The following is a 253,939-nucleotide window of genomic DNA, read 5'->3' on the forward strand; positions in this document are numbered from 1 at the left end:
TATAGATGAATACACTCTTACACCAAATAAATAACAAAAAGATAAAAACAGATGAATACTCTTACACCAAATAAATAAGTAATAGATACAAACGGAGAGATTACCTTTCCGGTGACGGAGGTTCATAATCAGAGTCATTACTGTCCCCTTCGTGCGTGACGAGATCACTATCTTCCGACGGAGAGTCCTGAAATACGATGTCCAATGCCTCCTCGACGGACAAAAAAGTCTTCTTTCTGGCTGCCATTGCTACAATGAAGACAAAGAAAACAAATCCTGCTGTTTCGCTGATCGATCTGCCGTTCTCTGCTCTCCTGTCGCCGCGGGACATGCTATGCTACGCTATAGCCTAGTATGCAGCGTACAAAGACTGGGTCGTGCGTAAATCAGCTCTATTGCCTTTATTTATACTTACGCAAACTCCTATCTCTGGAACCCATTGGTCGATTTGGGTGATTGACACCTTTTTTGAATCGTTAGAGCCAATGGAATCGAGTAGCAGTTTCAAATTACGTAAATACCTCATGCCTGCGGAGGGGGAGCTATGCGTAAAAAGCAGCTCCCGCAGCTGAATCCACGGACTGTTAATCGTTGGACCTACTCTTCTGCCGTGAATGAAAGGATTGATTCTCAGTAATCATTTTAAAGTGACAAGAGACATTGGATTAACCCTGAGCAGCGTTTTTATTCCTTTGAACACAACTTTTGATCACAAAACAGCCAAGGTAAGACCTAATTATTGTCAAGGATTTGAAAACTGATATTGTTTACTTGCTATGTTGTGGCTGCCAGCTCGGTTAATGTTGTGCCTGTAGTGATGGGGTGTACACCCATGGAATCTGTGGAATCTCAGCTTTCAGAAAATGTGTTGTCTGTGCGGAAAGGATGAATTATAAATGATCGTTTTTGTGAGTTATGAGCAGACATAGCAATTGCCCGTTTTTGACATGGGGTCATTTAGAGGCTTCTTGTGAGACTTATTTTTCGAAAAAAAAAATTGTTTTCGTATCGTCAGTAAGCCAAGTTTCCTCCGGTCAGATGGGTATGGAATATTAATAGTTTCATGAATGACACTTCAGATATAGCACTGTTGCTACATATATATCATTTTCGGACCCGAGCTCGGGTCCGTGGGGCTTAAGAGGTTAAAAACAAAAAACGGTTGTCTAAAAAACGGATCTATGAAGACGATACACATTTTCGAGACCTTGCGAGAAGGGCATTGGTTGACAAATATCATGATGATGATGATGAATACAATCGCAGCTTGAGGACATCCAGCAAGAATAAATATGCCAAAGACGACAAGCATAGACTTGCTGTGTGTGAAGCTAGCATTCTGAAATATGACGAAGACGAGAACCATAGAGCAGCTGTGTGTAAAGCTAGCAAGAAAAAGTATTTCACAAACACGAACCATAGAGTGTCATTGCGACTGGCTAATAAAAACAAATCCATTCAGGCAAAACGCAATAAGCGTTCCTTTGATTTTGTTTTGAAACTGTTTCATGACACCATAAAGAACGGTCCTGATTTTGTGTGTTCTTCCTGCATTAGGCTTTGTTTCAGAAAGCAAGTGGTAATTTGCAAGCGCAGTAGATACCAGAGAAACCAAGCCACAAGGACTGCAGCCGCACACTGTATCACAGAAGACTATTTGCACAAATGTGATAATTGTGCAATACCCTGCAAATTGCTAAAGTCCCCAATGGGCAAGTTATGGATCTGTCGTGATTGCCATGGCAAAATACTTGGAGGTAAAATGCCACAACTGTGCGCTGCTAATAACTTGCACTTGCATCCGATACCTTCAGAATTGAGTTGTCTGAATATTATAGAGATGCATTTGATTTCACTACACATCCCTTTTATGAAAATGCTGTGCTTACCTAGAGGTGCACAAAATGGTGTGCACGGACCAGTGACATGTGTTCCAGCAAACATTACTGACACAACGCATGTTTTGCCAAGGACCAATGAAGATGGGATTCTATTGAGTCAAACTGAAATGCAAATTGACACACACGGGACATTATTTATACCAATATGTCAGTATCGATCGAATAAGGAGAGCGTTGCCATGGTTAAAAAGGACAAACCCTTATTACGCTAATGTAGACTTCAATGACGATTGGTTAAATCAATATGAACAAGACCTCGACGAAAAGCATACTGTTGATGACGTACAGCCTGATGAGACATGTCTTGAAGAGGAAACTTTACATGATCGCCAGACACATGGCATGTTCATGGATACATGCCTTCAGCCAGTGGACCTAGGTCAGGACATTGTAGACCATTACGATACAACGCTTAACATTGCACCTGCTGAGGGTAACAATCCAGTTCTAGTTCTTTGTGATGAAACCAACAAGGCCAAAAGTTTCCCTGGCCTTTTCCCATTGGGAAGTCCGACATATCACGATTTCAGAAACAACAAGGTGACTTTGGCCAGTTACTTTAAGAACCGAATCATGCATGCGGATGGCAGGTTTGCACGTAATTCAGAGTATATATTCTATGCTCAGTACATGACTGAAGTACAGAAGGTGTCGTCGTGCATTTCCATCGCTTTACGGAAAGGACTTTCAGGGAGAAATACAGGTAAGATTTCAGCGAACATGGTAAACGACACTGATTCTCTGAAAATACTTCTTCAATCTAATGAAGGATACCGATTTCTGAAGCCAATTCGTGGCACACCGGCTTTTTGGGCTGGTGCCCAAAAGGATTTGTTCGCAATGGTCAGGCAGATTGGGTTGCCCACTTTCTTCTGTTCCTTTTCAGCTGCTGACATGAGGTGGAAGAATTTATTGACCAGCATGATGCTTCAAGAGGGTAGGTGTGACAATGTGGATGATTTGGACTGGAATGAGAAATGTGGTCTTTTGCGGCGCAATCCTGTAACGGCTGCACGCATGTTTCAACACAGATTGGAAACCTTTTTGAAAGATGTCATACGATCACCAAGTCAGCCAATTGGGAAAGTGGTAGATTACTTCTATCGGGTTGAGTTTCAACAGAGAGGGAGTCCTCATATACATGCAATTTTCTGGATTGAAGACAGCCCACAAATTGATCGAGACACTGATGAGGAGGTGGTGCGGTTTGTAGACAAGTACATTTCTTGTGAACTTCCAGAAGATGATGAGCTACTTGAGGAAATTGTGTCAACTGTGCAAACGCATAGTAAAAGACATTCAAAATCGTGTAGAAAGAAAAACACCGTGTGTCGTTTCAACTTCCCACGACCACCGAGTGAACGGTCCTTTGTTTCCAGAGTAGGGAAAATGGATAAGTCGTGTTCACAACAGGAAGGCGTTGGCAATTAAATGACGGAAGAACAGGCACATAAGATCATGTCCACGGTCAAAGAGGCAGTCACTGATGAGACGGCTACTTTCAAAACAGTGTCAGAGCTGTTTGGAAGTCTGGGTATTAACCAGGAGCAGTTTGAATCTGCATTTGAATGCACTGGTAAGAAAACCCAGGTTGTACTGAAGCGCCAACCTACAGACGTATGGGTGAATCCATACAATAAACGTTTACTTAGCGCTTGGAATGCTAACATGGACATTCAGTTTGTAGCAAATGCATATGCCTGCATTGTGTACATTATTTCATACATCGCAAAAGCTGAACGTGAAATGGAATTACTGCTCAGCAACGCTCAACGAGAAGCGACAAAGGAGGGAAACACGGATGACAAAAAGTCCTTGCGAAAGTTAGGCAGCGTTTATCTGCATAATCGTGATGTTTCCGCACAGGAGGCCGTTTACAGATTGACCCAGATGCATTTAAAAAAAAAAATCCCGATTGGTTCACTACATTCCCACAGGGGATAACGCAACGCGTATGACTCTGCCCCTAAAGGAACTAAAACGTAGGGCAGATTCAAACAATCTCACAGACAACAACATGTGGATGACCAGTTCTGTGGATAGGTATTTAGCTAGACCAAATGAAGACATATTTCATCGGATGTGTTGAGCTACATTTGTGTCGGAATACAGAGTTCTGTCGAAAAACGCGACTTCTGTTAATAGAGTGAAACTAGGCAAGGACCTAGGATTCGTCCTGAAAAGGACTAGGGGAAACGCTACAGTGGTGCGCTATGTGCAGTTTTCACATGACACGGATCCCGAGAAGTACTTCAGGAACATCTTGCAGCTTTTCCTGCCTTACCGTGTGACTGAAGACTTAAAACCTGAAGGGTTTCAGACTTTCGAACAGTTCTACCATAACGGTCAATGGTTGCTAGACACTGTGGTTCACAGTGTTAAAACTAATGTTGATGTAAACAGGCGAACATTTGCGAAATAATCTGAAGTGATGGAACATTCTGACAATGTTTCAGGACACACAGGTGCTCTTGAAGATGCCTGGTGTGAAATGTGTCCAGGGCAACAGTTGGAACGCTTGGAATGTGAGCAGGAAGTGAGGGAACGAGTGCCAGCTCCCGATGAACATACAGATTCCATTCCAGACTTGGCCGATGCTGGTGCAGGGGGAAATCGTTTTGATGCACATGGTAACATTATGTGTAGATCTGATGCACTTAATCTTCTCAGATCTCTGAATGTCAAACAGAGATTTTTTATCAAGTTAGACAATGGTGCATTGAAAAGGTAAATGGCAAGAACCCAAAACCCTTCAATGTGTTTGTTACAGGTGGTGCTGGGACTGGGAAATCGCACCTCATTAAAGCAATCCACTATGAAACATCTAGGTTGCTGTTGCAAGTTCACCTGATAAAGTGTCTGTGTTGTTAACTGCCCCTACTGGCATTGCTGCTTATAGTTTAGGAGCCAGCACAATACATAGCATATTTTCTATAGGGTTGAATGTCAAACCTCCCTACACGCCGTTAGGAGAGGCAAGGGTCAGTACCTTACGTGCTGAATTGAGCGATCTGCAGATCCTGGTGATTGATGAGATTTTAATGGTGAATCATAACTTGCTAGCCTATGTTCACGGTAGACTTAGGCAGATTAAGCGAATTAGTGATCACTCACCATTTGGAAAAGTCAGCGTCATAGCTGTCGGCGACTTTTTCCAACTCAAGCCAGTTCAAGGCAAATCCTTGTATTTGGAGGACATGCTATGTGATTTCTGGACTGAAAAATTCTCGATTGCTCATTTAAACACCATTGTACATCAACAGGACACTGTCTTTGCAGAACTGTTGAACAGGTTGCGTACACGAGCTAAGACCACGGCGCTCGTTGCCAGTGACATAGCTATCTTGAAAAAGTGTGAAACCGGGGAAAGCACTTCAGCGTTGCATATTTTTGCAACAAATGCACAAGTTAATGACCACAATATCAGACAGTTGTCAGCATCATGTCCAGAGAACCTTTGTGTGGAGGCACTGGATTATGAGAAGAATCAACAATCCGGCCGCATGGAATTGAAAAGAGGACACTTCAGAAATGTGTACAAATCCTATTTACCTGAAAGGTTACCGTTAGGAAAGGGTTTACGAGTGATGTTGATAAAAAATATTGATGTGTCTGATGGCTTGGTAAACGGAGTCTGTGGGAATGTCGTAGACATTGTCAACAATATCCACAACACATTTGTGAGCACTGTGTTTGTGAAATTCGATGACGAAAAAGTGGGTACTAAGAGAAGGAAGCGTTTACTTTCAACTAGTGAAAACCCTTTGGCTACTCCCATAAACAGGAATGATGAAAGGATACGCAAGGGAAAATTGCGTAAACAGTTTCCTTTGAAACTAGCATGGGCTTGCACAAGGTGCAAGGGTTGACTGTTGACAAAGCAGTAGTTTTGCTTAAAATAATCTTTGAGTCAGGCCAGGCATATGTTGCTTTAAGCAGTGTGAAAAGCTTAAATGGGTTGACAATTCAGGACTTTAAAGACAGCGCCATATATTGCAAAGAGAATATTCAGGATTCCCTTGATGGCATGCCACCATTTGTATCCTGTGCTACTACAAACTCCCAGGGAACACACTCATTCTCCATGTTCTCAATGAATTTACAAAGTTTAGACAGACATTTACCTGATCTAACGGTGGCAATTCAGCCATTTGATTACAGTTGTGTGGCTGTAACAGAAACATGGTTAACTGAAACTGTTGTAATAGACACTGCACGGATTGAAAACTATACGTTTCACAGTGTGCCACGTTGCAAGGCATACAACTCAACTGACGCTGTTTTGAAAACAATTAAAGACCAACAACAAGGGGGAGTTGGCATATATTGTCAAGACCAGTTAGAGCACGCATGGGCAAACTAAGGCCCGCGGGCCACATACAGCCCGTTGGACTTTTTAATCCGGCCCGCCGAATATTGGTACAAAATTGTCCAAATTATAGTAATGACCGCATTAATTTAGCCTTTTTCCTGCAACCCCATAATTTCAGTTTATTCCACTAGATGGCGCAATTGACCACTCGGCAACCCGGCAGGATCTAAAAACCGCATACGTCACCCTTACAATGGAGGAAATTGAGATTAACCTGAGCAATCATGGCGAGAACAGCGAATACAAGTTGTAACAAGTAGTAGCGCTGAGCAAAGCGACTAAAACGCGACCACACACTTATAAAAAAACACTTATATAAAGTCAGGCAACACTAACCAGCTTAGTGTGATTCTGTTTATTTTACCTTACTTTAATGACCATCCGTTCACCGTTATTGACAATTGTGAAGAGGCAGATGTTTTCCTGTTTTGTATTATTGCAGCTATCGGATGGAATCAATACATGGGCTACATGTGGCCATCACAAGTAAAATCATAACGAAAACTACGCCGGTAAAATGTGCCGATTTATGCCACAATATGATATCAACAAGTAGTCAATATAGTCTGATTAGCTTCGGTTGCTATGCTAACATCACCTGTAGAATGCCAGAGAAACAGCGTTGTGATGCCAAACAGCATCAATTCAGACTGACACACATTCACTGATGGGGATGGGGAATATTTCTCAGCTGCTTGTGTGACAGTCGGACAGTGAATACTTTCCAGCGGCCGCTGCTGTGAGTTAACGGGAGAATAATCTCCGGTGGACGAGCCGCACTCCAGCGGGCGGTAATGCCACTGAAACACATTAATAAACAATGCACCATGGCACTCTGGAGAAAGGTATAAGGCTGGAGAAGTAGTTATTTAATTTAATCTGGCTTTGTATGATTAAAAACTACCCGACGCAGTCCTCTATTGATGTTGTGAGCGGTGTTGCGGAGAAAATCAGCGACGTAAAACGCAGTTTGGGTCTTAAGAACTGTATGTCATCGAGAGGCTACCTTGGAGTAAACTTGCCAATGTCACCACAGATGGATCGCCAAACTTAACAGGAAAAAAAGTCGGGCTGCTGAAAAGAATCCAGGATAAGGTGAAAGAGGAAAATCCTGAGCTGGATGTCATTTTCCTGCACTGCATAATCCATCAGGAAGCCCTGTGTAAATCTGTATTGCAACTTGATCATGTTGTGGAGCCAGTCATAAAACTCGTTAACTGTATACGAGCGAGGGAACTTCAGCATCGTCAATTTATTAAGTTCCTTGAGGAAACAGATGCTGATCACCAGGACTTGCTTTATCATTCTCATGTCCGCTGGTTAAGTTTGGGGAAAGTATGTCGACGAGTGTGGGAGCTTAAAGGGGAGATTAGCTCATTTTTGGAGTTAATCGGGAAAGCTGACGATTTTCCAGAGCTAAAAAAAATCGAAAAGTCACTTCAGCTGGTTTCATGTCCCCTGTCACAAGACTGTGAAACAGCGCCGCAGGAGTTGCAATTGGAACTGATTGATCTTCAATGTGACTCCGTCTTAAAGGAGAAGTTCAACTATCTCAAACTGGAGGAGTTTTATGCTTCACTAAGCGAAGCCAAGTTTCCAAACATTAGGAGGATGGCACAGAGGATGCTGGTGTTGTTTGGCTCTACCTACGTGTGTGATCAGACGTTCAGCGTGATGAACATCAACAAATCACGTCACAGATCCCAGTTAACTGATGAACACCTCAGATATGTCCTGAGAATTGCCACAACCAAACTGACACCAAACTTTGATCCACTGGCAAAAAAGGGTGACCAACAATACTGTTCCCACTGAAATGAAATGTAAGTTTCTTAACTTTTTCAGGTAATGGCTTTTACTTGTAATTTGTATTTGTTCACACAAACACTCTCCATCCATCTGCTACTGGCCTGGCCCGCCTGTCAAATTTTAAAACTCATAGTGGTCCCCGAGCCTAAAAGTTTGCCCACCCCTGAGTTAGAGTATACCATTTTGGATATTCCAAATGTGAATTTAGAATGTATTGCCTCGCATTTCACCAGGGAGAATTTGATTGTTGTGGTTGTTTACCGCCCACAAACATATCCATTGCCTCTGTTCAAAGAAAACATGAAGCTGTTGACCAGTTTCTTAAATACTAGGTCAGACAACGTTGTCATTTTGGGAGACTTCAACCATGATCAGCTCAAGTCATTGTCAATGTCATCCTTCATGGAACAACTAGGTTACTTGCAGTTGGTATCCGAACCCACAACAGAAAAGGGAACATTGATCGATCATGTGAGAAAAACACAAGTCAGTATCTCACAGAAACAAAGGTTATCCCGATGTATTTCAGTACTCATGAGGCAGTTCAATGTTTATTAACAAAGAACACCTGAGCTTCAACTGTTTCATTGTGTAACTGACAAAGGACACGAGCGGTAGTTTTGGTTGTGTGTAGACAGCGGAAGCAGGGAGAGGCATTCACTTGCCTTGATCCCTGCCGAGTCGACGCACGACTGTTGTTTGGTGTCTGTGCCACAGCAACTATTTATGAGAAATGTTCTCAACTCCATTACTGACATTATATTCATCTTTATAAAAACACATTTAAGCTATTCTGCCCCAAAAAATATTGTGACAACTTGTCTGAGGTTATCCACACTAACCAACATAACCACATCTTCAATTAGATTAATCTGCAGTTGCATAACATTTATCAAAAGCGCAAACATTCTGTTTAATTGAAAGCATTTATTAACTCACATCAGTTTAACATTTCTTTGTCTCGTTTGTAAATAAAAGTTGTATTAATTCATGTTTTCTTCCCATAAGTTCCCTAACCCCCTTTGTCATACCAAAGAGTTGATGGACCCTTCTTTCATGCTGAGGACCAAACCCACTGCCATGACAACAGGAGGTTTTTACTTTGTTTGCATGCTGTTGAAGTGTATATCTGTTGTCTGTCCTGCAATACAGTAAGATAAATATTGAAAGATTACATTTTCAGGCATATATTTGTTTTTCCAAATGTATAACTTAATTTAGTGGCATTGACCACAAAACAAATGTATTGCAGGTTTTGCTTTTTGTTAAAGTTTAGGCAACAACAAAAAGCAAAAAACCACTGGTATGGACTCTCATTTGAGACGGGGTTCGACTCCCTGTGGTGGTTTGATCTATTGTTGTGGTGTAGACAGTTAATTAAAGATCCATAAAGATATAACTGCACAGTCCAATAATCCCTAATTGTTGACATGATGTGTTTAACGGCCCGTCTACACTACAGGCATCGAAAAATGCTTTCAACGCTTCGCCCATTCATTTGAATGGGGTGACGTAGAAGATTTTGAATCTTCGCCGAACTGCATTGTGGGGAGCGGAGCATGGCTTTGCAAGCATCGTGAGCATCAAAAGTTGAGCAATGTTCAACTTTTGATGCTCCCGATGCTTTCGAAGCCAATCAAATCCCGTTTATGCAAATCCCGCCAGTATAAGCGCTAGCCAATCAAACCGCGTGCAAGCTGGGAGAGCCAGACCGCAGTTCATTTCCTCATATTCCAAACGAGAAATTACGGTAGCAAATCACCCGGTTCTTTCCGACCAGAACTATTTACCGGGATACAAACCGGAGGAACCAGGCATGGAGGGAGGTGGCAGAGACAGTGGGTGAAACTGGTAGGTTTTCGCCTGTTTGGGGATTTTATATCCAGTTTACTTCGTTTTAACATTGCTATTGCTTTGTATGTCGGGGGCGGGAGATTCATGTCATTGGTTATTGGTCGCTTTGCTCGCAAAAAATCGCCAAGCTTCAGACACGCCCAGCTTCAAGATTTGTTGATGCCTGTAGTGTAGACGGGCCGTAAGTCCTCTAGGATCAACAAACGACATATCGCTACCTGGTTGATGCAGGAAAAATGGTACCAACACAACATGCGTACATGCCTAAGATTTCCTGGTCAGAAACAAAGGAACGCAAAGTCAGGTAAACAATTTAGAGTGATGACAAATGGCTCATTTCGGAGGACTGGGGGGGGGGGGACCAGCAACCCTCCCCGACAGGCGCACGGACGCGAGGGGCCCGCTCATCACTGCGCGCACATGTGCGACCGCAGTTTTAATTATTTTTAGTCGCCATCTTTCCTGTTTTTGAGGCCTTTAGGACGCTGACAAAGTTGTATAATTTTGCACAGATTCCAGAATCGGTGAAAATTACAATATTCTGGACTCAATTTGTTAAAATATTCCAACATGCTCGCTAGCGCCACCTATCTCAATTCCATTTCGGAAAAATTCACAAAGTCGCACCGTAACTCCGAATGACCTGAAATTTTGCAAACATATCCGGGTGGACTTGCTCTACAAATAATCCAATTGGAACCCTAAGCTCCGCCTACATTTTTTTTTTTTAATTGGCATAATTTACATACACAGTTAAATATTCATATATACATTACCTTAGGAGATGAGCATGTTCAAACAATAAATATTTCCGCCATGAATTAAAACGTACTCGCAAAAAGGCGGGGCTTAGAAAGAAATGCTCATAATTCATCAACAATGTATCCAAACATCACAGATTTTGGTGGAAACGTTCAGTCTGTCTTGGGGAATAGGCACACCAAAGCATTTTCATTTTGTACTATAGGGGGCGCCAAAAACACCACCAATTTATAACTCAAGAGCGGATGGACTAATCTTTTTTTTTTTTTTTACACATACTCTCGGGGCGACTACGAACTTAGATTCAAAGTGTCGAAACAAATGCAGAATGTGGGCGTGGCCTATACATTATTTTAAAATTGCGATAGCATAAAATGAGCTTCGGACGCAAAACTTTGGACACACGTCAGAGCCCAGGACCTTTTCGAGAATGTAAAAAAAAAACGTACATTTTCAAAAAAACTGCTCACTAGCGCCCCCTATTGTGTGGTAGTCACATATAGTTTCTCAGAACTTCACGAATTTTGGCACAGACATTTCTCATGGAATTGCGGATATATTTGTAAATACATTCCATTAGCCCCGCCCCCCAGAAAGTCGGCCATTTTGAAAAATGTGCGTTTTTCAGCCATTTTACGCACGTTCTTGCGAACTCCTCCTAGGGGAATGATCGGAAAAATTCCAATGCAGGAAATATTTAGCCCCTATCCAATATGATACTTAATTGAGGAGCACATTTTTGAAAAATCACTCGTGGAGGTCGTAAGCTAACAGCGAATACACCATTTTTGACGATTTACATGGCGCAAATTACTCCAAACTGCTCGCCTATAGTTTTTCCGATATTCACGAAACGCTGTATACACATTACTATTATGATTGCACACATATTTCAAATTGCCTTCCATTAGCCCCGCCCCCCAGGAAGTCGGCCATTTTGAAAAATGTGCGTTTTTCATGCATTTTAAGCACATTCTTGCAAACTCCTCCTAGGGGAATGATCGGAAAAATTCCAATCCAGGACAACTTCAGCGCATATCCAATGTCATGCTACATTGAGAAGGAATAGTTCTTCGCTCAAACGGGGAGCTCGTAGGCTAACGGAGAATGTACCATTTTTGACCAATTATATGTCAGATAAGCTACTGAGACCTGCCTGTCTGCCTGGCACATCAACTCTCTCTCTCTCTCACACACACACACACACACACACACACACACACACACACACACACACACACACACACACACACACACACACACACACACACACACACACACACACACACACACACACACACACACACACACTGTTAGTCCAACAACGCCCTTTGCTGGCGGCATATTCATTACAAAAGACACTCCCTAACCCTAACCCTACTGTTTATTTGTAGATATCTCCTAAAGCCTACAAATAAAGTGTGAAATGTAGGCCTGTTACATTTGTTATTGAGCGATATATATTATACACACTGTTCTGCTTTCTGCACTGACCTCAGCAGCTGTTCTCACTGTAAACATCGCGTCACAATGAAAGCAGTTGTGTTGAGAAAAAAAATAGCCTAACATCCAGGGGACATGTGATTAGTGAGTAAACAAACGGTAAAGGGTAGAAAGTCTGATGCACATTTGATCATCTCAAATAACTTATAATCACAACGGGAACAGTTTGCAGAGCTGTGCTTCGTTGACAGAAGTCCAGCCATGCGTCACACCTCTTTTAAACATCACTGTTGGCTGAAATCGTCTCTGGAGAATACTTCAGTGTACCCTCGGTTATAGCTAGTCTAGAGACACTCCTCTCTCCTCTAAATCAGTGTATCCTCGGTTACGCCTCCTCCAGACAGCCTCCTCGATAATCGATCCTCGACAAGCCTTTAGAGAAATTTGTTTTCCTTCGACATCAGTTTCCGGGTCGCTGCCGGAGGACCTGGGAGTCTGGGATGCGAAAATTATAGAAATGAGAAACGGCTCATTTCCCAGGACTCGCGCACGTCTGCTTGACGCCGGGACGACCGGCCGCTCTCCCCGACAGGCGCACGGACGCGAGGGCCCGCTCATCACTGCGCGCACAAGTGTGACTGCAGTTTTAATTATTATTACTATTTAGTTTTTTCTTTAGTTGTTTTTCCGTTACATTGGAGTATGACAGGTGAGGCTCTGCCTCCCCTGCCTCCCCTGACTGCACGTCGCTGGTAATATTACAGGAAACTACCAGGACCAACTCATGCAGGCTATTTAGCTTTCAGGCATAACACCAATGTACTTGTTTTAATGTATGCTTAGGTTTAGTGCACACTATGGTAAACCTGGGTGAAAGTAAATGTTTGGACATGGACATCCTTACTCTCAATATCAAACTCTTCCAAATTCTAGACAGGTGAAGTCTACGGAGCCCCCTAGGGGACATGGAGAAGAAAAAGAAAAAAAATTGGAAAAAAAAGTTTTGCGAGATATCGCAAAACCCCTTTGCGAGATCTCACAATACTTTTCATTTAGTACTTCCTGGTCAGTTCGGCTGCTACGGCAACACAGAAACCACAACAATGGAGTGGTTCATCGATTTTACTTTGAGCTTGGCCTTAAATATAAAGATATAACATCAGTGCTTGGCAATAGGCACGGGTTTCACACATAGACTGTATATATAAAAGGGTTTCACATAAGTGAAGACACCTCAAGAAAACACTCGAGGGGACATGCACGTGAGCTGAGTTTTTGACAGATTCGAATTTTGCGGATCAATAACTCATGAACATAACGTTATAAAAATACAAACAACATGACTTTACAATCATAGCAAGGTAGACAACGAGCTACAGAGTCGTTTTTATCAGAACAGTTCGATACGCGCCGTCATCCGAGCTAAACATCAAGAATTGGTCACAATCCGCAGCTGGAGGAGGGAGAGGAGTGCTTCGGGACCGTCTACAAACTGCAACGGGGTTTTGCGAGATCTCGCAAAAGTATTGCGAGATCTCGCAAAGGGGTTTTGCGATATCTCGCAAAGGTTTTGCGAAATCACGCAAAACATTTTATTTTAATTTTTTTTCAAATAATTTTTTTTTCTTCTCCATGTCCCCTAGGGGGCTCCGTAGAAGTCCTTCTTGAGCATTTCTGTAGAAATCGGGAAAAACCCACTCATTTACACAAATCTTAGAGGCGTGTTTCTAAACTTTAATGAATACAGGTTAACAAAAAAAACAAGTTTAGACTATTTTCAAATGATGCTTTCTACTGCGTTTTATAACAGATTAAGTTATCCCCGCAATAACACACGGTAGGCTAGCTGCCAAGTGTGCTTGTGTCTAATTTTAGGCTGTGTAAACTAATGGTCTAGCTTAAAGGTGGGGTAGGTAATTTTGGAGAAACCAGCTCGAGTGCGCTAGAATTTGAAAATACACAGCCGGAAAAAATCTGCCACTTCCTCACAGAGCCCCTCCTCCAACACACACGAACGTGCACATGACCAATGAGGGCACGAGATAAGTTTGTGCACAGATGGAAGGCTGACAGGCAGGTAGGCCATCCAGTTATTTTAGCCGGGCCGGCTAAAATGATTGGTCGTGCTTTTTACAGTACTACGGCTTCCACAGATGACATTTTATGGATTTTTTGTCAAAGCACTTAAAAGATATTCATTGCTATCGGGATGTTAAGAGCATTCCATGGAATATAACAAAAAGTGTATCTCGAGCCGGTTTCTCAAACTTACCTACCCCACCTTTAACATATAATGCATTATTGGAATTAGCAAACTATTAAGTCAAACGTTAGGTGAACACTTTTGCTATATCTAAAAAGGTAACATTTTATGCCAATAACTTTTTTTTTTCAAGGAGACGCGTCTTTATGCTAATGTTAACTAACATTGACTTAAACGTGTCTCACTTACCATTGTCGTCCTCAGTGCGCACTGGCACAGTGACGCTACAAACCAACAGGTGCTTTGCAATGGACATTTCGGCCGGAAGAATGTTTTCCGTTCGGCCCTGCCTCCACCCCCTTTCAGAAATACACTTCAGCTAGCTGGCAATTATCATGTCGGACTCATTTGACTTTATACGAGATAGACCGGATATAATAAATCAGAATCACTTTTCTGTCAGCTAAAACTGTCCATGTCATAGGGGGGTTAGCAGCTAACGACCAAACTACGTTCAATCAAACAGAACATGCGTGCTTCGGTATTGACCAATCAGATTGCTTGTAGGCGGGACTCCAGACCGTAAAGATGGAACGCAGGCGCACACACAATTATTCTACACTAATACAAAAAATACATGAATAAAACTTACATTGGTAAAAGCATTATGAATAATATAGATGGCATTTTAAACAGTTGTTTTAATACATGCATTTGTTATATATCCTGCTAGCTATCTATTTGTATAGTGGACTGTCAATTATGTTTATATTCATAGTGTAAATTATACTTCCAGTGTAAAGTATGTCTTCACGAGACAAATTGAGGTGTAGGTCATTGTAGAGGATAATCAGTAAAGATAGATTTTTTTTTTAGGATCTTATTTTGCCTTTATCTTATATTATAATCCCTTACATTCTGTGTAAAATCGTTTTCATTAAAATAAAAAAAGACAATTTGGGGAAAGATTGTATTGGTCAAACTGAAGTGTACTCAGAAATATGTCCTGGTGATTGGTGGTGTAATTAGGCTGATTAAATATGTTTTATTTATTTATTGGGTCTGTGCTATGGGGCTTACACAACTCACCTTTTGGGAACAATTTCAGGCAATCTTTTGAGCTCGCCTGCATAGGCTACTGCTCATAAATGGTTTGATGGAAGAGGGGTGTGATGTATTTTCATGGTGGTATTCATCAGGCGATTAACAATATATGTAAAATGTTCAGTCCAGACCTTGGGTTTTTTTTTCACAACACTGTGTCTCAGGGGATCTTAATATTTAAGAACCTATTAATGTGTTATACCAGATTAACGGAAATAATCTCAGTTAACTGACGATACAAACCATTTTTACCAAAACAAAACACAAGTCTCATAAGAAGAATCTAAATGACCCCTTAGCGAAAAATGCTAACGGACATTGGCACAGAACTCAAGATAAAAGTACCCTTATTACTTATCGTAGCTGCACATACAGATATCCGATTAAAGCTGAGGTTCCACAGATTATTTAGGTATAGAGTATCATCACTGAGTGATCCGAACTCGCGACAGGGGAAGCAAACACAGACATCACAACACGTACCTTTACGGAGTTTATAGGGAGATCGTCTCACCGTAGCTCTCAATCTGATCAAAAGACGTGTTCAATGGCATTAAAACGAGAAACGCGGCTAAATCTGTTAATCCATAGGTTTTTAACGTCTCTGTATAAAAAACTATTTCATTTATAATCCATAATTCCATTTTTATGTAAAAATCGCAGAGCAAAAGTTAGCTGCTAATGGTAGCCACCAGAGGCTGCTGCTGCTTCCGGTCTTGGATATGCGGCTGTCTAACACACACACATTACCAAATAAGGACTAGGTGGGAGTTTCCCTCGATTCCATTGGCTCTGATGGTTAGAAAGATATGTCACATGTCAAAATCCAGCAAGGGGGGCCAGTATGGAAAATCCACCCAAATGGCCCCAGAAGAGGGTTTTTTTTGTGCTAAATCTGTCTAAAAAGGTCACATATCACTTGTTTTGCATCAATCTTGATACAGGGTACTTATTATATGTTGTACTTTGGATTCCTAAGCTTTTAGTCTACTAACCTATCATCCAAGGTTAGTTTTTTTTTACTATAAGTACAACATATTTTTTGGACGGACACTATAATTTACAGTTTTTTACCATGTTCAATCTAAATTTTCTTTAAAATAAAAAACATCTATATTTATTCTGACTTTTATACATCCAACTCACAGGTTTATCATTACTTTGAGAAAAAAGATTATTAATTTAACCCTTTTAGAAGGGAAGATATGGTCATTCTGGGAATGTCATTTTCGAGCCTAAAACCTGAAAAACAGGCTCGGGGTTTAACAGGTTACTATCAAACTGAATATTACATACCTGTAATCCACAATATCAATAACGGAATGGAATAAAACTAATGCTTTGTCCCATGTAAAAAAAACACCCTGTATTAGTTTAATCTGATAAGAAGATGAGAAGCTTTTAACAAATCTTCAGCAATATGAAAGACCAATAGCCCCATCTAGTGGCCTGACCTCTCTGAAACCTTTGTGATTCTTTCCATGAGGACCCAGGAACCAGTATTCACTTTCGATCATCCTCTCAGCCCAAGGCAGTGTGCTGTAGCTGTCCTCACCAATACTTGTGTAGCACATAGGAACTTAAATAGGGTAAAGGGAGAGGAAGTCAATTGACAGCCCCTGTACTTTAATGGCTTAGGTGTAATGATGACTTTCTACCAACAGATGTCAGACATAGTGGACATTTGCTCAACTATTAATTAGCATAAACAGAGAAGAAAAAGTAAATCTAATATACAATTTATATAATATATCTCAGTTTTAAGTCGTGGAGACTGTATAATGATGTTTAAAAATATATAATACACACATGACATTGTTCAATTACACTGAACCATGAGTGTATTATTTTACTTTTAATCTACTTTTATTTAGAATAAAACCATTATATTAATTCAATATCTAAAGTTACTCGACAGCAAAGCTCATCCAATATTTGAAAAATTAAATTACCAATAGATTATCAAGAGGAAAATACTAATATTTCAAGAAAATAGCAATATCAAGACATCTGTTGTCTCAGCAGCTAGGTCGAAATGATTTTGTCCATACTACTTTTATTGGATTTATATCAGGTGTCTTTTTTTTCATTGGTAAAGTTTTGGTCTTAACTATTATTTATTTTAATGGTTTCAGGTATCATACAGTATGTCTTAATTTGATTTGTTTAAATATATATATTTACACATATCAATTTTTTTTTTGTGGCTGCATCGTACATAGCTCACACATTGTGCAGCACATTGGTCTCACACCTGGTATGAAATGTTATATTTTTTTTTTTAAGCTTTAATTTGCTTTGCTTCAATGTGTAAATGTGAACAGGTAGCCTGTTCAATTTCCTGTGTTTATGCAGCAGTACTGTCCACAGTGTAGCCCACTAAAATTAAATAATCAATTAATACAAAAATATAAAAATAATCAGCATCATAAATTAATATTCTTAAACGTTGTAGGGATTTCTTTAAAGATGAAATTATTGTTGTTGTTGTCACATTCCAGAGCAGTGGGTGGCGGTAGAGCTTTTCTTGCAGCACCTTCTTTGATAGAGTAGAAGAAGAAGCAGGCTAACAGCAGCTAGCGCGAGCGCCACCAGTTGCTGCTGTAATGTTCGCCTGTCCAGCCGGGGTGGACTCCTCTGCCAAGGCGCTGTCCTGCACTACTGTTGCCATTTGGATAAGGTAACTAGATGTGGGGAAGCTCAGTCTGAGATTAAAAAGTCTGTGACACTATATTTACTTTTTAAAAAAAAATAGTAACAGTATTTCTTCATGTGTCGTCATGAACATAAACTAACGTTTGCTCACTGTAACTGGAGCTGAAGTTAGGCAGTTCGCTGACTGTGCCATGGTGCCGAAATTCAGCTGAACACATGCTGGACTCCAGAAGTAACGGTAACACGGTTTAAAGTGATTTTTAGATTAAATTACGTCCTTCAGTTTGGCATTAGAGTGTTATAAGTCGGTTGAGAAATGATCGCCTAACTTTGTTAACTTAAGTGTATCTCGAGCCGGTTTCTCAAACGTACCTACCCCACCTTTGAATGTGTACAACAACGTTAATCAAAGTGCACCGTCCATTAAGATTTAAAGCATAATGAATATGTGTTAGGGTGCTGTCACTCTTTAGTTTTAAAGGAACTATTGTGCGTTTGCCTTTTTTCTGTGGTCGTGTAGGCAGGTGTGAAAGCTATAATTCAACCAGGGCGCCGAGAGGAAGGAGCTTTCGGCCCGCAAGTGAACTCTGGTGCGCCTTTTTACGGTGAAAAGCAGCCAGTCAATGTAGATATGTGGCATTAGTATGAATCCAAAAGTTGTTAAACTCATACTGCCACATAATGGTGTCATCTAGCTATGTGTAACGCTATCCAATCAGAAGTGTATATTTGATAGCTCCATGTGTTCCCCTGAAAAGTGAGCAAAACAAAGCAGGCACACACATTTGACAGCAACCATCATCTCTATTATGAGATAGAAAATGGATATAAAATACTTTAGAATAAGGTGGCACTTTTAAACTCAAACACAACTTTAAAATGAATCGATTATTTACATACAAGATATCTATATCAGGAGACAGGATGTCTCAGTTGGACCAGCCACTGACTGACTGATACAATGCAGATACAAATATCTGCTCAGGTGAGGTTTAGATTCTAGGAAAGCTTAAAGGTACAATGGGTCACAAAATAATATATAGGGTTTCTTACACAGATAGTAAGGATGTGTAAGACCCATGGAGCTAGATAAGCAGGGATAACAGCTGTACGACTAACAGGCCATGGCATTCAGATGACACTGCTGAAACAAGCCACTGTAGTTTAATCTAGAGCAGAAGTCAGATGTAGATACAAGGCCAGGCCACGTCGCAAAGCATCTGCTCTCAACTCGTGTGAGTCAATGATTCAAAGGCAGATTAAAGGTACTGTAGGTTAGTTCAGAGTTTGATAATGGTGTCTCTTGTCATGTTGTTCAGTAGAGTCATGACTGCACAGCCTGTAGGGCCTACAATGCAGTGCTGGGCTTCCATAGGAGTCTCCCCAGCAACATTTGACAACATTTATTTAACTGTATATTAATAAATGTAGTTTTGTATTTAACACATTATAAGTTGCTTGGCTCTTTTAGAATTCATTAACTACACATCCAATATATGAGGCTATGATAGTTTGCCAATGTCTAAGATTATTCTTATTAGTTTTTATACTGTACTAAAACTATGTTTTAATACTCCTTTATTCATCTTGATTGGTGATATGCTTAATTCTACTTAAGTTTCTTCAACAAGACACAAGAAATAAAGAAATGAAGGCTTTCTTTAAGAAAAACAACCCTGCTCAGCAAACAGAGCCAAAGCTATCTATCTAGTATGAATGAATTAAAGGTGGGGTAGGTAATTTTGGAGAAACCAGCTCGAGTGCGCTAGAATTTGAAAATACACAGCCGGAAAAAATCTGCCACTTCCTCACAGAGCCCCTCCTCCAACACACACGAACGCTCACATGACCAATGAGGGCACGAGATAAGTTTGTGCACAGATGGAAGGCTGACAGGCAGGTAGGCCATCCAGTTATTTTAGCCGAGCCGGCTAAAATGATTGGTCGTGCTTTTTACAGTACCACGGCTTCCACAGATGACATTTTTTTATGGATTTTTTTGTCAAAGCACTTAACATCCCGATAGCAATGAATATCTTAAGAGCATTCCATGGAATATAACAAAAAGTGTATCTCGAGCCGGTTTCTCAAACTTACCTACCCCACCTTTAACTGTAATTTCTATTTAGTTTGGATTTATAATTTAATATGTTTTTAATTGTACTCTTGCTTTAATGTTGGGACATCTTTACAGGCTTCACTATGCGGCGGGGGGATCACGCTTCCCGGGCTTTCCAGGCCCCGGTGGATGTCCATGCCAGTGTAGATGGGCAGATCTACATGTTCAACAGGAGGCACAATGAGTCTACTTCCTCCTCAGATGATGAGGAGCTCATCGTCATGGAGATGAGGCCGCGAATTTCACTGCAGGAGCCGGACAGTCTGAGGAACATCCAGCTGCTGGAGCGGGAGGTGCTGGACGGGGACAACCTCAACAAGCTCGCACTGCAATATGGCTGTAAGGTAAAGATATTGAATAATCAATGATTTTTATTTAAAACAAATCTGGTCCTTATCTCAAAATAATGTTTCCTTTTAACTTTATTGCTATTTATCAATCTAGTTTGTTTTGGGTTGAGTTCAGAGATATCAATTGAAGATATCTTTGCCTTCTTTTGAATATGATAACATTAGAAAGCACTCAGCTTTGGTGCTCAAAGACGCACAAAATGAATACTTTGAAAAACTCACCAAAAATGTCTGTCGACCCGGTTAATCAAGATAATCCACAGACCATGTTGTGAGCAGCTTCATGTAGGAATATGTATTTCCTCTTTGGTTGAGCTGTAAAGTAAGATAGCTCAGAAGAGGTATGTTCCATATGGCGTGGTTATACCCTTGGTCAGTGCACTTTGGTGTAAAAGAAACTAGCTCTTACATGCCAGGACATGATTTGTGGGAAGAAGACACATCTCTAAGTTTTTCTAAACCTTTTTTTGTTGGTAACATTTAGTCGCATTATATTTGAGAGAAGGCATACTACGACGATATCTCAATGATATAACGCTCAGCAACTACCACCAAAACAATCTAGATTGGTGAATACAAGTAAGATTCCTGATTCCTTAAAAATCCTGTGTTTCTGTCAACAGGTGACGGATATAAAGCGGGTGAACAACCTCATGCAGGAACAAGATTTATTTGCACTGAAAACCATCAAAATACCTGTTCAGAAACACAGCTTTTTAACCGAGTTGCACACAAGTCACCCTCAAGAAGAAATGCCACATTCATCCCCCACACCAGTGAAGCCTCAGGACCGATCCAGAGCCCAGCCACACCTGCAGGAAGTCACAGACTTCCTGATGGAGGTGGACCAGGATATCGAGAAACTGATTCAGAACACAAATGATCAAGATGAAACTTTTTTAGATAACTCAAAACAACAAAGGTTTGGTTTCAAAGGACAGCCTCTGAAGAGTCACGGCGCAGACTGGGGCATCCAGTGGTGGAACGCTGTGGTGGCCATGCTCCTGATCGGCATCGTCCTGCCATTATTTTATGTCATTTATTTCAAATCAAAAGATAGTGGAGTAGCTTCACCAACAGATGGTGGAGGTGCTTTATCTTCCATCCCCTATTCAACCACCTCAGGGACAGGAGCCGAACACTTCCAAGAACCAGGATAAAGCACACCGGAATCATTTTAAGACTGATGATATTTAAGGTGTCAATCAAGATAAAGCCAACTCTCTTAACATTTTCACGCAACACCCCCGTGTGTCAGTGACATTGTCTTTCTGTTTTGTACTATATCTGTGATGCTTGAGGCAGAAACTCCAATGACTGTGTTGAAGAGAAATGGATGAAAAAGTTCAAATCTTTGTGATATTTTAGAAAACTAACAGTTCTTTCTTTAAAGAGTTGATGTAGTAATATTTCTTACAATATTACTCTCGGCTATGTTACCTCAGGGGATTTACAATATTTGAGGCTGATAAGTAACTAAGTATTTTTGTGTGGGCTTCACTACAACTCGCCTTCCTATCATTGCCTTTTGCCAGTATCAACATATCAAGGGTCATCATATCATTGTCATGTATCAAGCATAATCATGACATCTGTTCCAATACAGTAATATATATATATATTTGCAATATGAAAAATGGGAGAAAAGTGTATGAGGTTAAACTATATTTGACATGGTTTTGAGCATTTATTGTGTGCCTTGACTGAATGAACTTATTTGTGGCTGTGTTATGGTCCACTCATTGCCATGAACATCGTGCCTCTGGGTCTGAATTCAGTGCCAAAAGTGTAACATGTGTTTACAGTAAGATTTTGGTACAATATACTTTATATTTTACATTACAAGGTGTTGCATTTAGAAAATTGCATTTATGTTTCCTGAATGAAGTGTGACGTAAAAAAGTGCCTTAAACCTTCATAGTTAGGTTTGTATGGTATTAAGTCCACCATGAGCAGGTGGCGAATTTGTGTGCCATGTCCAAAGCACTTTTTAAAGTCTAGTATTGAAGCTGGATTTGGTTTTAAAATGTTGAAGTACATTTGTAAACTAATTGGTGTGCAACATCATTTTTATTCAGCATGTACCTACCTGAATACAAACCTAATAGTGTGAATTTAATCTCACAAGTTGATGTGTCTTGTTTATTGTCTGGTGTTTTTCCTTGTCAATTCTTCCTTATTTTATAACACGTGTTTATTGAGATTATTCACAGACACACAATATACTAGGATAGACTACTGACACCCAATGTAATTAAACACTTACACAAAAAAATACAGTAAGCCTTAAGTGTAGTAGAATAGTGTGTATTTCAGTATATCTTTAATACAGATTTAGTTTTGAGAAGTTGCAGTACTCACAGTTACCAAAAGATGGCAGCATGCACATACAATCCTACTACTTGCAGTTGCTAAATGAAACTGCATTTACTATTGTTGTGTGATGTCAGAATAGTCATTTTGAATGATGATAAACTACCACTAAGTTCTGTTAATCTGTTAACACTCGCATGATATAGATCTTGTGAACAAAATATCATTAGCCAATAGTAGCACTGAATATATATATATATATACATATATACACACACATATAAAAATGTCTTTGTACTTACAGTAAAATCCAAAGAATACAAATGCGGTATGTGAGGAATAACTTCAATGTTACAGATATTTAGAAATAATGCTCAATAGTTGCAAACCCATTGATAACACTAACATAACATTTGAAAGTGTCTGGCCCCCGGATGCTCGCTATAATGGGGTCTGAACCTGGATATTGTGTTTAAAAGATAATACACCCAAACACTGCAAACTGTTTGTACTCTACATGTAAAGCCAAATCATTCTGAGACAACCTATATTAGTATTTATCAGATCATGTTCTCAAATGTATCTGCCGTACACAACAAAAACAAAAGCTCCTTTTCACATTAAGCATTCGAGTCAGGTACACTGAGGCCTTAGAAACCAAACTGATTTAGTGCTTTGACAGAAAAAATTCTTCAACATGTGGGACTCAAAATGTTCTTTGTAATGGCAAAAGCTGATATTCTTCAAATAAAATATGAGATAGCTCTGATCTGTAATATGACCAGCCAGCCAGAGACAACATTTAGAAAACTTGACTCAAGCGTTTGAGTTTGTCTGCCAGTTGGGAACAAAAGTTGAGTAGTTGAGCACTATTGCTGCGGAGGCTCTATGCCTTGTATTATTCTATGACCTGAGACCCTCCTCTCATAACTGCAGCTCACGAACCCTGCTCTGATCTAGCTCCAGGCCGCACTGCGCTGGCGTCCTGCCAGCTCCCAGGCTGAGTCTTATCCTACTGTTGACACATGCCCCCCCTTTTTCTCTTTTACCTCCAACCTGGACACTTCTACTCCCTGCCTTTCTTTATTTGATGGAATTTACATCAAGTCTGCTCCTGTAGAGGACATATTTACTAAATATAATGGAGCGCTTACCTTCAACAATCCTAATATGGTGTGTCTGATTCTTACCATGTCAATGGGAGGAAGCGTTTGGCTGACACATTAGTCCGAACATTTCATTCAGATGCAGAACACTTTATGGTCCATTACAATTACATACAATTGACATTTGAATCACCTGAGGGGGACTTTTATTTGTATATTTAAGTTGAAAATGAGTTACTCTACCTGAAGTATATGTACAGTTTGCACACTGTAAGGGGGTGTTCTGGTGTCACTGAAAAGCTGGTTTTGAATCCAACACATTTCTTGGGGCAGAGCGTGCTTTTTTGGAGGTGGTGGCTGAAGCAGAGGGGGCTTTCCCCCTGAACAAAGCACAACCCTCCATACAGTCTGGGTGGAGGGTAAATACAGTGAAAAGATTCACGAGCAACCCGAAGCGCTGCAGCTTTAAGAAGTTTGCACACTTGGGCAGCTGGCAGCGGGCCACTTGGCCAACATAAACAGCCCTAATCCTTTTTCCAAGGAGCTTTCAACACTCATCTCTCTGGCACAACGGCCACTGACTCACTCTCTCGCTCCCTGACATTCCTGCCTGTTTTCATTCTGCACTGCCGTCACCAGGAGGCGCTGTGGCCCTTACAATGTGAACGCTGTTGATCATTATTCACTGCTAAGGTATGTGCCTTCCTTTGATTTTCCCCTGAAGCGAAACAGGTCTCAGTTTTCAATCTTAGTGGGAATGGAGGCTTAGTTTCACAATGTCATGTTGACCTGAAGCCCACAGAAGTATGGGTTGCTCCTACAATTGGTGTTGACAAAAGGTAAACTGTGAACTTTCATATGGTTTATATTCTTCACCACCAGGCACTTTGATATAAATCAGCTTTTGGTGAAAGGTTGGCAGAATTTTTTTTTGTTGTTAAGCTTGTTAGAATCAGCTTTTTGCTGAAAGGTTACCAGAAGTTATTTTGCACTCATGCCAAAATAAATCGTATTTAAGAATTACAACTATAGAATTCAGACCGACTAAAATACCACAGTATATGCTCTATATTTGTATGTGTTTTAGAGTTATAAACATAAATACAGTGTGATTTATGTGTGAGTGAGACTGAGGTCTGTTTGAATGGGGGCAGGGAGATCCAGGGTTTTGATTTCCTCTGCTCCCGGGGGGATTTGTCAGACACAGGGTAATTTGTAGTGAAATTTCCAGCACAGTTTGTTTTGCAGGTGGCTGAGAACGAAGGCAGGGCGTGGTGGGGAATGAGAGAAGCAATTTGCTGTCTGTGGGCTGTGAATGTGTGTATTGTTGCACAGCAGTTTAGTGTTGTGCTGGTATGTGCTATGGTCCAATGGAAGGGAGGCAGCAGTACATTCTCATGGATAAACAAAAGGATTGTTGAAATATTAAATACATTTTTATTGGTGAATTCCTTTCCAGTAAATACACAATGTAACTATCTTTGTCTGGACAAGTCAGTTCATTCTGCAAAAAGAAGATACTCTTTTCATAGAGTAGAGTATAGAGAGTATTTCAGTTTGAAACACGAGTCACAAAACAGGGGGAAAAACGAATTCAATACGTGAAAAATATCACATAACAAAGCAACATGAGTGTATTCGAAGCTTCTCGCCAGAAGACATTTCAGTCTCACATGCTTCGGAGTGGATTCAATTAAAAACTCTTCTCTTTGAATCCCCGGCCAGAATTTCAATGTAGTAATCCATGCCAGATGTTACAGCGCCCCTTGAGGAACACACAAGGTGTTAAGGAAAGAGCTAAGACTGTTACATTTGTTTTTATCAGCAAATCTTCAGTCCAATGAGAAACATGAATTTCTGCTATGAAAACTAATCCTGCAGAGAAAGCTCAGAATATGCTATCAAGGAATATTTTGACTCTGGATTTGAATGAGAATGCATAATATATTGCAAGCATGCTGTATATCATCCCTTAAATCTGACTGTAAGTGAGGATCATCTGGAGGCACAGATGGCTGGAGAATGTGATGTTCTGTCACTCATGTTCCTGCAGGGGCGGCTGTTTTTCTTTCGCCCCCGCTGTTGAGGAACCAATTGTGCAGCACCTGTTTTACATTCCAGCTGAGGTTTGAGGGGTGTTCACCCCGAGGGACGCTTCTATAGTCAAACTAACACCGACACAGATATGTATGGAAAAAAGGTTTCTTTAGTCCATCTCTTGAATCTTTGCGACACTTCCAAGACATCAGTGTATGTGCTGTAGAAAACATATAAGTTCATCATTTTAATATAATTTTTTTCCCGATGTCCAAAATTGTAAGAGAATCATGTTCTCTGCTGTGCTCACATTCTCTTTTCATCTGCAATGCATTGACCGTACTGATTATACTGTTGTACTGAGAAAAAAACACAACAGTGCATACATTTAACACACGCACTCCCTTATCAGCGCTATTATTGTACTTACAAGTTTACTGCAACAATAATAAATATATAGAGTACTATTGTATGTTGCAATATAAACTTATACTGAAGCAAATGTGTAAACCTACTTGGTAATAAAACTGATTCTGATATTAATTATAATACATATTAAATAAATAAGCATATATTGAAGACAAAATACTATGTACATTCTATGTGTCTCTTTCAAAGACATGAACTAATACATTGTGAATACAGTTGTAGCTTTTTACTAGGAAAATACATCAAGCAACTGAAAGCTTGTATTTTTGCAGAAGAGGATCAAGAATTCATAAAAAAGTAAGGTTTCTGTTAATGTGTGTCACTAATTTAGAATACAGTTTAAAACGGTATCTTCAGAAGTGGTGGTACTGAGATCATATACTGTCTCATATAAACTCCATTGTGTCCTTGTTGGCTGCAAAGGACAATGTAAATCGTTGGCAGGGTGAGAGAATCCACTGAGACAGGCATGGATGAGGAGAGGATAATGGGTTGGACATGCTTCTCTAAATCACTGGATGCAACTCAACTGAGCACCTGCTTGGCTCAAGACACACAACTAGACGCTAACAGGAGGCTCAATATGGATCTCAGTCCTCTGACACTATATTACACCTGCCATACTGAGGAGGTTATCCCTTACCTGCAATCGCTATACTTGCAGAAACATTTTCAATAGAGGGAAAACACAGACTTTGAAATGGGAAGGAACCGTTAAATCAAAACGAGTTTCTCAAATATAGATAGAGATTATGATTAACAATGCACCAAGGACTCCTTAAATAAATCATAAGGTTATTACAAGAGGTAATCAGGTCTACATTGGTTGAAAAGAGTGAATTAAGATGTTCTATTTCTCCATCGAGGGAATTAATGATTTTTTCCTATTCTTTTCTCCCACTAGCTTGTTCATGCCAAATGAAACACTTTAAACTCATTGGTTTTTGAATAACTGGCCAAATAGACCGTTTTTCCTTTCTACATTTTGGCTTTGAGACATTTACAAGGCCTTGACACAAAGTCCGGCCTCTGGATCTGTGCTGCAGGAGTGTGTGTGAAACAGCTGTGTCAGACCAGGTGCAGTCTGTTCAGTGCTCCAGTCTCAGGCACAATTTATACCATAATTCCTGGCGGATCATTTGCAGCACTGCCAGATGAACTCTATTAAAACTGGCTTTTTTTTGTACTAGAACTGGAATGCCCCCTCACACAGAAAAAAATAAATGTTCCTGTTATTAAAATAAATTTACGTGCTGTGGTTTTATTCGACACAAAGGGGTTTTGATTAAATTAAAGGGAGGATAATGCAAGTATGTAGTGACTGTTAATGAAAAGAAAATCCTCCTGTCGCCTCACACCATGTGTATTATTAACAACAACTGGAACAATGTTATGGACATGTATATTGTGAGAACACAGCATAACAGTAATTACTGCAGGAGACAAACATCACCCCAGCAGTAAGCCCTTTGTTTGGGACATAACATGGGTAATGAGAACCACTTGCTGCTGGACTCCATAAATGATGTCAGGGGTTTAGAGGTTGCAAGGCTCAATACTCTGCTCATCCCTCTGAAGTACTTGAAAAACATCCATTGCACGTCACGCTGAGAGATGCTGAATTTCCTGCCATTCCCAGATGTTCCCGTGCAGATGTTCTCAGAGGAGGCTTTCAAAGGAAAAGCTATAGGCTTGCAAATGCTGTGCTAATGTTTGCTTTTGCTCACACGTCCAGGCAAAAGTTGGAGTCCTGTAGGAAAAACACCAAAGATTGAAGACTGAAATAACGTTTGAAATAGGATGGCAAAGCTAGTTTAATTTAAATTCAATTTTCCATTTTGTATAAATAAAAAGATACAAAAAAATGTGTGATTTTAAATAAGGGTAGAATATGATAAGTATATTCCAAAGAGAGAGATAATAAAAACATTTATGACAAGTCATGTATCCAAAATTAATGCAAATTTGTTTTACTGGATGTCTTAGTTTGTCTCCAATGTTGTCCTTAACAAGAATACCTCTTATCGTATCCTACAGCTGCATTTTACACCTTACTGACACAACAAAGTGGCGGATAGGCACTGTCAAGTGGAGCATGGGGAGGTCAAACAAAGTTGATCCAAACATGATAGAGGACTTGGTCAACAAAGAGAAGGGACATAGCGAACAAGCATCCATCTCTCGTCACTGTGCTCACAAAGCTGCCATACATGGGGAGAGTACATGTTAGCCGATTCCCTTTGGCGAGTGGCTCCTGATCCAAGGTCAGATAAAGACACAGCGACAGACCCAAGACTGAATTTGAACCTTGAAGATTATCTGGCTTTGAAAAGACAGACAAAAACTGGACTGATGTGAGACCTTTGCATTCAATATGAAGCTTACAAATAACTGACATGCTGTATTAATGCCAGAATATTTTTGACAAATCCATGTGTGTGTGTGTGTGTGTGTGTGTGTGTGTGTGTGTGTGTGTGTGTGTGTGTGTGTGTGTGTGTGTGTGTGTGTGTGTGTGTGTGCGTGTGCATGGTAAGGTTGATTGGTCATTAATTGGGCTTGAAGTTTAGCAGATCCTTGCAGCTGGTGTACAAAGTGAGGGCAATGGGTTCAGTGGTGTGTGTGTGTGTGTGTGCGTGTGTGTGTGTGTGTGTGTGTGTGTGTGTGTGTGTGTGTGTGTGTGTGTGTGTGTGTGTGTGTGTGTGTGTGTGTGTGTGTGTGTGTGTGTGTGTGTGTGTGTGTGTGTGTGTGTGTGTGTGTGTGTGTGTGTGTGTGTGTGTGTGTGTGTGTTCTCCTGCGTGTGTAAGAACAGCAAAATCAGGTATCTAGATTTCCGGCCAGTTTGCTAATCTCTTTTTTTGTCCAAATCTAAATCAGCCTTTCTTGTTGTCAGTGCTCTGTTGGTATTAGTCAAAGCAAATTATCTCTGTTTTATACATCTTTATGTAAGTCATGGAACTTAAAATACATCACACACAATCCTAAACATGAGGGCCATTCGAAAAAGATAAGCGATGTAACAGGAGAATCTAAGTGAGATACAGAAAGGTATTCATTGATGTGTGCTGCCTGTCAAATATATATGGCAAGTAATTATGGCATGATAATATAATTGTCCTTTTCTTACAATGGTTGGTACAAGGACACAAGATGGTCAATGCTTTCATCAGCTCTGATGAAGGGTATCATACTTCTGCATCAGTAAACTCAGCTATAACCCGATTTAATCAACACTTATGAACTGTGCGTTTAGATGCGCACCACATTAAAAGTACCAAGATATTAATCAGGACTAGTGGAATATGCCCCTTGAGAAATGTAAGCACACTCGTCTCCCTGTGCCCCGCCGCTCTGTAATCAACATACAAGCAGAGATCACAGACTGCTGAGCTTCAGATTTGTGCTGTGGTCTGTCCTAATACTGCTAAATATTCAAGCAGATTCCAGCAGGCACAGGCTTCTTTTTAAGTGCAAAGGAAAGATTAACAAACTTGAAAACATATTTTTCAGGGGAGTGTTTTCTTTAACCCAAATGGCTAAAACTGAAAGTCTAAATTGTCCCTGCAGGACATTTCTTTTTAAAGGCTGCTCATGCACATTTCTCAACTAAAAAAGCATTCAGAAACAACCAAAGATACTTACATACACAAATACACAAGCTTATAGATCTATACAGCTACGAACACAGAGATCAAAATAGACCTTTCATTTAGAGCTGTTGTGAAAAAAAATCTGATATAGGATATGAGAAATACATTGAGTGTAATGAAAACAGACTAAAACGAAAATAAATATTGGCTGGTTTAACTCGGCAGTTACACTACACTCTGGCACTGAAGTCTATTTATAATCATAATTTGATGGCTTCAGATTGAGTCCCAGCTCTTTGATTTGATAGTAATGTGATAGATCTCTTTGTGAATGCACGATAAAGTCACACTTAATAATTTTCTCATCGCTCTGGAATTGATATCGATTCTCCCCGTGTTGATATGTTATTCTGACCTGATTCCTGCTCCCATGGATACAGCTGCAGCGGAGGCAGAGGGGGGAATGGAAAACATGATTCCTTTATACGCTTGGAGGTACAGTGTTCAGTGTGTGTGTGTGTGATGACAATAAAGCCTTCGCATACTCTGCAACCCGATACAAAAGGTCAGATTTGGTTCTACACTTGAATATATGGTGTGTGCCACTCAAATTAGAGGGTAGGTGCGCTGTTGGCTGTTAGCTCCATGTACTCTAAGTACTACCCTGTAATACTTTTACTGCTGTGTCAGTTAGACAGTCTTTAAGCCCGTCAGTAAGTGAAACCGACTAGTAAGTAGCAATACAGAGAGTTTGAGGTTGCCCTGGTATAAACAGTAAACAAAGGTGAATAGCTGTAAATTTGCCAAGAATACGACAGGCTGGCTGTTCCATCTCAAACCAGCATCTCATTAATCAGAATGATCGTGTTGCAAGTGACATTTTTGTATCAGTATAAATTCATTTTTGCGGTGAACCATAGCTTAACTTCTTCCTGCTTGGTTTGTTTTGTGCTTGGTAACAGTCTGGTAAGACTAGAAACCTGAGACAGATTGACACAGATCCAGTTCTCAGACTCTATAAGGAAGTTCAACCAGATCATTTTATTTTAAAAGGCAGCTTTATTTCTTTTCAAAGGTATTTTTCTTGTTTCTTTACACCTGCGTTGTGGCAGTAAATATGGCTTTTGTACTTTATGTAGTTAGTAATAACCTATCATTTTCTCATCAAAGTGAGGTGCTCAAGTGTTTTAAGGGTAATGTATACATCACATTGTATGGGTCTTAGTAGCTAAATTGGACTGAATCCTATTTTATTCCTTTAGTTTTGTTTTATTCAGTCTTGCTTCAATTTACTTTTATTGGTATTAAGTGCTTTAATGATGAAGTTAGGGGTCACTGGGTGTGTTTTACTATGGATGGGGGTTTCTAAATTATTCTTAATATTTTCTTTGGATTTGTGAATTTGTGTTAGATTTTTTTTTTTTTTAAATATGCTTTATAAATAAAGTTTGATGTGAATGGATTTGACAATGCTACTAAGTTAATTACGCTTAGAGAATAAACAGAGCTTGTTTGAGTGTTTGACAGAGGAGGTGCTGAGCGGCCTCTTCATTGTCTCCTGTTGGTTGTCGTTGACTACAGAGAGGTTTCCGAGGTGTCTCAGTCTCATCAGGTCGGAGCATTAAAGCCCCTCTCAGTCAGCTCTGAGTGAGTGACAACAGCCGCCCAGAGATAAGAGCAGGGCGAGAGAAAGACCTCTGCATATCAGTGTGTGTGTGTGTGTGTGTGTGTGTGTGCGTGTGCGTGCGTGCGTGTGTGTGTGTGTGTGGCCATTGTGCATGCACATGTCCCTGTATCTGTGTGTGAAGGTGATGAGTGAGATTCAGGCCCAAAGGGGGATCACGTCACCACAGAGATAACCACCATCGCCAAGCAACCTCAGCCCTCAGGCCCACTGACGGAAGTGCAGAGTGAAAAGTGATCCTCTTTCAAAACAAGTGATAATAATGGATCTTTTCAAGCAGACCTGAAATAAACATTTATCTTTCTTTGATGTCCTTAAAGGACACATCTAATGATGTATGAGTTGAAAGAAAAAGACAAATGAATACAAGTATTTTCTTTGGAGACACAGACTGATGTAACCTAATCCTCCGTACCATATATCTCATTTGTGGTTCAAAACATGTTAACAACATATCAATGAGCCACATTGTTGCCAGGTAAACTGTCCTGCTGCGATAAATGACTTACTTGCACACCAAATATGTAGCTGAAAATCTTCCCTAGCAAATTAACTTTGGTTAAGAAATACTACTATAATATAAAATAAGAATATCTTTGGGATTAACAAAATAAACTAATTAGCTTTGTGCTCAATGCTATATATAGGCAGCGAACTTGTGCATTCTTGGTTTTAGCCTTTTTCATTTGTCGATAATCACCAAAGAATAGAGAATATTGTCAGCCTTATTCTTTAATAAACACTTAGCTCGGATCCCAGTGTAAAACAATCCTAATAGTAAATGTATATCATTGATGATCAATGTATGTAATTGTACTTAAAATCCATACCACATTAATCCCAGAGCTGTAAATTATGAAGAAATAAAAGCAGGTTGAAGCATTTCATGTGTATTTTGTGTGGTCGCTCTAAATGACGGCCCTAATGTGAAATGTCCTTTATAAAGGGAGCCTGTTACTGGCTGTCACTCTGCTCCCAGCCAACAGCGTCCAGACTGAGCTCATTTCAGTCGTGTTACTAGACAAATTATTGTCTTCCTGCTAGACACCCCTGACGAGGCACGTCAATACTGCAGGTGCAGTTGGGCCTGAAATTGCTTTGTTTAAACTTGTCAGGTTGGAATGGAGATTTTAAAAGAAGGATCTATCCTCATTTGCACGGCTAAGGCGCTGTGCAAACCTACAGAGATTATCACCTCAAACTGCAGTGTGTTTTAGAAGAAGAATCTCTTTTAGGATCTGAAACGTGATGAGTTGATATCTTGGCTTTTTAGATCTATCAATAAATGAAACGCTCATTTTCTTTGATATTGTTTCTGGGCTTTCACATTTTTGTGTGGGCTTTTCTTCCCTATGTTACATGTCAAAAAGGGAATGTGATATTCAAATTGAAATTAGAGTAAACCAAATTAATCTCTAAGAATTTTCAAAATAATTAACTCCATGCTTCTTATTTTATATACAGCAGGTGCTCATAATGTAGAAAAAGGTTACTTACTGTATACAATGCATAATGTTTTTGCCATGACAATTTTCCTGCCTTGGATAACACACTGTGACATTTCACCAGCGTACAGTGCACACACAGCGCTGACAATTCAATTGACATATCAATCTTCTTTTTCTACTGACATTTAAACTCATTTCAATGTTTACACTTTGACTGACACTTCAAATCCTTTAAGGTCTCAAGTCATCTTTTAAAAGCATAAAGAAATGGCTCTCAGCTCCTCTAACTGTCTCTGTTAATAAACGATTAACTTCTACTTGGCTGCAGTGCTTTAAATTCAGCTTACACTTTAACTGATATTGCTATTCGACATGTTATATACTTGAACTGACAGTAATTTATTTAGGACTTATATATTTGTATCAACATTTTTTAAATCTCCCTTCAGCCATTTGTATTCAAATTATAGTTTATCCAGTGCTTAAAGATAGGGACAGTTTAACAGCGAGTTTGGCACTTTAATTTTAACTGTAATTTCAGCTTGCTTTAGTTTTGTACTTCAACTGCCACTTCAACTTTAACTACTTCAGCAGCACCAACTTTTCAGTCTTATCCTAAGGTTGCCTACAATTTCGCTATGCATATTTTTACACTCATACCTACATTTAACAATGTAAAAATGTATATTTGTGTTTGCTCATTTTCACAGGTGTCAAGATTGGTATCAGTCAAAAGAATGTAAGGCATGGCCGCTGTGGTAAAACACTCCTAATTCACAGATTATTCCGGCTTGAATAGTCTTTCCCCCCAATTTGTTCGGAGGACAAAGGGCAATGATGCACATTCCTGAGAGCAGCAGTGGAGAAGCATTCCATCCACTGTTTGTAATTGTTCGCAGCTGTAGGCAGAGTCTGCTTCCTATTTGTCACATTCACGGGTCAAGCGTTACCATATCTTTCAAAATCTCTCGAAAAATAGAAGTAAAGCTCCAGAAGGAAGAGTGTTTATTTGCACTTACTGCAGTAGGTGAAGCAGTGCAGCTGCTAGCCTCCCTACACCTCTGCTATCTTTCATCCTCTGCGCTTTGTTATTGCGAGGATGTACTCGCCATTTATCTATCTGAGCTGAGGGCGGTGAATGCGTTTGGTCAAGATGTTCTGTAAGGTTTTCCCGCCATGTCACAGCACGAGGTGTCCATTGTGCGAAAGATGTCTCTTCTTCTAGTTTTAGCATAACAGTATTGGAGCATCTTGGGTTGGAATAACATTTCTGAATGCTGATTTGAAGCTTTGCTATAGCCTACAGGCAATACACACACCACACAGTGTCCTTATAAGCCACAGTGGGGTAATCTCACTTTTGTATCAAATAATTGAGGGATGGCAGCAGTATGACGGTATGTTAGAATCAATCTTTGTTACAGAAGATTTGGACAAATCTAAAATAGTGGGAGGAAAACTATCACAAACTGTCCTCTCCAATAACAGCGCTCTCTCTGTATGAGCTTCTCCAGAGCCACAATATTGAAAATAGGTGTGTGTGTGTGTGTGTGTGTATGTATGTGTGTGTGTGTGTGTGTGTGTGTGTGTGTGTGTGTGTGTGTGTGTGTGTGTGTGTGTGTGTGTGTGTGTGTGCACAAGAGGAGTGTATGTGTGTTTGTACAGGTGCCAAACAAATTCTGCTCTGAGCACAATCCGTGCTTGTGTTAAGAGCAAATGCAAGTGGTTCTCCACTTCAGAACAGAGGGGCACCACAGCAGCTTTATTGTTTAAAATCAGCACCTGTAACAAAGCATGTATCAGGCAGACAGCAGGAACACTGCTTTTATAGTTAGGAGTTGTATCCCGATTGACTGAGACCGACCTTTCCTTCCAAAATGGACCAAAAACACCAACATGATTTGATTTGTTAAACTCTTGTGGGTTTTTTTTTTAATGTCCATTGTTTCAAAGGGTGACAACATGCAATACAGATTCCTTCTGAGAAACTGACATCAGCTGGGTCATAAAACCTCAGTCATCATGTCCAAGTAAATCCCTTTGCCCAAACCACAAAATTACAGCTTCTAAGTCTGCGGGCAGGGGAATGTGAGTGAAGGTTTTTCTTGTGGACCTTGGGTATGTTTTCAGGAACCACAGACCTAAAGGATATCTGCTGCAGGTAGAGGGCGCTGTGGCTCCTAAAGTCTCCGTTTGGAAATGTTCTTGGTAGTTCTGCAAATAAATACTGTTATTTGTCACCAGCTTGAATATGAGAAACCGCAGTAATATCTGGACTCAGCAATTCAAACATTTGGATTCATTTTTTGCAGCACTACCTCCTCTTTCATGTGTTTTATGTTCAGTTATAGGTCACAATGAGAACATGAGACAAAAGACCTATTGAAACAATGTGATGGTATGTGAGATGCTTTGGTATTTTCTTGTGTGATAAACATCGCCCTCTCTGTTGAAACTCATCTTTTCTGAATTAGACCCCCTGGATTAAACACAGATAGACATTTTGTACTGTTTCTGCTTAGTTTTTCTTTTTTAAAAAAAAGCTGCACTTTTACCATTGTACTACTTTGAGCATGGTGTTTGCTTACATAAATAAGTGTGTGTGTATGGATGATGAGCTCTATGCTAATGCAGTGTTGTGGTCCGTAGTGTCGCACCCTCTTAGGAGCTGAAACAGCTGCCTGGGCTGCTTTGCCTCCAGCTGCTTCCAAATTGTCCTGCCATTAAGCTATTATATGTTTACAACCACAGCATCGAGCAAGCCCACTAGGTGCTAGACGCCCTGATGATCTTCCTCTGTTGTAATGAATCATTATCCCCGTTTCTTATTGCCCAGCTTTTGACACGCTGTAATTAGCTGTGATTCAATTAGACGCACTATCTTAACCGAGCTGTAAAGGTATCAGGCACCATCAAAATGGCCTGATATATATTAGATTGATAATATTATTCATGCATATATCCATGCTGTAGAGTTTCACATTACATTGAATGGACACATCTACTTATTCTAAATCTGGCATAATATGCAGTGGTGGAAGGAATTCTAAGATATTTTACTTAAGTGAAAGTTCCAAGTAAAAGTCATGCATTCAAAGTCAAATACATAAGCATTGACATCGAAATATACTTATACGTATTTACTGGCCCATTTCAGAATCATAAATATGACTTGATTATGAATTAATGTGTTTAACGCTTATTTGATTACTTTCTATATGGTTGCATACTTTATGTACTGTTGGAAATTCCAACCTGTAAGTATATGTTAAAGTTTTCCTAATGGTTGCTGAAATCTGAATCTATAAAGAAACCAAAGGTGTCAAATAAATGTAGTAGAGTAATACATTACAGTAAATACAGTCCACCGTGATAAATATGTTAGTATATTTGCATCTGAATTATGCCCCTTGCTAACTAGAATGTGTGATTTTGCATAAATAAGATTGTTGCTCCTCTTTAACATAAGCCACAAATGTGCCAACAGTTTTTTTTCATTCCTGCTCTCAGTCTGCTGAGCTGAACTGTGGGAGAGGAGAGGAGCATGAACACATTGATCTTATTTGGACGGGCTTTTGTCTGGGACACATCCAAACCCAAACAGCCAGGAGAAGGACCACAACAGGCTGTAAGTAATTCTCTTGCAATCCAGACACACTCTGCATAGGTTACAGACAGAGCAAAGCCCCTTGTGATATTCAAAGCACTGTTATCTTTGTATTCAGAGTGTAATGATTTATTTAACACTCTCCCATGGTTTCCTCTTCTCTTCAGTCGTGATACTGTTAGTCAACGACATGTAACTCCATATATGCCTCTTCAGACTGAGTTAGTCGTGTGCCAAAGAGGTGATTATTTAAAAAAAAATCAACCCAAACAATCCCATCTGGTGTATGCTATGACAATACTGCTCTAAGACGCAGCTTGTATACAACTGAACTAGTTAGCAGCTTTCAAGAATTGGACACGTTCACTGAATACATGTTTCTCATTAACTACGAATACAGAATAATACTGTACTTTAGTGTTTTCACATGCTCAAGATGTACCTATTTCACAATAACTGGAGTCTGTTTACTGAAGAGTCTAGAAAAACAACACTGAGTAACACAGACAACATGTACTGTATTGCTGCTCTTCCCAGTGTAGCGCACAATTGTCATGTCCATGCTTTTAATTTCTATGGTGATGTTGCATATGTTTTCTTCTTTACACAATAAATAGATGTTATTCTGGTATTCTGTGTTTACTGTATACTGAAAACTATCAATTTCTGCAGTTTTTAGTGAAAAAAATCCCTTAATGCTGCTGAACCAAGCAAGAGGATGGACTGCTGATCGACTAATGGAGGAAAACAGTATAATAAAAAGTACTGTTGGGTGAAAATGTGGTGAACTACTGGGTCGCTGTGTCTTATCTGCCATCTGTTTACAATAAGGCAGAAGAAAATACAAATAAGAATCGCAGAGCCAAGTTTACGCTCAACTGGCTGCGCAGTAATAACATCAGATATGCAGTCCTGCAACCTCATGGCTTATTGGCTGATTTGGTTTGGACTGGATGGCTCTGTTCAGCTGCATCCAATAAGCTCTTAACCAGATGCTTTAAAAATGATTAAAGGTAAAGTCATTAGTACTCCTGTGTTGTAGACATTTGTTTTCAGTGGAAAAGGTTTGCTCATAAGCAATAAAACACACACTTAATTACTTTCACTCAATGATAGACTGGCCTAATGTAAGCAAAATGTATTTGACACTATATTTTAGCATTTGCTTTTATCAAATAAATGTTACATTGCTCCTTCATTATGGTATAACCTTTTAAATAACAACTTCATCACTGGATTTATAGGAAGCCTCTATCTTTTCATACTAACCCTGAATCCAACTTACAGTACAGATCCATGGGTTATCCATCCACTCACTTGTGTTTATATTTGACTTATTCTTGACTCTTGTCTTATGTGGTTCTTAACAGATTTGCATTAGTTATACTTAATATCTTGACTGTTGATTGTAGGCTCAACTCATCTTTTCACATGCAGAAAATAATCACATTAGTGAGTTTACCCAACTCCTAAAATAGCTTGGAAATGGTTGCCTCATTTTTTTTAACATGTTAGCCAAGTAACATGTTTTTGAGTAGAGGCAAACTACAAAACTAAGTTTCACCAACTCAAAAAATTCAAAAGTTTACCAAACTCTTAAAAATGTTGCCGATTTTTTTTTGTATGTTCCCAAAGAAACAGTTTTTACAGTGCATGTATGTGTACTATAGCAGTTAGTGTGTTTTACTGTGATTTCAGTTTTTTTATTAGCAATATATTGGAAGATACCCAGTGAATAGTGTTTTTGTGTACTATTGATATTCTTGATCCAAAGATTTGAGTATGTTTTTGAGTATGTTTTTCAAAGTAAATTCAGTGACTCATTCAACTCGATGAACAATAAAGCAATGGCACCATGTCACCAGGTACCTAAAATGTGATCCAACCTGAGTGCATCACTTGTTTTATTAAATATTCCTGGTAATAAACTCATATAGTTGAATCATTGTGTATGAGTCACTCAATGTTTGCTGAAATCCTCTTTATTATTGCCTTCTTCTTTTCCCAGGTGTCTTATTGAAAGAGGATCAACATGCTCGGGGCGAATCACATTTAGTGCTCTGCTGTAGGATGTGATTGCTGATAGATCAGGCTGTATTAGGTAACAAAAGACTTGAATTAACTGGCTGTCAAATCAATAGCACTCTCCTCTCCCTCTATCTGTCTGTCTGTCGCACTCATTCTGCTTCTTATATAATTCTAAGTATATAAAATCGGTTTTAAACATCAAATTATTAGTGCACGCAAATATTTTTCGGGGGATGCAAGACGTTAAACCAGATAGAAACCCAAAAAAAACACTTATACTTCAATCACTATTATTATTAGTAGTAATAGTTTTACCTTCAGTGTGTCTCAGAAATACTCGATTCAATCAGAGTGAACATCTGTTGTGAAAGATATAGGGCTCTAAATAAAAATAAAAGTGCCAGGATTTTGGTAGTAGCCTTTTGAAAGGTGCAGAAGAATGAATGGAACAATGTCTACCTGTTACATCCCATTGTCTCAACAAGTAAGTAAACAAGGTAAATTAAACTTTCTTTATGCAGACCACAACTTTACCTTGAACATTTTCTTGCTAAATATGTGCTCGCTCCACACATTTGTGATTTTACAGGGCTCACTGTTGTTATTTGGATTATTTATGCTTCGTAAAACAGATCGATGGCTGTTTGAGATAACAGATCACAGAAATAACCTCCCTCGCTCTCTGGAGGATTGTTGTAAAGGCTTCAAATGAATGCATAAACATGTTCCTTTTCCTTACACAATAGCCATCATTCCTATTGCAATGCATGAAATCCATGCAGCAACATACATGCGTCTCTTGTTTCCTCTTTATCTGAATGCATGACGGATGATGTGAGAGTGTAGGTGTGTGTTCAGTTAGTGCGTTGAGTGTGTATCTGTGTGCATGCCTGTCATTGTGTATCGGTGTGCACTTTTTAAGGTCGGAACAGACTAAGCCTGCTTATTTCTGTCAGAGTCGACAGCCTGTTGGGTGAGAATAATCTGGAGCTGTCAGTGTCTCTGCATAGCTCCAAAATGTGTACGACCTTGCTACAAAGGAGACTCTTTAATAAGAAGGTCCCTCTCCTTTTTTTGGTGATGCAAAAAGTTGTCCTTAGTCATTTTCATTCATTTCTCAACTCACTCCCAGTGGGAAAATGTGGCATTAATGGCTCATTGAACATTTTATTAGGCAACATGTTGTGGATAGAAGACTTCGTAATTGAACGCGTCACTTTGCTTATCCTCTAAGACTTACAAAAGTGCTCAAGGACGTTCTGAAGGGATTTACAGCACACATCACTAAACATGAAACTATAGGTTACTTACGTAACCCCAGTTCTCAGAGTAACATGAAGTGAGATGTCTCACTATGGGATGCGCCTCATCGCGGAGCAAACAGAAGCATCAATCTCATTACGCCAATCCTGATTGGCTGGTGATCTTGACGTCAGCGTCAGGGAATTCACCCCCTATAAGTAGCTTGTGCCACGACGCATGCGTCATTCAAAATAAGCACCTCTTCTCGCTTCACCATAGCAAGAAGGGCCGTCTGGTGAGACATCTCACTTCATGTTACTCTGAGAACTGGGGTTACGTAAGTAACCTATAGTTTCATGACAGAGTCCAGGATGCAGCCAGACCCTGAGTCGAAAGAGCTCGCGGACCCGAGGGTGCCTGCGAACTCTGACTCGTATGAGCCCCAAAGCAATTGCTTCCACAAACCAGTGGGAGAGCCGTTGCTTAGTAACAGGCTTGCCCTTATAAGGGTTAGCCCAGGACACAAGGGGTTGGTCATTATGACGAAGCACCCTTGATCTGTCCCTGTACGTGCGTAAAGCACGGGCTGGACACGGCAAATCCGGCCGCTGTTCCCCGGAGGAATACAGTGGCGGGGAGGATGCCTCAATGTCAATTGTGGTACCTGAACCAACCGCCTTAAGATAAAGGCAGGGTTGGGCTTCAACCACACTCTGTTTGCCCTGGGGCGAACTGAGTGCATGAAGACTGTACAGATAGTGCATGAGTGCCACTGACTCGCTTGGCAGCTGCCAGGGTCAGCTTCATGTCACACTGTATTCAGATTGTACCACTCACGGGCCAGGCCCATAGAGCCAAGCGCTCTGGGTGTGGGTGAAAGATCACCCCCCCCGCTTGGGACAGTATGTCCCTGCGTAGTGGGAGCTGCCATGGCTGCCCGCACAGCAGCTGATATATCTCCGCTAGCCAGTACATAGCTGGCCAGTGCGGAGCTATCAGGATAAGTGTGTGGCGTTGCTCTCTCACTCTGGCCAGAGTTGGGGGTATCAGAGCCAGGGGTGGGAATGCGTACAGAAGGCCCGGGGGCCAATTGTGCGCGAGTGCATCTACCCCTAACGGTGCATTTAGATCGCTCATCGGAAAGAACAGCTGACACTGAGCGTTGTCTTTCGATGCGAACAGATCCACCGCGGCTCTGCCGTAACGCACCCACAGCTGGCTCACAATCCTTGGATGTAGAGTCCAGTCTGCATAAAGTGGTATACCTCTGGACAGTAGATCTGCCCCGAGGTTCATCACTCCCGGTACGTGCGTCGCTCTCAGAGAGAGGAGACGTCTACCGCTCCATAGGATCAGTTTGCGCGCCAGTGTGTGTAACTGGAGGGAACGCAAACCCCCTTGGCGGTTAATATACGATATTGTGGTCGTATTGTCTGTCCTCACAAGGACGTGATGTCCCCTGAGGAAAGGCAGAAAGCGTTTTAGGGTGAGAAACACCGCTAAAAGCTCCAGGTAATTTATGTGCGCCCGCTGGAGGTCTCTGCTCCAGAGACCCCTCACCGGGCGACCTTCATAAATACCTCCCCAACCTGTCAGACATGCGTCCGTGGTGACCACCTTCCGTGAAAAGACAGCACCCATAGGCACACCTCGTACACTTTAGTTTTAGGGCGGCCACCCAGCGCTGAAACTCCCTCATGTGTAAGCGTCCCAGTCGTACGACCAGGATAGCTGACGCCATGAGCCCCAGCAATCGCAGGCATGATCTGAAGAGAACATGTTTGCGCAGCTGGAAAAGAGCGAGACAAGCTCTGAAAGCTTTCACTCTTTCCGCTGACAAGCGAGCTGAAAAGGGCACCGAGTTCAGGCGTAAACCCAGGAAGAGTATAGTCTGCGCGGGGCACAAAATGCTCTTCTCTGTGTTTATTATGAAACCCAGGTTGAGCAGGTGCTTTACGAGGACATTTGTCTGCGTAACAGCCTCCTGCTCTGACTGTGCGAGAAGCAGCCAGTCGTCCAGGTAGGTCGCCATGCGAATACCCTGTTGTCTTAACGGGGCTATCACGGCTTCCGTACATCGTACAAACACCCTTGGACTGAGAGACAGACCGAAGGGGAGTACTCTGTATTCATAACAGATCCCCTGAAATGTGAATCTCAGATATTTCCTGTGTGGGTAATATACTGGGATGTGAAAATACGCATCTTTCAGGTCGACTGATGTAAACCAGTCGTCTTGTCGCACGAGCCGCAGCAGAGATGTGTGAGTGAGCATTCTGAACTTATATCTTTTTAGATATTTGTTCAGAGCCCTCAAATCAAGTATTGGCCGAATTCCGTTCCCTCCTCGTTTGGGAACGAGGAAGTACTTGGAATAGAAGCCGCCCTGACTCTGCTCGGCGGGTACAATAGATATAGCCCTCTTTTCTAGGAGAGAGAGAATCTCTCTCTCCAGAATATGGGCTGACTCTCCTCGGGCCTGTGAATGCAGAATGCCCGAGAAGCGAGGGGGGGTGACAGCGAATTGGAGTCTGTAGCCCCGTGTTACTGTCTTGAAAACCCAAGCAGATGATGTGAGCATCTTCCACTGCATGCTCCTTAGAGCCAGTGGAGATGTCACGTCTCTTCCTCTCTGAGTCTCTATTTGTTGTGTTATGGGGCCCTCTAGTGTCTGAACACAGTGGTGCCCCTTTTCGACAATCCCCACCGACACTGCGCATGCGCATGACGGTGGTGCCTTCACAACCCCAGCCGGCACTGCGCATGCGCGTGGCGGTGGTGCCTTTAAAGCCCCAGCCGGCACTGCGCATGCGGGTGGCGGTGGTGCCTTCACAGACCCGCCTGTAATCCGCCTTTTGAGAGATGCCGTAGCTGCTCTCAGAAGGGGAACAGTTGACGGGCTGTTTATTGGTTTTATTGTTTTTCTTATCATTTTTTTTTTTGAGCTGCGCCCTTGGCTCGAAGCCTGGATGCGTCAGCGGCAAATGTTTTATGACAGAAAAATCAACAAATGTGTGACATGTGTTTGTGCGGACTTGAGGATGGTGTTGAGGCATCTCTCGAGGCGGCGGGAACACATTTAGAGCTGTGGAACCGTCTTGGACTTCCAGCTCTGTCACAGAGGGGAGAAGGAGGGGCTGTCACGCCGCTCGCTTCTTCTTCCTCGACTGCTGGCCGAAATTCTGGGTTGGCTGCGCCTGAGCTGCAGCCGGAACCGGAGATTTTCTAGGCCAGCTCGCCCTCGTCTCCAGCCTGGGCTGGGGACTCGGGGCGGGCTGCGACCTCTGCGTTTTCGGTGTTTTAAACCGAGCAGGGTTCGAGGCAGCTTGGGCGAAGGACTGCTGCTGCGAAGGACTGCTGCTGCGAAGGCAGCGGCTGGACCCTTCGAGGGAGGCAGAGGTGGAGTGCCTCGTCCTCCTTCTTTTTCGACTCACACCTCCTTTGCATGGAAGCAAGAGCGGAGCCGAAAATTCCCTCGGGAACGATGGGCATATCCAGCACATCCTCCTTTTCCCGGTCTGGGAGGTTGGTGAGGTTGAGCCATCTCGCTCTTTCCTGCACCACCATGATCCCCATTGCCTTGCCCGTGGCCTGGACGGCGCAGCGTTGGACACGAAGACAAATGTCCGTGACCGCTGCCATCTCGTCCAGAGTGGCTGCCCCCGGGTTACCCGACAGGTCCTCGCAGAGCTCCGCTTGGTAAGCGGTTAGCAGCGAGGACACATTCAGGGCCCTGGCGGACAACGCTGCGGCTTTGTAGGACCGTTCAGTCATTGTCGACTGAAATCGGTCCGACTTTGCTGGCAGCATGGGGTTCCTGCTTGGTGACGGGCCCATCCTCGGTAGGAGGTGGGCCGCTACCAGCGGTTCCATGGGCGGAATGCGGAGCAGGCTGAGCTTCTCCATTCCGTCACAGTCTAGGGAGGAGGCACCCTGGATTGGGACCTTGTTGCTGAAGGGCCGATCTCTCCACGAGACCGACACCTCATCCAACATCTCCGGGAAGACCGGAAGGAGTTGCCTCTTTGTCCGCGCTGCTTGGGGAAAATGTTTTCCTTCGTAGCGGGACCTGGAGGTCTCCTTGGCCATTTCAGGCCACAGGATGTCGAGTCTGGCCGCGGCGCGTTTACACACGGCCTGCAGGTCCATGCTCAGACAGGGCGAAGCTGGTGTGCTATCGCCCGGGAGAGCAGCCCTCGCTCCAGGCTTTGCAGCCTGAGCCGATGACATGAAGATGTCCTCTTCATGTTCATCCGACTCGGACAGGAGGAACACCGAGGTGTCCTCTTCGTCCTCATCGTAGTCCAGCTCGAGGACATCCTCCGCGGGTGAGACCATGGTGAGGTCTAACCGGGAGCCCCAGCTCGGTGGGGTCCCGTTCCCGCGTGTCTTGCCGTCACCGGGTCCCGGCCTGCCAGGGCGCGGGATTCCGGTTCTGCAGCCATCGCAGATAATGAGCCCCAGACCGACACGGAGAGGGGTTCACTCTCTGCGGCGGACGCCCCCGCGTCTTGACTGCCGGCCGGCAGGTCAATGGACATGGGGGGGTCCTGCTCCGACAGGCTAGCTTGGCGTGCTAACCGTCGGCGGAGGCTCTTCACGGTGAAGCGGACACAATGTCCGCACGAGCCGGGGTTGTCGATAGCGCCTCGGGCGTGTTCCAGCCCGAGGCAGGACGAGCAGACCTGGTGTGTGTCTGTGCCCGAGATCTTCAACCCGCAGCCACAGAGTCGAGCCACCGAGTCCCTGACTCCTCTGGTGTGAGGTAGAGAGGCGTCCATCTTGTTCGCCTCGTGGCGTGGAGAGGACCCGCTCTCAACAGGTAGGTTGGGAGAAAAAGGTGTTACCACCCTGTCCTTAATCCGGAGAAAAGGACGGTGTGGGTCTTTTATTCCCGGAGAATACTGACTGGTGTGACAGTATGCTCCTTTAATCCTTTCCTCCTCCGTGGGGAAGAGAAAAGAAAAAACGTCCTCGCTACCGTGGTGTCGGTAGTGAGGGAGCGAGCTAACGCTAGCTTGAAAAAATCAGACCTACCTTACTTTCCGGGGAAAGAGAACGGCGAGGTCGATTTCAATACTAACTGGCGTTAGTATTACCGTCTTCCTGCGAAGCAGAAGGAGTAGCCGGCGAGCGCCCGTTGACCGAAATGGGTATTTGGGTTCAGTCTGTGGACCGTTAAGCTTGTCCGGCTCTGAAGCGAGAAGAGGTGTTTGAATGACACATGCGTCGTGGCGCAAGCTACTTATAGGGGGTGAATTCCCTGACGCTGACGTCAAGATCACCAGCCAATCAGGATTGGCGTAATGAGATTGATGCTTCTGTTTGCTCCGCGATGAGGCGCATCCCATAGTGAGACATCGAACGGAGTGTTATGAATGAGAACTGCATTTTACACGTTTTAAGAAAAACTCTTTAAAGGAACCAAACTAAATGTGCTGCTGGGTTAGTCAGCTATTGGCACTGACCAATATCCAACAATGTCCATAGTCATAATACATTATAATCTAACAGATATACTAATGCATTCAAATCGGATTATAAATGATTCCAAGTGGTCATTGGTGGCTTTAAGTAAAGTAATGAAGTTCCTGAGGTATACGCAGATATGGTCGATTCAAATCCAGTCATAAGTCACTATAAATGTTGTTTGTCCTTGTTTGTTTGTACTCCCCCCCCCACCCCAACTCTCCTTTATGTTGTAAAGCGAGTCAGAGAAAAGCACTATCGAAATACAATTTATTATTATTATTAGATAAGTGAAAACAAAAAAATATCATCGAATAGTTATTAGTAATAGTAATTATAATACTTGACCTCGTATATCATCATCAACATTACCTTTTTTTTATTTTGTTGATTTAGATTGAGGGAAATGTGTTGAATATATTCCTATAAGTGATCTTTAATTATTTAACATGGAAAATACAGCGGCTGTCAGAATACAGTGGCTGTCAGCGTAGAAATCAGCATACATTTTGGAAGTTAATGGGAAATTACAATCAGAAAATGATGAAAATCCAAATCAGTGTCAATTTAATTACTGTAGATTTCATGTTATTTTGTTTATTTTATTTTGTTTCATTGACCAAGACGTGTATCAGTATAAGCAGTTGCATTTTGCAACACCATCACTGAACTCACAGCACTGATGGATGAGAATCCAGGCCAGACATCTCTTCCTTTCACACAGCCTCATGATTTCACACAGCTGTTTATAAGGGGTATGTGTGAGTGTGTGTGTGTGTGTGTGTGTGTGTCTTGTTACACTGAACCCGCTCTCCTCCTCCTCTTCCTCACCCAAACCTGAGCCCTATCTGACACAGCCTGCATTTCACATCCTACTGTGTGAAGCTCCTGACGTGATTGGAAGATAACTAAAACATCTGTGGTCATTGCATCATTACTTGTGAGTGGCCTCAACAGCAGCAGAGAAGATTATGTCCATCAAACTAGATTTATAAACTGAGGCGTCAAGTTCTCATAAAAAGAGAGATGACATGTTCAACAAGCCATCTGAGAAACGTGCTAAAAAGGTTAATTTTAGCATTATGTATTTTACAACATGCTGCAGTGCTACAATACTATTGGAATAAGCTGCAGTTGAATGGTTCCCCTTAAGGTATATTCTTAATCATAAGGTCATTCATTTCACAGTGTAATGCATGTGATTAACTGTCTTGTACTAAGGTGCTTTGGCAGCAGTTCTCCTTGGAGGGCAGTAAGATATTTTACTCTAATTTGAATGTGACAGCCCTCCCATACAGCCAGTCCAACACATGAGGAGAATATTAAGTTGTTAAAGCGGCAAGTGCCTCATGATGGGATATATTCTTATACGGCAAACGCAGTGATTTGCACTAAGTGAAAAAGAAGGCAAAAATAAAAGATAGAAAACATATCAATATGTCATTCAGACTAATGTTTACCACAGCATCTGCAGCTCCACACAGGAGAAGTACTTGAGGAGATTAAAGCAGCGGCCAGCAGACAGACAGAGCACGGCATGTTTCCAAGGTAACAAGCTGTGCTATGGACAAGCACTTTTTGATGGCAGCAGAGTCAATATACAGAAGTCTTTCTCAAGCAGATGTCCACTTGATTATTCAGCTACACGGAGAATGAAAGCACAAAGACATTCACATCTCAGAACAGAAGCCCGGTGTGTTTGTACTGCAAACTAAAACACTGATTGAACACAACTAATTACAAGGACAGTATTGTAGGTATGGTTTTCTTGGTAAAAGTTATATTTCAAGGAGACCAAAACAATTAAATATAAGGTCAGGTCAGAGGGCTGCAAGCTTATTTTAGCCCCATAACCCGCTGTAAGACAACAAACTGTAGTTTTAAAACTTTAGTTTTTCTCCAAATTAAACAAATGAGCATGTCAATTAGTGGGCATTAGAGGTGAAGGTAGGGGATTTAATGAATCCCTTACCAACCGCTCCCAATTATTCCTGCAGTTTAAAATCCATTGATAAGCCAACTAACCGGCTGCTGGCTGTAGCCCCATATTTATCATACAGATACAAAAGGGGCATCAATCTTTTTATACATCTCTTGGCAATAAAGCGTATTTTCCATCTATTTAACCAATGCAAATAAATAATTCATGAAAAAATGTCATGTTTTTGAAACAGCAAAATACAAAGTGTGAGTATGTGTGTGTTGTTTGGCTGTCAGCAGCTGCAGTGATGCTGCCTGCCTCTCCGATGTGGTAGACACTATGAAGGTTCGACATGTCTGTGGTATTTTTGACTCCTTTCAGGCGAGACGGTCTACGTGGACTTGTACTATGTATTACTTAAAACTCTCCAAGAAGGTTGTTCAACTTCTTTTCTCTCTTTTTCCTGCTTGTGTTTAACTGGGTGCCAAAATGTGGCTGTGTGCAGAAGAGCTGGAATACATCTCATTTTGTGGGGAAAGGAGCGGGGGCTCTCGGTGTGTGGCAGAGGCCTACTCTTGGATTCATTTGTGTGACGTGAATTAATGGCTCACTGGAGTGTGGTTGACGCCCTTTAGTATCACCCACAAAGTACGGCGCAGCTCCAGATGAGATCCTCGCTGCATTAGATCACCCAGCAGCCTGAGCACAGATGATAGATGCAGAACCAGATGAAATGATGTTGTCACCTAAATCTGTTTTTGTCTCCCTGATGAAATCTTCTCTAGGGGAGTACTTCAGTTACAACTCGGTCTGGAAACCGTCTCATCTCTCATGATTAACTTGGGTTCAAAATGTGAAAAAGACCCAGAAGTACAAGCACCCATCATCACTACCCCTCTCATCCAGCCCAAAATGCTATTCTTAGAGTGTGCTATTTTTCTTTGTCACATACTGTACTCTACTTGCTTTTTCTCCCAGAGGAAAAAAATCATGTATTTTATGTGAAGCCTGTCATTGTACCTGGTGGAATAGAGACAGGGGAATGAAATGTTGTGTGTGTGTGTGTGTTTTCATTCCAGTAGTTTGTGTTTAATATATTCTATTGGTTCCAGGCTTGCGGTGAGATTACAGCCACACCTTTTCCTTGAACACAAATATGGGTTTCATTCAGAAAGCCACTTTGGTCAAGTCTTATTTTAAAGCGGTAAGCATTGTAGCCTGTATTCCTCTGTGGCAAGCGAGGAATCAACCATGCCTTTATTTCTGTAATTCAAGGTTTAGTCCACTTAAGGAACAACTCAGTGTGAGCACCAGAGAGAAATTGGCAGCGTGACCGTGCCATGCTATAGGTATTGATTTTGTAGCTTTGTAGGCTATGGTGTTTACAAACCTGCTCAGACTGAAGCCAAATCATTGTTGTTCTGCCTCCCGTGGGATAACAATGTAGTTCAGGCAATAGGATGCCTTAACAGTAGATCCTTAGAAGGGCTAGAGAGTGCAATGAGACTGGGGCACTAATGGCACATTTCCACTGCAGCAGGGTAGCCCCGTTTAAGCGTCCCTAGCGTCCTCGCTCAGGCCTCGGGCTGCCTCGCCGGCCGTCCGAGGCCGTGGCGCATTTCCATTACAGTTTAGGACCTGGGGTAGCAACGCAGTGTAGGCGGGGCGATCGGCTTCACATTTCGAGTTGTTCCGTCGAGCTCCCGCTGGATTTTATCATCCCCAATTAGATGTAGGAACGTCGTCACCTCCTCGGTCGACCACGGTGTGCTTTTTTTCGACGTTGCCATTTTTGTAGCTCCTCTGTGTATAAAAATGCTGCAAGCTTGCTTCTAAATATATATGCGACGCTAGGGATGATCTCGCGCGCGATCTTGTGACGATTCTCTTTGACCAATCAGCAGTCGAGAGTGTTGACGTCACTAGTTCAGCCCTGGCCTGATAGAACCACGATTTTATGGGGCCGGAAAAAGAGGGAAAAAGTACCCGCTAGCCGGCGCTACGCTATATGGAAAGGCAACCAAAAACTGGTTTGGCCGCTTGAGGACGATTACGGAGCGTCCACACAGCAGCGTGCGTTGACGCTTGGCGGTGGGCGTGTCTGAAGCTTGGGGATTTTTTGCGAGCAACGCGACCAACAACCAATCACATGAATCTCCCGCCCCCGACATACAAAGCAATAGCAATGTTAAAACGAAGTAAACTGGATATAAAATCCCCAAACAGGCGAAAACCTACCAGTTACACCCACTGTCTCTGCCACCTCCCTCCATGCCTCGCTCCTCCGGTTTGTATCCCGGTAGATGAACAGAGACTGATCATACGGCACCGGGTGATTCACTACCGCTATAATGAATTTTCCCTCCATTTTTTGGAATATGAGGAAATTACCTGCGTAGTCTCTCCCAGGCCAGCATACACGCAGTTTGATTGGCTAGCGCTTGTACTGTCAGATTTGCTTAAATGGGATTTCATTGGCTGACGCTTCTGCCGAGGCGCCAAAAGTTGAACATTGCTCAACTTTTGAAGCAAGCAACGCCAGCAACGCTCCACGTCGCTTCCCAAAATGCAGTTCTGCTAAAAGTGACGTCACCCCATTCAAAGTGAATGGGCAGAAGCGTTGGAAGCTTCAACGCACGCCGCTGTGTGGACGGGCCGTTAAACGGGCCGTTAAACGGGGCTACCCGCTGCAGTGGAAATGTGCCATTTATAAGCTTGACACAAGCAGAGCTGCAGAAACATCCATTACACTTTATCTGGTTTCAGGCTAACAGAAGTAAGAGGCTTTAATTCAGATGATGTGCTAATTACAGTGTAATCAACTGTTTAGTATCATAGCGTCAGTGCTTAAATATGCTACTTTTAGCATTTTAGCATCGATAAAACAATCACAGACAGGGCGAGCAGCCTCTATTTGGTGTTTTACTTTATGTGCCACCTGGAAGAGCGTTGGAGGAAATCTGATTGATGCTTTACAACATAACAGAAGGAGGATGCTGTTCCTCCAACTCTAATGAAGCATTCACATCTCCTCGCAACAGCAGATGGAGCAGGAGAAACGCTTGTGGAATAATAATGTTTATCCTTTTATCCTGATGCAAAACATAATCATTTAGACGCAGCGGATTTATGATTTAATGCGCAAATACTCGGGCCAACAATATCACAATTTGGCATTTTATGTTTTTTAATGATTTTAAAAAACAGACATGATAGACTACAGGCTACATGAAGCTCTAGTTTGTGCCTTTAATGTATCACTATACATTTGCACCACAGACATAACCATCTGGAGGAAAACGCTTTCAATCCGCAGCATGATTTAATGAATGTTTCTGTCAAGTTGCAAAAATATTAATAATGAACGTATCAGTAAAATATGTATTGACACATGTTTTTGTTAAACACCAGATAAACAACAACCTTGCAATGCAATATCTGCTTGTAGTGACTTCAGCATTATTCTACTTTTTATGGCTGAATTAAGTCTCTCACAGCACTTGGTTGAGGTTAGGAGAGATGATGGTCTTGGTTAACTACAGACAAAATCTGCAGCGACTTGAAACACAAATCATTACGTGCCTATTAACATTCAACCACAGCCACCATCTTTCACTAACCTTAACCAAAGTGTTTCTGCAGGATGCAAATCCTGGTCTCTGGACACAGTCCTGAGGTTTCTCCACCAACCACCCATCCTGGCCTCCAGCACTGTAAACAAATGAAGCACTTCATTTAGTATTGTAAAAAAATAGTAGCAATATACTGTAGTACTATAGGAAGGCAAATAGCAGCACTTTGAGTGTGCAACATGGCCCATCAGATATTGGTTCATTACTCAAGTTGTACTATAAATGTGGGCTGAGTGAACCGATCTTAATCTACAACTGGAGATGCAAATTGAGGACTTTTCTTTGCTTGACTCTTTTACTGCTATATCTGCCATCAAATGTTTTTAAGCAGCTTGATATAAATGAATATGGCCACCGTTTGAATAAGAACCAAAAACAAAAGATTCTCGAATGTTTTATACAACTAGCAACAAGCTATGAACTACATGTAAAAAATCATTTGTAACTTGTGAACCTTTATTGGGTCAAATCCACTTTTGTAAATCTTCCTGGCAGCAACAGTCATTTCACATTAAGCTACAAAGCAGTGACCTTGAAACAGGGTGGGGCTGTGTATTTCGAGCTCTGGACCATTTGTCTCTCCAATTTCTCTGCAATTCCTGCAGTCCATCACTGTCATAAGCTCATTATTGATCAGAGACTGATGCGTCTCATGTTCACAGTTAGTTGTCTCCTATTGTATCCTCATCACTCTTATATGAGCTTTGCACATTGATATGTGCCGCATCAGAACTGTAAAATAAAACAGGATCTTCAAGAGAGATTTCCAGTAACAATAAAAACATTATAGCTATGATCCCAAGCGCAAAACTAAAGTTCAAATATCTTTATTTATTGGTACCTGTGGGAAGACATGGATAAATGATTTTCATTTAACTCTAGTGGTCCGAAGAGAGAGAGAGAGCAATTTGAAAACTCCTACCCATCAAAAGGTCGACTACAAGGAGAAAATGACTGCTGCATGAAGACTGCAAGGAAATAGGAAATATGCTGCAAAGTTACTAAAAAGAGGCCAATTATAACTGAAATGGGATGCAAAGAAGACTGCAGAAAGATGCTTAGCCACAGAAAAAAGACACTAAATTACAACAAGGAAATGCAATCTTTACGCAAAACAACCATAAAGACACAAAGACACAAAGACAAAGACACAAAATGACTAAAGACAGATTAGAAAACTACATGAGGGATATTCGTTTGTATTTGTTTCAGTCTGGGTTCCTATGCAGGAGGGATGGGGCATTTACATGTCTGTGTCCTGGGACATGTCGTCTTATAATCTGTCCATTGCTGTTAGGGTTAGTTAAAAAAGCAGCTATTTATTGATAATATTTCAAATTAAAATGTTTTAAATTGTCGGTTTAGCATATATTAGGGAGTCTACACTGGCTGTAATTGTAAAATTCATTATTGTCAAGAACCAGAGCTTTATCACCCATTTTGACAAATGTAATGTCCTGCATTCAAAAACCATTTAATATTTAAGTGAGAGTTAAGGCAGTAACAGTACCTAGCTCCCTCTCAATAAGACGGATATAGCCTACTGTAAGCTTTCCAACACAACCTTCTGAAGCGCTTCGCTGTGCAAACAGCAGCAGGAAATGACTCCAAATTGTACCCAGAATGCGAGCATGTGAACAAAACACCCCAAAGAGCGTCTCAAACCATCGTGCAAATGTCTGAGGACTGCTATGTGGCATGAAAGGAACATCCATCTCATTTAAATAAGTCAACAACTCTGCAGTATTAGGGTTTGGGGCTCAGTAGTCACAGGGTGCCTCCACAGGAGCCGCCCCCCCGGCATGTTATCTTTGTGCTGATTGACTCAGCGGGCTCTCATTATCACGGGCAGAATGAGCTGTTAATGTTCTCACAGCCTCTCCTGCTCATTTTCAGGTTACAGCGTGGTTGGGGAATGTCACTTCAATGCCAGTTTTGTGTTCCTCTTAAATTGGTTGAGGCTATTACCACATTATTTATAGCACATGCTTTATTTAGTATTCCCACTAGAATAATCCAAAAAGCTCTTTATTGTTACAGTGATGGAAACTCTTTAAAGCTGTGGCTCTACTGCAGTTCTTTATCTGACGGACACCTCGCAGGATGTAAGAGTACCTTTTATAAATGGTTGCCTCAAGGCTACAATCTTGGGTGAGATACCATAACTCTCAATAATGTCCGAGCAGTGACTGGCTGAGAAGAGGTTTGTAGCTAAAGAAAAGCCATAGATGGTTACACCAATCACAGAGAAATATTTTCTCAGAATCAACACGATCTCTTAACTAACAGGTAGAACCGGACGCAGGTGATATTTTAAAAGTACTACATTTACCTCTGCTGAGGATTACCTCCTTACAAAGTTATGAGTCTGCGGTAATGAAGAAATAAGCGGTTTCACACTATGTATTCAAATATTTGAAGATTAATTGCTCAGCAGGTTCATTGAAGGATTACACAAAAACTACAAAGAGTTGTAATTTGTCACATAATACATGAATCCGTACAAATTGCAATCTTGTAATTCTTAAAGCTTTTCCTGGACCGTAGAAAGGAGACAACTTATTAAAGCATTGCACATTAAAAATCAAGGAAATGCTGAGGAAAATGAGGGTTGTTATGAATAGTACATTAAATATTTCTCACCTCTGATGCACAGGACATAAATGCTGCATTGGAGCTATCCATCTAATGTTTTGATAATCTATATTCTATATTAATTTCCTTCTTATTCCATTTCATGAATACATTTCATCTGACAGTTTCTTTGAGAAAAGTAGAGTTCAGACAGTTCAGATTTACCCTTGGCAAAAACATGTTTTCTTTTAAATCTTTGCCAAACACAAGGATAATACAAACAAGGAAGATATATAATTATCAACCTCTTGCATTGCAGTTTTGGCTTCCAGCTATTTATATTAATTAACAGGCCTTGCAGCTAAGCTTGCTTGTTGAATGACAATGTTTTCCTCATTTGCTTCAGAAGCTCTTATCAAAAGTGATAGACCTGGCAAGATCAAAGTGCAGCTAGTGGTTTCCCCTCCGGCACTTTCTGACTGGTAGAGCGAGATTTTAAAGGACTTGTGACAAGCACACTGCCTTTGAAGCGGATTAGTATTGTTACCTTCTCATGTTGCACTACTGTCCCCAGAAATCAGTGGTTTAAACTATCTGGCCGTCTGAACCCCACACAAATTTCCCAGTGGTGAAATATGTGTTCTCACCATTTCAAAGTGGCCCCTTGAGCCCTATAGTGCTGCACTATAATCATAATGAACCTCTATGGGGCACACAAAGCTGCTGCTGATAAAACTTATTAAGCTTATTTTTCATGTCCCCAAGGAAAGATTGATTGCACTTGAGAGCCTTTTAATATAAATATATTATCTCCCTCAGTGGTATGAAATCTCACTCTGAAAAATGCTGCTCCAACACTTTAGCAGTGGAAACGTGATCAGAGGCAATCCAAGACTGCAGCACACTTTAAATCCTGCAGCTACAGAGCTGTAAACCAGCTCAATATTTGTTGCCTTGATAGAACAAAAGACATATGATTGTTTACTTCACCTTGAACATTGTCATCACATTATCTTTCACTGCTCCTTGGATCCCTTTCAGTTTCAAACAAATGGAGGATTGAAAGGCAGCTCCTCCACTGCTAATCACTTCTATGTGTCAGCAGCAGACACTCTGTACGGCTACTGCAGGTGTTGTATTGTTCATCACCCGAAATTTTACAAACAAAAGGTAAACAGTATCAAACTGTACTGCCTGCTGCAATCTTCCAGACGATACTGCTGCATCAGAACCAAGACCACGAGACTAAGAGACAGTTTTATCCCACGGGCAATTAGACTGACAAACATCTGTTTACAGTCCACATATTTATATATTACCATAAGCATTATTACCTGTACTGTACAGTATTTAATTAACATTCTGTTTTATTTAACTATTTTTTAAATGTATATAGTTTACTTATTTCTTCTAGAAGACATTCCTGACATTGTGTCCCTTGCACCATTCTCAATTTCAATATTATTTCTATATCTTCTTGAATTTATTTTTGATGTACTGCTTCAAGTACTACATTTAGAAACAACCATAAATAGAAATAATATTTTTTTAAATTGTATATGCGCCATAAATATGAGACTGGAGCCAGATGATGATTAGCTTGGTTTAGCATAACGACTGGAAACCGAGGGAAACAGCTAATCTGGCTTCAAAGATAACAAATTCCAACTACTGGTACATCTTAACTTCATTAATTTAAAAAGTAGTATATTTTCTGTTATATTTGTACAAAGAAAAAGAAAACAACCTCCTGGAAAATAGTCCAGCCCATAACCCCCAGTGAAACCTGAACTTGTAGGCTACTTTTTACACAAGAAGAAATATATGACTTTTTAGTTAGTTACACAGTATTTAACAGACACACTAAGTGGTAAGTGGTATTGAACTTTCTATCTGACAGTTCTGGAGCTAATACTAAATAAATATTACACTTAAATCTGTTTCGAGTGTCAATATTTGAGTTCAGTTTACAGCTCCCTCCTCAAACAAAGAACATCTAACTGAATACACCTAACTGCTACTAGCATGTCGGTTATTCTGTGCCGTACCACAAAACGGATTTCAATTAAGTTGAAATAGATGGATAAAGAGTTGCTATATGTCTCGTTCCCTTTTTAAAGTTGTGTGAGTGAGGCAGAGTCTCGGATTAACAAGGACAGGTTGAATTACAGCTTTAGTTTGGGGGCAATTCAATAGGAAGTTAATCAATCTGAGGATTAATTGTTGCACCACATCCTGAGCAGCAGACACTCGATACAGCCAGAGGGAGACTGCTTTAATGGAAATGAAATACAGACAGCACACTGCTGCAGCAGCTTAACCCTTCACAGCTCCTACACATGATTAATGTCTTATTAAAGAGAATAGGCAAGGTGAGTATCATACATAGTCTCATTCATATAGTATGTTCCAGTTTAAAGAAGTGTGTTATAAGAATCTTTTCATTGGAATTTTTCCCAGGTTGGGGGTCATTTCGAGGCTCAAGGATCCATGACATAAGGTATATGAAGGACGGTTAAAATGGCGCTTTAGAAGCAAAAGCATTTTGAGGGTCAATGAGGTGTTATAAATGCCCCATTTTACAGCTGAGAGCCCCTACATGAAGATGTGGAGATCATAAAAAAATATCGAGCTGAAATTCCACTTTAGGCTTCATGATTTTGTTCATTTATTTTACCATATCTGCTGACTTTTATGACTAACAGCTGCCAAATGTGCATAATGCAAATACTACAGTATGGGCATAAGTTACCTTCTAAAGTAAGTGAGCTATGGTGTTGATTCACACCACATGTAATATCACTGTGATATTTGAGTCTAAAAGACTGCCATAAAAAGGCCTGTAGTATAATCAAATGAGGCACAAGGTTAGTAAGCTTAGTTTGCCTCAGACTATTTTAGAACACTCATTCTGTGTGGATTTCTTTGTCAGAATAAATAGAACCAATTAATAGAGAAGGTCACATTGAACAAAGTTCTCAGTAGAATGAAAAACATGAAAGGGCAATATGGTGTTTTTCTGTGCATACAGTATACCTACTGAAGTTTCATTGCTAGTTTATAAAAGGAGACTTGGTACCTGTGGCTATTTATTTTTATTTTAAAGAACAAGTTGTATTCTTGTACCAGTGTTAAGCATATAACAACATATTTAACCGTTTGCACCTAAAGCTTTTGTAGCTTTCGAACAGTTCACACAATCGCATTCAGGAGATGAGATTTGTCCGTTCTTGGACACATTTCTTTAAGACTAACCATTAAAGTTCATTCTCTACGTCTGTACAGCAATTACAATAACACTCATCTCCAGGTCCATTTAGTAGACTGCCCTGTGGCTTTCAATCTTATCACATGTTAGAGGAGACTTTTTGATTTTTAATTTCAGACATATTTCTATATTTAATTTGAAGCTTCCCGACAATGTGATCCTAAGAGTTTGCTTGGGTGTAAACTTGTTTTGGTGTTGAGTCAATTCCAATTAAATGGAGCCTTAGGGAAACATTAACTGAGAATATTGTGTGTCAACAAATGTAAGGCATTGAGCCAAAGCACAATAATAAAGATGTCCGATCTACCACTATTTGGTTTTTGAATAACAAATATATTTTCAGTAATATATCAGTAGACATGTTTTATTGAATGGCATAATCTGACTGACATCTGTTGCACATATTCAATTATTTTCCGTCAATGGTTGACTTTGTGTCAGACCATGTGTGTACACATATTCACATAAACAAATTGCAGATTTTTGTCGGGGCTGAGATTCATTGCAGGAAATTGATTCCTCTGGACATTACTCTTCCAAAGAGATGCTGCTATAGGATGTGAGGCAGGCACACACCGTCATTTGTCAGGTGTCTCTGCGAGCGCTCTCATGCTTTGACTTATTGCATCTGGGTTGGCTAGAGAGGAGATAGGCTCTTAAACAAATGGCTGCTGTCACACAGGGGGAGGCAGCCTTTAATGAGCCTGTCTCCACAATTGGCACGGTTCATGTCAAGCTCCAGGCCGGCTCTAAACCGGAGCTCTAGCGCTTCTGTAGGTGCAGATTTGTTTCTGCTCATTGTTATTTGTGTGTTACTGTAATAATGTATCAGCACCACAGCGAAATAATGGATGTACATGTTCAGAGTGCTGTGGCAATGAAGCTTCAGCAGACTTTTCCTGATCATCCTCAATGTCCAATTACATTTACAACATATTCAGTTTGTTATCATGTCTGAACAACTTAGTATCGACTGGCTTCTGATAAATAAATGAAGAGTAATACATTTTCTAATGATCAAAATGAATGTGTGCTATTTGTGACATGTTTGATTTTTCCCTGAAATGAAACACATGATAGTTGGGATTGTAAAGTTAAACCTGGCTTATTACAAAGACTGGAGGCAGAGAGAATGTGCCTTAGAAAAAGGTACAAAAAAGACTGTGCACAACTTCCATTTAGTGTTACATTTGTAACACACATTAAGAGGATTTTCGACACAAGATATTTTAAAAAAATCTACATTTACATTTATACAGTATATTTAAAAGCTTGACACAGTTGGACATGATGTAAAGCTGTAATGTTATGTGCCCATTGTTGACAGTTTACAGTCTCCTTATGCTTTAATCTCATACAAGTTTAATATGTTTTCACAGTAAAAGTAGATCCATGCATTGTCCACCCATAACAAAAGGTTTTCAGCACTGCTAAGTAATATAGCGGTCTTATCTAGAAGCCTTTCAGATTAAGATAAATGGGTCAATTTGAAAAGTAATTAGCTAACCTAAAGCTAATGTGTGTTTCTTGAATATCTGCCCTTCATCACATTGTGTGCCAAACCTGCGATCGGCTCTCCTTTCCTTTGTTCCCTGAAAAGTGAATCTGTTTAGAAAGAATGGAAATGATTGATTTGCGATAATGCTTCCTCTCTCTTCCTGACATTACTAAAATACCTGTCCAGGATCATTCCTGAATACAACAATGAGGGTAATGGATCGTAGAATCTCACTTACTTTTTCCGTGATCACGGAAACAATTAAAGATACTAAGTGGGTGTGACAGACAAAGCCTGTATGAAGGTTTTTAGGCTTCCTGCTGACAGAATATGTTCCACACATACTGTATTGTCTCTTTGAAGACTGGGGACAGATTTATTGCCCAGGAGTATCAAAGCAGAAATCCTCTCAGAGATAAATACCTCCATCTACCTTTTTCTCCCTCTCTGTGAGAGATAAGGACTCAAAGTGATGATCTTGCTGAGCTTTTCAGACAGCGTTGTTTTCTACCGTAGGATAGGCTTTGATTATTCCCACTCAAATGAAAATCACTGGGCATCAAACAGCAAAAAGTCTACTTGTTATGTGAGGCTGCACTTGGAGACAGTGGGCATTAAAGGTCCCCTATGATACAGTTTTTCATCAATATATTATAGGTCTCAGATATATACAAAACATGTCTCTGAAGTGTTTGGCTCCAAATACCAACCAGATCATGCATTACAGCATCCCATAATCCCCTCTGTTTCAGCCCTGTTTCAAAAGTGCTGATTCTCTGTCTGTTACTTTAGATGAAAATAATGAGCCACTCCCCACGCCCCTCTGAGAGATATTTGGTTAAAAAGAACACAATGGTGCTCTAGGAGGAGATTCAGGTGATAAGGTGGGCGGGTGTTACCTTGGTTGCTGATTGGCTAATGGTTACACAAGCCAACAAATCGTTATGACATCACAAAGTAGCCAAAATCTGATCAGCTCATTTTCAGACAGGTTTTTATATAAATGGATCAAGAAAAAAAGAGAGCAAATATTTGTTTCTTAAACCTTCAGAATCTCTTTACACAGAGGGGACACATGTTTATGTATAAAATACATGAAAAAGTGGATTTTGCATAATAGGTGACCTTTAAGATTAAGGCTAAAACGCTACAATAAAAAAGGTTTACAGTTTAAAGAGTAACCATTTATTCTAAACACAAGACAACAATATGGGATGGGTAAAATGGTCATTGAATTTTACAACACCCCCGTGACAGTGCAGAGAAATTATGCACTGCCATCACTGCTCACTGTGTGTGTACGACCATGATATATGGCTGATATGAAGACTTCTATTTCAAAATCGTAAAACACTGTGAGGTACATTTAATTGAATATCATTGTAGAGTACTAATATAAATAAAAGATGACACTATAGGTAGAGTTTCAATAAATACATGCAGTATATTAGAGTCAAAGTGGTATAGCATGTCTACAGTGTCTGTCTGTAGTCAGTAGTTCTCTGTTGACTCTGAATCCCCACTGTAAGAAATACAGATGAAAAAAACTATTTTCCAATACCCAATAAAGATTTTTTGGAGAATTGCTTTGAAAAGGGATCTGGGGATTCTTTCAGCATTGAGCCACAACAACAAATGTGTCAAACGTCCTCTTTAATCCTTAACACAATCCAGGGCAGACTGCACAAAACTGTTCTAACCTGCTTCTCTAAGGTTGGAAATAGTGTATTGTGCGGGAATTATATTGGTATATTATGGTATTTTATGCCCTCCAACATCAGGATTTTAATTCAGAATATTGTCATTGTTTTGCATTAATAGGTCAAGGGCAATGGCACATAGTCGTCTTTCCGCAGGGTGAAGAGAATAAAGCAGCAGCGGGATTTATTTTCTTCTGCTGTATGGAAATAAGGCAGTGTTTTTCTTCACACCATTAAACTCTCCAAGTGAAAAGAACAGCATTAAGAAGTCATTTACATTTTAAAGTGCCTATGAAGAATACACTTTGCCATTCTTGTACCAGAATAATAAATCCTCTGTTTAATTGAGGTTTTCTAGGAAAGTCACGAGCACAAAGAAATGCTTTGGGTTGAAAGTCATAATGTGAGCTATATACAGTATCATTCATAAGTTCACAATATACATCTTTCTGATCTCCATCATCATTATTGGCTTTTGGGTTTAAGTCAAGGCAGTAGATTTTTTCCATGGTGGAATAATGATCTACTTATTGTGGCTCTTTTTCTCTCTACATAGAAGGAAATAAATTGGTTCTCCATTCAAGTCCTGGTTCTGTGAACTGAAGACTTTACGGAGTTACCAAATAACCCTTGAAGCGAGCAATTGACTTTGCAATTTTGTACAAACTGATTGCAATTACCTGCGTCTGCACTCCAAAGGGCAGAAGTCCAAGGATGAATCTGATTGTATTTGTAATCCCCAGTGAGAGTGGAGATGAGGAGACCTAAGTCCAGGTAATAGTTATCATCATTATAAGGAGAAGCAGAAATACTATTTAGTCCTAAATAACCAACATACTTTACATGCGCATTGGCTTTTAGAAGTGATATTTTACATTCAATAAGTATCACTCAGACCAACACGAGTATCCCTCTGATGGTTGAAATTCACTTTAAAAGAACCTTTATTTTCTCTAATATAGCTCATTCATTACTAGAAATTCTGTGATTTGTGCATTGTTGGAAATATTCCAACAATCATGACTAAACACTTAATCTATTCTTGACACTGCAGCAGCTTTTCCTCCCACTTTCCCTGCCTGTCGCACTACACAATAAAAGTGTAAGGTTCTTTAGTGTAGTGAGAAACAATTATTTTCAAAAGCATATGTTCTCCTGCAGATGAAAGCCAGCGACTGTCGGTCTTCACCCTCTGCCTCGCTTCAAAGCGGATGGAAAACAAGCAATTTTCTGTCATTTTGTTGTGCACTTTGTCTCGTTTTGGTTGTACATTTCAAACGTCAGGAGCCACATACATTCAGACATATATTCGGTTTGTTTTTCCCTCTCGAGTGGCTGAATGTCACTCTGCCTGCTGGAGCAGAGCCGCACATAATAGTCAGCTCGACTGTCGGACAAAGCTCTTAAAGGTCAAGCACAAGCTGGAGTACTCTTCAAATAGATTAAAACAGCTCCTGTGTTGTTCATACGCATAGAAAACTGTTGATGTTCAATATCATCTGCATTCACACCCACTGAGGGATCGCTTTATGGCACACTGAGATCCATTTGATGCTTCACTGGATGTAATGGGAAAAAGGCAGAGGGTTTATGCAACATCCAGCACGTCGACACTCCATCACACTGTTCATACTTCCTCAGAAATGATATCTCAATCTCACTGAGGCAGTTTCCCCAACGCACATTTAATTCACTTTTCTTACAGATTCACGTTTTTAGCTGTACATTATTTGGTATTTAATTAAATCATATCATTTTAACACTTACTTTTTTGTGATTAAACATGCAGAATACCATATAACCGGATACCAATCTCCACGTCCTCCCACATTACAGTGTTTTCAAGTTCTGACAACCGCAATTCACCTAATAACAGGAGATCGTTGTTATTATTACTGTTAATGGGTAAAACTTACAGTAAAGCATACAGGCAAGTAGTTTATAAGACAACTTGAGGAATGCATTATATCTTATAATTGATTAATCACTAACTGAGGACTGTACAGCAGATAATGGCGAGTTATCAGACTGGGAGATTCAAAAATAATGAATCATTAGGTAAGGATTAGTTCATTAATTTCACTTTCTTTATGGCTCATTCATGATAAATCATGAATTGGCATGAGAGCAGTCCAAAACTAGTGATAACTCATAAGTTATTTATTATTTTAACTTTGTTTTTGGTTATCATTTTGTCTCTGGTGTCTTTACAATCAGGAATTAAACATTTTCTTTCTGGACATTGTAAGTAATAAATGAATTCATCAAAACAACATTTTTAACAAAACCATCTCAAACCACGATCCCTTTACAGTACCTGCTACTTCCAACTATATCAAATTGGTGTGCTCATCAGTGGATGGAGCTTATAAAAAGCGTATTTTAAAGTTTATAAATACAAAATATAATTAAAAGCTAGTTAGGCTGTGGGATGCGATGAAACCACATTTGCTGATTAAGACCATGTGATAAGGTTGGACCTACTGGGACATTGATTGTTTGATGTCCATTCATATATATTTTTGTAATATGATTGTATGGTAATGTAAATACAAGCATTAAATGCATATGTTTACCTTAATACACTGTACAAACTTTAATTCATAAAGGGATAAAAGATGAAGTGTAAGTATATGATTGCAATAAATGCTCACTTAGTAAACAACCTAAAAACTCAACATGAAACAAAAGACTTGTTGTACTTGTTGTACATCATATTTCAGATTACTAAAATAATGAAGCTTATATTTACGTTGCCATAAGTATAAAGTATCTACATACATGTAAGGTAAAATAATCCTTTATACCATGCAATTTTCAATGTGAAAGGTAGCAATGGCATGTATTCCTCAGCAGAGACTTCTCGTAAAACCACCTTGTTCCACCGGCTGTCAGCTGCAGCATCATGACAGCAGTCAGACTCAGCATGTGAATGACACTTGATGTTATTATCTGTTAGGCCCCGGCCACACGAGGACGAAAACGGCTAAACGCATAGGATTAACGCAAACGCAAAAAAGCTTCCGTCCACACGCAATATTCACCGGATAGTGTCTGTCCACACGAGACAGCTCCGTTTAGCCATGCGTTTAGCTCCAACCGCTGGAGAAGCTGCAGTACATAAGCAGGAGCCTGTACGTGGCGCTGTAACTTCCTCCACAAAAGCAGCGAAGAAGCATGGTTGTCATGGTTGCCCGAACCGGGCAGAGTTTTTCGCCAGTCAACTTGTATTAAAGTTTAAATCTTCCGGACAAAATTATAAAAGTGCCGGTCAAAGGTCTTCTTTGTTATTTATTGAGCTTTAAAACAAATGAATACCGAATCTATATAATATAATAATAAAATACATGGAGCCTCTCTTTTTCCTCCCTCTCTTCGGACAGCGTCAGTGTTTCATGCAGCAGCTGATCCAGTAATGAGTGACCCGGCCGACAGTAAAAATAAACATATTTATAACTAGTTTAGGTAGTTTGAGAGGTGTCTCCGTCCTGTCAGATTAGACTTCACTCGCGGTTATGTCCATATCGAGAGAAAGATAAATAATCTGAATTCAGTGTGCAGTTTACTTTGACGCGGGGGTGAGCAGCAGAGGTGGGGAGAGGCGGGGCTATTGCCTCATCATTATCAGAAAATGACGTATAGGGCGTACACACGGAGCCGTTGGACCCCCCAGAGCGTTGCGTATGCCGTTCTATCCACCTTGGGACCCGTTATCGTTTCCGCAGTCGTTTAGTGCCATATTCGGTCGTCCTCGTGTGGCCGAACGGTCTATATGACACTAAACAGTAACACAAACGACCGTTTTCGTCCTCGTGTGGCCAGGGCCTTAGTGTAGTTTCCGTTTCAGCTTTCACATTGTTCTTAAAGTACTGTATCATTACCCTGTCATGGTGAAGCTGTATCTCCCTGTTGATGCAGATACTGACTCCACTAAGCTGTAATCATTTTCTAAATTAAATCAAACTTACAGTGAGGCCACTGCCAGTTCGGAAAGGGAGGCAGAACTCATTAACATGGTTAACTGGCAACACTTCTCTCAAGGCACTGCTCTCGGATATTAATTAGGGCAAAGCTGACAAGCTCCCATGAAACTGAGTGAGTTTATTTCTCACTATAATGATGTGTGAGTGAGTTTATTTCTTTATTTCTAACTATAATGATGTGTAAGTTAGTTAATTTCTCACTATAATGATGTAAAGTCAGAGGGTTGATGGTTTGTGTGATATATTCTGCTCTTTGATTGGCTGTAGTGTAAATATGAGGGATCATTATCAGTGTGTGCTGCATTAAACCCCCACTTTTTAGTTTTAAATATCTACAGTTCAGTTATTGATATTCAATCTGACATTTTTGTGACTATTTGTAACCAGTTTGCTGTACAGTCAACTGTTGCCATGGAGATAGCTGTGGTTTGTCGATATAGCTGCAGGTTTTAATGGTGGTGTCAACATGCCAGACGTGATCATTTTCTAAAAGCAGGAACACTTTGAAGCACAGTGAGATTATTTTATTAACAAATCAAATTTCTTAAAATGTCTGCGCTCTTTGTCAATTAAACATGCCTCTTCCATCCGGACAAACAGGTTGTGGATGTGTGGGAATATGCACCCAAAGCCCATGAAGTATTCATGTGATCCGTTTCCCTCTGTCAAATGTCCCACCAGACACAGTATCGGCCTCATTGCCTTCCCTGGGCCCCATCAATAGAATGAAATTAATACCACCTTAAGTATCTTTAGGGCAATCCTTCTTTTTCAGAGCCAATGAGATTACATGTATCTCTATTGACTTGGTGTTATACAGTATGTAAGCGATCTATTTTAATAGGATTAGGGCATGTTGTATGAGTACCAGGTCTCTTAATGTGTGCGCAGCAGTGTGTCCGCTGAGTTTTAATGTCTGAACCTTTTGGTTGAGAGTCAATGCCGTCCACCCAAGAATCCCTGTGCCCCAATGGCCAATCGAATCATACAGCACTAATTCACTTTCAAGACTATGTAGAGTCATTACACATGCGGTTTCCCTTCATCATATCTCTTCTGCTTTGTTTCAGCAATCAGTCTCTGGAAGATTGAAAACTAAATTGAGTTTGTGCGTCATGAAGCTGAGCCGCCGGAAAATGCTAATTTTGCTGTCAGCGAGTAGAACAACACTGAGTGAACAACACACTACCTGTGCATGAGACTATGCAGCAGCACTGATATGAATATCCCTTTTCACTAATATATAATGCTCCAAAGCTGCTTTGATTTAAATAATCAGATCAGTGCTAAATTCATAATTTCCTACTTTTATACATTTTATGTCTAAAATCTGTACTTCTGATTTGCAACAGTAATTGTATCTCAAGGAAAATGTAAAACCGGCCCAATTCCTATTTTTATTGACATGATGAGATGCATTTTCCATGTATGTTTTATTTTCAAAAGTGGCAAAACATTTTCCCAACAAAGTACACCTTTACACGATGATCAACATGTCTATGGTTATGTTTAGGCATTCACAGGATTGTTGTTTTGGTTTAAAATGTAGGAACAGTATGTGTAGTTGTTCTTGCCCAAACCTCATGGCTAAAAGCACCTTTGTCAGCTTTATTTCCAAGCTTAAAGATAAAGACAAAAAGCTAAATAAACAACTGTGATGTGATGACTGTAAAAAAAAAATGGCAGCTGAGCTTCAACACATTATATACATCGCTTGTTTGGGTGTGGTTTTAACTGAGCTGAATGTTACATGAGGAACCAGCAACAACTGGATTAGAGACCAAAAGAACCGTGATGCGTTCACTTACTGAAGTACATTCTGAAATGCATTGAAACAATAATGTGGTTGCTTTGCTTAGAGTAAAGACGTTTCATCTTTTGAGTGAATGGAATAAATGATTCAAATCAGCTAGAGATGTGTACTTAAGATCTCTTGTTCAAGACGGTTGTAAAACATTGGCAATGAAAAACATTGACACATTTGTCACAATAAACTAAAAGAACATAAACATAATTTTTTGGACACAGAGTAACTGAAAGCCAGTGTGCATTCATATTCTGTCCTGCTGTAAAGACACAGAGCTGTGTGATGTCCTCCAGTAAAAGCTGGTTTTGTTCCTGTTAGAGCTGCAGGACGGTGTGACAGAGCATCCTGACCGCTGGTCAAGTAGCCGAGTCTGATGACTTAATTAAGGTCACAGGCTGAGAAGCCTCATTACCATAACTCTTTGTTCAATATGCTGATGTGAGGCAATGATTTACAGTTAATCGGCTTCACAGCGAACACCTCTGATTATGCCGAGGTATATTGAAAGAGGTTATTTATATTTAATTGGATGTTTTGTTTCGTGATGCCTTAAAGGTTTACAATGATTTATTTGCCAAAAACATCATCGATAACATTTCACGCTAACACAAACAGCTTGCACTCTCCATCGCTGGAGCTCATTTACCCTGCTCTGAGAGAAAGGTGATAGCTGACAGTGTGAAGTAATCTGCTCTATTGATCACGCTGTCAGGGAGTGACTTCAGTAACTGCAAAAGCAAACACAGCGAGCGTTAACCCTCTGAGGCACAGGAGACAGACAAACAAAGGTTACAGTCGATGATACCAGAGCATGAAAGTGTTTTTAACATTAAATATGCTTTCATAACATCACACTTTCCTCTCTCTTTGTGAATTTGGGTTGGTCCTGCAGCGTGCTTTTACCTGTAAGGAGAGGAGTGTGCTGCAGGGATCGTTTACTGACACTGGCGTCAACGGTTTTGGAGATCAGAGGGTGAATCCCGAGGGGGTGTTGATGCAGACTTGCGCTTTGGTTTGAGGATCTGTATTACGTTGCTCCGTCAAGCCCTTCTTCCATCAAGTTCAGGGAAACGGAGCCCGTTGTTACCCATAAGCCCATGTGTCATTGAATATTTATCATGTATCTGATTATGGCGGGGGGGGGGAGATTCCTAATAGATGTGGCAGCCCCCCCTGAGGCTTGCAACTCAACACCCTGTAATAGAAGCCCTAAAATGTGGCTGTCATTTTCTGCCTCTGGGACATGGTTAATTAATTACACGTTAGCCTCTACACTTAACTCTCGGAGAAAACCTTTGCCACATTATTTCACAAGTTTGTCCTAACTCTGCCAGTGTGCTAGGCTACAGTCTAGTACTGTATGATTTCATCTGAGAGAATATGAAATGTAAGGCAAGGCAAGGCAAGGCAAGTTTATTTATATAGCACTTTTCAACACAAGGCAATTCAAAGTGCTTTACAAAAAATGAAAGAGATTAAGAAAATGGCATTTAAAATCAGTCATTAAAAAGAAAAGCTAATAAAATAAACATTAAAAGAAAAAATACATGGATAAAAGTTACAGTGCTGTCAATTAAACATTAAAAGAAAAAAGTACATGGATAAAAGTTACAGTGCAGTCTAAGATATGAATAGTTCAATTAAAAGCAGCGACAAAAAGAAAAGTCTTCAGCCTGGATTTAAAAGTAGTCAGAGTTGCAGCGGACCTGCAGGTTTCTGGGAGTTTGTTCCAGATATTTGGAGCATAATAACTGAACGCTGCTTTACCATGTTTAGTTCTGACTCTGGGGACAGAACTATGAAAAATGTAGCCCCAATTCTGAGAAGTCACAGAGCAGCCTTTGACTGTCAGCCAACGTATAGTGACTATCTCCATGGCATTAATAATGTAAATAAACCAGACGATGGAGAATTAACAATGCAAACATTGAAGCCTCTGAAAATGTTTTTGTGACTGTGGAAATCATTCCAAATAGGGATAGTAAATATAAGTCTTTCTACAGGGCGTAAAGTAATGCAAACGATGTAGTTTAGTCATCTAGTTTAAGCTTGTTAGTCCTTGTTAAGATTGTTAAATTCAGGTTGAAACAACAAGACAAATAAAGGGAGAATAGTATTTAGAACAAGAGTATACAAACATGCTGGCAGATCTATGAAGCTGTATTTAGGCTAAGCTAATGTCATTATGCAAAACATGCTCGCAATGACAATAACGTGTAGGAGCAAATGGTTAAAGTTTACAGATTTATATATTTACATTTTATCACATTCACTATTTTAGTGTGTCAGCATGCTAACACTGGCTAACATACAGCTGAAGGCCAACATGTCATTATTTATTCAAACAAAATTCATAAACCATGATCATGAGACATTTTTGGCGAATCATAAAGTGTCAACCTCAGAAGTGACCATGAATGTAATCAGGAGTCATCTTCTGGGAAACATGAATATCTGTACATTACATTACATTACATTACATTTAGCTGACGCTTTTATCCAAAGCGACTTACAATAAGTACATTCGACCAGGAAGACACAACCTTGAAGAAAACAGAATCATATAAGTACATCAGGTTTCATAGAGCCAAACATTTCAAGTGCTACTCAACTGGCTTTAGATAAGCCAGTCCTTTATTAGTATATAAGTGCTTTGTTAGTAATTCTATCGCTCGAAGTGGAGTCGAAAGAGATGAGTTTTCAGTTTGCGCCGGAAGATGTGCAAGCTATCTGCTGTCCTGATGTCAATGGGGAGCTCATTCCACCATCTTGGTGCCAGGATAGCAAACCCACGTGTTTTTGCTGATGCGAACTTGGGTCCCCCTCGCAGCGAGGGTGCAGCGAGTCGTTTGGCTGATGCAGAGCGTAGTGCACGCGCTGGGGTGTACGGTTTAAACATGTCCTGGATGTAAGAAGGGCCAGATCCATTCACAGCATGGTACGCAAGTACCAGTGTCTTGAAGTGGATTCTAGCAGTTACCGGAAGCCAGTGAAGGGAGCGGAGGAACGGAGTGGTGTGGGAACATTTAGGATGGTTGAAGACCAGACGAGCCGCTGCATTCTGGGTGAGCTGCAGAGGTCGGATGGCACATGCAGGTAGACCAGCCAGGAGGGAGTTGCAGTAGTCTAGGCGTGAGATGACGAGAGCCTGGACCAGAACCTGCGTCGCTTTCTGTGTCAGCTGGGGACGTATCTTCCTGATGTTGTAAAGCGTGTATCTGCAGCAACGGGTTGTAGCAGCGATGTTTGCAGTGAAGGACAGGTTGTTATCTAGGGTCACACCCAGATTCCTTGCAGTCTGAGTCGGGGAAACAACTGAGGTGCCGATGTTGATTGTTAGGTCAAGAGTGGGACAATCTTTTCCCGGAAGGAAGAGCAGCTCAGTCTTGTCAAGGTTGAGCTTGAGGTGATGAGCAGACATCCACTGAGAGATGTCAGCTAGACAAGCAGAGATGCGTGCGACGACCTGGGTCTCTGAGCGGGGGAAAGGACAGAATTAATTGGGTGTCGTCAGCGTAGCAGTGGTATGAAAAACCATGCGGGCTAATGACTGATCCGAGCGAGTTTGTGTACAGGGAGAAGAGGAGGGGACCAAGAACAGAGCCCTGAGGGACCCCTGTAGTTAATTGACAAGGGTCAGACTCAGACCCTCTCCAAGTCACCCTGTAGGTACGGTCTTTGAGGTATGAGGTGAGGAGGGAAAGTGCAGAGCCTGAAACTCCAAGTTTTTGGAGAGTGCGAAGGAGGATCTGATGATTCACCGTGTCGAATGCAGCAGACAGGTCCAACAGGATGATGACAGAGGAGAGGGATGCAGTTTTGGCAGTGTGCAGTTCCTCAGTGACAGCAATGAGAGCAGTTTCTGTGGAGTGACCTGCCTTGAAACCAGACTGGTGCGGATCCAGAAGGTTGTTCTGATGGAGATAACAGGAGAGTTGTTTAAAGACAGCGCGTTCAAGTGATTTAGACAGGAACGGGAGTAGAGAGACAGGCCTGTAGTTTATAACATCAGACGGGTTGAGAGTGGGTTTCTTTAGGAGAGGGTTTACTCTTGCCTCCTTGAGACTGTTTGGAAAGTGACCAGAAGTTAGAGAAGTGTTGATGAAATGGGTGAGAAACGGTAGAATATCAGGAGCGATAGTCTGAAGGAGGTTTGAAGGGATGGGGTCCAGAGGACAGGTGGTAGGGCGGGCAGAGGTAATGAGGGTGAGAACCTCACTTGGAGAGAGAGGGGAAAAGGAGGTCAGTGTGTTGGTGGAAGGAGGGTCTGGTGACCCAGCGGTGAGTAAAGGTGAGTCAGAAAAAGAAGAGCGAATATCATCAACCTTTTTTTCAAAGTGGGTAACAAAGTCGCTTGACAGAAGTGCGGAGGGGGGATCTCTGAGAGATCGAAGCAGAGAAAGAGGAGAGGAGAGCCTGATAGGTTAGGAGGTCGTCACAGTGTTTGGATTTCCACCGTTTCCGCTCTGCTGCCCTAAGGACGGTTCTATTAGCACGCAGTGCATCATTTAGCCAGGGAGCAGGAGGGGACTGACGAGCCTGCTGAGATGTGAGAGGACAGAGAGAGTCCAGAGTGGATGAGAGAGTACAGAGTAGAGTTTATGCAGCAGAGTTTGGAGGTAGTAGTTGGAACGAGTCCGAGGAAGGGAGGGCTGAGAGCACCGACGAGGCAAAGGTAGAGGGGGAGAGGGAACGAAGGTTACGGCGGACAGGTGCAGGATGAGAAGAGATTAGTTTGTTATGTTTGGAAAGGGGTAGAGAGAATGAAATGAAGAAGTGATCGGAAGTGTGGAGCGGGTTTACATAGAGGTTAGAAGTAGCGCAGTTCCTTGAGAATATGAGATCAAGGACATTGCCAGCTTTATGAGTTGGTGGGGATGGAGACAGTGAGAAAGCAAAGGCGGTTAACAGAGATGTTACTTAGTCTATCTTCCCTGTCTGGAGGTTGAAGTCTCCGAGAAGTACAGCGGGAGGACCAGTTTCAGGGATGTGTGAGAGGAGATTATCTAATTCCTCCAAGAAGTCCCCCAAGGCGCCTGGTGGACGGTAGAGAACAACAATGGTTAATTGTATAGGATGGGTTACTGTGACGGCATGGAATTCAAAGGTGGAAGGAGTGAAGTTAGGTAGCTTGAAGAGGGAAAAGCTCCATTTGGGAGAGAGCAGGAGACCAGTGCCACCTCCTCTGCCAGTGGGTCTGGGTGTATGGGAGAAGGAATATGCTGTGGAGAGAGCTGCTGGGGTGGATGTGTTGAATGGAGTAATCCACGTCTCAGTGAGAGCAAGTACACACTAATATTCATCCATTATATTTTGAGATGTTTCAATGGATACGAGGGAGCTGTGCCTGCTTGAGTCACTAGATAAAAAGTAATGGGTCATTAAAGTAATCAGAATCCATCCAAGTTGTCAAGACATACTAGTCTGCGCCAAAGTAGTGCACTAACCAATCAACATCAATTGAGTTAGGCCAGTAGCATGTCGTATTAACAATATATCAAGTAAAACGGATTGTTTGTATGCATATATGCATGTGTGGTTCGTGACTGTGCATGCAGCCCAATACATGAACACAAGCACCATAGGTGGGTTTTCAAATAAGTCGATTGAAACTCAATTAAAGCTTAAATTGCAGATGTTGTTTAAGTCACAATTTAAATAGTGTGAAGCAAAGCACCACATGTCCCTAGTGTGTTGTTTGGTCAAACTGCAACACAAATGTACTGCCAAGTGTTGGACACTATAGTAAACTGATTGAAGTGCCATACTGCACCAACATACTATAGATTCTTTGTTCATCGTGTTGTTTTCTGTTTTTCACAGCATGACTACCCGACAGACACTAAATGACACAGTGTGTGTAGCATACTGATGTCATGCTGTGCAGCACACTGTTAGCACTGCATGTGTTTGATGTACTTTCACTCCTCCGCGTTTCAGTTAGAGCCGCTACGGTGTGGAGGAGATCGATTTTCTGCAACAGGAACATTAGTGATTCTCGAGCCAAGGGTATTAAACTCAAATCATTGTGTTCTATTGTTTGGCATGTCTTATTGATTATCTCCTGGGTTTCACTGGCGAGAGTGAAATATTGTAGCCTAAACAGTCTTGCACACAAATAATTGGATCCATTTGAAAACAAATAACTTGTACAAAGTGATACAAAATATCTGTTTGGATATAATCTTTGTGCAAGTGCTGGTAAATAGAACTGAACCAGCATGGGTTTATAGGTCACTATAGGTGACTCAGTAGTTTATAGGTGTGTAGACTGCATTAAATGGAAATGTATTCATCTCATGTGTTGCTGCCCTGCGGCTGCCCTGTGGTCGGTTTACAGTGGGAGGAATAAACTGACAGCAGCATCACTGCAACATGTTAATACAGGAACGTTTTGCAGTTAGACGACGACAGTAAATGAGAAAAAAACTGTTCAATTATTGATCCAGCGGCTCAATCCCTCATTATTTCATAGTACCTGTTAGGGGGGCGGTCCCTGAGGAGGGGTCGGCCGTCTCCACAGTAGACCGGCTCACAGAGACACGTCGCACATGATAACTATGATGAAACCTCGTTCAGCTGAAATCAATATTCTGATCCATGAATCACACTCGCCGTTTTCTCTCTCTTGAATTACACACAGCAGGTATGAAGAGAAAATGTCCTTTTCTGAGGGAAAATCAGACTCACTGAGAACAAAGACTTTTCCAAATATCGTGTCGTTGCATCATCATCGTCAACGTGATGAAACTGACCTTTCTTCAAAATGCAAATGTTAGGAGGCATACTATATTACTTTAAATTGTATAACTGTCCACCTTCCTAAAAAATAGTGTAATTTGTCTTGTTATCTACGGCACACCATCCAATTATGCTGATTTTATTGCAGGAAACAGCAGTCGTGTCTATTGCTGCTACATTCATCACAGATTCATTGTTTCTAAATGAATTTTAAATGTGAACCTGTCAATACTTGTCTGGGAGAAAAGATAAGTTCAAAAGCTTGACCCCTGTTGTAGCACAAACAAAGCAAAATCCATTATTTGACACAAAAGTCGAGACAATAAACTTCAAATTGCATTTACAGATGGGTGTTTTTTCTTAGCTCTATTCAACTAATATGTTTTGTTTTCCATCACTGTGAAGTTTACTGTAAAGGCGTCATTAATTGTGTCACATTGTTTCAGAGACTGATGGAGTCAAAACAAAGCATGAATTCATTTCCCTGTGTGCTTATATAACAGCACAAACAACTCGTATATCTGACAGTTTACACCAGATCGTCCCGTGTGATGTGAGCCAGGGGAGTGTGGCGCGGAAAATATGGTCATTTGCCCCCAATTGAAATGCATAACTAAGCCGTGTTTTGTCTATGCCTGTTGAATGCTGCATTAACTGAAACCTACCATTATCCTCCGTTCCCTCGCTGAGTTATTCATCTGGGTCTCCTGGCGTGTTTCCTAAATAAAAAGCCCGCAGTGCCTAGCCAACCTCCCTCTCCTCGAGCCCCGCAGGGTGTTTCTCAAAGCTAATGGTCACACCGGGGCCTGTCAGCGCTCTCCAAAGCCCATGCTTTGTACACTCTCTGCTCCAGCCTCACCCCTGCTGCCCTGCACCTCACTACAAATGTCAAAGAATATTGATCTGGCTCTGAGTGACAAAGTCTTCACTAAGATAGCTTCCTTTGTACTACCGCAATAAAGGAAAATACCTGACCTTCAAACACACTAGACACTCTTATGTTATTTGTACATTTTTTGCTGAAATGCAGTTTCTTTTTTATGAATGATTCCAGGGAACACATCATGCTGAAACTACATGGTGGTACAGTAATTGCATAAATGCTGCCTGTCAGTTTGCAAGCTCCTTGGGTGAATTTGCTGTCTCTTTTAGAAGCAAACCTTCTGAAGCAAAACAAATGTTCCTATGAGCCTTTTAGCTTCTTACGGTGGCTGATTCAAAACGCAAGGGAGCCATAAACATCGTCTACATTTCTGAATGATATCAGCTTTTATAGAGCATCAGAGGAGCCAGAGAAGACAGAACAAACAGAGCAGGAACAAAGAAAAGATAAAAGTATCAGGGGATGTTGGCATGTGAATAAGCCCATATGCTTCCGACTTATAATATTTCAGCATTAAACTGATATGGAGCTGTGATTAATAAACGGCGGCCATTACTTGAACACCTTAATGTGCTTCGTGTCAGGGATACAAAAATGCCACATAATGTCCGATAAGCTGTCCCATTATTTGTGTGCGCAACAAAAGAATGACATTTATCAGAAATGTACTGACTGTGAATTGTTGCACAGAATCAATGTGGCATGATGCCCAGTTTCTTACGTTGTGCATGGCTGATATCTAATTGTTTCTGCAGAAAACTCATTAGGAGTCAGTTGACTGGAAATTCTCGCAGGAGAATCACTGCAGTCATCTGATAACCTCCACGTTCCCTTTCAGAGTTTATTCGAAAATCCTCTTACAGAGAAAGCGAGAACAAAAAGCCTCTGATTTCCCCGAGGCGTAATGATATTAGTACACCTGATTATTGTGTAGGAAGTCACATACAAAATAGACTCTAGTACACTACAGTACTGCTTCATGTCATTGGGTTTGTTATACGAAGTCGAGGTGACTTTTCTCTGAACAGAGGTGCAAACAATCAACCTCAGATAAAAGTGGGTAATTAAATATCACTTTATTTTGGTTTCAATTTAGGAAATTCTAGCTATGATGTCTTTGTATCTCTCGTATGAACGTGAAGCAGTATTAAGATGCTTCATCTGTTTTTTCTGCAGTCATGTGTGTGAGTTCAGAGGCAGTTTGCCCTCTGCCTGTACTTGTACATGTCCTGCCCGCTCAGGGGAGCACTTCTCTGTAACGCTAGATGCATCCGTTGCATCTTCATCCCTCATTATTTTACCCCTCAAAGACCTTTGCTGGAAACAGGAGATGCTGAAATCTGAAAGAAAGGTTTAACTCTTTGTTGTGTCACACGGTGAGCTGTGTTGTCTAATTCTCCTTCTAGACACACTTTGATAAACTCTCCTAAAAAGGACATTTTTTGAATGGATAATAAAGATTTGGTTATAAAATTGAACAATGATAATAATAAAAAATATGACTTCTGCATAGCTGCCACTTAGCTAACCTGCCACTTATATGTTTAAAGGTAATTACACAGTGATCAGTAAAGTAGTTATAATATATTGAAGTATATTAATCTTTTTCGGATCATTGTTTTTGTTGTATCTGCAGCATTTTTGTTCTTTTTCACTCTCCAAAGGACAATCACTAGCTAGAACACTGTGCAGCATTTGGCTGCCAGTTGTTTGCCTCTGAAAATGGGAACCAATAAATAGAAATATAGGCAAATCCATATTGGACTTGCATGTGTCAGGTGGCCAGACACATAACTCAAAATGAATTATAATGTTGCTCTATATCTTATAGTTCGTTAAATAAGCAATTCTTTGACAACCCGGTTGAAGATATTACCCTACAGTATATGGCCCAAAAACATTCAATTTTCACATATTTAAAGAAATTATAATAATATATTGTGTATATTTAACATATGTATTGGTCTTACTGTGAATATTTCCTTTCATGTATTATTTTTCCAAATACAGTTAAAGAGTAAAACTCATTTAAAATATTTTCTATGGCTTACATAAATCAATGCAAATGCTGTAGGATTTGCTTTGCTTACACCTAATTAAATAAATCAGTCAGATTGCACCATGAACAGCTAAAACTGAATTGCCTGGCTGATGGCTTCTCTCTGTACTTTAGTGCCTGATCTGTTTCACTCCTCAAAGACTCGGCTCTGTCCCCAGAGGCTCTCACTCTGCCGCATGATGATTGATTGCCATTTCTATATTTCATTTAGGAGCCAGGCTATGGGACAGGTAAATGGATTGTGGGTGGGTGCATCTATTCTATGAGTGCGATGTTGAATATGGCAAATAAATTATCACAGTTTGACTGACGTTTAATACCCAGGGATTGTTTTAAACTGACAGACTACAATTATTAGTGGGTATCTCCGCACAGCTTGGCTCAGTTAGATCCTGTCACAGATGACAACCACCTGATAAAAAGAAAATGGAAATGGATAGGCAAATCTAGTAAGATAAATATTACTTTTTCATTTTTTTCAGTAGTTTTTCTATTTCAGGATTATTGAAGCCTAGTGTGGTTGAAGGATTGAAATTAAAGTATCAAGAACGGTCTCTTCACTGCCACTCAGGAACGATTTCCAGTGACAATCTATTAAAACACCAGAAACCATTTTATTTGCAGCATGAAGTTCGATCTGCATGATAGAATAAGAGAAACATAGAGGAGACACACAGTTGCAGTGGCGGTTCTAGACCAATTGTACTGGGGGGCCAGGCTGGGGCCAGTTATTTCATGAGAGGGGCACAATAAAAGCAGGCTAAAAAGACAAAGACAGTATAAAGTAATTGTGTAAAATAAACATAAAATACAGTAATTGGTATTTGTACATTTTTGTTACAGTCCTTTGTTTCAGTATTTCTTTTCATTTAGAGTATTTGTTTTAGTAACTTTAAGTGACAATGTCATTAAAAAAGAAACAATATTCGTATTTTATATAAGGTAATGAACAGTTTAATCTCCACTGTATCCGGGTCTCTGATTTGATTTAGTTCCAATAAATCGTAATATTCTAACCTTTTTTTTGAGGGGGGTCTATGGTCAGTGTTGACCCCCCCTAGAACCGCCCCTGCACAGTTGCCTTGTTGTAGGATTTCAGGTAATTCCAGGTGGAACACCAAAGAAATCCATCAAATGACCATGCTGTCAGGAAAAATCAACAGTGTGCTTAATAAATGATGTTGTTAAATCAAAGGCGCATTAAATAAATGGTGTTCAGTTTGATGTTGGAATTAGTTCTAATCTAATCTGACGTGGTGCTTCTGTTGCTGCTCTAAACCGATCCGATCCCTTTAATTGCACCTGAGAGGAATAAGAGTAATGTACATTTTCCTTAAAACATTCAATCAATCATGAGGCTTCCTGTGGAATTAAATACAAAATGAAGTGCTTGAACATGCTTATCAGAAAGGAACATTGACGATCAACTGACGCACTGCTGTAAAGAAAATGTCAAAGTATTAAACCTCAATCTTGTGGTAAAGAAATGTGCTTTGAAGTCACAGTTTGGAGTCCCTCTCTTGTGTGTAGAAAGGAACTATCCGTCGATGGGAGGAAGTCAGTGAGGAAATAAAAGCTGCAGTCATTACTGCTGGTCAGAGCTCATTCTGTTGAGTGATCAATCTATTGCTGAAGTTTGTAATGGAGTTGGCCAGACTAAATCTCTGCAGCCTGACTCACATATTGATGAGCAGCTTCTGCACAGACTAGAAACCTACCTCAGTGCACCCTTGCTTTATTTATTTTCTAGCAATGTAACTGTTTGCAGGTATGGGAACTATATATTTAAGTTTGCTTGGTACAGTAACTCTGTCTGTTCATGTTCCTTCTGTACATGTGTTCTTTCGGTTTAAGTGCATTGAGAAGCAGAGTCAAACTTCTTTATGTGTCACCATACTGATGGCAAACATCTTTATTAGATTCAGGATATGTTTTCGTATTACGATAACAGTGTACGGATAAATATATGTAGGTACAGGGGATGATGTGAAGATGTGAAGTGAGGGAATACGTGGGCATTCATCTGGGAACTCAAAACTAATTTATTCTGCAGGTATTGTGGTACCGTTCTTATATTTCAGGGTATATATCTGTCAGAATAAGCTGTGGATATTATATATTTTTCTTATTATCAACACATCCCAAAACCAACTGTGTTTCGGGCATCTGTCAATCATTTCTGAACCTCATATCCTGACTGACTCAACTACTACTTTTGACAAACATTCCTCAAACAGGAATTTAAACAACTGCCTTTATTTGGGACTGGTAAAGGATAAATAAGGAACATGTCCTCAATCTCACAGATGTGTGTTTAGCAAAGAATGTATATATAAATAGTAGGGCCGGGACTCGATTAAAAAAATTAATCTAATTAATTAGAGGCTTTGTAATTAATTAATCGAAATTAATCGCATTTTTAATCGCATATACATATTTGACCTAAGAACAGTGAGAAGCAATTTTTTTTCACATGGATTTTAGTATACCATTAGGCGCATTCACACCGCAGTACTTTTCCCACAAAGGTTCATGAGAATTTAGTTCATGAGAACTCTTTGAACCTGGGGGAGGATTAGGCAAATGAAGCCGCTGACGTCACTTCTTCTTCTTCTGCTTTGGGTTTACTGGCAGGCCGCAAACCACTTCACGGCGTATACTGCCGCCCAAAGTCCCCGGCCGGAAGTCCCCGGAGTTGGGGACTGGCTTCAGTAGAAGCTGCTGGGAGTCCCAGCAGCCTTCCAAGTAAATCGCCAGAACGCCGACACCTCCTCATCTCCACCGCTCCCATGTTTTATTTTGTGTTGCCATAAGTTAGTCTCTCTGCGTTTCTGCGCTGGGCTAATGCTAATAATGCTAATGCGAGGATAATAAAATGGCGGCTTCACAAAACGTTTTGGGAGTTTTACGGGGCGTGGTTTGCAATCCGCCCAGCCAATCAGAAATATAGCTATTTTCTCACAAGAGAGCCGCACGAAAGTCCCTGCTCTCTAGCAGCTCTCTGCTCTCTAGCAGGGACTTTCGTGGGGGTAAAAAGGTTCTCATGAACTAATTTTAGTACCGGCTCTTTTTGGTGTGAACGCGATAAAAGAGGCTAACGTCCACGCTAGCTGCTATATGTTTTGCATTGAGGTGATACTTGAGGCTTGATGTGCTGCGGTGATATGCGAATTCCTTTTTGCATAATTTGCACACAACCGTGCTCTTATCGACGCTTCCATCCGTCCGTTTTTTAAAACAACATTTCCCACTGTTGTTCACTGTGGTTTGTTGTTGTCTGAAGTCATGAACGTTAGTTGGTGCTCCAGTATAATCGGTACGCCTGAAACTCATCCAGTGAGAAACGTTCCGCGGTGCAAAAATAACTGCGATTAAAATGCGTTAATTTTTTTAACGCGTTAATTTTTGTGTAATTAATTAATCTTAATTAACGCGTTAAAGTCCCGGCCCTAATAAATAGACGTAGTGTCCGTGACATCATCCATAGGTTTCTACCATAGACTGTATGGTTTTTAGACCACGAAGGAGGTGTATGCTGCAGCAATAGCTTTGGCTGCTTGTTAGTGGAATCATTGAATTTGTTGAGTTTATTTATGTTTTGGGAGGTGGGGTTGTCTGTAGTAAGAAAATACAGAATATCACCAGCCTCATTTTTTTCAAACAATCATTTTTAGGCGATGGGCTTAGGCATTTGACTTGTGTCTCACAAATAAATTCCAGGGTCTCCAATTCTCCATTCTTTCAAAGGTCAGCGCCGTCAAGACAGTTTGCAATTGGCAAACAGCACAAAAAAGCAAGTCAAACCAAAGTTGAATTCTACACAAAAGCTCTTATACTAGCGAAACTCACTGTATTGATTACAATGTATTGGTTTTGTTGGAAATGTCTCTGTAAATGCATGAGTGTAATTTCCATCCATTTCACATCGAGAGGATCTCACATTATGCAGAGCCCTGATTAGCTCCATGTCCGGGGAATAAAGGAGCAGTAGCTGCAGGAAACAGGTGGTTCTCTCTCAGACGAAATGAGAATACTTTGGTCGTCTGCCTTGGACCGAGCTAAAGTTGGCGGTTTGGATCGCTCTGGTTGGCTTCTGGTATTAGTTCCACTAGAAGCAGGGTCACTGTACCAGAGTGCCATAATTACATTTGGCTCCCTCACCCACAACAGGATTAGGTGATTTCTGGCCAAGAGGCCTTTATAATTGCCCCTGATTACAACTTGCCACTGCAGTGAAGAGAAAGGTCAGTTGGTCTGCCATTCAGACACCCTTTTGGCCCATAATCCCTCAGCACCCCACGTCCGTCGCCCCCTTCCCCCTCCCAACCTCTTTCTGGATCATCACTTTTAGTATGTTATTGTCTGAATCCTAATTGTTACTATTTTCTCTGCACTGTTCAGTGGAGAGAAGAGAGAAAACAAAGAAATACTAAGAAATTATTACCTCATTTTGTTGAGGTCTGTGTTTATCTTTTCAGAGATGGTCCCTCATTATTCAAGCCTGAAAGTATGTGACCTTGTTTGGTACAACAAGAAAATAAGACCGCAATGATGCATTGTTTAAAAGCAATTGCTTTTGTTCCACTCTCATTTTCGCCTCCCGTTAAACTTCGTAAGGGCTTTGAAAAATTCCCTCTAGCCTCCTCGGTTTTTTTTCCCGCAATGGAGGGATTCCTCTAAATGTTTTCTTAAATCCAGCTTTTGTTTGCTACTGAAAAGGAGATGCTTGACCAGAAATGATAAGCTGCATTTGGTGTAGAGAAAAATGTATCTCCCTTCTGAGGTGAAAATCCTCCTACTCATCTTTTTCATGAAAGCCAATGGTATCTCTAGACTTTTTAGCATTGAAAGCTTCACTACAAAGAGGGAATTCAGTGAGAGTTGGAAGCAAACAGAGATGATTTGATATTATTACACCGGCTTTGTTGAAGATATGTTCCATGTGTGCATGTAAATTCAGCTGAGTAACATGGACATATTGTTGTAGTGATAGAGATTCTGGGAATACATAAATTAAACGGGCTACTTCCGGCTTTTTTCCCCCCCTCTCTGTCTGTTTGTCATTCTCCTTTTTCTGTCCGTTTTTTTATTAACTCCTATTTATATAAATAGCATTGCTGTCTCATCCTGTCCATCTGCCGTTTCCCTTCAGTGCAATGCATGATTGTATAAGTGTTTAGTAATTATGAATTGGTTGTACACCACTTTTCATGACAGTGTGAGATACCTTGAGTCCACTTTATAGAGTATACTAATTTACACCCTCACCACAAAATGGCAAACTAGTCTCATATATAGTGAGTTTTGTAGTGCTATCCATAGGTTGTAGTGAGAGTTTCCGCTTCACAGCTTTGTCTTATGAAACGAGACAAAGGGCTACTTGAGCTTGACAGATCTATGGGAATATGTTGGACAAAAAAAAGTATATTTTATACTTTGGTCTTAGAACCTTTTTTGCAACACAGCTATAGATAATAGAGTGCCCTGTATTTCAACTGAGGCTAATATTTTCAGTCTCAACACAAAGCCTTTTGACTTGTCTTTGCTGACTACTTTGTCTGCTGTAACGCCACTTTAGCTCCTTCTTGTTGGAGGAGTCTGAGAAGGGCTTCTAAAAGATTTGTGTGAGAAATGCAGTTTAAAAAATGTCAGCCGAGTATCACAACATGTGTGTTATTGGTCGGTGGGTGCAGCCAGCCCACCTCCTGGGGTCCTTGGCTTTTCAGATAAAGGATAATGTGAATGACCCAGTGTGACTGTTTGTTCTCCAATTTGTTCTGCAGTTTCTCTGGATCCTGAGAGGTGCCTTTGGCTTGAAGCAGCCTCTGAAGCTGACTGAATTGCTTAAGTGGGTGAGAAATTAAGATTTATCTGCACATCTGTGAGGCGCTCTTGCTTCTCAGTCACAGCATGAGTGAACTTCTCACTTCACACAATTGACAACACGCCAACTGAAGAGAAGTTACACATTTTAGGTTTTTGTTCAAGCACAAATTACTTTGGATAAAGATTATTTCATCCATCAATCAGCATAGCTTTAAGTGTTACACACTCTTGCCGTATAAAATAGTGACTTAACCCATTCTGAGCTTATTTTTACTATTTTATTTATTCAGGCTCAAGCCCCACATATCGCCCAAACTGCCACTCCACCTTCATTTCCTGCCAGGCCCCAGAGCTGGCTCTCCCTCATCTGACCTCTCACACAGTGAACCCCATGAATGGACAATAGTGCCCTTCAGTGGGGCCCCATGACCATAGCAAAGCCTGCAGCTGGAGCACATAGCAAGGCTGCCCTGGCTCGAGGGCACGCTAACAGCTGAGAAAGATCACTGAACTGCCAAGGGGATTTTTGGAAATGCTCGGGGAACCACAGATGTTAGGGCCTGCGAGCCATGTGAGGGGATCAAGAGTTGGAGCTGTTTATTAGATGCGGAGGAGAAGCGGTCTTTACAGTAACAGGTGCTCAGGGGCTGGATGGTGGATCTGGAGCTGGAGGATGAACCCCTGGAAAGCCCCGGGCTATTTTTTATCAAACAAAGGAAGCAGGGGATTAGGGCTGTTACAATGAAGGCCACTGGATTTCTTACTGGATGTCAAAAATAATAAAGAATATTAGAGTGTTTGGATGGAAGAATGAAAAACGAATTTGGTATTTTATCAGTCCCATGACAAGGGATGGAAAGCTATATTATACTTCTACTTCACAACAATTCAGATGGCAACAGTGTACGAATGCATGTAAGACAGACTTATAGACGGACTGTCATCCGATTGGTTCACAGAAATATGTGGTAACACCATAGAATGTATATTGGTAACACCCTTTTCCAACTTTTCACTGCCATCTTCAAACCAGTATAAAAAAAGAACAGCCAAAAAACAGAAGTACAGAGATTCTCTCATGTTAAATTGGTCATCATGGTAAGAAGTTGATTAAGAAGAAACATGTTTTGTGCCTTTATCAGAAGTCAAACACAGGCCTCATGTATAACAGATGAATTTCTGTTGTAAAAGTAGGTCGAATATGTTTGATTGTTTGACAGAATACTCTGGTTTACAGAGAGCGGGTAGTGGGTTTAATGGTGTTCACTGAGCTCATTGATTTTTGAATAGCTGGTTTAATAAATGATCAATGCCTCTTAGCAAACACGTGTCTTTAGCATGCTGTCAGTGCGGCGTGGCTTCTTCAGACATCTTTGTTTCAAAACCTAGTGGCATCAAAGCAGCGGCTGCTTGGTGATTTGGAGCTTGTTTTTTGTGCCTTGTTATTTTCCCAGCAGGGTTAATTAGATAAGAAAATGATGACGAAAATCACATCAAACATGTCTTATCTGAACTAGCCAGCAAGTTATTCTGATAGTTTGTGCCATTAGGCAATATCAAGCAAAAAGTATGTATGCTAACGAGAGGCGGGGAGAAATAAAAATCAGTGGGGAAATGAATCCATCAGTGTAGTCTTTGGACAAGATGAACTGCTTAAAATTCTACCATCATCATCATAATCATCCTGATAGTCCCAAGGTTTCCTCCTCCAGTCCTGTAATGATGTGCTGTCCAAGAAGCCATTTACTCCAGCCAGCCCGGCTGCAGTGGAGCCGTCCAAATACATGCCGGCGCCCCCGCTCTGCCTCTCCAAATGAGTCTCATTAACATAATGGTGTGTGCTGCTGCTTGGTGATTTCTTTTAATCAACCCCGGAGTCACTGGTAATTAGTAACAGACTACTAATGGATTCTGATGGACACTCTTGGCATGCCCTGACTTATCAGCGGCTGATTTGATGTAAGAAGAATATCAATGGCAGCTGCGACAGACAAATGTATTCATATCATGGGATCGTAGGCGAATTAAAAAAGGTTGACACCGATTTTAAAACAGCTGTCACATATTAATATTCACTCCCACCTTCACCATTTGTCAGAGCACAGGTTGTCTTCAGCTCATTTTAGCTCATTGGATCTCAGATATGACATTAACCTAATCTTACCCTGCAGGAAAAAAAAACCTGTCCTCTGAGCAGATAGGCAGAAATTGACATTCCCTCTGCTGTTTCCATCTTTGACTGTGTCTCGCAGCTTTGTTTCTCCACAGGACATGTGGTGATTGGAGTTCTGAGACGTAATGGGAAGAATAATATCCTGCAGTGCACAGACACAGAGTGAAAGACTCCGTGATTCTGCAGGGGCAGAAAAAAAGTTGTTAAAATTCATAGGACGAAAAAAGGAATCAACTGCAGAATATATTACGCAGCATCAACTGTTCCAAGGACAGGAAAGGTCACACTGCTTGTCTGGCTCGCTGTCTAGCAGTCAACGGAACTGCTGGGACCTCGTTGTACAAAGAAATGTGGATTAAAGCTGCAGAATGGGAAGCTCCAAATCCATACAAACAATCTGTGATAGCTTCCCTGCATCACTGTCCACATACAAGTACGCGTGTCCCCTGACAGCATGTGTGGGCTTGTATTTGTGGCACAAGCGAGCCCATCCGCAGTAGCCACTGACCCATTTCTATTTTCAAATGTACTAGCCAACACAACGCCCCGCTGCTCCTCTTCACTCGGCTGCTCTGACCTTTGATGGAGAAGACTTCAGAGATCATGTACCCTGTAGACAGAGAGCTTGTCTCCAAACTAATCTGTCCTGAGGCTGAGATTGATGCCGTCCAGGGCTTAGCGAAGTTCAATACCGATGTGTTCCTTCAACAGAAATTCACCAGGATGTGTTACAGCAGGATTGCAAATTTCCAACGTTGTTTAATCATGGATTGATGAGGACAATAGTTTCCTAGGAGACCAGACTACCACGCATTTAGCTCGCAGACATGCAACCTCCCAAACGTCACTCTTTGTCACTGTGTTTGCTTATGGCCCTACTGTTTCTTGAATATACACATCACTCACGCCTACACACATAGAATTCAAAAACGTGAGCTTTGCCCTTTTTTTCTCACCATTTCCCTCTCTATCGCCCTCTAACCCTCAACTCCGAAGGTACACTCTTTTATTCCTTCAAAGTTCCTTTTCAAAGTTATGTCAATGCAAGATTCAATTCACACAGAAACCCCACCCAGCGCCTCTCCCTCCTTCCCAGGGACTCAGTATTTCAACACAGGCCGGGAGGCAGTGTATATAAACGAGTGAGCCACACCCCGCAGCTGTGCACCTGGAACTGCTCTCATTCCAGCATAGCAGTGAACCCACACACCTGTTCACACCTGAGGCCTGCACCTCTGGACCGCCACCTCCTCGCCTGCCTTTGTTTCATCCATCAACTTATGAGACTGACACAGGCAGAGAGAAGAGGTGTTACAAAATAAAGTGTCAGGACAATTTGTGTCATGTCAGAGTAATGTGAGGTATGCACCAGTTGGAAATCCGTGGGTCTAACATTATGCAAAGCAGTCGATGTCTGCTTTGATTAAACATTTGTGCTATTTTTCACATCCATGTGTAATCTCACCCAGCCTGTAAAACCAGCGCCAACACGACACGTTAGCGTGATGAACTCCAGGCAAATGTCTGGCCCCTTTTCTTACATACGGGGATAGAAGACACGCTATCATTTTTGTCAATATCTTTCACAGTGGAACTGGTTTGGTGTCATCTTTTGTAACTGCACACCCTTTATCACATGACTGATTTGTGTATACCTGTGTGCTGTTGGTTAATTTTAAACGCTTTGCAATCTGTATGTTAGAAAAGGTTCACTGAGAAAGATCTGGAGTCAAAGACATGTTGCTGTGTGGGCTTAAGAGGAGAAACTACATTTGAGACTTTACATGATAACTTCATGTCCGTCTAATTGTCTTCTCGAAAAATCCAGAAATTATTTCTAAATTGGAAAGAAATAGTTTTAAGCAGCAGAGATTTTTTTAACCCCAACTTTCAGTTTCATTCATTTATACTTCCTTAAAATGCTTGAAAGATCTGAGTCGATATATTATCATCTCAAGCTCTGTGAAACGCAAAGTAAGTGGACCTTGAGTTAAGATAACTTAACATCAGATTTAGACCTTTTAAATATATGCAAGTGATATATTTATATTGTTGAACAAATAAAAACCCAAATCAGCTTCACCAGGACAATATGGGTGTGGTTTGAATAAAGTTGAGTGACAGGTTCATCTTTATGCCAACATAAACAAACAACCCATCAACTGTCATCAGTTGTCATTTTCCATTGTATAACCCTGCAACACTAAATATTAACTGCACCTGCAGGTCATAAATTATAGTTGACATTTTAAATGTACATGTTTTTTTAACATGAACATATCATTGTCATGTACACATGCATATAGCTTACATAATCACCTACTTCGTGTACATAAAGTCATTCATATAGAGTCCACAGTATTACATGCGTTTTTTTATTCATATTAAAGATTTTCCAGCTTCATTTGCACTGTGCAGTATTGTATTCTTGTAGTTTTAAAGATGACATTGTGTTGGTTACTGACACCTTCTAAATACATTACTTTTTATTTTGTGTAACTTAGTACTTAAAGTGCATCATTGACTGTTTGCCAGCATTCCAAAAACAAATTAATAAATATTCTGTTAATAATATAAATGAAAGTTAAATAAAAAGTTATTTGCTCTGATCAATGCTGGTTAATTAACAAGAGGATTTCCGTCTGTTTGTTTTGAATCATCCTGTTGACCACCTGTCAGAGTGACAGTGTCAAACACTCGCTGCTAATGACTCGACCGCTCCAAACAAATGTGGGAGGTCTGAGCTCAGTTGCTGCACAGCGGGGCTCCACGCTCCCCTCTCCCTGCTGACAGGTTAGAGCATCTGCTGGGCTCTATTGCTGGACTCTTACCTCAACACAGTGAATGGAATTAACATTGTCTGCATGTGTGCGGGTTGACCACCAGCACACAAAAACACAACAGAATAAACAAGGGATTCAAGAAAAGACAACTGTGTATCCTCCTGATAACATCAAACCAGGAATACTCAACATGTTGTTCTCTTCAACCTGTCGTTAGTTTCCTGTGATCCAGAACTACTTTCAACAATTTCCACAACAACAATTTGGATATTAAAAACTCTCTCCAAGGCACGAGAAGTGGTTGTATATTTTTCCTCTTTCGCTGTTGATCATAAACATTCTCATCAGAGCAGTTTCACACGTTTGATCTATATGTTTTCAAGATGGGAAATAAATATCCAATATTTCACTTTGCTCCAATTTGCAGTTCCGGTCTCTGGCTTTGAACTACAGTGTCTGACGGGAGCATAACTTGGTAAATAATCTAAACAGTTTCTCAAAATATCTGCAGTATTAACTTTATGAAGGAGGCTACTCTCACATATCAGATATCAATGCAAACTGCAACAACAAGTGATAAATCACATAAATTAATATAGATATTTTTGTCTGCCTTTTAAAAATGAACATGCTCAATCAGCATTATTATCAGTTATAATTTGTGCAAAGTCACCTTAATTAACCCAACTGATAATAACGTTTGGTATTATTAAATGGTAATTACGCATAAATAACGTAGTCATTTATACGGATTACGTTATGTTCAATGGAATTAGAAGATGATAGCTAATACTAGATAGGCTAAATATAATAACTTTGATATATGGAATCATTTCATTTCATCTCAAACCTTTATTTAACCAGATTGGTCTCATTGAGATCATAGATCTCTTTTTCAAGGGAGACCTGCAGCATATAGTAGGGCTGTGCGATTATGGCAAAAATCATAATCACGATTATTTGGTCAATAATTGATATCACGATTATTTTGACGATTATTCATTGACCATTTATTGAACTTTAAAACAAATAATATTTTACCAATAAACAAGATCAATAAATATGTTGAAGCGCTCTTCCAAAACCATACTAAACATATATTAATATGATAAATAAAAATAAATTAGACCAAAATAAATGAAATCAAATATGTTGCAGTGCACTGTCACAACCTACTGAACACTCCTTAACATATAGCCAACATTTTGGTAAAACATATTCAACATATTCCACTCAGTTAAACGTTGAAGGCTTGAGGAACTTGTGGCAGTGCTGCCACATATGACACAGGAAAAAAAGAAAAGACTCTGAAGAACCCTTCCTTTGCCATTATATAAAAATAGTGTTGCTACAAAAGTATAAATTAGGCTTACTAATAAGACAACTCAGATCTGAAGCTACACAGTAATCTGCTGCAACAGTGCAATAAAAAAGACAACATTAATAGAATCAAACCCATTTTTTGTTGCATTTTATTAGAGTATAAAAATAAATGCCTTTAAAATAGGATGCAAGCAACACTAGTTTCTGAACTGATAGACTATAATCAATTTAAACAGAACAGATCTTAATGTTTGCATTCTTATACCATTTTGTACAATAATTATCATGAATAAATTCAAACAAACTAAAACTTACAGCAGATTAATAACGGTATCTAAATTGAGTTTTTATTATATCAAAAACCTGTTGAAATGCTGCTGTTATTTTTTACTGTCCCACAAAAGCGCGTCGCAGCCTCCAGGAAAGCTTCTTCATAACTTCGCCGTCTTCGAAAGACTTCATGTGTTTCGCAAGAACGTGCCTGACACGATAAGATGCTCTGGTAGCAGCCTTGCTCTTGTTGTTGGGCCTGGTGAAAATGGACTGCTGTGCATTTAGCTGTGCTCTCAGGCCCCTCCCCTTTTGGAGCGTAGGACAGAATTAGGAGGGAATTCCGTCTCGTAGCGTTTGTGCACTGTTTTAAAATGCCGCTCCTAAATTACCCTTCTTCGATAAAGACACACTCGCATTGCAGATCAGACAGATGGACTTTGAATTGGAATAGATACAAAAATAATGATCCTCCCACTCGGAGTGAAAATTATATATTTTGGGCTTTTTTGCTTCTGCCATAATTGCGGTCTTGTGTGTGTGCGGACTGTCACTCCTGTTGACCATCCATGCTGTTGACACGGACAAAGTCAGCGAACTAGTGCACTACTCACCAGCCACGCCCGAACACATGGGGTGAGGCCGGCCAATCACAAAGATTTGATGCGTTCAAGTGCATTATTCTGGCACGGGAACATTATGTTACAGGACATTAACGATAAAACAGAATATTGTTGTTCTATTTTTAGACACATCTCGCGATCGACTGGGAATCTCCCCGCGACCCTTCTTTTTAACTAGTTGCTGCTCTTGTTCTGACATCTTCGCTTGCGCTGAACACTCACAACACATGTCACTCCCACGTGGCCGAGTGGGCTTTTAGGGAGGGGCGAAAGCGCACCCAGCAAAATAATCGTATTTTGTCAATTATGCTGTTTTCCTAATCGTCGCAAGCCATAATCGTAATCGCGATTAAAATACGATTAATTGCACAGCCCTAGCATATAGGTTCCACATGAAACAATAAAGGACATCATACATTATATTTACAGGATACATTTACATAGTTATAGACATTTACAAGTGGCCATAGTATCAACGAGCATTTCATTTAGCCTAGCTTTAAAAACATGCAGAGGAATGAGATTGCTCAGTTTCAATTCTTGCTGAAGACTGTTCCAAGCAAGTGGAGCTGCGCACATAAAAGCTGTCTTACCTAAGACAGTCCTTGCTCTTGGCACATCTAACAATACTACATCATGCGATCTTAGACAATAGCTGCTTGCAACTCTCTGTGTTATCAGAGAGCAGATATAATATGGGAGTTTACCCAACAAAGCTTTATAAATAAACGTGTACCAATGACTGAGCCTCTTTACAGTAAGTGATGGCAGACCTGCCTTGGCATACAGGGTACAGTGATGAGTAAGTGCTTTACAATTTGTGACAAATCTCAGTGCGCTGTGATAGGCGGCATCTAACTTGTTCAGGCAATAGGCAGGTGCATTCATATACAACAAATCACCATAGTCCAGCACAGGTAAAAAGGTCACAGTGACTAGCCTTTTCCTGGCTTCAAAAGAGAAACAGGACTTGTTTCTGAAAAATAAACCTAGTCTAACCCTCAGCTTTTTAAGCAGGTTATTGACATGAAGTTTAAAAGTAAGACAATCATCAAGCCAGATACCTAGGTATTTATAACTGGTAACCACTTCAAGTACTTGTCCTTGCATAGTAACAATATCCAAAACAGGCTCTGGTGTCTTTTTAGCTTTTGAAAATAGCATTTATTAACATTTAAAATAAGCTTAAGTTCAGCAAGCTGAGTCTGAATAATGTTAAAAACAGCCTGTAATTTAACACCAGCCTCCTTAATGGAGGGACCTGCACAATACATCACGGTATCATCAGCATAAAAATGTAAAGTAGCTTCATCCACATTTTCACCTAAACTGTTGATATATATGGAGAATAAAAGTGGACCTAAAACAGAACCTTGAGGAACACCATTAGCAATGTTTAACCACTCAGAAGACAGCCCATCAAAGTGAACACATTGGGACCTTTCAGAGAGGTAGTTCACAAACCAACCCACTGCATGGCTGGATATGCCGATACTGAGTAGCCTCTGCTTTAAGATGCGATGATCGACGGTATCAAACGCTTTGGAAAGGTCAATAAATAGAGCTGCACAACTCTGCTTATTGTCTAAAATACTCGTAATGTCATTCACCACTTTCATTGTGGCAGTGATGGTGCCATGTTGTTTTCTGAAGCCTGACTGATATTTAGACAGGATATAATTTTTACATAAAAACTCCTTTACCTGTTCACTCACTAAGCGTTCAAGAACCTTAGCCAGAACTGACAATTTAGGGATTGGCCTATAGTTATTTAAAATAGTTGCCTCCCCTCCTTTCAGTAAAGGCAAGACATAAGCTGACTTCCATACTTTTGGAATTGCATTTGTGCTGAGGGAGAGGTTAAAAAGAGTAGTAAGAGGAAGAGCAATAAAATCTGCAGCTATCTTTAAAAAGAAAGGTTCTACGTTGTCCGGGCCAGCCGGTTTCTTAGGATCTAGCTTAGATAAGGCTTCATGAACAACATTGACAGTAAAAGAAGTAAAACTGAAAGGGTTTTCCAGACCACATTGTTCAGAGTCACGGATTGGGGTGTTCACAGAAGCAGAGTTAGTCACAGAATCAAACAGAGAACCGCAGGACACAAAATGCTCATTAAAGCAATTTAACATAGTGGCCCTGTCCGATATAGTGCCAGATGCTGTGGTAAGGCACGGAGGTAGCTCATTACGGATATCACCGGTGGATATCGATTGTATTGCTTTCCAACATTTCCTAGGATTATTTAGGTTTTCTGTGGTAACTGACAAATAGTACTTCGACTTTGCACTTTTGACATTTGAAGTGAAGCTATTCCTTAGCTGCCTAAAACGCAGCCACTCTACCTCTGAGCCTGATTGCCTAGCCTTTGCCCAGGCCTTGTTTCTCTCATGAAGGAGACTAGACAGCTCAGCAGAAAACCAAGGATTGTCTCGTCCCTTTACTCTAAATTTACGCAGGGGTGCATGTCTATCAATGATCTCCATAAAACCAAGATAAAAATAAGACCATGCGGTTTCCACATCAGCACACAGATCAATTTTACCCCAATCAAAATCAAACAGATCATGCACAAAACCCTGCTCAACAAAATATTTTTTGTCTCTCTTAATGATAATGCGAGGTTTAACCTTTTGGACCTTAGTGTCCCTAATTGTGGCTACAACACAGTGATCGCTCAGATCATTTGCAAATACTCCCACAGATGAATATTTATGGGGAACATTAGTTAAAATGAGATCAATTAGGAAGGATTTATTAGGGGACTTAATATTTGGGCGAGTAGGACTGTCAACAATCTCAGTAACATTCAAAGAGATACAAAGGTTTTTTAAATCCTCTGACACTACAGTTAACCAGTCCCAGTTAAAATCTCCAAGTAGCACTATTTCCTTGTAGTCTAGTTGTGATAAAAGATTTGCTAGTGAAGACAAGGAGTCTTTGACAGCTGAGGGGGGGTCTGTAACAACTCACTACCATGACCTGTTGACCCTTTGCCACTTCTATATTTATGGCTAAAAATTAAAATTGCTTACTGATCGATTTGGAAACTAATTACACTGAACTTATTCTTAACATAAATGGCAACGCCTCCACCTTTAATAGGCTGGTCGGTACGATACACATTAAAACCATTTAAGGCAATGTCAGAGGCCAAAATAGATTTGTTTAGCCATGTTTCTGATAAGACAATGACGTCAGCGTCAGTCGATTTTGCCCAGATATGGACAAAATCTAGTTTACCTAACAGACTGCGCACATTCAAGTGGATGAAACCCAACCCAGACCTAGCTTTAAAATCAGCAGGAGTAGCGATATGACTACTACTACTGGGCGGACCAGGGTTAGGTTGTACATTTCCTGACGGTAATAACAACAAAAAAAACAGGCATCTTTTCCTCTTAAACGACACAAATACATTGTCATCTAATTTAGAAACACCGGAAAAGTCTGCGAGAGTGTGATTAGAGCTTAAGAAGCAGTCCTGAAGAACCATCATCGCAGGAAAATAAAAAAGACAAACATATTTTGTCGAGCAGATTGACTGTGACAAGGCAACCGGTAATTGTTTGAGCAACACATCCGAACCTTTGCAGGGGATGCCCACTGCGGGTGGCAGAACAGACCTGAATCCAGTAGTCTTCTCAGAATGACTAGAGATCTTCTCATAGTCCAAAACAGTTAACAGGCACAGCAGAATCCCGATATGGGCCATTTTCCCAGACCAGCACACAGTATCCGCGATGTTCCTGGAGCAAAATCAGCACAGCAGCAAAGGACAGGCAAAAACAGCAGCGTGGTATCCCCGGGATGAAAGCAGGCCTCTGCAACAGCAGAACCAGGACAGGTGGAAAGCAGGCCCCAGCGGTGGTAAAATCCTCCTCCGCACAGCAGCACACGCCCGGTGGAAGCAGGCCAAGCCCGAAGCGTGGATCCACTCCGTCTCTCCGCGACGACTCCGGGGTAAAAACCTCTCCAGTACAGCCGTATTCTACAGGTGGGAGCAGGCCTCCGTAGATCGCAGATCGCAGGCAGCAAACAGGTGGAGCCGCTCCGTTTCTTCGCGACGAGCAGGCCTCCGTAAATCGCAGATCGCATGCAGCAACAGGTGGAGCCGCTCCGTCTCTTCGCGACGTCTCTGGAGGAAAAACACCTCAGTACAGCCGCACTCGACAGGTGGGAGTAGGCCTCCACAGTTCGCAGACAACTAAAACTACTACTTGTATAAGCAGGGATGGCTAAAAGTTTGTAAGCAGGAGAGCTAGATGCTGCTAGATGCTAACAGATGCCAGATGCTAACAGGTAAGTGCGAGCCTGTAGAAATTGCGACTGCCTCCAATGACAGCGTAGGTATGGTTGGGAATAAAACCTGGGTGTGAAAGGTCAATGTGTATTCAGGATTATTGAATCTGTTTGTTTATCATGTCAAAGGCTGTGAGGCGGCCAAGCTGTTGAAAAGTTTGTGAGAAACCCTGAATTGTATGATAACAACAACATGTTTGAATATTGAGGTCAGAGTCCCACATAATGTTTTGTATGAAATAATTTGTTCTATTAAACTCTATTGTTGCTGCTAAGTCTTAGACAAAAACAAAAGTAATCTCCAAAGAACATCACTTATCCAAGAATAGGAGGTACATTGCCAATGTCTGTTTTTATTTATTGCTTAATCTTCCAAGAAGGACATATTGGTTACATTATCAACATGATCTGAGTTTATTAGAGAATGTTCCTGAGAAAACAACAACGGCAGCAGCACAGGAATACCTCAACAATGAGCGCTGTTGTCAGTTAGAATGTCAGCCATGCATCTCTGCTGGGAACGGATGTATCTTTCCAGTTTGGCACCAATCCTGTTGAGGTACCTCCAAAAAGAGGCCAGCTTTCATTCTCCTTTGCCACTAAGAATAATAAACTTTCCCTCTCCTCTCTATTTGTATGTGACCAGTGCTTAGTATTAGTCAAGGCTGTCACTGGTGAGAGCCCAATTAGAGGTCTGAGACCGCCCGGGGGCTTATGTTCTGCTCTGTGTTTTGGGGAGTCAGTTGCCAAGCACTGCCATGTGCCCTGAAATCATTAGCGACTCTCTGGCACATCACTCCAGGACTCTAAATACTTTAATTCTCTGTGGTAGTCTCTCAATTGATTAATTGGTCGTCAACAAATAACACAGGCTTTTCTATTTGAACAAGCATCCAGTGTGTTGATATCGAGCTGTTTTACTGTTCATGTTTCTGTCACATGAAAACCTCAAGGTTGATTGGCCAAAGCTTCTTTTTTTTTTATTAGTGCTTTTAGTTTGTATATGTCTTTTTACGCTTTACCTTCATTTGGTGCTGCTGCAGATGGGTTTGCAAGTTGGAAATGTTTGCATTCAAGAATTATGACTTTTTAAATCCACCCCAGGTTCAGCTGTAACAGCATTTTTTGTCAAAGCTGCTAGAGGGAGGAGACGTTTAAACTTTCTTTAAGCAAATATATTCTACATGCTTCCATGTCATCTGGCTCAAAATATATGCCAAAGTCTACTAACTCACATTGTATAATAAATCACGGCACATACAAAATATTAGCAATAGAATCAAAAATAAAAAGTCTAGGACTGCAGTCAAAAGTTACATCAGTATATCAGAAGACAGCTGGACTGTTCAAAACAAACCAAACACACTTGTGGTCTCCTGCAACAAGTGTTAGCGGTGCGAGACCACCCACATAGTCGACACACTTTAAAACAAAAATTCAGCATAAAATATTGGAAAACACCACCTGAAGGCTGTTATGCTTCAGCCGCCACAAAATATAGGAACATTTGCCACTCACGTTCAAACCATTTCCAAGCCTGAATTGCTTATTGATTGGAACATTTCTGAGTTTTTATGATGAATGTCGACAGTGTAATGTAATAGCTAAACCTTGGAACAACAATATCACTGCTCTTATATAACGTTAAAGTGGCAATAGACAGGTTTTTGGCTTTAACCTATGATTGTGGGTTAAATGTTGATTGCAGAATGTAATGGCTAAAGAATAAGGACTCCATCAGTGTTTAGATTGGTTCACTATATAGTCTCATTTTGTCTGACTCCAGATATACGGCACAAAGCTGTGGAAAACAAAATGCAGTGTTGCAGACTCCAATTAAAGCAGCTAGCCTAGCACTAGCTCTAAAAGTAATTGAAAGTTGTCAGAGGACATCATATGCATTGTGCTAGCTAAAACAAACCAAATTAATGTTGTTTCACTACTAAACATCAAACCTTTCCAATAAAAATATCTTAGCAAAATACAAATATTTGCGTAATGGAAAGTATTTTGTGTCATTTTCAGTGTCATTACCCATGCTGCATGGACCTTCAGCCTTGTAGCACTTGTGGCTTGGATTGTACAACATCGAGATTGACCAAAGAGTCTTCCAAGTAAATAAATGTATAAATAACTGTTCCATGTTGATGACTGGTCACAGTTCAGTGACTGACCTGAGGACTTCATCACTCACCTATCAGGGGTACAGTCGGGTGAAGCGGGTTAACGCCCTCCGCATTTTGTGAGACCAATGGGATCTGAAGCCAACTCTTATCCTGCCTGCAGAGTTTCAACGGCAACAACCTGAAAGACACAGAGGACATGGTGTTCATTTATGTGATGAATTATCTGTATTAAAGAGGTTTGGTTATCTGTTCAGCATCCAAGCAAATCATCATTGAGTATAAATCATTAGGAACTGTCAGTCAAAGTCACTCATTGTTATATGTACATCCTTATATCACTTTAATTTGCATTTAAAACCCAACTCTTTGGTCATGGTTTTATTGCATCATGCCGGCACAAAATGTAGCTGATAGTGACTCATTAGAGGAAGAAGATGGTCAAAAATAAATGATGAAGATGGTGAAGTGTATAAGTAATCAAGGCCTAAACGCCTCTGTTCATGGTTGAGGAGAAACATTGTTTAAGCTGTCTGTATTGATTTTCCTTCTAGATAAAAATTGATGTACGATACAATGCAAATGAATCCAGAATTGCATTAGGAAATACATGTTTGGGTGTATTAATAGCATTTAAAACGTTACCAAACGTGGAGGTCTTTTAAGTGCAAATGAACCATATGGCCTCAACAACAAAACCCCAGAGTGTGAGAGGGGAGGGGGAGGAAGAAAAGCCCTGACCTTTGACTGTGTACAAAGCATTCCCCAGACTGTGGACCCATTGAACAGAGGTCCTTCAAAGGTTTTATATAAAGAGCAACTCTAATGTGACCGCCATGCACAACTCGGTGCAAATACTAATATCACCCAGGAAACTCATTCTCTATGCAACTGCCAATGAGCTGTCATTACTCTCCAACTCCACCACAGGACGGGACTGATGCATCCACCGCCTTGTTGTGTAGGTGCTTTGTTCATATGTAAAACATGTACTCTGTATATTTTTTTTCACACACACACCCCATCACCGCCATTTCTAAATCCAGTTGGTATTCTTGGCTTCACTCTGCTGAGAATATCTGTCTTCAATTCAACATCTGTTTAACAGTCCTGTCAGCTGGAATGGTGGATCATCTCTAATTCCTCCAAATGTGGCACAAGTCGTGAATACTGGCTTCAATTTAGGGGAAATAAGAAAGTAAATGCACATCCAAGCAGCTCTGCCAAGGTATAGATTAACTGCAACTGATTCTTATGTATGCACTTGGTTGGTCCCATCGGAACGTTACAGTGTAGCTGTGAGTCCAAAATACAAAAAGCAAAGCTCGTATTAAGTTTAGTGGCTGAAATGTTGTTTTCAATTTAGACCATATTTAGGTTTTTTTGAGCCACTAGGCTGTCAGTTGCATCAGATATCGTGGAAATGGCTGTTAGAAATGCTCAACACGTTTAAAAAATCTTATCTGCTCATTGTGTTTGCTCAGCCTGTATACTCCATCTAACTTCAGAGATTTAGTCGGTGATTTTATTATGCTTATCAGATGTGACAGCCTGTTTTGTCGTGACGATCTTCATGCTTCATAATGTCTTTGGCATAATCTACCGCAGACCGTAAAAGAAAATGGAAGAAAGTGAAAATATCTGCAAAATAAGAGGGAACAGAATGAATTGTCACTCTCCTTGATTAAGATCTAGCAACAGCGGCATTTCCGCACTTCATCCAGGACTTATGTTGTTATTCCTTCGCTTCACTGGGAAGGCAGAAGAGGGCTTGGTGTAAACACCTCCAGAGGGCTTTCGCTCTCATACAGTGCAGGTGAGAGGCAGCGCTCGCCCCACAATGCACCTCTGCAGCACTAGCACCGCACACAGCAGCTATCTTTCCCCTGGGTTCGGGGGGTCACTATTTTCCCACCGGGGGAAACCCTTTTCTGCTCATATAGGGCTGATGCATTATGGCCTCTGAATGAGTATGGTGGCTTTCAATGTGCATTCCTCTGGGTTTCGGTTCTTACAGAGGGCCACTGAATAAGAAATCAGCATCTCTATAAAACGCTCTTTTTGGCACACAGTTCCCCCCTCCTAACTCCATCCACCCCTGACTCCCCTCCCCCACTGCCATTCTGTGAAGTTAGGAATCCATAGGAGGTTTATTTGAGATGCAAGCACAAGTGTGAGAACACTGGGCTTGGGAAAAAAAATCCTTTCCTTTGGCCTGAATGGGGGCATTTAAAAAAAGAAAACAGACGTTTTTTCAGGAACTCCTTCAGGCCTGGTCCACTGTCAGCTGAACAAAACACTGCAGCCATTCAGGAAAAATAAAGCTTGATTACTGGCTAATTTGATTGAGCGTCATTGTGATAAAAGATTTGCCTCATTTAAAGCATCCCCCCCCCTCTGTTGTTTCCGTTTTATCTTATTGGGACAATAATTGTAACAAGCCTATCTAGTAAATACGTTTGAGGCCTGAATGTTTGAGGGCACAGATCAGATGCTTTATCCACAGCTGAGGCTCTGCTTAGCTACTGGTGTTCAGAAATGAAAAGGAAAGTCAGTCACACAGCGATACCCAGCCGCTTCATTCAGCTCTGCTCCCATTTACACTTTCTCAAAACATCAAAGTCGGTTGGAGTCGAATCACAGAAAAAGGGGCGCAAAGGAGACACACAAATTCAGAATTCCCTTTAAACCCAGCATCAATTTGGCTTTTCATGAGGACGAGTTGAACTGTCACTTACATGATTAATGCATTGCATCCAGGGGTTGTTTGGTTAATTTGTGTCTCCAATTTTAAAACATAACTTATGGGACTTTTTAATATTCCTGTGGCACAGAACGTATTTTATAATAGAAAGATCTTGTGCAACCTTACATGCATCCTTTCTGCATCTGATTTGCACACATATTCATGAACAATTGAACAACTGTGTGCTTCCATTGAAGTCCATAGTTATCTTCCTTAAAAAGCTGCACACACGCTAGCTCACAAAAAAGGAAAAGGGGTATTTTCTGCTGACACACGATTTGTATTTTCCGTGAGGCATTAGCACTACGAAATGGATCAAAGGATGATATTTGCAGAGGCATTGCCGGTGCAGTATAATGAGGTGAATCCAATACAATGCTGTGAAAAACATCCATAATGTCGACTAATGCACAAACATGGCGACAGTGAGAAGCTGGCTTTGAATACAAACTCTATCTTGGCTCAGTTGTCGGCCGGATTCTTTGGCGTTTTCTTTATTTTTTTTGGCTTGCTGTCTTTCGCTTGATTTTGTTCTGCACTCAAACTTAACAACTTCTAATGACAACGTTGAGGCTTATTCAGAGATGGCAGGGAGGCTTTCAGTGAGCTTGTTGCATAACCCACTACTGCCATATGTTTCTGATGTCGAAAATTAGTAATACATTTGTTTTTATTATTATTTATTTATTGCAAAAGTAGTTTAATGTTCACTATTTAAGATTTTAATTTAGGAACCATTATTTTTCTGCTATTACGGACTGCTCCTGGTGAGATAATGACGAGAAGCATATGATTAGAAAATGATCTACTATACAAATGTTTAGTTCCAAATTAGCCTCTAGTGCCCGGATGAATTGGATCAATGTGCTGTAAGTGACGTTGTCTCATTGTGCTGAATATTACTGCTTTCTGGGAACTAAAGTCCCCAGAGATGAAGTTGACAGGAAGCCAATGTGCAGGGACGTTGCACATTTGTGTTTCATTCAGTCTGCTGTGGCTGATTTGTCTGTGCGACTGGAGCTTCAACATGTTGGAGTGATGTTAGCAGGCTTCCAAAGAAAAAATGTGGGAGAGGTCCCTTCTCCATACAAGAATATTGTCATAAAATAACAATTAAAATACAAAAATAAAAATAGGTTTCTTTTACAGAAATAAATCCTGTTTCTCTTTTCAGACAAGGAAACATTTGATATCTGCAACGTTTTTACCTGTATTAGATTATGGTGACCTGCTATACATGAATGCCTCTGACCAGTGCCTAAAGAGCTCGGATACTGTGTACCATTGTGCCTTACGATTTATTACTGGATGTGGATATCGAGTACACCATTGCACTTTATATGCTGCTGCTAATTGGCCATCTTTGTCTGCTCGCAGACTTTCCCATTGGTTAGGTTTTATTTATAAATCTCTGCTTGGGTTGGTTCCCTCCTACATTTGCATATATGTGTCAAAGAGAAAGTCTATATGGCCTGCGCTCCCAAGATTTTATTCAGATGCTGGTTCCTACAGTGACAAAACTGGGTAAAACAGCTTTTAAATATGCTGCCCTCACAGCTTGGAACAATGTACAGAAGGAGCTGAAACTCTCAGAATGAATCACTGGGGGAATTCAAGTCCATCTTAAAAGGACAGAGAACACGACACCATTGGTAGATGTGAGTGCTCGTATATCCTAAAATCGTTTTAAATGTTGCCAGTTTTGAATGATTTGTAATAGTTTGTTTTACTTCGCATATTGACAGGCTAATGTGCCATTTTATTTGTGTTTTACAGCTGTATTTGTCTGCCTGTCATGTCTGTGTTTTAACTGTTGTAACTTCGTACATGCTGCCCCTCTTGGCCAGGTCACTCTTGGAAAAGAGATTTTAATCTCAATGAGTCTTTTAACTGGTTAAATAAAGGATATATAGGTCATTTTTCAATGACTTCAACTAACAATTGTTTTCGTTTTTAATTAATGATATGATTAGTTGGTCAGAAAATAGTAAAAATAAATGTGTGAATGTCTTTGTATACCCGTGCAACCAAAGAATATTCACCTGACTATATATGATAATTAAATTATTACATCCGTACATTTAAAAACTGGAACTGGAATGTTTTGCCGTTTCTTACTGAAAAGCAAAAACAATGAGCACTGAGATCACCACATATGATGTTGAATTACAAATTAGAGCCCCATATACATCTACATGCATCAGACAATACTTCTTAATATTTGGTTTCCTCACACTTTTGTGAAAGCACCAAGCTGTTAAGTAAACTGCTTTTTGGGAGGTCTATCACTTTAATTAACAGTGAGGGTGAGGCTGACAGCTGTGATGGAAATAGGCGAGCCAATCACAGGTGCTGTGTGGGGCGCAGGAAGGAATGTGAGGGAGTGTTTGACAGAAGAGGCCATGTGCAGAAATAAGATGACAGGTGGTTGGCCTGATCCAACGCCAGGCTGCCAAAATGGGTTTGCCTTTGGGAGCTCCAGAAAAAACATGACGGTGTTAATGAAAATGGCAGCGTCTAAATGTGGTGCGCTTCAAAACAGCACATCCCAAGTTTAGGATATTAAAAAATAAAATATGACATGCTTGAAAATAAATTAATGAATGGTATAATGGAACTTATGGACTGCATTTAAATGATTGATGGCATTTGAATGTGTTAAAGATTTCACCTCCTAACTTAAGATCAGAATAAAGTTTTGTCTGTGATCTATTCCTGAATATGATGTTTAATGTTCAAAGATGTGTATTGAAAGAGATGTAACAGTATCTTTAGTTAGATCAGAAGTTCTACACGTCATAGACTCACTTTGGTCTAAATGAACCAAATCTAATTTTAAACAGAAGTTTTGCTTGGTGGATAAGAATAAAACATTAAAAAGAGGCTCCTATGAATTGGAAGCGCCGCACTCAGATTTTTGCTACAACCTGACATCGTTTTTGAGTCTCTGTGGGAGTTGCTCTGAATGCCCTCCAGGTGCAATACTAGATTGACACACTTGAGCACGGAAAAATGCAAATTTTTTTCAAATGAAAGACTTCACCCGAGTGTAGAACTATTTGTTTTGTTTACATAGAAACATCAGCCAACAAGAATACATCTAAAGTATTTGATTCAATAAGCAAAACGACATGTTATTTTTGCTAAATGTAGTTCTAAAAATGCAGGAAAAAAAGCCCATGTGACTGATTTAATATTACATTTTATTACACATTTAACAATTTAATCTGAAAAGTATTTAGAGTCTGATAATTGTATTGGGATGAATAGTACACAATTGATTTTATAAAAGCAGAAGTAAAAAGTAGTAGAACATTTGAAAAACAGTGAGTATGAAACACCTCAAAGTTGTACTGATCTACAGTACTTCACTATCATTTTCACCACTGCTGCCTCAGAATATATATTTGTACAACTTGCCAGTAAGACCAAACAAAATTGTTGTTTTATCAAAGTTAATTCAGTTTTTACCTCATAAATCCCTCACAATTTCATGCAGGAATAAACACATCCCCGAAAACAATTTATCGTAAATCACTCTTATTCTGTTGTTACCTGCAAGAACCGCTAAGCACGTACACTAAAACATTCACAGCGGTAAACAGATGGTATGTTTTTGTCGCGTGGGCGTATTTTTTTGTGTACGAATGGCTGGGTTATCATCCCTGACAGCATTATTCCACCATGTTTCTGTGGATGTTCTCAATGTCAGCTAAGTTTCCAGCGTGTTGCGGCTTTGTGAGGAGCCGTGCATGCCGAGGCCTGTTTCCTAAGCCTGCCATTCTGACACACACAAAGGTGCTGCTCATCTAGGCTTTGTGTCGAGGATTAGGAGAGCAGATACGCTGCAGCCCCAGAGAGACACATTCAAAAGTTGCTGCTTCCGTTTTCTCACATGCCCTCGCTTTTGAAACTGGCTGGTAAATTCCTGAGAATACGACACAGGATCGTCCCACGTGGAGCACTGAGAGTATCAGTGGCAGCCGATGATGTCAGGGTTTAAAAAGTGAAATCTAATTACAGTATATGGAAGTTGCCACGAGGGAAAATGGTTAAACCGTTAATCCGGAGTGTTATTAGCTAACAAAGTAGGCTGTCGGAATATCATTTAACTAGCCTGACAAGTTAAGGGTTTCATCACCCAGCTCTCAGCACAGCACAAAGGACTTCCAGTTGTTTCTAGCAGGTTTCCAACCAAAGCACAGCACGAGCCATCAAGTCCAATCAGTGTTGCACTCCCGTGTCACAACCCAGAGTTTCACAGAGCCGGACTGAGAGCAGCAGGCAAGGATTAATGGCCTCTAAAGCATGTTGAGTTAGAAATATACATGTGGAAATGGCTTAAATTGTTAGGCCAAACTTTCTTTATCCCAGGATCCAATCATTTTTTGGAACTGAATAGTGTTTGAGTCTCGGACTCAAAGCTTTTATTTGTTCACTAAATAAACTGTTCTCACAGTTTTATGGAACAGCCTTTATTCTCTGCTTAATCATACATCAATCTCTGATGTGCTAAAGAAGCTTGAGAAAAAAAGAGTTAAAACATGGCATGAAAGCACTGATTAAGCGTCTTTGGGTCCAGAAAAGCGCTATATAAAATTAATATATTATTATTATTATTACTGATTAAGCAAGAATAAAGCCTGATGTTGCCACTGCTTGCACGGCTGTCAATATAATGGATGATTTTGAATGTCTTCGCCAAATAAACCTTTCTCTCCGACATATTTGCTTTGCTTTCAGTTGTGTTGATAAAAGCAAGAATCCATCTGCATGGATGTCAACGCCGCTGTATATCGCCTGTCTATGCTCATCCCTAGATCCTCCAGCTATCCTTTCAAACACCCTTCATGCTTTCTGTAAGTCTAAATATTCCCTTCTTGGTTTTATTCGAGCTGTTGGGACTTCGGTTCTTGTTATAAGGCATTACATGGTATTCAGTGCAGTGTGTTTCATGATGAAAGTGCACTGTTACTTTTCAGTTGTGACAACCTGTGTTGTTCTGCCGAGGCTTATTCACCATGAGCATGTGCCAATGTGGTGGTTTCAGCAAACTGAATGAGGAAGCCAACGTTTTGCACTGCAGTTTTATAGTCAGATTTTATGTCTGTGCCTAAAAACCTTTCCCTCCAGTTGTGATGATAAAAGCAATAATCCAGCTGCATGGGTGTCACTGCGCTGCATATCGCTGTGAAGCCTGTCTGTGCTCATCCCTGCATCCTCCAGCTCTCCTTTCATACACCCTTCATGCTTTCTGTATCTGAGAGTCCTCCCTGCTTGGTCTTATTTGAGCTGTGTGATTCCAATTTGATGCCTTAGAAAGAGTTTTTTCTGTCCACCCTCCATTGTGTTAAAACTATACTGGCTGACAGTTGCCTGTGTGAAACCAGGACTTCAGTTGTTTGTCAGCCTGCTGCATTGTGACAACATTTTTCCAGGTGCAAAAACAAGGAATTGGTAAATGAAAAGAAAAGTATTGTAGGAAAGGTATGTGTCTAAATGCAAATGCTAAAGAATGACTGGATCTGACAGACACTGGGAGAATTAAGCAAGAGGAAGTAAAATGCCCAGCAACCCAGGGTATTTGAAAATAATACGAGTGAGCCCTTTGGGTATTGTAGTGGATGTTGGTTTGCCAAATAGGTATAGATTTTTAGAAAAGCATCAGGTGAGGGGAGAAAAACAGGATTTTGCATTCTACAATAGATCTCCCTCAAGTCAACAGTTCACTACAAATGCTTCGGATCTACATAGAAAAGCAGACGATTCCGTCAATCAATACTGTTAAAATGCTAGGACACGTTTGGGCATATTCTCTGGGTTTTGCAAGGCAGACTTCATTCTTGGCTCTGGGATCTGACAGAAATTGACGGTCTTATCAAAATGGGAGAGTGATTTTGGATTTCCTCTGCATCGAGTGCACTGACTGACTCAGAGCTCTTTCCAGTTCTATACATGCTGAAGTTAGCTACAATGTGTAAGAGACACACCCTAAAGAAGACTATTTTTAAAGAAACTAATCGTAAAAATTAAATCAGTGTCCGTGAATGTTTTATTCTCTTGTGTATGGATGGGGTGTGGTAGTGCTTTTCAAAAGACGCTGAGTGTTTGACTGCTGATACCCTGGAATTTGCTGCAAAGATACAGCTGGGATCACAAGCGAGGATCACCTTACTGTGAAAAAGAGACTGATAGCAGCTGGAAAGCAAATGAGCATGTGTCAGCCATCTGGAAAAGTCACCCAAAACACTATGCATCCTCTGTGCTGAGACAAAGGAGTCATTTTACTTTATGAAAAGACTTGTTCCCCCTTTTTAAACTGCAGATGTAGCTAACAAATGTAGCTCATTTTCAGTAAGTTACAACACAATCAATGCTACAAAGATGAGTTTAAGCACACCCAGAAGTCTCTAACAAATTGATTCGTACATTTAACAAGCCTATATGTAAGCTAGATTCTCTTAAAGATTCTACTGCACCACAATTAATCTGCACCTGCTGCTGTTTAGGTGAAACGCTGTTTGGCAGGTTATAAGAACTAGCTAGTAACGTTAAAGTGTGTTTGTCCAGCTCCTAACAGTTTCAAACTATTCCATGGATTGATTGCTTAGCCCTGAGCACAACCATGTTGCACTCGTAGAAGTTTTAAAAAAAACTGCTAACTCTTCTTACTTTCAAGCTCCTGGCCCATCACTGCATGAACTGGCATTGCTTGAAAGATTAACACGTTTTGAAAGTTACAGAAATTGTCTGCAATCTTCCTTACATTTCGATTTTATTTGTATGTAGGGGTACCAGACACTGAGTTGAAGCATGCTGACAAAATCACAGTTAACAGCTGCTAGCTAGCAAACAGCCTCACAACACCAACACTTGCTAGCGTATAAAAGCTATCTAGCGCTCCCCATGACCTCAAACACCATTCTTCTGAGATTGAAAGAGTATATTTCTGTGGCATTCAAGTGGGGAAAAAATGAACGCAAGACTGCAAGTTGTAATTCTGACTTCAACATCTCCCACTTTTGAAGAGAAACTAAAAGGTGGCAACGAATCTTGGCATCATCGAGGTGGAGTCTCCATCACTGACAGTTACATTTCATCACCAACACAATGAATTGAGCTAAATAAAAAAGAACGGAACAATCATACTTTCTTATTGGTTCTCTTTAAGTTCACACAGTTAATACAACAACAATATTATTGTCATTGGTGTCCCTGAACAGTGTAAGAAAAAGATGTAATCAATACATAAAGATGAAAGGTTTATCAAAAGCTCAGAAACTGCCGAGTTGGGGAAGCTAAATCGCAGCAGCAAGATTTTCCCTCTCAATTGAAATGCTGAAAGTAACGCACCAGGAGGTATTCCCCGGTATTCAGTGCAGTGTGTTGCACAATGACACCCTGTGTTTTTTTTTCTTCTTTTGCCTAAGGCTTCCTCAACATGAACCCCCGTTGTGCCAATTCAGTGGTCTCATTTAAACGAATAAGGAAGCCAGCGTTATGCACCACAGTGTTATTGTCAGAGTAAAAAGGGCCCTGAGGCTGTGGAAACCAGTTATACTTGGACAGGTCTCGTGCACCTCCAGGTGTGGTTTGATATTCAGAGGAAACAGGAAGGCCACGTACTTTTTGAGTCGCAGGAATGTAGTCTTATCTGTCACCAACCTCTCACTTCTCTGCTGCTTGTTTGTTCAGTTTATGGCAACTTGAACCCATCGCTACCTTTGAAAGCACAAAATGTAATTTCCTGCTCATTATAGAGTTTAACACAATGGCTTTGTAGATCCGTAAAATATGTACATTGAAAGGGAAGTCGTTTTATTTTCTTGTTCAGCCAGTGCACAAAAAGCACACAAAGCTATTTCCAGACTCACACCTGCAGTTGAAGTGGCAGCTCCTGCTTATATCAGGGTGCCGGACATATTAGCAAAGTGCTAAGTGGATAGCTGGATGCTCCAGCTGAGTAACCAGAGGCAAAGCTTAGGCTCTGCCTCAGGCAAATAACTGTCCACCGTGGCTTCAGGGGACATTTAGGAAACTGTGCAATTGATTTAAAAGAAATCCATTACATCGAAATTGTTTCCTGGTGATAAAAAAAAAGAATAATTTATTGAGGCGTGTACTGCTTTATTCAAGTAGTGTGCCTTTAACCCAGTGTTTATCAAAGTGGGGGGCGCAGAGGCATGACAGGGGGGAGGGGGGTTATTAAAAACAATTTTTTTTAAATAAATCATAATTAGAAAAATTATTGATTCGAAAATAATATGATACAGTACAGTACAATTATGTCTGGGTCTATGTGTTTAATTCAAGCTCGGCTGTGTGTGTGTGTGTGGAACGAGCCATTTTGTATGCGTGCGAGAGAGAGAGGACCGGTACCGGAGATCGTTGTTGTTAGCTTCTGGTGCTAGAGAGCTACGCTAACGGATATAAGGAGCTTTTTCAACAACAAGGTGGAGGAGAGTCCTCTCCTGTCAGACTGAGAGGCTCAGTGAACTAAAGGACTCTCTCAGTGTTTAGATAGTTAACTTTAGTCTATGTTATCTCAGTGGGTCTCAAACATTTTGGTCACGATTAATGTAAACAATTATTTCCGAGGCACACGTTTATATGATCATTATAGTTATAAAAAAACAAGAGAATAAATGAAAAACGGGTATGAAATACTATATGACAGTAAAAAAAGAATAAAGTTTAAAAGGGTGATTTGTAAAATATCCATAAAGAAAAAGTAAATCTGTTTACGGTTCTGTTTCAAATGGGTGTTGAGAGAGGTATCCATAGATCTCTTCATTTTGCTCTCAAAGTGCACCAGATTGATGCATTTAACTTCAATATTTAAATCTTCCTGGGGGAGCTTGCCCCCGGACCCCCCTATGTGAGGTCCACAGTCCACACACTACCTATAAAAATAGCACTTTACCCCTGCTTACACCTACAGTATATGCCGTGAGCTGATTATCGAGCCTTCATTGTAACAGTCGCGGGTACATTGTGTATTTGCGTGGGGATTGTTGCAGTAGAAAATTCCACTGTAGCGCCCGGTACATTAATGGGAAACCCTAAATGTTTGAGCACCCTCTATGAAACATCAAGCTACCCCACAGCTTCCCCAAAAGAAATCTCTGGGGCCGCCACTGAGCCTGCAACCCCGTTTTGAAGAAATGTGCAGTGCCAAACAGGCTCATTGCAGCCACTAATGCTGTGATAACACACGCTTTTTTTGCCAAATATATCAGCATTTTCTTTCTTTTCATGTTTTTGCACAGATTGGAAAGTGGCAAAGTATTATAACTTATTGTTCTAGCAAAGGGATTGCACAATTGTATTTCTTTTTTTGACCACACAGAATTATGGAGAATTGTTTTATTATCACTGTTCTAGCAAAGTGATTTTTTTATTTTTTTGAAAGGAATGCTCACGTTCATATTGATGTATTTTAATAAATGTTAACTTGGCCCATTACTTGACTATTTGTGTTGGGGGGGAACCACTGCTTTAACCGATGATGCTGGGTCTGTGATATCAGTTTCCTGACATGTATACACTCAGTTACTGTAGCTACATGCCTTTTTGGACGCTTCTTCTACCCTCGAAGCTAATTTGGCAGCTCAATGTTTCAGTGGTTGCATAGGTCAAGAACAGTGCATGCTAAGGCTGTTTTTTTTGTATCTGTTATGGTGTCGCTCTTACCCATCTGAAAAGCTGATTTAGAAACAGTACTAACATTCTTTTAACTGAGATACTTACTTTATTTCTTTCTTGTCAGCCAATGTTTTAGGTGATTTGCTTGCCCTGACAGTTACAGTACGTGTCTGTCAGAAGAACACAAGACAGCTTTTCATAAAGGCAACCTATTTTACTTAATGTGTCATTTGTCATCATTAGGTTTTCATCAACCAAAGGTATGTTTCTTTCCTAGTTTGCTTTGATTGCCCCAGATGAGAGGAAATGTAGACAATGCATGGGCAAGTAGAGACATACAGACTGATCGCAGTTTACCTAGAGAAATGAAAACCAACATCCACGTTTGCTCTTTTCCCTAAGTGTAACTTAACTGCCACATGACAAGGGGAGGTTGTAAATCATTTTCTCATAGTATTTCAGTTGTATTACCCAACGGTGGCACCTTATTTGAATATAGCTATAAACCATCAGATAGATCTACATCTCGACTTCAAACCCTGTGCAATTTGAATGAACGGATTATGCATTACAAATAATACAGTTGTAGAGACATATTAGGATGAGGTTAAATATGTGGCGACTCCTACTCTTACTTTAATTAAAGTTACTGGTGAGAGGACCGGCCTGCATGTTGAGACAGAAGAGATAAAGTCAATGTGGCCTGGAGGCAACTATGACTCACTGATGTTATTCTGGCTCTGGAATTGGGATTTTGTTTCCTGGGGGGCCTCGAGTCTCCTCCTGTTTCACAACTTTTCAGGAAATCCACTCTGTGTGAGGCGCTCGCCATGAAGGGCCGTCAGGAAAACATCAACAGCCTCCATCGCCATTCCACTGTTGGTCAAACACCTGACCAATCACCAGACACCATCACAACCACGGGGGCGGGGCCGCGCTGTGGAGCTTCACAACCATTCAACTCACGGTTAATTAACCCCATTGCATATTAAGCACAATCCTCGAGCTAAGGCATAACAAATCAAACCTTTATAGCTTGTTCAGCACCAAGATTTAATTTCCCCCCCCCCTATTAACGGGTCTGATCCAATTAACCTGCTTTTGTTGCAACAGCCAAGACGGGGAAATTACGGTATCATTTTACAAATTATGATCAATAAAGCATCATTGAGCCCTCGGGGGGCGGCTGAAGGCACACTGTCTCTGAGGGCTGGGGATATCTTTCTCCTGTAATTAGACGTCTGTGAGCTCTTCAATTAATCTGAACCCAAAGCGCTGACATTTCCACAGCTCATTAATGAACAACCGCACAATTTACAAAGATGGAGTGGACTACAAGACTGCACAGGGATATGAACATGGATGACATTTAGTAGTGCTGCGGCCCTGCTGTCTTCGGTACACAGAGGCATTCCCACATGTTTGGAAGCATCTAGCAGGAAATAGCTCCTCTTTGCCCTGCTGAGCAGATAGCATGCATCTTAATGAGTTTCAGATTCATCTGTTCTTTCAGCCACCACTGAGTTCCACATTCCAACTGTTTTAAGGAGACTATAAATATTTCAGCATGGAAATTATCTTTTTCTAGGGCCCAAGAATTGCAAATGTATTTGCTTCCGCTCGCTGAGGACACAATTACACTGCTGGAAGGATTGTTTTATAATTTGAATCGAGCAACTATAATTATAACCATAATTATGACTTAAAACTAAAAAAAATAAAAAAGGGAGAAGGGGTCGGATTAAATAAGTTCTTCCGACCCCTTTCGGACGTGTAATTAGCTAAAGCTTTGTTGTTTATTGATATCAGACAATCTACAGATACTACAGATGATTCAATTATTAATTAAATATTTCGTTTTGTTATTGCATTCATTTGTATAGTACTGTATCATGTCTGTATCACCTTTTGTTTCATTTGTATTTTCTTTGGTTTTACACTCTCTAAAAAAAACTAAAAACTAAACTAAGACTACCAATTTACAGTATATTGCAAATTAAATGTACATTAAAGCACAGACATAGGAAGAAACTAGGCCAAACGTTTTACATGAAATGATGGTCTAAAATGGCTTAAATTCAAAAGGAATTGTTGTATTAAAATGCGAGATAGAAAGAGTTGTGTGGTAAGTACAGTAGGAGCAGCAACCCTGCCTTGAGTACTTTAAAATCAATGTGTGTGGTCAAAGTAATAAAGAGACAGATCTAGAAGCAGCCGGGATTAGAAGTGAACAATAAAAAACTTGCAAGCCAACAGTCCCACAATACTGAAGATCTACTGACTAGACTGGCTAGGAATTCATTTCAGATGGTGTATTATTGGATTTCATCATTGTGATGTTTTTCTAAAAGAAAATGTAGGTTTATGCATGTGATAAACGTTCAGGCAAAAGAAAACGCAACATGCACCAGGTTCCCCGTGCAGCTTAAAAAGAACCGGTCTGATTCCTGTTTCTCACCATCAGCAGAGCATGAAAGCTGTAAACTGAATTTGGGGCAGCAGATAATTTGCTGGCACCTGCAAAAACTTGAGCTTTCCTCTACAGCTATTGTGACAAGATGGGACAAAGGGAAGGGCAGGACGTAGCCCCCGCAGCTGTGCATACAGGACAACACTGCACAACTCTAGTAAAAGTTCAACAACCTAGACATAAAAGAGCCGTGAAGAATTCAGGCTGGCTGACATTGGCAGCGTTCACAAAATGCACAAAATACAATTAGCAGGGCTGAGACTGTGAATCCGCTTGTTGTGATAAAGTCGGTGCTCGTACTTCTGTCAGTGTTATCGTTGCCCTGCATTTACACGGGTCAAGGATAACCAGAGTGTAGATGAAGGGGAAGCTACAAAGAATTTTCAGCTAGAAGCATGCTAAAATAAGTAATGCTAATACAGCGGCGACAGTGAAGAATACAATAGGTTTCTTAAAATAGGAGTGTGCTTTAACATGATTATATTATCCATGTAGTCTAAAAACTAAATGCGAGTCATACAATTCTGAATTGGACGACATATTTCTATTGCAGGGTTGCCAACTTTGGGTACCTGGCTGGAGTGAGATTTTGATATCATGGGTTTAATTACACATATGCGCACAAAATGACTGCTATTGTGTCAGCAGCGGGACCTTAGCATATAGGATATATATACAATATATACAAATACACAATATTGGACACAGACTATAAAGGGCACAAAGTTTCATTCACTAATGAAAGTCAAACACATGTTTGTTTCCACTGTTTTATTGTTTGCCTGTCGCGATAAGCAATTAATTGACTTATCGTACGCTAATTAAAAATGAACTCGATACATTGCCATTTACATGAGGATGTGACTAGCAGTTTGAAAGGATGTACTTGAATTATTATTATATATTATCATTATGTCAGTGGTCTGAAATGGTCATAAAACGGTGCCGACAATATTATCGTTTATCGCAATAATTTCCGGGAAAATGAATCCAACAAAATTAATTATCATGAGAGACTTACAGACTTACAGACTTACTCCAAACTGCCAAATATATTAACACACTCACTCTCATATACTCTTTGACTCTATTTTGGCCTAGTAGAACAATAAGCAGCAGACTTTTACTTTTTTATCATTTCTACTGGATCTTGGATCTTAGATCTGCGCATGCGCAATACGGGTCGGGGATTGACCAACCGGCTCCCACTGCTCTGCTGTCTGTTAACGTTGTTAAGAGTGGTGGGGGCGGGGAGGGAGCGGATCGACAGCTTGAGCAGCTGTCAACTCAACATTGTAAATAACCAACCAAAAACGATCGCCGGTTCATCTTGTTTTTGGCGTGAGAATAGTTTGGGCAGCGTGAGAGCGTGAGATTGAGAGTGAAAGCGTGTGTCACACGCCAGATGCGTGAGAGTTGGCAACCCTGTTCTATTGTCTGTGTAAAATACAAAACAAACATGCAATGATTGTTTTTTGTGACAGTAAAGGCAAATAAGGCATAATGCCAACATTGCTTATTATTTCTGAGACGGATTAGTTGTGATTAAGTATAAATAAAATTGCCAGAAAAGCATTTCACAGTGTGCGGTGAAAAGCATTATCTAATTTCATATTCATAAACTGGATATTTAGATGGTCCTTCAATTTCGGCACAGGATTCCAGAAGCAGGAAATTAAAAAAGGCAGGTGTTTTATTGAGATAAGCCTCAGTTTTCCTGCATTTATGGCATCTTGCATACTAATGGAGTCATGGCGGCTCACCACCAGCATGTGTGTTTTTATAAAACCCTGTCAAGTGCAAAATTGTGATGATCATCCAGGGTCTAAAGCAGATCTTCATTCATATGGTGCTCCCTAAAATGTGGCTTGGAGTGTTGCTTCTTTCACTCAGATCCGTCATGTTTGGCAGCGGAGCTAATTATTTGTCTTGCTGTCCGTACACACTCTGTCTAGTTCGGTCCATGTCTGGAATTAAACAGTGTGCATAATTCTCCCTGGATTGTAGACTGGCTTTAGACAAAGAGAATAAACTATTCTTCTCTGCTTAAATGAGAGAGGAGAATCTGTAATGAGGGTTTTCACATTCAAGCCCATTCCTCTGTGTGCACGAACAGGCCAATTTGCAAGCATTCATATTGTTACTACTGACTGAGGTAGTAATTCCACACAGTGTCTGAGCCCCACATATCACCTCCTAATAGATTTGTTTGAATTCATGCTCACACCTTATTACCAAAGAGGGTGCTGCTGGATGCACTACCCCCTCTTTTTGAATGGCAATCATGTACATGAAGCATTGATCTTTGTCCATTTGTATTTTCACTGAATGCCAAGGGACTCTCCCTGGTTAACTGTTTTTTCTAATTTAACAGCCATTAAAAGAGGAGAAACCTTTGGCAGTAACAGGTTAATTTAAAACACTAAAGTCTCTTCAATCATATATATGAGCGTTCTCCAAGATATGTCTTAGTTTGTAATACTAAGCCAGCAATAGAATAGTCCACACTGAGGGATATGCATTTAGTTTATGTGTAACATAAATGGAATGGATACTATTTCACACAGACATGGTTTTATGATGAGTAGAGAATACAATAAAATGCATGTGTCATTAAAAAGAGCAGACATATGTCGATTGTCATTTTCTGTATTGTGAGCATGCATGGCACGGACTGCTATAGAAGCCTCGCTGTAAGCTTTGCTCTATTTATGCAAATGTATACTCTATAAAATCTATTCTAATAAGTGGTGTTGGAAATTACCTAAATGAAAAAAAATGTGGGATAATTTTAACATTTGATTTTTGTTATCTGCTGTTAACCTAGCATTAGCCTTATACTCTATTCTGTAATATAATATCTAAAATCATGCAATCAGTGATAAATTCCAACTTCCCAAATTTAAAACAACTTTTAAAGGTGGGGTAGGTAATTTTGGAGAAACCAGCTCGAAGTTAGAATTTGAAAATACACAACCGGAAAAAATCTGCCACTTCCTCACAGAGCCCCTCCTCCAACACACACGAACGTGCACATGACCAATGAGGGCACGAGATAAGTTTGTGCACAGATGGAAGGCTGACAGGCAGGTAGGCCATCCAGTTACTTTAGCCGGGCCGGCTAAAATGATTGGTCGTGCTACGGCTTCCACAGATGACATTTTTTTATGTATTTATTGTCAAAGCATTTAATATATTCATTGCTATCGGGATGTTAAGAGCATTCCATGGAATATAACAAAAAGGTGTTTCTGAAATAAATTACATACCCCACCTTTAAGTGTCCTCTGGTAACAGTATCTGAGCCTTTTTTTAATAAATATAGAAACACGTGTCGTCAAATCTGTCTTGTGAAGTCGGCAAGGCGGTTTTCTCAATGCTGGGATTAGTGTTGTCAAATGTGTGATAATATTGTTCTCATTTATTTGTGTTGCCTGAATTTGCCTTGCATTGAGCTCTAGGGGCACCTTATAGAACTGTTCCTCTGATAAATTACACTCAAGTACATAAGCCACAGTAGGCCATGGAAAAGTTAATAAAGTGTATAAATGGTGAGAATGTATTGCATAATCTGAAATGTCCCTCTAGAGCTAAATGACTGATTTGGTTCTTTTAGGCTGTAATTATAAAGAAAACTAATTGAGAATCTGATTTTTAAAGCCCGATATGATATGATAAAGACAATTAGCCAATTCTCACTACCGAGTAGATTAAATCACTTAATGGTTAATTAACAAAATAATTGCTGTTATCAATGTAAGGACTTATCTTTTCATCTCTATCAAAGGTTACATGTTTGAAATTACCAACAACTCCACATGACAAGGGAAACTATGGTTTAAGTGTTGAAAAGTTAACAGATAAAACAACATATTTCTTCTGGTGACACAATGATCACAGGAGGATGTGTCTGCATAATCTCAACCGGTCCGTCTAAAACACAATGCAGTGTGACACCTCAGGAAAAAAAGGCTGAACGCACCATGACAAGCTAATTGTTATGCTGTGGGAGTTCAAACAGCAACGGGAAGGTCAGCAGGAGCACACAATGTTTACTAATCTATGTCTCACTCAGAAATACTGCCATCGCTGACTAGTTTCTCGCATGTCTAGTCATCCACCTCAAACATCTGGCCAGCGGTTGAGACACATTTCTTATACGCACAATCATTTGCTTAGCACGAAAACCTTAAATTATCTGGACCGAGACACAAAGCTTTGAGAAAAGAAAAAAAGATAGTTCAACTGAATGAGTTTTCAGTAGGCTGGATTTATGCTTAACTGGTGATCAGCATCTGAAATGATGGTTATTTTTGTACAAGAGACAGTTAAGGTTTAATCCTACAGTGGGAAAGTACAGAATGAGATGGTCTGGAAAAATCACCAAAGTGAAGCAAGATTTAAATACATTTGCTGAATTGACAGTTTGTGGTTTTATGATAAATCATATTGCAGGAATCTTGCAGCAACTTTATCCCATTCGCGTCAGGAAAGTTTGAGTAATATCTATCAGTAAGCTAGTCTTTTATAGACATATATTCTTTCTTTATCACAAGGTTTAAAAAACAAATGTCTCCACCAGGATCAAGAAGCTCTTTTTTTTTTTTTTTTATATATAAATTGGTCTCCCAGAAATGTTCTGCTGTCTAGCAGATTTGTCTTCTGTTTCTTCCTCAATTTTTACGTTTTATTTTCTGAGGCAGCCTTAGCTTAACATATTTTCATAATGGACTACATCACAGGCTACTAAAGAAAATCACAAAGAACCCCAAGGACAGGCATTACGGAATGCTTCTTTAATTTCAGTCTGTAATAGTTACATGGCTGACTAACTGATTTCTTCTGTAAAATGGTGCAGCAGACACTGAACCACAACACAAAATAACTGTTTTTCAAATCCAGTGATATGTAAGTGTAAAGCAGATCTGTTTGATAACTCGCCATAATACCTCAGTGAGGCAGCAAGTAGACCAGCTGTGTTTGAGATGGGGCCGGAATCCGGCACCTCCAAAACCATTCTTTTCACACCGGGGCGTCACTCTTTCATGTTCTTATGTTACATCAATGCAAAATATGCTGCCTCTCAGTGGCCATCTGGAGAGGGCAGGTCTGGGCTGTGATAGTAAACGAGCAGATTACAGGGGTCAGAATCTTGCTGGATGCACCAAGGCATGATATAATGTGACAGCTCAATCCGGTAGCTGCATGCTAAAAACGTGTACGACTCCAGTGTTGATAGAAGGTGAAATCACAGCGGTTTTAACCATCAGCTCTGCATTGCTGCATGATTCTGCATATCCAATACCCGCCTGACAGACAGTGAGAACACCGCATTGGTCATTGTGCTACTTCAGTCAGAAAATCTCTCCCCTCCCTGGTGTGATGGATTTTCCTGATCACAGAGAAACTGGAGCAGAGAGAACCAGTTATGTTGAACCATGGAGTGGAGGTTGGAAAAGCTGAAGAGGAAAGGAAAGAGGGGGTTGTGGTGGTATTTTCCTGCATGCCGTCTGATCCTAAAACACAGGTGCAGCCCCCATGCAGCCCTCTCTGCCTTTGAGCATACGAGCATACCCACCCACCCCCGCCCCCTCCTCCCTGCTGCAAAGCGTTTGTCCACCTGATCCTCCATTAAATCCTGATTATTATGGATTTGTCTTTTTCCAACCTGTAATTTAGAGAGTGTGCTAAAGGTTATCTGGTCATTTAGTTCTGACAATTGGTGCTATGTTAGAAATTCAAAAAGCTATCAATGTGTAAATGAAGTAGCAGTTTAAATGAGTTGTAAACGCTTGTGTGTGTGTTATAATAGGTCTAGAAACTTCTATCTTGATCTTGCAGAAGGATTCTGTAATAAGGCAGAAAATGGGGAACAAATCAAGAAAATGACATGGGAAGCTGACATGACATGGGTTTAGTTTCACTTGCTTGTGACAGAAAAATAAGACTTCACAACTCTCAAGTCAAATGTTTAGACCGTAATCTGTGGACTTCTATCTCCCAAAGAGAGAACAACTAGCTGGAAAACGGGGGGGGGGGGGGGTGGTGGTGTTTGCAGCTGAGATTTGGGGCTCCCAGTGGCGTCATGCAGAGCCGATCATTGTCTCTCTCACACTTTCTAACTAGCCGTTTCACAACATCCAGACAGCGAGCCGTACGCAGCAGCAGCAGCAGCAGCAGCTTTGCCCTCAGGGCTTCTCTCCCCGACGTCGACCATAACTAACAATTTGGATTCACCGCGCGGATGAGGGCAATTACTGGACTTAATCTATCATAATGTCTGCTTGCCGATCGATCGATAGTCAAATGAGTTTAGCAATGGCTGCAGAGATCTGAGTCCACCCCGGGTGCGAGAAGTGGCTTCTTAAATGAATCCCAACTCACAAGAAGAAAAGCACTTTCATTTCAGCGAGAGGCACATCGTTGGACATCATGCACAGACGGGATTTAACACTCAGAAAGCCACTGAGTGCGTTTGATTTCGGATTACATTGACACACAGTACGAGGTTTATTTTTTTTAAAGGGGGAGATTTTTTAGGAGTGTGCTCCCTCTCACTCCTGTTCGCTGTCCTCCGGATTCCTGCAGGACTCCAGAGTCGCGAAGAGCCCATGCAGTCGCCAAGGTTGGTTTGGAGACTTATTTTGAATTTTAACCAACATTATCTAAGTTCATGTTTACGCAGAAGTCTTGTCAGTTTTTCGTTCGCTTGCTTTGGTTTTAAACTGTATCTATGTCCTTAAATGTGTCTACTTTACTACACGATATTTGCAGTCAGGAGAGCTGCAATATTAAGAATTCGATCCATTTGCTGGTGTCAGTCAAATGTGCATAAACACTGTATTCACTTGTGCCGTCAGATATTAAAGAACGCAGCACTATTTAATTTACCATATTTCTAGGGTTTTTGAACAATCTACTCCAGATTCAGTTGTCCATCTGACATGTATAAAAGAGTATCTTCTGTAGAGCAGTGCAACAGGACAAATGCGCCTGCTGGCTGCAGATTTAAACTACACCTTTTAAATCCTAATTGCATGACAGCATGTAATTAGACCAATAACCGAGCTGTCCATAAAGCTCAAATGTAATGACAGGTTTGGTTGTCCTCATAATGCCATGTGCGTTTGTGTCATGATTTGAGGTTTCATATCAGAGCTCCTAACAAGCGCCATCTGTTGGAAAAGAGGCTCAGTCCTCAGTGACCGTCAACACAGATGCAATATAATAAATGTATGCTATTGTACACACAATTTAACATCAATACGAGATGAATATTACTTCATTACATCATGTTTAGTATGAAAATGTGAGAACTGTGTGAGGTTTGGCAAGTATTAGAGATTTAAAGCAGCACACCTTTAAACGTCATTGGATTACCTGCTGGATTAATGGAGATGTTGTATTGTTATAAATCACTTTTACCTACCACACACAGCATGTGGAGAACATGATGTGCTGGATGTCTATATAGATCCTCATTTATACAATTGTTGTCTTTCCACTACATGGAGATTTAAACCCATACAAGTAAACTAATTTGATTTAAAAGCAATCTATCTTATAATTGGTTGGTCATTAACTATTATCCAATGGACACAATACAGCTGATGGCATGATGGACACTTGATGAGCAAAGCCTATGGAAGAGAAGAGGTCTAACCTAATTGTTATGGTGGTGTAATGAGTCTAATTCAATTTGCCTTTGTAGTGAGAATTTGGTCTGCATCTTATTTCTCTATTAGGTAACTTTATCAAATGTAAGAACATTGTCAAAATGGCCGTCAGATTTCAGAGCTCAAGGTGATGTCTTCAAATGGCTTCCTTTGTACAACAAACCGCTCCTAATCTGTGGACATTTTATTTAAAGTAAATATGAGCTAATATATAAAACAAAGAAACACAGTGAATCCCTGCATTTGAGAGGCTGAACTGGAGACTGTTTGGCATTTATGCTAAATAAATTACTTTTCCGATTATATTGATTATCCATAGTGGCTAATAGTTTGTTGTTGATCGGAACAAAACAATGAACTAAATAACAGTTGAAATGATAAAAATAATCATATTTTTAAACAAGGAATAAATATCCTAACCAAAGAAATGGGTCATGGACTTCTAAATAAGTAATTTTCCATTGATGTAAAAATGTAACATTATTTGTTTCTCCAGTTTCATTTTCAATCTCAGAGAAAGGCCGTCATGCACACGTAACTCTTAATGCCCATTACTAAAGAGCTTACTTTAAACAGAAATGCATGCAAATTAACTTTTGATGATGAATGAGTGTTAATAAAAAAGACAATTCATAAACCACTAATTGGCTAAAGATGTCTTAGTCAACCAAGACATTAACACAGTCAATTAATTGACAAATAATATGAACGTGGTCATAAAAACCCATGATACTGAATAATATTCAGACATGTTGCACCTTCGTTTGCAAGCAGGTTTCACATTTTCAATCTGCAACAATATTTTCTAGATGTGATATATACACACAAGGATTTTGAGCTTTTTAGGCGACTAAATCAATCACAAGATATCTGCATCAAAAGCCCTTATAATGTCATTCCTGAGTTTGGTTCTTTATCCATTGTTGCTACTAAACACCAAAAATATTTAACAGTTCATCAAAACATATCACAGAGCAGCTTGTGCCTTACAGCTGCAGTCATTCATTTCAGATGGGAATGTTAGGTATAGAGTGGGGAATGAGTCTTTCCGGGGCCACCCTTGTTGAAAACATGTGTAGGCTCAGACCTCATTGTACATGAACGTATCCATCATCCACGAGAGAGAAAGCATTCACAAAGACATTCAACGCTCTATGGAAAAATACTGTACAGCCGTCAGCCGGCCATCTTTCTAATAGAATGTTCCTTTAAATCGTAGTCAAAGTCAGAAGTGATGTGTCATTTGTGCAACCTCAATGTAGATCATCTGCTCTTCGGCCCAGTAAAGGAAATGTCTCTAATCCTTTAAGCCAACATGCTAAAACTACGATCTTACAAGTCCAGCATTTTTATCACTACTCAAAAGACAAATCACTCCTAGAGCTGCCTTTTACATTGGCTTTGATAACTTAATTTACTGATGTGACGTTTTAAACTGCAGCAACACATTGTGGTATGGTTTGCAAGTTAAATAGTTACATGCTGCTGGGTTAATGGAAAGTATTGCCATCACTGAAAAGTAGAATATTTCCATCAAGCGCTATAGGTTTTATTGAGAACACACAGATGATGTTGAGTTTTATATTATATAATTACAGGCATAATATTTCACAGTGGCTTTTAAAATGTTCAAGCTAATGTTCTTTAAATGTTTTCCTTTGATATTTGGTTTGATATGATTGATTATGTGTTGAGGGTTCATTTACCTTACAACCCTTAAAATCCATTTATTGTTGGCTTGTAGTTTGTCTGATAGTCTGACACACTAAAACTATTGAGTGATCAATTTCTCAAGCAACAGAAAACCCCGTTGGCCACTCTTTTGAGAATTGGTTAAAAATAATTGGCTATGGTTCTACCTTGTCAAAACTAAAGTGAGGATGTTATGCTTTACTTTGTCATGTATAATAATAGTAAACTAAATATATAGGTGTTGTTGGCCTCTTGGCATGATTAAACAACCACATTGAAAATGTTAGTTTTGGCTTTGGTAAACTTTGATTGTCTCACATTTAATAGACAAAATAAGTAATAAATAAAACAATGAGCAGATGTATCGATAACTAACATAATAGCTAGTTGCAGGCAGCCCTTATAATAGAACAGCTTGTTCAAATGTCAGACATGATGTGTACACTTGGTGAAATATTCAAACTGGAGACTGCATGCGGGTAGTTTGTTCTTCAGCACCACTTTTGTGTACATTTTCAACATTCAGTATGACACATTTGGCATCTTTAGAAACATTGGGACCCCCACTAGAACATAAATAAACTTGTGTAGATTGTGGCTGCACTGGGTGAGTTTGATTGACCTACAGTGGTGGGTATGAGGGGTTGAAGAGGTTAGCTTGGCTTGTAGCCTCAATATTAAACATGAAGTAAGTTGAAACCTATTTTTAGGGTCCATTATTTATACAAGGCTGTGTGCTGATATGAACGGTAGAAGCACATTATTAACAGCTCTTTAGTAATAAACGTGGTGTTGTTTTATATTGTTGGTAGCTTACCTCCTGTTTACATGCTTAGTGGGGGGGATGCCACTGTTTTTCTCTCCAGGTTTTTCCTTCACAGAGAGGTTATTGTTGTGATCTCCGCAAATCAAGCCCCTTTTACACGGCGTTGTGCACCACTACTTTGTGGGCCGCGAAGACGGTCGTCGTCGAACAATTCTGCACATTGAGTTGTAATTTGAAACTTGGAGAGGGGGTTTAAGGGCAGAACAGGCGGATGTGATTGGCTCAGTGTGTCCGCTGGCCCGCAGAGGCTGCACCTTGTCGACACTCCCCTAAAAGGAAGACGGATTGCCTGGCTGCTCTCAGAGGTTTGTCCCGCACTGCGAGTTAGCTAGCGTCCCCGGCTGTAGCCGCACGGTGCACCGAACAACAACAACTTCTTAAAGATAGTAATGAGAAGACGGGGCACCTTTTATGGACTTTTCTGTGTGTTTTCACGGCGGTTCTAACTCTTCTCCTCTGTCCTTCCTTAATCGGGTTTGACCAGGGAGAGGAGTGAAGTGCGACCCCGAGCTGGATGGATGGTTATGGGGAAAAGGGGAAGACCATCGGCGCTTGACTTGTGCAGAGTCCTCGCGGTGTTTCTCTCACTCTTCCCAACCGGTAAGATGCCTCTTTTTTTACTTTTAAATGAAAACGTTTTTTTAAAAACCCACACGAACATGTTTTTACCATGCATAGACTGTATATAAATGTTTGAACTTAAAAGGTTTACCAAACAAAATGACAAGTTAAACGTTATTGTCGAAACGTATCGTTGTTGTTCTACTTTCTCAACGTAGGCTGCGAAGTTGCTTGGTAAGGTCACAATTTATGAGCCGATATATTTAATTGAACAATGGAAGAGTAGAGTTATACAGTGGAGGAAAAAGTTCAGATTCTTTACTTAAGTAAAAGTCAACTAATACCACACTGTAAAAATACAACATTTCAAGTAAAAGTACTGCATGGAGTATGGTACTTAAGTAAAAGTCGTAAAGTACGATTGGGAAATGTACTTAAAGTATTAGGATTAAAAGTAAAACTCAATTTTTTTAATATATATTTTAAGGCAAAAGCAGCCTACTTATCAAAATTGCTGCCAATTAATTCCCTGTTAACCCACTCAACTTACTTAAATATAATGTTTGATGGTTTAATCTAGATAGCCTACCAAATAAAACAAGTTATTCCTAAATATTGTGTGTCAAAATCTGAATTCATAAATAATAAATAAATATGTGAAATACATTTTTGACAAAATATGTTTCCAAAATGTAGTAGAGTACACAAAGAGTTATAAAATGAAGATACTTGGGTAAAGTACAAGTATCTCAAATGTGTACTTAAGCAAAGTATTTGAGTAGATGTACTTAGTTACTTTCCAACACTGTTACATAGTGCACCTAAAAGAGTGGTTTCTGCTGAAGCTTGCATTTAAAATAAAAACTGCAAAAAATGTACAATTCACCGCAGCAAATCAGTTGGTTGGTTACAAATTGCACATATTTAGGGCAAATTGCTTACGTGCAAAAGTCTGGAAAAGGTTGAAAGTTAGGAAAATATGACACCAGGCTTGAAAGTGAAGAAGAATGTCGTTACTGCACAACATTTGACTAGTTTAAGCAGCCTAGTTGTTGTCAGGGTTTTATTTCACAGGACGTTATTTTATTAATGGAAGACAAAACAAAGTGAGGGGTCTTTTGGGGGCTGTTGTAGCCCTCACCCCTTGTTTTGTTTGGGGGATGGTGCATGCCTCAGTATTTCACATAGCTCCTTGAAAGTATCTGTTTATTTTTTACTTTAACTTAGGTCATCTTTTTAAGGAAGGACTTTCATTTAAAGAAGTGTATTCACCAATGAAACTGAAAAAACCTCGAAAGAATTCCAAGAGAGTTGAATTACGCTTAAATGTGCATGCTTAACAGTTTCAAGTCCAGCATTAAAGCTATTTAAAAATGTTTTGGGGAAAAAGTAATGTGAACTGCTGCAATGGCAGTGTGATATGATATTAGACATCCCCATTTTTGTGTTTAAATTGACTTAATAAACTTGTCATTTAAGACTGGGATGATTGCAGTGGGTTGGTTACTTTCTGCACTGGGGAAACCTCATTCAGCTCACCTTGCATATGTGCCAACCCCTTATCAGTTTTCCTCTAAAGTCACTTACCGTCAAACAACAAGGTGCTAATGCACTGATAGCTGAGATCAAGATTAGTTTATTGCCATCTATCAAATGGGTGGTAAACGGAGAGGTGATACGGGGGTTGTAGAGAGCTGCGGTGAAGCTTTCAGGAGGGATATTGTTTAAAGTGTGACTTCAAAGTGTTGATATGGCTCCCCCCTTGAGACACTGGGAAAAACCTCTCACTGCCTGTTTAAATTAATGCTTTATTAGTCAAAGGTAATACTATTCAAACATGGTGTGGCAACAGGACATCCTGAAACATGTTTGAAGAACATTTGTGTTAATAAGTGGCCGGATGTGGAAATAAAGCAGGAGACAACAATCTAAGGTCAAGCAGCATATTATCACTAAAGGTGTAGATTAGGATCCCAAAAGGCCTTTTCTTACTTTACATGAACCAAAAGGGTGTGAAAGGTCAATGCACTTCTCTACAATACACGGCAAAGTTATCATATATCCTGGTTTACCCAAGGGAGGTTCAGACCTGTGTTTTGTGCTTTTCTGACAAAATGCCAACTAGTTAATCTACAAAACAAAGTATGTGGCAAAGTAATTACTGCTGTAATGTAAGAACACTTAATTTGACACTGCAGCCAACGATAGCTGTGTGAACATTCATGATTCATCTGATTTTTTGGTTTTAGATTTAGTATTATATATATCTGTGTTACTAAACTACCATCAATAACAGACTACTATTAATAGCTTTTCTGCGAAACTATCATGTGTTTGAATAACATTGTGTCCATCTGGTTTGCTTCTTGTGTTAAAACTGTGTCTTGTTCCTCCTTGACAGTGAGCCTGCAGTGTAAGATCCTGAAGTGTAATTCGGAATTTTGGGCCTCCACCTCGAACTCTGGACCGGAGGAGGAGTTCTGCACTGCGCTGCGAGCGTACAACAGCTGTGTGCGGCGGACTGCACGAACCTGCAGGGGGGACTTGGCGTACCACTCTGCCCAGCATGGCATAGAGGATCTAATGAGCCAACACAACTGCTCCAGGGAGGGGCCCACATCCCAACCACGTGCCCGCACCGCACTTCCTCCTCCACCCCCGCCCCTCACACCTGACAGCCAGGAGCGTTCAGATGGCCCGGAAATGTGCCACTATGAGCGCAGTCTCCCCCGCAACACGGCTCCACCCAACTACACCCACTGTGGCTTCTTCGGAGACCCACACCTCCGGACATTTGGCGACGACTTCCAGACGTGTAAGGTGGAAGGAGCCTGGCCGCTCATACACAACAAATACCTGTCAGTGCAGGTGACCAACACTCCTGTGGTGCCGGGGTCTATGGCCACCGCAACAAGCAAGGTGGGGGTCCTTTAATGATGTCCTAAATTGTGGTCCAATCAGGCGATAAACAACACTTCTATTGGTCAACTAGAGCTGCATCCATACAATATTTCAAACTTCCATGGTGACATAAGTCTTGTTTTGTTCGACCAGCAGTCTAAAACTTAAAAATATTCCAAATCATATAAAACGATAAAAATGAAACACATTTTGTCAAATCAAGCAAATTTCAGCTCCACAATCAACAGAAAATTGCTTTGCTAATACTGCAATAATTAGTTCTGGAAGTACATTTGGTTTGGTATTGACTGGAGGACTTTTGCTTGGGTAAATAATTAGCATTCTATAATATTTCCTGACATTTTCCAGGCTAAATAATTGTTTAAATAATCATATATAATTGAAGTGATTACTTGCACCTTGCTGCACTGATTTACCATGTTAGTTGTTGGTGACTTCTGGTCAGTGCTGCTGCATGGAAACCTGTAGCCGCTCGTGTTTTTGTTTGTGCGAGTCTCTTCTTTCATGTGGTCTGTTTGACAGAGAAGCTGCTCTCACAAACTGTGAACTCTGGTTAGTGTTTGGATGAGATCCATAATGACAGATAACGAAGCCAAACCCTGCTCAATTGCAAAGATCTTGATAAGCTTTATAAATGATATGTTAGTATTATAACAGCAGTTCTGCATCAAATGTTAACATGAGGCTCCATGTTCACTTTTCACTGTAGATGGCTCAGGCTGATGCTTGGCCTACTTACAGTGAAGTCTACACACAGAGCACATTACAGTTAGACATGTTGTGTCTGCAGGACTTTAGATATTTTCTCTACATTATGATATATTTTCCTTCATAGCTTTATCAGCAGTGCATTCTTCATTATTGTTGTTTTGTTTAATGGTACATTGGTTAGTTTGGATGGCTGTCCCTGAAATGCCTTTCTAGTAGAACTTGAGGTCAAAAACAAAGAAGTACAAGTATTTGTATTTGGCAAGTTCAGTTAGAGTTGTTCCAGATTTGGCAACGTTTTGACAGCAATGATTGTGGACCTCAGCCTCTTTGCAGAGTATCATAAGTTAACTTTTAAGACGGAGTATAAAAGGACTTTGTCCTTAATCACATTTGTAGAAAGTACAATTTTCTGCAATCAAGGCTTCTTAATGATACTCTATTAGGCATTTGTGGGGTTTTGAGCTTTTAAAGTAATGACATTTTTATATTGCTGTTCTTGGAAGCCAATTAGATTTCTTTTTTTAAGATCTTGATTCTGGACAAAGGGAAAACAAGGCAGCAGCCAATGCCACCTGTGCAAACAAGGCACCCTCTTCTAAAGGACTTGCATTAGTAGAGCTCTGTGCTGATTCGCTACAGCAAATACAACTGTCTGTTTTTTTTTTACCTTTTTCTGATGAAGGGATAATAGAGGCATTTTAGATTTGATTGTTTTCATTTAAAGCAGGCGGAAAAAACAGAAGTTAATATAGGTGGGAAATGTTGGCAGACGGTTGGTTCCAATTGAGACAGAACTGAATTGTAAAGCTAATGGAGTATTTGTAGACCCCCTACTCTGTCTGACAGTCCCTATGTTGTCCTGCTATCGCTGCTCTGACAATGGCTCATGGTGTCCTGATGAAACCGAGCTCTGCCCAGCCTCACTTAATTAGCTGCGGAGTGTATCGCTGCGTCCTGGCCCCGCTCCACTCCCTGCAGCATAGTTCTGGGGTTCACTGGCAGGTTTTCAGCGCTATGAATGGATCGCCTTTGTGTCTGCTGACTGAGACCTGATTTTACATGGCCGAGACTCGTGTTTTTGAGGGCGTTTACCTTGGCCTCCCGCATGTTGAGCCAGTGCTGAAATGTGACACTTAAGTGGAGTTGTGGTACATATTGAACAAACTTGTTCTTAATGCAAAAGTATAAGCACTTCCATTTTTTAAATCTGCTGCTAATATCTACTGCAGTTAACAAGGATTTTGTATCCAACCCTAACTACATGGCATACTTGCATTTGTGAGGTTCATAAAGGCAAACGCATACGATCATTTAAGCTGAATGTTAATGACTTTCTGTCCTCCTGCAGCTGACAATCATCTTTAAGAACTTCCAGGAATGTGTGGACCAGAAGATGTATCACGCAGAGACCGATGAGCTGCCGGCTGCTTTTGCAGATGGCTCCAAGAACGGAGGGGATCGCCATGGAGCCAACACTCTGCGCGTGGTGGAGAAGGTTCCCGGGCAGCACGTGGAGATTCAGGCCAGGTACATCGGCACAACCATCGTGGTGCGGCAGGTCGGACGCTACCTGACCTTTGCTGTGCGGATGCCGGAGGAAGTTGTGAATTCTGTGGAGGAAGGAGATGACCAGGACTTGTACCTCTGTCTTCACGGCTGCCCGGCCAACCAGCGCATTGACTTCAGAAACTTCAAGGCTCGGTCTGCGGAGGCCCAGAGCACAGGAAGGCCCCGCAGCACCGCGGCTCAGGGCTTCACCTACCAGTCTGCCAAGGCCAAGTGCAAAGAGCGGCTCCCAGTGGAGGACCTGTACTTTCAGTCCTGTGTGTTTGACCTCCTCTCCTCTGGAGACATTAACTTCACAATGGCAGCCTACTACGCCTTTGAGGATGTAAAAATGCTCCACTCCAACAGCAAAAGATACCACATCTATGAAAAGGATTCTTTTTTGAATAATGCGCCACAGAGGGGCAAAGATTTCCTTTCACTCCTTCTCCTCAACGTCCTTGCTGTCTTATTGTGGATTGAGTGTTGCACAGCTCATCTATAGTCCCTTCACAACAGGATCCTCATGGTGTATCTGTCAGTGAGTGTTAGAGTGCTCTGGTTCTGTGATGTCTCATTTTAGTAGTGTTGTCGTGTCTGGACTTCAGTCTGATGACCAGACGAGGTCACCGTGCTCCCCACCTTTCATCACATGTGTTTAGCTGCTTCATAGGACTGGTCTTTGATGAGAGCAGCGGTGAGAGAGCCCGGCTACTCCAGAGCTCAGGATATCCACCTGGGATTAAATCCCACATTCTCACCGGGCCTGCATGCCGATGGGAAGCCGGACAAGATGATCTTTTGCAGAAAGAAGAGTTTGCTGATCCTCCCTCTCCTGATCCACTCATTGGTGCCAAGCCAGTGAAGCTCTCCGTGGCTCATGTGGCGGAGCAAGGACCTGACAGGGGCTTTTGTTAACCTAAGGCCAGAAGCAGCTCTATGTTTGATTAGTTTCCAGCTTTGGAAAAGCCTGAGCCTTTTGGAGGAAGCACTCAGCCAAAAGGATGTCAGAGCAGCGTCTCCAGTTGTCTGCTGTGGAGATTAATGGGTCATATTGTTTGGTTGTGTTCGTGTGTATGTGTGTGTGTGTGTGTGTGTGTGTGTGTGGGAGAATTCAGAGTCTGTGGTTAATGTTGTGTGTTTGTGGGTGCAGGAGTCCCTAGAAATGACAGAACAAACCTCCAGTGGGAGGACTCTTTCCCATGTCTTGCTGTTGCACCCAAAATCTCCGAAATAGAAAAGACGAGGCTCCACAGTCCTGTTAAAAATAGCCTCTGTTAGCCTAGTAGCAAATCCCTTAAGGGAACTGATAATAATAACTTATCTTCTTCTTCGGTGTCATACGGCCTTTCACTCCATTGTTTCAGCCGACATGTTGATCAGACAGTGTTTTGTGTTTAACGTCTGTAATGTGAATGTAGCTAACATGAAAAGCAGAAGAACAACCTTAGTTAAGGGCACTCATAGCGTTTACAGAATGTAGATCAGCCAATCCAACTGAATCACCTCTTTGAAAGCATTTTGTGAATTGTTTCTCCAGTGGTGTGGATACTGTTAGCACTAGCTATAAAGACGTCACCTCCAGTCAGTTCAGCTTTTTATGGACTACCAGTGTGCTGCTGAGCTGTGCGTAAACGATAAGCATGCGTCTATAGACATGCTTTCATGGCTTAAGTCTTTGCCAAAGAACAAGCCCTTGTGCCAACATTTTCCTTGCATCTGAATTTCCATCGTTCAGTCTTAAACATTCACATTAGAGGGATTCATAACTGTATACAACTTGTGTTTGTGGGTGATTTGCAGTACAGTAACGCTGTTAAAGCAGCATTAGTTTCCCTTTGCTTTTCTTGTGTTTCATGATAACACTTTCCATTGAACTTTGGCTCTCACCTGCAGTATCTGCTAATGTGTAAGTCACCCTGTAGATACAGTTACTACTCGGGCACAGTTTCACAGTCATTTAACTTTTACACTGAAGTATTTGGCAGGCCTTACTACTGCTATTCGGAACATGTATTGGTGCAGTTTGACAACAAAAAAAAATCATAAAAAACAAATGATTGTAATGTTGAATCTTTGGTTAATAGCTGTAATTTGTGTTGTGAGTTTTACAGTATATGGTTCTACACGTGAAATGTGAGATTGTACATATGTTTTGTGAGTTTATATTTGTATATTACCAGTTGTGTTTTGAATTTATCTCAGATGTTTTGGTGAATGTGAACCTTTTTTATTTGAAAGGGATTTTTACAAAAACATGAACACCACAGAACAAAATACTTTTGATTGAATACAGTATACTCACTTACTGTAGTGGTTGTGGAGAAAGGGATAAAATGCCGGCTGTCATTACTTTACATAAAACATGCTAAATGCAGCCCACCTTATCTAGAAAAGGAATGTAGGAACAAATTCTGGGGTGTTCATGTTTTTGAATTTAAAGCACTTTATGTTTTCCTTTCCATTTAGCTCTTATTTCGTTTGTAATTCTGTGTCAGACTTGTAATGGTAGAAAAGAGTTTTAAAAACAGCTAAATGGGAAATGCCAGAAAGATCAAACTGTGTTTGTATGTAAAGAAAATGTGGTGCCACACGCCAGCTGTTCATACTGTAAATTATTTATTGAATAAAAGAAAATGTCTTGTTAATGATGTGTCCTCTAGTCTCAGTGGGAGTTGTATGTATTGGTAACAGTCTCCAGTGTTAGACTGCCCCCTGCTGTAGAGATGTAGTGACGCATGTGAGCAGATGCAACCGTTTTTGACTTAAGATAAAAACGAAGAAGTCTTTGGTAAGAAAATATACATCTCTAAATATTAAAATAAGCAAAATGTTTCATCCGCAACATTTAAGTGAAAGACAAATGTGACAAAGGTTGATCATGCCTAGCTCAGGCAGTGAATCAGCCAATAGGACTGCTTCATGCATACCTTGTCATTAAGTCATGCATATCTTAGATTTAATGTCAATACATCTTAACATACAACAGGAAAGCTTTATATACAAGATAATTAACCTGAAATGGTTTTGCCATAAGAAAATATATTTAATTGCAAACTCACAAACTCGTTATCTTTAGATATGATAACATATCCTGTAATTGAATTTCTTATTTTTTTTATCCCATTCACAAGTAAATTAAACTTTTATTTGTGCAAAATTGCAAATCGAGACAATGTTATAATACAATTAAATACACTACAAAGTAGTATCTTTTTGTAACACACAATATGATAATGCAATTTAGATAATGAAATCAGGTATATTGTCTTCGAGTCTGCCTTCAAAAAATCAAACAGGCACATTTTCATTGTGTAACAAAGTTTATTACATATGTCCAAACATATGTACAGATCATTTCTCATGAAGAGTGGTTTTGTCACAAATATAAATTATTTAGACTTTCCTAAAGAACATGATACAGAAACTGTAAGTTGCTTAACGTGGAGAGGATGTGCTGGCTGTTCACTGTAACAGGTCGGCTAAGAGCCCTGCACAGACACACACACACACACACATCATACCTATATCTATGTTTTTTCCCTCAAATGATCAGCTCTTTTGGAAACCACAGGATGCTTACCAGAATACATGGTCCCTTAACCAGTTCATTCAGAGCAATGTCCTTAAAATCAGACTGTAATACTACACCCCGCCTGTCGGGCCCCAGGACTGTTAATGAACAATATGATAATACACACATAAATAAGGCACAGATGGAGAAGCGTAAAAAAAAACATTGAGGGCCAGAGCAGGTTTGGCACGGATAAAGGTTGACCAGAGGTAATACACATAATCAAATGTTATCAGCAACTTCCTGGTAACCCTTGAACAATCTAACAACATAATTTCCAAACCATAGATAAAGAGAGAAGAGGTTTTATCAGAATATTATTTTCTGAATACTTACATACTGAGAGATGAATTAATGCAACTACACTGAAGTACCATTCTTAACTATCAGAATACTGAAAGGCAACAAATAAAGGATTGTTCTAAGTAATAGTGTTATGAGCCTTTGCACAAGTTGTGGCAATAAATACTGCTTCTATTTCACTGGGCCTACTAAGAGGGAAAGTGGTTAAAGTGAACAAAGCAAGAGGATTGCCTTGATTTATATAACTACACGGTTACAGAAATTATTATTATTATTATTTGTACACATGAGCAATGTGAATTTTCTAAAATGATTTTGTTGAGTGTTTTGTAGAGTAAACATACTGGCTTCATTGATCATTCAAATAACATAACAGGGCCATGCCATTGCACCACCTGTTTAAAGTGGGGATTCAGTTCAGCTACATGTTCAAGATAAACATAATGAAGGTGCAGATGAAAACACATTTGTTTGTATTGAAATATCCCAACGACATCATTTGCAAGTTTTAAAGCTTAACACAAAAATATATGTCCATCTCATGCCTCATCTGGGAATAATCCCATACACCATTCAGAAAGGCTGAAGCCTTCAGGCACTTTTAGGATTGAGATCAGTCAGCAGTTCATGTATCCTAAATTCTTCTTAGAAAATAGTCCATGGGACTAAGCATCCAAAAGCACTGGTTTGAGTCACTTCATTTAAACAAAGATGCTTGAGAACGTTTTTCTTCATCTTGGAGACGACAGAAGGAAAGCATACTTCCATCAGGGCATCATTCCCAGCCACAGTCATTTGGGGGAAAAGAGCAACAGAGTTTTGCTGGTAAAAAGGGAACATCCCTTTCCTACTGTGTCCAGACTTGTCCATCAGCAGCATGTTTGTGACCCTGGACAAAACACCCAGATCTGTCCTCGGTCTGCACTGGTGCACTTTTTATGTTTTCCTGTTGTTCCAGGTAGAGTCTGCCGCTTCATTGGGCTCTGCAGGCCGCTCCGGGGAAGAGCGCGGGTCCTGCGGAGACTTCTGCGTCTGTGGGGAGCGAGGGTCCAGTGAGGGTTTGTCAGAGTGTCTGCTGTAGTGCTCGGAGCCGGGGGGACCTGCAGGCCTCCTGAAGTCCTGGAGAGGACCCTCCCTGCCCTGGTGGTGGTTAGGACGGAATTCATCAGGACGTCTTCTTTTGGGATCTGAATGCCTGAAACATAAATTATATCATTTTAAAAAACCAGTGGTATGACATAAAAATACCCTGACATTAAAAGTCCCTCAGTACACATTTTAAAGTGAGTAAAAAAATACTCTGCTAAGGATAATATTTTTTCGGGAACAGCAAGTTGAACATTTCTGGACTTATCTAATTTGTGCAGGCTTCATTTGGTGTCACAAGAAAATGTAACAAAACATAAAATAACATAAAACATTCAAATGAATGAGTAACTCTCACCTGTCATAGTAGGGTCTCTGACCCCGGTGGTCCCGGTCGTTGCTGTACTGCTCATAAGGCCGTTTACGAGGGGAGCTGCTGTTGCGGTAACCCCCTGAGCTGCTGCGGTACGAGTCTCCATGAGGACGTCGGTCTCCATAGTGATCCTTGTAGCGGTCATACTGATGATGTCGATCTCCCTGCCACGACTGGTTGCTGTTACTCGGGTAATTGTATTTACGGTCCCTCTGCCAGTCCCCTCGATCTGTAATAAAAGTGATATTCAACAAAGAAAATTCTGTCATGTATTAAGTAACTTCTATTAAAGGAATAGTCCTAACAATTTGAGAAACTTTTCTTTTTTTTTTGCTGAGAGTTAAATGAGCAAGAGCCTGGACACGGTTAGCTTAGCACAAAGACTTGAAACAGCTAGCCTGCCTCTTTCCAATGTAAATAAGATCTCCCTGCCAGCCGCGCTCAAGCCCATTAATGCTCACTTGCTCAGGGTTTTCTGGGCCTAAAATATTTCAATCTGCACGTACCATCGTTGCCAAAGTGCCGTTTATTAGCAGAGTTGTACGGCTCTCTGTGGTGCCCGTGGGCTCCCGGCTGAGTGGAGTGAGATCCCGGTTTGGAGGACGACTGATTTCCTGTGGAGTCTCGACTGGAACCAGAGGGCTCGGGTCGGAAGTTTTTCCCCCTGCCTCCAGAATCCTCCTTTTTCTTCTGCTCCTTCTGGAAATGTCACAGGATATTTCAGTGCTGTCCAAAACATCATGCCTACTTCGTAACACTTGATTAACCAGGAGTGTAAGATCTAGAAATAGGAAGCACTTGCCTCTTCCACGTGTGAACGCTTCTTCAGTGCCATTTTGTAAAGCTTGTGAAGCTTCCTAGCACCAAACTCCGTAAACTTGGACACAAAGATCCAGAGGTTTCTGCAAAAAGGAACAAATAATCCTCAATGTTTAACAAGAAAGCATGTCATTCAATTCCAAAAGGGTAATATCTAACCCTCTTACCTCCGCCATATCTTGACATGTTCGGGGTCACTGTAGGCTTTAAGGCATTCTGTGATTCGGTCTCCAATCTTCATCAGGCATGTGCGAGTGTGCTGGAGCTGGTCCTGGTCAGACAGACCCTCATCTGGTTTATCCAGCTGCTTCAGGAACTTTTTCACCGGCCTCATGCGCTCCTTGCACTGTACATGTGCACGAATGGCAGGAATTAGTGTAATGTAATGTTCCCATGTTACTTATCAAAGTCTACGGGTTTAATATTGGCACAGGAATTAAAGAAGAAACTCACAACACTGAAAGTCTCCTGGTCCAGTTCATCATCGTCCTTTCCTTCGATGGGAACGGGGTCAGAACCAGCTGTAATGTGAACCGGACCTTGATTCTTCTTCCCTTTGGCTGCTTTAGCCTGAGTTACAACAAACACCAGACATGAAGACAACTAACCCACATCCACTCGAACTTTGAATCAATTACTTACAGGATGAGCTAAAGTGCGTATCCCTATGATTTGCTATGGTCTTTAAGCCCCTTGCTGCATATTAATGCTACAATGAGATTCTGTTTTCCATGAACCTTCTGTCCATGTTGATTAGAAACCGTTAGAGGAAAGCACACATGATAAGGTCATGAATACTTTGCTGAAATACCTTTTCTTTTTTGGGCTTAGCACCCTTTTTTTCTTTGTCCCCGTCCTTCTCCTTTTTAGGTGTTCCCTGTTTTTCTTTGTTCTCTTTGTTGTCCTTTTTCTTTTGTCTTTTCTTGGCGGGGGACTTCTCTGTTCCATCATCCTGCGCAAACACGAGGAAAGACAAAGCATGTTAAACAATATAACAACAGAATTCATACAATGAGAGAGGACAAGGATTTAAGGATCAAATGTACCATTGCGTTGTTTATCTCAAATTAAAGCTGAAAAACACGTCTTTGCCGAAGTAGCAAGTCGGTAACTATCTCCTTGTAACAATAGTGATTATTGAGCCTATGGCCCACTGATGTATGCATTACAATATGTATACATTCATATTGTGAATATTATAAAGTGTTTAGCAACCTTCCCTAAAAAATGCTGTATTTAGCTTTATTATCAGAAGGTTTGCCTTTGTATTGGCTTTGCTGGGTCACTACATTAAATGTGTTTATCCTTAGTAAAAGCAAAAAATGGTTTCCACTCTCGTTCTCGTTCTCTCAAAGCATAGCCACTTATTCAAGTAACATTGTTTAAGGAGGAGCAGAGCTACAAACACATGAATGGGAGGGAGTAGAAAAGCATTTCTAAGCCTGGACTCTACAGACGTGAAGGTGACACTGACCTTGACCTCGCCCTCCTCTGACGGGATGTCGGACAGGCGGGGGGAGGAGATGTCGTTGCCCTGCTCGTTCTTCAGAGTCTTGTTCTCCTTTTTCACCCGAGGCTTCCTCTTCTTCACTTTGACCTTTGGAGGAAGAGGCGGTTAGAGCTGTGTGGGAGGTAGTTCAAAGGCAAACTTCAGAGGGTATGTATGAGTAACTCTGTGATTAATGGCAGCGTACCTCCTCCCCTGTTTTAGACTCTGAATTGTCTTGTTCCTTTTTCAGCAGCTTCAGAAGATGCTCGGCTCTCGCCTGCAGCTGCTTGGCCTGAGGCTTCTTGCCTGGGTCGACTGGGAGAATCTGTGCCGAGGGAAGTGAAACGTTAGACTGAAGAAAGGAGGTGCAGGTTATGGTGATTAAGTGCAAATCAACATGAACAGAGAAGTATAACCAAATCCTTAGATTTTTAAACCAGATACTGATTTAACAACTTTTATGCATGCCAGATTTGGTTCAAATTCAAAAGATAAATGTATTCTTTTGGGCCTAAATGTGTTCTTATATTTTTACATTTAGATATTTTTCCTTTTTTAAGGGTTAGAAATTAGACATTTGCCTTATCAGCGAGTTTAAGGTCAGGGTCCGTCTTGATCAGATCCCAGTTTCCAAAGCCGTGCTCATAGATGCCGAGCAGGAGCTGCACGTCATCTGGCAGATCCCAGTCTACATCAAAGTGGGCCACCTTGACCCTGCATGTCAGATTGAACCTGTGGGAAGAAGAGACATGTCAAATGTAATCTGCAACACAAATGTATTTCTCTAAATGTTATCCAATGCGACCCCTGAGCTCCTCCTTGTGTCTTCAGTGGTCTCTTACTGGTTTCTCTCGGCAGGGTTTGAGGGCACCACTTTGTGCAGGGGCTCAAACTCTTCCTCATGCTGGATGATGGTCTTGGCGTTGACCTGCACTCCCGAGATCTTGATGTTGATTCCTCGCCGTTTCCCAGGACCTTTGGCTGGAAAAGGAACAACATGTTTGATTTTTGAGCCTGGAGCAGAGCTATGACCTAAAATAACTCGAAACAGGTAAACTGACATACCTTCCACTGGGTTTTCTTTAAGGTGTTCCTCATGCTCCTGCACTGCAGTCACACAACTAGTATGGATGAGTTCACCGAGCCTCTTCAGGTCTGCTATGGATTTGTCGACGAGCTCAGAGTCCCTTGCGATGGCCTCCAATCTGGATTCAGAAAGAGGCACTTCATTGTTTAAGTATGAGCAATCAGGCTGTTTCTCAAACCAAGCAATCAAATGATGTAGCCTTGCATTTATCAAAATCATTTAACAATGCTTACCTTTCAAGCGGTGATCCAAATTTCTTGTAAGCCTTAATGAACCTGTCAATAAAAGCACATTTTAATTCCGTGCATGTAACTCTGATACAAAGAAATAATAAATGCTTACTAAACTCTTTACCTGCGGATCTCTGCATCAGTGAAACCCTCCACGTTGTTTTTGCGGGCTCTGGGTCGGCCTCTCCTCTTTGGCTTCTTGTCGTCATCGCTATCGTCAGTCTCACTCTCGGAGCCTGAGGAGCGGTTCTTCAGCTTGGAGCCGACGTCACTGTCACTGTCATTGGCCTGAGCCTGAATGTGAAGAGAGAAACACATTATGACCCGATTCAACTAAGCTGCTGGAAGATAGAATCAAATCATTTAAAGAGGAACAATATTTGATTCCTTCTTCTTACCCTCTTGTTAGAGCTCCTGCTCCTGGGCAGCATGAAGATGTCATCCATCTCTCGCTGCTTCTCCTCTTCCTCAATTTTGCGTCGCTGCTCTTCAGGGATGATATCGTCCCATTCCCGCCCCGGCTTCTCCAGTGGCTCTGGAGCGGCCTCTTCCATGCTGGAGAAATTGGCAACCTGCAGAGACGGCAAAGGAACACATTAGAAGTTGAAAGAGAGGAACATTGGGACAGACCTGACATTGAAATGATTTCAGATTAGGATTTCTTTAAATGACTGTAACAGTTACCTTAAACTGAGATAGAAGTTCGTCCGTAGCACTGGAGCCTTGGTCACTTTCTCTCGTTTCTGCCAATCTCAGGATCTCATCAATATCCATTTCCTACAGAAAGAAATACATTCTTGATTAACTTTATCAATATGTAAAAAGTCCTCTGAATGCATTAATTAATTTGGTAACTTGAATACCTGTGGTTCAGACTCCTCTCCTTCGGCCTCTTTGAAAAGCTCCCCTGCACCAAACTTGAGGATGGCAGTCAGTTCTTCTTTGTTGAATGGATTTGAACTGTTAAAAACAAAAGGCAGCAACGTTAACACACAAAGAGCTGTAGAATCTAAATATTTAACAAGGTGATTTCTGACATCTTACTTTGTGGTCCCAGAGTTGCTGTCCAGAACAGTTCGACCAGTAGTGTCCATCCTCTGAATGACGAGATGGTCCAAAACCATCTTTTTCTTTGCCCTCTCGATGATGTCCTCCTCCACTGTGCCTTTTGTGACCAGTCGATAAATATTGACCTATGAAAAGCAAAGATTTTGTTTTATTACTTACTACACGTTTAAATTCTGTATCTACAGTGAAAGCGGACACTTTGAGTCATGCATTACCTGTTTCTTTTGTCCGATCCTGTGAGCCCTAGCTTGAGCCTGCAGGTCGTTCTGAGGGTTCCAGTCAGAGTCAAAGATCACTACGGTGTCTGCCGAGGCCAAGTTTATCCCCAAACCTCCAGCTCTGGTGGACAGCAGGAAACAGAAGTCCTGGAAAACAAATATAACTGTTAATATACTCCTAGAGCAATAATGCATTGTGAATAATAAGAGTAAAATGGGAAAAAGACTAATCCAATCTACTTCAACCTCAAACTTCTTTTTCCAGTACTCATGTATAAAACTTTTCTTTTTTTTTACACCATTTATACATTAAAAACGCAAGCAAAACAAAGTACTGTATGTTTGTTTAAAGCATAATCACAATAAGATAAGCCTGTTGTTGAGATATTATACATACATGCATACATACAAATACACATATAACTTTAATAATAACATTCTGTATCAACACATTATTATTACACATACCTCTGAGCCTTCTGCATTAAAGTGATCAAGTGCTTGCTTTCGGATTTCCCCCTTTATAGAACCATCCAGCCGCTGAAGAGGAAAGAAAATAAACATTTGCGATTGCCCGCACAGCTATCTGCTGTTACCTTGGTATCAGTAAGCTTAACAGGTAACATGCCATGACCCGGTCTATATGCTCAGACTGATCGCAGAACAGTTAACGCTGAAGACCAAGTCAGCAAAAACAACCCGAGTGGAGTGACTTGCAGGAGTTAGACTGATCTTCAGCAGAAAATAACTTGTTGATATAAATAACCACATGATCTCTCAGCTTGGCACAGCATGTGTGCATCAACACTGACATCTGATCCTTATTCAAGTCCAACCCTACAACACAAACACTGAAAAAGCCCCCTGCACTGTAAACACTGATAAACACAACAATCAAAAATGATCTTTCAGGCTAGACACAGCTCCTGGAGAAACTGGTGCTGCAGGTGTTTCAACTTTCTTGTAGAAAACCTTAATGGAACCTGATGGAAATATAAACTTAACACACTAAATGTAATAGTATAAATTGGCCTTTTTCTGCTAATTATAATGAAAGGGGTAATCAATGTTCCAACATGCACTTCATTTTACCAGAAAAAACAGCTGGGATTTGAATCAGTGAACACCTAACAAGCAGAGCGTTGTGCTCGTGTTGTCCTTCTACATGATACAGTAGCCCTTCCTCAGATGGAGTAAGAACAAACTCATATTAAGTGGAATTAGTCTTCCTATGTTGATAGCATCACTCAGAACGACTACAGTACCATACAATTAACATGGATTATTCCCAGCATCTTGCTCTATATACAAACTCCCTGATTAATGTTACCTGGAATGGGTAGCGATTCTTGGCGAGATATTCAGCCAGAATGTCCAACATCCTGACCATCTGAGAGAAGATCAGGACTCTGTTTCCTCTTTCTCTGAGTCGGGTCAGCAGCTTGTCCAGCAGCACCAACTTCCCGCTGCCCCTCACTACACTCTGTAGAGATACAAAGTGAGGCAGTCATTAATAATTAGGCAGCATTGAGCATTATTTTGGGACTATGTAGTTTTCATCTTGGTTACGTCACAACTCGTTTCTTTAATGGAGCAGAGATGTCCTGAGGTGTTTCTGGGAGCTAAAGAGGGTTCATAAGGACACTTACCAGCATGTGTTCCTTTTGTGTTTCATTTTCTACTTCCTCCGGCTGTTTTATGAGAAAACTATGGTTGCAGCACTTTTTAAGCTCCATAACTATGTTCAGGAAGCCGGAGGAGCTGCCTCGAGGGCCTTTGTAAAGGGCTCTGTAATTCCTCGTTAAAATCCACCTGGAAATATTGAGGAAAAAGTTAATGGGGAGAGACATGCAGCTTCTTGTACAAGATGTTTGCGAAGATGGATGTTGTAAAAGTTACAAAAGACAGAAATGAATTCATACTTGTAGTATTGTTTCTGCTGTGCAGTCATGTCCACACGGAGGATCTGTTCCACCTTGGCAGGGAGAGATTTTTCCACGTCTTTCTTAACACGTCGCAGAAGGAAGGGCTCGAGGACTTTGTGAAGACTCTGATAACCGTTATCAGTTCCTTTCCCGTGCGCATCGTCAAAATCCTCCCAGGAAGCAAACCTGTTGTGCACGACATAGATAACAAACGTCACTCATCCCCGGCTGGAACTCAAACCCGATGCCGTTCCCCTGCATTTCTCCAGTATCATGTTAAAGGTCTAAGCCAGGACGTACTTGTCAGGCATGAGAAAGTGCAACAGGGACCAGAGCTCTTTGAGGGAGTTCTGCAGCGGAGTGCCGGTGATGAGGAGCCTGTGGTTGGACCTGAACTCCATTAATGTTTTGTACAGCAGGGAGTCGTCATTCTTCAGCCTGTGTGCTTCATCCACACCCATGAACGCCCAGTTGATATTCCCCAGGACCCCCTAGAGGGAAAAGTCACCAAAGTGATGAATTCTTGTCCTTCACAAACATACTACACGACAAATATATCAACACAAAATGCAAATACTGATCCCTGCACCCACCTTGTCTTTAAGTACAATCTCATAAGTAGTTAATAGTGCATTGAACCGGATTCTCTTCGTTTGGTGGTTCACCCACTCGTAGTCACGAATCTACATTAAAAGGAGCAGAGACAATGTAAGATAATGTAACCAACTTTTAAGATTCCAGCAGATTGTGAGAGAATCAGAATTCAACACACCGATTTCCTGCTCATGACGTCCCCGAGGTAGACCACCACGTTCATGTCGGGGGCCCAGGTTTCAAACTCTCTCTGCCAGGAGGAGAGCGTGGACAGAGGCACCACCACGATGAAGGGTCCGTACAGCTGGTGCTGATGGAACAGGTACGACAGGAAGGAGATGGTCTGGATGGTCTTTCCAAGCCCCATCTCATCTGCCAGGATAACGCTGTTGCACCTGAGGACGCAGAATAAGAAAATAGGCATGGTTTTTAAGAAGATGCCAATTTTTCAAATAAGATTTAACTACGTGCCATTATTACACAAGTTATGATTCTCATGTACACAGTACCTGCACCAGGAATGAGCTAACCAGTTCAACCCATCCAGCTGATAATCTCTCAGCTGAAGGTTTTCATCTCCAATGTACGATGGTTGTTTCTTCAGAGCAGAAAACCTCGGTCTTTGCTTTAACACCTGAAGTGATAATAACAAACACAATTCTTTGATTAGGATGAGTGAATTGAATAATATCAGGAAAAGGGAAGTGTTCAAGACGAATGAAAATAAGACCATTTTGGGTGATTTGACTCTCACCTTGCAGTCTTTGGATGGGACGGTTTTACTGGAGTTTCGGCTCAGGAAGCTGTCGATGCAGTGCTGAAACTTCTTACCAACCAAAGCTCCATCTTCCCAGCTGCACTCTGAATAGGGCAAACCCATCCACTTACAGAGGTACTCTGGCTCATCGGAGGACGGATTCTTGTGACTATGAGCTGTTGAACAAAGCAGACAAATGATTAGAAAAAGACAACTGCAACAAATAAATAAAAAGATAGAATTGTATACCAGAGGGGAACATTTAAAAAAACGTAGCCAACTTAATGTAACGGTGAAGAAAAGTGAAGAATTAAAAAAGGAGACTTACAGGGGAAGTCAACAGATCCTGGTGTCTTTGCTGTTTTTGTTGCTGTTAATAGAACAAAATGTATTTTAGTAAGTGCAACAAATGGATTATCTGGAGCACTACCGGACAAAGGCAATTACATTTGATACTGAGTTCTTACCAATAATACGCTCCACAAACTGAAACTGCTTGTTCAGGTCGGATATGAGCTCCTGTTGGCAGTTATGAAACTCTATATCCTCAGGGGACGCCCTCCTCATCCTACAAACAAGAAAAGAGTTCAAAGTTCAAATTCTCGAAAGATGGTTCTGCAAACAAAAACAAACAAGTGTAACATAAAGGAGAAAGATCCTAACCATGAAGAGAGCTCGTCATGTTTCCTCTTGAAGTTGTCCAGTTTCTTAAGTCCCTTGACCTTTTGCTGTATCATAGTGTCCATGCTCTCCCATGTGTTGTGGATGTAGGACCAGCCCTTCCACTTGATCAGATAGTGAGTCTCCCCCTCATCCTTCTCGGGGTCAAAGCCTCCATTTGGGTCCCCGTTCTCCTCCACAGAATACATTGTAGTGGTGGCACCAGTGGCTAGAAAAAAGAAGAACAACTTTACTATAGTGTGCATTGGGCGAAGAGTAATTCAATCCCACACAACATGGTTTAAATAATAGTTTAAGAAGATTGAAAATGCATCACCTGCTTTTTTGCCTGTCCTGGTGTCCATCACTTTCTCAATGGTCTCACTGTCATCATCCAGCTGCTCCTCACAAGCGTCCCCTGTCATCTCGATCAGGTCATCAGAGTCTGTTTCAAAGTCATGTTGGTCCTCTTTATAACTGTAGTAAAACAGAACAGGGGGTAAGGACAAGTGGAAAATGTTATGCTGGAGTCCAGAAGATTAAACTTTATGTCCCTGTTGAACACATTCGTGCCCAAACACTACATTTTCTATAAATAGTCTTGAAATGGGCACCGATGTAAATTAGGTCAAAGTCAGATTGTTTGTGGGTTCATTTTATAATTTGTATCTTTTGATATAAATATGAATGACTTTATACTGCTTCTTTTAGTTTCTAAGAGTTATTATCATACGATATTTAGTCTTTGGGCATAAGGGGACTTGAAATGACTGATAAAAGACAGTATGTGCCAAAAGACTATACAGTATAAATGTAGACTATATATAATTAAGTATAATAGAAAAGCTCCTTTTTCAGCTAGAAAGTTAGAAACTGATATTAAAAAAGTATATTTTTTTAACTTCCATCCAAAGCATGACATGACATTCAAAATAAAAGTAGCTGGCACACATGAGCCAATCATTAAATGCAAGAGGACCCGATATCTAAATCTCTGAGAACATGCACCTCTTCACTTTGGTTGCAGTCCTTCCTCGAGTTTGTCTCTTTGGAGTGCCGTCCTCATCGTCTTCATCATCGTCGTCGTCATCGTCTTCATCATCGTCGTCTTCTTCAGCAGACGAGTCCTGTTTCCTGGACTTCTTGCCTTTTTGAGACAGCTGCTTTTTGGCCGTTGATGATTTGGTCTGAGGTCTGTAAAAACACAAAGCACCAAAGCCCTTAGAGATAAGCATCCAAACTCCTGGACCATTTGTCAGATCATTTAGTCTCTATTGGTTGACAACGTGCAGCCAACAGTAGGGGGGCACATTACTTTGAAATCAAAAGAATATTTCTTTCATGTCTTATGATATTATAACATTTACATTTTTTAGAACATCTGGCTACAGCTTTAAGGTTTGTACTTGAAACAAAGTAAAAAGGGGGAAATGAAAATGTCTCACACAATATGGAATGAATTGGAGATGAGCAGTGGGTAGCTGTCTGATGGCCAGGCCTCGCTAAGCTCTTACCTTCTAGCAGGAAGTCGTCTGGATCTAACTTTTTTCTCTTCCTGCTCACTGTCTGAACTGTCCGTAGCTTCCTCCTCCTCGTCTTCATCATTAGAGTCATCATCTTTCCAGATATTTCTTACAACAAAGAAATACCACAAGTTCACCCTCAAGGCCCATCACTTCTATTACCAAATTTGAATTTCATAATTTTGGCTACAGGGTGTTCACCCAAACCCAATTTGATCAGGGATAAGCTGAACATATGAACAATCAAATTTGATTTAAATGTAGAACCTCTGCCGTCTGTCTGAAACTAACTGAGCGCATGGAGAACACGCAGATACCCATTTACAGACAGGTTTGATAAGATGATAATAGGAAGCACAATGTGAGCACAGACTGACAACACAATGACAAACACAGGCATGAATTGTGAAAAATTGCTGATCAAGTGTTAAATAACAAAAATATTTTTAAATACTTTCAATAATTGAAAGCATATAGGGCTATACTAACAAATACATGTAAAATAAATATAATAATGATAAACCATAAAATTAAAGATGTTTGCAGTCTTTTAACTTACTCTTTTTTCTTGGTTCGGGGTGTTTTCCTCTTGGGACTCTCACTCTCTGAGCCACTGCTACCCTGTAAATACAGTCAGCAAGGCAGGTGTATATTTCAGTGAGAGCTGTTTCCAAATTAAATGTAACAGCACTTCTTTAAATGTCCACTAGGTGGCACAAGTGGCTTGATGTTGATGCCAATAGAAAATAATGTGTATATTATTGTTGTTGTTTCTTTGTTTCCTTTTTCATGCTTCTGCTTACCTCAGCTCCAATGTTTAAACGAGCCGGCTCCTGTCTACTGCGGTTTGACCTCCTGACCCCGTAGACATCTGGATGTTCTTCCCACATCTGTAGAGAGATCGACTGCTATCAGAATTGTGATTTTCTGTATCACTACACTAAGATATGGTGTCCATATTCCATTCTGCACTGCTATCTGGCTGCAAATCTACATTACTTTCACTGTGTGATTATTGTCTGAATTTAAATGTTGTTCAATAAATTATAATTGGTTAAAGACCGTGGCCCAGTCAACTAAGAACATTCAAAAATATACAGTTTTCAACTTATAAAACAGAGAACAGCTGTAAATATTCACAATTGAACATCTATACCTATAGGGATCTTCTTGGCATTTATTAAAAAATAACATGGAAGAGTTATCAATTGTCAAAATAAGTGCTGGCCATTTTTTCTGATAGTGTCCCTTATAGATTATTATGGACAAACAGTTCCAGATATTTGTGCTGCTGAGGATCAATCAATACTGCAGCATTGAAAGACCACATTTGTTTTCATTAACAATTAAGCTTGTTTTGGTTTTCCTAGACATTTGTTGCCACTTACCACTACTGCTCTTAACTAGCTGAGCAGTGCCTCAATTGGCTTTGCACTGCATTATCGTACATGTGTGTACATCAACGCACCACAAATGTTCTAGTATGCTTACTTACTATTTTGAGCATACTTTGTCAGTTTTACAATGTGAACTTAATCTGTTTAGATTAAGATGCAGTCTAGAACTGGGAGACCGCAGAACTCTACAATGGATACAAAAATGATAACGTATATCTCGAGCTACATCCTTTCTGCATTTTAGACCATCATAATCACATTAAGATTGAAGGCAGGATTACCCAAGGTGACCCAATTTGCAGTATAAATTGACAGTCCCCTTTGCTCGCTTTAGAAACAGTAAGAGGATTTAGGTACCTCTCTAAAGTTCAGTGACCTTTACCTTCTTTACGTCAGCCAGGCGCTCCTTCTTTTTAACTGGCTTATCTTTTGCTTCTTCTGTGGTTCGCTGTGATTTGGACCCTGCAGACTCGCTCCCTGACTCTGAGTGACTCTCAGACTCTGAGGAGCTGTTTGACTCAGAGTTGTGGGATTTCCTCCGCTCACTGCCATGCTCGCTCTCTGACCGACTCCCCGACTCGGACGCAGAGCGGTTGGATTCTCCGGAGGCTGAATTGCTACAGGAACAAGAACATGTTCATTCTTTCCATCTTGCACTGTTGACCTTCTTTTTTTTTTACATAATTCTGTACAACCAACAACAACAACATGTGACATATACAAGTAAAGTGGTGGCAGACACTTAAGTGTTTTAAAATTCAAACTCAAAGTGCACACACCATCACTAATACATGGAGAACCTGGAGGAAACAGAAACATAATTACATCACCCAGCATGTTCCTTAGTCAGCTAACAGTCTTATAATAACCTCATTCTCTCTAAAGCACACGAATCCTCTTACAGTCATTTTGTAAAGCTTTTGAGGTGCCATAATTGCTGAAAGAACAAACATAAACTAAGCTTAACTGTATATTAACAAGGCATCACTTATTTAAATGGGTAGTATTAAAATATGTCTTCTCTGCTAACATACCATTTTTTTAAATAATCAAGTGGAGTTTAAAAGAAAAGATCACACAAAAAACAGAGCCCAAGGCCCAGGACATTTCCTCAATATACTTTTAACATATGTTTGGAGGAATTAAGACTTTTTTGCAAATGGTTCATAAAAAGGTTAGCTTAAAGATCCTGAAAATGAAGCAGTGTCCTAAAATGTGACCCCTCATTACAGCTATGGTGATTTTTGTTATTCTCATATGTTTTCATTTAAATGATTCTAAGGGAAATAAGGTTTTTCACAATAAACAAATAAATAATAATATATATACTATGTACACAAAATACAATGAGTGATAATAAAGTGTATTGAAACAAGAAAAAACATTCTCCATAATGTTATCAACAATCACATCTATTTTGGGCTATAATACATTAATGTGGTGGTTAGGGTTAAGGCTTAATATCTGTATGGTGACTTCTGTCTGGGTTTCTCTGCATGAAGTACCTCGTCTGGGCACAAGGGGTCACAGCACTCATTAAAATAAATCTGTGTGAATCTCTGCCTTACATGGATTTCTTAAGAAATAAATGCGTGTGTCTTCCAAAGAATACAAATAATATACAGGATTATTTCTCGTTTCTTTCAAATATTATAGGAGCTTATTTCTTCTTTCATCTATTGGGCGTGTGTTTTCTCTCCAAGAACCAAACACGTTTTTATTTGTATTTCCTTACTGTGTAAATAAATCAACAGTCTGTATCCTGACATTTATAGAACTAGCTTAAAACTGTAGGACATTATGAATTCATTTGTTGGAACTAACCTACTTATATCTAAATATTAATAATAAGACTGCACCACGAGCAGCCTCATGACAAAACTCGGAAGTGCATGGCACCTTCCGCTTTAAGTGAGGTCAAACGTGGGCGGGACTTGGACATATTCTCGAATTCTCATTGGCTGTCGCGTTGCTAGGTACATTTTTAGCCTATCACAGTGCAGTGTGCAGACTTTCCAATGTCAGAACTCTTCCTGTTCCTCCTCCATGTAGTTCTGAGCTGAGTTTTAATACAGATAAGTGAGCAAGCTGGGCACACAAAGCAAGGGCCATTTTGTTACTCAGGAGAGAATTGATATGGTACTGTAAGGTGCATTGAGTCCCTAGATTTTTCTGTTGCTCTTTCTGATGCTGTGCATGCCCATAATGCTCATCTACCAGTATAAAAAAAGTTATGCTGTCATCAGAAACAGAGGTAATATTTCACACACAGCTGAAAATACTAAAATGGCTGCCACAAGATGACACAGAAGACTACAAGTGTGATGTAACCTGCTGCAGTGTAAAGTCAGTAAAATGCTATGAGGGTGATTACCTGCATTAAGCATCCAAATGTCTGTGTCTTTATCTAAAAACACAACAGTATATTGTTCACAGGCTGCATTGTTTTGTTGGTAAACATGGCAGCATTTTGTTGGGCAACAGCATTTATGCAATATTACAAAATTAAAATATAGGCTAGCCACTTGTGCTGTTTGTGCAACCCTGTATTGTTCTGACACCATGCAAATGCAGCTGATATTAGTTTTAAAAACATATTTATTGATGATATAGAGTCGTTTCCACTGGATTTGATATTTGAAGTTTCAGATACCTGAGAATGATATAAAAACACTTGCAAAAATATTGACCATCATACCAAAAAAAAAACAGCAATCAATACTGTGTATACATACATATATATATACATATATATATATATATATATATATATATATATATATTTCAGTGTCACGACTCCTGGCCTTTATACACAATTGAAAAGAACATTGTTTTTCATTAACATCACAAGCATCAAAACATGTTCAAGACATAATGTTTAACTAACACCATCAAGTTCCAAATTTCCAATATTAATACAAAAAACTTCATTGTATGTGAAAGGGGCTCATCTATGAATAAAATGTTTTGCTTGACAAATGAAAGCAAGCATTCAATTGTGTATTGTAATAAAAACAAACATTAGGATATGTGTTACTAGATTCCTGAAACTGAAACTCTCTAGGCCCCCAAAACAAAAGTAAAAATAACCTTTCCTGAAAACTATTTTAAAGTTGGGGCTGACATATTGTCATTATACAAGTATTTTAAAGTGTTGCTATTCTCAAAATAAAAATGATTAACAAGGCATTAAAATATGTGGGATGAAGGGCTTGAATGAGGAGAAATATGCATAATAATTTGGTAAAAACTGTAAATATAGTTCAAGATTAAAGATTCATATAAAAGTGTAAATTAAAGCCCATCTTGACCTGATTTAAAAGTCATAAGACAAATGGCAAAGTATGTTATTAATAACTCTTCTAAAACCAACAAAAGTAACATCAAAGCAATGCATTGTTTCTTCAATAAATAAGAAAACTAGCAACAACGTTGATTAAATGGTGCAATGCAGTACCAAGTAGTTAGACAAGGTCATTACAATAAAGCGACAGGGAAAACATATGTGACAAATCATTAGCAACATAATACAGAACAAATGCGTTTTCCTGTGGTCTAACACAAACATATCTTGTGGGCAGTTATGTCCAAACACAGGCCTGAAACCTCAGTATAGAGTGAAATAAATGCAAGGAAAATCAGGGTGTGGCAATTAAACAATAGAAAGGTCATTCATGACAGTGGTGCAGTTCATTAAAACCATGTCACAAATGTATACACAGGTGATCAACAAGGTAAACAATCACAAAATATATGAAAAGGGTAAAAAATAAAGTAAAAGGTCATACCTTGATGCATTGCTTTGAGTCGATCGCTCATCCTCTTGTTTTTTACTTTTAGTCTTCATCATGGTAGTATCCTGAAAGTCTTTGAAAGGTATTTTGTCCTGGTATTTACTGTCAAAAAGTTAGAGGAAGCATGAGCTATCATGCAAGTCCCACAAGATTGCCTTTGCTCGGGTGGCAGTTAAAACCCAGGCGACGCGACACGAGTTGAGAAAAAGGGCATTAAATCGAAAGGAAGCATCATTATATACATCGCTTCATTAAAATATATCCAAGGAAAATTGACAGGTGTTTCTAGAATATGATAAATATCCAACGTATTTCGTTCAGTAAAGTCCACGGAACAAGCCGCATGCAATTAATTGCAACTGCGTCATCACATGAAAGGATAGAAAAATAAGATTTAAGGATGAGAAAATCAGTCAATTATGCACTTCACAATGTAAACAGACCAATTCAATGTGAAGAAAGGTAGTAACCTATAAATTAACTATTAGGTCGACGTTCGCTCTATCACAAGCAATTATCCGATTCGAATACAAACTATACAAATAATAACTTAATAATAAATTGCAAAAAAGAGCATTGTTTTGAAAAGCTTTAAGGCCTTTAAAGTGTGCATCTGCTGTCAGAGCGACAGAGGCGAGCAGCTCACTAAAAATGGAGGAGCGCCATGGCTGCCAGAGCCGTGTGGAAAACAACGACAAGCACTCCCTCTGCACAAACGGCTCGTCCGACTCGAAAAAACAGCCCGAAAACCACTCAAAACGTCTTAATTCCCGTTAAAATACCGATCGTACTAACATTGCGCTTAATATAAACCAAAATCAGACAGTTTAGGTCGAAAAACTAGTAAGAGAAACGGTCTGACGAAAGCCCATGGCACCCTTCCCAAGGCTCAGCCGCCATCTAGAGCTCCTTCCTAGCTCTGAATGCTTTGCCTTTGATTGACGTTATTTCCATTTACCCCACACTCAGGTGATGTGAAGTCCCACCCCTTTTATTAGGTTTAAATGTTGTTTTATATAAACTTATATTTACTTTCAGCCCCAGACTTGAAGTTGAGACCTTTACTTTCACTTCATGAAATAGTAAGAATACTAAGAGGCTTTAAAAAGTATATAATTATTGTTGCACCAATTGCATCACTTCCTGCACAGACAGGAAGAAGAACAACCAGAAGCCATTTTAGAATGCCTTTGGAAACCATTTCTGCTCAGACCAAAACCTTTTTTAGTTGCATTGTACCTTACAAAAAGTATGTATTCTTCGATTGTTTTAATTGAGTTAAGATTATACAGTGGGGCTGGCTTAAATTTCTACCACTTTCAATTTATCTAACAAAGCAAGTGATAATTTGTTTGTAGAATAACACCTGAAAAATAAAGTAGATTCATCAACCCAGTACGAAGTTTAACCGTGAGTGTGTATGCTAACTTAAAAGTTAGCAAACGTGCTGAGCAGTGGCACAAAGTCAGTGCTAACCAAGTGTTTTTGTTGTACGGATTACTTGTAAATATGAACCAACAGCCGAGCTAATGTAATTCAACGTTATAAAAATGTAACGCCAAATTAGTTTGTAATTTTCCGGTTACTAAGCTAATGAAACAAAGCCAGGAAAATTACGAGGACATAAACTTTATTTCAAAACAACATTTGAAAAACAAATGTACAAAGGCTATTTTCCCCAAAACAACAATGTCATTCTTTAAGTCCGCTATACAGCCAGCAAGTCTTCCAGTGTCCATGTTGTCATAAAAAAAAAAATATCCAATCGAAAAATCCCAGTCAAAAAGGCTTCATCTTGGCAAAATGTGGCTAACTGTCAAATCAGTTTGCCATCTTCGCGTCAAACAACGCTGTCTCCACTTCACCACTATCCAGTTGAATGGCGTCTTGATAGGATAAAAAAAAGAAGGAAAAGTTGTAAGCCCACAGTGCAACTGAAATGAGTTATGTTCACTGTCCAGCAGTCCAGAGAAGTTATGCTAATAAAATACATGGCTAGCTTTAGTTGCATTAGCTAGCTTTAGTTGCATTAGCTAGCTTTAGTTGCATTAGCTAGCTTTAGTTGCGTTAGCTAGCATTGCACGAGTGAACGTATTATGCTGAAGTATTACTTTGTGTACACAGTATATCAAAAAAGGTATACACATTCCATTTTTTTTTATCAAAATTGCGATCAAAAGTCACATTGAAAGCAACATTAACTAAACATTTGGATGCATTTGTAATCCAGGGTTATCATTTTTCAATTTTGGATCAAGTGTTGATGGATTCAATTCCAATAAAACGCAAGTTTTTTTATTTAAAAAAATAAATACATAATAATGTAATAAATAAACATTTTGGCATTATTTCGTACATAGGGTTTCTAAGTACAAAATGATACGCTGAGACATGCAGCCTGCTATATCAATAATGTAAGATCTTTCAAATAGTTGTAAGGCTGCAAATTGATATATTGTTTGGTATATTCCAAGTTAAATGAAGTCCAAGTTAAGTTAATGCAACGACAATTTGCAAATAAATTCATCAACTGGCCACAAGAGGAATGATGTGTCAAGAGCTAGCCAAATTCACAAAATGTGTTAAGCGACACTGATGATCAAACAGACTGCGATCAAAACAAGAAAACAATGGCGTGTGAGTAAACAATGCTGTATGCAAAGTGAGATCCATTTTCTGAATTCACAGAATGTTTACCTAATTAATCAAAGCAAATACATTATCAAGCAATAGTTGGACAAAATAGTAGCATCCAAAACCTATTAAAACAACCCTTCAATCCATAGTAATATATATTTAATTTTATTAAAAAAAGGCAGTAAAACATAGTTGTCACATGGTATTGGCCATCATGTATCTTTTTTACCTTTTAAGGCCAAATAACCATCAGATTTTAGCAAAGATGGATCATATAGAACCTCTTAGGCGAAATGTGGCTTTGAGGTACCAACAACAGTAAACAGAGCAAATGTCCACATAAAAGCAGCATTAAAAAAAAAGAGCTTGTATCATCAAAAGTTGCCCCATGACCACTTGTTACAGCTGTATTACCATTAAGTAAGTTCGGAAAAAATCACCCTTAGTGTTTTAACTATACTTGCCAACATCTAGGTCTTTTAGTAGCCATACGTAAAGTCTGCTTGAAATGTGAGTGGCTATCCTCAACATATCCAAATAAGATGTAGGTAATACAGCATACAGTAATCCCTATAAAGTAAAAATGTTTTAATCATTGTATTTAAGGGATCATTCAGCATGTGGGTATGTCTACTTAGCAAACTTACCGAGCCGTCTTCTTTTTCATCATAATTTGAAAATCTTCCCGCCCATCTCATGCTTCCGCTGTGGAAAAGGTAAAAAACAATAAATTATACCTACGTCAACATAAATCACATTCATACAGATTTAATAAAAAAATATGTAACTGTTCATTAGTGGAATACGACCAATAATACAAAATGATTGTAAGATTGACAAAAATATTTAGTGTCTGATACAGTACTAATTACAGCTTATCCTTAAGTCTTTAAAAATAATTTGGTCAAATCAGACTGATTTGTATGGTTATTTTTATACAACAGAAAAAGCAATTGCTGCAGTACAAGATCAGTACAGCACTCGACATGTATAACTAATGCATATGCAGACGTCAACAACCATACTTCCCTCTGGGGGTTGACAGTTCTTGTGCTTGTGTGGTGCGCTTATGTTCTACAAGGAACATTTATTTTGTGTTAACATTATTTTAGTGGAATTTCCTGCCTTGGACTTTTTGTTGTAAGGACACCCGACACAATGCTATTAATTTTGATAGCTCCACTAATGTCGTTCGATTTTGCCTTGGTTTCTCTTTCTTTTTTCAGTTCAATTGCATAATTTCATGACAGAAAACGTGTTGCTTTGTGCAATAAAATAGAACACATCTGATTTTGAGCATTCATGTTGTTTCAACATTATCAAGAGCATAAACAAACCAGAGTTGGAAGAACATCTTCCAAACTCAAACAACACGTGGAACACAGTTTGCATGGCCAGTCTCTTTCACACCACAGAAATTAAAGCGCGATTGGAAGAGTATTTTTAGAATGGCAAACCCATGAAATGCACTGTTGTCTGGGACCCACAGTTAGTGCCATAAAATGGCAGTGTTTTTTAAATGAGTGATATTAATGTTTGATGATCATCAGTTTTTATTATATTGGACATATGAAAAAAAAAAAAAGATAGTAAGGGCCTCACGGATGCTAGCTCGTTAAAGTAACATGGTGAATATATAACGAATCCGAATGTCCGAATTTCAGGTAACTGAAAATGTATCCCAGAACAAGTTGTTATCGTATGCGCATTCTCGTCTACCGCGCTCGTGTGGATTTGCACACGGTTCATTGGAACTACAAATGAAGATCGCACATTTTGGGCTCCATTCTTCTAGTCCTCGCGGACATGGTGAATTACGTAATTAGCATCGTAGGGACCATAACCGACGCGGAAAGTATGAATTGGCCTTTTTATCACTTAAGCATATTTTTTGTTGGTATGTCTTCACCGCATTATACACTAGGTGGCAGAACCTGTCCTATGCATGGTATTCAGTGAAATGAATCGCTATAATGCACAGAACATAAAAGAAAGAGCATAAAGCGGTATTTCCAAATAATGACTTGCACACACAAAGACATTGATCACACCTATGTTAATCTGGTTATGTTTCAGTGATCAGTTAAACAGATTTCTACTTGACACTAGTTCAATGCACAGATAACATGCACATAATTTATTGTTCCTTAAAAATTATACTTACAAAAACTTCTTGCAGTTCAAATCGCCGGAACGCTTCAATTCTCGACTCCATGGTCTAAATGTCAACCCTTTGAAATAGAGAAATAAATGCTTAGAGGAAATGTGACAACAGCACACCCTACTGGCTACATGTATGTAGCAGTAAAACGAACGTAGCTAGCCTGAAAACAATTCAAAAAACATACCATTTAGCTTGGGTCAGATGATTTATTTTCTTCGTTGACGCAATTTGTGAAACCTCAAGAGAATTCCTGCAACAACAAAAAAAACATAGTTATGATCATTTTTGTAATCACAATTAACAAAATATCAACTAACATTGGCATAGAACATTGGAAGATAATAGGCTATTGGTGTAAAAATATTTGTAAGTACATTTTCTGAGCAGGTTTCAGTGCTCATTAACATATTAAGAAATCATAAATAACCAGTAGCATACTTAGTCCGAATATTTTTTAAATCTCTTTGTCTTGGTGGCTCAAAATGGAACTAAATGAGTCTTCTACAGTGCCATCCTATTGAGAATATCTTTGAAAATACATTTTATTATGAGCATGGCGGTACTAATCCCTTGGATTTAACAATAGAGTTTCAGATGCAAATATTTATCATAAAAGAGTGTACATATAATTGTATTATGTGTAGATATGGCCTTCATGTGTGGATAAATCCACAACCTTGTCCTTGAGACCGTGATATTGAGATGAATGTATTTATTTATTTAATCTTAATGCAGTCTTTTGATATTCCTCCAATTCAAATACTTATTGTTGAGAGGTTTTCTAAAATTATAGTCTGTATTTACATGGCTTGCAGGTGTAAAGTGAGTGGCAAACTAAATTAATGTACATATTTAAATGACTTCTCCTTCCAGTGCCTGAAAGGGTTAAAAGCCAACACCCTATTTTGTATTACTAAGTACATCTATGCTTTTATCAAATATAGAACCTTTATTTGGCAAACACATCAAATATCGTTGATGAATAGTGTCTACAATGGAAGAATTCTTAGAATGTCATATTTACAGTATTTAGACAACTTGTTACAATTTATTTTAACTATTATGAATAATTAAGTATCAAGCATCTATGATTAAGTTTAACTTAGTCAGACAATACATATTTGCACTGTAATGAGAAAATGTTTAAAACTATCAATTTTTTAACATTTGTATCATTACAATTCAGTGAAAAACTTCAAAAAGCTAGTAAACTGAAAATAAACAAAAATGTTCTTCAGCTTGTTGTGTTGATGTCCATCATTCACAATACAACATTCAAAAGACGAAACATTTGCTTATATTTCATGTTTTTGTCGAGTAAATTGAGACAAGGGCATTTGCCCCTTCAAGGACAAAGCCATTTTAAATGCGTAGGTTGAAATAACTGCTAATAAGTCGAGGATAAATGTTCTTATCGAAATATGAACTAAGTTTACTCGAAACAAAGCTAGCAAACATGCAAAATCCATCAACTGAAATACAATTTCATGCAGTTTAGAGCCTTTACAGCGTTTTCTGTGTTCTTAGCTGACACACCATGGCCATTTTTACAAGACTGCGTCTAACTGTCGTTCTATCCACCATATTGCCTGACACCAGATTCGTACTTTACAGCTATAAAATGTCTGATTACTCGTAAGTTCTTACCCATTTCCAAGTCCGGGTGTCGCCGTCGTCATCTACACCGGCCGGTGGCACATTTTGGGGCGATTTTCGCCGTTTTGGTGGGTGTTTCGGCCGCATCGTCCTGTCCGCTCTCGTCGCCTCTCTGCTCTGATGTGTGTCCTCCTCTCCGCCTCTGCCTGATATTCTTCAGCGGCTCAGCCCACTTTGCTCTCAACGTAAGCCAAACTCCACTTCCTCTCCAGCCCCAGCTAGCTCTACACTAGCAGCCTACTGAGTCTAAAAATCCGTCCAAACTCTTCTTGGATGAGCACAAAACAACTGCAATACATTTTTAAAGGTTTTAGTCGGAACAAAGCAAGTTGTCTTTACAAAACTATTACACGTTGTTGTTGTTGTTGTTTTCTCATTGCAATGTACGCAGCCAATCAAATCAAGCTAAATGTGACGTTAGTAAACAGCTAACCTGATATGAAATTAACCAATTTTAAACCTGTATTTTTAGATAGGCCTACACTGACACTTTTGTGTCATAGTAACTAATCTGGTACATATTGGACCCTACTGAAAATATGAATATAGGCTACGTGTTTGTTAAGGGCATGGGTAAAACACATTTTCTCTTGGCACTGGTCCAGTGTGCCTTCTTTCAGACTCTCATCATCCATATAGTAGGCCTAAACGTTTTCCTTAAAACACAGATAGAAACAGGGCTAAGTATATTTGCTGTGTTGTAGTAAACTCTGTGTATTGCTTTAAACATCTATAGCATTATATGACATTATTGTAACGAAAAACTGATGTAGGCTATGTGTAGAGCTGTGATAAACAAAGTAGGCTATGTTGATTCCCTGGTTTGTTGTTCATTGATATTCAAGATGCATGGCTTTTATTGTCATTCGTACATAGCTACAGTGTAGTGCCATAAGAGTCTATACAAGATACATAATTTGTAAGTTGCAAACAGGTGAATGTTATGGATAGTGATGTAGGCTAACTAATAGCCACCTTTCCACGAAATAACAAGTGATTGAGGCCATAAACTAAACTATTTTGGATAAGGTATGTATATTTATTGTGTATTCTTTGTTTGTAAGGCTTGGATATACATGGCCCTTCCTCGACAAACGCTTTTTCTGCCTGCCATGCCTGTGATAAAATCAAAGAGTTTGAACATGTTTATTTTTACTGAAAAAGTTTGAACCAAGTCTAATGGGGACGCCAAATAGCAAACTTAGGCTGTGCAGTCAGTGCAGCCTTTCTTGGAAAGTCTATGAGGCCTGTGGTATGCAACACTCCACCCCCATCACTGACCAATGAGATGTCTGACACCACAGCGCATGCTCTGTTCAGTGGAAGATTTCTTTAAAAAGATCCTCAGCCTAGCAACAGGAGTGCCCTGCAAGTGCAATAGAAATCCAGACGTTTCAAGTGAAGTGGACACAGCCTTATTTGACTGACTGGTTAGACTGGTTTGAATAGGGATGTGCTTACCAACCATATGTGTTGGGATCCTAAAATAGTCTAAGAAGTATCTTCATATTTACAAGTCACCTGGAATTTTGCAATTTAAGACTTTGCATAGATTATTCGACATGTTGTCTCTTGGCACTATCGTTGCAACAGAAATATTGGATATCCACCTCTTGCAAGCACCAATGTGGGTTTTGTTAAGGCAGGTTCTTACTATTAGTGGTCAGAGTTGTAAGAAGTGTTCATGTAATTTGCTGTATTAATGTGTATGTTGCATTTTAGTGCTGTATGTTTAAAGTTGTAATTATTATCTTGACGGTTTCTTGACTGGCTGATCTGATCCAGTAAGGTTTAAAAACAAAAACAGTTTAATTAGATTAAGACGTTGGTCAATTTAATCAATTAATACAAATCTGATTTATTAAATCTTCATTTTTTATTTTATGCAAAAATATTAATTATTAAAGTTACTTAATGAGCACAGAAGAATTATAAAGTGGCATAAAACTGAAATACACAAGTAAAGTGCATCTGTCTTGAGTTTTGTAAATGTTGCATGAAAGAAGAGAAGAAAGGTAGATAAACTAATTTTCAACTAAACTGGATAGTTGAGATCTGCTGTGTTCGATACGATATAAGTACTTTACTGTAGTCGCTCTAAACAAATTGATGTAACATATAGGTTGCCATTGTATATAATAGTACAGGCTGTAACTAGTAGTCAGCAAAAATAACATTTATATAGGCTACACTTTTACAATCAATGATACCAATTACTTTGACACATACACTTTGGTCATTTCTTTGTCAGATTTGGATGAGGTAATGACACCATTTGTGTTGTAAAAAGTATACAACACTGTTGCAGAGGGATGTGCCTTAACAGCACGAAAACAGGCAGCGTTGCATTCAAAGGTGTATATTAAAAAAATATAGGCTACACCCAACTTATAAATGATGTTACAATGTGACATTGCAAATAACCTTTTACACTAGCTGCAGGATCAGGGAGGCTATGTTCTTATGTTTGCTTTTTAATTAGCAAGACAAATAATACTGGTGTGGTCATGTCCTTTAACAAACAATAGAGATGGAAGGTAAAGCATGTCAATAGAGTTTGGAAAGACAAGAGTAACACGTTTTAAGATCAAAGTTCACAACTGTATTTTACAATTGTTTTTCTAAATGTGTTAAATATCATTTGAACTGAAAGGTGAAAATGCAAATTATGGTGTAAGCCTGTGCAAGCAATGTAACCTGATCCCCTGTTTCTCTGTGCAAAGTTCAGCCTGTCCTCTCAGATGGGAGAACAACAACCCCCCTTTAGCTTAAGATTTGTATCTTCTTAGGATACATAAGCAATACCTCTCCATGCAAAATCAACATATAGCTAATGCACACACACAATATGGTTGTGTGTGCATGTTTGTGTACAGTATGTTCCTGACTTATTTTCTGGCTCCAGATGCTAAGGCCTACTGCTCTAACCAGTCAGTACTGAGTTGAGACCTGTGCATTGAAGGAAAATGCAGGCTCCGATTGTTACTTTGTGCTGCCATCTGGTGGGCTTTGGTCAAATCAAAAAGCTCACATGCAGGAGCCCAGTAGAAGGCCAGTACTCAGGTGTACATAAATAGGACCATGCAGGCATCAATTAAAGCCAACAAAACCAAACAAGCTGTATTTTGTCTTCAGATAAAAGGAGCCCCAACTGATTTGTACACAGGAAGAAATGCTGTATATGTATTACTGAAGTTATATAAACTGCAAGTCCCCTACCAACTAGCCATCAAAGGGATTATTATAGTAAATCTAAGTGTTTGTCTAATTATCCATTAGGAATATGCAAATTGGAAACCCAAATGCATAAACATTTTAATTACGTTAAATTATAGGTTGTGTCTCTGTGTCTGATTAAGTCTGACAAAGATTGATTTATTAGTGTCATGCTTCTAGATTTGGTGAGGGATTACAGTCGTCAATGATCAATTGACAGTTTATCACTCTGTCTTGTCTGGTCAAGATTTACCCTGGAATGTGCGGTTGTGACCCTGGAGGCTGCTGCCCTTGGAAATGTGTGTTTTCCAAGGCCCACCCATGGGTAAACAGAGAAATGCTGCCTTCAAATGCTGTTGGAAAAGTGTAATTTGCGAGTCAATCCCAAATGAGCAGTGAAGAGGTAAGAGATGATCTGTGACACAGAAGTCTAGAAAACGGAATGTGCTGGGGCTCACTGTGTCTAAAAAGTAATGTAAATCTAGACTAAGTAGTGTGCACAATTGTACACACACACACACACACACACACACACACACACACACACACACACACACACACACACACACACACACAGGGTAACAACAGCAGAGGTACTCATTAAACTGAGCGCCCTCCAACCTAACAAGGCCACTGGCCACGACAATATCCCCTCCAAATTCCTCAGAGACACAGCAACCGCCATCTCACCAGTCATAGCTCACATAATTAACCTCTCCATAAAACAGGGAAAAGTACCCAAAGACTTCAAAATTGCAAGAGTAACCCCCCTGCACAAAAAGGGCAGCAAATTGGACCCAGGCAACTACCGCCCTGTTTCTATACTTACCTCCATCTCGAAAGTCATGGAAAAAATAGTATATGAACAGGTCGAAAAGTACCTCGCGGAAAAGAAACTAATCTATGAATTTCAATCTGGCTTTAGAACATCCCACTCCACTGACACATGCCTTCTTTATTTGAGCGACCACATCAAACAAGAGGTGGACGAGGGCAAGTACTGCGGCATGGTGATGCTGGACCTACAAAAGGCTTTCGACACTGTCAATCACCCCATTCTGATTGACAAGCTAAAAGCAATTGGTTTTGATAGACTATCGGTGAGCTGGATGCAATCCTACCTGGAGGGGAGTGAACAGATGGTGGAGGTAAACGGTACTCTGTCCCCCCCCTCCCAGTGAGCTGTGGTGTTCCACAAGGAAGCATATTAGGTCCGTTACTGTTCCTAATTTATGTAAATGACATGTCATCAGCATGTGACTGCAACTTGTTCCTGTTCACGGACGACTCAGCCCTGCTGGTCTCTGGCAGGAACAGGTTGCAGGTTGAAAAAACCCTCAGCTCCGAGCTCGGCAGAATCTGCACCTGGCTCGCCGATAATACATTATCATTACACCTGGGTAAAACAGAGTCCATTCTTTTCGGTTCGAAACTTAATCTCAGCAAATCCGACGACTTCTCAGTTGCAGTGGGGGACATTATTATCACAAGTAAGAAGGAAATTACATACCTAGGATCTATTCTTGAGGCAAACCTCTCCTGTGACAAAATGGCATCCAATGTAATAAAAAAAGTCAATCAAAGAACTAGATTCCTATACCGGATCTCCTCTCTGGTAAACAAAAACACCCTGAAAACTCTGGCAGGAGCACTCATTCAAGGGTACTATGACTATGCTTGCACGTCATGGTACCATAGCACCTCCAAGGCGCTAAAAATAAAACTTCAAACATCGCAAAATAAACTGGTCAGACTACTGCTTGACCTCTCATCTAGAACCCACCTCACCTCTGCCCACTTTGACAACCTAGGATGGCTTAGAGTAGACGACAGAGTACAGCTACTTGCAATGGGCCTGGTCTACAAGATCCACTACACCTCTATGGTACCCATGTGCATGTCAAAATTATTCCCAAAGGTCAAGGAATACCATGATCATAACACCAGAGGGAGCTCCACAAATCATGTGAAACCCAGATTTGGCACAAAAAAGGGGGAATACACGTTTCGCAATTATGCCACATCAAGGTGGAACGCTCTTCCCACAACTGTAAAGGAAAGTAAAACTATACTTACCTTCAAAACCTCTCTTAAAGAGCACCTTCGGGGGAGAGCATTGCAAAACTGGCCCCGGTAATGGTACAAATCTCAACCTGTCGTACAATGGACAGCTTCCCCCCCCATCTATGTATATACTCGCATTTTAGACTCTGTTACTAACTGTATATCTGTAGACTTGGTATGTCTTAAATGTCCGGTTAGGATGTATTAGAACGAAATCTAAAATGAAAATTGTAAATAAGCAATCTGTATGTAAAAAACCACATGTATGTAAATTGTAAATAAGCCATCTGTATGTCAAATATGTCTTATATGTCTTAAATGACATGATGAATTTGAAATGGGGGACCCTGATGTAAACAAGACGAAAGTCTTTCTCTGGTCTGCATCCCCTTAACAATTGTATGTTTTGAGCTGTACTGTACTGTACCCAATATACAAGCTGTTAATAAACTTTTCAATCAATCAATCAATCAACACACACACACACACACACACACACACACTGCTATGCTATGATGCGTTTTTAAAAGTTTACGGGATACGTTTGTACGGTTGATCATTGATATTCAAATTCATTGTATTGCATTGTCTTCCAGTTACATTTGCATTCAGATAACTACACAGGTTGACGTTGTTCTTTCAAAATATGTAGGCTACTTAACAAAAAATATGTAGGCTAAACATGAAGGAAATAAAAATATGCTTTGGGAGTGACCTGAAATCCTGTTTACAGGCCATCCTACTATAACATTAAACACAAGGCCTTCCTGTATAAAAGTATACAATAAACGACCTTCTCAACTACATGCACCAAACCTAACATTCAATAGTGGGGAATGTCTAAAAGTTAGCCCACTGTTTCCCAACCTTTCCATATATCAAAAATATATGAGATATATAGGGCTAACATAAACGTTTAGTGTTTTTTTCTGTTTCGATAGGTGCAGTGGTGAAAGTACATATACTCATAAAGCGCTTTTCCTGGTGTTCAAAGTACTTAAATCCAGTACTGCACCTATGTCCAATTTTGAGGTACTTGAACATAACTTCAGCATTTCAATTTTATGCAGCTTTTTCTCCATCACATTTGGGCTGGCATATTGTACTTTTCACTCATTATTTATATGACAAAAGTCGTTACTTTGCAGATTCTACGTATTATTACAAAATATAAATCAACGCATTATTTGTGATATATTATGCTGGATTAATTTCCATTAAAAACATGAAAAAAAACAATTAGCCCTAGCTTTACCATCTGCATCATCAGTTATATTTAAACATACATTTATCAACAATTATATTCAAGCAATATCTAAAGTCAAAGATGAATCTTGATTGGGCCAAATTTGACCCAGAGTCACCCACAACAATTTTAGAGACCTTCAGATTTGGCTAAAATTGTCAAAATCAGTTTTGTAGTGTTTATATAGCTAACGCTGTTATGGAGGATATCATGAAGCCTTGTTCCGATAAAAACAACTAGAGCGTGGTTATTATATAATTTTTACTTGAAACGGGTCACGTGAGACACCCGAACACAAGATTTTGCATTACATTAAGGACTTTTACTTGTAATTTAGTATTTCAGTAGCCTACTGCGGTATTGCTTCTTCAAGGCTTACTTTGGATTTATGTAAAAATATTTGATTACTATTAGATATCTATATGTCTTGTTAATTTGATGGTAGATTTATTTAAATGAGTAATCAAACATAAGCCACCTAAACAACTTGTCGACTGCAGCTGCCAAACTAAGTCTTGTTGACAGCAGATCTGTGAGTGTTAGGAAGTCCGAGGCTGCCCTGAATGCATCACAAATCCACAAAATACTCCTCTTCAGCACCTTCAGCACCGGGAGCAGAGGGCCAGCCTGCAGAGCTCTTCCGGAGGCGGATAATCCCCATCTCTACACTTCTAATGCAATCAGGAAGGAATAACTATAACTCACCTCAAAGGAAACACGTTTTTAGAAGTTAATGCAGGCTAAGACCTACATTTCCAGCATTAGGAAAAGCTTGGACGAGGAAGGAGATGGATATTTGCGTTACGCATTATTGTGTAAATAGCCACATCTGACAGAGATAAGCCAATCCTCCTATAATGTGACAGCTGCTGTCGCATTTCATCTAGTTGGGAGAAACTACACAAATAAATTCCTTCTTACATTTTATTTTTATCTCAGCACAATGGTGAATTACAATCTCGGTTTGTCTTTAATTATCGCGGCTATTTGGCGGGTCAGTGGCGTACCAATACATCCTTATTCACCGGCGACGCTGCTCAACTCAACATCATCTTCCACCATCAGCGAACATCAAATGACACATAATGTGACAGACACCGCCGTGGGATCCCGGATTTCATCTATAATGACGCATCTTCCCACTCTGAAAAACATTGTTATTTTCATCTGCGTGCTAACAGCTGTTCTCATCACATGCTTGGTCATCAAAGTGATCAGGTAAGCTGCAAGCAGGCTGATGTATCTGTTTACGGTTTACCTTTAATAAGAAGCCTTACAGTGATGCAGTCAAAGAAATGTATGGTATAAATGTCGCTCTTTGTGGTGTTCCTTGTAAATGAATCGATTAGGAGCATGTGGTTGTGTCTGGGCCTATGTATAATGTTCCTACAGGGAGTCTAGTGTAGAGGAGCCACTTAGATAGACATCCCGATGTGCTTTATGTCAGATATTTTCTGTCCTTATTTATCTTTGACCTATGTGAAGAATATGATATTGTTAGTTCTAACATCACAGTCATCTTTACATTCATCACGTGTATTCTTGTTTAGGTTGTTTATTCATATTTCATACTAGGGTTGCAATTAATGATTATTTTTAGATGAATCTGGTCATTCTTTTATCAATTAATCAATGGTTATTTTAGTCTATGAAATATTGGGGGAGAGTAAAAACAAAAAAGGCAGAGCCCAATGTGCTGTGTTGAAATGGCTTTACAAATATATAAAACAGGACAAAACAGTACATCTGAAAAGGTGTAAATCGAGAATATTTAGCATTTAGATGTATTAATCAATTATCATATTGGTAGCGATACAATTGAAATATATGTCAACTGCCCATCCGAGCCAAACATTATTATGATTGTGAGAACTAAGCATGTTACCACTTTAAACGTCACAATTTGGAAACATTATAAATTTGCTCTACAGCTGATGTGGTGTAGTCAGTCAGCCTACATTATGACATTTTGAAAACTTGTGCTTGACTCATGTTTGCCAATGTTTTCTTCCCAACAGATCTGGGAGAAGAATCAGAAAAACAAGAAAATATGACATTATAACGACCCCCGCTGAACGTGTGGAGATGGCCCCTCTAAATGAGGAGAATGATGATGAGGACGACTCAACCCTCTTTGATGTCAAATACAGGTTTGTTCTTTTACAATTCTAAATACTCCTTTGAAGAAACTCCCCGATTGACGATTGCAGGTCTAATCCTATATATCCTTCATAATTGATGTTATGTATTGTATATATTTATATACACTGTAGTTGCATGTATGATATGACATTAAACCTTTTGAATCTTGAATCTATATCAGAGAAGTTAGGTTTATGGTTCCCTGTGGATAGAGAGGAGATATTAACCTCTGTAGAGTGTGGGCATAATATGCTAGCCCATAATTTACACTCTGGCCCTTTATTTCTACCGAAATGTATCTGTACAGAATATGTCTCTCAAGTCAAAGTGTTTCTTTGTAAGGGTTGGACTATATAAAACCTATTCCACTTCAAAGATTAGTGTAAAAACTGAACAGTACACAGTACTTTTGTACTATTTAATTGCCTGCTTTTGCTCATCTTAGTTTTACTCAGTTGTACTAGCCATGACGTGTTTTAAAGTTGATTTCCCTATGTAAAGCTCTCCGCAAATCTCTTTTGATTAATAAAAGCTGCTTGGTGGCACCACCTTTTTAGCAAAGTGAGTAAGCATATGCTACTAAAACAGATATAGGAGTGTCTCACAGCTTTTCTTGGACTATCTATAGCACTTTTATAATGCTCACAAACATTTGAGGTAAAGGATTGTTATTAAAAACCACACTGATAGTATGGGAATTTCAAAAGTATGCATTAAATGTGTACTTCCTGCTTGCTTCTCTTGAAGAAACACTATTTTGAAAAACTATTGTTTTAGTTCATCTAATGTTGATATAAGGTTTCACCCTTCCGTTCTTTCCATTGTTCTTTAACACACAAACACTTCCTGAAAGGGAGATATGACGTCCTGTTTACCTGACATTCCTGAATTCCTAGTCAGACTGGAAACAGCAGGCTAAATTATTTCCACGTAATCATATGTATTGTAAAAACGTATTCAAATATGTAAAGTAACAGTTATTTTTTTTCAGGTGAATGCCGGCATGGACATCAACATTGGATAACTCCTGTTTTGCCTGGAACAACTCAAGTGATTTTCTGTATGTTTGTGCTGTTCAAGTCTTATCAAATCAGCAACTTCATATGCTGCTTGTGCATGGCTTTTATCTGTGTTAAAGGACTGGAGCTGCATGGATATCATAGTTTGCTGCTTCACTGACGCTTCTATCATGTGGCACAAATAACCTGCACAATACTTTTTGATATTAGAGATCAGAGTGCTTCATTTTGTGACTGTTTCTCAACAGTCATTTAATAAATCGTCTTTATAAAAACGTGGAAATTACCTGGAAAAAACATTTTAAAGTCATTTCATTTTGACACTTGAGCTACATTGTGTTGGTCTGAGGAGTTTAGGATCCAACGTCTGCTTTTAAAATATAATCCTCCCATATTATAACCATCAGATGATGCATAAAATGTTAACAAATAATGTGCAGAGAATACTTTATTCAAGCATTTGCACACTAGGAAGAATCTATTGATATTCTGTAATGGATATTTTTAACTAAACTTTCATACCAAATATATTTCTATCTACTAACCACTTAAATGTGCATATACTGTGGACGGCGGTCTGTCCTTATGTATGGAGTAAGCGTATATTTTTTTACCATGTGTTGTCCTGTTTTGCTGCTATCTTAGCTGAAGTTTTGCGTATTTTAAGATGTTGAAATTTGATAAGAAATCTCAAATAATATAGTCAGGGTATTTTGTAAGGTGTTAATGGAAAACATCCATTTGCTATATGAATATGATGGAGTAATCTGTTACGTGATTGGGTATGTTCAGTCAAGTGACGTCATTCAATTTAGCAACCACTGAACAATCCCAACAGGTTTAAAACAACACAGAGATGTAACAGTATTTACATGCACCCAGTGTCTTATTTTCTAAACCAAAACAATGTTATTTCAATTTAAAAGTATCCCCAGAATCTGGTATCTGTTTAAAATAGTAGACGAGGCGCTAGTAAAGTATAATGGAAAGTCTCCCTCAAGAATGGCAATTAATGGCCCACTGACTCTTGTAATGTCTAACCTGAAAAGCACTCAGTCTTTTCCCCCTTAAGAGTACATTCCCTGTGCCAAATGGACTCTGGTAGAAACAGTTTCTTCAACTGGCTTTGAGAAAGAGTGTTGAGGAAATGTGACCTTTAACATTGATTTGATTGATAAGTATTCACTATAAAAAATGAAAACATTGAGGTTGTTATATCTTTAATTCAAATACCAAATACACAATAATCAACCAAGAATCTCGTATAAAGGGCAGAAAATAAATAGCCGTCATGTTCACAAACTGGTCTGTGTTTGTGCCCTAAATGTAATTACAGCAACTACGTAGCAGAGTGCACCTAGATTAGGTTTCTGCAGCAAATGTGAGTGTGGGTATTGTAGGTGACCTTCTGTTTTTAATCCAAACTGTTATTTGATAGTGCAAAATGGCATACGGCTGCAGCTGCTTCTGAATGACCTCCAACCATAGTTAACAAAAAAACTGCAATGCCCGACTCGTACTGCATTTTCTTTCCGGGAGAAAGAACGTTTTGTATTTTTATTTCCTTGTTGACATTTACAGAAGACTGGATACAAGTGATATGGTGTGTGTGTGAATGTATGATTCGGTTTTTGAAAGTGATTCAAACTTTCGATCATGTGATTTATATCATGTCCTTTAGCAGAATGTTGGCTATTTCCTGTGGTTTCCATCAGATGATATGACCACTGTTATTTTCGATATTGTTTCATGTATGTTTTTTACTGTATGTGGAGTAAACTGCAGCTCCATTAGTGTGTCTCAGGGGACTATCACCCTTGAACAGTTATCCTCCTCCATCTTGTCACCGTCTATTATTTTATCTTTAGTTGTGCGTGTAATTGTGGAAAAACCCTGCTCGTCTGAAGATGCTATTTCTGTACTTTTATTAGAACTGAATGATCTGCTACAGACAGTTCCTGTTGTAAAATGAATTAACGTCATTGTGGTAGCTATTTGAAGACTGTATCTAATTGCTCTAATCCCACATTTAAACCAAAATAAGTTAAATGTTCAAACTGTTTTGGAAGTTTATTGAATTCAAGTCCCTGTTTGGTTTTTGACACAGATATTATGTGTACCCACAGCTGTATCCTTGGTTTCCATTTCTTTGAAACACTACTGAAATAAAACTGCTTCCTTTGAAGTGTTACATCGTTTTAAGTGTTATTTCTTTCCATTCTGATCTTCTGTGTGTTTTCTGACACAGAAAAGTACATTCACTTTGTCATAACATCATTCAAGTTTTCTCAAGTCATACTGAATAGTTTAAGTATTAAAAAAAACTTAAATATAGTCAAGTGGTATGCATCAAGACAAAACATGCAAAAGTTAATATTTTGTTGCTGGAATTTGTACATTGAACAAATACTAATATATGGTAAAGCTACATGACTAAAGTTAAGCTACAAGATACAACTATAAAGAAGAATCCCCTCAAGTAGAACGTTTTCTATCTGTGGCAAAGTCCAGATTCTGGGATAAGTAACCTAATTGTATTGGTCACAGAATGTTTCTATTTTTGTTGATCTCAGACCAGCCTTCACAAACAGGCCTTTCATTGCCTCAGACTGCTCACATCGCTAGTACAACTTTTGTGTATATTCTTAACTTTACTCGCTCCATTGGCCAACATGAAGTCAACAAGCGCATCCTGTCAAAACAACACTATTACAGACAGATCACATGGCTGGCAGCGCATGACCTGCTGCTTGTGTAGAGCTTGTGGAATCATTTGAATACTTCTGTTAATTTGTATTAAAAGAGGCAATTTGTTGCAGAAAATAGTGTTTGGCAAAAAGCCCAGTATAAAGACAAAAGGTGGAGCTTTAAATTACAAAAATATAACCCTAACTAGCATTCAACGTATTGACTGACAAATGTGTCTGGTATTGTTCTTAAAATAAACAAAGAATTGCGTTTCTTACCTGATCACAACTACTGAACAAGTCTACAATCAAATAACTTTCTTTGTTTATTTTTGTCAATCATAGCTGGGTTTCAGTGGTGAGTAACACTATTAAAAGTAATGTACGTTCGTTTTTTACATCTATCTTATCATGTAAAAAACAAGTTAGATAAACCCTGAACATTTTTAATTCTTCAATTTTAAATCATCCAATTAATTGATTATAGGCACTAAATACTGGCAATCCTAAAATCCACAAATATCTGTATCAATCTATAATGGTTGAGATACTAGCCCTAAACACACAATACATGTATAATTCATACATTATTAAAAAATAATGAAGGCATACAAGTTATCAACTCCTCTCAGTGCACTGGGACTTCTGCTAACAGTTACTAGAAATGTGTTTAAAGCACAATATAGGGCTTATTTCCTACAGCATTTGTAAGAATATCACCAATACATTCATGAAATAAGCTAAGCTCTTCTTAGTACCAACACACAGCTACAACCTATTAACATTTCCAGTGCAGAAACAGGGCTTATGTTGTTTGAGAAGAGTTTACAAAGCGAGTTTACTTCCGGCTGAGTCTGTGTAAACAATCGTATGTGAACAGCTGGCACTCCCTCTTTATCCTCACAGAAGCTGAATACATTTCCTCATGCTTCACTCCTTCATTTGGCTCTCAAGGTAACCCAACTCTATCACACGGCAGTTCTGGTTGACTAGACTCTTGGAGTTTTTTGCTTATGAATGACCTGTTTCACTGTGAACACCACTGACGGTATTTTACAAGCTACAAAAGCGTAAATGTCCTCAGAGTAAAATGTCTTATCACAAGTTGAAGGTTATTTCTAAAAAAAAAAAAAAGTTTGAACAGTTGACCAACATTTTTCTGTCATCCTTCTCCCTGATTATGAAGTGCTTCCATCTTGTGGCCCAAAAAGTGCCTTACAAGAGCCATTCATTCAGCAGCTCTTCATTATGTTGACATGATGGGTTAATTATTACACACCCTTAATGGGGATCTTTCATATCATAAACTGGGAATATTATTAATATGGAATATATTTACTGACGGCTTTTCATGACCAAATTTGAAAAACAAAAATGTGTTCTCAATTCCTATTTATCACAATAGTAAAAACGTGGGAGGCCTTTTCAAATGTTGTTTCAAGACAACAAAATACCTACAGAAAATGGGACTCATTATTTTGAAAGGTTGCCATAGAAATCTCATTAGAGGTAAAACACATCAGTAAGAGGTAAGTAAGAAGTCACTTCTTTAGATAGAAAAAAGTTAATTCCAATTACTGAAAATATCTTAATTCAAGTTTCAAAAAAGTACCGTAACAAGAACACTTTTTCACAAAGTCTGCTTAAAGTGGTTTCCATGGAGATGTGTTGTCAGCTACTTGCTCTGGAGCTCCTTCTGGTCTCCTGTCGGCGTCACAGGTTCCAGTGTGGAGCCGCAGCGCCCCCTGTCTGTGCAACGCGCTCAGGGTCCTGAACTCCAGAGGCATGGTGTGAGGGCTGGAGCTGGACGTATACTCGTACTTCAGAGTATCGTAGTAGTGGTATTTCACCGGTTTACCCTGCGGGTCGTGTGAGAAGGGCCAGAAGCCGTACAGATGGATCTCATCACAGAAGCGAGTGGCCATTGTGTACATGAGGAGCCCAGTGGTCGGACGCTTGATGTGGACATGGTTGGTGAGCCAGTACCTGTACACAGAAACATAAAATATGCGTTTAGCTGCATGCGATAACTAATAATAAAGCAAAAAGGAAAAATATGTCCAAGGTCTCCAGAGCTTCTTTTTCAGGTAGCACACTAAAGTCAGTATTCACTCTGAAGCAACACTTATCTCCTTCAGTCAGACCCTCCTCCCTCCGGGTATTGATATTAATCCAGATACGCAGTATGCCAGAGCACGCACTGTGGAGCTGAATCCTAAGAAGTCAGGCAAGTAGAAATATAGAGCACGCCAGATATGTTTCAAGGACTGGCTGCTCACAGATATCAATAAATAACCTTTTTTTTCCCGTCTTGTATTTGCTGCACTGCAAAAATATCCTTAACATCATTTAGTATGATGTTTCAGAAAGTTATTTATTTAGAGAAAATGCTGAAATAGTTGGCTGATTAATTCATAGGCATTTTTTTATAGAAACTTAATTGGTTCAGCAATATCACAAGAAAAAAAACCTCCTATTATTCTCTGGTTCCTGCTTTTGAAATAAAAATGTTTTTTACATTTGTTTTATACCACTTAGAGGTGATGTGTTTTGCAGTTGAAAATTAAACAATCTGAAGATACGTGTTTGGATTTAAGTATTTACATTTTTGAAGATTGATAACAGCAATTATTTATTGCTGCCCTATTCTTCTTTCCACAGTTAAAAAGAAGGATAATTAAACACATTTCCTAGCACAAAATCTTGAGTCTAGTGCAGCCATCTGTGCCGGAAACAAACCAACTGTTCAGAAAAACAAACTACTGCAATGATGGAAATTACATTGTGAAAAAAGGGATATAACTAACCACATTTGCAGTGGTTTTACTTCTTAGAATAAAATAACAAATGAAATGTAATTACTTGTTCAGGTGGATATGTTTTGAAACATGTTAAACCAAGTGCACACACTAGTGGCATTATTCTACTTTATGTGACCTAGACCTCCTTTGACAGCGAGTTACCACATGCTGCCTTCAGGAGCAGCTCCAGGGGGAGGCGGTCAGACTCTCACTTGCCCCAACTTCATTTTCTGTTCAAGTCACTTGCCCATTGCTCCAGCCTCAAGGGCTTTTCTGCCCCCTCTGGCTGTGCACTCTGTTAGTGTGGAAGGTCGTGTTGAGATTCAGAGGTTGTACTATTTAAAGACATTCGTGTCCACAGGCCAGGTTTACAGTCTAACCAACACTACAGCATGTGATCAGATTTTTAACAAGCAGAGGAGACATTCCAATTATCTGTCAAACGCTCTGATGTGGCATTTACGTGGAGTTAATACGAACAGATCTATTGTCCTTCACTGCACATGATGGAGATCTAAAGTTACTGAGAAGAGGAGGTAGGCGAGGGGTAGCAATTATCCGATCCCACTATTAAAAGGAAAAAGGCAGTTTCATCTCAAACAAATCTTTCAGGCTAACCATCTTCTCTTGTAAAACACTAATTAAACAGACTGTGAATCACACAAATAATGTCCCAGTTCAATCCCTTACTGAGGGTTAGTTGAAGCATACAAAATGGCATAATTTGGTCACTGACCATCAGTGGCTGTTAGGCTTTTAACAAAGCTCCTGAACAGAGTGTGGTTGTGACGACAGAGAAGCAGAAAAGCAACACAAATTGCACAGAGGGAATTTATAACAGCCCGAAGGCAGTAGAGGCTGTATCTGAAAAGATATGCAAAAATATTAACCAAAAAAGATCCAGTTCTAAAATAAATCCACACAAATAATAGCCTGTTATATCACCGTTAAACAGCATTACTCATTATCTCTGCTTTTCAGCAACATTATCCAAAAAACACGATTTAGAGCAACATTTTGAACATAATTTAAGCTTACGGCAATTGATCTCTTCATAGAGCAGATTCATAAATGTTAGCAGCAAATCAATCAAAATCAATGCATAAAAGCTGAGAATGAACCAGGGCACTGTGGTCAGACCCTGAGGGAACAAAGCCTCTATTTCAGTAAATGTGCTTATTTGCTTTCCTGCTGAGAGTTAAATGAGAGAATCGATACCATGATGAACAACAGTTTATCGGTCCGCTCAGCAGTCTTATCTAGCTTCTCGGCTGTTTGCCTGGTAACCTCACCATGACGACAGCACTCCAGGAAGTCACGGCACCCTGCTGTTAATCAACAAGAAATGGTCAAAGCATGTATTTCCCTTGAAAAAGCACTAAGTGTTTGTTCTTTGTTCAACACACTGAAAAATCTCGACAAATGTAATTAAATGAATTGTTAGGACATTTTCTATGGACATTAATGGTTCCCGGATGATGAACCCTACCGACTTTTGTGATCCTCTAACTCTACCTCTAGGTCCACCATGAGGTTCTTTTTTTTCTTGATAACATTCAGATTTTCAACATTGTGACACACACATATAAGAGACGTAACAAAAAAAAAGAGGCAACATTTTCCCAATTTGGGAACATATTATCTTATCAACCTTATCACCTAACTCTCCATAGGAAAGCAAATCATTGAATTTTCCAAAATGTTGAACTATTAGTTTAGAAAGAGACATAGACCTAACTTCACGAGAGACTGGCATGTCTGCTTTAACTATGTCATTAGTTTTTAAAATGAAACGCACTAAGACACATTTCACACTTGATCAAGACGAGACAAGATTATGTAGAACGCCTTCAGGTGCACACTGACGGCCCCTACACACGGCGGCGTGCGTTGCCGCTTCAACGCTTCTGCCCATTCACTTTGAATGGGGTGACGTCACGATTCGCCGAACTGCATTGTGGGAGCAAAGCGTAGCTTCTCTCGCGGTGCTCGCTGCAAAAGTAGAGCAATGTTCTACTTTTGCCACCTCGACGGAGGCATCAGCCAATCAAATCCCGCGTATGCAAATCTGACAGCACAAGCGCTAGCCAATCAAACCGCATGTATGTTGGGAGAGCCAGACCGCAGTTATTTCCCATATGTCAAAAAATGGAGGAGGAAATTATCGTGGCGTTAGGGAATCACCCGGTACTATATGACCAGTCCCTCTTTACATACAGGGATACAAACCGGAGGAGCCAGGCTTGGGGGGAGGTGGCAGAGACAGTGGGTGAAACTGGTAGGTTTTCGCCTGTTTGGGGAGTTTATAGCCAGTGTACTTCGTTTGAATGGACAGCTAGCAAGCATAGACAGTATATTTAGCCAGCATGGATGTAGCATGAATGCTTTGCTTTGTATGTCCGGGGCGGGACATTCATGTGATTGGTTGTTGGTCGCGTTGTTCGTAAAAAATCCCCAAGCTTCAGACACGCCCACCGCCAAGCGGTAACGCACGCCGCCGTGTGTAGGGGCCGTGAGTGAAGACAGACTGAGTATCATCCTGCCCTTGAGATCTGCCTTAATGCACCGTTTAAGTATAGCCACCCGGTCCGGACTATAGATTAGTGTTATTCACCCCATCATTATGCTGCTCACAGGTGTTCTTTAAAGAAGCAGCACTCTTACCCTCTGACGGCGTGGAGAAGGCGCAGCGAGGGGAAGGCGGTGCGCACGTCCACGGTGTGAGACAGGATAAGACGAAGGGCCCACTCCACACGCTCCTCCCCCCCCTTGGCCATGAAGGCTGGGATCCACAGCACACTGCCGCTGAGGCTCTGGAGACGCTGAAGGAAGCGGTCCCTCCACTCCTCGCTCACCAGGTCCTGGAAGGCCCGCTGCACCACTGAAGGGTTCATGGTCACCAGGTTAGTCCGCCGGCCCACGTCCTGCGAGAACTCATCCACTGGAGCCAGGTTACACCTTAGGACAAGGAGAACACATGTCACTGGGTTTCAGTGTCAGCTAATGAGAACATTTTCCCTTCGTCTAGTTGCCCATGATCTAGTTTATTTTTCTTGAGGTTTTCTAGCAGACACATCTGCAAACATCAAGCCATGTTTCTTAATTATGTATAGGACTATAATAAGGATCCAACTCAGCACTCAACTAGCATACTGCTACTACTCATTAAAAGTTTTAAGATATAAGAAAGTTATTTGAAAAGGTAACACTAAAAATGATACCTTTAAATTGTATTAGTTTCAACACACATACTGAGACAGCTTGTGACGTGTAGTGGAATCATTTCATAATAAAATAAAATAATAATTCAACAGATTGCTCATGGCGGGTATCACCTTGAAATATTTAAGACATGTACAGATGGGCGACATATTAAAGGTCTCCTATCATGCTATTTTTAGGCATATGTTATGGGTCTCAGATATAGAAAAATAAAAACATGTCTATGTGTTTTGCTCAAAATACCAAACAGATCACACATTCTAGCCATGCCTCATATCCCTCTATTCCAGCCCTGTTAGAGAAACGCTGATTTTGGGTCCTTAGCTTGAAAAAAAAAAGAGGGGGGAGCTAATGCCTACTCGGAATTACCCGGCAGATACAGTTAAATTCTTCCGTGATTAAACGCCATCATGTTCCAAACCACATCAAGGATGTTCAAAAAGCTCAACTGCTTTTTCTCTTGCGGGTTTACCACAAGGTGAGTTCCTTTTTTTATTTCCTGCTTTTTTATGCATGTATTCTCTCCAGTACAGGTTAGCTCTGAGTGTTAGCGATGCTTGCTAATGTAAACAAAGACCATATTACGTCCAAAACACGACATGTAAGAGTAGAGAAACATTCATGTATATGGTTTGATAAATATGCATATGATGAGAATCATACATGTATATGATCTTCACAGTCACCTGATTGACAAGTGAGCTTAATAAAAAGAAAAGCAAGGACATAAATGATATGGACCACCAATACTGTGATAGGCCATTCATTTCATGAGCTGATTACAGTGACTTCAAGCTGTCAATCTGCAATGGTTGATTTACTTCAGACATCCATACACAAATCTTAATCTTTCAGCAGCTCACATCTTACTAAGACACTTTTTTGTATGCTATCTGTTTTTGTCTTCAAGCTGCCCATCATGTATTTCTACTAAGAGTAAAATAGCAGAAATAAAACTGTGTTTGGCAGAAAAAGCAGCACAGCACTTTGTTTGTTGATGTTAACCTTGGCCTCAAAATAAATAACAGAAAAATAAAGCAGGTAATTACTTACTGGGAAGCATTTCTATTATCTGCAGTGTGGCAGGAAGACAAACCAGGAGCACTTGATTTAATGACTAAACATGTTTTAATGTACACACTTGTGGAAACTGTTTTGTGAGAACAATGCATCTCCAGAACACTCAGATAATCGGGTTGTTTTTTAAAAGTTTGTTTAGTTTAAAAAGAAGTCGAGAACACAACATTATTTAGTTAAAGGAAAGTAAATAAAGAATGCATGGATGTGCTTTTAAAGTTTTCTGTAAATATGCTATAACAGCTCATATCCAGACTGGGTTCAAAGATGCCAAGCAAATGGAAAACATGACAAGTATGAAACATCAGCTGACTCCATTTTGAAAGGTCAGACAAATAGCTCTTTCGAAAATTATTCAATGACATTATCAAAACGCTGAACTAATATAACATATTACCCAAAATACTGTCAACCTACTTTGTGGATACCCAGCATAGGCAGAGAGCTATATTTAGATGAGGCCTTATCTTCCAATCTGATACACGAATGCCAGAGCAAATTCCTCAGCTTCTCAAAATGCCACATTTCCTGTTGTCTGCCTTTAGCCAAGCATTACCGCCAAGCCCCAGTGTTATTGTCATGCTGCTGTGGTCTAGAAATCAGCATAGCATTGCAGCACTTAGGGAAGACAAGATGTGGTGGCAACAGAATCAATTTAAGAATAAAAAAAGGGACATAAAAGGACTTTGAGCCCTATTCAACTATTGATCAGCTCCATAAGGTGCTATCACTGATAGATACTTCCTGCTCCATTTATATAACATTAAAGTCATTGATTTATTAGAGGAAGTGACTCACAGTCTCCACATCTCCTGCATTATTTTTTGGATTATTACTATCTGTAATCGGAAACCCAACCAGAATACTTGGTTTTTGCATCTTTCATTATAAAATAACCCCATGCTAATTAATGTACCTCCGATGACAAATTAATAATGATAAACAACCACTTTGTGACTGCAGAGAGTGCACAGTGTGCTCTTCAAAATGTCGGTTTGATGTATAATCACACATTTAATTGCTCTCATCCCGACAGCTCGATTTCCAGCTTTAAATCCTAAAAAAGGCTTTGACAGCTTTTTCGAAAGACCAATTAATACATTTCCTGCTGTGTGAGCACAAACTCTGAACCTGAATTAAACCAAGAGCTTCAGGAAGTGATTATCATTCCAATGTGAATTACACTCCAAGTAAAGTGAGATAAACCTATAACAGAAACTAATGTGCTAATCCATTTCAAATACGGCCCACTTTGACTTGCATGTTCTCTGAGTTATTTCAATTGGAGGACTTCCAACCCTGAAATCACTTATGCCGTTTCTGTGAAATAAAAAGTACCTGATAACAAAGTCGTGAGAGTCGATGTCGGGCCCACAGCTGCTGTTCAGCAGGATCCCTGAGTTCCCCACAATGGCGCAGCGCTTGTGATGTTGGTTCTTCATAGGGGATACAGTTGGCAAAAGACGGTAGAGATTTTCTGAGATGTTTGTGGTGCTGTGGCGATCAAACACATAGTGGATGATATCTCCCGGCTTCAGTGTACCCTTCAGAATAGAGATGTCTCTCTCTGGATCCAGAAATCTTAGAATATTCTTTCTGTGAAAACAGAAAATAAACACTGGTTACGAAAGACTCTTCTTAGTAGAGTGTGAAAATACGTGGAGATAATTGTAGAGAGTGATTAGCCTGCCTGATGAGGTTGGAGAGCGTCTTGTTAAAAGTCCAGTTGTTTGAAGAAAGCTTGGCAGTGTGATTGGAGCTTGGACCGACAGGCTTTACATCTTTGCTCACTCTCGTCACAGCAGTCGGATCGACATGTGCCGTGGCCTTTCTAATTGAGAACAGAGAGTCATGTTATACACACTACTGTAGATCTTAAAAGCGATAAGATAAGAAACTAAAAGTCTTGGTTAATGGTCAATATAGTGTGCGATGTCTTCCCTTTCCCCCCCCAATTTAAGGGTGATCTATCGGTATTTAGGGTCAGAATATAGCACCCTTTGTGAAATTCGTGATTTTAGTTTATAGAAATAGTTGTGAAATGTAACTGAGAAGACCTACATTTACTCAAGCACACATGTCGGGTCCTTGTTCCGACATTTAAAAGTAAAAAACAGCAGAACTATTTTATGCAAATGCCTACTCTATTATATAAGTGTATTTTTTGCACTGCAATTATTTTATAGATTTAGCCACTAACACAGACATTGTTCAGCAAGATTTTGAATACATAATATAACACTCTTCGAGGACATTTAGTGCATATTGAGTACTTTGAATAGATCTTAGCAACAAAACCTTGAGATATACGTAGTTATTCAGCACTTTTACTGGTAATGCTTACATAGATCATGCAATGTTCAAATGATCTGATTATTTCCTCCAACAGTACAAATAATCAGAATGGACTTTTCTTGATTGTGCTTTAACAAAAGTTAGGATAATTTATATCAAATGGGAGGATTTTACTTAAAATAGAGCAGTTTTATTTAGATGTATTGGTATGGCAGATGTTTTTGTTAACATATGGATGCCAACACAGTGATTATAGCAGCTGCCATCTTGCTGAAAAAAAGTAACTAATGACTTACTGTCAAAGCTGCAAAGGCATTAAAAAAACTAATTGAGATAAATAATTAGATTTCAGACCTATGTGGTTTAGGGATGGCCCGATGCAAGTTCATCTTCTTCAAATGTCCAGGATTTCTAGACAGAAAAAGAGAGATTGAATTATGAATCACGTGCTGTAGCTTGGAGCTTGGGTTGATAATGGACTGATGATTCAAACCCTTCCTGTAACCATATCCTGTAACTATAATACACTTACTGTATTCAATAACAAGTGTACAGTACTTCCGCCTTTTAAGACAGAATGCTGTTAGAAAGCATGCATCAAGGTATTTCTAAGCATCCACTGTAGGCCTTTGCTGATGTAATGAAGGGAAATGTGACCCTAATGGAGCCCCATTATACTGTATGGAGGTTTTCTTTTAATGGGGAAGTGAGCAATCTTTTTACAGGATTGTTAAATACACCAGGAACAAATAATTTACAGTCAATATTCTGTATATGCATTCAGATCAGACTGTTTTACAACCATGACCTTGGTCAGGTGTCCATGAAATCCTGACAAGCTGGCTGTTTTTCTTGAAGGAGAGAGAAGCTGAAACAGATGAACGCTGCTCTGACAGACGGCCGGTCTCGTTTCACAATCCTGGTGGCTTTAAATGTATTGATATAATTGAGTTAAGCTGCATTTATGCAGAAGTTGAATTGGTTCTAGTTCTTCTCCCACGGCGAATCTCAAACCAATATGACCTCATTACAACGTAAGCCACAGCCGGGTAATTGCATTCAAAACAAAATGCTCTTGCTGCAAGGGAGATGTGAGAATTAAAAAGCTTCACAGAGACATGAAAGAAGTCGATTTTGCCATTCAGGTAGCAAGCATCTTAAAGCGGTGATGATCATGATGAGGAGGATGATGATGTTGCACTGTCGAGGTTTGGTTGTTGTTTGACAGAAGTATTTGGAGTGCTAAATTGAGCACCCATGTTCTTGTGGGTCAAATGCAAGTGGGGCATCTGTGTGACTGGAAATAAATCTGCTGCACTGCTCAACATTTCAAAGTCTGAAATTGAAACGAAAAAGAGCAACGCGTCTTTTGTTACCGTTGCCCCCTCCTCTCTTTATGCTCTATCCCCCCTCTCTTTTTCCTCTCTCCCCTTTCTCTGTTACACACTACACACTCTACTCTCTAGTGTAAATGTATCCTATCCCGCATGCAGTCTGCTACAAGACAAATAGCCAAATCCTTGGAGATCCTGTCTGGGCAGGCTGCTGTCCCCGGGAACAGCTGCTACTGCTGCACCCAAGTGTAGAAACCACATAGTCCACATTCAACTCCAAACTTCAATTCCATAAAGATAAGCTCATTCATTTTACTCATGTCCAGTCCACCACTATCACTTTCCAGTTCCTGTGAGGAAGACAACCTGCTGGACAAGAAAACAATGGCCACACACATTTACACACTCATACAAACACAATGCATAGGTACATTACGGTGTGCTACTTACGTAGTTTCTTCCTCCACTTCTGCAATATCGTCTATTATGAGAACCACAACGAGCAGCGTTACAAAGCCGAACAACAGCGTGCGGAATACGAGCGGCATGGCTCGGCTGAGGGGGACAGCCGGGGGTCCCTTCTTCCAGCGAACACTGTGTTACATTCACCTTCTTCTGTTTCACATTTACACATCGAAAATCCGCTTAGCCATCTCTCCCATTGTTCTTATCGCCGGAGCCGGACCCTCCCACGCGAGCTGTGGTGCTCTCCCCTCTCCAGATGCAGATTTCCTGTTCCCGATGCCGCCTCCACTGTTCCCCGGCTATTCCCCAGTCAAACTTTGAAAGCGTGCACCTACACAGCCTGCCATAGAAGCCGCGAGATGGAGACAACATGCAGTCTTAAAGGCGCAGCGGCCAACTACTCCATCTTTACCCCAGCTGCTTTCCTCTCACTCTCCAGGTGTTGTGACCGCAGTGTAGAGGTAGGCAGGTGCACAAGGCAGGTTTGCACCACTCATATCCAAACAGAGAGTGTGGTTATATTATATCTGATGTGGAAATTGAGGTTTGATTGCAAGCATTTTTTTAAATAGAGGTTAAAGATTCAATGAAGCTCACAGTGAGAGTCCCAGATCAGACACTTTCTGAATTAAATGGGGCTATCTTTTTATAGATCAGGTCACAGGGTTGGAGGGTAGGCTACTTAATGTGCATTTGTAAATTTTTAAGGAACTTTGCTTGGGTATTTAGATATTTGGATATTTAAACTTCTATCCACATATCAGAGAGAATTTTGTATATTATTTACACCACTACATTCATCTGACAATATTCGACTTGAAAAAATATAAGCTTGTGCATTATTCAAGATTTAACCATTAAGTCCCAATGTTTTTTTGCCTGTAAAAACTTGTCACCAGTTGTTAGGTCCCCCAAATACTAATTTCCCATCCATACTTCTCAGATGGTTTCATTTTAAAGAACTGTTCAAGACTCAAAATGGTCCAATTAGTTAATCATTACAAAAGAGCAACAAGTAGAGAAAAGCCAATAGCAATTTGTGTTGGAGACATTTTTGTTCTGTTGTTTTTCATCCAACCTCTCCAACCACCCATCAATCGTCCCACGCCCCCCTTAAATTTATTTTGTGACCCTTTAGAGGGGGTCTGACTCCTCCATTGGGAACCACTGGACTGAGTATAATGTGTTTAAAACTAGCTCTGCCTCGACCAGCTACAACAACAGGTTCCTTTTGCTGATGGCACTTTTTTTGTTGCAGTAGTATTTTTTAAATATTGGTTATCATTTGTTTTACTTAAATAAGGTATCCAAATCTTTCTTCCATTAGTGGAGCAGGTTTTTTAAGCAAAGGTTAAACTACTTTCTACAACTACAGTAGTAGGCCTACTACTACTACAGTTGAAAAGTCATAAATATTGGACAGCGCCTTCTTTTAAAAATGTTTTTAAGGTTTCATTTCTCAGTTCTTGTTCATCACTCATAATATTTCAGTTATTTTCGGGCAGAACTGCTGATCTCGGAAAAGGAAATGCATCAGAGCATCTTTGTATTACTACCACCGGCTCTGCTGTGTCTACTATTTCTTTGATTATATATTTTCTAAGGCTAACGTTTTTCCTGAAAAAGCTGGCTGGGTATGATTGCTTTTTCTTGCAGTTTCTGGCAAAAATGTCTGCTACTCTGTAAAACATGAATGTAGATGTTGGAGTGACAACAAACACATATTTCACTCAAAGCTGAAATGGAAAACCTCACACATTTAGCTATACTGTATGAGAGACTATTAGTTTCTTTCTTTTTTTGGCTGATAAAAACAAAACACACTAGCTGGCATTGGCACGTGTTTGGATTGGGTTCAGTTTTTAGGCATCAATTAGTGAAAGCAAATGTAAAGTGTCAACTCTGTCTGTTTTCAAATGTCATGCATATATTATCTACATAATTGCATTTCACAGACATGTCTAAAGGCCAGATTAACATAAAGTGAAAGGTGCAGCTGGAGCCTTGAGAGGCCGCATAATGACAAGACTCATAATCAAATTCATCCTTGTAATAATATCTAAAGCTATTTTGAATATTCTTAATGTATATACAAGTGATGTGACACTTAATGTATACTGTCAAATCTGTCATGCATGCATCACATTTGCATTCATCTCCTAGTGAGTGACATTGTTGTTGAAAATCAGCGTCTTGGCATGAAAATATAAATGTCAGCAGACTCACTCACTTCACTAGATTAATATTCATTGGATCATTTACAGTATATCCCTCACAGTCACAGCTCTCGGCAGAGGATTTATTGTTTTCCTCTGGAGTTGTTGTGCAACAGTTTGTCTAGAGCTTCCATTAAGCTAATTGAAACTGCTTGACTAAAGCAGCAATCTCTTGCCTGCAGCAGCTTCTATTTAAAGTAAGGTTGCTTATTTTGTGTGATTTGACTTTCAGCAAGTATGCTTTCCCCCGAGTGTTGTAGTTGCATTTTGTATGTCTCTGATGTGACGTGCATCAGGAGCGAGGTGTGTATCAGAGAGGGCTGTTAACTGAGGCAGATGCTGCTAATACTGTAGCGGTTGTCATAAACCTGATGTTTGGCTTTTTGGAGTGTCTGTGTTTTTGCTAGACTTTACAGACACCTAACAACCACACACATGAAGATAGCACACACTCTCCTTTTTGTCACTTTTGCCTTCACTTGAGCTTAGAAATTATAGTTACTCTGACATGCTGTTTTCATAAGAGGCTGCTTCTTTAGCTGCTTCAGTACACAAGCCAAACATTTTAAATAAAGTTGTGATTTATTATTTACCCGGTATGAATAATTTATTTCATCCCAATGATATCTTTGATTTACTGAAACTATGCTTTTCATTACCACCCAGCAGACGGTTTTGTTGTATTTGATAATGTTAAGATCAGACAAAGTGAAGCTGCCTTGATGAATTTCTGGAACCAAAAGAAAAGGCTTGGTTTTGGCTCAGTTCTCAGAGCTGCAGAGGGACTTGTTATTTTGAATCATTTAAACATTTCAAGTGCAAGCTTCTTTTATCAGTCTTCACAGCTAAAATTCACAGGACATAAAATGTGCACTGTGTAAAAGCAACACCGCTACACACAATAAACCAATCCCCCCCTCCCCACCCTTTTGAAATACTTTGGAAGTGTGGTTGTTGGCTACAAAGAAATGTTATCTTTTATTTCATGCCATTTACTCATATGGACAAAAATGCAGTCAACTTTTTTGTTACATGTCATTCTTGTGTTAATAAATGGAGGTCGTGACATCAGGTGCATAGGCAAAAAAGCAAAAACAATCATAAGAGAAAATAAAATATAACTGTTAATATTTTGTATCGTTATTATTTTTTTCATTTTTTTATTAACATTTCCAATACTGTATGTCCCATGTTTTTAGTGATTGTATTTACTGAATGAAATGAAATTGTATTTAGTATGACTTACAAAATCTGTCCAGGGACTACAGATGATGAATAGCCTCTTGGCTAACTGAAATGTACTGTCCCTGTTAAATAAATCAAAAAGAAAAGGAGAAAACATGCTCCCAAAATGATGAGTTATTAAATAGGTGATGTATTGGCTGTAAGAAATACAATAACAAATGCTTGTCGATCCACAGATCATGACTTTTATTTTTGCCTAGGAAGGGTCAATTTTTCCATGAAAAGTCCAGAGAGATGATCACATCGGTCCAATTATAGGATCTATGAGTTATTGCAAAAAATGATTTAAAATCACTGTTGGTCAAAAAAGCACTGGAAATGTTAGTGCATTATTAAGGGTAGTTATATATTATCTTTTATTTAATTTAGATCTTGCGGTTATACACTACAAATTCACTTTTCAGGCTGCCTTCTCTTTTGTCTACCAGCAATGTTTGCTGGTAGATAATTGGTGCGACGGTATATAAATACATTCTTGTAGACTTTCGAGGCTTGTGAAAATCCTGCAGCTTTTTAAAGACAATTAAAATATGAGTGGCAGATGTAGATGACAGGCATCTTTGTTTAGTTGAGAATTTGTACAGTTAGATATTAAAAACATTGAGCAACATAGTTGATAGCCTCTAAAAGAGTCAATGGCTCCCCGATGAATAGTGACTGAATGATACAAAATAATAGCTGAACTAGAGGCTGTAAATCTGCTGTGCAAATAAAAAGTAATGTGTGCTTATGTGGTCCATACATTTTTTGGTCAATACCTCACATCTTACTGAGTCATCACTCAGTAGGATATTGAGGAAATATGAGTTGTGAATTTTGTTGTGCCATGTCCCTTTTTGATTTCCCCCCCCCCCCCCATCTTGTTTTTATTAATCCATTGTGTTTGTAAGTGTGTAGTGTGTAGGTTGTGTAGAACAGAATCAAACCAAACACTGGTCAGAGCAACTCTTTAAAAAGAATGATTCTCTGAAAAAGAATGCAAAAGTCACATTTTCTGAAAAATAATTTATTTCCAGAGTAAAATAAACAATATGTTGCCATACAAAAAGTGTAAGAAAAGGGACAAAGTCAAAACTGTAAATGCGGGGAACTCAGTCAAGTAACAGGTCGTACAGTGTGTGTCGCGTTGCCTTAAAGACTTCTTCAAATACATGACCAGGAATATATTCAGTGTGTTCTATGAGTTGTTTGCTTTATTTGACCTGGCGCACACAAACTCCTGAAACATTTCTCTTACTTTTATCCCATTTATAACAGGCTGTTTTATATAACCAAATAATGCACCATACACCTTCCGATTTCTATGAATTGTCCCAAATCTAATGTGACACACGCATCTCAGATCATATATAATTCATACTGTCCTTTCAAATACAACCTAACAAAACATCCTGGGCCTAATGACACCTATATATATATATATATATTACTCCTTATCTGTTTTTACCAAACACATAGAAATATTACTCTTGATATTTGTTATTTTTTCCACTAGGTGAAAGTCAGAAGAAAATATAATTAACATTCTTATATGAATAATCCTTATTAAGACGCATTAGGCTGAATAAAGTCTGCAAATGTAAATACAAACATAGATATGGAACAAACTGCTGTAATGAAAAACAAACCTGCAGTCTGACACAAAGCTAGTAATAAACATGGATGTATCAGATATGAATTGCACCTATGAGTCTAAACAGTATCAAAAACAGTGCCTGTGATCCAGCAAGATATAACTGAACAGTGCATGATGACATGAAAACACTACCTTGTTTTAAGTTATTAGACTTAATATTCGGACAGTTAAAACATCTAATAGGCCACTATAACCACCCAGTCTGAGTGTTTCTGTTCTCTTTTAGAAGAAACTCTTCTGCATTGAAACAAAATGCATTAACTCATGAACTATTAGTTTGTAAACACTTGGCAACTTTTTTTTTAAATATGAATAACTGAAGAATCATCCAAACTTTTAGCATAACAATCTCATTTTTGAGAGAGTGACAGACAGAACACACAGTGCACTGACTGAAAAGGAAACTGTCATTTTTCACACGATCACTGGAGTCATGACAGACCTAAAACGATATGGCAACTAGTTGTAATAGCTTCAAGTCCGCTCACTAATAATCATAGAGGACTGAGCCAGACAGTACTGTAGTCGTTTTCTACCACCGAGTCAACACAGGAATTCACCGGCAACACTGGACAACACCTCGCCGCTATGTAAACGACTAAAATGGACCCTTGAAAGTTTGCAGAGGACGTGGAGCTCAGTGGAGAGCAACGTCTTCTGAGACCTGAACGGGCCATTAAATAGATTGCCTTTTTATCAAAAACGTTATCCTTTCAAGAAAAGAAGAAAAGAATATCCCTATGAGAGAATATGAATGTCCATATTATCTTTTTCTTGCACAACAAACTATAAAACTGACTCCATATTTTCACAAACCTCATGGTCCTCCAGGTTATATATAAACTTTGTCCTGTCGACTAGTTTGGGGCCCTCAGTGAGAGAGGGGTAAAACTCGGTCGCTGACATGTAGCCCTCGTTGCTTTTGATGTACTTCTTATAGTTCCTGCGCAAGCAATACCATGTGGTGGCGTAAAGGAGGAAGGCGATGCCCTTGAGGATGATGGCGAGGCTCACGTACAGATGCCTGTAAGCTATGTTGTCGTACAGCAGGCAAGCTCCTCTATCGCCGCAGTCTGAGCTCCAGAAAAGGCAAGTCGAGTCGATCCCAGCTCCAAAGATCAGAGGAGGAGGAATGAATCCTGTAAAACAGAAACACTGTCTGAGCCCACTAACTCTTTCTGTTCCCAAAAAGAAACATATGGAGAAAATGTGTTCCTCAACACAAAGAAAGAGAAAATAAATCCTCATTTATGATCTGTAAGTAGCTTCTAGATAATTTGTTTCAGACTTTCTTATTCCCTGCACGTCCTGAATGTGTGTTTGTTTTTCGATGTAATTAACTCTACGGCTGTACGGATGATCTGATTTGTCTCCATGTGGAAAAACAAACAAAGCCTTTCAGGTTGATCGAGGCGTGTATTGGCGTTACTGTGGTGAATGCCGCAAGTGTTAGTATTGAGATAGAAACATAGAATCTGAAATCAATGATCTGATAAAAGGTCTTACCGAGGAGTCGTAACAGAAGAAACAAAAGTCCCAGTGCGTACGATTTCAGCTCAGGGCTCACAGTCCTTCAAGAGAAAAATGTCATTTGTTTATGCTTATTGATTCTGTGCAAGAACATACCTATTCACAAACACTTCACACACACTCACACTCGTACATGTAAATCATACATACCTGATGAGAATAATAACAGAGGGCGTCTGGGCCATGGCTCCGACCAGGCTGCAGGCGCAGATCACACATAGGAAGATGAGGAACGCTTCCTGGCAGCCCGGCGTCGGACATTTCCCCGGGGTCGCTGTGGCAAATTCACTCTCGGAGGACACACAAGCACACCCCGTCAGGTTCTGTTGAGAGAAGAAGACGAGAGGCTTCATCCAGGACCCACTTTAAAAAATAACAGGTTAAATTACATGGAAGATGTGTTATAGCTGTAACTCACACTATTCTCACATTTGGATGAACGCCCGTATCAAAACATGTGATCTGTACTTGATATACTTGCGGTTAAAAAAAAAGAGAAGAGAAATACTGCTACAGAATTGATAGTAATATTTAGTGCCTCTGAGCTGAGAGAAATTCTTTCTGCATGTGATTTGAATATAAAAGTCACTAATCTGCAGTCAGCATCTGATCTGAGAACAACCACAGCAACACTTAAATGCCTGGTATGTGATAGCTGACGACAGGGCTGTGAAATACTGGGACTTTTTCTTTTAAAATAGATTAGGCAAGGCAAGTTTATTTATATAGCACCTTTCAACACAAGGCAATTCAAAGTGCTTTACAAAAATGAAAGACATTAAGAAACATATTTTTAAGGCATTTTAAGAAGCTTTAAGAAAAGTTAGTAATGTATTTATTGGTGATCCAGTGATACAATCAGAACATGTATTTTAGTAATTGCTGCCACGAGACTGAGAGAGGGGTAAAGACCTGGGAGATGCTGGACCCGATGCGAGTGCTGCCTGTCCTGCCTGTCTTGGTGCAGCCGGCAAAGCAGGCGGACAGGTAGGTGACGCCGTTGGAGCCGCATACGGGGCTGATGGAGGAGGTGAAGCAGTTGCACTGACTGATGCACTGAGCTTCTGGTTTCTCACCCACCCGCAACGTCCTGGACAGAGAGAGAGAGGGAAACCTGAGCAGCAGAAGCACTCTCTATCAGTGACTCTATGGCTCACTTTTAACATCTCCATGGAAACTGCACTGCACAGATGCTCTAAGAAAGCTCAGGCTATCAAATATAAAAAGTAGCAAAGCCGTAAAGTCAGATTTACTACAGGACCACCACACGAAAAAATTACTACTGAAAATAACAAGAATTAAAGGCAATTAATCCACTTAGTACACATTTTCTTTTACAATATCAACATCAGTCATGTATGTTTTTACAGGGCAGCTGTAACAAAAAATGTATCTTGGATTGGATCTAAACTCCTGGACAAAAATCTTCCTTGAAAGAAAATCAATACTATTCATGAATGAAGACCTCCAATTAACCAAATGGGAAATACATTTATTTAAAGTTTAACCATTCAAAATATAAAAATGTTCAACTGAATGTGAAGAGGTTGCAGTGTTGACGCTATGTCAAAGACGTCTATTTGTTGTGTTGCAGAGATATCTACAGAAATAAAAAATTCACATCTGCAACCCACAAAAACTAAACTGCACACTGTTAACATTGATTATACTGACATTCACAACCCATCTCTACTTAACATTTAGATGTACCTAATTGGGTATTACATGTGTTTAGTAAAATAACATCCATCACTATCAAAGTGGATGAAATGTTACTTAAAGAATGGCTCTAAAACTCTTTCAATGTCTGTCGCATCTGTATTCAGTCTGTGCAGCCAGGAGCGCAAGGCCACTTTCTGAATAGAAAACCTTTTTATAGACTCCATGAGATGACAGAGTTGTTAATAATAAAAACTATTCCCACAGCGCCCCTGTGACTGGCAGTGGTAAGATTTTTTTTATTTGCACATTTAGACCCTCCAATAAAGTCCTCCAACCTTGGCAGCAGTGTTACCTTTAAGGGCTATAATGTTGTTTACGGCTCATGTTTATTTATAAGAATATAGGATATTTATGATACGACACAAATGTACAAACTATGGTATAAAAACTCGCTGAATTTTCAAAGAGTTTACAATAATATACACATTATCTAAAGTTTATTGTTTAATCTATGGTATAGCTTTCTCTGCTGAATCTAAAAAAATATGTTGTTTTTTCAATTTAACTAACTTTAATTTACCCCTGGAGATTTACTGTTTAATCCCATTTTACAAACAATATCATTTTTTATCTGCTGAACTAGCTCGTGGCTGTTTAGTTATAAAAGCTACATTGTCATGCTTTATCTTGAAAATTGGCATTGTAAGACCAGTTATCCAGGAAGTGAAACGTTTCGAAATCAGATACATTTAAGACAGCCTGAGGGTCATGAAGTCACTTTAACCCTTTTATCAGACGAATACTCATCTAAACCAGTGGTTCCATACTTTATTTGGCGTTTAATCCCCTTGGAACAAAAGATGTAATTGGTTTAATTACTTTTCCCCAATTGTTTTTGAATATATTTTGAGATTTCTTATCAAGCAAGTAAAGCAGTAAATTACAAGAAATACAAAAAACAGCAGCTGGCTTTTTAAGAGTCCTGAAATAGTAAGATAATACAGTACATTTTAAGGGAAAAAGTATTGGGAGAAAGTCTAGTATTAGTAGTTTAGTATAGGTAAGTCGGACTTTTAAAAATAATATTCAATTATTTCCACTTTCCTCATCTCATAACTCCTCATCCTGTATTCAACCTTTAATACAAAGCTGCTCTCTTACTCGTTGCCGTATGGGACGGTCACTCCTGCGACGGGGCCGGTGTCGCAGCCGAGGAACAGGATGCAGACGTAGCAGGCGGTGGAGATCAGGTTGACCAGCATGGCCATGCGGATGGCTCCCAGGGCCGAGAGGTTCAGCTTCTTCACCAGCAGACCGCCCATGAAGATCCCGAGGCACGCACATGGAATCGCTGTCATACCTTTAACATCAAGTTGAACAAACCCTGTTTATCATACTGATACACTGTGTATAGTGTGTGTGCTTGTGCTTGTTTGCTGTGAATACAGACCTAACAGCTGGTTCGCTGAGGTGGTGGTGAGGTTGAACTGCTGCTCCAGATATTTCCCCAGAAACGCTGCAAAGCCAGCCACGACCGCGATCTCCATACAGGCCGCCAGGATGATGCAGGTGAACACCGGGTTGGACAGGAGGTGCTTGGTCACCTTAGGGATCACTATTATTAAAGAAATAAGGAAAGATGATCATTAATATCTGAATTGGTCAAATGGACACACAGGAATCTCTTATTGCCTGTTTTGTCCTCCTTTGATCTCATCTGATTGAATGCGTTTACAACATAAAATGAATATATAATAGATATAATATAGTATATATAATAATAAAAAAGTAAACCAATTACTTTGTGGATACTCAATGGATAAAATACAGGAGTTTTTTTTGTGTGGACAGTATGGATAATAACTAGTTTAACTTGATGTCTAAAGCTAATTTTGATGATAGTAGTTTTACTCAAGCAACATTTCCAGCACAGTACTAATAATTTACTCAATAAAGACGGTCTAAGTCTTATCCATTTCTGACCAATTTCAACCATTACAAACTGTTTAGTGTTATTTCAATTTGACCAATAAAAAAATATAGAAAATAAATCAATAGATGTCATGCATTTTAAAAATAGATTGTATTTTTCTTGCATCTCAACACTGCAGTGCCTCTCTGGATGCGGCACACTCACCCCTGAGCTGCTGACAGCAGGTGGGGCTGTTGGCAGGCTCATGGTTGCGTACAACACCATTGCTGGGCTTTGGAGTCTCATAGTCTGCACTCAGAGAGGGAGGCAGCATCACCTGCTCACTCTCTGCCCCCTCCTCTCTCTCCTTGATCGGCAGTGACTTGGGGAAACCAAACATGAAGAGAGCCGAGATGAAGAGTAAGGCACCACACAGGAGGAAGCCGGCCCACCAGGCCCCGATCCACCGCGGGTCTTCTGGAGTGATGCCCAGCTTATCTGTGGAGAGGCCCAGCGGAGGTCAATACATCACAGAGAGAGAGGTGACGGTGAAATAATTAAACACTGGAGAAATATTGAACTCACCAGTGTCAATGAAGATAGCATCCACGTAGAACTTAGTGCAGACGGAGCCAAGGATGAAGCCACAGGCAGGCCCGAACACGAGGGTAGAGAAGAGGATTCCTGCATAGAAACAAATATTCTAGTTAACTGAGTTGTTTGGTTTCATTTTACTCACCCCGCGCTTTCAGAAATATGTTTTTAGTGATAAAAAGCAAGCCCAAAAACAAGGAGGCAAGTTTTATTAGAACAGCTGTGTATATTTAACTGTGGGTACCAAGCCAAAGTCACAATATGATCTTTGTTATACAATTATTGCCTTCTGGGTAAGCAATAAAACACCTCTGGTACATACTGTATAAGAAGCTCTTATGTTCTCAATGGCAATAAATGTTGGGAGATTAGTCGATTAGTTATTCCAACCTTTGAACATATATTGCAGATTAACTGTAACGCTTGTGTTTATCGTTTTATTACAGTATTGATGTATATTGCGTTTATTGGTGAGAACAATGTTCTGCTCTGAAGGGACAATAACGTTTTATTTTATTTTAAAAACAAAATGGTGGCATGAAGTGACAAGAGAATTTAGGAATGATGAAAAGGTACAAATAAAAAGTTAACATTTTACTTTGAATTGAGACCAGACATAGATTGTATAAATGGACGTAGTGTCCGTGACGTCACATTATACATCCATGGACGTCACCCATAGGATTCTGCAGAGTTGCAGAGAAGCCTAAAGTAGGCGGTGTCGGCCACTAACGGCTCTACAGTGACGTCAGAGTCTAACTCCCGCCTGCTCCAAATAAGGGCAAAGAGTCGGAGCTGCTGCCACCGAGCTGGAAGTTCCAGAGCTAGCTGAGGCTACCAAGCTAAGCTAACATGCTCAGCAGTGCTGTTCTGTGATGCTAGCCGGCTAATCTACATCTGTTGCTCCCGGTCTGCACATTTTACGTTGCTTAAAGGTGGGGTAGGTAATTTTGGAGAAACCAGCTCGAGTGCGCTAGAATTTGAAAATACACAACCGGAAAAAATCTGCGACTTCCTTACAGAGTCCCTCCTCCAACACACAAGAACGCGCACATGACCAATAGCACGAGATAAGTTTGTGCACAGATGGAAGGCTGACAGGTATGGAATGCCATTTAAGCCAACATTAAATAAATACATAAATAATTATATATATATATATATATATATAAATATGCCTATGAAATACATTCTGAAATAAATAAATGAGGCAATAAATATGTATACATGTACATTTAAATACACATTTATTTATTTCATGGGACTTTTATTTCATAATGACACATTTATTTATTTCAAGAGACTTTTATTTCATAATGACACATTTATTTATTTCAAGAGATTTGTATTTTATAATGACACATTTATTTATTTCAGGGGACTTGTATTTTATAATGCCACATTTCCATTCCTTATATGCAAATGAACGGGGCGTGGTTAGCTCACAGATCCAGACCAAAGCAACAGCACCACACTCCAGTACTCTTAAGTGGTTTGCAAACTGCCAATAAACCAAACCGGTTCAAGAACCATTCTTGTGCTTTTCTGGTGCTTAACTGGTTCTTCTCTGGTCTTATCTGGTCTTATCTGGTCCGCCCAATGCTGCTCTTCTGAGAGCAACCGCTCTGGCAGCTCTCTCTAGTCTCTACTGGGAAACAGCTAAAAGTCCTTCTGGAGGTAAGCAACGCTACACAATTACACCCAGTCTGAGAGTAAAATATTTCTCGAAGGTTCGTTTTGCTTTCTTACAACGTTAAGTTAATGTTAACGTAACCTTAAGTTTGCTAGGAGGCTATTGTTACGAGCTAGCTGTCTTAGCTAACAACAGTTAGCAGCTAACGTTTTCTGCAGTTTGTGTTGCCCCTGAAAAACGTGATGTAGTTATTTAAGGGTATGTTAAATTAACGTTATTTTACAAGTTGAGATAGTTAAGTTGTGTTTAAAATCGTCAATGTAATGCACGTTAGAAGTTTTGTGTTGGACATGAAGTTAGCTAACGTTAGACAGTTTGTTTCTACTCAACTATACAGACCATTGTTGAGGAGATGCAAAACATACTGTACATGAGTTGGGTCCAACATATACCTTGAGTAATGTTACTTTGCTGCTAAAAATGAAACATCATTATCAGATGAGGACATCACCAAAGTGTGTGAGCCTGTCAGGGGATTTGATCTGTTCTCTGCATGTCCTAAACACTGCTCCGGTATTACTTATCTTGTAAAATGTAAGTCTCCCTCTTGTCATCGTTCAGGCTTTGCATTTGAACTCCTATGACTGGTTGCGGACTTGAAGGGAACGTCTTCCTGACATCCAGGAAAAAGGTGAGATTCTAATACATTTGAATGCCAAAAGCAAGTTATTGTTTTTAACTTTTTAAATATTATTGTTTTGGGGCATTTCTGTTTTATTGGACAGAGGCAGTAGAGATCTACTGGAAACAGTGGAGAGGGAGGAGATGATATGCAGCATACGGCCCAGCCGGATGGTTGCTGCTCCGTGTGGAACATGTTCTATCAGGTAAAGCACTTTGGTACCCAGTAATTTATGGTATGGAGTTTGAATTTAGCTTTTGGAATGTAATTTCCAACTGTGCATTGTAAAGACTGAAAAAACAGGCTCAGGTTAAAGCTTGTCCTCCTGTCTTCTCTTATTTCCTTATCTTTCTTTCAGGTGTAACATCTACCAATGGTTGTACATGACACCACCTCTTTGCTGTCCTACTAGTCAACCCTCCTGATCAGGTCCTTTCCTAAATAGTGGTAAGTTTTACAGTTCAGTGTACGTTAATTTAGCAACTTAATGCTTTACCGCTAATGAATAAATCCTATATTGCTAGTCATTTTATTAAAACTACGATTTGTAAACTTTTTGATTCCAATTACAATAATCTTTTTGTCATAATTGTAAAACATATCTTAACATCCATCAGCAATCAATACAACAAATCATCCAACACTAAATAGAAGAAATCTGGACCTATTTATTTTGATACAGCAGCATGTTTTGGGACTGCTCATTGATGTCATCAAGAGCCATTGAGTCTACCTTTTGTAGTTGGCCTCTCAGAATGTTTAGCATTTCTTTGTCTCTTAACATTCCTATAATAATTAGTTTTTTTATTGTTGATATTGTTTTGTTCTTTATTTTTGTTGTGAGAATCACTTTGCAATTATTGTATAAGTGCTATATAAATAGTTATACTAATATTATTGTTGTTACCATCATTACTATTATTAAAAATGTTTTCTTTGTTTTCTTTATTTATCGCTGCAGAAAGGATCATGCCAGCCCACATCAAACACCTGATCAAGAACTTGTGAACCTCACTGCTGCGGACACCTGTGTGATATTCGACTGACTGGAAGTTACCCTCAAAATGACCTGCAGGTACGATATATATATCTGCTCTGTCTGTCCTAAAGATAGTTCAATAGGGCTACAACAACAACAACAGTCTTTCCGTTTATTCCCTCGGTTCTTTAAGTGTATATTTTCCCATTTAATGCTTAAAAACGTTGAACAGCAGCTGCACATGATGCTCTTTTGACCCCTCTTTTCATTTTTTATTTCAGGCTCAAGCTCGGTGTCATCGTTTTGGCCAGCCTAAGGCGGTGAAGGTGTACCGTCTGATCACTAGAAACTATGAGAGGGAAATGCTGGATAAAGCTAGTCTGAAGCTCGGGCTGGACCGTGCCGTCCTGCAGAGCATGAGTGGCAACAACAACGGGGTGAGAAAAAGAAAATCTGTCATATTTCTAGATGCCAAGTCATTTTTGGGTCAGTCGCTGTTGCAGTACGCTTAGTTTATTTTCAAAAAGAGTTTTCTAAATCCACTTGTGTAAATGTCTCTCTGCGTCGCCTTTAGCCGGTCCAGCAGTTCTCCAAGAAGGAGATCGAGGACCTGCTGAGGAAAGGAGCCTACGCCGCCATCATGGACGAGAACGTCAAGGCACTCGCTTCTGCTAGGAGGACATCGACCAGATCCTGCAGCGAAGAGCCACCATCATCACCATCACCAGGTATGTTCTTAGCAGCATTAGCCACTTGCGCTTTGTGAGACACCAAGTACTTGGTTATTTGAAATGTAATATTGATGATGTAATAATTAAAACTAGGGATGGGTACCGAGCCCTGGTATTAAATGGGCCCCGGAGCTGAATTATTAAAGGCCGTGGTACCGTTAAGGTCCAACGTTATCGATCTTTTTATCGGTACTGGAGACATTTAAAAAATAGATGTCATATGTATTATATCTACATAAACATTATATCGCAGTCTTACTATCGCCAACTCCATTTCTAATATGCAATAAGACTACAAAATGCATCTATGATTTATTTTCAATCTTTCCAATCCAGACGAGATCTCTCTCTCTCCCCGGTCGGTGTGCGAGGGGGTGGGGCAGTTTACACACACAACCTGCTACATGCATGCAACACACACGCCCACACGCGTGCGCATACAAACACACACACACACATGGCGGAGAGAACTAAGCGCCCCGAGGGTAGTTATATGTTACCCGTCTTGAGCATGGATGTTTAATAAGAACTGGATACAGCGTCGGAGGAGGAGGGGTCTCGTTCTTTCCTATGAGAGCTGCTCATTGGCGCATTAAGTCAAACTGGCCCAACTTTTGAGAGAGCGAAACGTCAGATTACCCGTCAGAGCAGACGAACCCGTTTGTGCGCTCACAGAGCATGCGCCCCTTAAGCCCCGCCCCCCGAGCACCCACTTTCGGCTCACTAGAAAGAATGGAGAGAGAAAATAAATCTAGATTTGGCTTTTAGTGCATTTTACAACTTTAAGGACCGAATGTTTCTAATAAGGGCTATAAAATAGTTCATACTGGGTAGTTTATTTAGTTTCAAAAAAATTATCCACCGATTTACAGACGTCTCTTTCCCCATGTTAGTCTATGGGAAAAAGTATTTCTGGGCCGGTCGACGTCACAGACTGATAAGGAAATTGTAGTACCGCCGTTTGGACACAACGCATATTTTCCTCAGAGTCCGGCGCACTTCCTGGGGGCTTGGTCTTGAGGTGGAAAATGCTCGTTGCCAAAAGTGCAATAAGAGTTTAGCATGTAAGGGCGGTAACACGAGCAATTTGTCTAAACATTTAGCAAAAGTGCACCACATTCAGACGGAGGAATGCACCGGGTTCGACTGTCTTTCTAGTAGCTCTGTAGCCCCATCCACGAGTAACGTTTCCACGTCAGGTATATATTATGTATGCTAGCAGCAACACACAGAGTTAACTCAATGATACAAACATGGGTTAATGATTAGAGGTAACTGAGTTATTTATTTTGTTAAAGTTTCAGCTATTCTTTTTGCAGTTATATCATCACATAATTTAATACGATTCGTTAAAACATTGTTGTTTCTTATTTTCAGTTTGCTTCAAGCAGTGGCTGTACGAGAAAGACGTGGAGGACAAAGAAATGCTGGCCAGATTTGCAAAGACCGGAAGATACATAACAGAGAAGATAATGGATATTAACAAGAAAAAGAAAAAAAATGTTTAGAATTTCTTTGTTGCTGTTTACATTTTGAATTATATTTGTTATTTTTAAATCAAATGCATCTATTTTAGATGATACATTTATTTAGATGTAGGTTTTTTTTGTAATATTATTGTATTAAAGGTGGGGTAGGTAAGTTTGAGAAACCGGCTCGAGATACACTTTGTTATATTCCATGGAATGCTCTTAACATCCCGATAGCAATGAATATCTTAAGTGCTTTGACAAAAAATCCATAAAAAAATGTCATCTGTGGAAGCCGTAATACTGTAAAAAGTACAACCAATCCGTTTAGCCGGCCCGGCTAAACGGATTGGATTGCCGCCCTGTCTGTCAGCCTTCCATCTCGTGCACGCACAAATGTATCTCGTGCCCTCATTGGGCGTGCCGTCATTGGGCGTACATTGCAGCAGTACTTCAATGACTCGCCAGCAACAGGCGGCCACTTTCACCAGTCTGCTGACGTCATGTGCGCGTTCATGTGTGTTGGAGGAGGTGCTCTGTAAGGAAGTCTGAAGGAAGGGGCGGATTATTTTCGGCTGTGTACTTTCAAATTTTAGTGCACTCGAGCCGGTTTCTGAAACTTACCTACCCCACCTTTAAGTATAATTTATTAAATAAAAATACTGTTATGAACACTATACAATGTCTTTATTTTGATAGTTACCAGAATACATTGTATATTTAATACTAACATAAGCTGGTGATAGATAAATGCTGGTCTGCTGGTATGCCAGCAGACCAATATTTATAAAGAAACAAACAGAAGGGAGGAAATGATGATAGCTAGACTCAGAATAAATCCCACAGCATTGAATGGTACGCTGCATGTCATGGGGAAAAGTAACAGGGACAAGTGTGGGAACTGTGGAGTAAAAGAAGATGTAGAACATATCTTGTTAGATTGTGACATCTATAAAGCTGAAAGAGAACAACTAAAGGATAACGTTTTAGAGGCAGAGATGGAATGGAGTGTGGTTGGTATTTTGGGAACAAAAGGAGAGGGAGAAAGAGCTACTGTACCAGAAAGGCACTGTTTACCTTTAGTGAAACTTAAAAATTATCTAACATTAGGTCAGGAAAGATCATAGATTGTTGTTTTGTTTTATTTATTATTATTTTATTTCGACCGATCTCCTCTGAATTGTGCGGGATGACACACCAAACAGATCCGCGATTTCTCGGGTTGATAGACCGGACAACACATAGGTAGCGAGCATATCGCCTGGAATATCCAGAGGCGGGCGTCCTGCACCTGTGCTTGAACCAACTTCTTGGACATCTTCCACACGAACACGGTGCTCAATCAGTGTCAAAGTATTTACAACTTCGTCATCCGTGTCGATATCTCGAAGAGCGCTTATCCGCCCGAGTACTTCGATAAAGTCTTCAATATGGGCCAAAATAGTGTCTGTTGGTAAACCGTGTTGATCAATTTGATCTGCTAAGGATAGCATAGCATCTTGGAGCCCACCGACGTCTTCCATGTTGTCTGCCCCGCCTTATTTTCATTTAGTAGTTTGCCTTATTTTTATTCAGTAGTCCTTCTCCATTTTCTTCCTCTTCTCGAGTAGTCAGTGTGGTGCTGTTGCTTTGGTCTGGGTCTCTGGATATGTGAGCTAACCACACCCCGTTCATTTGCATATAAGGAATGGAAATGTGGCATTATGAAATACAAGTCACCTGAAATAAATAAATGTGTCATTATGAAATACAAGTCCCCTGAAATAAATAAATGTGTCATTATGAAATAAAAGTCCCATGAAATAAATAAATGTGTATTTAAATGTACATGTATACATATTTATTGCCTCATTTATTTATTTCAGAATTTATTTCATAGGCATATTTATATATAGGCCTATATGTATTTATTTAATTATTTATGTATTTTTTAATTTAATTTTGGCTTAAATGGCATTCCATAGGCAGGCAGGTAGGCCATCCAGTTACTTTAGCCGGGCCGGCTAAAATGATTGGTCGTGCTTTTTGTAGTACTACGGCTTCCACAGATGACATTTTTTAATGTTTTTTTTGTCAAGGCACTTAAGATATTCATTGCTATCGGGATGTTAAGAGCATTCCATGGAATATAACAAAAAGTGTATCTTGAGCCGGTTTCTCAAACTTACCTACCCCACCTTTAAGGTAAGTTAACATGAAACTATTCAGCAAAACTTTCAATAATAATCTAAGGTATTGAGTTGTGGGATAATACTTGCATACACATCTTAAAATGCCTTCAGGTTTCTAAAATATATATTTGCAGAGACAGAAAGCTAGAAGCAGCACTCACTGCAAAGACCTGTCACTCAAGGTGACCACGCCCTAATTTATGCAAAACGTCTTTAAATGTTTTTCTTTGTCCAAGCTACAATCCAGCAAGATATTGCATTTAAAATGATATAAATATAATAATTGAGAGACCCAGAGAATATTCTCAATTTTAGCTTCATTTCAGCTTTACTTTCATGTGGCCTTTCCAGGAGTAAGAGTGTGAAGCAAGACAGCAAACAGTGAAACATTTTGGCTGTCATGACAGATCAAATCAGCCAGTTAAAAACCACACAGCAAGTGCAGCAGAGGCAAGTGTACTCTTTATAAATCACATGGCCCATCCTTCTCAGGGAAACGCAATGAACAAAGAGACACACTGTGAGGACGACACCTGACAACAGAAACCAGTTGTTTGGTCCCAATCTGCTCTGACGGGCAGCTTGAAGTAAAAATGTGGAGCTATATCCCAAATCCTCATTAGCGCACTGTCAGCGGAGTGAGAGCCGGCGCTGTGACTCAGACAGCAGGCCGATAATGACGACTCAAAGCTGCATTTGGGAGACACATTTCTCCATGACGTTATATCCTGTGATCTGATGTATTCTTAGACTGTATACTTGGACTGTATCTGGCACACATGGACCAACCAGATCATGCTCTAAGTTTGCGATGATAACTACAAAAACCATCAAGACAAAATAATGTCATCTCTGCAGCTGTACTTCCTCCTCCAACCCTGCAGCATTAAACCTCCCCCCCACCTTTTTACTGGCTGCAGGTTGGCCTGCAGTTTGCTGCTATCAGAACGCAGCCTCCAGTAAGATGCTGTTCGGATGCCAGGAGCAGCCACTTAATGAACAAGCGTGGAAACTGTGACTAAGCTCTGTACGTCTCTGCTGGTGCTGAGAGTGAATGCACGGTCTGCTTCCTATGTTGACCACCCACATAAAGAAGGAAGGGAGTCAACACATTCACATAATTGTAAGCTCATTCACGTGATAGTTTATTCTTCACATAAAGGAAATGGCTCACAGACTTGTTAGGTGTGGCTCCCTACCTACAAGATGGTATAAACAGCCTCATGTAGGCAAGGCAAAGTAAAACAAAAGAAAAAGGGGGCTTTCATGTTGGGGTGGCAATCTACTGTTTTTTTTTTTCATAAGCACAGAGCCGAAAGATCTTTGCGGTTGACAGTCAGACCAGCACGGAAATGAACAAAGATATACAGTAGATGTGTGTCCATGAGGCGCCAGAGCATGACAGGCTTTTACCTCTTGCTTCTGAAAACTTCTGTGCCTTCATAAAATGAAAAAAGTCTAATTTCCTCTGCTGACAGGGTGGATGTAAGACTGAAATCAAAGTTTGAAACAATAAATCACAAAGAAGAGCATTTAACCGTCTCTATATACAGACAGGAAGAGGGATTCACACACAGGACCAAGCTTTAGTATTTCATCAGAGTTTCCAGATGCTAACGGAACTGAGCCGTTGAACAGCACTTTCACAATGGAGGGCTGCAGTCGCTATGTGACTTGCTAGTTTGCCTGTGGTGCTGCAAACGAGGCATGTGCACTCTCTGTTTTGAGTGTTTCCTTAGAAACTAAATGTTGTTTTCCCATAGCAACAACATCACAATTGCTTTCACCACAGGAAACCTCAAAGAGGAAATTCAGTTAGTGAAATCACCTTGCAGGAAATGACGGTTCAGTTAGACCACAAGTCCACGATCACAGAGAGAATAAATGTTTCCCCGGAGATCCGTGCCTACCCCTTGTTGCTTTTAGAGCGCTGTCTCCTTGATGATAACATGGTGCCATAGCGAGAGCCTCACATGTGGAAGAGATCACTAATCTATGAGGGACCATGCCTTCTTATTAATCTGCAGCTTCTGCACGAGAAACAGGGTCAACACTATTTAGAAGTTGGTGATAATCTTCACATGAAAGATTAGGATATTTCGTTTTCTTCTTAAGGTCAAAGCAAGCAGAGAAAAAGCATGCAGCAAGTTGAGTCTCCCACAATAGGATTAAACTGGCATGAGCCTGAACTTGTAGTCATAACATAAGCAAAGTCCAACGTTGCTTCAGTTCTTCAGCTTTTTTCTCTAAGAACCAGAGTAATCTACTTATTGTGAGGTGCTCCAAATAAAAAAACCTTCTGTTTACCTCTTTGGGAGCTGCTACGGGGAAACGTGTTATACCTCATTCACACCAACGCAACTCCGGTTCAAGCTCCGTGCTAGAGCTTTTCAGGTTCAGAACCAGTTCTTCGGTTTAGCTCTGGCTCTTTTCACACCGCCCAGAGTCCGACTGGTAATGCGTCATTGCGTCATCGTTTGCGTCATGACGTAACCGTTTGCGTGCCTGCTTCATAAAGCCAAACCGCGCGGATGAAATCGGTTGCATTCATTTCTTATGGCTCTATCTGCAGCTTTTCCGGAGTCATTTCTGTGGTTTAGTTATATTCTTATAAAAAAAGTGTACTCGTGTCAATAAAGGTTTTTTAAAAACACAACTGCTTCCGAGGTCGGTCTTATTTCTTAAGGTGGACTGAACCATGAGTGTGGAGTAACGTTGTATCTTTCATTTAAATGAACTGCAACCTTCACCCATGTATGTAACAGCTGTTCTCAAATGAACACGTGAAGTAAAGTTGAATATTTATAGTTTTATAGATGTATAATGAGTTATAATGAGAGGTGATCAACGTGAATGCTCAGGTTCCACCTTAACACGCAGACACTTTCTTCACCATGAGCAAAAACCTTTATATATACAGTCTATGGCAGAAACACTGAAACTCTTGTTAAGTTTCTCCATCGTTGTACAAACTGGATAAAACGCGGGCTTTTTGTTGTTGTTCAGGAGTTGATCTGTCTCTGCCCCCGCCTCGACGTAAGCGTGATGTATGTGGTGCTTTTGCTCTGGCCGGACAATTTTTTGGTGCTTGAAACGAACCGGATTCCGGAGCTAAGAGGCTGCTCCGCTGCGGTGTGAAGAGGAAAACCCGGTGCTTTTCAAGCTCCAGCTTCGAACCGGCCCTGAAACACCGTTGGTGTGAATGAGGTATTAGATAACTATGTATTCTCCAGTGTGGCTTAATGGAATAGTTTTGGGACTTAATTGATGTGCTTTCTTGCTGAGAGAGGTATCAATCTAGTATCAGCAAAAAAGAGAATTAATACAATTATTTCCATAACTGTAAAACTTTTCCTTTGAGGTCTTCTGTGCAGGAAAAAGAGCAGAGCAGAGAATATTCCATTTTATGATAGGATAAAATGAGCAGATTTGACTACAAAAGGATCTGGGCACACACTGACAACCCTGGATAAGTTATTATAGACATGTAAAACCCATCTACCTTAGTGTTGCTGTTATCCTTACTACTTATCAGATCAATTCAAATAATTGACCTTTGATCTCAGGTCATGCACATAAGAACTGTGACTATACTAACTGTAGAGAGAAGTATTTCATGTTTGTCACAAGAGCAGCAGAGAAACAAAAATTCGAAGTCAGACACATTACATTTCCATGAAAGACAATACAGTTCCACAGCCGTGTGTAATCTTTGTGATACACCGCTTTCCTAAACGGCCTTGAAATCCCTTTTTGCTTCCAGCGGTCCTGTTATGAGAAGCACAAAACAAACTAATTTGTTCATGCTGTAGTTCACCAGAGCCTTTTAGTATCCTGTGAATTATACTCTCAGGGGAGCATGTCAGATGTAATTCAATAACAAAGCTGGGCTCTATTGTTTTTTGCCTCTCTAATTTGTTTAGAGACCAGTAGAAAAGGGTTGGAACCAGTGGCGGTTCTAGAACATTTTACATGGGGTGGCAAAGGGGGGGCAAGAGGTCATGCCAGGGTGGCATGGGAGGGCGGACAGTACGTGGTATTTTACACTGTATATAACCTATTTATTGTTAATTCATGCCCTAACACAAGTGTTCTTAATGCACAAGAGAAACAAGGTGTTCAGACAAACAATCGGGTGCCCTTTGAAAAGCTTACTTCAATCATTTTAAATGAAAGGAAACTACAAAATGTATTTTAAAGCAATTAATTAATGGAACAGGTTGTTTTGCATTACAAAAAATGTGTTGTCTTAGTATTAGACAGACATATTTGCATGTGCTCACTAAGCATTATTACATATTAATTTAATATTAAACAAATCAAAATGGCCAATTATTCCAAAATGTTGCTGCCAATATAATCATATGCTTGTTAACTTTAACTGATCAAAAATAAATTCTGAAAAAATACTTGAATTATCTATGAAATTGCAATATTGACACACGTCCCTCAGTTTGTTTCAACCCTGTCACGCCATACCATTTACCCTCCTATTAAAATAATGGATCAGTCCATGTGTGATCTGCATTGAGGGAATTACATCACAAAAGTGTCAGTTTCTTCTCTTACCTATATTTCAGTTTTTGTATTTTCAGATTAAGATTGACAAGCTCAACATTTCAACTCTGTTATATGAATTAATAATAGTAAATAATTGTTTATTACAAAAATAAACAATAGTTTTGCAAAATATTACAATTTTGTAATGTCCTTGATTTCCATGTGGTGCCATATCTTAGCTAAACAAGGTCTCATGCCTACTTTTTGTCAAAAACGTCAACCCTGTTAAATGTTTTCAAGGAAATTCCTAGTAATTATTTATATTTTGTGCCTGAGGTGGAAAAATGTAAGTAGTCCACTACCAGATGTTATGACCAAACATTTTGGTTTCATTTTTCAAAGATATAAAGACCCAAAAGGCACACGATTCAGAGAATACTTTAATTCTGCATACTGTAAGTACTTAGTTATAATTAAGTACACAAATGACATCACCCATCTCTTCAGAGAGCTACAGGTGACCTGTGCAGCAACACATTTCAATCAATATTTGTCAATACTAAGAGCTGCTAGATTGTGCTGCTGTAATGGAATATGCAAGGAGAATAAGAACATACCATGTGGTCCAGCTGGAGTTTCATCTGCCTCCTGATCCCTGCCTCTGGCCCTCTTTCTGATACTTCATCTTTATTCCTCACATATATTTCTTCTTCTTCACTAATGTCTTCATCTCCTCCTCTTCCTCCCGCTCTGACCCTCCTGGTCTCTTCAGTGAACTCTCTTTTCCTTTTCCTCTTTCTGTTCGTCCTGATCTCTTCTCAGATATGTATTTTTGTTGTTGTTGAATCACTCCTATACTCTGGCCTGCAAGAGTCTACTTGCGAAAAGCACTGGTACAAATGCTTGTATAACACGTTAGGGCCATGTAGCCTAGCTAATAAGTAGCATATCATCAGAAAGTATTTATCAAACGCACACAGGCAGCTGTGTTTAGATCCAGTTTTTACGGTAAAGGATGTATCCTGGTTTCATTGATCTGGCCTCATTGCTGTGATGTGTAGTTTACGTGGATTTAATAGTAGGCTACCGCATAGTTTAGCAAAGTGATCGATCTCCCAGCTAACGCTGTCTGCGTAGTATTTTGTAACGTAACGCCCCAAACAGCGCCCATCTGTTAAACGCTATCGATTCAAACGGCAGCGTTTTATTAATATTTAGTTTCAAGCTCTCGTCCTTAGTAAAAACAAAACTAGTGGAAGGGGAAATGCTCCCAGGGGTAGCTGACCCATAGGCGCTGGGACAGCTCGCTCCCTCTCTGCAGCTCTGTGAGCCGCGGTCTGTGTGAACACCGCTCCGCAGTTTAATGCAGGGCCGTAGCTGCGTTTTTAACGGGCCTAAAATGATATTTTAAATGATTCACTTTTAACTAATGTAATGCTTGTTTAGTTGCTTGAGAAGCTTGTGGAAATAGTGTAGGTTTGTTTTAGTACAGTTTTAGGGAAACAAAAGTTAGGGGGGCAGCTGCCCCCCTTGCCCCCCCGTAGATCCGCCCCTGGTTGGAACGCTACTGTCCATGAGACTGGTTCTTTTGTGGATAATTATTAAGCCACAAATGCACACCATATCCTAGGAACTATATTTCATTTGGAATACATGTTTAATATACACATACCCAAGCATTCCCTTCAAAGAAAACTTTAGGTTTGAGTATTTCGCATGAAGCATTTGTTGTTTAGCAGAAACCGGAAAGTCATTGACGTTATGCTTATTATCTTCACACTTTGTGTTTCTTTATAAATTGTGTAACCACATAATACCCTACGCACTGTGGACTTTCGTAAATGCTCAGCCAAAACACCAAGCAAAGATGAAGAGAGATAACTGAGAAAGGACGGGTGGCACTCTTCATAAAAATCACTCCTGAGATCAATGTGGAGCCAAGTCAAACACAGACACTGATTCAATACGTTTTGACACAGGGTCCTTCAGAAACTATAACGGGCATTTAAAGAATGACAGAGTTTGGTTTTATTTAGAGAATCCCAGTCAAGGGGTTGAGATTGAAAGCCAACACAGCGCGAGGTTCAACACAAAAGCTCATGGTATCGAAATGTCAGATCAATTACGCCTGCACGGTCCTCAGTTTGTTTCATGCTCTCACTGTACAAAGGGAATTGCTCCATTCATCTGGCTCTGTAATCCTCCGAGCTAAATAAGAGCAGAGGGACAGTGTGATGTTTGAGGCCAAACAACAGCTTGTGCCACTTTGATGGGGGTCCGGACTGAGAGTGAGCTAAATGATTACTAAAGATAAAGCCAAGAGCCAGAGTCTCAGCTTTCTCCATCTCTGGTGACTAAACATGAGTTATGTGTCAGAGGGGCAATTTACAGGAGCAAGAAGAGTCTTGGGATGGAAAAAGCGCATAAAGCAGACACAAGATTTCAAGGATATGCTAAAGTGACTATAAACTTTTAAGAGCACACGATTTAAAGAGCTTTCAGACAAAAGCCCAGTCTTCCTGCTCTGCCATTTACAGGCCATTTCATCCTCTGTGTTGGAGACATTTTTGACGTTGAAGAGACTCTGGGGAAACTCTCAAACAGACCAGAGAAATCTGACTGAACACAGACCACTTCCTGTTTGTCCATTGAACTAAGGTGGCATCACTTGCATTGTCAGTTACACAAAAGATTGAGACACACCTAAACTCACACACCACACCTAACAACCACCCGCTTCTTCCTGGCAACACACTTCCTCTTACTCATGACCTGCACAATAACAGCATGCAGCTGTTGCCAGGTAGAAAGATATCTGCTGTTTTCTGGACTGGGCTCTCATAGGTTTATCCCCTATTTTTATCAGGGTTTTTTCTGGGTAAAATAACTGCATATACACAAATTAGCTGGAATAAGGGTTTTAGTGTCCAGTTTTTATAATACATCCTGGGGATTTTTATAGAAACAATTTCCCAAATTGGGATCAATAAAGTACCATCTTACCATCGTGGCTGAGGTATAACGTTTGATCCATGCTAGGCTGCAGATGACAGTCATTTTAACTTAACATGCTGTTACCTGTTGATATGAGAAGCAAAAGCGGACATTGCTTTGGAGGCCTGTGCCGAGTGAGTCACCCAACGTTAGGCAGATTTTTTAACTGGCTACATTTTTGTCCCACCTTTCATAGTTTCTCACATATGCGTCAGCCTGATTTTCACCATTCAAAGCTACACTATCGACTCTTTATTTAACAGCTAGGCCGTTAATATGCATGAAGTTCTGCACTTGGTCAAAGTCGACCAAACATCCAGGATTTACAATTTCCACATGCAGTGAGAGTGATTGGTGGTCATCAACTTGTCAATCAATGCTCTGCTGTTAATGGGAAGGACACAGAGTTACCAGCATTGATGTTACATGTAGAGGCTGCACACATTGACTGTTCTATTACTTTTAAGTAACACACATAGAATATGCTGTACTTGCTGTGTGCTGGAATAACTCCGACCACACGTTTTTCAGACTAACCTCGTACCTTGTTGGTCTGCTGCTTTATTTAATAGGTCAATACTTTTTATTTATCACATGTTAAATGGTGGCTTTTTAACCAGCAGGTGTCCAACTTGGTATAACACACCTTCTACAATATCATGAATACTTTAGTGACATTTTGTGCACTTAAGTATCAGTTCTGTATGTCATTCATAAACTGTTCAAGCATGCAAAGACATAATCTGCAGTTCTCAGATTACTATCCACAAATCTGCTGACAAAAAAGTGAGACTGAGTGAGGCTAAACAACTTCATGAAGGTAACAGCTATGACCACAGTGATCAATGTATCTATACAAATTCAAATGTCCGACACTCTGAGGAGAATTGACAACATTATAATCTTTCATTTTCAAACATTATCTGGATTGAAGCACCACTTCCTATTTCTCTCTTTGGAAGTTACTAATTACACCCTCACCCTACAGGCCCCTGAACAGTACCCCTCTGCTGATGTGAAAGTGTAAACAAAAACAAACTTGACTTGCAGAGAGGAAATAAGCAAATCTAAATTAAATTCTGTACGCAATTACTTAATCAGATTTTGACATCAGTTTCTGCAGAGCTGTTATGTAAACTTAGCCCTCCTTATGCTTGCCGTATTAATGATAAACATGCAAAAATGTCTCTTCAGTGAAGTCTATTTTGAAAAAAGGTAGAGAGGATATGAACGGCTACTAAATCTTCAATGATCCAGAAGTAAGTGTTAACAGCATTAGACAGCAGCTTTCACCCCGTGAAGCGAAGCCTCAGCCCACCTGAGTGGCTTTTAGTATCAACGTCAACATTATTCACGCTAGGGCAGGAGGTTTTACCTGGTGCCTTTAAAAAGATCTTTAGACTCTCATAAAATTGATGTTCTCAATGTTTGTATCACTGTATATTTAATTACCTTAATATATCTTCTCTGACCTATGAAAACCATGCATTCATATTTCTTTTGATGTGGTTCATGAGTGTAACAGTCCAAAAATATTGAGTTTACTATGATATATAAACAAACAAATATTCACATTTCTGAGGCTGGAAACAGCAGGCATTTGGCTTGAAAAATGCCAGTTTTTATAATATTTCATAACATTTTATAAATGTCAATTTTTTTGTTACAGGGTGGGATAAGAACACTGATTGTTTGATGGTCAGCCATATCCTACAGTAACCCTGTTGGCTCTCCACAGCCATGACCTAAATATAAAGCCAAAGCTTAAAGTAGGCTCTCAACTCACATTCAAATGCCATTACATCAGGATCATCCTGCTTCTACTTCCGCTTACGTCAAATCATCTCAAACTTGAAACCAGCCTGCTGCACACAGCAGCTGCTTAACGTCTAGTCAACTTCTAACTGGCACTGAAGCAGACGAGTGTTTCACTGATGCCAAATGGATGCGCTAAAGTGCAGCCTACGGACACGATTGAAACTATTAACATCTGACCCTGAGGATGAACTGCTGAACTGATGAACTACTCACACTGCTTCTCAGCGGCTCTTTCCCTTCGACACCCCGCAACGCTAAGTTGATCTTTGGCTCAATTTAAGCCTCAGAGAGGTCGTGCCTGAAATGAGAGGGCAACACCAGGGCTTTCTGAAGGCTCCACATACTCTTGATATACGTCTAGAACAGGGGTCTGCAACCTTTTTGACCAAAAGAGCCATTTTGCCCCCTTTTCCACCAATGTTTTTTGTCTGGAGCCGCAAAACATATTTGATAGCTTATAAAGTTGTATATATTGTTATTGTAGCGGCAATACCTCTCTATGAGTTAGCTGCTGAGAGGCTAAAAAATGCTCTTTGCTGTGACGCGTTCCATGTAAGAGTCCGTAGTCATTTGTAGTCCATGGTGTTTAATAAAACGAAAACAAACAATATACAACTCCAGACCTGACGGTCAACAGAAAGTATCAGAGCAAATTCACCCTCTTCCTACATCATATCCTCCCAACCGGCATCCAACAGGTGACTAAATACCAATAAACCACACCCACGTGACCATTGCCGGAAGTGATAAACAATAAGAATGAAACGTGATGCAAACAGAAATACAAGATAATAATACAAATAATAAGTAAGGCAAAAACAAGCATTTTGGCTCCTACAGTTATAAACAAAAACTACAGTTTTTTTGCATTTATTATTTATTACATTATAGAAAGCTGTTTACCTCAATTTACCATTTACCTTAATAATAAACCAATAAGGAGAATTAAAAAAAATACAGGCCTACTTTAAAATAAATTGACACAGCACTTGGGGAGTCCTCTGCACATTTGAAGAAAATGAATATAATTCAAATGGGCCAACTTTGAAATAAATAAAACATATAGCTGCAACCTAAAAAGAGTTTACCGATTGAATTATGACTGAAGATCGTCAGCTGTCTTCCTCTTCTGTGTTTTTCCTCGATACGTAAAGGCTGCAGCACCTTTGACAACTTCTCTCCACATATCAAACATACCGGTAAGCCAGCATCGTTTGCTGTGATAGCAGATAACTCTGTCCACGCAGAATTAAATCCTGTGTTCCTCCGATACTTTTATTTTCTTTGATTTATCCATAGTTCGCTCATCGAGCCGGGGGTCAGGTAACCAGCAAGAAAAGGCGCTGCATGGTGCGGGACCGTAGCAGGATATGATGCATATTTTAGTTGACCTAATTAAAACCGTTTTTTTTAAATGCATTTATGTGTCACAGAGTATCACCTCAAAATACAAGATACGAAACATTTTCAACCGTTCAACAAAATATAAATAGTCGTACAAATATCTTAATTTTATTTCCTTCTTATTTTTTGTCTAAGCTCAAGGGAGCCAGAGCAGAGGGCTTAAAGAGCCTAATGCGGCTCTGGAGCCGCGGGTTGCAGACCCCTGGTCTAGACTGCTGATAAACACATTCATTTTAAATAGCAGTAACAATGCACTGACTTTCCCTGATCCTGCTGCACTAAAAGTAGGATTTTTACTATATCATCCTCAGTTATTTCACACAAAACGGACCCCGGCGTCTCCAAACTTTTACTTTCTAATGTCAGATAGGAAGACTTGTTAGGACCATAAATATTTATTTGAAATGCCACTTAAATTAAGTAACATTTAGGTTTAAGTTTCAACCACAAATAATTAATTCACTATCTTTTACTACGGATCAGGAAATGGTCCAGCTCCATAAATATGCTCACTACGTTTTGTAGATCCCATCCCTTATTTGAATTGGTGTAAATGTTATATTCCTAAAAATGTAAGCTATATATATTCTAAACCTTCCTTTACCAAAACACTTAGAACCTATTAAAAATAAGAGAAAAACAACTTAAAAGGTAAAAAAAAAGAAAATCTGTTTTGTTACCATTTTCATTTCATTGTAAATTGTTCTGTCTTTGGGTTTAGACCATTGGTTGGATAAAACAAGATGTTTAAAGAAGTTACCTTGGTCTTATAAGTCATAGCCTCATAGATTAATCAATACATTCACTTATTGTATTTTGCATTGTTGAGTTATATTCATACTCGCTGTGTTAAAAATAAATGTTGACTGAATATTTGCTGTGCCTGACAGATCTCTTTATAATTCAGTAGCTGTGACTACCGAGCTGCCACATCTAGTGACTCTGTGGATGACAATACAGAGAAAAGTAAAACACAGTGGAGCGGGATGGGAAAGGAAAATGTTTTTTTACCCAGTGAGAAAGACGTCAGAGCTGGAACAGAAAAGCCCTGTCATGGAAATAAATGTTGTTTTTTTTGTTATCTGAAAAAAATCTACATCCGGCCTTCTTAAACGCAGATTGAAGCCATCATGATAAACTTTGGGAAAATAACAAACTATGCATGGGTGCGTTCATATCCTGTACAGATAAATATTGGAGGGTAACACTTGATAATGAAAGCAATGGAAACATTTATAAATTGTTTAAAAAGCATCTATATCCATATTACATGTTGCCTAAATCAACACGTGTACATTTATCATAAACATATGGAGGTGGCCCTGCCTCCCCTAACTGAACTCAAACTTAATTTCTTAAATTTCATGAGGAGTTTAACTCTCCTTATGTTACTAGACTCCATGTACTAATATGGTTGAGAAATGTGTGTGAAAAAGGTGCCTCAGCAGACAGAAAAGTCATGTAAATTAACCACAGTCAGTAAATGCACCATAGTCCTGAGAAAATGTGTTTTGGCCATTTTGACATTTCAGGAAAAGCACAGGTGTAAATAACAAAATGTAATATTGTATTAAGCCGTTTCAGTTTCAGGGTCATGGTAGTGTGCATGCTGGTTCACTGTTATATACACAATATCATACACATAATAATCAATGTAATTAGTAACACCTGAGCTTTTCAAAAGTCAAAATGTCTGCTATGGGAAAAAGGCCAAAATAATCAAAATCCCTTGTGTGGGTATATCACAGGTTTACCTGTGGGCCTTAACAACACACACATGCCAATTGTCAGAATTGATACTAATATTTTTAAGTGTTTAAATGTTATTTTTGGCTAAAAACACTGCTGTAAAATGTGGATGCATTGTTCCTTGTCTTCCTTTTTCTAGTCAAATAAACTGAGCTAATCAGAACATGTCAGTATCATTAGGCTTCTTCAACCTGACACACAGTAACTTAATCTTTGAGTCCAATTAACCTCGTGTCATCCCACTCGCACTATTCCAGGAAGCAGTAAAAGCCCTCATTAACCTAAATGGCATCAGTATTAGTTAGCTCTAAATGAGTGTCCATTTGTTTTTGTTTCATGTCCTACAGCTTTGAATCCACACTCCTAATTAATGACACAATCTTTGTTTTTAGCAACCAGACAGAAAACTGCACACATAATTTAAATGATCAGCTTTGAATGCTAATTAATGCTGTCAGTTCTTTTTCTGTGCAAGGTTCAACTTTGAAATTGATACAAGATTTGACTGTTGTTACAATAATAATGACGGCCTTTCAGTGCCATAAGATGACATAAAGAGAGCGGGCATGTTTTCAAAAAGGGCAGCGATGTGATGCTGGAAACAGTCTGCCAGCTCTGGGAACAGCGGGTCAGCAGAGGGGGAAGTCAGAGACGGGGGGAGAGAGGCACGGATGGACGGTGGGAGTTCATGTAACAGAGCCGAGCCTTGAAGTCCTGACTGCTGCTACAGTGATCTGTTTGTAATCCTGCATCAGATGTTTGCTCTGAGCCGATAGGGAGCGACCCACAGTCTCCATTGTTGGGAAGTTGGGTGGTAGGATGAAGGCATGGAGGAGAAAGGGCAAAAGACCAGAGAGTATACGTCTCACCGATGGAGAGTCGCAGCTGCTCTATTGAAGATGAGGAGCTCAGAGAGGTTTGCGACTCTGACAGCAGCTGCTAACAGCTTCTTCAGCAGGTGGCTTGGCTTAATTATCAGTATAGACTTGCCAATTGCCTGTTTCCCCCCTTTCCCCAAGAACATGTGCGAAGCAGGCTCACAATATACAGACAAGTGTACAACAACATGTCTTCCACCAATTATAATGGGGCACTAATTGTGCTACATCCTGAGGAGGAGGAGAATCGATGGGGAAGGACACTTGTGGGGGGTGTTTTGGGGAATTTACAAAGTTGACAGAACTACTCACGATATCTTTTAAAGAACTTAAAGAGTCTAACTAGGTTAAGTAACTAAAAAACTAGCACTCAGATAAGTGACACCTGAAAATCAAGCGTGCAATGTGACAGATAGTGTTATCGGCTAAAGTTTTAATTCTTGATATTTGACTAACGGCAGCTTAAAGAGAGCAAATTAACACAAATCAAAACTTTGCTTTAAAACTAGATATTGGAAATTATGTATGGTATTTTCATTCATTAGCAACCGGCCGCTGATTGTTGTTATTTTGAATGTCGAAAACGACTAAGGTCGATGAGAGGTCTGCAAATATTTTACTATATTTGACAAGCGGCAAATGGTCCCGGGGAAAAATTCAAACCCGGGTCCTCTGCATGGGGAACAAGCCATAGCACATGGGCTGCAAGTTTTACCAACTGAGCTATAAGAAGACCCTTCTTACTTTGTTGTATTCAAGCCGATCATAAAAAGTAATAACAAGTGTAACCCAAGAACTCAACAATTTCAGGTATTGGGGCAGGAATAAATTGACTCAGCAGAACATGGTTGGATTAGACTGAAGCCAGAAAGAAAACAAAGAAAAAGACTCACCTCTGAGTCTGATTAAATATTAGTTGTCTGAATCAAATGGTTAAATATAATTACAGCCCACCTATTGATCAGAGTCCATTTAATTAGGCACTGTTATCCCTCACTCTCCACCATCAGTGATATGGGGATTAAGTGCTGAACATGCTTCTGAGTAATCCTAGGAGCCCAGAGAGCAACCACTTACACACCACTCAATCAATGAGGCTTGGGATTTGTGGTAAAGCCACAAGCACAGCATGAATTTGTATTTCCTGAGCAAAGTCCTTGTCCAAGGTTAGGTCTTGCCGTACACTTTAACTGCTCATTTTTCAGAGCAGTTATGTGTACGGCAAGTCATCGATAAGAGCAGAGCAGCAGCCATGTGTGCTTTTTAAAATTGCTTGGGATTGAAGTGAGAGCTGCACCCTCCACAGCAGAACTAAACATCTCAATCCAATACTAACAAAAAATGAACAACCAGCCTAACAACTGTCCTTTGCTATGGCAACGGCTTGCTGAGTGATGTGTTTAGGATCTGTCTCCTCCCACCTCTTATCCCCATGCTCCTCCCCCAATGGATGACAAAAAAAATCCCCTTTTTAATCAGCAGAGCCTGACCCAATTTAACTTGAGACGGCTGTATGGTGGCATGGCAAGGTTTACTAAAGCCACAGGGATTCATGATGGAGAGGAGAAGGTGGCACAGGCATGTTTTGAGCAAAATACCAGCTATAATGCAGCAGCTGGCCACATGGGGCACCGTTCAGCCAGCTCCACTGCTGCAGATGGTGATCTGGTAGGGAAAAAAGAAACATACACATGCCAATAGCAAGAAGCTTCAACATACGGCAATGCAGACTCTGCTGAGATGGCCTGAGGGTTTCATATCTGTTATCCAATACTGATCCATTTCCTGCAGAGGTCTGACCTATTTACTGGCTTCCAAACTGACACTTTCTCAGTTCCCTCCTGTTCCAGCTAAGGGATGAAAGGTTCATCATCGGGCCTGAAAATTGGCCAACCATCAGTGAAACTTTCAGATGTGCATGCTGAGGCCAGTTTCATAGTTATTTTAGACTGGTCTGTGATAAACTAGTCCAGTTTTCTGCTCTCAGGTTAGCTTACTGAAATAAAGACTTACTTAAAAAAGGTTATCCTGTCCAACCACAGGCTAACTTTCCTTAGTTCTGGTCTATAGCTTTGATTCATGGGACAGTTAAAATAGAAATTGGTTCCCATATGTTCAGCTGTTTCCCTTTGTCTGTAAGCCTTCAAAAACAAAACAGGGGATTTTGTGAAACGATTTAGATGTTTATCTGATCTGCTCTGGCCAGCCAGACGTCCAACAGACAGAGCTGTACAGTCTGTAGCAAAACATACACTGGCATAATTACAGTGTCAATGCATTACCATCTCACAAAAACAGCAGATTGACTGGGGGAGTTAATTCACCAGTCCTTATGAGGCTGCTACACGGCCTGGTACACAGCACACATGTAATAATCCTAGTCCACACCCTTCTAAGGTTAGTTTAACACAATCAGATAGGTTTGCAAACCCGCCCCATCTGATTCATATCAGAACTACGTCTAAATAAACAACTCCTCAAACAGCTTTTGTCATCTGAAAAAGACGGCTGCTAAAAATATAAAACTATTAACAGTGGACAGATTTGATCTGTATTTATTTTCACTAAGCAGGACTGGGAGATAAAATAATTTGATTAAAGAAAGGACCGTTTTCTAAAAGGGGAGCACTGAAGTGTTAGTCTCCCTCTGCTCCTTTTGAATCTTTTGCGATAATTACTGATTGGCTTCGAGACAGCAGCAGCATGTTGTTGATAAGTTGGATCCAAGATAATATTCTGCTCAGTGCTCTCTCTACAAACTAGGAACGAGTATGGTACCAAGCAGGGGGGGTCGCTGTGTGCGGGTCTGCAGCAAAACGTACAGTAAACGTCTCTGGGTCACTCAGCTTGTAGCACAGTAGACCGCTGAGCGTCCTGTCACAGAGAGCGGAAATACAAGCCCACACAGTTCATTATGGTGGTGCAGAGGAGCAGCGGCTGGCTGATGAACGTTTACTGCAACGCCGTTTATCATCTTGAGATAAAACAAACTGGTGTTGCTAGGCGAACGCAGCATGCAGCGTATGGTAGAGACAGAAAAACCCATTTAGAATCTAATCCTTCAAGATGACATTAACATGCGCCGAGTTTAAGTAGCTTATATAAACGCCCTGCTGCATTAACTGTTTGGAGTCGGAGCATTTTAGCAGAAATGCTGACTCAAGGATCCCTCTGAGACCTTTGTCACTGCGACGACTGCAATTGGCAAAACTGAAGCTAAATGTATCACTGCAGAGCTAAAAATGAACGTAAAGAACCATACTATTATAAAAAATACAAAGCAGCTGTACAGTAGCTGAGGTAATACACAGAGCTGAGGTCTGGGAATAAAATACAAACTAGTGGTTGGTAGCAAAAAACAGAGATAGGAAAAGCAAGTTTTTAACGATGTTATTCTCCAGGTAGAGGCAGCTATCTGGTTTTATCTCAAACCCTGAATAGAAGGACGTTTGTGTTTCGCCACTTCTAGTCTGTCATTCTTAATTTGGTAGTTCGGCTGAGAGAGAGACAGAGTGAGAGAGACTACCGGCTGGTGTATGAAGTCAACTCAAATCACAATTAGTCATCCCCTCTTTGCAGTTAAAATCCTGTGAAGGCCTTTACAAATTCAACTGTTAATATAATGTTAATGTAAACAATGACAATTGAAATGAAGTAAGACGGTTTTTGGGCATGGTGTCTGGTCAACAGTTTTACAGACTTGCATTTTATAATGTTGTTTATGTGAAAAATGCCTTTTGGGCCATAGGAGGATTGTTGTTGCTGCAATACCACGACTGGCCACTGGGAAAAAAGGGGGAGACACAACACTTCAAGTCAGTGGCCGTTTCTCAATGTCGAGGACTGGAGGCTTGCTTGCTTGGTAGCACATGTATGGGTCCTTCTCACTTCGGTTAAATGGATTCCTTGCATCCCTCACTTGCGTCGTTTCTCTGTGACTAGTCCCGCCCACCAGGGAAGCACGGAGAGACGCAAGGAAACCACGAGAAGCAGGGAAATTAGTTTTAAGAGCAATGGGACGTCCTTTCCTCCGGAGCGTCACGTGAAGCGACGTCCGTTTGTGATGACGCTGCACAGCTGATCGTCTGACAGCAGCCAGCTCTGTCCCCGTTATTTCCACACACACCCCCGCCTCTGTTAGTACACATTTACTGACACAAACATTTGTATCATCTGTTGTAGACCCAAATACATTAAATAAAATAAGAACTAATTCTCAAAAAAGATAAACGCCATTCTTAAAATGTATAAACGAACATTAGTTGGATTAATATTGATTAGAGTGCACAAAATAAATAAAAGAATTCAGAGAAGAAAAAGAGATATGTTATCTATCAAAACCCAGTTTAACATTCATTGGATTGCACACTTGTTTGTTTGTTTGTTTGGATATGTAGCACATTAACATTTTAATAGCACTTAATGACTGACTGAATGGAAATGACAATAAATGAAAATGTAAAACGAAAAAAGCGATCATGAAAATGTTTCCAAAAAATGAATAAAATGATTTTTGTCCACTTTGTTGTTCAGATATATCACATATTTGTAACTAAATGAAACATTAATTGAAACAAAACACGGTATAAACTGAGGAGTGACTCCCGTGAGGTTCATGTGTTTTCTTCACTCCGCTGGGAAACTGCTCTCATGTCAAGAAGCATCAGATCAGTGCATGCGCTGCATCGTCCAATCAGTGAGCGATACACAGTAAGGGGGCGGGGCGAGTGTCTGAGGATTTCATCGAAGGATGGTCTGGTGGTTCCTCGATTATAGCTCCTCCATTATCGCTCCTCGCTCCTCCGGCAAAAATAAGGCCATTGGGACGCTACTCAAGATGGCGCAGACAAATCAACTTCCGGTGAGACCGAGACCGAGGAGCGAGGAAATTAAAAATAAGAGAAGTGAGAAAGGGCCTATGCTGGGCATTTAAACAGTCCTTCGGCGCCACTCGATGACGTAGTATACTTGAAATAATGGCTCTGCAGCAGCTTTACTCGACGTTGAGAAACACCCAGTGGCTCTTTTTGTGATGTGTAAATGGCTGCTGCTAATATCATTGGGTTTATGCCAAGACATAATCTTACTATGTAGGGAGGCATGTGGCGCAGTGGATAGAGTCATGGGCTGCTTCTCAGGTCGACTATTTTCATTTCCTCGCTCCTCGGTCTCACCGGAAGTTGATTTGCCTGCGCCATCTTAAGTACCGTCCCATGGCTCTTATTTCTGCCGGAGGACCGAGGATCGAGGAGCGAGCAGCGATTATGGAGGAGCGATAACCGAGGAACCACCAGACCATCCTCCGATGAAATCCTCAGATACTCGCCCCGCCCCCCTTACTGTGTATCGCTCACTGATTGGACGAGGCAGTGCATGCACTGATCTGATGCTTCTTGACATGAGAGCAGTAGCCTACCCCAGCGGAGTGAAGAAAATACATGAACCTCACGGGACTCACTCCTCAGTTTATACCGTGTTTTGTTTCAATCAATGTATCATTTAGTTACAAATATGTGATATATCTGAACAACAAAGTGGTCAAAAATCATTTTATTCATTTTTTGGAAACATTTTCATGATCGTTTTTTTCGTTTTACATTTTCATTTATTGTCATTTCCATTCAGTCAGTCATTAAGTGCTATTAAAATGTTAATGTGCTACATATCCAAACAAACAAAGTGTGAAATCCAATGAATGTTAATCTAACTGGGTTTTGATATAACATATCTGTTTTTGTTCTCTGAATAATTGTATTCCTATTGTGCACTCTAATCAATATTAATCAAACTATTGTTCGTTTAAATACATTTTAAGAATGACTTCTTATTTTATTTCATGTATTTGGATCTACAACAGATGATACTAATGTTTATGCAGGGTTGCCAACTTTGGGTACCTGGCTGGAGTGAGATTTTGATATCATGGGTTTAATTACATATGCGCACGAAATGACTGCTATCGTGTCAGCAGCAGGACCTTAGCATAGCCTATATATAGGATATATATACAATATATACAAATACACAATATTGGACACAGACTATAAAAGGCACAAAGTTTCATTCACTAATGAAAGTCAAACACATGTTTGTTTCCACTGTTTTATTGTGTGCCTGTCGCGATAAGCAATGAATTGACGTATCGTACGATAAATAAAAATGAACTCGATAAATTGCCATTTACATGAGCATGTGACTAGCAGTTTGAAAGGATGTACTTGAATTATTATTATATATTATCATTATGTCAGTGGTCTAAAATGGTCATACAACGGTGCCGACAATATTATCGTTTATCGCAATAATTTCCGGGAAAATGTATCCAACAAAATTAATTATCGTGAGAGGCCTATACATGAAACACACACACACAAACAAATCTACAGACTTACTCCAAACTGCCAAATATATTAATTAACACACTCTCACTCTCATATACTCTTTGACTCTATTTTGGCCTAGTAGAACAATAAGCAGCAGACTTTTACTTTTTTATCATTTCTACTGGTTCTTAGATCTGCGCATGCGCAATACGGGTCGGCAGTTGCGAGAGAGTATTTGTGTTGGGTAATCTATGGTAGGGCTAACCCATACAGTGGTGGGGCTCATGTCAGTATTTGCAATGTAATTACATACACGCTCCCCTTGACAGTGAAACGCCACGCGTGAGGTTTAGATTATTTCCCTGTCTCAATCCAAATTGAACTGTATGAAATAAAAAGGCACATTTGTCTTGTAGTAAATAAAAAGGGCGACCTGGAGCCAATCCTGCAATCTCTCCACAGGTGAAAGAGTTGACATGCCGAAAACCCAACCCCTGCAGGGGAGTCTGGTGGGATTCTCCCCCAGGAGATTTTTTTTGTTTTAGTTTTGAAATAGGTTACTAACATAAAATACACATTCTGGTAGCCTACTCTCTTGAGAAGAAAAATAAATAAATCTATTACTACACGACATATTTAAAAAAGTAATGCCATTTTAGTTTTTTGTTACTTTGTTCTGAAAGCTGAACCTGCTGCTCCTCACAGAGAGAAGAGGGAAGAGGCTGTGTGAATTACTTTACATTGTGGATAAGGATGGATAGGCCCCATTGTTCTTTGTGTCAAAATGAAAGACAGCCCACACACCTATCCAGGGACGTGCACAGACATTTGGAGGGGCTATTGCTCTATACTGGAAAAAGGGCCTCCCCCCGAAAAAAAAAAACATAAGACCTTTTTTTAATGTAAAAGAAACCAAATGATTATTACATCAACTAAATTGAACAGTAATTCACATCTCATAACAAAATAAGCTAAGGCGACTACTTGCATTCGGTGACTTAATTTAAAAAATGAAAATCAGGGACATTTTTTGTTTTGCGGTCCATATCTCATTAAAATATCTAATGTTAGTAACTATTAAAGACAAAATGGGGACAATTCTGTTCTAATGTAGTTTGACCATTGTAACTGCTGTGCAGTCCAGACATACTGATAAAATAGGGCCTCTAACCAGGGGTTAAATTGGGCCGGGGCTGTCCAGGGCTGTCCGGGGCTCAGCCCCGGCACATAGGACGATGCTCTGACGTCATCGCCCTCGCTCATTTGTCATTTGTTTAAGCCATAATGTCAAAACATCTCTCGTTCTTAATATATACTTTATTTAGGGTCGATATGTGTTGACTTTAAAATTTAAAATAGCAGATCTCTGTGACAGGATATCGTTTTTCCGCTTAGTGAACGTGTGTCTCTGCTCCGATCAGGAGCTGCAGCACCGTGGCTCCTTCGTGCAGAGAGTCTGCAGCGGTGTGTGTGTGTGTGCAGAGAGTCTGCAGTGGTACCGCCAAACCCCCGACCCGTCTTGTAACGCGGAGCCCGTTTCCTACACCATCAGGGCCGGTTCTAACCAATTTGTTGCCCTAGGCGAGATTTTAGCTGGCGCCCCCCCCTGCCAGAAAATCGTTCAGTAGAACAAATAAAAGTATCCAAGGAATACACAATAGAATATATAAAAAATAAATGAAAAATCTCTACAAAAGACCAATGCACTACAAAAACAGAAACGTATTGACATAAGTCATATACATCAAAGGCTTCAAATGTATTCAGTATTATATGAACATGTTTTAATTGGGGTGAGGACATCACATCCTCTAGGGGGGTCCGGGGGTATGCCCCCCCGGGAAGAAATGTTTGAACATTTAAAGTAAAATTCTTCAATCTGGTGCACTTAGAGCACACATTACTAGAGACCTGATCTAGGGGGTACAACTCTAACGGCCCGTCCACACAGCGGCGTGCGTTGAAGCTTGCCGGCGGGCGTGTCTGAAACTCGACCAACAACCAATCACATGAATCTCCCGCCCCTGACATACAAGCAGCGGTTTGATTGGCTAGAGCTTGTACTGGCATATGATTCGATTGGCTGACGCTTCTGCCGTGGCTTCAAAACTTGAACATTGCTCAACTTTTGAAGCGAGCCACGCCAGCAAAGTGACGTCACCCCATTCAAAGTGAATGGTGAAGCTTTCAACGCACGCTGCTGTGTGGACGGGTCGTAAAACACCCATATGAAAAAGATTGGTTTACATTTTAATAATCAAATAAGTATGTGAACATAACCAATAGCAAATAAATGCAACTTATTTTATTTTTGTTGTTCATTCATATCTTATTTTACCTAGTTAACATTTATTTATGCATATTTTTGTATCTCTCAAGTTTTAAACAATATTTTTGGTTTACTGTCCTATAGTATACATTGAAATGATTTCAAACCTGTTTACCCCAATAATTATAAAAGAGTGCCTTGGAAATATGTGTTTACATAAATTGCATTTATCTCTCTCGCTCGATCCCACACCCACTTTGGCTGTGAGCTGCGGACGCCTGATAAGCCAACACCCCCCACTTTCATCAATTACAGCGCCCATCGTACAGGGCAAATTAAAAGTGTAACCGGGGTGAAAAGGGTGTTACCTTGACTTAATTATGAATGCTGTTACATCAAGGCCGAAAATTAGGATGAGCGCAAACAGTCAAAATGTTTTTTTCCCTCCCAGAGCTGCCAGCGCAGCGCTCCCCCCAGATCTGGCACCCTAGGCGACCACCTATGTCGCCTATGCCAAAAACCGGCCCTGACTTAACCTAACAACTTATTTAATTTGTTTTCACAATTACTAATGTCATGTTTTTTTTTATTCTTGAAGAAAATGTCTTTTTTTCTGGCATTCTTCTAGGATTAACAAAAATAAGAATAACATTGCAAACTATCTTTGAAGTAAATGGCTGTTGTTAAACGCTTCCCACATTTACTTCAATCGTACAATAGAAAAGCTAAAAGTACCCAAGGAATACACAATAGAATATATAAAGAATAAATGAAAAATCTCTACAAAAGACCAATATACTACAAAAACAGAAACGTATTGACATGTTGGTAATATACATCAAAAAGGCTTCAAATGTATTCGGTATTGTATGAACATGTTTGAATTGGGGTGTGGACGTCACATCCTCTAGGGGGGACCGGGGGTATGCCCCCCCAGGAAGAAATGTTTGAACATTTAAAGTAAAATGCTTCAATCTGGTGCACTTAGAGCACACATTACTAGAGACCTGATCTAGGGGGTACAACTCTAACGGCCCGTCCACACAGCGGCGTGCGTTGAAGCTTGCCGGCGGGCGTGTCTGAAACTCGACCAACAACCAATCACATGAATCTCCCGCCCCTGACATACAAGCAGCGGTTTGATTGGCTAGAGCTTGTACTGGCATATGATTCGATTGGCTGACGCTTCTGCCGTGGCTTCAAAACTTGAACATTGCTCAACTTTTGAAGCGAGCCACGCCAGCAAAGTGACGTCACCCCATTCAAAGTGAATGGTGAAGCTTTCAACGCACGCTGCTGTGTGGACGGGTCGTAAAACACCCATATGAAAAAGATTGGTTTACATTTTAATAATCAAATAAGTATGTGAACATAACCAATAGCAAATAAATGCAACTTATTTTATTTTTGTTGTTCATTCATATCTTATTTTACCTAGTTAACATTTATTTATGCATATTTTTGTATCTCTCAAGTTTTAAACAATATTTTTGGTTTACTGTCCTATAGTATACATTGAAATGATTTCAAACCTGTTTACCCCAATAATTATAAAAGAGTGCCTTGGAAATATGTGTTTACATAAATTGCATTTATCTCTCTCGCTCGATCCCACACCCACTTTGGCTGTGAGCTGCGGACGCCTGATAAGCCAACACCCCCCACTTTCATCAATTACAGCGCCCATCGTACAGGGCAAATTAAAAGTGTAACCGGGGTGAAAAGGGTGTTACCTTGACTTAATTATGAATGCTGTTACATCAAGGCCGAAAATTAGGATGAGCGCAAACAGTCAAAATGTTTTTTTTCCCTCCCAGAGCTGTCAGCGCAGCGCTCCCCCCAGATCTGGCACCCTAGGCGACCACCTATGTCGCCTATGCCAAAAACCGGCCCTGACTTAACCTAACAACTTATTTAATTTGTTTTCACAATTACTAATGTCATGTTTTTTTTTATTCTTGAAGAAAATGTCTTTTTTTCTGGCATTCTTCTAGGATTAACAAAAATAAGAATAACATTGCAAACTATCTTTGAAGTAAATGGCTGTTGTTAAACGCTTCCCACATTTACTTCAATCGTACAATAGAAAAGCTAAAAGTACCCAAGGAATACACAATAGAATATATAAAGAATAAATGAAAAATCTCTACAAAAGACCAATATACTACAAAAACAGAAACGTATTGACATGTTGGTAATATACATCAAAAAGGCTTCAAATGTATTCGGTATTGTATGAACATGTTTGAATTGGGGTGTGGACGTCACATCCTCTAGGGGGGACCGGGGGTATGCCCCCCCAGGAAGAAATGTTTGAACATTTAAAGTAAAATGCTTCAATCGGGTGCACTTTGAGCACACATTACTAGAGACCTGACCTAGGGGGTACAACTCTAAACACCCATATGAAAAAGATTGGTTTACATTTTAATAATCAAATAAGTATTTGAACATAACCAATAACCTACCATAGCCAATAGCAAATAAATGCAACTTATTTTATTTTTGTTGTTCATTCATATCTTATTTTACCTAGTTAACGTTATTTATGCATATTTTTGTATCTCTCAAGTTTTAAACGATATTTTTGGTTTTCTGTCCTGTAGTATACATTGAAATGATTTCAAACCTGTTTACCCCAATAATTATAAAAGAGTGCCTTGGAAATATTTGTTTACATAAATTGCATTTATCTCTCTCGCTCGATCCCACACCCACTTTGGCTGTGAGCTGCGGACGCCTGATAAGCCAACACCCCCCACTTTCATCACTTAAAGCGTCCATCGTACAGGGCAAATTAAAAGTGTAACCGGGGTGAAAAGGGTGTTACCTTGACTTAATTATGAATGTTGTTACATCAAGGCCGAAAATTAGGATGAGCGCAAACAGTAAAAATGTTTTTTTATGTCGCCTATGCGAAGAAGCGGCCCTGTACACCATGCTAAATATGTCTGCATAAAGCTGAGTTATGATCGGTCAAAATAACACAGAATTTGGTGATGATTAAATAGTTTACAGTGAGATTTACTCCCATACTTTTGGCCATACTCATTTAGCCCTACAAATGAATTGAGATTTCCAGACAAATGTTCTTTAGCAAGTGTGCAGAGCAGTGTTGATTTAAAAAAGCAATTTGAAGGTTGGATATTTGTAAACCTTTTTTTGTGTATATATATTCATAATTTAAGATGTAAATGAATTCCAGTTTATTTGTAGTACTTTCTATTTTTATTTTTGACATTTGGTGGCATCAATGTCTGCATTTGATACAGATAATGGAGCAGTTGCTTTAGGGCCACAGTGTAGGCATATGTCCCTTAAGGTCAAACGATGAGATCCTCGATCATGTTGATTCGGCCACAACAGAAAAAATAAAAATAAACTCTCGCTCTCTCCAGAGGGGCAGGTCAGCCAAAAAGGCCAAACGGGCCGTTGCCCTGACAACATTAGCCCGTACCTGTGCACGTCCCTGCACCTATCAATCATCAAACCGTGGGGTCTTATTTCATTACGTGTTGATTTCTATCAACACGTAATGTTGTATCGATGTAGAGATGTACTACAGCAACAGTATTCTCCGTCGGGACTTCCTGCAACAACACCACGCCGTTATCTTGATTCTGATTGGCCAGAAGACATTATCAAAGATGTTCTATTGAGAAGACGATCACTACCTGACAAAAGTTTTCAAAACCGTTTCTAGTCTTCGGTATTCTTGTTTTTGGCGTGAGAATAGTTTGGGCAGCGTGAGAGCGTGAGATTGAGAGTGAAAGCGTGTGTCACACGCCAGATGCGTGAGAGTTGGCAACCCTGGTTTATGTCAGTAAATGTGCACTAACAGAGGCGGGGGTGTTTGTGGAAATAACGGGTACAGAGCTGGCTGCTGCCAGACGAACAGCTGTGCAGCGTCATCACAAACGGACGTCGCTTCACGTGACGCTCCGGAGGAAAGGACGTCCCATTGCTCTTAAAACTCATTTCCCTGCTTCTCGTGGTTTCCTTGCGTCTCTCCATGCTTCCCTGGTGGGATGGACTAAACGCAGGGAAACGACGCAAGTGAGGGAAGCAAGGATTTCATTTAATCGACCTGAGAAGCAGCCATGGTGTTGGGATCGGGGGTCACAGGTTCAAACCCCACTGCAGTCAGCATGTCGTTGTGTCCCTGAGACACTTCATCCCAAATTGCTCCTGTGGGGATTGTCCACAGTATTGAGTATGTAAGTCGCTTTGGATAAAAGCGTCTAACAAGTAACATGTAATAATATAGACTGAAGACATCGACACCCAACAACATTGTATAGTGCTAATTAGCAAATGGTGGCATTTTAACCTGCTAAATTAAGACGGTAAAAATGACTTACTTTAAATAAGCATATTAGAGTTGTTAGCATGCTGACATTAGCATTCAACTTAAAGCTTAGTTTTTTTTGGGGGGCCAGAGAGTGCTTTTTTTTTTAATCAGAGATGAATAGTTCAAAGGGGGAGATAGAGGGGAGGACATTGCCGGAAATGTTCGCCGGGCTCAGGAGTCGACCTCGCTTTCTTGGCAGCGGACACTGCATATGTCAAAAAATAATACGTTTATTTATTATAGCAATGAGCTAGCCAGTGGCCCTAAAACACCACAGTTCCTGCGTTAAGTCTTGCAGAGCTGCTAGCAGTAGTGAGCGCAGGATGTTACTTGTAGCAGATTCGGTATGAATGCAATCAGTTAAAATAAAAACCCGCTTCTTCAACAACTTCAAGACTCTGTCATTGTTGCCAGTAATATAAGCTACATTAGAAAATTGCACTTTAAGCCTCTCTCCATTAGCATTTTAAATCTGTTAAGAATTTCTTATATGAATTATGCAACAAGCAAAGTCCACATGTCCAAATCTGTGAGATTTGGCTAAAAGGGCATGGCATCAATGAATTAATTAATGTCATCCTTTCAGTCCCCCCATAGTGTACCAGAGGCGGTACATACTGTACATTATAGTCGCATGAAGCAATCTCAGGCTGTTTAAAAGCTTCTGAAACCTAAAGAGGCAGCGGGTGGAGTCTACGATACATGATGCCAGCTCTAGACCCTTCTCTGGTCAGGGGTCCTATGGGAAGAGCCAGAATTAGCAGTGGATAGTGAAAGGTCATAGAGCAGTGGGAATAAAGATCCCGTTGACGCAATCTGTCCAATATTTATTTCCTTTGGCCAGAGAATGAGTGCCTACGTCTAGACTTGGGGAAACAAATCAAAACAACAAATTGATATAAAACACATTTGTTAGTGTTGGTGATGGCATTCAAACCGGTTTCTGGCAAACTTCCTTTTAAGATGAAAATAAAGCACACGTAAGCATTACACAAGCTTCTAAAAAGGAAATGACAGTGAACATATCTTAACCAGACAGAGAGAAGAAGCTTTCTGAAGAGTCACAACCAACTATGCTGGAGTGTTTTACAGCTGTTTAAACAGTGAGCCTGCCTGCTGCAGTATACACAGTCAGAGCCTATGGAGGAGTTGTTTTTCACAGGCCTTTGTGGTATGCATGTGCGTCCCGGCCCACTCAGACCCACCTCATGGCTGGCTGGTTGGCATTCCTGCCTCTCTCTGTAATTATGGCTCTTCTCCAAGCCTCTCTGCTCTGCTCTCTCCGCACCGCCATATTCTTAAAAGGGTGGGGCCTGCCTCGCACTTTCCACCTGGCCAGTTGGCTCAGGCTCTAATTTTAACAATAACACATCACCAGGAGAAGATGTACACGGACAACAGAAGCAGGCAACAGTTGCATGCAGTGGGAAAAATATCAGTTTCAATTACACTTGGTGTCATGTATCATGAATCAGGGTTAATCATAATGTTCTTCAACTTGCAGTGAACCTAAAAACCATCATTAATACAGAACTAAAGTGAAGGGAATACTTTGCTTTCAACCCTGCCTCCTATGGAGTGTGTGAAGTTTTAACACACACACAAGTTGTGAAAGAGTCTAGATGTCAAACTACACACAGTAGATACACACTTGTAATCTGGCAGTGTGAAAATGAGAGCCTAGGGGAAGTTTGACTTTACGTGCTCATACAGCACATCTGTCTGCAGCTGTTAGGAGACACGTGTAAGGTTGAAGATTCTGATCTCAGAGTCCCAAGGTGTTTTTCTCTCTAATTTCTCGAACAGCCTCCTCAAAAGACTCCAAAATGTCCCCTAAACCTTCAGCAAGACATGTCTGCAGGCACGAAATAACACAAGTAAGTGGTGATGTGACGTTAACAACAACATTACATTAGAGCCAAAGCCTACAGAACTTTGCATAACATTCAGGAAATAAACAAATATTTGGCCAGCAGTTACCACTGCTACTGTAACAATGTACACTTGTTGATGTAAACTGATGAATAATCCAAATACATTATCAGTATGTGGAAGGAAATCTCACAGCATTTCAGACAATCTACTCCATTCATGCAGCTGGGGGCACATGACATGCCTGCAGCAGAAGGATTAGGACGATCAGCTGAGCGCGACTCAATACCACATTGTTCCTCGCTGCTCACCGCTTGTTTTTCCTTCAACTCTCCTTGAGCTTATCAGAGGAGGACAGAACCAAATCTCACCTCCCTCACTCGTGCCAAACTTCAATCACTCGCAGTCCACTTCCCACAGTCAATTGCTTACAAGCTACTATGGTGTTGCCAAAATGTCAAAGACTTTTGTGGCACTTTTTAATGCTCTTTATTGTCTTAAACAAAGCTTGGGGGGGGGGGCTATTTGTAAAAACAGCTCATGTTCAGGAAAATAAAAACAATGAACGGCAATTAAGAAAATCAGCTTTGGGCTTGAGATTACAGTGCACACTGCTGCCTTTGTTTGCAGGTCACATCTGTATTTCAGGGACAAAAGGCAGCCACACAACATACTGCTCTGCGAATGTATCAGAAAAAGGGCGAGTGCCAGCCTGAACTGATCTTCTATTCAGGCTCTTATTGTCTCTGTACCACACTGATAACAAACAGCACACATCTCATCTACTCCAACAAAGGCTAATGTGGCAGTCTGGACAACAAACAGCAGGTCTCCGTCAAAACTAGGAAACGTACTATTACATGGATTAGTGGCTGGGATTTCGCAGGTAACTTCTCTGCTCTTATGACCAGCAAAATGAGAACAATGTGCCAAAAACAAATGAGAAAATTGCGATAAGGCTGGTCCCGGCCAGGAAAGTGTCCAGCACATAACCTCAGGAAAAAAGGGCAGTTTTTTTACAAATTAAACAGGAGATAAACATGAAAATTAGCAAGCATATTTCCAAACATTATAAAACTTCCCCTAAACATTTGCTCTTCTGTATGAAGACTTATATTTATAGGCACTGTAACATATTTCGCTGGAAGAATATACTGTAAAATATCGGACATCCACAGAAAAAGCTACAGATGTGAAAATCCTCCATGGCTTAATGAGCCAAGCATTAAAGCACACAGATATAGCAAAATATACTTATCACAGCAAATACATATCCCTAAACAACCATTGTGTATTCAAAACTTTGCACAGAAAGCACTTTGAATGCACCTTTAAACCTCAAAGAAGCCACATCAGCAGCATCTTCCCTTTGAGAGAGGATTGAGCGAAGCAAAGACATTTAACCCGTATCTGGCCTCTTCGCCACTGAAATGGATGTAATGGAGATTAAAAAGCTCCAAGATCTGCTCACCTGGCACTCACGTGAACAGGCTTGTGCTGTTAGCAAAGGGATATGGTGTACAGCAGAAGAGCACACATGCAGTATATACTGTGTTGACTCAAAGTGTGCAAACATCGCACCTGATGAACAAACACATAGATGTCTGTCTTTCCGCTGTACCAGTTTTAGTTGCCTTGGGAAATCAGTGTGCTGCAGCAAATAGATTTTTAATTTCCAGTGTGATAATCATCTCCTTGAACACTGCTTATCTTGAACAGCAATATAAACCAGCCAGAGATTCTCAAAAGTTCCTTCGGCAATGTCATTTGGATTTGTACCACTTCAACAGATTAGGTATTATCTTGATTTCAACAATATGTTCACATGAAAAATATGGATGTAGCTCACCTATATAGAGTGATGAGTCTTTCTTCTTCACGTGATCATCGATGTAGGACACCCCCAGGGGCTGCACCGGCGTGGCCCCGATCCCCAGTAGGACCTGGGCTCCAATCAGCAGCAGGTACATCATGTTGGTGTTGGCCCTGTTGCCGCATATAATGTCCTCATCCCTCTGAACCTCTATGCTGCTGGTGTTCGAGCAAACATCCCGACCCACGTCAGACCTCAACGTCTCCCCTATCTCATACTGTTTCGTCAGAAACTCAGGCAGAGCTGAGAGAAGGGCGCCAAGAGCCATGACGATGCCCCCGCAGCCGATCAGACGGGGCCGATGTGCTTTGGCCCCAAAGTAGCTGACAAACAGGATCAGAGCCAGGTTGCCTATCTCAAAGCTGCTGGCTATCACCCCCACGTCAGCACTCTGCAGGTTGAACCGCCGCTCCAGGGTGGTCAGCACACTCACCTGGAGACAAAATCAAACCAAGTGGGTCAAGGCAATGATTATTGCGGGGAGGCTGTGGCTCAGTGGATAGTGTGCTGGACTTAGAAACAGGAGATAGTAAGTTCGAGTCCCACTGCAGTCAGCATGTCGTTGTGTCCCTGGGCAAGACACTTCACCCCAAATTGCTCCTGTGGGGATTGTCCACAGTACTGAATGTATGTAAGTCGCTTTGGATAAAAGCGTCTAACAAGTGACATGTAATGTAATTATGAGGGATGGAACACACAAAGACAAGGATGTGGGAATCTGATGCCTAATATCAAGGAGAAAAATCTATTATATGATTTATCGATGATAAGTATTATAAGCATTCAAACTCTATGACTTTATTTATACATGCAACCTGTATCCGTAACATCTGTATATAGAAAAATGTGTGTTCATGTAAGTTTGTCAATGCAGAACACATTGTGATCGACAGCGAACAGTTCAGTCAGTTCCAACGGATCACTCAGAAATACCAAGTGTAATTGGGGACTATATTCTTGAAAGAATCGTGGATTTTTTCGTCATCAATTCCAGACTGTGCCTTTCCTTGAAAAACCCTGAATAACAATCTGTTCAGATGTTCCACGCTGTGGCTCCTCCCTGGAAACTTGCCTCTGGTTTTGATTAGCCGGGCTCAGATACATTTAGCTTTAGTGAAAATAACTCATCCCAAGCTTCCCTCTCTTAAACAGCTGTCATCCCGCAAGAGCTATAATCTACCAGTATCTACCAGCTGAACACAACCCAGCAAAACTGGTTGTTTAGCCCAGTTTGGTTTGTTAACTGTAGTTGTCACAGTCTAAATAATGTAATACAATATTTATTTTCAGTGTGCGAGTGCATACAACATTGCTGATGTTATTTCAAAGTCAAAGACATTTTGATAAGAGCTGGGCTGTGTTTGCTTTTGATGTGTGGGAACAGTCTCTCTCTGCCATGTGAACCACAGCCACACATTTAAACGGTTATGAAGCTATTTTCAGATCCGTCCCAAACTGTCCTTGAAAGGGCATCACAATTTTTCATTTCCCCAACGGGCTCGGGAGTTTTGACTCAACTCTAAACAAACCGTAAAAAAGGATCCACCAACACAAACATCCCTTTTTGAAAAAGGGGACATCACTGCATGATGAATCAACTTGTGGTTTTGCTTTCAGAAAATGGTTTCATCAAATGCTCGATTATGCTAATGTGACGTACACATAGTTGATGTGAATAAGAGCAGCATGTAACACCGAAGTGACCTTTGAGTTAGCTGTATGTCGCTTAAACAACCACAACATTGCTATCTTCCCACCAAATCTGGTGCTGAATCAGTAAGGAACATAGAAGTAACGTCTTAGAGTTTTTGGCCAGTCGGTTCTATTTTGTGATACTACAATATTTCCTGAAGCAGAAAGGAAAGAAAGTACCACACAGATACCTAAAATATGATCTGTTTCTCTAAAACTATCCAAACACTTCTCTACACTCTGTCCATTTCAAGACCATAATGCACAGCAGTCTAGTAAATGAGAAGTCTTTGACAACTTAAACCAACATCAGACAGCCGGTTTGCTTTGTCATTAGGGTTAAAAGAAAAAATAAATTGTCCTCTGTGATTTTATGAAGCAGAAGTGACAGCAGGTCGTTGCAGCTGCTCTAAACTCAGCTACACTGACCTTCACTCCACATCAAAGCGTTGGGAGGATGATTGTTGGGAGTGTTTCGTGCCGTTGTCCTTTTGGTGACGTTGAGTTGAAAACTTCAGAATGAGTCACAGCTCTCTGCTCTTTCTCACTGAATGCAAACACTCATGACAGGATGTTTGTATCCAAGCTGGCTCTGCTCCACAGGGATGTGATCTCAACATTGTCTCATCCACCTCTTAGAAATGATGCCAGGTCTAAACAACTTGTTGACACCGTAGCTTTAGCTCTTCACAGATAGTGCCACTTCAACAGAGTATAGCAGAGCAAGTGAAGCCGTCATCAAATCCAATCACATCCCATCCCATTGCAGGAGGTCTGTGTGAGTGACTGAGAGCTGCTGCTCCCCGCAGTGGAAACACTGATGTGTTGAGCCCTCGTGTCTAGGTTCAACATGTTTATGCACTTTCACTCTGACTTAAACAGGCAGCCTTCCAGGAGGATTACAGTCTGAATAAATGATATAGGAAAGTTTGAGTGGATTGCATACTGGTCAGTGGTAACAGCCACATTTTCTCCAAAATACTCAAACTGTGGAAATGTTTTATCTGTTGCATGGCAACAAAACAAACCTCGTCAAGTTGTGTGACACCTCATCGCCAAACAGAAAAACGAGTCTTGTCTGAGCACAAGAATCCCGAATTCCACAGGCTTTTTTCCCCCAGGATTTACTGATAGGGTGTTTATTAGCAAAAAGGCAGCTCAACGCTGACATCCACTTCAACACATTAAGGTTTAGCTCTGATGGTGAAAGTGCTGAAATGGTGCTATTTGTGATGGCACAGCAGCTGTTTATACTTGAAGTTAAAGCTATTTAGAAGCATTTCTATTCAGCTTTATGAAGTGTAGCCTCCTGAATGGTGGACTGAAGGTTAACCAGAGGTACTTTATCTGCTCTGAATTAGCCATTTTAAAATGTTGTTTGTTGTTGTTTAAAATAGGCTAAATCCACAATGTTACCCATGTGAATGCTGTGTATTTTAGACCTTTTTCTTTCTTTTGGTACTCTGTTAATGGCTCCATCTGTGTGCTATTAGATGAAAATGGCCTAAGGCTGATAAAGCAAAAATAAATGACCTGGATGATGTATGCTTTGATTTGCCTGTAAATTAATCAAAATGATTTATTGTCTCAGCATTGAATACAAAAATAGCCTCGTTGTTAATACTGAAATGTAATATGGTTTTAAAATGACAATTACTTTCTGTCATACAATTTGGGCTTCTCCCTCCTTCCTACGCTCAGCTGATTCAGAGCATCTGAAGTTTGACAGGTTTGCTCAGCTGAGACGAACACAGTGAGGTTCAGGTGTTGGTGTAAGAAATTATTCTTATAAAGGAAGTCTTTATACAAACAAACCTTAAAGCCTTTAAGTCACACATACAGCTTCCCAGGGCTTAATATCTAGTATCAACTCAAGCAATTAAAATGTTATGTGGTGACTGCAGAAAAGTAGCAACAATATATCTGTCTCTGTAGATTTTCTATGCTATAAAATAAGACGGTTGGTATATTGTGTAGAACCAGATCAAATTACTACATATAATACGGGGATCTTACTCAGGTTTGTTTCTGCACAACTTGGTCTCCAACCAACATTTGTTTACATCGTTGATGCAAGCTTTTGTCATTTCAGATTCAAAATCAGTTAAACACTGCTCATTAAAACTTTCCAAAGGCAGAGAGCGTTGGTTTATTTGGCTTGAAAATACAAATAATCAACTCTCAAATTAGATGCAGATGAGTTTTTCTGTCGCTTGACTGATATTTTCAGCCCATTTTTCAGGCAAAAGGGATGAAATTAATAATAAAGGTCCTGCAGTCCATCAGACAGTCACCAACCGCTGAAAAATATACAATATTGTACTTCAGATGTAGATTTTTAAATCACAGGTGGCGATTATTTTAATATCATATACAAAAAAAACTGGAAAAAAAAGATAATTTCTAAAAACTGAGAAAAAAAACCCTCTAATCCAGGGGTGCCCAAACAGTCGATCGCGATCGACCGGTCGATCGCGGGGAGATTCCCAGTCGATCGCGAGATGTGTCTAAAAATAGAACAACAACATTCTGTTTGATCGTTAATGTCCTATAACATAATCTTCCCGTGCCAGAATAATGCACTTGAACGCATCAAAGCTTTGTGATTGGCCGGCGTGACCCCATGTGTCGGGGCGTGGCTGGTGAGCAGTGGGCACTATTTCGCTGACGTTGTCCGTGTCAACAGGAGTGACAGTCACACAAGACCACAATTATGGCAGAAGCAAAAAAGCCCAAAATATATAATTTTCACTCCGAGTGGGAGGATGATTATTTGTGTATCTATTCCAATTCAAAGTCCATCTGTCTCATCTGCAATGCGAGCGTGGCTTTATCGAAGAAGGGTAATTTAGGAGCGGCATTTCAAAACAGTGCACAAACGCTACGAGACGGAATTCCCTCCTAATTCTGCCCAACGCTCCCAAAAGGGGAGGGGCCTGAAAGGACAGCTAAATGCACAGCAGTCCATTTTCACCAGGCCCAACAACAAGAGCAAGGCTGCTACCATAGGCATAGCATCTTAACGTGTCAGTCACGTTCTTGAGAAATACATGAAGTCTTTCAAAGACGGCGAAGTTGTGAAAGAAGCATTCCTGGAGGCTGCCGACGCGCTTTTGGGGGACAGTAAAAATAACAGTAGCATTTCAACAGGTTTTTGATATAATACAAACTCAAGTTAGATACCGTTATTAATCAGCTGTAAGTTTTTGTTTGTTTGAACTTATTCATTACAATTATTGTACAAAATGGTATAAGAAATGCAAACATTAAGATATGTTCTGTTTAAATTGATTATAGTCTATTATCAATTCAGGTTAAGAAATTAGTGTTGCTTGCATCCTATTTTAAAAAGGCATTTATTTTTATAATCTACTAAAATGCAACAAAAAAAGGATTTGATTCTATTAATTTTGTCTTTTGTATTGCACTTTGGCAGCAGATTCCTGTGTAGCTTCAGATCTGAGTTGTCTTATTAGTAAGCCTAATTTATACTTTTGTAGCAACACTATTTTTATATAATGGCAAAGAAAGGGTTCAGAGTCTTTTTTCCCTGTGTCATATGTGGCAGCACTGTTCAATGTTTCTTGAAAACATTACCCACTGTAGTGACGTGTGAATAAACTCCAACTCCGTATCAACAACACTGTTGTGTAACTTCAGTTGAATACTTGTATGTGTGTAGATTAGAAAGAGGTAAGATAAAGGATCTGCAGTATTTTATGAAGTATTCATCGTACAAAGGTCAGTTTTATACAAGTAGAAGTGTGTATTTACCTGGTCAGTAACTACGCCTCTCTATTTGGACTGGTAGATCTCGGCAGACTGGCAACTTTAAAAGTAGCTCTCGGTTAAAAAAAGGTTGGGCACCCCTGCTCTAATCAATCAAGAAACAATGATACACAAATCTGTGCTTCTTTGGCATTTGCCTGGGCAGGCCACAGTGTGTTCTCTTGCAGCCGGGCGTCTAAATCAGGATATCTATGGGATTAGTTTTGTATCATAAAGATAAAGCAACACTTTCTCAGAATAAAGCAAAACTATGAGTTTAAAAGAAGCAAGCAAGCAAAAATAAAATAAATTTCAAAAATAAAACTATAAGTTGCAAACAAATCATTTGTGTAATCATGTAAACACGCCATAAGAGAGCTTGCTGGCAGTAAAGGGACAAAACTCTATCATGGCCATCTTTGCTTTCTCTGAGCTGCTTGCTGTACAAGACACTTAGCAACATGCTGGATATCTATGGGATTAGTTTTGTATCATAAGATAAAGCAGCACTTTCTCAGAATAAAGCAAAACTAAGAGTTTAAAAAAATAAAAAAACTGAGTCAAGCAAAATAAAATAAATTTCAAAAATAAAACTATAAGTTGCAAACAAATCATTTGTGTAATCATGTAAACTATAAGTCTTTTTTTCCTTTGTTTTAACATATCTTTTTGTTTGCAGTTATTGTTTCTTCTTTCTCAATGATCAGACTTTTGCTCTCGCTGCAGCTCTTCTCGTTTGCGCTCCCTCATTTTTTGTTTTCGATTTGGACACAAACGTCCCAGGTGGGCGGGATTTTCAGGGGTGCGTCCCCATTCGCTACTCAGTTTTTGAGTGACAGCCCACTACACCACAGATCATACAGTGCAACTCATGCAGCAAACTCCGGAGTCCACTCGGCCACGTTAGTGTTGGTGTCTCCTGGGGGGTTTTCATGAACATATTTTTTTAGTTGCGCTTCCACTTGGCCTAGTTTTGGCCCGGGGCTACTTTTTCACCTTTTTTCTGGCCCGACTAAATCGTGGTTCTAGGGTCAGGAACAACCAGGCTGAGTCGGGCTGAGTATGCTAAACTAGAGAGAGAATCGCTGGCAAGGGGGCTACAACTACAACAAGATGAACATATTTGACCGTGATTTAATTGTAATACACGTTTCAAAATGATGCCGAAGTAACAACATACTGATACTGGTTAGTAAAAACCATGAATTAATGCTTTGACAAGTCTGCAGACGGCAGGCGAAAAACCCTTTTAAAATGCGTGTTTTCTAAATGGAGCTTGGCTAAGCTAACGTTATATATGCTCCGACCGTCCACACTCACAACAACGGCCTATACAGACATAAATAAACCAGCGACTGTATTCGCCATGACACAGGCAGTCTGTGGTTTGTACTTGTTTAACTTTTGTCTAGTTTCTGAACAGATATGAAGAGCTGTGAGCTCTGAGTGCTAAGAGCTAACAGCTGTGTTGTTTTTTGGGGCGCTCATTGAAGATGACGTCACGGCTCCGCCTACACTGCGTTACTATAGTACCTACCCCAGTTCCTAAACTGTAATGGAAGCGCAGCATTAAAGTGAGCCGGGCCTAATAAGGCCTAACCAAACCGAGCGAGGCCGAGCGAGGCCTGCAGTGGAAACGCGCCATTAACTCCCCATCATCCAATCAGAGATACCACAGTAGCTCATGTAGATCGACACCAGTTCACCAGATTGTAAACGAACCAGATACATAAAGTCCTGTCTGAAGAAGGTAAATAATGGCGCATTTCCACTACAGTGCGGAGCTTGCTGCCCGGCCCGTTTTTCAGGGTTCATACACTTTTTCACCAATGATTTTCAATGACTTTTCCATGACTTCTCAATGACCTTTACCTCATTTTCCATGACCAAAAAAAAATTACCACTGAAAATGGTTTATTTTAACATGGAACAGGAAAATAATGTCTGCATATGAAACATGTTGTGCTTATCTAAAACAAATCAAATAGTAGGCTTACTAGCTTCTACACAGGGGTGGGGAACCTCCGGCCCCCGGGCCGTATACGGCCCGCGAGACCATTTGGTGTGGTCCTCGAGGTAGTTTATAAACACACGCAAAAAATTAAAGAAATCTAGACCGCAAACAAATTAAACAAGCGAGTGCCTGTTTTTTCTGGCCAAGGTCAGGGTCCTTGAACACAACACGAGCCTAACGTGTCATTACGTGGTATATGTCTCGTCTGACAGGGGTGCAGTTCTGTCTGAGAGCACCAGAACGCCACTCCGGCACTTCCACAACTTGCAGTAGGCTACCCATAAGGAGCCGTATACATGCCGCAGTTTTTGCGTGGCTGTGTTTTTAGTTGAAAGCCCAGTGGCGATCTGTTCATCTGTCACACTGATCATACAGTCAATAACTTTGTTGTTATTAGCATCTGGTTCGCTAGCTATGCTAACGAATATAAGAAGTTCTCCAACCAGTATCTTTATATGATCATTATAATTATACAAAAATAAGAGAATAAAGTAAACAGGTATAAAATACTATATGACAGTAAAAAAAAGTTGTTATTAATAAACAAGAATACAGTTTGAAAGGTGAGTGATTTGTAAAATATCCATAAATAAAAATAAATCTATTTACAGTTCTGTTTATGGGTGTTGAGAGATGTATCCATAGATCTCTCCATGTTGCTCTCAAAGTGCACCAGATTGATGCTTTTAACTTCAATATTTAAAAGAAAATGTGGGTTCCCCCCCCCCGCCCCACTTAAATCATGTTCACATGTATAGGAAACTAAATACATTTGCACACATCTTGTGTCCAATATCTTTCTGTTTTGGTGGTCATGCCACAACCGTGCACGTGCATGCATTCTGACATTTTTGTGATTTTAGTATTTTTAAGCAGAGGTCAATCATTTGTACGGCCCTCGGAGGATGTTGAAAAAATTGAAATGGCCCTTGAGAGGAAAAAGGTTCCCCACCCCTGCTCTAGAGGATAAGCAACTGTAGTCAGGGAGGCAAACTCATCAGGTATGAAAAAGGTGACAAGGATCCGAGGATCCGAGCCTCCGACCCCACGGAATATTGGCTTTAAAATGAGGAACAGAGGATTTTAGCAGTCAGAACAACTAAAGCAGCAGTGTTAATAATAACAGAAACGCCAAAGAGTCACATCTAATAGAAATATATAAAAGCATTTATTTGAATTGTGTAGCAGTCAGTTTATAATTCTGGCAGCACTGTTGAGCATTTTGAAAATGTATTTTCATGCCTCTGTGCAAGGCTTAGTCTTTATATCTGTATAGCCACTGGTGTAACTAAGTTCATAAACTCAACACACTTTTTAGTGTCAGGAAGGAACCCTTGTCTTTTTCTCTGCAAACAGAATCTACCTACGGGTACAAATAAATAACCTGAACCTGAACCTGAAGGTACATGATGTACTTCTACTCACTACAGTTCAGAGGTACATGGTGTACTTCGACTCCACTACAGTTCAGAGGTACATGGTGTACTTCTACTCACTACAGTTCAGAGGTACATGGTGTACTTCGACTCCACTACAGTTCAGAGGTACATGGTGTACTTCGACTCCACTACAGTTCAGAGGTACATGGTGTACTTCTACTCACTACAGTTCAGAGGTACATGGTGTACTTCTACTCACTACAGTTCAGAGGTACATGGTGTACTTCTACTCCACTACATGTATTTAATACCTTTAGTTACTTTACAGATCTGGATGAATGATGTGAAATATAACCAAGTGTTAAATCAGACTTTAGTTCCACCTGGAGTAAATCCACAAGCTACCCTGCAGTATACAAAGTAATTCAAACTAGCTGCACCTTTACCAGCTTTGAGAACACTTTCATGATCAATCTTTATAAAACATATCATATACACTGAACAAAAATATAAATGCAACACTTTTGTTTTTGCTCCCATTTTTCATGAGATGAACTCAAAGATCTAAAACATTTTCTATATACACAAAATAACCATTTCTCTCTAATATTGTTCACAAATCTGAAAAAATCTGTGATAGTGAGCACTTCTCCTTTGCCGAGATAATCCATCCCACCTCACAGGTGTGGCATATTAAGATACTGATTAGACAGCATGATTATTGCACAGGTGTGCCTTAGGCTGGCCACAATAAAAGGCCACTCTGAAACGTGCAGTTTTGCTTTATTGGGGGGGTCCGAAAACCAGTCAGTATCTGGTGTGACCACCATTTGCCTCACGCAGTGCAACACATCTCCTTCGCATAGAGTTGATCAGGTTGTTGATTGTGGCCTGTGGAATGTTGGTCCACTCCTCTTCAATGGCTGTGCGAAGTTGCTGGATATTGGCAGGAACTGGAACACGCTGTCGTATACGCCGATCCAGAGCATCCCAAACATGCTCAATGGGTGACATGTCCGGTGAGTATGCTGGCCATGCAAGAACTGGGATGTTTTCAGCCTCCAGGAATTGTGTACAGATCCTTGCAACATGGGGCCGTGCATTATCATGCTGCAACACGAGGTGATGGTCGTGGATGAATGGCACAACAATGGGCCTCAGGATCTCGTCACGGTATCAATCAAATGCACCTGTGTTCGTCGTCCATAACATACGCCTGCCACACACGCTGTCTGCCATCTGCCCTAAACAGTGAAAACCGGGATTCATCCGTGAAGAGAACACCTCTCCAACGTGCCAGACGCCATCGAATGTGAGCATTTGCCCACTCAAGTCGGTTACGACGACGAACCGGAATCAGGTCGAGACTCCGATGAGGACGACGAGCATGCAGATGAGCTTCCCTGAGACGGTTTCTGACAGTTTGTGCAGAAATTCTTTGGTTGTGCAAACAGATTGTTGCAGCAGCTGTCCGAGTGGCTGGTCTCAGATGATCTTGGAGGTGAACATGCTGGATGTGGAGGTCCTGGGCTGGTGTGGTTACACGTGGTCTGCGGTTGTGAGGCAGGTTGGATGTACTGCCAAATTCTCTGAAACGCCTTTGGAGACGGCTTATGGTAGAGAAATGAACATTCAATTAACGGGCAACAGCTCTGGTGGACATTCCTGCTGTCAGCATGCCAATTGCACACTCCCTCAAAACTTGCGACATCTGTGGCATTGTGCTGTGTGATAAAACTGAACATTTCAGAGTGGCCTTTTATTGTGGCCAGCCTAAGGCACACCTGTGCAATAATCATGCTGTCTAATCAGCATCTTGATATGCCACACCTGTGAAGTGGGATGGATTATCTCGGCAAAGGAGAAGTGCTCACTATCACAGATTTTTTCAGATTTGTGAATAATGTTTGAGAGAAATGGTTATTTTGTGTATAAAGAAAATGTTTTAGATCTTTGAGTTCATCTCATCAAAAATGGGAGCAAAAACAAAAGTGTTGCGTTTATATTTTTGTTCAGTGTATGTTATTCTGAAATGGACCAATCTGCACAATGACTACTTTTACTGTCGCTACTTTCACTATATTTTGATGAGAATACTTTTCTACTTTTACTTGAGGAACATTTTGAATGCAGGACTTTTACTGAAACAGAGTATTCCTACACTCTGGTACTTCTACTTTTATTCAAGTACAAGATCTGAGTACTTCTACTTTTACTCAAGTACAAGATCTGAGTACTTCTACTTTGACTAAAGTACAAGATCTGAGTACTTCTACTTTTATTAAGTACAAGATCTGAGTACTTCTACTTTTATTAAGTACAATATCTGAGTACTTCTACTTTTACTCAAGTACAAGATCTGAGTACTTCTACTTCTACTAAAGGATAAGATCTGAGTACTTCTACTTTTAATCAAGTACAAGATCTATACTTATACCACCTCTGTTTATAGCCTATGAAAAAAACTATGAGAAAACTAAGGCTAAAGCTAACGTTAGCAGATAGTGACAATGTATGCTAGCTAGCTCAACGATTCCTTAAATAATATTGCGACAGAAAAACGTTTCAGTTCACATGATCACATCACGCTCTGCCGCTCTGCTCTGAACGGCCCGTTCTAACAGCTGTTCACCAGCGGCTCAGTCTGTGCCACAGTGACTCTGCAGTTAACGAACGCACCGTAGATAATGTAGCTGACCCTCATCCCGGAGCAGCAGAGTTCAGCCGACAGGCAGGAAGACTCGAGCACACAGCTCGCGCTTCATATATTAAAAAATAACACCATGATGATCATGATGGCACATAACAGCTCGCGACCGCATTATTTCAGCGATTAGATTAAATGTAAATTATATTTGACGCAACTTTAGTTACATTTCCATGACTTTTCCAAAACTTTGGGAAAAATATTGTTTTCCATAACTTTTCCAGGGCCTGGAATTTGCATTTTCAATTTCCATGACTTTTCCAGGTTTTCAATGACCGTACGAACCCTGGTTTTTGGTTGCGTTTCCACTTAGCGTAGTACCGGCTAGCGGGTACTATTTCACAGTTTTTCTGGCCCCCATAAAATCGAGGTTCGTTCCGGGCCAACAACCAGGCTGAGTCGGGCTGAGTATGCTAAACTAGAGAGAGAATCGCTGGCAAGGGGGCTACAACTACAACAAAATGAACATATTTGACCGTGATTTAATTGTAATACACGTTTCAAAATGATGCCGAAGTAACAACATACTGATACTGGTTAGTAAAAACCATGAATTAATGCTTTGACAAGTCTTCAGACAGACGGCAGGCAAAAAACCTTTTAAAATGCGTGTTTTCTAAATGGAGATCGGCTAAGCTAACGCAGTATATGCTCTGACCGTCCACACTCACAACAACGGCCTATACAGACATAAATAAACCAGCAACTGTATGCCATGACACAGACAGTCTGTGGTTTGTACTTGTTTAACTTTTGTCTAGTTTCTGATCAGATATGAGGAGCTGTGAGCTTGAGTGCTAACAGCTAACGGCTGATGTTGTTTTTCTGTGGTTCTCATTGAAGATGACGTCACGGCTCCGCCTACACTGCGTTACTATAGTTACTGCCCCAGCTACTAAACTGTAACGGAAACGCAGCATACTCAATGTAAATAAGCTCTGTTGTGTTGACGAACAAAAGTAGGCCTGAAAGCATCATGTGAGTAAATGATTCCTAACCTGACCTGGGTTATTGTTTAAACTGTTTGAACAGGTGTGCAAAACTATAAAAAGCAGAACAATTGTGTCATCAGAAACACACAATAAAGAGGAAGTCTTCTTTAGGAAATTGTCCTAACTGACTCTGAGTTGCACCGCCATGCTGTCGCTGTTCTCTGGCTATGATGCTCAGCAGGTCCACTGACAGAGAAGATAAGATGTTCCACTCCAAATATGGCCAAGGCATTCAGGGTTTAGTCTATTAATTGTAAGTATGAAACAGTATGAATCTTAAAGAATAAAACCAAGTTAATGTCAAAACTCAATGTTCATATTGTTTGCCTGAGGCTGTGGGACTCCTCTGGGACTTTTTTAGGAATATTTGGAGCACTTCAAGGAGATTTGTCCCACAAATTATACACGAGTCTCTGTATAAGTTTGGATCTTTGTGGGTTTTGAGGTTTTCATTGCAACAGTGTCATATACAATACACATATTGATGTTTTACAGAAACAGATCACACATTTAAATAAACCTCATGTTACACCGGCTCCATGTGTTGGATCACTGTTAATAGTAAAATTGAAAGAGTGCGTAGACACAGGAAGTAAGAAGGATGGGAGGGGGGTCCTTGACCTTGACTGACATTTTGGGTAAAATCATCCAACTACTGCCTTCTTAAACATGTTTATCAATCATAACCAATGCTAGGCAAAGCTGTAAAGTTACCATTTAATTACTACTGCATGGCTTATTTAAAAAGGGGCTCCGTTTTAATTGTTGTACCTTCAAATTAAAATGGACATCACACAAGCAGCTTTATATATGTTGTCAAACTGTAACACATAAGGGGTAGTTTAGCAGCATGACATCTTCCCTGCAGGTTGTAGCTACTTCACTGAGAAGGACAGAGGTTTATATGTCCCGTCATTGCCCTGCTACGTGTTGTTGTTAGTCCAAAGCATGCAGAGCAGCAGAAATAAACCCCATATGGTGAGCCCAAACCCGGCTAAGACACAATGTGAATGTGACCCGCAGTAGAGTCGCAGTAACAGAGGCAACCCCGCAGGAGCTCGGTTTTCGTAGCACTCACCAGGTATGCTCCGACGGTGCCCTGAGCCAACATGAGGGCGCATTCCGATATCAAAAATATCTTGATATTTGAGAAGCATGAGGAGTTTTTTCGGGGGCCGTCTGTTTCCAGCATGTCGCCACTGCTCTGGTCCGAGTCCCGGGGCTTCTTTACCTGCATCCTCCCCTCACTTCACCCACACAGCACTGCGAGAAACCGAAACACACAGGAGCAGGATGACCGCAGCAGGAAGACACTGTGGCAGCAGGTACGGTGTTTCGCCTTTTCCCTCCTGAAGACTACATTCGCGGTGCTTCTTGTCGCAGTTTTTTTTTCTCTTCAAGAATCTCTCTCCATACACAAGCTACAAAACACGTTAAAAACTCCGCGCTGCTCTGCCGATAGTCTGCGTCTAAACATTGCCTCGTCGTCGACACGCAGGAACATGTAAACTCCCTGAAGGTGTTTGGAAAGGCACACGTGAACCGCGGGCGCTGAAATCTCTGTCAAATCGCATGTTTCCGTAGCCGGCGTGTTGAGGGTTACATCTGCAGGTGAATGTCCCGGTTAAAAGGCTTCTTCTTGTTTCGTTTCCACCCAACTCCCGCCGCTCCGGACTGTCATGGTCCTTCACGCACGCACAATTACTGTGTTCTCTCTCTCTCTCTCTCTCTCTCTCTCTCTCTCTCTCTCTCTCTCTCTCTCTCTCTCTCTCTCTCTCTCTCTCTCTCTCTCTCTCTCTCTCTCTCTCTCTCTCTCTCTCTCTCTCTCTCTCTCTCTCTCTCTCTCTCTCTCATGGCGATGCAGTCACAGCGGCGCATCAGTCTGCACTCTTGACTTGAAACATCACTACAGTAGTCCTGTGGGGCCCCGTGTGTGTGTGGTATTTAAAGTGACTCACTGCCATTTTATGATGCATAATTTCCCCACAATATAGACCTACAGGGATTATAAATCTGTGGTGCAGATTGAGATGATCTACAATGATGATAATTCATTATTGCAAAAGGATTACACAACTATTCAAATTACTAATAAAATGGTTAAGATATTCATTAGGACGTTTATGGCAAATGTTCACTTGTTCAGACTTCTCCAATGCAATAATTAGCTTCTTTCCTGTGTTTATATCACTGTATACCTAATATATTGGACTATATTTATATATTCATGTGATATGTGAGATAGTATTTTAAAGGGAATTTAATTACCCATGAGTATTTCCATTTAAAAAGTCAAACATGACAATGAATGACAACAATTACAACGTCAGGCAACATCTTCAAATGTATAATCCCTCAATTGTATACAGGAATGTATTATAATTTTAGGAGGAAACACTCATTTGAGAAACTGGAGCTATCAAATGTTTGGAAATTCTCATTTTGGGAAATATTTATTTTTTGCCAAGAGTTTGAAGATGTAATAAAGACTGGAAAACAGTTAGCCTGGCTCGGTCCAAATTATCATTAGTATACTTTGTTTTGGATTAGACAAACAAGCACAGACATGTTATTTATTGACTTCTGGAGGTATGCTATACAGATTTGGTTAGCATTAGCTTCAGTCTTTATGCTAACTGCTAAGTCAACTAGCAGCCGACTGTAGCTTTATATCAAATCAAATCAAGTTTTATTTATATAGCACATTTATAAACGATTTATGGTCGAGCCAAAGTGCTGTACATATAATAAAATTAGCCTACAGTAGAGACACTTTACAGCAAATACAACGGCACAGATTGTTCAGAATATCAGTATGAGAAAAACGACACCCTCTATCCTTAGACCCTCACATCGTACAAGGAAAAACTTCCAGAGAAAACCCACAGTTTAAAGGGGAAAAAATGGGAGAAACCTCAGGGAGAGCAACAGAGGAGGGATCCCTCTCCCAGGACGGACAGACGTGCAATAGATGCCGTGTGTAAATCGAAGAGATAATACATTTTACAGCATATAGACCGAATGTTAGGAAATGCATGTGTCTGTAATAAGAAGATGAATCCACGAGGATGTCAGCTTGATATTGATCATACAACACCAATCTCCTCATCTGTAAGTGAATGACAGTGTTCCCAACACATTTCCTTTTTAACAATCAACTTCCAAATATTTGCACGACTAATTGATTTAGCTACTAATCATTAACGCCCTTCTTTATAAGCACTTTGGCGAAGTTGTAGAAAAGACTGTGACGTTTGCTGTTTTTTCCAACATTCATTATTGGATTATCGTGATGTCAGCATGTCTGGGTTGAGGTATTGTGGTGGTTATGATGTAATGTAACCACATAATGTGATGATGATGGGGTGGAACTGCACTGGGTGAAAAACATCTTGTGTAAAGCTGTGAGGGTTTTCTGCACAGCTGTTTGCTCAGTTTTGCAAACAGCAGCAGCAGTATGAGGACATGCAAAGGTCAACTAGATGAGCTGGTAATTGATGAACTGGGAAATGTGTTTTTGAACCAAACTGATTATTAAAAAAGTGGTTCAAACACCACAGTGACAGACAAGATGGTTTTTAAAGTGATATATTTGAGCTTGAATGGTATTCGAGCTACATTTAAGAGTCGATAAACTGCTTAGACGACTGACAGAATATTACTGTATGTTGAAACCCTTTATGTAATTTTACAAGAAAAAATGCAAAATATTTCCAGAGAATCAGCCTCTCCAATGTAAGGTTTTGCTGTTTTCATTTTTATATCATCCAACAAACTCTTTACACTATTATCTTTTTTATAGACTAAAGCCATGGTTGTCAAATTAATTGATAATGAAAATAATAATGAGTTGCAGCCCTACATGCTTTTACTGCCTGAACATGAACTATTTATTGATCCATTTACTTTTTATTTATTTTTCTTGATGAGTTAGCAATTGAGTTTTTTTTAATGAAATTCAATGAGTATGATACATATTATCATCTGCATTAGTTCTGATATGATATATATTATTATTATTATTATTATATAATACTATTTATTCCCTATTTATGTCTCACTTCCTTGGAGCAACAGATGAACCCACATTAAAAATGATATATGTTTGCAGCTGGATTTACAGTTTGACTGTGATTCAGGGCGTTTTTTGGCAGGTGTCCAATGCAAAGTAGTCATCAATCGTAGACGCTCCCTCCCTCTCGCCCAACACTCCCACACAAAAATCCTTTCTACACTTCCACATATTGCTCACTATGGTCAGCCTGCCGGGAGAAGCACAGCATTTACTGTAAAGCTGACAGGTTTAGAGACATCTGACAAAATGTGTGCCATGTTAAAATCCCACCAAGCTAATGTGCCAAAACTGAGACAAGTATATCAATAACCAAAGCTCAACATTACGAGAAATGTAAATTAACACATGTGAGTTTCATATGATTTGAAACTAGACCCCGTAACCTATATAGCCGCAACAGTAACCCGTGTGTGTGTGCTTGCTAGGGGCATTGACGCCTGAAGTCAAATGTAACTTTAAGTGCGTATAAGGCCCAGCACTCCCACACAGGTGCTTTCAACACATTTAACATGGAGGTAATTTGAATCTGGGTGGAGTCTTTGAACTTGTAACAATAGTGGTCTTCAGACTCAGTCACAACAGGATTTAAAACCTCAAAAACATCTGAGCCAGCTAGATTGCTCAGAACACCACAGTGACCATGATTCTTACAGAACAGGGCTGCCGTCAAATAGAGTCTTCAAAAATGGACGTCCTTTGTCTTTGCTAATAATTTTTCTTGGCCTCAATGGAAAACATCATGAGGTCAATGAATAATCTAAAGGAGAGTACATGGGCTTAAGAAAAGCCAACAATGGAGCTAAGTGAATCACACTGCACTTACACTGAGTGGTCAGACACAATCTGTATGCATCCAATCAGGAAAGTGTAAACACCAGTGAACGTGGACTACAGGTGTTTAGGAGCTTAAAGTTAATTGGAGTCAATTTGAAACCCCTCCATCACATGTTATGACCTTATATTTGCACATTCATTTTGAGTAGTTTAATCACGTTGTTTTTCCCTTTTCATATTCATAATCATAGATCATTGAGGGGCCATTATTCCACCAAAAAAGAGAAAAGTAAAATATAAATCAAGTGGTTGAGAGGCATACCATTCCACTGAAACAGCCCTAGATGTCTTCTGCCTGTATCTTTGAATACCAAATCACTATCGCAACAATGATTTAGAAATGTTTTTATCCCTTTAACCATCTTGTTACCCCAAAGATTCATTTCATTCAATACGGTTGTGTGTGTGCTGACTATAAGTCTGAAAACAGTACCATATAAATATGAAAATTACGCTCAGTGTTTGATATGTTTGCATGAACCATCCATACATATTTTTTTATAAAATACATTTATACAGTCTGTTCAGAACAGTTTTGGAATTTATCATGAGTAGAAGGAAGGAACAAATTATGCAGAAATGTGTGTGTGTGTGCAATCAAAAATGTGTCAATGTGTGTTAGCAGGACTGTTTATACAGTAGACGAGCAGGGACATGAGTCAGGTAGTAACAAGCTGTGGGCGGAGACGCCTCGGACCGGTGCCAGGAATGTATGAACGGAAAAGCCTGCAGACTATTGTTTGCCTTCTGAAACAGCTGCTATTTATAGAAATTGGAAAAGGGTGGACTCTGGAAAATAAGCCCAGCCTGTCTGCTGGGAGAAACTGGGAAATGGGAGAAGCCTAAGGAATAACTACTACTAAGTATAAACAAGCTGCTTTAAAGGGACTTTCCTGTTTAAACTTTTTAGGAAAACATTCTTACACAACCATTTTTTCCTAATGTGTGACCAAATGAAACTTTGCTTTAAAATATAATTTTTTCAGTAAATGCGATATGAATGACTGCTGGAAAGCCAATCTTAAAGGGCCCATGTCATGGCCATTTCTACTGATCATATTTCCATTGTTGAGGTCTACTAGAATAGATTTCAATTGTGCAATTTTCCAAAATCACATTGGTTTCTCATACAGCATCTCTGTATAGTATGTGTATTCACCAGGTATTCACTCTCTGTCCTAAACGGCTTGTTGGAGCTCCTGCCCCCCCTCCTCCCTGTGAGCCCAGTGTGCTCTGATTGGTCGGGACGTTGCGAGGCTCGTTGCTGCGAGGAGTGGACAGATTTCCCGGGTCGGCGATACAGCGAGAACAAGCAAAACTCATCCTGAGCACACACAAACACTCACAGCCGGAGTAAAATTTGATATTGAGTAAGAAAAAGTTGAGCAATGTTCAACTTTTGAAGCTTCGGCGGAAGCGTCATCCAATCAAATCATATGCCAGTACAAGCTCTAGCCAATCAAACCACGTGCTTGTGTGTCCGGGGCGGGAGATTCATGTGATTGGTTGTTGGTCGAGCTTCAGACACTCCCGCCGGCAAGCTTCAACGCACGCCGCCGTGTGGACGTTGCGTAAGATACAATCCAAAGTGAAGCTTAAAATACAATACATTATGGATTATTAAAACCTATAGCTGTTAGCTAGGTAGGTCGATTTATTTGACAACACTTAAAGGTGGGGTAGGTAATTTTGGAGAAACCAGCTCGAGTGCGCTATTTGAAAATACACAGCCGGAAAAAATCTGCCACTTCCTTACAGAGCCCCTCCTCCAACACACACGAACGCGCACATTATCAATGAGGGGACGAGATACATTTGCGCACAGATGGAAGGCTGACAGGCAGGTAGGCCATCCAGTTACTTTAGCCGGGCCGGCTAAAATGATTGGTCGTGCTTTTTACAGTACTACGGCTTCCACAGATGACATTTTTTAATGGATTTTTTGTCAAAGCACTTAAAGGTGGGGTAGGTAAGTTTGAGAAACCGGCTCGAGATACACTTTTTGTTATATTCCATGGAATGCTCTTAACATCCCGATAGCAATGAATATCTTAAGTGCTTTGACAAAAAATCCATAAAAAAATTTCATCTGTGGAAGCCCTAGTACTGTAAAAAGCACATGTGTTTAAAAAAACAGGAAATAAAAAAAGAGCTCACCTTGTGATAAACCTGCAAGAGAAAAAGCATTTGAGCTCCATACTATTTCAGAAATAATCCTTGACGTGGTTTAAACAGGAATGCGTTTTATCACAACCAAATTTAACTTTATCTCCGGTAGAATTCTGATCAGGCATTAGCTCCACCTCCTCTTCTTTATTTGTTTTTCAAGCTAAGGACCCAAGATCCGCGTTTCTCTAACAGGGCTTCAAAAGAGGGGTTTGAGCAGTATGAGGCATGGCTACAATGGGTGAACTGTTTGGTATTTTGAAAAAAACTTCACAGACATGTTTTGTATAGGTATGGCCCTACAATATATTTTTCAACTATAGCATGATAGGTCCACTTTAACTTCCATAGATGAACAGTATCTGGGGTGTAGAAACTGGAATTCTTCTCTGTGTAATTATTGACTTTATGAGCAGTTTGTTTCTTGCACAGTGTGTGGTAAGAGCTGTAAAACATTGCTTTCACATAACCATGATGTCTCTGACTCTTCATAGTTCACTGCACCTTTGGTCCCTCACATGGTTTCACCTGCAGTAAAAAATCCTCAGGACAGTGTGTCCTCCTCTTAACTTCAGCTGTCAGGAGTAGTTTTTGTCTCTGTCTAAAACTTCTGGAACCTTACATTTGATCTTGACCCGGAGAGGGAACATCTGCAGCTTTTTCCCTTTTTATCTTCAACTCACTGATTCCTCAGCAAAGCCTGGTCTTATAGAGTTTTGTTTTTTCTAAGAAAGTCAAATGATTGTTTCACATTCGTCTTCTCCTCTGTCATTAGATCCCGGCATCCATTCCAAAAAGCTTCAGACTTTCTGCTACGCCACAGCGGTTGCCATGGAATTGGTTAGTGCGGATATGGGCAGCGGGAGTTTCTGCTCAGTCTGTGAACCTATCAACAGCTTAATTGGAAAGAAGATTGTGAGAGTTGTTGGAAAAGAACGTTGGTCATCATGGGTGATTGCTGAAGCTGTGTCTCCATCATAAGGACTTCAGCTGATATTTGAAAAATATTTTTGTATTTTTTTGTCTTTTCGCATTTATTTGATAGAACATATAGGTACCAGCATCCACCAAACTGATTGTAGAGAATACAGTATGTGCTTTGCAAAGTGGGGACTAACAAAAACATAAAATATATTAAAAAAATGTCTTATATTACATCCTATTTTATGCTGTTTATTTCTACCTACACTACATTTTGTTGCATCAAACTTTGTAGTAATACCTACTGCCGCGAGTCGTATTCTTTAATTTATTTAACTGAATCGACTGAAGTTCCCAAACGTGTTGTTTATTTATTCAAAAACACACAAAAGGTGCCAGCATTGTACATTCTTTCTAATTTCTAACGATCTAAGACTGAACCCAGTCTTCTATGAATTCCTGTGCATGTTCAGACTGTGACCCTGTCCTCCTTCACTCTGAGTCCACAGCTGTCAGAGCGATGCACAGCCAGTCTGTCCTCAGGCGCTGCATCACTTAGCCATGCAGTGCCGCTGAGCTGGAATTTTACCTGGAGAGAGCGGCCTCTACAGAGGACAGCGCTTATTAAAACTCACAGATACTGTAAAGAAACTTTAGGTGGGAAACTCCTGACATGTTGCCTTGTTGTGTCAAATCTTCCACAGATAATACACAGGAGGACTTGCATGGTATTCAGTTTTATTTTGTGTCAAGTAACACAGCAAAGGCAATGTTTTCTACTGCTGCTGGGAGTAACCATGTGAGAAGAAGCCATCTGTGTTAAGTGTTTGATATACCTTTTACTGGATGCACATTGTGACTCTTTATCACCCACAATTATTCTCTCAATAACAGATCAGAGGTTTTAATCTCTCAGTGCTTACAACCGTGACAAGAGATAGACTAATTGAGAGGTTGGACTCAAAGAGAAGCGATTTGCCTACCAACATTTTGTGTCATAGTCCATTTGCTTGCAGTGACCAGCAGTAAAGTAACACCTTAAAGTCACTGTTCTCCACAGACAACAGCAGAACTCTTCAGGGCTCATAAATACTGCATGAACATAAGGATAGTGGAATGGCATTTTCCGCTTTAATGGAAACTATTAAATAACTAAAATATCACATGGCACTTTTTTCTGATTGTGTCCTGTCTAAATATAGCTTGCTGCTGTCTGTTTCACATTTTTAAACCATTTCATGCTGCGGATCTGCTTTCTATTTTTACACCTATATCAATAGAGAGGGCAGCATGTGGTTTTAAAATAGAGTAATTCTGTCTGCGCTGCTGAGGAGAAGGTTTCAAACATAGCATGTAAAAAGCAGCATGGTCCAGTTACCTCCCAGGGGTAAATAAAGCCAAGAGATACATGTTCTTATTTTCAGATGCTTCCTCGCCTCGTGAAGCTTTTATTCACTTATCTTGAGAGGAACTTGAGATATGAAAAACATTTAAGAAAATAGTCACAAAAAAATGCTATGTTATGCTACATATATAAAACAACCTGCTTCATGTGGATGAATGGAGGAAATTGGAAAGCTGCTAAAAGCAGAAAGCTCAGTCTGATGACATAAAAACAAAGATGGAGAAAAAAAGAATCACATTGGGCTTGCTGATCATGGGATTACATTACATTATATGTTTTTGAGATACATGGAAACAATGGCAGGACAGAAGAAATCTCCCCTGGAAGTCATCCCACCGTTTTTGACTTTCACATCAGGCTTAATTTGTCTGTCAAAACAATATTTGCAAACAGGAACAACTTGCTCCCAAAGCAAGAAACCACAGAGCTGAGCCACCATGATGTCATCAACATTTACATCCTGGAGAGAAAGCACTTGCACTTTTTTTTACTGAAGTTCAAGTATTTATTAACTTATGAGCCTCATTCAAGAACGATGTGAACCAAAAATGCAAATGTCCCCTTAAAACACCCTAAAGTACTTTCTTTATTGTCGCAGGATAGTATCCGTGTTTACTTTACAAATTGAGTGTGTCACAAGTCTGAAGGCAAACAGATCTTAAAAATAACATTCAAGGGCAGTTACAAAGCTGATTATAAGAATGATGGTATCTTGTGACGTTTACCACAAACAAATATAGTCTTAAGGAGCAACCACAGGTTTCTGGGTCCTTTTCTACAATTCCACAATTTGCTACAGTTAACCCCTTACTAATGTAGTATGCACTCAGATGGCATGTTTGCAATGTAATACAATCATTTTATTTTCTATTTAGGGAATCTTATGGATGGTGGCACTGTATAAACAAGTCTGGATAGGTCAAAACTCCCGCAACACTTGTAGTACCGAAGACAACTTTGTTCTCTGAACCACGCTGGTATCAATGAACTTACAGAGAAAAAACTATATCTGCATCTCTCTGTGGCTCTAAATAGCTTTATATCAAGTGTAAGCTCATTGTTTACTCATTAGGGCCCGAACACGGAGCGCTAGGACCCAACGGCGTCCTAGCACGAAGTGCGAGGAACGTATTGTTCTCCATGATATTATTAGGGCCCGAGCACGGAGCGCTAGGACCCAACGGCGTCCTAGCACGAAGTGCGAGGAACCTATTGTTCTCCGTGATATTATTCTTTTTATTTTCTGCTGGCGTTTCCTGTTTTTGAGGCCTTTAGGACGCTTAAAAAGTTGTATAAATTTGCACGGACGCCAGGACTGGTGAAAACTACAATATTCTGAAGTCAATGGGTTAAATATTCCAACCTGCTCACTAGCGCCACCTATCAAAATCCCAATTCGGAATACATTTACAAAGTCGCACCGTAACTCCGAATGACCTGGAATTTTGTACACATATCCGGGAGGACCTGCTCTAGAAATAATCCTCTTGGAACCCTAAGCTCCGCCTTTTTTTAATTAGCATAATTTACATAAACAGTTAAATATTCACTTACATTTCAATTTTCAGTTTTTCAACACCAAACTTCTTATACAGCATCGGTGGAGGGTCAGACACATTACCCTAGGAGATGAGCATTGTTTAGGATGGGTGGGGTTATTACATTACATTGCATTTAGCTGACGCTTTTATCCAAAGCGACTTACAATAAGTGCGTTCGACCAGGAAGACACAACCTTATTATTATTACACATGGTGGGATAAGACAGCCACTCATGAGAAACAGCAAGCAGCACATCCCTCTGCAGCAAAGCATGAAACATAACATAGTAACAGCAAAGCAGTTTCTTCATCCCTTCCCTCAGCAGATTTCATCGCTCCTTGTGCAAGGAAGATATTTTAGTCGTTGACATTTTGATTGTCAATGTTTGGCATGTGGTTGGCTGATAATTCACGTTGAAAAGCTGACTAATTGGGTACCACATCCAAAAGGCTCTCTGTCACTGGAGGCTGTCCGGAGTTAAGATGATTTCATGCAACGGAAGAGATAATTCACTTGCACATTTTGCTCAGCACAGCACAAGATATTCATGTGACTTTCCAGGCCTCAGTGGTACTCATAGTGTCTCTGCAGTCTCACAAGGTTAATACAACATTTTTACATTTCACATTGTTGTATCACTTTTCAGCACATCTTTTTAGACTAAATAAGACTAGACTGAAATGTTTTTTTCTGAAATGCTGGTTCAAAACATGGCGAAAAAAAAGACCTCGAGTGGAGAGAGGCATAGGGAGTATTGTTGCTCCAGTTTATCTCAAGCACATTTACATGAAGCAAATGTATGCAAATAAACTGAACGCTGGCATGAACCTCACTCTACAGCATCACAGGGGTTATGAGACTCTTCCCTGAACTGCAGAAATGTTAGACTTTATTCTAGCATATCGGAGTCTAAATATTTATTTGGTGTTGTGTTTCTGGCCACCAGATACATTTAACATTTGTACTCTTCTTTTAGCTCTGTTTTGGTCTCCACCAACTTCCTAAGGGAATTTCTAACTCTTTAGTCTGCAAAAATGCACCACTATGTTAACAATTAGCTGTGTCTTATCAGAACGTTTTTGCTAAACAAAAGACTAAGCTAATGAAAGCCTTGAGAATGATTAAAATAGTGAAGATGCTTGCTTCAAAACAAAACAAAACAATGAGTTAAAGATGTTAAAGCTGTTTCAATTGTATGTGGACTGTGCATCATCACATGAGAGTTTATCACTTCAAGCGGCCTGCTTCTCAAGAGGATGTTTTCAACTGCTATACGTTACATTGAGTTTTGTTTTTCTTGCTAAACATTGAGCTGTTGCATCTATAATTATTTTCACAAAAAGTTGTTGAGGTGTGGAGAACATTCAGCAGCTTTCCTGCCCAGGGGCACAAACTGAGAGGAGACATGGGAGAGAGGACATAATGTGAAACTCTGAAGAGCCTTCGGGGACCATTACAAACCACTTACCATATTTATTCCATGAAATATTCAGGCAGCACTTTTCCCAGTAAGCACACAAGCCATTCTTAAAGTCAAATGTAACCAAATTGAAAGCAACATGTGAACATATGGTCGCTTTACGAACTCAGCCGCAGTGGGACAGCAGGCTTGAAAACATTCATTGAGGATGTTGGCAGAGCGGAGTCAGTACTGTATGTGTGCCATTTAATCACATCTTGATGAAGGGTGATTCAATTTCATAATATCTGTAGGGACAACAACTCAAACTTGTAATATTTGTCATCAAATGCAAGCTATAAACCGATTTGAGGACATTGTAAAGGCTTAAAGTCATCTAATAACAATTCTTACATCTTTGCTACTTTTAGATTAGAGAGGTCTCTTTCCTCCTCTTTCTCTGCCAATGCTTGCAGGAGGAGAGGAATCATTATTTCAGTCTCTGCATATATGCCCTGGTCTCTTATCCTGTAATTCTAACAGTGCGAGTCTGAAAGCTTCCTTCCTGTCTAGGAAATGACATGCTAATGGCTCTTCCCTCTTCACTAGTCCTGTATCACAGCTGTCTAATGAGAGCATCAGTGACTGATGATGATGGATGCCTTTTAGCTTTGTCAGCTGCAAGCAACTGATTAGTTCTAAAGAAATTATCCTTTTGCTTTGGACTGAAGTCTCAATCTGTCTGCAGATGTCCAAATATAGATGTATGTCTCCATTTCAGGAGTAAAAATATCAAAGTTTTATAAAATGCAGAACAGGAATGCACTTCTTTCTGTTCAGTGTGCACAGATTTAAAGCTGCTCTTATTAATATTTAAGCCTCGATAGTGGTGCACCCTTTTCGAATGTTATCAACCTATTGAACGGCCGTTATCAACCATTATCCTTAACATTAATGGTTAAGACGGGGCAAAATGGGCCAACTGCAGCTGCAACAATTGCCGTTTTAAATGCTTAACATTATGAATCTTAAAGACTGAAATAACTGCCTTATTGAATCAAAATGTGTAAGTGCAATGACACTTTTACGTTCATGGTTTGCAGAAGATGAATCCTGAATTTGGTCATCCTCATTTGGCATTTTTGGTTTTGAGTGTAATGTCTCTATAACTACTGGGTGGAATGAAATGTGCTTTAGATATTGTTATCATTCAAGTCATGATGAATGCCAAGCCTCGAACGATAATTATGATTCAACTTGGAAGTTCCTCTTTGCTTTACTAACTATTTTAAGGCCTTTTAGCTTTTTGTTTTTGTTTTATGGCCTGCTATTTTATGGTTTTGCAGGCATCTGTTTTTAGCCGTAAAGTGATTGCAGCGTTCCTGCTTTGCAACAAAATGTTGGTGACTCTGTGATAAACATTGTGTAGCAGTTTAACGGGTTGTTGGAGACCAAAGCAGAGCTAAAAGGGAGTGAATACTGGACTTACTCGTCAGGTGACCAGAAACATGGCTCTGAATGATAGCTCATGTTATTTCCGCTGATTGTGTTGCTGTTTGCTGAACGAAAACTTTAACTGACTGCTGTGGTAACTGATTGCTGACTGCTACGCCCCACCCTTAAAATGGCCCTGTGGGGCTAACAAATTCGAAACACATTCAAAGACTTTATGAAGTGATAATATGTTCATTTGTAAATGTTGTGAAAACCGCTTGCTCTGCTGCTGCTCAAATAACATGACTCAATTACTCTCTACTTTTTGCCTGTATGTGCACAAGTGTTTATGACATTCATCATATACTTCATGCCAAGCAATTGCTTATTGGTTGCAAAAATATCTGTTTGTGGTGACAAGAAAATTCAAAAAATCACGACTGTTAAATGGATACAGCAGCCATTTCTGATTAAATTGATACAGGTAAGAAACCCTAAGCATCATGTATCTTTTCAGAGGTGAAAAAATATTTTCAGACAGTTTGAATCATATCACATCTTTTGATCTATAGACGTTGAAAAAGTGTAATGTCCTGGAATCCTATAACACACTTTCTGTAAGCTGCATATACTTCTTAAAATGTTTTGCTTCAACATGACTGTGAATGTAATGTTCACACATCTCTGACAAGCTGAGCATCAAACTTTCTATTTAAAGTGACACATTTCAAATAGAATTGCAACGCAAGTGTACATTTAAATAAGTCCTGCTATTTTACGTCTTTTATTAAGAGTATAGTCTTTTTTTTTTTTTAATCACAGCCCTGAAACAGGGAAAAGTTGATAAATCGCACACATACAGTGAGTGTTAGTTAAGTCCGTAAGAAGATTTATTTGCATAAGCACACACAGCTGAAGCAGCTTCCTGTGAAACAGCTTTTGAGGAAAGGAATTTGTTAAGTATAACTACTGTACCTCTGAATAATGCAGAGGTTAATGTCTTTATTGCTTTAATTTATTATAAGAATATGAATTTCAATGTACTTATAAATGTGTTTGGTAATCACCTCAGTACCTTTGGTATTTTAATACGATTAAAACCCAAAATGTCTCTATTTTCAGGATGTAAATGAATTATGAAACATGCAAAATAGAGATGTTTTGCCTCATTAAATCCTTAAAACTCCACTTCTGAAGAGTATTTGATGCTTCATCATTTACTGCACATTCATTTAGGAATCACTTGCTGGAAGCAGTCATTCGGTTTGACAATTTGATGCAGTTCAAGTTCAGTTTGTTTACTGTAACAGTGACGTGTGAGTGACCCCATACACCTTTAGCACCAAGGCACATTTCAATAAGTGACAGAAAGCAATGAGTTTTACAGTAGCGCTATACTGAAGTAAATACCATTCTAAGAAGCTAAACTCTGTTGTGCTGTTTAATAGAATGTTGTAAGTATTTTCCTTAAATGTTTATATTAAATTCCCTGGTTTGGTCGCATATTCATTTGTTTTGGGATTGTTTCCCTCTCAGTTGTATTCCCTGGGACAAATAACTTTTTTCTCACCACTGTAATATCTATGCAGCTGTGCATATGAATATTCATGAATGTGGCACTTTTTCTGGCCAGGAAACGTAATATGCTTCTGATGTGTGTGATACATTTCACACAAACGTGTCATGATGTTAAAGAATGTTGAATCAGTCAAATGTGCCGACTGGTTTATTCAAACCATGACTAGGCATTGTGACTTCAGAAGAACAAGCAGTCATGCACTCAACTGTGAATAGTTTAACCCAAGTTAGTTTTTAGGATTATGTGTCAGGCTTTTTATGAAAATGATATTAATTATAATGCATTTGTTTATAATACAAACTTAGACTTGCGTTTCATAAATTAGATGTTGTGTATTACGGGCTTTTCTATAATAGTTGTTATGAGCCACATGTTTACATCCCTCTTAATGGTAAAAACAGACCTTAGAAAAACCGTTTGTACTTTTTCCATTATATTGGGTTCCCTGTGCATTACCAGTAAGTGCACCAATACATTAGGATAAAGGATGATTACAACAAACATATTTCTACTTTTTAACATACATGCTAAATAAGTAATGAGAACATTTATAGTAAAACACACTCAAAGTTGCACTGTTTGCAGTGTCCTCAAAACAAAACCTATTCCACATTATTCGCAAAATGTGTGCCTGGAAGAACTTAAGATGGACTTTTATTAATCCCTCGCGGGGAAATTGTTTCTCTGCATTTGACCATTTTGCCATTTTGAACGGCACCTGGGGAGCAGTGTGGGGAACGGTGCCTTGCTCAGAGACACCTCGGTAGCACTTGGTCTTGCCGGGACTTGAACTAGTGACCTTCCAGTTGCCAAGCCA

General features: G+C 40.1%; 5 protein-coding genes and 1 long non-coding RNA gene across 9 annotated transcripts; 2 read left to right on the plus strand and 4 right to left on the minus strand.

Annotated features, from left to right (window-relative positions):
* The first annotated feature begins 18,001 nt into the window (after positions 1-18,001).
* On the plus strand, positions 18,002-22,704 carry lysmd4 (LysM, putative peptidoglycan-binding, domain containing 4). 3 transcript variants are annotated; one of them, XM_034233524.1, is made up of 3 exons: positions 18,002-18,128; positions 20,298-20,566; positions 21,196-22,704. In XM_034233524.1, the coding sequence occupies exons 2-3, from the start codon at positions 20,306-20,308 to the stop codon at positions 21,730-21,732; spliced, it is 798 nt and encodes a 265-aa protein (XP_034089415.1). In that variant the 5' UTR covers positions 18,002-18,128; positions 20,298-20,305; the 3' UTR covers positions 21,733-22,704. The 3 variants fall into 3 exon arrangements, with proteins under 3 accessions (XP_034089415.1, XP_034089416.1, XP_034089414.1); XM_034233525.1 differs by lacking the exon at positions 18,002-18,128 and adding an exon at positions 18,145-18,693; XM_034233523.1 differs by lacking the exon at positions 18,002-18,128 and adding an exon at positions 18,147-18,341.
* Positions 22,705-50,659: 27,955 nt separating this feature from the next.
* On the minus strand, positions 50,660-120,204 carry LOC117557711. The gene is made up of 3 exons (XR_004570749.1): positions 120,055-120,204; positions 95,080-95,189; positions 50,660-51,154 (listed from the first exon to the last, which is right to left on the minus strand). It is a non-coding gene; the product is annotated as an uncharacterized LOC117557711 (long non-coding RNA).
* On the plus strand, positions 116,481-128,450 carry rgma (repulsive guidance molecule BMP co-receptor a). Its single transcript, XM_034233666.1, has 4 exons — positions 116,481-116,494; positions 120,548-120,663; positions 123,026-123,543; positions 125,606-128,450. Exons 1-4 carry the CDS (start codon positions 116,481-116,483, stop codon positions 126,305-126,307), a joined length of 1,350 nt encoding a protein of 449 aa, XP_034089557.1. The 3' UTR covers positions 126,308-128,450.
* A 656-nt stretch (positions 128,451-129,106) lies between these two features.
* On the minus strand, positions 129,107-153,381 carry chd2 (chromodomain helicase DNA binding protein 2). 2 transcript variants are annotated; one of them, XM_034233543.1, is made up of 42 exons: positions 153,148-153,380; positions 151,685-151,750; positions 151,501-151,567; positions 149,984-150,041; positions 146,694-148,585; positions 143,288-143,522; positions 142,312-142,398; positions 142,068-142,129; positions 141,500-141,616; positions 140,994-141,179; positions 140,323-140,462; positions 139,989-140,214; positions 139,793-139,893; positions 139,654-139,695; positions 139,323-139,501; positions 139,078-139,202; positions 138,747-138,963; positions 138,568-138,657; positions 138,275-138,465; positions 137,972-138,160; positions 137,699-137,861; positions 137,380-137,532; positions 136,518-136,589; positions 136,047-136,196; positions 135,808-135,956; positions 135,627-135,723; positions 135,448-135,540; positions 135,162-135,335; positions 134,888-135,057; positions 134,767-134,808; positions 134,512-134,651; positions 134,289-134,427; positions 134,028-134,178; positions 133,652-133,771; positions 133,432-133,554; positions 132,769-132,909; positions 132,411-132,527; positions 132,125-132,303; positions 131,941-132,040; positions 131,645-131,837; positions 131,124-131,367; positions 129,107-130,874 (listed from the first exon to the last, which is right to left on the minus strand). In XM_034233543.1, exons 5-42 carry the CDS (start codon positions 146,753-146,755, stop codon positions 130,616-130,618), a joined length of 5,418 nt encoding a protein of 1,805 aa, XP_034089434.1. In that variant the 5' UTR covers positions 146,756-148,585; positions 149,984-150,041; positions 151,501-151,567; positions 151,685-151,750; positions 153,148-153,380; the 3' UTR covers positions 129,107-130,615. The 2 variants fall into 2 exon arrangements, with proteins under 2 accessions (XP_034089434.1, XP_034089435.1); XM_034233544.1 differs by lacking the exon at positions 141,500-141,616 and having other exon boundaries at positions 153,148-153,381.
* Positions 153,382-164,046: 10,665 nt separating this feature from the next.
* On the minus strand, positions 164,047-177,063 carry st8sia2 (ST8 alpha-N-acetyl-neuraminide alpha-2,8-sialyltransferase 2). The gene is given in 7 exon segments (XM_034233618.1): positions 164,047-167,227; positions 167,229-167,516; positions 170,996-171,289; positions 173,969-174,226; positions 174,321-174,461; positions 175,280-175,336; positions 176,710-177,063. Coding segments are annotated over 7 exon segments (1,158 nt in total). The 5' UTR covers positions 176,808-177,063; the 3' UTR covers positions 164,047-167,205.
* Positions 177,064-181,173: 4,110 nt separating this feature from the next.
* On the minus strand, positions 181,174-239,492 carry slco3a1 (solute carrier organic anion transporter family, member 3A1). Its single transcript, XM_034233622.1, has 10 exons — positions 238,846-239,492; positions 225,192-225,648; positions 187,511-187,609; positions 187,151-187,423; positions 186,464-186,628; positions 186,175-186,373; positions 184,264-184,441; positions 183,502-183,674; positions 183,328-183,392; positions 181,174-182,960 (listed from the first exon to the last, which is right to left on the minus strand). Exons 1-10 carry the CDS (start codon positions 239,002-239,004, stop codon positions 182,608-182,610), a joined length of 2,121 nt encoding a protein of 706 aa, XP_034089513.1. The 5' UTR covers positions 239,005-239,492; the 3' UTR covers positions 181,174-182,607.
* Positions 239,493-253,939: the final 14,447 nt, after the last annotated feature.

Source organism: Gymnodraco acuticeps, unplaced genomic scaffold, assembly GCF_902827175.1.
Source record: "Gymnodraco acuticeps unplaced genomic scaffold, fGymAcu1.1, whole genome shotgun sequence".
Classification (NCBI taxonomy): Eukaryota; Metazoa; Chordata; class Actinopteri; order Perciformes; family Bathydraconidae; genus Gymnodraco; species Gymnodraco acuticeps.

Bases quoted from the DNA above. Each gene is read 5' to 3' on its own strand.
- lysmd4 (XM_034233523.1), top strand. From the start codon at position 18,320: ATGCTGGACTCCAGAAGTAACG. The intron at 18,342-20,297 runs GTAACACGGTTT...ACATCTTTACAG, and splicing joins GCTGGACTCCAGAAGTAACG to GCTTCACTATGCGGCGGGGG. The intron at 20,567-21,195 runs GTAAAGATATTG...TTCTGTCAACAG, and splicing joins CACTGCAATATGGCTGTAAG to GTGACGGATATAAAGCGGGT.
- rgma (XM_034233666.1), top strand. The intron at 120,664-123,025 runs GTAAGATGCCTC...CCTCCTTGACAG, and splicing joins TCTCTCACTCTTCCCAACCG to TGAGCCTGCAGTGTAAGATC. The intron at 123,544-125,605 runs GTGGGGGTCCTT...GTCCTCCTGCAG, and splicing joins TGGCCACCGCAACAAGCAAG to CTGACAATCATCTTTAAGAA.
- chd2 (XM_034233543.1), bottom strand. From the start codon at position 146,755: ATGATGAAGACTAAAAGTAAAAAACAAGAGGATGAGCGATCGACTCAA. The intron at 140,463-140,993 runs GTGCATGTTCTC...GTTTTACTACAG, and splicing joins ACTGCAACCAAAGTGAAGAG to TTATAAAGAGGACCAACATG. The intron at 139,502-139,653 runs GTAAGTCTCCTT...TTTGTTCAACAG, and splicing joins AGGATCTGTTGACTTCCCCT to CTCATAGTCACAAGAATCCG.
- slco3a1 (XM_034233622.1), bottom strand. From the start codon at position 239,004: ATGCAGGTAAAGAAGCCCCGGGACTCGGACCAGAGCAGTGGCGACATG. The intron at 186,374-186,463 runs GTCTGTATTCAC...TTGATGTTAAAG, and splicing joins CTCAGCGAACCAGCTGTTAG to GTATGACAGCGATTCCATGT. The intron at 184,442-186,174 runs GTAAGAGAGCAG...CTCTCTGTCCAG, and splicing joins ACCGTCCCATACGGCAACGA to GACGTTGCGGGTGGGTGAGA.